The sequence below is a fragment of the Armigeres subalbatus genome, chromosome 3, assembly GCF_024139115.2.
Source record: "Armigeres subalbatus isolate Guangzhou_Male chromosome 3, GZ_Asu_2, whole genome shotgun sequence".
NCBI lineage: Eukaryota > Metazoa > Arthropoda > Insecta > Diptera > Culicidae > Armigeres > Armigeres subalbatus.
The window spans coordinates 387,960,102-388,248,459 of record NC_085141.1 but is presented as its reverse complement, the minus strand read 5'-3'; the positions used below and the strand labels follow the sequence as shown (position 1 = coordinate 388,248,459).

At 40.2% G+C, this 288,358-nt stretch overlaps 2 protein-coding genes, 2 long non-coding RNA genes and 1 pseudogene across 10 annotated transcripts; 3 read left to right on the top strand and 2 right to left on the bottom strand.

Annotated features, from left to right (window-relative positions):
* The first annotated feature begins 86,835 nt into the window (after positions 1 to 86,835).
* LOC134226728 (long-chain-fatty-acid--CoA ligase 6) lies at positions 86,836 to 213,526 on the top strand. 7 transcript variants are annotated; one of them, XM_062707686.1, is made up of 9 exons: positions 86,836 to 86,956; positions 104,560 to 105,091; positions 137,306 to 137,460; positions 199,116 to 199,289; positions 199,363 to 199,649; positions 199,715 to 200,611; positions 210,665 to 210,893; positions 210,954 to 211,127; positions 211,192 to 213,526. In XM_062707686.1, the coding sequence occupies exons 2-9, from the start codon at positions 105,010 to 105,012 to the stop codon at positions 211,327 to 211,329; spliced, it is 2,136 nt and encodes a 711-aa protein (XP_062563670.1). In that variant the 5' UTR covers positions 86,836 to 86,956; positions 104,560 to 105,009; the 3' UTR covers positions 211,330 to 213,526. The 7 variants fall into 7 exon arrangements, with proteins under 7 accessions (XP_062563670.1, XP_062563669.1, XP_062563671.1 ...); XM_062707685.1 differs by lacking the exon at positions 86,836 to 86,956 and having other exon boundaries at positions 104,428 to 105,091; XM_062707687.1 differs by lacking the exons at positions 86,836 to 86,956; positions 104,560 to 105,091 and adding an exon at positions 121,013 to 121,229.
* On the bottom strand, positions 166,426 to 167,436 carry LOC134223856 (mitochondrial import receptor subunit TOM20 homolog; annotated as a pseudogene).
* Positions 170,749 to 178,779, top strand: LOC134223855 (uncharacterized). Its single transcript, XR_009982750.1, has 3 exons — positions 170,749 to 171,068; positions 171,163 to 171,644; positions 178,497 to 178,779. It is a non-coding gene; the product is annotated as an uncharacterized LOC134223855 (long non-coding RNA).
* LOC134228050 (uncharacterized transmembrane protein DDB_G0289901-like) lies at positions 174,185 to 174,784 on the top strand (the record flags this gene model as incomplete). The annotated part of the gene is made up of 1 exon (XM_062709811.1): positions 174,185 to 174,784. A coding segment is annotated over one exon (600 nt), but the record flags the coding sequence as incomplete, so codon positions are not given.
* LOC134223853 (uncharacterized) lies at positions 179,329 to 180,719 on the bottom strand. Its single transcript, XR_009982749.1, has 3 exons — positions 180,415 to 180,719; positions 179,742 to 180,343; positions 179,329 to 179,673 (listed from the first exon to the last, which is right to left on the bottom strand). It is a non-coding gene; the product is annotated as an uncharacterized LOC134223853 (long non-coding RNA).
* Positions 213,527 to 288,358: the final 74,832 nt, after the last annotated feature.

Genomic DNA, 288,358 nt, shown 5'->3' with positions numbered 1-288,358 from the left:
TGCATCGGGTGGGCTTGGAGGTTTTCACACCGGGTACTTTTTCCGACCCAGATTCCGATCTTCCCCCCATTTATTACGATTTCCAGGTTACACCCTTATGCCGAGGAAGCCGGGTCCGAGTGCGCACGGCAAGGCAAGGTGTAGAAATGAAAGGAAGTGCAATTTATGGCACAGTGTGTGCTCATGGCTAATCCGAGTGCAGAAACCAGACGACCGTAACCTAGTTTTTGTGTACGAATGGTTCTCTCGCTGTATTTGTGTGTGTGTGTGTTTTTCCTTTCCGGTGGGTAATTTTAATTTCATTTTCACCTGCTTGGCTTTTGTGGGACTCTTGCCTGGCTCCCACCAGTTTCCATTTTCCGATGTAGGGCATTGTGAAAACTGCCTGTACTGCCCAACCTCTCCCGTTTCGGGGGCTACAATCTTAATTAAAATGATTTATTCTGTTGTCTGCGGTTTGCGCAAGCAGTTACCTGGAACGAAGATTTCTTTGGATATTTTAATTTTTTGGAACAATGTGGGAAATAAAGTTTCTGGTGAAGTTACAGATGCAGAAAATAAATTTCACAAGCATTTTTATTGTTTGTTTCTCAGCTTCTGAAAACATTTGTAGAAACAATGTTATTGACTCGGATTGTAATTCCATTTTGCTTATGAATGAAATGTCTCGCGGGCAGAAGCCATGAACAGAATTACAAAACATGATTTGGACTTGATAGATATAAGAGATAAAAGAACAGAAAAAATATCAAAAATATACACCGGAATATCGGTAAAATAGATAGCTATGGATAAGAACAAACGAATGGCACATGATATGGATCACTTCTTACAAATAGCATAACTTGATCTCCTTATGATATTTTATTTAGTGCAAAATATTGATATTGTCACCTGATTTTTCATCTCTTATATTAATTATGTCCATATCTCATTTTGATATCTAATCAGCATTTGATATTATTGAGCTATTTTCATCTACTCGGACTTAGTTGCTCACAAGAAGTCTACAACACAGATAATTGCTTCAAAACTCAAATCATTTTCCATGGAATTCAAAAGTAATAAAGTAAATATTTTCTTGAAAAATTACAACATTGCTGTGTAGGGCGAGACAGCCCTGATGTATACTACTTTATATTATATACTGTTTATGCCGTCTTGGTGTTGATGACGACTAAGCAGCCAAGCATCGTTTTCCCTCAGTTAGTAGCAAAGCATTACTTTGGACAATGACTGCAAAAACAAACGATTACATCCCATTTTCAAGGAGAAAAAGGAGAATCTTTTTTCGAAGTCTGTGGCGAGAAACATCTACAGGCACTCACACTATTTGAGACTTATTTGAATGCTTATCTAACACTTCACTACCATGCCTCGAGGAGTCAATAGCGGTAACTGACTGGGCCAACTGATACTACGCTAAGACACTCCTACCTTAGCATGTGTAGTCTATGCACAAACTTCAGCCATGCAACAGGGTGACCAGAGCGGTTACCCGCTACGACAGTTCTTCCTCAGCACAGGCCGATTACTCACTCTTCTACCGAAGCAGAACACGCGCTACCCTACCGAAGTACGGGCACTTCCCGTGCACCAATTGTGCATCACTGTGGGTGTGTGGATTAAACCCACTACCACCCTGCCGCCGAAGCAGCTTCTCCAAATGGCAACCGCCCATGTGAGTCTTATTTGGGTGCTCACCCTAACACTCCACTGGCATGCCTCGAGGTGTCAATAGCGGTATGTAGGGATCAATCAACTCCTGTCTCAGCATGCGCAGTTCACACTCAAACTTCTGCCGTGCTTCGAGGTGACAATAGTGGTGACGCACTATGACACTCCTGCCTCAACACAAGCAGATCACTCGCTCTCTCCTGAAACAGTACACGCACTGTTCTACCGAAGTAGGGACACTCCCCATGCACACTCTAGCACACCCTGCCACTCCTCCTGACGCATGCTCTGACACACCATGTGGGACTTACTTAGATTCTCACTTCTGACATGCCATGCGAGTCTGACTTGGGTGCTCACCTCTAACATGCCACGCAAGTCTGACTTGGATGCTCACTCTACTCATCTCTGCCATGCCTCGAGGTGTCGATAGCGATAGGTACCAACAGTTCTACGCTACGACCCTCCTACCTCGGCATATGCAGTCCATACTAACACTTATGCGGTCACTCTTCTGCCATGCCTCGTGGTGGCGACTGCGGTTGCCACCCGCTGCGACACTCTTACCTCGACATGTGCAAACCTCTCATTCACTTTTCCGCGCTCAGCCTGTTTTCGCTCTAACTAACCAATCACAAGTTAGTCATGCTTGTCGACTGCTGCTCGGCGCGCCAGATTCTCTGCAAGCTGCAGGCAATCTGAGTGGTTGCAGTCGAAACTGCGTTCCACTTCTCCACCGCTTGGCACATCCTCTGGATAAGGGTATCCGGGGTTGTGTCCCGACCGAAAACGTCTAGCATAGCTCTTCTTTCGACGTCGAAACGAGGACATACGAACAGTATGTGCTCTGCAGTTTCTTCAACACCTGGGCAGTCAGGGCAGACGGGGACCTCCGCGTGCCCAAACCTGTGGTGGTACTGTCGGAAACAGCCATGGCCTGACAGGAATTGTGTCAGATGGAAGTGAACCTCCCCAGGGGGTCTCCCCACCCAGCTTGATATGTTAGGAATCAGCCGGTGGGTCCACCTACCTTTCGAGGAGTTATCCCACTCGCGCTGCCATCTGACAACCGAAGTCATCCTGGTACGCTTGCGGGCTCCTCTGGTGCCACGTAGGTCAAAACATTCCTCGTCTTCCCGGATAACCAGCCCGACTGGCAGCATACTCGCTATCACGCAGGATGCGTCGTGCGATACCGTGCGGTAGGCCGATATCACCCTGAGACACATCAAGCGGTAGGTGCTCTCCAGTTTCTGCAGGTAACTGGTTACCCCCAGAGCTCTAGCCCAGGACGGGTCGCCGTACCTAAGAATAGATACGGCAACACCTCCCAGTAGCCTACGTCTACTAGCACACACCTTGGAACTGTTGGACATCATCCTCGATAATGCCGCAACAGCAGTCGAAGCCCTCTTGCACGCGTAGTCGACATGGCTGGCGAAGGTCAGCTTGTCGTCTATTACGACCCCGAGGGGCTGCTATAGAAAACAGGAAAAGTACACAGATAGACAAATGCACTGAAATTTACACTAAAAATCATGCACATAAATGGAACGCCATTATTAGCGTAATTCCACACAGGATATAGCCTAAATGTATACAATATTTGACGTGAATCGTCATTATTGCATACAAGTTGTAAGCAATCTTGTTAGGAAGAGGACCATTTCAGCGTAGAATTGTGTAAATTTCCACTAGTCGAGTTTTACGTGATGTTTATTTTTCATTATTTTTTTCTGTGTACACCACACTTGGTGACAGAACTTAAATTACTTAACTTACATCTAGGTAAGTGAAGAATCTTGTCCTCAACGCCTGAGTTTCAACTTTTCATCGCGGAGTTATTTTACATTAAAAATTTGCAGACATACATAATAGACAATAAACACAACGATCAACGATTTAAAATAGCAGACGATCTCTCTGTGCGGGAAACGTCGATGATTTGCCCTTAACGGCTTACGACGAGGTTTCATTAAAAGTGCTGGGTCCATCAGTCAATTCTGCAAATATATTTTATCGCGTTTCGAGCTCTTTGTCTACAGTAGTTAAACTGCTGTACTTACAGCTGAATTTCGTTTAGGCGTTCAGATCCTATTTGGGCACCTCGATTGAATCTATGCCATGAGGCATCAATAATTTGATGTCTGTGCCTGGAACCTGTCACCAAATAAAAAATTGTTTGCCTACTCACAGGCTTTTTACTTCGATCCCAGAAGTAGGACATTCATAGTGTCTCGAATAATGATACAGCCTCACTCTAACATTTACGAACTGTACGAATAAAATGGAATTGTCACACTGGGTGGGTGGAGAGTTTGAAGAATTCTAGACAAACTTCCGGAGGAATTTCTGAACAAACTACTAGAGAAAGTCTTTTAAGAACTTCCGGAGGAATTTCTGAACAAACTACTGAAGAAAGTCTTTCAAAAACTTTCGGAGGAATTCTTGAACGAACTTCTGGAGGAAATCTTGGAAAAATTTCCGGAAGATCCCGAAGAATTCAAGGAGAATTTCTCGTAGGAATTCCAGAAGGAACTTCTGGAGAAAACCCAAGAAAAACTTTTGGTTAAATTTGTGGACGAACCTTCAGAGAAATTTTTCGTAGGAATTCCTGGAGGAACTTCCGGAGGGAATCTGTGTTAAAAGGTCGAAGGACAAAAGGTCGAAAGGACAAAAAGACAAGGAATGAGTAGTGAAAAGTGAGACGTAAGAAGGGAGTAGTGAGCATAGGTAAATGAGAAGTGAAAAGTGAGAAGTGAGAATTGATAAGTGAGAAATGAGAAGTGAGAAGTGAGTAGTGAGAAGTGAGTAGTAAGGAGTGAGTAGTGAGAAGTGAAAAGTGTATAGTGAGTAGTGAGAAGTGAGAAGTGCGTAGTGATAAGTGAAAAGTAAAAAGGAAGGAATAAGAAGTAGAAAGTGACTAGGGAGAAATGTGATGTAAGGAGTGATAAAAATAAGTGAAAAGGTAGAAAGAAGGAGGGAAGAAAAATATACGGTAAGAAAGAGAAAAGAAGAATGAAGAAGAACAGAAGAAGAAAAAAGAACAAAAAAAGAAAGGAGAAGGAAGATGGAAGATGGAAAAAGAAGGAAGAAGGAAGCAAAATGAAGGAGAGAAGACACATAGATGCAAAAAAAAGAAAGAAGCAAGTCACAGGGAATGGAAAAATTTAAAAAAAATAAGGAATAAAGAAGGAAGAAACAAATAAGTAAGAAAGAAGGAAGAAGAAAGAAAAAAAAAGAAAGGAAGAAGAAAGAAAGGATGAAGAAAAGAGGAAGAAAAGAAGAAGAAAGAATAAAGAATAATGAACGAAGAAAAAAAATATGAATGAATGAAGAAGGTAAAAAGAAGGAAGAAATAAAAAAGCAGAAAGAAAGGAAACAAGAAGGAGTAAAGAAAGAAGAGAGAAAGAATGAAGAAAGAGAGAAAAAAGAAAGAAGGAAGGAAAGAGGAAAAAATAAGGAAAAAAGAAGGAAGAAGGAAAAACGGAGGAAGAAAGAATGAATAAAGTGGGAAGAAAGAACTAAAGAAGAAGAAATAAGGAAGAAAGAAGATAGAAAGAAAAAGTAAAAATAAGAAAAAATTGGAAGAAAGGAAGAAGAAAAAATGAAGGAAGAAAGAAGTTAGAATGAAGAAAGAAGTTAGAAGAAAAGTAAAAGGAAGGAAGAAGGAAGGAAGACACAAGGAAACAAAAAAAGAAGGTAGACAAAAGAAGCAAGTAACAGGGAAGAAAGAAAGAAAGATGGGGTAAATAAAAAACAAAGAAGGGAGAAATGAGGAAGTTATAAGGAAGAAAGAAGGAAGAAAGAAGGAAGAAAGAAGGAAGAAAGAAGGAAGAAAGAAGGGAGAAATAAAGAAGAAAGAAGTAATAAAGAAGGAAGAAAGAACGAAGAAAGAAGGAAGAAAGAGAGAAGAAAGAAGGAAAAAAAGAAGGAAGAAAGAAGGAATAAAAAAGAAAGAAAAAAGGAAGAAAGGAGGAAGGAAGAAAGAAATAAAAAAGAAGAAAGGAAGAGGGAAGAAACACGGAATAAAGAAACAAGGCAAAAAGATTGAAGAATGAAAGAAGGAAGAAAAACTGTTTCTGAAAGGGGCGATTCAAATGTGGTGTCCACTACTTTTTGCGATTTCTAGAACTAACCTCCCCCCTCTGTTGCGTTTTTTGTATACCTAGAGTATGTACTGTCACAATATCTTAGACCCCCTCCCCCTCTAAAACCTGTGACATCATTGTTGAATGACCCCAAACTGAAAAACCGAAAAACTGAAAAAAAATGAAAGAAGGGAGGAATAAGGAAGCACAAGAGAGATAAAAAAAGAAAAAAGAAAATGGAGGGTAAAAGAGAGACAAAATAATGAAGAAGGAAGAAAAAAGAAGGAGCTTTGTTCATATCGACCTTTTAACGCAGTGTTTTGTCCCTTCGACCTTCTGACCCTTCGACCTTTTGACCTTCGACCTATTGTCCTTCGACATTTTGACCTTCGACCTACAACCTCCGGAGGAATTGCTGGAGGAACTTCCGGAGGAACTTCCAAAGGAATTCCTGGAGGAACTTTCAAAGGAATTCCTGGAGGAACTTCTGGAGGAATTCCTGAAGGAACTTCTGGAGGAATTCCTGGAGGAACTTCCGGAGGAATTCCTGGAGGAACTTCCAGAGGAGTTCCTGGAGGAACTTCGTTAGGAGACAATGTTACATAGATATTTTTTTTTCATGAATACATTCACTAACAAATGTTTTCTACATGATGCGTTTACGTACACATGTATACTATGAATACTAGAAATCTGTAACGAGACATGCAAAGACTTTTCCTTCGTATTGACACTTGTTCTTCTTTGCATCACAGTTGACCATCGAGTTTAAACTGATTCATCTAAACCCCGGGTGAGCACAATAAAAGTGTATCCAATTCGCGAATAAATAAATTCATTTTCATAAGATTTTTTATACCGGAAACAAACGGATGATTTGGAATGCTTGTTAAAAAGAAAAAGTCTTCTTAAAACAATAATCATGCGGAATATTTCATTTGGGATACCCATACTTTCACACAAAAAGCTCTTGGCTGCATCTGGCATCTAGCAGCAGATGAAGTTACATTTTTTCCTATTTGCTCAATAACATAAGCTATATTTCACACACCTTATAAGAAAACAAATTTCAACTTTTCACTAAATGACAATTTTGACCAAATGACACCCGGCCAAACAGTATTCAGCCAAATCCTAAACACTTGAATCCCGGGAAACAAAATAATCCACGATGTGCAAAACTTTGCAAATTTCTCAAAATTTTCAGAACGGTTCTCCACCAAAAGTGTCCGAAAATCGGGTGTATCCGGTATGCAGTCTGAATATGGTTTGCTGGTGCTTGTGGGTGGATTTTTTCAAGGAGGTCGGAGAAAGTATCTGAAATCGAGACTGTAATGTATAAAGTAACATGCTATCGGTAATAACTTGCCTTGCTCGAAACCGGTGTTTCTTAATTTTCGTCTTGTTTTGCCTGACGAAGGTTTTAACCAAGTTGAGCCCAAATCAAGACAGCGTTATGCGTTTCGGCTTAATACACTTCACTGCTGTAGTCGGAAGAAGTGGCGTATGCGCCATTTTACAACATGCATGTTTTCCATTTTTCTGTTAAAGACCTCGATGAATACTACTCGTTAACACCATTTTTGGAAAATGGCGTATACGTCACTTTTTCAGATTACGGCAGTTCAGCCATCATCAGACGCTACTACTACTAGTACTTCAGAACACGTTCCGATGCAATCACATACGAACCATACGAAGTCCTCGATTTTCATTCGCTGAATTGCTTGTCAGTTTATGGTTAACGCATCCGTTCTATCCTGGGCTATCTGCAGCTTGACTTCGTTTATTAACTCTCAATCTTCTTGGACTGTCTCACCCATCATCGTCAGTAGAACAAAACTTTGCAAAACCGATTATTTTCAATTTCCAGATCCGCCGTGTTGTTAAGACTCTATTATACATCCCGAATGAAGCCCTGAGGTATGCCTGCTGTCACTCATATTGAGTTCTGCCCTTTGTTCGATACGTATCGAACATTACTTACTGACGCCTCAGACCGCATCGTGTTTCCCGAAGCTATTTTAATTTCAACAGTGCTTCTCAGCGCTATTTGTACCCACTGATCCCGTTACGATCTTTGCAAGGACCCGTGCCTTCGTTTTACGTTGGACCCGTTTGCGGAAGTTAAATTCCGACAAGCGGTGGTAATCCTGCAAGGACACCGTTCTGGGAAAAAACCTCTTAGAAGGTCACGTCTCCACGCTCAGCAATGAGTATTAACAAAAACAAGAGGAAGGGGGAGTCTCTGAATTCTCCACTTCCTTCAAAGAAACAAGGTTTCAAAACCGTCCTGCCCAAGCGCGGAAAAAATATAAGGAAGCTGGAGACTTCAGATATTCATTTTAAATCTTATGTTGACATTGTTTCTTCTCCTATCCAACTGAGCAATCAGTTCGATTTGATTAATGATGAAATTGAGCAAATTGAATCTACCTTTAGCCCAGGTGATTCGATTCATGCGAAAGAACAAAGGATTCCGCCAATTGTGGTATCTGTTGCCGAGTTTTCTGGCTTTCGGAATGAAATCTTGAGTAACCTTCAGGGAATCAAGGTTTCATTTCAGATTGCTAGGAAGGGTGACTGCCGCGTTTTGCCGGAATCCTTTTACGATCGCAAACGGTTACCGGTCGAGCAATTCATACCCACCACAATTCACAAACAAATTTTGCCGCTCGTCAACGGGTAGCAAGCACTTCAGTAAATTCCAATTTTTCCAATGTACCTACGTATGCAAACATCTCTGCTGGTAGACAAAATTTCTCTTCTCAAAATGAGGTTTATACCCATGTCCCAACGGAAAATAACGGTCATGTTGCCGATTCAGGTAGCATGACTGCTCCCGATTTTGATTTTTTAACTGAACAATTGCATCACATGATTGATGCAATGTTCAAAGAAAATACCATTCCTGAAGCTGTTCAGGTTGGTATAAAGTACGCACAAAAAATTGTTATCGGACTCCGTTTCAATGGATCCTAAAATGGAAAGTTCTAAATTGGAATGCCCGCTCTCTAAAGGGTAAGGAAGATGAATTATTCAACTTCCTAACAGTTCATAATGTGCATATTGCCATTATAACAGAAACTTATTTAAAACCAGGACTCTGTGGTGGGGTCGCCATTGTCATCAATAGACGTATCAAACATAAATTATTTTCTTCGTTCGAAACCAAAGTTTTTGAAACCTTGGGAGTTTCTGTTGAAACAAATTTTGGGCAATTTTCCTCCATTGCAGCCTACTTGCCTTTTCAATGCAATGGGCAGCAAAAGAATTTGTTGAAAGCTGATCTTCAAATTCTGACTCGCAACAAATCAAAATTCTTCGTAATTGGTGACTTCAATGCCAAACACCGTTCATGGAATAATACTCAAAGCAATTCCAACGGTAAAATTTTATTTGAAGATTGTTCTGCGGGATATTATACTATTCAATATCCCAATGGACCAACTTGTTTTTCTTCCAGTCAAAATCCTTCTACAATTGATTTAGTTTTAACGGATTCAAGTCAGCTGTGTGGCCAATTGGTAACTCATGCTGACTTTGACTCTGATCACCTTCCTGTGACGTTTGAAATTTCACCAGAAGCCATTTATAATCCAATCAGCTCTACTTTTAATTATCATAGAGCTGATTGGGATTTATATAAAACGTATATCGATAGGAATTTTGATGTTGATATTCCTCTCGATACCAAAATTGATATTGATAATGCTCTCGTATCTTTGACAAATTTAATTGTCGAAGCCAGAGGCATTGCAATTCCTAAATGTGAAATTAAATTCAACTCCATTATTATTGACGACGATCTTCAGCTACTGATCCGTCTTAAAAATGTGAGAAGAAGGCAATACCAAAGAACTCGCGATCCCGCATTGAAAGTTATTTGGCGAGATTTGCAAAATGAAATTAAAAAACGTTTCGCTATTCTGAGAAATACCAACTTTGAGAATAATGTCTCGAAGTTGGATCCCAGTTCGAAACCCTTTTGGAAATTAACGAAAATTCTTATAAGAAAATTATTTTGAGCTTTTTAGTGGAATGTTTTCACCTGTCATAAGACGAGTTTATACAATCCCATTGAATTCTTAAAAAAAACCTCAAAAGCCAATTCCAGCGCTTAAAGAGGGAAATACAATTTGAATAACAAATGGCGAAAAGGCTTAAAAACTTGCTCAGCAATTCGAGAGTGCCCATAATTTTAGTCTAGGTCTCACTAGTCCAATTGAGGATCAGGTTACACGGAGCTTCGAAGACATTCTCAATCAAGAGAATGTTTTTGACTTTTCGTTGGGAACTAATTTGGATGAAGTGAGATCTATTACTAGAAAATTTAAAAATATGAAAGCCCCGGGTGATGATGGTATTTTCTACATACTTATCAAAAAACTTCCTGAGAGCTCTTTATCCTTTTTGGTTAATTTATTTAACAAATGTTTTCAATTGGCATACTTCCCAGATAAATGGAAAAACGCCAAAGTTGTTCCCATTTTGAATCCGGACAAAAATCCAGCTGAGGCTTCTAGTTATCGCCCAATCAGTTTGCTTTTTTCAATAAGCAAACTGTTTGAAAAGATTATTTTAAATAGAATGATGGTTCATATTAATGACAATTCTATTTTTGCTGATGAGCAATTTGGTTTTCGCCATGGGCATTCAACCACCCATCAGTTATTAAGAGTAACGAATTTAATTCGGCTCAACAAATCTGAAGGATATTCGACTGGAGTTGCTCTTCTTGATATAGAGAAAGCATTTGACAGTGTTTGGCATGAAGGTTTGATTGTAAAATTGACGAATTTTAATTTTCCTCTGTACATCATTAAACTGATCCAAAATTATTTATCAGATCGCTCACTGCAGGTAAACTATCAGAATTCCAAATCTGATAGATTACCTGTAAAGGCTGGTGTTCCCCAAGGCAGCATACTGGGGCCCATATTGTATAACATTTTTACTTCTGACTTACCTGATTTACAACCAGGGTGTCAAAAATCTTTGTTTGCAGATGACACAGGTCTCTCAGCCAAAGGGCGAAGCCTTCGTGTCATTTGTAGTAGATTGCAAAAAAGTTAGGATATTTTCTCCACACACTTGCAAACATGGAAAATTTTTCCGAATGCTTCCAAAACTCAGCTTATAATTTTCCCACATAAGTCGAGAGCTTCTTATTTGAAACCTTCTAGCAGACATATTGTCACTATGAATGGGGTTCCAATTAATTGGTCTAACGAAGCTAAATATTTAGGACTTCTGCTAGATCAAAAATTAACTTTTAAAAATCGCATTGAAGGCCTTCAAGCCAAATGTAACAAATATATTAAGTGTCTATATCCACTTTTAAACAGAAAATCAAAAATTTGTCTTAAGAACAAACTTTTGATTTACAAACAAATTTTTAGACCTGCCATGTTGTATGCTGTGCCAATATGGACTAGTTGCTGCAATACCAGAAAGAAGGCACTCCAGAGGATTCAAAATAAAATTTTGAAAATGATTCTGAAGTTGCCTCCGTAGTATAGTACCAATGAACTTCATAGAATTTCTAATATTGAGACATTGCAACAAATGTCCAACAAAATAATTTCCAATTTTAGACAAAAATCGTTGCAATCTTCTATTGCAACGATTAACTCCTTGTACCCTTAGTATAAAATAGGTTAAGTTTAGTTTAAGTTGAAAACATTGTAATTCCTACATGGTTCAATTCAACCAGAGGAAAAAATTCTAACTGCCAGAGGCAATTGAAATGTATTAATAATAACTAAAAATATGACATAGCAAATAAGGATGATAGTGTTAAGAAAACACGGAACACCTAGTCGGAAATGAATGCATGTAGTAGATAATTAGCAAATAAAATTAGTTAAAAAAAAAAACTTACTGACGTCCCATAGCTTTCCCAAGGACGTTTGTTTGAGATGGAAACACGAGAAAATACTGGATTAATTCGATGGAAATATTGTCTCTCAACTAGCATGAGATTTTCAGCATGTTACTGATGCAAAAATGTATCAAAATCTTATATCTTCTAATTGAGTGCAGGTAGGGATGGAAATAGAAGATGCCACGCGTTTGTTCCGTTGGAATAATTCAATTATAAGTGAATCTCATCGATATTCATTGCTAGTTTGATTTATTGAGACTTCATAGCCGAAATGTAGTATGATATTCATAGTTTTCTCGTTTAAGTATTTATTTCAGATGATGTCGATAGAATGCGGCTTGATAACCGATTATTGCGGAGATCGTTGTTCAAATGTGTACTGACAATGCAAGTGATGACACACAGTTGGCCTCAAGCACTCCTCATTTCATAAGTATTTATTTTGTTGACTAAAAATTGCTGATTTTTCCCCTGTTGCTCATCCAACAGTTGAAGGATGATTTTTTTCACGTCACTTTACACAGCTTGTTGTTCAAACTCAGGCCACTCGTGGCTTTCACAGCAAACAGTTGCGTAATTGCTGCGGAACAATAATTAAAATTTGATTTCAATTAATTCGTGTCTCTTGAGGGCACGTGCTCAGTGATGTCGGTGTGCCTTCTGAAGATAATGGCAGACCAAAATCAAGAAGGGACGACCCAAAGACGAGAGAAAACACGGTCGTCATTTCCCACCTACGCAAATACTGGGAAAGAGGGAAAGTTAATGGGCGGAATCATTACGATTGAATCTTTTTCGTCGGAAAACGTAAAAGGGTACAGGAACTTAATCGCATCTATCGTTTATTTGTCGACATCAAAAAGCCTGACAAGCAAACAAATCTTGTTTTGGTGATTGCGGTTGCGGTGATGGCACCCCAGGTGCTGAAGGTAAATTTGCTTATTTGCATTTATCAAGATATTTCCAGCGGTAGACGATGCCATCGATAGCTGCTTTGTTGCGTAATATTTCCATTAGCTGCCGAAAATATGTACAAGGATGGAAGATCGAAAGGACAGATGGTTGTACTTTTTGAACCAACTACGCCAATAATATTTTCGAAAAAGAGAACTTCCTTCAAGATGGTATGATCAACGAGTTTGTTTTCATTAATATCTGTGACAACTTGAAGAGCAACAAAATCATGTCAGATTCCAATCAGAACATAGCCTAACAAAAAATAACGATATGTTGATTGAAATTGAATTTTCTTCCATGGGGTCGTACACTAATTACGTAAGCACTTATGGGGGGAGGGGGGGTCGGTCAATTTCTTATGCTCCATATAAATAAAAATTGATTTGTATGGGAGAAATCTTACATGGGGGGAGGGGGGGTTGAAAAACCCGGAAAAAATGCTTACGTAATTAGTGTACGGCCCCCATATCATGAACCCGATGCATACTTTTATTATATCTTACTTATGACTCACACTCAAACTAATCCAATTTTCTGTTCAACAAAGATGAATAGTTTCTATTCAAAATCATTCGCAACCAAAATTGGCACCATTGTTAACACATTTTCTGACACCACCAATTTATTGAACTCTTCAAGCTCTCCACAGCCTAATCGCCCCATCGCGTGGTGTAAATCTCTTCACGCACACCCACCCCTAGATTTCCCTCCGATAAACTCTCCGGAAGAAATAGACTTGCAGTAAAAATATTATTGTACACAATTTCATTCCCTACTTAATGTGATTAAATTCAAATGCAATCAAACACAAACTTTGCGCCAACAAACGACCGCACACCGGTGAACGCTGCCGCTCCTAGCGTAGACAGACTGTGAGTGCTGTAGTGGACGTAAAAAATGTCCCTACCATTGCGAACGGGAGGAAAAATGCTCCGGCAAACGGACATTAAAAAGCGAACGGGAAGATTTCCCCCTTTTTCTAGCATTATCGCCATCATCATTTCGCAGTCAAGAGGGCTTTCAGCGAGGAAAAAAAATACACACGGGACTCCATGGGAGGAGAATTTCTTGGTCGATTGTTGTGTTTGGCTTTTGTTGACGAAAGAAAAATCACCTTTGTGCAGGGAAGCCATTGCTGAGCCCGTAGAGAAGACCGTCGTCGGCCGTGAGCCGTCGACCTTTCAATACGGCGGACTGTGGAAGGTCGGGCCGTAAAGACTCTGAATCTCAGCAGCATTGAGCCGTTTGCTTACATTGATATAAAAAAAGATTAAGAATGAGAGGCTCATGCAAGGGTACCGATTGAGTGCTCCGAGGTATTATTCTATATAATTTCATTATCTGCTTTCGCTTGTTAACTATATTTGATTATACGATTTGTTCGATGCATTTACATCAAACTTGGAAGAGTAGTTTACGATACAGAGAGATGTGTGTCAAGGAACTCGCGGGGTAAACACTATTTCTTATTTTAATTCAATCCATGGGGAGTATCATATAAGTTTGAAAGTGTATACAGTTGCACAACAAAATTAGACCTGTCTTCAGATGCTTTCTTTCGGTTGAATCGTTATTTTCTTCCAGATAATAAAGGACAAGCCTTTCGGAATCCAAAATTAAATGCATTCGTGTTTTCAAGAGCACCACATTCAAAACCACAATAAACTCAGATAAAACACAATTTTAGGGACAAGCCTCCAGGAATCCAAAACTAAATGCACTCGTGTTTTCAAGGGCACCCCATTTAAAACGGGAGTCACACACAACTGTCATTTTTGTTAATCCACGCAGCAAAGCTGGAATAATAAAAATGACAGTTGTGTGTGGCTCCCGTTTTAAATGCGGTGCTCTTGAAAATACGAGTGCATTTGGTTTTTTATTCTGGGAGGCTTGTCCTTAAAATTGTGTTTATCGTTTGATTCTATGTGTAATAAGTTGCTGCGGTTCAAATATAGACTTCTCATCAGTCAGTTTTCACCGCTAAATGGATTATTCTGAGTCTTGGATACTATAAAAATGCCGATATTGATAAGTTTTAAGTTCCATTATTTATTTCAAAAATAAATCCTATGCTGCCGCTATGTAATCTCTGTTGTCTATTTTCAAACTATTTTAGCATTAACCTAACTTGACTGACCGCATACCATTCTATACTCATCCAGCCCATAATCCTCCCTTTCCAGTAAGGCCCCAAAAATGATCCTTTTACCTACTGCTAGATTACAGCTCTCATCCGCCCTTTCACGTCAGTGCCCATCGCATACACACATGCACGAATGCCAAATTCCATCACTCTGGAGTTTTCACAACTAAGAGGATAATCGTCCAAGTGCTGCAGACTCAACCCGTCCACGTTGAGAGAGCTCAACCCTTATCTACCCCGCACCAGATAAGGATTTGAGCCCGGAAACCACTCCGTTCCCCCATGCACTCCCGTGGTCTGGTTTTATGGCACAGAGAACAAGCCACCCTACTTAATTTTGTTGATTTAGAACAAAAGGCGTCCGGACCTTCCTTAATTCCCCTGCAATTGCCATCAGCAGGCAAATCATTCACCTAAAAACGATTGCGATTCATGTGGATTAAATGATACTAGTCGAGTGAACCCAGTCTTTCTCGGGATTAGCAGATGGTTTTTTGATTATAAGTGTCAAATGCTTAACTGACAGCGACTACCCACTTACTAGAGAAATGTTCATGCTAGCCGGTCGCACCATCATAAATAATCAAAAATCTGCGACTACAAGGGGGCCCTCCTTAGCCGTGCGGTAAGACGCGCGGCTACAAAGCAAGACCATGCTGAGGGTGGCTGGGTTCGATTCCCGGTGCCGGTCTAGGCAATTTTCGGATTGGAAATTGTCTCGACTTCCCTGGGCATAAAAGTATCATCGTGCTAGCCTCATGATATACGAATGCAAAAATGGTAACCTGGCTTAGAAACCTCGCAATTAATAACTGTGGAAGTGCTTAGCGAACACTAAGCTGCGAGGCGGCTCTGTCCCAGTGTGGGGTGGGTAATGATAATAAGAAGAAGAAGAAGCGACTACAAGATTTTTCATCATTACCTGAAAATTTTCTAAAGCCACAATTCATTTTTATATATACTGACTATAAAGGGATTAGGACCCAACCGAATATAGTTATACAGTCCCATCCCGATTTTGGCAACACCCGTTTTTGTCTACCCCCGATTTTGGCAACACCCGTTTTTGGCAACATTTTCTTCCCGATTTTGGCAACAATCTCGAAAATATTTTTTTTATTACTTTTTAGAGCTAAAACCTTTTAATAAATATGTAGTAGGATAAACAAAACCAAAAGTGAATACCATTAAGGTTTATATGCGTATTATGGGCTCTATACGAATAGTGGGCACTTCCACTGAAATAATGAATCACCACTCGTATCACCGCTCATTGCAAACAATTTCTATTGAAACTTTTCTGCTCTTTTTATCCACGTTTTCCATGTCCCTATTCACACTACCCTAATATAACCAGCCCACCGTAGAATGTCGTATTTTTTGCATTCTCACTGATTTTGTCGTCGACAAGCTGACTCACACCGTTGTACATAGTACAACATCTATTAGGCGAAGCCCGCTGTTTACATCACATTGCAACCGATACTGCATAAGTGATCCAGGAGCAAGCAAACCCCAGTAGGTTTAATTGCTAGTGATTAGCAAATTCGATTTTCTAAATGCGCTATATAGCCATAAATCCGTTTTGCTCATTATGCACCTCTTTTCTGATATCAGCCGAGAAACTGTCATTTTATCATTTTATCCGTTTTTTTGCTGCATTCCCGTACAGATTATAAGCAACAATTTATTTTAAAGAGTCTTATTGTTTAAAATTCACGCAAATTTGTCTAGCGATTAATATTAGAAAACAGTTATCTTTTCCAGTTTCCTGATGTGTCAATTGCATAACGAGCCGGCATGTTTGGCAACAGTCCAACAGGTAAGGCGTAAGGCTCTCGAGCAGGCATTGGAAAAAATCAGATCAAGAGAAAAAATCAGATCAAGAGAAAAAATCGGGTTAATCTAAGCCAACTTGATGCACTGCTGCGGGGCAAGTTATGAGCTTCCTAAAATCTTTGAAATATGACGTTCGATTATTCATCGTTTATTGATCTTCAACGCTCACCAATGCAAGTCTATTAAGTAAAGCTTGGTAATACAACAATGAACGTCGTTACGGTGCGCTATTAAAAGAAGCCATTCAAGAATGCGGGGTACTAATGCAAAAATCGTTGCTTACATGGATACCTCACCATGGCTTGGCTTGGTAGACGGTGTTGCTCATTGTTTATCACAGCAACAATTGCTCCTACTCGTTGTTTGGCATCCATTTGAGCGAGACAGTTCACTCATTGTCTATAGATGCTACGATTGCAATAGATCAATGCTCACTCACATTTCCAATGCCTGCTTTCGAGTATTCTGTTTGTGATGGCGAAGTATCAGAAGTGGAGTACCTCCTGTGAAGTTTCCATGAGATCGCTAATGTAATTCTAGCTGCTTCGATAGGCGAGTGATGCGTCACATGTTGTTTTATTATTATTTATTCAGCCTAAGGCCGGAGTGGCCTCTGCGGTACATAACAGTCATCTCCGTCCACTGCTGTACGTTACCAGTCACGCAGTCTACGGAGGGTCCGTAAATCGACTTCCACCCGATCGATCCACCTTGATCGGTGCACACCTCGCCTTCTTGTGTATAGTTAGTTGTAGATAGTTGTAGAGAACCATTTTTACTCCACAAGCATTGTCCGGATATCGTGTCCACGGAGGACTACCGTCATCAGTTTAATAGTGAGTCTGATTGGTACGGCGGCGAACTCTATTCGTTCGGAGTGTTTTTTTGAAGTCCAATGCCACGTTGCGTCTCCGAATTTGTCTGCTGGTATCGTTATCGGAGATCAAGTGAGCCCAAGTACACGAATTCTTCAACAACCTTGATTTTGTCGCCATTGATACAAGCTCGTGGTGAATGGCCGTTGTCATCTCTTGAGGCTACTTCGTCTTCAACGTGTTTATGACTAGTCCGGTCTGCTTTTCTTCCCTCTTCAGTCTGATGTAGGATTCTTCCATCTTTTCAAAGTTATAATAATGAAAGTACACTGGATTCTGTTTTTACACGATTTACATTTTCTCAATTTTCCACTCATTCTAAATATTTAACGTATATTAATTATCATGTGATTTTTCTTTGATTTATTCTGGATTTTTTGAAACATGTTGCGAAGAGTTTAGTGGCAAATTGAAGTCACACGATCAAAAATACGAGCGAAAAAAAATCGTGTAAAAACAAAATCCTGTGTAGTTCATGGAGAACTGTAGTCCAGTGTAGTTAATCCATACTCACACTACATTGGATTCCACGACCAATGTGCAGAATGCAGATTTCAGTTAGGGGTCGTACACATATTACGTAAGCACTTATGGGGGGAGGGGCGGTCTGTCGTTTTCTTACGCACTATATAAATAAAAATCATTTGTATGAAAAAAATCTTAAATGGGGGGAGGGGGGTCGAAAATCCCATAAAAATTGCTTACGTAATTAGTGTACGACCCCTTACTATTTTTTAAAACAATGACATGTCTTGCGTTCATTTTTTCCATAATGTCATAGAAAATTGTGCACAGAACTTTACTCTTAATTACACCGACCACAAAAAAAATTGCATACTATAGAAACGTTTTTTTATCACCACATTTTTTAGTAAGGACGTGGCCGACGCTATTGCTAATTTCAAATATTATTTATTATTCAGTTTGTATTATGAAATTGGCTAATTAGTTACATTATCGTTTGATTACCATTCTTGAGTTTGTTTCAATTTTGTTTGAACTACAATCTCCGAGTTATGAATAATATCGCAAAAATGTCAATTATGATGCACGTGCATCACTTAAACACACTCCACATACTTTGTTGTACATTTTCTTAGTATTTAACTTCAATCATGCAAACAAAAAAAAATTGAAATTTTGTATGAAATTTTTTTCCCGTTTTTGGCAACATCCCCATTTTGGCAACTTTAAAATCCGGTCGTGTTGCCAAAATCGGGAAGGGACTGTAATAATATGTAGGCGTATTAGTTTGAGTATGCTATCAAATGATTGAGATGAATAAATATTAAAAGGCACCCATAAGAAAGCCTGGGGTTTAATCGACATCCTAAATTAGTTCATGCTTTATAATTCATTGGATTACGAGAGTTACCCAGATTTATCTTTATTTTAAAAACCAAGCGAAAAAGTCGCAGATTTTGTGTAATGTTATGAGCTTCCATTATTTTTTATTAAAACAAATGTAGCTTAGCTTTGCTTAGCTTAGACTGCTGACTGTCAGGGTTCGTACTTTTCGTTTCTATAAGACGAAATCAAGCGATTTTCGAGTCGAAAAAGAATCTTTTTTCGGAGCTTGTAGTGAAAAACATCTTTCTCCAATCCCTCTTTTGTCACTAAAGCGAACCTACAAGGTAAGCGAAAATTGTGAATTGATGAATTTCTTTTTTCGTTTCATCACTTTTACGCCTCACTCACTTTTCGCGATTTTTTTCGGTTAGCAAATACAAAAATGTTATGTCCGCAACGGGATTCGAACCTGCATGTAGGTAATAAATCATTTGTTCCATAAAAACTACCCTTTTTGCAATTGGTACTGGCACGAAAAAAAAGAAAGGAGTGAGAAATATTGCACATATTTATGTATATTTATTTAACGATGTGAAGTTGCATTTATTTATTAACTGTCATACAACGATATTCTAAATCAGCATTACCAATACAGCGATGCATTACTGATGCTTAATTTCAACATGTCAAAGAAATGAACCATTAATTCGGTCTTATAAGTGCCCTTTTACATTTAAAGTTATATATCAAACATGTATAGTTTCATGGTTATTTGGGGAGCAAATCAACTTTCCGTGGCACTGGTAGTGAGGGAAAAATGGTTATCTCTCATCAGATCTTTTCCCGCAAAACGATTTCACGGATAAGAACAAACTAATGGCACATGATTTTGATCACTTCTTCATTCATTTCATTTATTTAGTTAACATCTAAGCAGATAACACTGAATCAACAATTTGACGCCACAATGCACGGTTCGAGGCCGCATCTCTCCATCCTCGGATACGCCCCACGCTCGCCAAGTCGTTTTGCACCACGCCGTCTCGTACCTGCCGGATCGGAAACGAACACCATCTTTGCAGGGTTGCTGTCCGGCATACTTGCAACATGCCCTGCCCATCTTACCCGTCCAGCTTTAGCTACCTTCTGGATACTGCACTGCAAAAAAATTTGACTTTTACTGGTAATGTAATCAATAAAACTAATGTAAATGCAGATCATGTAATCGTTTTCTCAATGTAATTATGTGTTGAAAATCATGCACATAAACAGAGCATGAAATAAACCGTATAAATTAAGCATATGCAGTATTTCGAAAAATTTCGTTTCAGGTGGTTCGAAACGAAATTCCGCGGAATTTCGCGGAATTTGAGCATGGCGAAATCTGATTTTTTGATTTCGTTTTGTTTCGAAAAATTGCAAAAATTTCGCTAGAAAATGCTAGCTTCTAACGAAATTTGACGGAATTTCGCGGAATTTCGAAACAAATTTGAACTTGAACCAGCCTTTATTTTATCAAAAATTTTGGCTACGCCGCTGAACGAAATCGTAAAGTTGTTTTCAAAACTTTAGGTTATACACATTTTCCTATTAACGCTTACTGCATAACCCTATTCTTAGTCGACAAATACGTATGTAGTTTTCTTGTATAAAACGTCTTCAGTGTTTCCAAGATTCAAATTTAGATTTGGTGATATTTTTTTCTATTTGCACAATATGAATGCGGAATCGATCGTGAGACGGCAGCTAGTCCGCGCGAAGTGAAAAAATATACTTCGCGTAGCAGAAATTTGATCATGTTGATGTTGATCACGCCATCTAGTGTTGGAGAACGCAAAGTGATAAAACTAATATCTGCATCGAAGAGCACAAAATTATTTAGTACGGAATCGAGTGTTGTAAAAGCTTATTAAACGAAGTATGTACATTGATCTTGCATTATATTGATTTGAAATCTTCCTGTTTTCAAACTAACTTCTTTTTCAATAAATATTTAGTCGCTTACCAAGAGGCGATGTGTGCAGTTAATCAAGCTAAGCTCTTCTTTGACTATTTGCACAAAATGTAAGGATCATTGCAGATTTGTGGGCATTGCTAGATCTTCGCATGGAATTTGCAAAAAAAAAACCAGAATGGGTTGAAAGATCATTAAAATTGCTAAAAGCTCAAAGTTTTCGGCTCATACTGACCATAACAACTGTTCTCATCTGCCAAAGACACACAGGCAATAGCTCAATTCGTCGAGCTGATTGTATATAAGAAGATGGGTCTGTAAAATTTAATCTGAAATACATATCTTTATGCATTTTAGAAAGGTGCACAGGATTCTTCTAATGAGAAAAAGTGTGTTATATATATATATGGACGACTAAGAAGGAATAAATTTTGGCTGTTACGCCCTTTGAAAATGTTGGTCTAGTAATATCAGTTCTCTATCTGCGTATACGCCTGGCAGATGTGGTGTGGATACATAATTGAGTATCCCACTAAATAAAAAAATTAAGCATTCATTTTCTAATTTGGATTAGCTAAACATAAATGCTGGGGTCTTGCCTTATCGTCGATTTATCACATGCGGAGATTTATCACAGACTGCCTTTTCTGTTATTATAACTCTATTGGTCGCAAAACAGTTATTTGAATTCGAAAAAGTGAAATCAGAATTGCGTTCATAATGTAAAACCAATTTAATAAAAATTCCGCGGAAAAAAAAATTTCGTTTCGTTTCGAAAAATTTCGAAATTAATGTACCTTGATTCCGTATCGTTTCGAAGTCTCGAAAGTAAATCTATATTTCGTTTCGTTTCGATCCGAATCAACATAGACATTTTAAATTTCGTTTCGTTTCGTTTCGTTAGGAAAAAGTGTGTTATCGCATACCCTTAGTATAAATACAGCACCTTACCATTATGACTACACTTTATTGAAAACAATACTTTATTCACCCTGAAAATTCATTTATAAACAATTAAGTTTACATGATATTATGTGAACCGAAACTAAAGATGGCCACGCTTGCGACGATCTCGGTAAACAAAACAAACAATTCCATCAAGGCAGCTGTAAATGCAGCGGTAAACCTTCGTTTTCGACCACCCCGTCATACTAAAGTGAAGATTTTTCATTACGACTACAAAGCAGCATCCATGATGCTGCATTTCATCGGTGTACTTCATCAGGCGTTTACTTAAATCGATGGAAAAACTTCAAAATCTTGCACTTCATTCAGTCAGATATTCCCCCTTGACGATGCGCATACGCCTACTCAGTGCATGTAACTTTACATTACCTAGCCGGAACCCGATCACGACGGGTTCGATACTTTATGTTTGAATCGCCATAACTGAGAACCTGTTACTCTTTGGGCATCGTCAGTTTCAAGAAGTGAAGACGGTAGAGTGGTATCGGAACGGGCTATCACTCCGCGGACCTAAGTTCGATTCTCATGTTAACCGATTTTTTTTATTTATATAGCATAAAATAGAAAATGTAAATTTAAAACAACAGATGATAAGTGATGTAAAGATAAAATGAAATGGAAATTTCTATCGTTTATCATGCTCCAATTATGTGCATGATATTTGATGTAAATGTACATGATTCGTTCGAACAGTGTGGGTTTCGCCGTAGAGTTGGTTATCGCGCTCGGTTCCACATACAAGCATGTACTTGGTCTTTGACGCATTCACCACCAGTCCAACTTTTGTTGCTTTACGTTTCAGGCGGGTGTACAGTCCATGTCATCCGCGAAGCAAATAAATTGACTGGATCTGTTGAAAATCGTACCCCAGCTGTTACACCCGGCTCTCCGCATGACACCTTCTAGCGCAATGTTGAACAACAGGCACGAAAGTCCATCACCTTGTCTTAGTCCCCGGCGCGATTCGAACGAACTGGAGTGTTCGCCCGAAATCTTCACACGGTTTTGCACACCATCCACCGTTGCTTTGATCAGTCTGGTAAGCTTCCCAGGGAAGCTGTTCTCGTCCATAATTTTCCATAGCTTTTGTTTTTTTTTGTTTCTTTATTAAGGAGACTTTCAGCCCGAGGCTGGCTCGTCTCCGGGTAATTTTCCATAGCTCTACGCGGTCTATAGTGTCGTATACCGCCTTGAAATCAACGAACAGATGGTGCGTTGGGACCTGGTATTCACGGCATTTTTGAAGGATTTGCCGTACAGTAAAGATCTGGTCCGTTGTCGAGCGGCCGTCAACGAAGCCGGCTTGATAACTTCCCACGAACTCGTTCACTAATGGTGACAGACGACGGAAGATGATGTGGGATATCACTTTGTAGGCGGCATTAAGGATGGTGATCGCTCGAAAGTTCTCACACTCCAGTTTGTCGCCTTTCTTGTAGATGGGGCATATAAACCCCTTCCTTCCACTCCTCCGGTAGCTGTTCGGTTTCCCAGATTCTGACTATCAGTTTGTGCAGGCAAGTGGCCAGCTTTTCCGGGCCCATCTTGATGAGCTCAGCTCCGATACCATCCTTACCAGCTGCTTTATTGATCTTTAGCTCTTGAATGGCATCCTTAACTTCCCTCAAGATGGGGGCTGGTTGACTTCCATCGTCCGCTGAACTGACGTAGTCATCTCCTCCGCTGCCTTGACTTTCACTGCCTGTACTGTCCTCGTAGTGCTGTTTCCACCTTTCGATCACCACACGTTCGTCCGTCAAGATGCTCCCATCCTTATCCCGGCACATTTCGGCTCGCGGCACGAAGCCTTTGCGGGATGCGTTGAGCTTCTGATAGAACTTGCGTGTATCTTGAGAACGGCACAGCTGTTCCATCTCCTCGCACTCCGCTTCTTCCAGGCGGCGTTTCTTCTCCTGAAAAATGCGAGTCTGCTGACTCCGCTTCCGTCTATAACGTTCCACGTTCTGCCGGGTACCTTGCTGCAGCGCGACCGCCCGCGCTGCGTCCTTCTCCTCCAGAATCTGTCTGCACTCTTCGTCGAACCAATCGTTCCGTCGACTCCGCTGCGTCGTTAATGGCTGCTTTGACTGTATTCCAGCAGTCCTCAAGAGGGGCCCCATCGAGCTCACCCTTTTGGTGCTGCGAATGGCCATATTCTTGGAGGCGGCAAAATCAATTACTCGTAGGCCGTTTTGGTTCGTCAGCCGGTGAGCGCTGAACTTCCCAATAGTCGGTCTGAGCTCCTCCTCTTGTCCAACCTGAGCATTCAAATCTCCTATGATGATTTTGACGTCATGGCTTGGGCAGCTGTCGTACTCACGTTCCAGCTGCGCGTAGAATGCGTCCTTATCATTATCAGTGCTTCCGGAGTGTGGGCTATGGACGTTGATTATGCTGAAGTTGAAGAACCGGCCTTTGATCCTCAACATGCACATTCTTTCAATGATCGGCCACCACCCGATCACGCGCCTTTGCATATCGCCCATCACTATGAAAGCTGTTCCACGCTCGTGTGTGTTGCCGCAGCTCTGGTAGATAGTATGATTACCTCTAAACGTTCGCACCATTGATCCCTTCCAACAAACCTCCTGCAGCGCTTCGATGCCGAATCCACGGTCCTTGAGCACATCGGCAAGTAAAGTTGAGAGATTTGCAGTTCCACGAACAGAGTTTCCAATCGCTAATCCCTTTTCGTCACAGTGGTCTTCGCCGATGGTTCCGGTCCGTTCTCTCTTGTTGATTGTTCGTTGCGTGTGTTTTTAAAGGTTGGCTTGCAGGGCCTGACACCAAACCTCCTAAATGTCCGGAGGACCATTCCTCCTTATTCCCGGTGGACCATGGTGCACAGTTTCACTTAGAGTCCCTCGCTGGCACTCGGACGATAATCAGCCGCCCCTAACATGGAGAACAGACGCTGTTGTGAGCCTATCCTGACATGGAGAACAGACGCTCAATAAGATTTGCACCTCCGGAGAGGAGCAAACCCCCCCTTCCCTGTCAGCATACGACCATAGTTCCCACCGGGGTTGGTTACCCGATCTTCCCTAAGGTTGCTCGTATCCCGGCCAGCACCGCGGGGAGGTAGGGATAGGAGTTGCTGGGTAAGAGGCTAAGGACCGCGAGATGGGGTCTATTTTATTCCTTCAGGTACGCGAAGTACCAATGGTACGCTTTACCCAGCATTTGCCGTGCCACTTCTTACAAATAGCATAACTTGATCTCCTCATGATATTTCAGTGCAAAATGTTGATATTGTCGTCTGATATTTTATCTCTTATATCATTATTATTTTTATTATTATCAGACTAAGGCCGGAGTGGCCTGTGCTGCACATAAAAGTCTTCTCCATTCAGCTCGGTCCATGGCTGCACTTCGCCAACCACGCAGTCTGCGGAGGGTCCGCAAATCGTCCTCAACCTGATCGATCCACCTTGCCAGCTGTGCACCTCGCCTTCTTGTTCCCGTCGGATCGTTTTCGAGAACCATTTTCACCGGATTACTGTTCGACATTCTGGCTACGTGCCCGGTCCACCGCAGTCTTCCAATTTTCGCGGTATGAACGATGGATTCTTCTTCGAACAGCTGATGCAACTCGTTGTTCACTCGCCTCCTCCACGTACCGTCCGCCATCTGCACTCCACCATAGATGGTACGCAACACTTTCCTTTCAAAAACTCCCAGTGCGTTGGTCCTCCTTATAAGCGTTTTGAAGATAGTCAGTTTGGTACGGCGGCGAACTCTATTCGATCGGAGCGTCTTGCGGAGCCCAAAGTACGTGCGATTTCCAGCCACTATGCGCCTCCGAATTTCTCTGCTGGTATCTTTATCGGCGGTCACCAGTGAGCCCAAGTAAACGAGTTCTTCAACCACCTCGATTTCGTCACCACCGATAGAAACTCGTGATGAGTGGCTTACATTGACCTCTCTTGAGCCTCTTCCTATCATGTACTTCGTCTTCGACGTGTTGATGACTTGTCCAATCCGTTTAGCTTCGCTTTTCAGTCTGATGTAGGCTTCCTACATCCTCTCAAAGTTACGTGCCATGATATCAATGTCGTCGGCGAAACCAAATAACTGGACGAACTTCGTGAAAATCGTACCACTCGTGTCAATCCCTGCCCTTCGTATTACTCCTTCCAAAGCGATGTTGAATAGCAGACACGAGAGACCATCACCTTGCCGTAACCCTCTACGCGTTTCGAAGGGACTCGAGAATGCCCCTGAAACTCGAACTACGCACATCACCCGATCCATCGTCGCCTTGATCAACCGTGTCAGTTTATCCGGAAAACCGTGTTCGTGCATTAGCTGCCATAGCTGGTCCCGATCGTTTGTATCATATGCGGCTTTGAAGTCGATGAATAGATGATGTGTGGGCACGTTGTATTCGCGGCATTTCTGCAATACCTGACGTATGGCGAACACTTGGTCTGTGGTAGAGCGTTCACCCATAAATCCTGCCTGGTACTGCCCCACGAACTCTCTTGCAATTGGTGTTAGTCGGCGGCATAAAATTTTGGAGAGAACCTTGTAGGCGGCGTTCAGCGATGTGCTTGCGCGGTAGTTGCTACAATCCAGCTTATCGCCCTTTTTGTAGATAGGACACACGACACCTTCTATTCACTCCTGCGGCAGAACCTCATCTCCCAAGCCTTGGTAATCACCCAGTGCAGCGCTCTAGCCAGTGCCGCACCACCGTGTTTAAACAGCTCTCCTGGTAATTGGTCAACTCCAGGGGCTATGTTGTTTTTCAGCCGGCCGATCTCCTCCTAGATTTCCTGGAGATTCGGAGCCGGAAGTCGCATGTCCTGCGCGCGTGCTCCTAGGTTCATTACCATACCGCCACCGTTGTCTGCCATATCGCCATTCAGGTGCTCTTCGTAGTGCTGCCGCCACCTTTGGATCACCTCACGCTCGTTTGTAAGAAGGTTCCCGTTTATGTCCTTACACATATCGGGCTGTGGCACGTGGCCCTTACGTGAACGGTTTAACTTCTCATAGAACTTTCGTGCGTTATTAGTGCGGTACAGTTCCTCCGTCTCTCCACGGTCTCGATGTTCCTGCTGGCGCTTTTTCCTCCGAAAAATCGAGTTTTGTCTGTTCCGCGCCCGTTCGTATCGTGCCTTGTTCGCCCTCGTGCGGTGTTGCAGCAATTTCGCCCATGCTGCATTCTTCTCCTCAACTAACTGTTCGCATTCGCCGTCATACCAGTCGTTTCTCTGATCCGTGGCCACCGTGCCTAGTGCAGTGGTTGCGGTGCTTCCAATGCCGGATCGAATATCTCTACAGGCATATTCAAGAGAAGCTGCGCCTAGCTGCTCTTCCGTTGGGAGTGCCACTTCCAGCTGCACCCATGTACATGTGGCATTCATTAAGTTGGACCCAATTCTCAACCACCCACTCTTGTGTTCTGAGCACCTTTTAGGGTACATGGGGACAACGTTAAGGATCTCCATCCTTGCCTTGAGCCCAAGTCTGATTACCATCGTTTTTGTTTATTTTTCTATTAGGGTTTTGCTGCCAGGCGATCCTGGGTCTGCCTCTACTGCGATGTCCTACCGAATTCCAGCGCTTGCTCGCAGATTTCGTCTCTGCTCTTACGTTGTCTACGCCCATTCACACTGTGGAGTTGCCGTTGATATTGGATCGTCGATGGGGCTCAGTATTCGGGATCCAGTTGTGAACTCACCAGGCCCGAGCTGTAAAACATAGACATCGGATGATGAATACTTGCAAATCTATGTGATTTCTGCCACCAAGTCTCACTGGCGTATAACATCACAGATTTCATGTTAGAGTTGAGTATTCGAGGTTTGGTGCATTGCCTGGACAGATTGGATTTACATATTCTATGTTGATCTTGGACCGCCGACCAGCGTTGGCTGGCTTTGGTTTCCACCTTCTCCACTGATTGCACGGCTACCGTGGAGTTGGAGTTTGTTGAGTGGGAGCATACGACCAGGTCATTCAGTTTACTCTACTTGGTAGAGCGCTGTGGCGTTAGTAGAACAGTATCATCATCTCGTTCACTTGCTCTATGGAGGTAGACTGCTAGAGAGGTCCATGATTTGGTCGACTAGAATGTGAAATAGCAACAGAGGTATAATACATGCACCCTTGTCTAACTCTTGTACTCACTCACGATTCCGTGGACAATCAGTACCAAATGGAAGGACTCTTGAAATTAAATGACCTGCTCCAGCATGATGCAAACGTGACCGAATAGTTCTCACATGATCGTCCGAGGCGGAATCCTGCCTGCTGCCGTCGGAGATTTGTCAACCTTTCTCTATATCTGAATTAGGAGAGGTTGTCGTAACTTGAAGAAGTTGTTGTAAGTTGTCAAGCCAACTTTAAAGCTGATCAGCTGGATCGATGAGTGACCGACAAGTCGCGTCTTTATCTATCATCTACGGATTTGCCCTTGTTCCATTCTGGCGTCGTGAAGTATCGAAGAGGAAATGAATATCGCCGGTTGTTGCGGGTTTCCTACCATCGCCGGTTGTTGCGGGTTTCCTACCATCGTCGGCCGTGGAGTCCTCCTGCGCCCGCTTGTCATGTCTGCCAGCAGCAGCATTTGACTTACTTCCCAGACCAGATTTTAGTTGGCAGGACTAGTATTTAGTTCCTCTGGAAATGGATCAGCTGAAAACGGAGACCATAGCTTCTTGAGTCCGTAATAAACTCAGCGCTGACATCGCTTTTAACTATCATCTTCTAATTGGCGACAACGCATTGCTCGGATTCAGCGATGTCAGGAGAGGCTCGGGCGACAAATCAAAATAGACCGTCCAGAAGATCCAGCTGTGAAGAAATCGTTCGTTGAAGATCTTAGGACTTAACTCGGATAGTGGATGTTCTGGAAGGTGGCAGCGTAGAAGATAAGTGGGCAGTGAAGAATGCTTTTATCGAAATCGGCTAGAAAAACTTGAGTGAGCTGCTCACTCAGCGAAAAGAATGTATTACAGATGTAACCCGACGGAAAATTGAGGAGCGTAGAGAAGCAAACGGTGAGGAAAGTGAAGAATCATAGAAATAAAGTAGAGTCCGTCAACGGTATGTATTCCTGTGGGAGTTGGGCGCTACTGCAGACAGAACAGGCGGGCATGGGTGGACTTCCTGACCGTGACCGATGAAGAAAGGATGGCTGCAGCAACCGAAGGTTATTGCTCTTTGACTTGGACAGCTGAAGTGTTGGTTCGCTAACTTCGAACAGCGTCTTCAAGTCTCGAGCCAGCGTTCTCCAAAAACTATGATGCTCGTTTATGCTTAGTGGGTTCAAAGGCCTTTTTTGCGGCGGCTCACCATCGAAGTCAGCAGGACCAGGTGGTTGAGTGTCAACGGGAACAGCCCCCCAAACTGTGCAGTAGCCGGACGATCGGATGATTTAAATATCTTGACAGTCTGATATCAGCAGATAGCGAAATTGGGATCGATATGGAATCATGAGCTGGGGAAAACACGGATTGATCCACGCACCGAAGTTCGAGTGAACCACTCGATCCTGAAACGTGTTGGGTATAGTGGCAAATATATCGCAGATGATGTTTAAAATTTACAATTTGGACGACCATTCCGCTGGATTTCGTGTGCCGAGCAACATAAAAACCATCAAATACCGATAACAATATGTAAATGTTCGAGAGCATTGGTGGAAATGGGTAGGCCACATATTTCAAGGGAGCTTAGACGGAATCTGTAAGCAAGAGTCCCCTTAATATGCGTGACATGATAGGATATAGATTATTTATGCCGATTAATATATATGCTGTTATTTTCATTTGAAATACTCTTGGTGACAAATGTATGGTCTTTAAATGACATATTTCGTACCAAGATAAAAACAGGGTTGTATGACATTCGCCAGAAAGTCATTTGCCAGAAGACCTTTTGCCAGAATCAATATGCCAGAATGGACTATTCCCCAGAAAGTCGTATGCCAGAATGCACCATTCCCAGAAAGCCATTCGCCAGAATGTACCATTCCCCAGAATGGACCATTCCCCAGAATTGGTCATCATCTATTTGCCATGCACGCGTTTGCCCAGTATGCGCAATAATTCTTAACGCCATAAACTTTTGGCATAACTATGAACAGCGTTAAAATAGAGGGTCATTTGGCATAAGGGACATTTTTTATAATTTTTCTTTGTTGTTGTCGATAATAGAATTGAAAATACCTAATCTGTATATAAGACATATGCATACATAAGCCGAGTATAGCAGCTTGTCCGGATTAAGGCAAAATGGCAGATGTGATCGTTTCTTTCAAATCGGTGTTTGCCCGGATTAAGGCAATGGTGGATGTGACTCCTTTTAAAATTGGCGCTTGCCCGGATTAACGCAATGGTTGATGTAATTCCTTCTTTAAAAGTAGGCGCTTGCCCGGATTAAGACAATGGTGGATGTGATCCCTTCTTTAAAAGCAGGCGCTTGCTAGGATTAAGGCAACGGTGGATGTGAACCCTTCTTTAAAAATAGGCGATTGTCAGGATTAAAACAATGATGGATATGATCCCTTCTTCAAAAGAAGGCGCTTGTCCGAATAAAGGCAATGGTGAAATTAGGCGCTTGCCCGGATTAGGGCAATGGTTGATGTGAACCCTTCTTTAAAAATAAGCGTTTGCTAGGATTAAAACAATGGTGCATATGATACCTTCTTTGAAAGTAGGTGCTTGCCCGGATTAAGGCAATGGTGGATGTGAACCCTTCTTTAAAAATAGGTGTTTGCCAAGATTAAGGCAATGGTCGATATGATACCTTCTTCAAAAGAAGGCGCTTTTCCGGATAAGGGTAATTGTGCATCTAATTCATTCTTTAAAAGAAGGCGCTTGCTCGGACTAAGGCAATGGTGGATGTGGTCGCTTCTTTAAAAGTAGCGGTTTGCCACAAATGAAGCAATGGTGGATGTGATTCCTTCTTTAAAAGTAGGCGCTTGACCGAATTAAAGCAAGGGTGGATGTGATCCCTTCTTTGCAAATATTGCAAAAATTTGCGTTTGTCTGAAATGAAGCAATGGTGATTGGTGGATATGATACATTTCTTAAAAAAAAGGTGCTTGCTCCGATTAAGGCAAGGATAGATGTTATCCCGGTGTCCTCCTTAGCCTAGCGATAAGATGCGCGGCTATAAAGCAAGACCATGCTGAGGGTGATTATTTAAATATAAATTATTATTGGTACACGCCCTACTCAAACTATGACATTCATAGTCAAGCACATCAGATGCGCGCGTTTTATCCTGCATGCAGAGGTTTTAAAAAAATGAGTGTTTTTCTTTGAAAAATGTAGTAAAGTTAACTTTTTAGTAACTTGGCGCAATATTTACTAATTTGTTTTTCAAGAAATGTGCAAAGGTTATTGTAAAAATGTTTTTATCTAGTGGAAAATCCTTAAGAGAACGGAAGCTTAAATTTTATCAAAAAGCGGAAAAAAAAACAAATTTATTTTTAAAATTTTTATTATAAAGACATCTATAACTGTTATTTTTAATTTGTTGATCTAAAAAACATGTTTAGGTGTCAGCTGCCATCGGTTTTGTAGCTTAATTTAGCCTATTAACCCAGAAAATGCAATGGCTCATATTAGCTGATTGGTGCAATTTAAACCTAGCTTCCCTGGTTATTGTTGCATTGCTACTAGAAACCGAGAATACCTCTGCATCCCCACAATATCATAGAAAGGAAGTTTTGTTAATTGGATAGGGTGGATAAACTGAAGTTTTGGGGCAGCAGGGACTATGTCCAAGGGCTTGACGATCCCTGCCTAGGATGCGGTGGGATTTGACAGTGAGCTCTGATAAACTTCTTTAAAAAATCTGCATGGTGAAGAACAAAGGGTAACGATTGGAAGCTTGGAACATGGAACTGCTATCGCTAGGTTCCGCTGGTTGCAACATAACGATGAGTTACATTTTCGCGCTCACGAATTTACCACCCGTCATTTTATCCGGATAAAAATGTTGTTTGAGAATACTTTCTAAACACTCCGCTAAATGGATTAATCCTAGGTTTTTATTCATATGAGTGAGAATTCCGAAGCCTACATACGAGTGATACTATCCTATGTTGTATCATGCGCCTCCACGTACATCCACGCATTATCAACACCTAAACGAAAGATCCAAACGCGCAATACTTTACTTCTTTCTTCCAGTCAAGTTAAATGTTTTGCCTTCATGAGTTTTCCGGCAACGAAACTTCTATTTGATAAGTGCCGCATGAGGCAAATATACCAATGAATATTGTTACAGTATTTTTATTTAAAAACTGAGTAACAAGTAAAAAATCCAACAGGGACCCATGTCTTTCTACGTTCATTCTAGTCTAACTAGAATTAATCAACACGTTACAGTTGTTACCTTGCTGCTCTAAAATGTATGTTACGCAACCAACCAACAAGCGATTGTAATCATTTTATTATAATGTTGTGCGTCATGCAACGAACAATGTTTCAATGGAATGAACTCATTTCCCCTCGCAACTACGACCAAAGCCGTTACGCAACGTTGTTGTATCGTGCCCGCTACTGCTGTTGCTTCTGGTTGTATCAGGTTTGTGTCCAGGTTTTCTATGTCGCAAGGGTTAGCGTTATCTGTTATCTTGCATCAGATGCGTTACCAGCTGTCGAGAAGCATGGCATAGGAAAAAAGAAATCATACTGCAGTCATACGTCTTTCATATGTAACAACCATATAAATGCAATTAAGTTTTTATAAAAGACACGAGGACGAGAAATATAGGACGATAAAATCGCGAGCATTACACAAGATTTGAAAACATTGAACTAGGGACATGGAAGGTATTTCCATCCATTTTGTTGTAGGGCCTAAAACTAATGAAAGCAACGTCAATTTGCTAGAACTCCGAAAGAACGAAAAAGCCTGCATTAACCCTACTAGTTACAAGTTATTGTGAACTACACTGTGATAGTCAAAATCTAAAAGCAAAGTTTATTGACCTTTAATTTTCATCAATATTAGAATAGTTCCAAATGCGAAAATCAAAATGAGGTAGGGAGACGGCAGGTATTTTCGTCTGTTGGTCATAGTCTCGAAAACCAATAAAAGAAACGCTTTTTTGTAAAACTCATGCGTACCAAATCGTAAGCTCAGGAGAAACGTTCTGCTATAGTGGAGTTCTAGCAAATGTGCGTTTCTTTCGGTGGTTTTAGCCCCTATGACGATGGACGGAAATACCTGCCGTGTCCTCTCGATGGTTTCGTGCAATACAGCCGAAATAAAAACTTTACGATATCGAAAACAAAAATCCGCTGTCAGGAAATCAAACATAGCCGACCGCGCGGAAGGCTTACTTCGATCCTCTTTTCAAAGTTTCACCTAACCTTACTTGATAAGTTATGCTAATTTTGAAATTTGACGGTTTGTCGGAAAAGTAGGGTAAAATGTCCAATAATGGACCCCCTAGTAGCGGAATTCTGTTCTTCCTGTCATAAGGAGTAAAAATGTTCAACATATTAATTCCGCTTGATATCTAATAACAAGTTCTGAATCTCCTCTTCACGATACATACATCATATTCTCAAATACACGACGTTATACGTTGAAATTAATATTTTAAAGTTTGACTGAATTCGCCCTATAGTAGACCCCCTGAGGGTCCATAATAGGAAATTGCTTCTCTATAGTCGACCCTTTCATTTGATTTTAATGTTCCATTCCGGGACGAACTTCTTCTCTATTATGGATCCCCAAAATATTCCTATAATGGACACTCTCTTGTTTATTTTCTACAAAATTGTAAAAAAAATCATCTAATTTAACTTTCCGTAGCATTTCCAATGCATGTAATCAAATCATAGGAGTGTAAGGCAGGTTCTTCCCATGGAATTTCATAGCAAAATGTTTGCATTGTGCTGTAATAATCCAAAAACTGCTGGGGGTCCACTATTGGTTGGGGGTTCACTAATGGTCTTCTTCTTCTTCTTCTTTTTGGCATTACATCCCCACACTGGGACAAAGCCGCCTCGCAGCTTAGTGTTCATTAAGCACTTCACCAGTTATTAACTGCGAGGTTTCTAAGACAAGTTACCATTTTTGCATTCGTATCTCATGAGGCTAACATGATGATACTTTTATGCCCAGGGAAGTCGAGACAATTTCCGATCCGAAAATTGCCTAGACCGGCATCGGGAATCGAACCCAGCCACCCTCAGCATGGTCTTGCTTTGTAGCCGTGCGTCTTACCGCACGGCTAAGGAGGGCCCCCACTAATGGTCATTGTACCCTAATATAAATCTACGAATTTATCGATTTTTTTAGAGTTTTTTGTTGAACGTACAATATTAATCCGTTTGTATCAACACAACAATATTCATGAAACTCAAATTATTCACAAAAATATTTAAGTTTTTTTTTGAGTGAAAATTTCGAAACGTCATTTCTGAACATTTACAGATTTCGAGTTGTACCTGTATTGCATGAAACCTTCGATATTTCTCCTTGCATTATTTATTTATTTTCTCAGAATAAGGCCAGAGTGGCCTGTGCTGTGCATAAAAGTCCGCTCCATCAAGCTCGGTCCATGGCTGCACGTCTTTCACCTGATCCATCCACCTTGCTCACTGCGCACCTCGCCTTCTTACTTCCGTCGGATCGTTGTCGAGAACCATTTTCACCGGATTTTAATCCGACACTCTGGGTACGTGCACGGCCCACCACAGTCTTCCGATTTTTGCGATGTAAATATTTCCTTGCATATATCTGTCTAACTCAGCGGTTCTCAACCTGGGGGTACCTTCGCTGGCCCTAGGGGGTACCTCGGACAAAACTGCATAATGGCGGACGCATTAAATTTCAATCGATACTTATTGATAAAGTTTTGATGATTGTGTATTTTTTATTTCAAAACTTTGTCTTGTACACAATATGCATGGCGATCAGTAAATCAAAGCCAATTGAATCCTGCCCTCCTCTACAAGCACAGCGTATGAAGGGCTGCGGTACAAAAGACCAAACAAATGCAATCTACCTGATCTAAACAAAATGTTGAATAATATGTTGAGAATATGCTTTTGAACTGAAATCTAGATTCTAAAGGTTCGGAAGTGTCCGTTCGAGAGTCATCGAGCCTTTTGTAAGAGAAGCTTGGTTGCTTCGTTGTAAAAGGAGTAGAAGCATCCTTCTACGCTTCTCGATGGCCGTCTTCCAAGCAGCTCGAAGGCCGCCTTTCAAGATGTTCAGAAGACTTCTTTCAAAAGGGTTCGGAAGCCTCCTCTCAAAAGGCTTGGAAGTCTCCTTCCAAGAGGTCCAAAAGCCTCGTTTTAAGAGGCTTGGAAGCCTTATTTTTAGAAGCTCGGAAGACTTCTTAAAAAAAGGCTCGGCAACATTCTTTCAAGGGGCTCGGAAGGTTCTTCTCAAAGGGCTCGGAAAGCTCCTTTCAAAAGACTCATAAGCCTACTTTCAAGAGGCTTGGAAGCCTCCTTTCAAGATGCTCGGAAGCCTCCTTTCCAGAGGCTTGGAAGTCACCTTCCAAGAGACCCGGAAGCCTCATTTTAAGAGGGTCGAAAGCCTTATTTTAAAATGCTCGGAAGGATCCTTTCAAGAAAGTCGGAAGCCTTCTTCCAAGAGACCCGGAAGCCTCGTTTTAAGAGGGTTGAAGCCTTCTTTCAAAAAGCTCGGAAAGCTCCTTTCAAAAAGCTCGGAAGCCTTCTTTCAAAAGGCTCGGAAGGTTCTTTTCAAAAGGCTAGGAAGCCTATTTTCGAGAGGCTCGGAAGCCTCCTTTCAAGAGGCTCGGAAGCACCTTTTCAAAAGGCTCGGAAAGCTCCTTTCAAGAGGCTCGGAAGGTTTTTTTCAAAAAGTTCGGAAGGATCTTTTCAAAAGGCTCGGAAAGCGCCTTTCAAGAGGCTCGGAAGCCTACTTTCAAGAGGCCCGGAAGCCTCCATACAAGATGCTCGGAAGCCTGCTTTCCAGAGGCTCGGTAGCCTCCTTCCGAGAGGCTTGAAAGTCTTCTTCCAAGAGACCTGGAAGCCTCGTTTTAAGAGGGTCGGTAGTTTCAAAAAGCTCGCAAGGCTCCTTTCAAGAAAGTCAGAAGCCTTCTTACAAAAGCTCGGAAGCCTTCTTTCAAGAGGCTTGGAAGGTTCTTTTAAAAGGTTCTGAAAGCTCCTTTCAAGAGGCACCGAAGCCTATTTTCGAGAGGCTCGGAAGTCTCCTTCCAAGAAGCTCGGAAGCCTACTTTCAAGAGGCTCGGAACCCTCCTTTCAAGATGCTCGGAAGACTCCTTTCCAGAGGCTTGGAAGCCTCTTTTCTAGAGGCTTGGAATTCTCCTTTCAAGATACCCGGAAGCCTCGTTTCAAGAGACCCGGAAGCCTCGTTTCAAGAGGGTCGGAAGCCTTATTTTTAAAAGCTCGAAAGCTTGCTTTTACGAGGGCCGGAAGCCTTCTTTCAAAAAGCCCTGAAGGCTCCTTGAGGCTCGAAAGCTTACTTTTAAGTGAATCGGAAGCCTCTTTTCAAGAGCCTCGGAAGCCTCCCTTCAATAAGCTCGGAATACTTCGGTCAAGAGGCTTAGAAGCATACTTTCCAGAGGCTAAGAAGCATCCTTTCAAGATGCTAAGAAGCCTTCTTTTGAGTGACTCGATAGCCGCCATTCGAGGTGCTCGAAAGCCTCCCTACAAGACGCTCAGAAGCATCTTAACAAGAGGTGCGGAAGCCTACCTTCAAGAGATCCAGAAGCTCCTTTCAGGAGGCTCAACCACCTTGTAAAAGGAAGCCTACTTGCAAAAAGCTCGGAAGACTCCTTTTAAGAGACTCGAAAACCTACTTTCCAGTGAAACGGAAGTCTCCTTTCAAGAGGCTTGGAAGCCTCCCTTCAAGAAGCTCGAAATTCTTCTTTCAAGAGGCTCAAAAGCGTCCTTTCAAGATACAAAGTAAGCCTCCTTAAGAGGCTTGAAAGTCGCCATTTAAGAGGCTCGGAAGACTCTTGTCGAGAGGCGCGAAAGCCTACTTTCAAGAGATTCAGAAGCTTCTTACAACAGGCTCTTAAGGCTCCTTTCAAAGGGCTCGGAATTATTCTTTCAAATGGCTTGGAAGCCTACTTTCAAGAGGGGGTACCTAAATTAATGGGAAAGTTTGGAGGGGTACCTCTCGAGAAAAAGGTTGAGAACCGCTGGTCTAACTCATGAAACACACAAATTTAGGAGAGGTTATCAAATTACCACTAAAATTTACCTTAAACTCATTACCCGATTTTAAAAAATATATAATATAAGACTGTGCTTTACAACATCATTTCTGAGGGCAAGTTTTCGCAACTTCGAAAATTTTAATATTTTTTAGATTTTTCTTACATATCTACAGATTCTTAAAACATTCGTATTCCGTAAAAAATGTTGGTGTTAAGTAGATAATCATAATCTCCACAATAAATTAATGGATTAAAGAATTACTTACAGCTATTTCACTGTTTTCATTTAAAATTCAAACAAAAATCGTGGGACTAAAATATAATTTCCACGCGGAAAATTAGAATATATTTTTTAGAATTTTCAAAATAGCCGTTATAGGCATGAGATTGAAAATTTAAATAATTGCTGCGAAAAGAAAGACTTCCAAGAGATTCATTCTAATCTCACTATGTTCAATATCACGTTTTTATTTAATTTTTTTTGTTTTTTTTTCAAACCTTGTTATTTTTTATGGTCAGCATACAAGATTGCTTCTGCGTTAAATCCTTGAGATTCAAACTCAGCCATTGCACTATGTGATGGCTTGTGATAGGTGACAAAAATATGTTGCGGGGAAAGCCAACCAAATAATTTTACTTCAAAAGTGAAGAGTGACCCAAAACCAACACAACATTTGCGTAAATGGCATCGAATTTAATTCTCGTTACTGATGTGATGTAAGTGTATTATAATTGTGGAATAGAAAATGGAAAATGATTTCGAAATGACAGATGGAGGCAAAAAATTGGTATAAAAATTGTGCAGCTTAAAGAAAAAACAAAAATACTGTGCATTTAATACTAGTCATACACACTTACCTCATTTCACCGTATTCGGTAAAATTTTACCGAAATCTCAACAGCAGAAGTGTGCGGTAATTTATTTAACATATTTTTTGTATTTTTGAACATTGATCAACTGTCAAAATCACCGAAAATCAGTTAAATTATTTACCGAACAGTTCTGCTGTTGAGATTTCGGTAAAATTTTACCGAATTCGGCGATTTATTTTAAGTGTGAAGTCTCCTGTGTAATTGGTAATCTAGATCTCATGTTGAGGATTGTGTTAATATTTTACCTACTTAAAACAAAAACAACAGGTCAGTCAATGTATCAAATCAAATATTCATTTTATGTTCGGCATATCTGATTGCGGATGAACAGTAAATGTAATTTATTTTACATCTAACAAGTACAACTCGACAGCTCAACCAAACCTAATCAGAACCGATTGACCTCGTATTTGATCTGCATTTCGCTGTTTATCCCTTTTCATCGGACATCAATCAGAGGGCAGAATGCAATAATCATCTCCCATCACACAAATGCAAATTCTAATTCAATCAAACTACTAATCATCAAATAACATTACAGAGCGAACAAAGCGGGCTTCAAACGCACCCTCCATTATCGGAGCCAACTGGTACGGGCAATATAAAACTAAGCACTCTCCAAATCGCAGTGGCCCTCCGTTCGATCCGTAATCGCCAATCGAGACCGATAACAACTAAACCAAACAGTGCCATCCATTAAATAGAGCACACACATATTAAAGTTTTTCAATTTTATCGCATCTACCTGGATAACTGCCAGACCCGCCGGATAACCATAATCGCATCAGTCAGAGTGATGGTAATCAACAATAGCAAAACCAGCGGTGCCACCCATTTCAAATGCAAGCAATCGTTAACCCTTGGGACACTAAAAGCCGTATGTTGAACCCATATGATGCTATGCAACTATTGTCCTCGAAGATCCCGCTGTGCGTCCAAAGGGTTAGGCCGCTGCCCTCCCCGCTGTCAATAATGCCAATTGACAGTCAATTTATGGCTCATTAGAAATTTCGAAAACTGATTCAAATTGTCAGCAGCCTCCCAGTGACTACTGTTTCTCACATCTCGTTAGATATTTATGTGATTACGGTGAGTTGATACCGTGTCCAATTTCAAGAGCCTTTTCAGCGCGGCTGTTTGAACACGTGTGCTCGGGTGGGTGCGAACCACTAGTTATACATGCTGCCGCCGCTATGATTCAATTTCTGGAAAGCAGTTTAGACACAGCAACTAAACATAAGCACCGGTAGGGTGCCTATTGATGCCATTCAATAATTACACTGATTGGCATTCCAGTCACGGTCGGTTGACGACGATGATGATTGGTTCGATTTAGTCTGTCACCATTATCGTCATTAGCGACTGCAAATGAGAATCGATACATATTATGAAGTCCTGACCGGGGGTTGGTCAGCCAGTGCCGGGCAGTTCTTCGGGAGGGAAGAGTACTCCAGCGATTATTGAATCAACTGACTGAAATTATGCATTCTTGCTGCATCAAACACACAACGGAAAATGCTGTTGACTTTGGCACTGATGTGTAATACGATCATAACGCGCCAGGTTTTGTCGGAATAAATTAACAACCGCTTGACAAGCCATGTTGTACCAATCAAAAATTAGTGACTTAATTAGGTCATGTATGTAGTCGGTGGGATACGGGAGATTCTCACTTTAACGATTCTTGCGTTACATTAACAGTTACGTCAATCAAATCTCATGAGGATTTATATTTTAAAAATTAGATGGAGTTGAAAGACATGAAAATTAATCACAATAAATAGGTTTGTGATGTTCACCGTGACATTTACTCGAAAATTATCGAGGACCTTTTCCACTGGATTATGAACAATTGCAACTGAAGAAGAATTCATACAAAGATACAGTCATACAAAGATACAAACTAGTGATCTATGTCATTCCCATAAATCTTGTTCCAGGTCGTGTTAATATATTGCAAATATCCATTCAATTCAGGTCGGTGGATCTCATTGCGAACACTTCATTCAAGTACCACATCTACTATACTGCCGTGAATCGCATATTTGTCCCATATGAATAGGAAACCCAGCAAAGATGGGACAGTTATGCGATTCACGGTAGTATAGCGGCGGTGAAAGAGCAGAACGAGGAGTTGGCTTCATGGTGATCGGGAAGCAGATGAAGCGTGTTATCCGGTGGAAGCCGATAAGCGACCGCATTTGCGTGTTGAGAATGAAGGGCAAATTCTTCAACTATAACCTGATCAGCATCCTATGCCCCAACGAATGATAAGCCTGATGACGTGAAGGATGAGTTCTATGAGAGCCTTGATAAGGCCTACGGAGAGTGCCCAACACACGATGTAAAGATTGTCATCGGGGATGCAAATGCGCAGATCGGAAGAGAAAGTTTCTTTCGTCCTGTCATTGGTACGGAAAGGCTTCATTCCGCTACCAACGATAATGGTTTGCGACTTGTAACCTTTGCTGCTGCTAGAGGGATGGAAATAAGCAGTACCTACTTCGCACGTAAGAATATCCGCAAACACACCTGGCAACATCCGAGTGGAGACACTTGCTCACAGATAGACCACGTGCTTGTCGACGGACGACATTTCTCGGATGTTATAGATGTAAGGTCCTTCAGAGGTCCGAACATCGACTCGGATCACTACCTTGTAGTTGCAAAAATTCGGGCGCGACTCTCCAGCGTCACGAATTCACGAAACAACAGAACGCTGCGTTTCAATATCCAACACTTGTCAATTGAAGGAGTTGCTGAACAGTACCAGTAACAGAAGCTGGACGAGCGGATAGGAGATGCCACCGAATCGACGCCAATGAAATGGTTGGTTTGATGAGGAGTTCCAGCGAGTGACGGAAGAAAAAAATGTTGCTAGGAGTCAAATGCTAGTGGCTCGTACTCGTTCCAGCAGAGAGCGGTACAGTGTAGCAAGGGCAGAAGAGAAACAAATCTACCGCAGAAAAAAAAGGCAAAACGAAGCGAGTGTGAAAGCTGAAGCAAAGGAGAACATGGATAGAAACGATATGCGGAGGTTCTACGCAACTGTCAACGGCGCGCGGCATAAGACTGCGCCAGTGCCCGCCATGTGCAATGACCGAGAGGGGAATTTGCTGACAAGACAAAACTATGGTGGCAGCCAGGTGGAAGGAGCACTTCGAAGATTTGTTGAACGGTGAAAATGAAGGTGTATTAAGGAGCAGGATGGACATAGTCGGCGACGGTCAAGCTGCGGAACCACCAACGCTGGACGAGGTTAAGAAGGCTCTAAACGAGCTGAAAAACAGTAAAGCTGCTGGGAAGGACGATATCCCGGTCGAGCTTCTCAAACACGGAAATGAGTAGCTGCAACAATCAATCCACCACATTATCCAAAAAATATGGGAGGACGAAGAACTGCCTGCCGGCTGGTTGGATGGCCTCATATGCCCAATCTATAAGAAAGAGCACAGACTAGAGTGTGCCAATTACAGAGAGGTCACCCTTCTGAACTCGGCGTACAAAATCCTGTCGCGTATCCTGTTTAACAGACTGAGACCGCTTGAGGAGTCCTTCGTCGGCGAATACCAGGCAGGTTTTCGTGAGGGCCGATTAACGAAGGATCAGATGTTTAACCTGCGGATGATTCTTGATAAATTCCGGGAGTACAACTTGTAGACTCCCCATCTGTTCATAGATTTCAAAGCAGGGTACGATGTAGTGAAAAGAAATGAGTTGTGGCAGCTAATGTCCGAACATGGTTTTCCGGCGAAACTGATTAGACTGATACAAGCAACGCTGGATGGCTCGAAATTATATAATCGGATTGCAGTTGAAGTGTCAACCTCGTTTGTGACCTTAGATGGATTGAAGCAGGGTGATGCACTTTTGAATTTATTGTTCAACATTGCACTCGAAGGCGCTATTAGGATATCTGGCGTGAAGAAGAACCGCATTATCATCACATGGTCGCATATGGGCTTTCCCAACGACATCGACCTCATTGTAATCGATCGCAGTGGTGGAGGCATTTGTCCATTAACTCTACAAAAAGTACATGGTGGCATGTAGAGATAGAGGAAAACCTAGTGGTGTTGGTGCCGAGGTAGTGCTTGATGGGGATGTGTTTGAAGTTGTTGGAGATTTTTTTTTACCTTGGAACACTTGTGACATGTGGCAATGACGTTTTCCGTGAAGTGAAAAAACGTATTGCTGCTGCGAATAGGGCCTTTTACGGATTACGTAAACTGCTCAGGTCCCGCAACATGCAGACGGAAACGAAATTTGCTCTATATAAGACTCTGATTCTACCAATGGCCCTTTATGGACATGAAGATGGATGTTAAAAGAGGCAGTTCGGAGAGCTTTCGGGGTTTTCGATCAAAAAGTGCTGCGTACAATACTCGGAGGGAAACTAGAAAATGGTGTGTGGCGCAGACGCATGAATCATGAGATGTATCAAGTATACAAACAAAACCCTAATTAATCCACCTAGCGGTGATGGTGCCTTTCTCGTGCAAATAAACAAAATATTTTGTTCATAACTTCCGTGCCCATGGTCCAATGTAGCCAATTTTCAATAGGAAACAATGGGAGAGAATTCTGCGTCGAATGCAACTTGTTGCGAGTAAATCGGTTGAGGATAAGTTGTTCAGGTCTCCACCTAGGAGGCCAGAGGCAATAGTCGACAGTTCGGTGCGCAGCGCCAACGTGGGTCACTTGGCTTGTGGGGGAGATGAACCGCAAACGCGATGGGCTTTCGGCCTTCGAGGTGGCGACGGAACAGATGGAGCCATCATCGACTTTGCGTCATCGAAGAATAATATCAGTAAGGACTTCAAGAGGAGCTTGCTAAAACTTCGAAAGTCGATGTTGGACGCCAAGCTGGGCGGTCGGGACGGCCAAGTGTAAACACGTGAAACCCGTGGAGTCGAGGTCTACCCAGACTGAGGCCCAAGGATTCGCGGACTTGAGCAAGGTCGAATCGACCGAGGGCGTGCCAGCGAAGACGGTGGTGCCAACGGAGCAGACACAAAAACGGGGGAGACAGTCTCCAGGGGATGAGCTCCCTGGGGGCCGCTCCAAAACGCGGAGGGTTACTACCCCGTACAAGGGTAGTGGGGCTGGAAAGCTGAACCCCGGCCAGATACCTCCAAAATCGGGGGAGGAAGGACCTGCAAAGGTCCGTCCACCCAGGAAAGACGGTGGTAAGGGGTTACGGCAGGCTGAGAGCTCTCAGCCGCACCAGACCAGGAAAATAGAGGGGGATGACGCCTCCTGAACCCTGGTCAAGAACAAGAGGAAACCGAAGACGTCAAGGGCTGAAAAGAAGGCCCAGGCGAATGAGGGTAGCAAGAAGTCTAGGGTAGGCGCCAATCGCTCCAGGGGCGATGTCCTAGTCATCACGACGGACGAGGCTAAGTACTCGGACGTCTTGAAGGCGATGAGGAGTGACGTCAAGCTCGGTGAACTCGGTGAAGCTCGGACGAGATGATCCTCGAGCTGAAGCAAGGCGTCTCGCAAAAGGGCGCCGCCTACAAGAAGTTGGCGGAGGAAGTACTAGTCGAGACGGTCAAGGTGAGGGCACTCACGACGGAGGTGAATCTAAGGGTTAAAGATCTGGACGAGATCACCGAAGTCGAAGAGCTCGTCACGGCACTTCGGCGACAGTGTGAAGTGGAGACGCCCACCTCAGCCCGGCTACGGAAAGGTCCGGCAGGGACGCAGGTAGCATTGGTTCATCTATCTGCAGCGGACGCCTCCAAGGTAGCCAAGTTAGGGAGCGTCAAGGTGGGATGGTCGGTGTGCCCTGTGGGCATATACGAGCAACCCGGCACGAGGAATGGGATTGCAAAGGCCCTGACAGAAGCAAGCTTTGCCGACGCTACTGATTAGAGGGACATAAGGCATAATGCTGCACGAACCCTCCCAATTGTTTAATTTGTTCCAGCAAAGCTGCGAACAGCAAGCACCCCATGGGGGGTTCGATGTGCCCGGCGTTTAAGCGTGCTGAAAAATCAGGAGACGGCGGAACACGTGTTGTTCGTGTGCCCACGTTTTCGCACAATGCGTGATCACATGTGGTCTGGACACTACCCCAGACTACCTAGTTCGGAGGATGTGTAAAGATGAAGTTGGCTGGAACGCCGTTTTATCGGCTATCGTCCAAATCGTCTCGGAGCTACACAGAAGGTGGCACGTGGACTTAAGGATGGCTAGTTCAGGCGCAAATAAGAGGTGGTCCAAGGGTTCGAAGTCGGCTTCATGGGTCATACCGGTATTCATGCCCTGTGGTCGAACTCGATCCTTTTATCGAACACGTGGCCGCGCGAAGAACAACATGGTATCGTCGCTTTCGCGGCGTCGGTCAACCGGGCGGGTTCCGAGCCCGAGGACGGAAAGGGGTCCTCGTTAAGGCTGGGGCAGGCGTAGGCACCGCGTCGGCAAATCCCTCTGTGTGTTGGCGAATAGACCCTATTGCAGAGAGGTCAATTTAGGGTGCACGCGGCATCATCATTCTTGATACCAGTCGTGCAGAGGGAAGCAGGCGCGAAGTCGACCCTTCCCACCTTCCGAGGACATAGGGCGTGGTAAGGCCACCTGGAAAGCCGGCAATGCGCTGGCACGATACAATGGTGTTCTTCTGAAAAAGCGAGTCACGATGTTCGGTGCTGCAAGGACACGCAGCTAACCTCGAGGGTGCGTTTTGCACTGGCCCCTTTGAAGCATTACTTTCTGGTTGTACTGAAGGGACTATGGGCTTGGCGGCAATGGAAACGGTTTAGCGGGTCGGGGATGTAGTTCGACCTCGCTCGTTTACTGTTGGAGGTAGTCCCTAACCCCGCACCTTCTGGACAACCCAGGAAGTCTGTTGAGCAGATTCCCCCTCAATTGCTCAGGAAGAAAAAAAAATAAAACACACACACACACATACACACAGACATCACCTCAATTCGTCGAACTGAGTCGATTGGTATATAACACTATGGGTCTCCGGGCCTCCTATAAAAAGTTTCGTTTTTGAAGCGAACATATAGCCTTTACGTATACTTAGTATACGAGAAAGGCAAAAATATTTTAAATCGTATACAATACGGCAGACTTCAGTAGGCTGGTCACTTAGTGCGAATGTCGGAAGAAAGAACAGCGAAAATAATATTCAACAAAGCTCCACAAGAAACCAGCTATGGAAACGATTAATGACACTCACTTATCGAATACAGAATTTGCAACTCTTTCGTTACCCCAGCGATTGATTCCAATCCTTCCATCGTTGTTGTTGCTGCATCAACAGAGACGACTGGCAGCAGCATCCATGGTTGTTCCCCAACAAATGTACAAGTCTATTCCTCTGCATCAACCATCGACCCTGGCTAAGTTTATTTGATAGCAAAACGGTATAGTACCTAACTTTTTCAGGGCCGAAATACAAGGAGTAGGAATTTCCGCAAGGGCTCCCACTCCCCAGTACAAACTAAAAGCAAATTCTATAAAGATTATTAAACCACAGCTTAATCGCATTCCCTTTGTGATGACAGAATATCACGGTATGGTTTCCGTTTTTGAGGGTTTAGTGGCCGTTAGCTCAATAATCTGCTGCGGATACCTGCCATTCTGCTCTATTCTACATACCTCCAAATAGGACAAAAGATCTAATTAGTAACCCGTTATCGGGGACATTTTAACCCTTTAGTCCATACAGTTTTCCAATCAACTGCATTTATTGTTTTGGTGACACAATCCATAAACGAATGCAACTAATGAGGATAAGCTTTTGTGCTGTGAGAATAGAGTAATGATTCCGAATAATGTCGATAGAAGCATCAGTTGTAATGATCATATGGTGCTAATTAGAGCAGAAAAATGGCTTTCTATTATTCCAATTTCTGCTCGGCTGTAGATGGCAGTGTTCATTTTCCGAAATGGCATAAACGTATGCAACTAGCGATAGCAATTTAATGATGACGATTAATCACGACTCTGAATATGCCCATAGAGAGAGTTTAAACTTCATTTTGGAAAGCCAATAAACATAAGAATAGTATATCTAAACGAAAATAAATTCGCTTATTTTACCAACCAGTGAGGTTGAAAATTATATATAAAAAAAGTTCTTCCTTACTTGAGAGCATTTCGCACTAAAATGTTTCGCTCGAACAATCTTATGCTCGATCTTCGGTCTCATGTTTCAGGAAATGAAGCAACAGCTGCTTTTGCTTCCCAGGAGGGCCGTCACGGTTAGGCGGAACGCGAAGAGAGGTTAAAACTAAGCTTGAAACATGTCTGGCAAAAAATTGAATTAAAGTTGACATTGTGCAAATTCATTTTTCAATTCCCTCGAATTAAGAGGAAACAACTCAAGTTTTGCGGTTTTCATGAAAGAGCTATGCATGCAAAATGCAAAGTTTTTTTTTTCTAGCAGCCAAAGAACAACTTCTTAAGCGAATATTTTTATTAATCCTGGCTGAACAACATAATTATTCGTAAATTTGATGTTGTTTGCTTGTGCCATTCTCAACAACTTCAGTAACTTTTACCACTTGTTCATTGTTGTGAAGATGACGAACGGAAAACTTGGCGCAATTTTCGCAGCGATTGCATTCCCACTTGGCACTACCCTGCCCCAACCGCAACACGATCGGTTTGATTTGGTGGACGAACACCGAGCTGGCGAAAGATTTGCTCTTCTGGATATAAAATTAACTATGGCATGGGAAAACTGAAAGTTACTTTCGTTAGTAGAGGTTCAAAACTTCTCTCAAACCAGAAGCAGCAAAATTTTCATGAATTAAATTTGGCTGTTATGAATTTTACGATTAAGTACACACTTCAAACCGAACCAAGTTTCGCAAGCGAAACTGAGCGGAACAAATGAGCGGATGGCAAACTACATAGAGGCAAACGTCAATTTAACACCAAGTTATAAAAAATCATAATTTTATCGGTCGAAATTTATAGAAATTGTTTTATTACCGAACAGTTCTTATGTTGAGAAATCTGAGAGTTTTACAGAAATTTGCGGCTGACAGGAATTTTCGGGACTCTCAAAACAGATGGCAGTAGTGATATCGATGAATCTCTACTATTACATAGGTATACTTGTTTGTGATATTATTGCAAGATTTGTTATCAATATCAATTTGACTTTGTTGAAAGTTTAAAATTCGATTATGGAGCAAACGACTTAGATCACCTGTATGAAGTGCGGATTATTATGGCTAAGACTTGGCTGAGCTTTCATTTAGCATCCGCAATAGCTCAATCGCTACAAAAAATTCTCACCCACTCCAACCGACAACCCTGCTCCAATCAATCTCATATCCTGGATTTAATCACCCTGAAAGCAACATCTTCTTCTGTCAACTTCCATATCCAATATCCATCCCACAATCTTGACTTCCACGTTGGATGCGTGGGCACGCGTCAATTCCTGCTGTCAAAAAATCTTCTCATCCTTTCACAGTCAACGGTCCATTGTTACCATTCGCATCCAGGGCTGTGTCGCGACCTTCGCCTCGCTTCACCGAGCATAAGTTCAGGATAAACAGCAGCAACACGCCACACTATCCAATCAGAGTAAAACGTTTGCTGCTGTTTCCCCCTTTTTTCCATTTACAACTCCGTAAATTAAAATCTTCGACAGCCGTTCACTTCCATTGTCACTCAGCCGACGGCTCTGGGAACTTATTCTGGCTGTCACTTGGTGTCAAGTCTCATTATTATGAAGAACGTTAGCGGCTTGATCGCCAAGCAGTACACCACCCCCATCAGCATTTGGCAAGGTTCTTCGATATAGCGAAATTCTAGGGACAAAAAGAACTACATGTGTCATGACATTTGATGAAATGAATGAGATAAGGGTTACTACGGAGGTACGTAAGTCCCAGGATGAAGTGATTTTCTTTCGTATATATACAAAATTAATCTACTGCTAAAAGTGCTATTCACTGCATCTAATTGAAAGCTGTCTTGTGCTTGTCAATCAAACAATAAGAGCCCTTCGATTTTTTTTCAGGAAATGATGCACGATATTGTATCGAAATTAGAAGCAGGAAAGAAATATTAAATTTATGTTGCCATGTGAAAAAGATGCTCGTATGTAAAGAATTTTCACAAATTCATTGAAGTTTGACTTGATTGAACATCTTCATCCAATTTTTCAGGTTGTCTACCACACTTACCTTCTTCAATAATTATGATAAGAATCTCTTAATCATTCTTTAATCATGTAAGTATTTCAATATGCCTTATGAATCACATTAGAGGTGAATGAAGCTTATGCGAAAATTAAAATATTCATAAACGAATGAAATTTAAAATCCCATAAACACCTTGTTTATTACCCTCAACATCATCATCATCGCTCTTGATGTAACAGGGGAAAACGATTTCTTTGCTGATGCTGTTGAGATGTTTTCCAACATCACGTCATGGCCGGTATTCTGTATATTTTGAGTTGGACACGGAAATTGTGTGCACTAAAACATGTGAATACTCTCAAAAGTAATTTCGCACAAGAAAACTGTGTGGTTGGTAGCACAGAGAAGCGTTTGCTCAAAATAGCTGTCGAAATTTAACATGGTCTGAAACATTCACAAGCAAAGTTGATGCATCCGCCGTGACATCGCTATGGTGTAATTCATAAATTGGACATGAATAAACCTCAAAGGTTTCCAGAAGAATTCATGGAGAATTATCAAAAAAATTCATGGAGAATTATCAAAAGAATTCATGAGAAAATTTCTGGACGAGTTATTGGAGTTGCAACTTTCGGAGTATAATTTACCATTTTATTATCTCCTTCAGGAGAAAATTAGTTAATAATAAAACTAGCTTTATACCACCATATAAGACAAAAATAAACCAAATTTAATGTTCAAATTTTTAGTGTCTCTTCCCGTAAATATACAATTTATATGGTTTTGATTTTTTTGAGGGCTTGGTAGTCATATGGTTACTACTTCAGCCTCATACGTTGGGATATGGATACTTGGAAGTAGTGTAAAACGGTGTAAATCCGGCCATATCGTCAGGCTCAGTACAACACTGAAGCTGACAATATGGCGTACCTTACCCCGAATTCGGCGGCAAGCGGGTGGCAGTGGGTGGTACCCACACACCCCCAAGTGGTGCACATGTGGTGCAAGCGAATGGAAGTTGGGGGTATTACTCGAGTGAGGGACCGGGTATATTGTTGAGCACACAAATAAGACTCGCATGGTACGCATGGTCGGTAGTGTTAGAATGACTGAAGTCTCGCTAGGCCTGGCAGGAGTGTTGGGGGCAGATACCTCTGCGGCACCTCAGAAGTAGGGGACACGAAAGTCAAGCTATGACTGGCAGGAGTGTCGGGGGGTTGATGCTTCTGCGGCACCTCAGAAATTGGAGACATGTAAGGTAAGTGGTGCCACCTCGTTGCAGGATGGGGAGACCACCACACTGATTGAGGACTATCTGGGCTTCGAAAAATCAATAGGTTGGTATTGCCTGCAAAGTACCTGTCTGGTATCCTGTTGGCAGTATCAGAGCCCGGGTAGGTGAGTGTTCCACGCCCAAACGATGCACAGGAGGTGCACAGAGTGGATATAAATGGGAGATGGGGGTATTACAACCCCCACTGAGTGAGAGACTGAATGTCAAGAGAGTGGTGCACAAGTGGTGCAAGCGAAAGGGACTGAATGTATGAGCGAGCACACAAGTTAGACTCGCATGGTACGTGTGGTCAGAGTGACTGCTTAGGCAGTAGTGTGATCCGGCTGCCAGGGACTAAATTTCTTCAACGCGACGAAAGTAGAAAAAGAATGAGCATGTAATTGCAAATTAGGAGAAAATCGCGGTTGTTTAACCACATTGGTGATTATCGGAAAGCCAATGTCAATCAGCAACCCCACCGACCAGCAACAGTCGATAATATGAGGAACATGATAAGTGTAAAATTGTAATAAATGTAATGAATAAAATATCTCAAATAGCTGTACCATCAGCTTAAAGTTGTCAATTCAGGGATTCAGTTTGTAGTTTTGGCCCGGTTCAGGATGTTCAGTGTTTGGTGGTTAGAATAGAATTGTGTATTTTCTACGTATTTTTTCGATCGTATTTTTGGTCGTGTGATCAATAAACCTCAACAATTTAAAGAAAAATCAAGTCGCAACCCATACGAAAGAAAAATACTCCCTTGCGTGATGAAAACTCCGATGATCCTCTTCTGTTCTTGAAAAAACTTATCACTCACTTATTAGCACTCAACACCACACGTTTATAATTCAAATTAAGAAGCATTGACATAAAATAGGGGAAAATACCTATTCTTGGCAGTCTAAGACATTCGCCAAATTGAATGATAAAAATAATGAATAATTACACTAAAACACAGGTACAGTTTAACTGGTATACATTTGTATGCTCTTTCTTTTATGATTGGTATTCACTAAATATAGCAGCTTTTACCACAAACTCAGTAAATTTAATATAAAGTAACAGGTCAACGTTTCTTCTATTGGCATACACGCAGCAGAATTTCTTACGATTAAACTAAAAATCTATATTATTGATTTCAATAATCGGTCTATTATTGAATTAAAAAGGTGTGATTGTTGATTCTACAATATATTATTATTCAAACAACAATAATAATTGAATTTCAACAATATTTATTGTTGTTTTTAACTTTACTTGAATAAAGATAATCGTGTATTTTTAATGCGTATTTTTCTTGCATGTTTTATTGCCATTTCAGTTATCTCCAAAATAAAAATAAAAATCTGCGTGAAATATAATTTTAATTTTGAAAGATGTTATTAGGTCCTAAAAGTTTTCTGGATGTACTGGCAACTCATGTAAGTTCAAATATTTAAAATAATTAAAATCCATAAAGTGATTATTCTTAAACTCTTCCAGAATAAAAGGGTTCCAACCTTGGTTCCAACGTTCCAGTGTCCGGAATGAATGTTGAAGCTATAAGTTGTCAGAAATAAGCTTCACGAATGAACAAATGGCGAAAATGTATGGTAATAGAGATGAAATTTTAACTTTGAAGCAAAAGCAAAACTTCATAGCCATATCTCTTTTTTCAGATTATTCACTCATTGCCACGTCATGGTTGTATTCCTAACAATTGAAGTAGGGCATCAGAAGATTTGTTATTTTAAAAAATATATTAATATATGTCTAATTAAATAAAAAATTTAAAAAATATCAACATTCATTTGTTTCTTATTTTCTTTAACTTAAAAAAAGAAAAATATAAACTATATATAAATCATTATTGCATCAACAATATTATATTGTTGAATCTACTGTGTTCATATTGAAACAATAATAAAGCTACAATTATTTCAACAATAATATTGTTGTTTCAACAATAACGTGAGTTGAACCTTTGATTGTTGTGATTGTAGAAACAACAATGTTATGGATTATTTCAAACGGTAAATATTATTAGCTTTAAGCTAACAATATTTATTGTCGAATTCAACCCGAAATATTGTTGTTTCTGTAGTGAATAAGGTTAGAATGAGGAGTTATTGCAAAATACCACTGAGATTATTTCCTTGTAACGATATGAACTCATTTATTGATTCATTTTGATCAGCGTGTATAGTGTTATCTTGTGCTCCATGGTAACGCAAAGGTGTTTTCGGTTTTTCGTTCGTGTTGGAACGAATCGATAACAGAGTTCAGTTTGCTGAGTATTGTTGCGACGAACGGTCGAGCTTGAAAACCTCGTCCGGGTCACGACAATGACGCAGCCGGTAGAATTCAATTCAGTTTTTTTAGTTGGTCGAGCTCCCTGCCTACTTTTGTTGGAATCGGTGTCATATGAATCAGGTAAATAAAGTGTATTTAAGAAAAAATAGAAAATGGAAGACAAGATAGAAAATCCTTGAGAATGCTATCGCTCCCGGTAGGCTTCCTGACGAAAGGGCAGAGGAGTAGGCCGGATGGCAAAGAGAAGATGCAAAACAAAAGGCACGAAAAAAAAAAGAATGCTAGCGCTCCCGGTAGGCTCCCTGACGGAAGGGCAGAGGAGTAGGCCGGGTAGCAAAGAAAAGGTGCAAAATAAAAGGCACAAAACATAAAAGTGGCAAAGAAACATTAAAAAAAATACAATAGAAAAAGACAGGTGAATGCTAGCGTCCCCGGTAGGCTCCCTGGCAGAAGGGCAGAGGAGTAGGCCGGGGACAAAAAAAAAGCACAATGAGATAAATGAAACTAATAGGCAAGAGAGTTTGTTAAACGAAAACCAAAAAGACGTTGGAATGAAAGCAAAAAATGACAGAAATAATAATTGATCAGATGAAAATAAAACTAAAATAAGAATTTGGATTTAAATTGGATTTTGATTGGATTTGAATTTAGATTGGTTCGGAATTGGATTAGATTTATTTTTGTATTTGATTTGGGTTGAATTCGGATTGAATTTGGATTGTTTTAGGATCGGATTTGAATTGGATTTAGATTGGTTCTGAATTACATTTGGATTAAAATTGGATTGAATTGGGATTGGATTATGAGTGGATTTGGAATGGATTTGGATCGGATTTGGATTGAATATGGGTTGGATTTGGATTAATATTGGTTTGAAATTAGATTTGATTTTGTTTTGGATTTGGATTTAGACTGGTTCGGAATTGGAAATCAAATGGTTTCGGATCAGATTTGGATTGGATTTGAATTTAGATATGGATTAAAATTGAATTGAATTGAAAATTGAAATTCAATCCCAAAATTATTAGTTGATTAGGAATGGATTTTGATTCATATAAGCTAGAAATTGGATTTGATTTGATTTTTGATTGAATTTAGGTACGGAATTGGATATCAAATGGTTTCGGATTGAATTCAAACTTAGATTGGTTGTAAATTGGATTTGGATTAAATTTGGATTGAATTGCTAGTGGATTTAGATTCGAATGGTATTTGGTTGGAATTCGGAACTGATTTGGATTGTATTTGGATTAGATTCGGATTGGATTTGGATTGTTCGGATTTATTTCGGATTAGATTTGGGTTGGATTCATTTCGGTTGGTTTTGAGTAGGATTTAGATTGGATTAGATTAGCATTAAATTTGGAATGGATTTGGATTGGCTTTGGATTACATTTGGATTGAATTTAGATTGAATGTGGATTAGATTTGGATTGTTTTTGGACTGGTTTTGGATTTTGATTGGTTTTGGATTGAATTAAAATTGAATCTGGATTGATTTTTATTGGATTTGGATTGGAGTCGGATTGATTATGGATTTAATTTGAATTTGACGCGAACAAACCTAAATTGAATTTGTATGGGATTTGGATTGAATTTGGATTAGATTCAGATTGAAATTAAATTGAATTTGGATTGTATTTAGATTTGATTTGGATTGGTCTTGGCTTTGAATACAATTAGAATTAGGTTAGGATTATACAAAGTCGTTCGCATATAGTTCTTAATTCTTGAAAAGGGGGTAATTCAATATTGGTTCAAAAGGAATCAATAATGATAATTCTTCAAGCTACATAGGTATTTTAAGTTTCTAATGTGTCTCCAGAGTAGAGGAGGGAAAGAATGTAGTGAATAAGCTTAGAATGAGGAGTTATTGCAAAATGCCACTGAGATTATTTCCGTGTAACGATATGAACTCATTTATTGATTCATTTTGATCAGCGTGTATAGTGCTATCTTGTGCTCCATGGTAACGCAAAGGTGTTTTCGTTCGTGTTGGAACGAATCGATAACAGAGTTCAGTTTGCTGAGTATTGTTGCGACGAACGGTCGAGCTTGAAAACCTCGTCCGAGTCACGACAATGACGCAGCCGGTTGAATTCTATTCAGTTTTTTTAGTTGGTTGAGCTCCCTGCCTACTTTTGTTGGAATCGGTGTCATAGCTGTCATAGGAATCAGGTAAATAAAAAAACATGTGTATTTAAAAAGAATAGAAAATGGAAAACAAGATAAAAAACCTTGAGAATGTTAACGTCCCCGGTAGGCTCCCTGACGGAAGGGCAGAGGAGTAGGCCGGGTGGCAAAGAAAAGGTGCAAAACAAAAGGCACGAAAAAAAACAAAAGAATGCTAGCGCTCCCGGTAGGCTCCCTGACGGAAGGGCAGAGGAGTAGGCCGGGTAGCAAAGAAAAGGTGCAAAATAAAAGGCACAAAACATAAAAGTGGCAAAGAAACATTTAAAAAATACAATAGAAAAGACAGGTGAATGCTAGCGTCCCCGGTAGGCTCCTGGCAGAAGGGCAGAGGAGTAGGCCGGGGACAAAAAAACACAATGAGATAAATGAAACTAATAGGCAAGAAAGTTTGTTAAACGAAAACCAAAAAGACGTTGGAATGAAAGCAAAAAATGACAGAAATAATAATTGATCAGATGAAAATAAAACTAAAATAAGAATTTGGATTTAAATTGGATTTTGATTGAATTTGAATTTAAATTGGTTCGGAATTGGATTAGATTTGTTTTTGTATTTGATTTGGGTTGAATTCGGATTGAATTTGGATTGTTTTAGGATCGGATTTGGATTGGATTTAGATTGATTCTGAATTACATTTGGATTAAAATTGGATTGAATTGGGATTGGATTATGAGGGATTTGGAATGGATTCGGATCGGATTTGGATTGAATATGGATTGGATTTGGATTAATATTGGTAAGAAATTGGATTTGATTTTGTTTTGGATTTGGATTTAGACTGGTTCGGAATTGGATATCAAATGGTTTCGGATCAGATTTGGATTGGATTTGAATTTAGATATGGATTAAAATTGAATTGAATTGAAAATTGAAATTCAATCCCAAAATTATTAGTTGATTAGGAATGGATTTTGATTCATATAAGCTAGAAATTGGATTTGATTTGATTTTTGATTGAATTTAGGTACGGAATTGGATATCAAATGGTTTCGGATTGAATTCAAACTTAGATTGGTTGTAAATTGGATTTGGATTAAATTTGGATTGAATTGCTAGTGGATTTAGATTCGAATGGTATTTGGTTGGAATTCGGAACTGATTTGGATTGTATTTGGATTAGATTCGGATTGGATTTGGATTGTTCGGATTTTTTCGGATTAGATTTGGGTTGGATTCATTTCGGTTGGTTTTGAGTAGGATTTAGATTGGATTAGATTAGCATTAAATTTGGAATGGATTTGGATTGGCTTTGGATTACATTTGGATTGAATTTAGATTGGATGTGGATTAGATTTGGATTGTTTTTGGACTGGTTTTGGATTTTGATTGGTTTTGGATTGAATTAAAATTGAATCTGGATTGATTTTTATTGGATTTGGATTGGAGTCGGATTGATTATGGATTTAATTTGAATTTGACGCGAACAAACCTAAATTGAATTTGTATGGGATTTGGATTGAATTTGGATTAGATTCAGATTGAAATTAAATTGAATTTGGATTGTATTTAGATTTGATTTGGATTGGTCTTGGCTTTGAATACAATTTGAATTAGGTTAGGATTATACAAAGTCGTTCGCATATAGTTCTTAATTCTTGAAAAGGGGTAATTCAATATTGGTTCAAAAGGAATCAATAATGATAATTCTTCAAGCTACATAGGTATTTTAAGTTTCTAATGTGTCTCCAGAGTAGAGGAGGGAAAGAATGTAGTGAATAAGCTTAGAATGAGGAGTTATTGCAAAATACCACTGAGATTATTTCCTTGTAACGATATGAACTCATTTATTGATTCATTTTGATCAGCGTGTATAGTGTTATCTTGTGCTCCATGGTAACGCAAAGGTGTTTTCGTTTAACAAACTTTCTTGCCTATTAGTTTCATTTATCTCATTGTGTTTTTTTTTTATCTGGTCTTCCATTTTCTATTTTTTCTTAAATACACTTTATTTACCTGATTCCTATGACATGTAGTGAATAAGGTTAGAATGAGGAGTTATTGCAAAATACCACTGAGATTATTTCCTTGTAACGATATGAACTCATTTATTGATTCATTTTGATCAGCGTGTATAGTGTTATCTTGTGCTCCATGGTAACGCAAAGGTGTTTTCGGTTTTTCGTTCGTGTTGGAACGAATCGATAACAGAGTTCAGTTTGCTGAGTATTGTTGCGACGAACGGTCGAGCTTGAAAACCTCGTCCGGGTCACGACAGTTTCTACAATACATTTCTGTGCGTGTAGCAATTTCTATTATCAGCAATGAGTTTGCTCCCTTTAGCAACTAGACATGGAAGTAGAAAATTGGTAATGTATTGGTGCCAAATGCTGGTTGTTTATATCCACCAGTAGTAAAATTCATTCGTAATAAACGGCCGCACGCTCATCTCGCTTCACTCAATTTTGGAACAAACTTTATTGTTTATCAAAACTGGCTTAACACAAAACATGAATTTTTAGCCTTGGCATCAATTTTATGTCGTGTAGACAGATAGGCAAAAGCATTGAAACACATTGTAAAACAAATTTAACCCTTATTCGGCCAACAGAAAACAGACGTGAATGGCAGATAGGGTACCCGTGTACCCAGATATTGACATTTTCATAACTTTTACCATTTTCAACCTATTTGAATTATGTTGGCCATTTTGGAGAAGGGAACTTATATGCTTTTTGTCCGCTGCCAAGATTTACATCTTTTGTCTTTTGTAATGCCTTAGAGTCTACACGCGTAAGCAAAAGTCTATCAACCAGTTTCAAATATACAACTTGTTCTTTGCGGTCCTATCAACCAGTTTCAAATATACAACTTGTTCTTTGCGGTCCTTACATGATATGTTTGGGAAAAATCATGGTGGTTGTGTACAAGACACGACCGCTCGACGTAAACTACGTAAAACCAAATCTATACACATAAGAATTAATTTTTGTCTGTCTGCCCTTATAGATTAGGAAACGGCATGAACATTTGTATGTAGAGGTTTTTGGGAACGATAAAGATTCTTATGATGGTATTAGACCCCTCCTCTTCTGGAGGGGGGACTCCCATACAAATAAAGTACAAATTTCTGCTTTAATCGAAAATTAATCTCAAAAATAGAATCTAAATTTGCAAATTTCGAATACTTCTTTTAAATAATGTAAAAAATATATAATTAATCAACTTAGGTGAAACGAAGCTCGTCGGTTCTGGTAGTATAGTATATTAACAATATATTCCACCTCGTAAGTCTTCATATGTTGAATAATGGGCAGCACTGTCCTATCCAGCCGCTGGAGCCACCCCATTCTTACACTACGTTTCACAGTTGAATAATAGATAATACCCTAAAAGTAGGCAATTATTTATGGTTGAAATGCGCTATGTAGGAACGGGAATGGTTATGATTTTTTTGATGAGCTTGGAAAGTATTGAAGTTGCAAAAGGAAAACGGTCCTGTCAGCCACATAAGGGTTAAAATACTACGGTGTTACTATCACTTTTGATATAATGCATGGTCTGCGTAAAAAATATGAAGCATTTGTATTTTAACACTTTTTTTTAAATAAATGCCATCGCCGGATATTTTGTTCGTATTTTGTTCGAATTGTGCGTGGTATCTCCTTAGCGTGTGTTTGATATGCTCACAAACACAATCTCTCGCTTTATTCCGGAGTGTGCTGCTGTCAAAGAAAACGAACAGTCCTGATTTTATTTAGTGAAATATAGAGCAAATATTGCTTAAATTTGCTCTTTATGGTGATAATCAAGTGGTGATAAAGTGTAAAAAGTAGTTTACGTACTTAATTTGTCGTGTCATACGCAATTAAAAGGAGAAACAGGCGATCCAAAAAAGTAAGTAACAGTTTGCTTTTCGTGCGCTGCTTTCTTTGGCAATGCAATAATGGCAAGGATTTCGTAGGTGCAAATTTGTTTCGGTGATTAACACATCAAATCTTGCTACTTTTACACAAACAACTTATTCAAATGAAAGCTTAGACTTGAAATTGTGTGATTGAATCAAAATTATGTTCATAAATAGTGTATGTTTGCTGGAAAACGCAAATATTTTGGAGGGTGCCAACAACTGTTGCACTCTGCCAATGCCGTATTCTACCCTACTTAAAATACAAGAAATTTGAACAGATAGCGTGATAACGAACTTGACAGTCAACCGTCCGCGGCAAATCTTGCTACGATTCTTCTTTATCTCGAATAGAATCATTGGGTTATAAAGAATGAAACGGATGCAAATTCGGTTGCAGAAATTTACCGTAAATCTTCCACAGTGCCTTAATATTTATTGTGTTCCGCATATGTTTGACGGAAACTTGTAACTTATTCAATCAGAGTAGGCCGTAAGATTCATATTATAATTAGCACATGCACTTTCTGGGCTTCGTTTTGGTTAGGTATTTTGCAGTATTATTTTAAAATATATTGGCCTCGAATTCAGCTTAGAAATCACTAAACGGCACTACAGATTTGGTTCCCTTGAAGTTAAAGTTAGTACACTCTGGACGGATTTCGAAACAAGAAGGTTTTATTTTATCCATATTCTTAACAAGCTCTGACTAGTTCATATCAAAACGTAAATTAATTAACGTTGTCCGTAAATCTATGTCTAATTCGAGGAGTGTGCAAATCATTAGAGAGTTACGGCAAGTTTCTGCAACCAAATTTCCCTCCGTTTCATTCTTTACAACCCAAAAATCCTATCTGAGATAAAATCTCGGTGGGATGTGGAGTTAAATCGGGTCAGACCCTACCATATATTATTCTCTGGGATACAGAAAGTTTATGCGAAAATAAATATAGTACATAGATACAAAATTAAACTAAAAACAATCAAATTTTGGGATTAAAAGCACATTTTTCACAAAAAGGCATTGCAATCAAAAGCCTTTTCAAAGATGATTCCTTCACAAGAGTTGCTCATAATACTAAATTCTTAAACTTTGCAGAAGACACCATCATCCTGTCATGCTCATATAGAAAAGTTAACTGAAGCACCGCCCTAGCGCGAGAGTTCTGAACTGTTTTTTTCATTACCATATGAAGCAACAACTTTGTGGAAGACACCAAACTTCTATCAGGCAACCCTAAGGAGTTATTTATTAATGCCATGATTTCATGATATCCGACCACAGTGCAATGTAGCCAGTGCAGTGTAATGAAAGGTTAAGTTTCCCATAATCGTTTTCAAACCAACTTGAACCGACTTGTGCTCAATCAGTTTTTGTTCAAATAGGTTTTCGGGGGACACTCGGAGCATGGGTCGGAATCGAGTGAGAGTGGTGGAGCTGGGTCGTTTTTTGAACCACCCTTCTAATATTCATTGTTTTTATGAATACGACACCAATACTACTACAGTAATGTGACCAGCAAGCGTCCTGCGAAACGCGGGATTGCATCACTGGTTTTAAAGTGGATTCTCCAAAAGTGCATTTCGCATAGATTTTGGCCCAAAAAAATGGAAAAATGTTTGTAAGGCTGTTTGAGTTGTAATAAATTTGTAAAACGAAGTTGAAAAATGCAGCGTCCCGCGAAACGCGAAACGAAACTGTAGTAGTATATGACAGTTTTTATTGTACCAATACTATCAAAGCTTTGTTTGGGTACTAAATCCACCTTCACCTTAATATTTAAATTTAAGCAGACTAATGTTGTAAACTATCACTGTAAATAGTTAACTACGCACCTTGAGAAGTGGTTTGTATTCTTCTTAGCTTACTATATTATTCGCAATTCGCAAATAAACGCAGTTACTTTTGGTGAAATTACGTTCTACACGCAAACAAATGGCACCAGAAACTCCGCGTTTAGTTGGTTGAGATTTGTTTTTGATTTGTGTTGTGTCAAAGCCTACTTTCTCTCCTAATTGCCTAAAGCTTACTGTCAAGTAAATGAACAGGATAAGATAAATTATTTGTTAATTAATTACATTCAATCCCCTTTAATTTATTGATACGGACGGTGGACGGTTGAGACGGACGGTGGACGGACTTCGGTCCTCCACGGTAATAGATATATATCTATCTACACATACTAGCTGTATGTACCCGGCCTTGTCTGGGATTGCCAGTTTGATTTCACAGCTGTTGGAATTGCCAATTTGATTTCGCTAAAACCAGTTGGTAAACGGGCTTATCGTGTTTTGCTGTTGATATTTCCTCAGTTGGAAGAATTTGTGTATCTTGGAACATTAGTGACGTGTGATAATGATGGTACCCGCCAGGTGAAAAGGCGTATTGCAGATTGCAGCTGCAAATCGGGCTTATTACTGACTTCATAACCAGCTTAAATCCCGTAGTCTGCAAACGAAAACAAAACTCGCACTGTATACTACTCTGATTCTTCCGGTGGCTTTATACGGCCATGAAACATGGACGTTAAAAGAGGCTGATCGGAGAGCTTTCGGACTGTTTGAGCGTAAAGTGCTGCGGACTATACTCGGCGGTAAACAGGAGAACGGTATCTTGGGGCGCCGCATGAATCACGAATTGTACCAGGTGTATGAAGGGCTGGATATTATTAAGCTTATACAACACGGCAGACTACGGTGGGCTGGTCACGTTGTTCGTATGCCGGAAGAACGTCAAGCGAAAATAATATTTAGTAGAGAACCCGGAAGAGGCCGCAGGCTTCGTGGAAGGCCGCGTACACGATGGCTTTTTGGGGTTGAAGAGGACCTGAGGACGCTCAATGTTCAGGGCGACTGGAAGTGATTGGCCCAGGATCGAGTCCCGTGGAGAAGGATTCTCCATTCGGCGTAGGTTCATCGAAGAGCTGTAGCCCATCAAGTATCAAGTATTTCCTCATTTGATAAGAAGATCAAAAGATTGGTTTAAGAACATCCAATGATTAAAAGAAGGTAGATAGGGAAGACGGGGGCTGGCAGTGTTTCCGTTTGCTCAGGACCAGTTTTTTTTTGCTATTTTAGTGCGAGTGAGTCAATTTATGTTAAGGTAATGTCATATTTGTAACACGAATCAATATTCATCAGATTTCTAAAAATATGCTACGTTGGAGAGGGTACTAAAAATCCTACAAAACGGTATAAATGTTTCTAGGGTTACCTTACTTTCGTGTTTGTAAATTGTGATTGTTTCGAAAACATCTCGTGGGGTAGGTTGGCCGACTTTTGTATGGTCTGCTTGGCCGAGTTGAAAACTTAATAAATACCAATCGACATAATTTTTTACCGATTACCCAATAAAAGCAGCATTGAAAATAGAGAAAATGCCCTCTTAAAAAACAGGCAATTCAGTGTAACTCTCAACCCCCAGGATCGATTTCAACAAAAATTGGTGTACACATTCTCTGTCCTAAGGAGAAGATAACAAAAGAGGTAGGAAGCTCATAGGGGACAGGGGGAGATTATGATTCAAGGTGTTGTCTTTAGGAACGAGCAGTTCAGTGTAACTCCCAACCCCTAGGACCGATTCCAACCAGATTTGGTACACATATTCTCTATTTTTGAAAAGGTAGAAATATATAGGGGAGGAGGTTTGGTTGTGGGCACCGTTCGGTTATGGGCACCCCTATGTATCTTTGTATCTTCTGCAATATTCTTCGTCCAACTGCAAATCACTGTTTTTGGATGTTTCTGCATACATTTTTCCATATAAACTTCCAACGAGTTTAGCACCGCCCAAGCGTTGACCAATTTGGCTGAAATTTTGTCCAGAGCATCAGGGCATCAAATAGAACCGAATATTAGGGCGGCCCATCAGAAAATTTGAAAAAATGTTTTTTGAGCCACGTTACTCCGTATACATGCCTAAGCCTACCAAATAAACGAACTTGGAAAAAAATCATGTCTGGTGGGAGGTATAAAAATATGATATGAGTTTATCACCTAAGTTGGGTTTCGTTTCAAAACAAATAGCTTTTGTAAGAAGAAAAATTATACTGTTTGCAAACCGGAAATGGAACAGTATTTTTTAGTCCCGGGTATCCCGGGATTTCAAAAATAATATCCCGGGAATCGGGAAATCCCGAATTTTCCTAAATTCCGGGATTTTTTGTTTCTTTTTGTTTCGGGATGGAAACTCTAATGTTAACATTAAGACTTGATATTCTGAATCGGCTCCTTGATTGAATTGTATATTCAACAACAATCCTCCAACATCAGGTTCATTTAACATTTCATAAAAAATGAAATAAATTAATAACTTTCGAGTCTAATAAACTAATGAAAAATAAGATTTGAAATACATATGCATTTGGTTCCTTTGTTTTACCAAAAGCATATATCAATATAACTTACACACTCAGTTCAGCTCGGCATTTTTTGATTCTTTTGCCGAGATCCGCACAGCTGACCGCTCGGTTCCTGACTTTTTGCTGATATATCAGCTGAAAAAGTAATTTGTTCACCGCGGCACTCGAAGAAGCCGCCGTAACCATACGTCCATTCAGCTGATATTTCAGCAAACGAACTTAAACCGAGAATTGCACAGCCGAGATCGGTGAAAAAATTTAAGTTTGTAATAATTCCAATTTGAAATAAATGGGGGGAAGGGGCATTTAATATATTTTTCTTTCTCGTTTCAGAGAGCGAACAATGGCGCTTAAACCTAGGCTAATTAGCCAGGGCAAGTTTAGTAGCTTCGCCCCGTCCCAAGGAAATCAACAATGGAGTGACATAAATTTCTTAGCAATGTCACTCCCAACGTATTTTCACAAATTTTCTATCATTTGCTGGTAATGATATTCCTAAACCACATACCCTACCAATCATCCAACTCCTTGACATATATGAGGGCGTCGGTGAGTCGCTGGCCTCTCGTTAAGTAGATGTCATATCATCATTTCCTTCCTTTCCTAGTAACGGAGAAGATGGGCGTGGCCGGCAATGGCAGCTTTCATGCTTTATCATTTTGGACCTCCAATTGGGTTGCTATTAAATCCCAAATAGAAATCCATGAGCAGTTGGAGTAAGGAAGTTAAAGAATATACATGACAGCTATCAGTATGCAATCTACGAAATACTCCATTACAACGCAACGCAACGAAATCATATTAATTTCTTTGCTAGTAGTAAGGTTATAAGTTTAGCTTTCGATTGCTATGCAAATGTCGACATAAGATCAACCAGGGCCAAAGTTATGGACCAAACACAAAAGGGTGCCCACAACCGAACCTCCTTCCCTAAACATAGATCGATACATGGATACACTTCAATGCGCGGTACATTTACCTCTGTGGGTTTCATGCTACACCATTAGACATTTTAATTACATAATTTACTTTTCAGACCCCAGCATACCTGGGTACATATATAGCTAGTATCAAATAATAATTTCAATCATTTTCCTTGATCTCCTTTGCTAAATAAATCAATCATGTTATCAAAAGTTCTAGATAGCTAAACATTCAAAATAGCAAGGATCAGATCTAGAATAGCATAAGGGAATTAAGCATCAATCGACGATATCTGCGAAATTAATGCTAGTATCGTTAGTTGGTCAGCAGCAAATATGTATGGTTTTCTGCTGTGGGATTCGTGCTGAGAACACGCTATCGCATCATTCCTATCCTAACTGATCCTACGGGAACACGATTCTATTACTTCCACATTGCATCGACTTGATCCAAAAAAAAGTTGGATGCATCTTGGAATGGCACACCACTCGAGCAGAGACAGGTGCACTCGTAAAGCAAGCCTCGCACTTCCAGAGCTACTAATAAATGATGCAGCATTAAATTACAACAGTTCACCTGGACGTTCCTGCAGGGCCACCAGCTCTGCTAAAATTCCTTTTCTACATTCCCGTAGCGCTAAGATGCGGCCAGAATCGCATTGTTCGATAGATGAGGTTCAAGTGCGGCAACCATCCGCTTCCAGTTTGAAGGAAAATCGTATTCTAGATTGCGCTCGATGTGGCAGTTAGTCTTGACTTGCTCCGGTTCTTCTCTCCTCGCACCATCCCTAACTGATAAGACGTTCAAATTTCTGAATTCAAAAGGAAGAATGGCATGGTTTAGATGCTATCGGTCGGTGCATTATCTGCTCGAATGGGTCAGTAAAGAATTGCGTCTCTAATGAATCATTCAGTGGGGGCATCATGATAGCGTAGATTAAATATTAACGGAGAATGAGAAAAAATGCTCGACTTTCATTTCCTAGTTAGTAGAACGACTCAGGCCGTTCTGGTTGCAGAAACTGATGGTTCAATGCAGCAGAAGATGAAACGCATTGAATTTAAAGATGTAGTATTATAGTATTCCAGTCTTAGGAATTCGCGAATTAAATTTTTTGAAGTTTAAATTTTAATAAATTTACTAAGGATTAGCGATGGTCGCTGAAAGTATAATTGACAGGTTAACGGCAAACCTAGAAGAAAATTTTAAATTCCATGCGTAGTAGCGTTATCTTGAATGTTCAATAGGATTCCTGTTGCCCTATAAGAACGGTCGATAAGGGCTTCAAGAAGTTAAAGAAATGTGTCAGTGCTCAAAGAAACTCAGGATTGCGAGAGTAATTGACCTTAATACAATATTCGAATAGTAATGCAAACATATTTATTTTGAAATATTGTTCATTTGGGATCAGTGCTCCTTGTTGTTGCCAATTTAGCTACCAACTGGAACAAAATGTACGTCGACGGTACAGTACAAGTTTTTGCTTAGCTGCAATCACGATTGGTCAATAGAATTCGCTTGTTTCGTTGGTGCTGTTCTGATATTTGCTTGTTGGGAGTGAACTTTTAGCTAACTCACCAATTCCCAATTATCCCGTCCAGTGAGCTAACCGCACACACATACACGACCGCCTCCGGAAGTGCAAACTGTTCCTGCTGAAAACAGAAACCCGGTGACCGCGAGATGGATTATTGCTGAAAGTTTGTGCTGGTAATCGAGTAATGGTCGATGTTAACTGCAACATGTTGGTTGGCATTGAATGAGTGGAAGATCCGTAGCTGGGAGATGGTTCGCTTGGGCATTCGATAGAAGATGAGAGTTACTGTCACGAAGCATTGTGGGGAAGAGTGCACATTAAGTTTCTTAGAACATTTGAGCCAAATTGAACCACTTGGTGCATCTTGCACAGTTTTGGTTGTTTTGGACTATTTACAAAACAATGTACAGCAAATTGTGTCATGCTTCTGGAATATCTATGTTAGACCTTAGGCATTTCTATCTGTTGTATATTAAGTTTTATTGTTAGTTGTTGAAAATTAATAAAATGTATGGACTAAAAAACAAATCTTGCATGTACAATTCTTCTTCTTCATCTTCTTCTTCTTCTTTTTCTTATTGGCATAACATCCCCACACTGGGACAGAGCCGCCTCGCAGTTTAGTGTTCATTAAGCACTTCCACAGTTATTAACTGCGAGGTTTCTAAGCCAAGCTACCATTTTTGCATTCGTATATCATGAGGCTGCAAAAGGCTGCTGCAAATTCTGCAAAGTTTAAATATAAAATTGTAAGATATGATATAATGTGGTGTATTAAAATCTCCCGAAATTGTATATGCCAAAATGTTATACAGCTTCTGGTAAGTTCATTTGCAGAATTTTATTAAAATCTTTCATCTGCTGCGCTGGTTGGGTGTGGGAAAACCCGGAATTACGCAGATTTATTGGAATGGGGTGTCTTAGAGGACAGGGACAATTTCTGACATTTTCGGGCTCTGGCACAATCCGCTGCCAATCCAGCTTTCTACGTTCCATAATGGCGACTGCCATAAAATAATTTGACAGTAACTGCTTCCGACGCCGAACCGCTTTCGACGCTGCATGGTATCTAAGCAACTATTCCATTCTGTTTATTTACTGAAAACCCAGGAAAACTATTTGCAAAACTATCAGCCTCGATTTGATAAACATATACCGTTTGACTCGAAGTACGGACACCTAAGCACTGCTGAATTTTCAGTTTAATATTTCAAACGGAATTAAGTACTAGACACTGCGTGATAACAAACCCTGTGAAGATTAACTTATTAAATTTGCTGTAGTGTACTGAAAATGACATTTTGTATGCACGAAATGGCTAATATAATCGAAAACATTGAACATCACTTAATTCGAAATCCGGACACAGTATAAGGGATGCTTCACATACCGGACAATTTTGCTTCGAATTTCCGGACACTTCGAGCTTGGCTATATTGATTCTCATATAGCCAATTTAATCCTTTCAAAGACAGCTAGGGTGAAGCATTCATATTTCTCGATTAATATAAATCCGTAAAGTATGGTTCCTATACAGATTTGTATGGAAATCTGGCATCCCCCGGTTGTGTGTACCATTCGAAGTTTCTGCTCTTGACCAGCTACCAAAAACCAGCATTTGAAACCAAGCGGGATAATTTAACTGCAATATACAACATTGGGAATCTAATAATTTCATCTTCCCCTCCTCTTCCCTTTCAAGGTAGATGAATAATACCAGAAATAAATATGACAGGGGAAATGTGCCAATTATCAATCTCACTGAATATATGTTCATCTCATCGCGAAACAATGAAATACGGCACCAAATTCGTCGATTTTTTCATCAACCTGCGTGCTCACTGCGGAAAAAACACAAAAATAAAAAATAAATCAAATACCTTTAATTTTTATTTTTTTGTTTTTGATGATATGAACATCGAAGAATTAAAATTATGCATTATCATATTATTGCTAAGATATACTTCGAAATAAAGACATTAGTGGAATTTATGTGTCTTGAAATCCGTTTCAGTTTGCTATTAGAAATCAAGGATTGAAAGGGTTGACCAATTGAATTCATGCGGATTGATAAATCCGGGCGTGTCCGAGAAAAGTTGAGTTTTTTTTATTTGACGGGTGTCGTTCACAACGTGTCTTTTTATACAATTCTGTTAAAAAAGCTAGTTTTACGAACTTGTTTTTTTTTCTACAAAAATGTGAATGGTTAAAAAAATACTTTTGAAGACAACCTTTCACTAGAAACTGAAGGCAAGTTTTGCTACTTGTGTGCAATTAATAAAGTGATACCATTTACAATATGTGTATACGTATATATCGATAAGCTGAGAGCAAGCAATGTTCCTTTTAGGGTGTAGCAACTCAAATTTAATGAAATTGTAACAATGCTTACTCATTACGAATCATTTGAAATCAATTAACTTAACTGATAAACAGTTATTTAATATCATTTCAGCATGTCCGGAAATCGAAGCAATTGTAAAAACTTGCCTCGAAGTCCGGACATACAGAAAATGTAATAAAAATTATAAAACAATGAATTCCCAAGCAATTTCTCTAATTCATGACAAAGAGTGCTATCATACTTTGTTATTAAATTACTAATACCCCTTGCAAATGATAGAATATAGAAAATATGAGCTTAGATTTTCTATTGTTGAGACTTAAGCTGCATTCTAAGAAAAAAGAAATTCAATTTTCCAGTTTTTACCACAGATCACAGATTACTTACATTTGTTAAAATGGATTCAAGTCTAAGAATCGTTCCCTGCATTGATAACCCAAGAAATCCTTGTTGAGATGGTAAATAAAGTCAAATAACAATTGAAGTGTCCGGCTTTCGAAGCGTCCGGCAATTCGAAGCAAAACGGTATTGATTTTCTATTTCCAGGACACCTTCCAACATTTAGTCAGGAATGGTTTACAAGTTTTACAACTACTGAATGGATTTATGTAGATGACCGCAGTCTTATCTGACCCGTAATGTGGATTTCGGATGCTTTCGCCGATGGACCCTGATATCCAGTCTTCCCACATCCAACATCTCTCAACAACGTCCATCCAACATAGCACAGAAAAAACAAAACTTCGCATTTGAAACACAATTTCCGCTTAGAAGACCTTTCTGGTTTATGGGGGTTTAAACAATGTCAGTCTGCTTAAGGATGTCAGCTAAAAAAAGCTAAAGCTTCATATTTTTGAGCTCAGGGAGAAATATTAGAATCATATTACTGTGTATGAATGTTATTCATTGAAGATTCAGAAGTTAATCGGTATCGGGTATCGGGCAATAGTCAGCTTCTTTCAGCTTTCTTTCAAATTTCCTACGTGAAATTCTTTCAAATACAACAAGAAATTCAAATAGTAATGGAGTTCTCGTGGAAATACGGAAGAATTTGCCGTAATTATTCCAAATTTTTACGATAAATTAATCGGAATGACCAAAGGAAATTGTTCTGAATTGATCCTCATCACTATTCGAAAGAATTTCTCGTGGAAATTCGAAAAAAAAAGTCCTTGGAAATTAAAAAAAAATACCGTAGAATTTGAAAAAAATGGCTACACGCAGTAAGACAGCATAATAAACCTCAAAGTTTTCTGATGCTCGTCCTCCATCAATGAAAGAGGATGCTAATAATAGTGATATCTAATCAGCAGGTTGAAGTAGCACAAAGTTTCTTCCATCCTGCTTGTTTCTTTTTTTTCAACAAATGGAACCGAGCGGGATGGGAAAATTTTCGAGCTACTTCAATCTGCTTATTAGACAGGACTAATATGCCGATACTGTCGTAAGTCTGACAAACGGATTGAGAATGCAGTAAAGTTGAACATGGGAAGCCTAGATATCAAAGTCCATTGTCGAAAACATTTTAAATCCACATTTTTGGTCAGATTAGACGCTCATCCACATAAATGCATCAATTAGTTGGTAAAACTCGTTAAAAGCCTCCGCTTTTGAATAGATATTAAAAAATGTCCTGGAAATAAAATATTATTAGAATTTTATAAAATCGAAGCTAATAGCAAATGCAAACGCTTTTTATGTTTTTCAGTAAATAAACAAAATGAATGGTTCCTAAGATACCATGCAGCGTCGAAAGCAATTCGGCGTCGGAAGCAGTTACTGTCAAATTATTTTATGGCAGTCGCCATTATGGCGAGCGTGGAAAGCTGGATACCGTCCTCCGTTGTGCAAACTTGGTAGGTAGTAAAGCCTAGCAGCCAGCAAATGCAATCAGCTGTCCGGACCGAGCCTTAAGCTGGATGAGCAGCCTATCCCTAACAAAAAGATTATGAAAGTTCTCGGAGTCTTCAATGACCGTTCCTTCCGCACTTCCACGAAGTCAAAGTAACTTGTCGGAGTAAACTTGGCTCGGATCGTTCTAAGCCTCATCGAATATCGAGCCTGGAACTCTATCGCCGACTTATGATGTCTACGTGCGAGCTGCCTCATGATTCTCACCCTCAACACCAGCCGAGTATCCTTGTGCCGAGGCAGGCTTCTTGCTTTTACGTCACTGTGCGCTAGCGGCTATCGGCCGCAAAGCCATCTCGTTCACCGCAGCCATCTCAGGAGAATGCAGGATTCCTTTCCTTGCAGTGTCAGAGTCAATTACGAAACGAACGTATCTGCCAAAGGTACAATCAAGTGGTGGAATCAAATGGAATTGTACAAACTCGTCGTAGGACAAGTACTCCTCGTCAGCCATTATATATAGCTCCGTAGCTTGCAGCTTCCGCAGGAATGACAATTCCGTGTCTATTAGAAGGTCGGTGACCGAGCTCCTTAACAAAGATTTCCACAACCACGAACACAGGTTTACGGATGGGTCGGCTTCGGACCGTGGAGTCATAATTGGGGACACTGGAACCGGTTTCACTGTCTCAGACACAGGATCCCAAACCTAAGAATCCAAAGCAACTTAAGCGAACATGCTACCGAGCACGATCTTTGCTTTGCTTTCGGGGCCCTGTGGAATGCCTGGAAATATCGCGGCAGAACTGCTCGCCGGAGTCAAACATCAGAGCCAGTGTTTCACGTCACCCGTCTCGTTGGGTGATGTTAAAACATAGATAACGAAATCCGTATAAGACAACTGGGAAAGTTCCTGGATTGCCAACACTTCCGATTACCTTCGGAAAATTATGGAGACTACATCGGCACGGGCAGACCTACCCAACCAAAATCAACACCAAATCATCTCCCGGCTCCAAACTGAATATACAGGGCTCTCGCAAAACATCAGCGTACTTTTACGTACAACCTACGACTTCTGTGATGTTCACAGCACTATGGAACTTTATGTCTGTCGATGCCTCAATTATCAGGCTCCCGGGAATACTTGTTACCAGGAATGCACTATCCCACGTCGATGCTAGCACCGCCATCCTCATTTGCTAATTGAAAGATTAGGACTCCATATACAAAAAAAAAACAGATTAATCCATCTAATGTTGGTGATGCCTTTCTCGCGCGTATTGTAGAGGGTTTAGGGTCATTTGGCCGAATGCCGTTTGGCCGAATGTCGTTTGGCCGAATGCCATTTGGCCGAAAGGGTCATTTGGCCGAACGCCATTTGGCCGAATGCCGTTTGGCCGAATAGTTGAAATACGTTTCCTTATGAAGTGAGAAGTTAGCAGTGAGAAGGAAGAAGGAAGAAAAAAGAAGAAAGAAGGAAAAATGGAGAAGCAAGAAGGTAAAGGAAAAAGGAAGAAGGAAGAAAGAAGAAGGAAGATGGAAGAAAGAAAAAGGAATAAGAAAGAAGGAAGAAGAAAGAAGAAAGAAGAAAGATAAAAGAAGAATTAAGGAAGAAGGAAGAAGGAAGAAGGAAAAAGGAAAAAGGAAGAAGAAAGAAGGATGGGGAAAAAGGAAGAGAGAATAAGAAAGAAGATTTAAGGATGAAGAAAGACGGAAGAAGGAAGAAGGAAGAAGGAAGAAAGAAGAAGGAAGAAGGAAGAAGTAAGAACAAATAAGGAAGAAGGAAGAAGAAAAAAGGAAGCAGGAAGAAGGATGAAAGAAGAAGGAAGAAGGATGAAGGAAGAAGGTAGAAGGAAGAAAGAAGAAGGAAGAAGGAATAAGAAAGAAGGAAGAAGGAAGAAGGAAGAAAGAAAAAGGAAGAAGGAAGAAAGAAGAAGGAAGAAGGAAAAAGGAAGAAGGAAGAAGGAGGAAGGAAGAAGGAAGAAGGAAGAAAGAAGAAGGAAGAAGGAAGAAGGAAGAAGGAAAAAGGAAGAAGGAAGAAGAAAGAAGAATTAAGGAAGAAGAAAGAAGGAAGAAGGAAAAAGGAAAAAGAAAGAAGGAAGAAGAAAGAAGGAAGAAGGAAGAGGAAGAAGGAAGAGGAATAAGGAAGAAAGAAGAAGAAAGAAGATTTAAGGAAGAATGAAGAAGGAAGAAGGAAGAAAGAAGAAGGAAGAAGGAAGAAGGAAAAGGAAGAATGAAGAAGGAAGAAGGTAGAAGGAAGATGGTAGAAGGAAGAAAGAAGAAGAAAGAAGAAATCAGAAAGAAGGAAGAAGGAAGATGGAAGAATGAAGAAGGAAGCAGGAAGAAGGAAAAAGGAAAAAGGAAGAAGGAAGAAGGTAGAAGGAAGAAGGAAGAAGGAAGAAAGAAGAAGGAAGAAGGAAGAAGAAAGAAGGAAGAAGGAAGAAGGAAGAAGAAAGAAGAATTAAGGAAGAAGAAAGAAGGAAGCAGGAAAAACGAAGAAGGAAGAAGGAAGAAGGAAGAGGAAGAAGGAAGAGGAATAAGGAAGAAAGAAGATTTAAGGAAGAATGAAGAAGGAAGAAGTAAGAAGGAAGAAGGAAGAAAGAAGAAGGAAGAAGAAAAAAGGAAGAAGAAAAAAGGAAGATGGAAGAAAGAAGAAGGGAGAAACAAGAAGGGAGAAGTGAGAAGGAAGAAGGAAGAAGGAAGAAGGACGAAGGAAGAAGGAAGAAGGAAAAGGAAGAGGGAAGAAGGAAAAGGGAGAAAGAAGAAGGAAGAAGGTAGAAGGAAGATGGTAGAAGGAAGAAAGAAGAAGAAAGAAGAAATCAGGAAGAAGGAAGAAGGAAGATGGAAGAATGAAGAAGGAAGAAGGAAGAAGGAAGAAGGAAGAAGGAAGAAGGAAGAAGGAAGAAGGAAGAAGGAAGAAGGAAGAAGAAAGAAGGAAGAAGGAAGAAGGAAGAAAGAAGAAAGAAGAAGGAAGAAGGAAGAAAGAAGAAGGAAGAAGGAAGAAGAAAGAAGGAAGAAGGAAGAAGAAGGAAGAAGGAAGAAGGAAGAAGGAAGAAGGAAGAAGGAAGAAGGAAGAAGGAAGAAGGAAGAAGGAAGAAGGAAGAAGAAAGAAGGAAGAAGGAAGAAGGAAGAAATAAGAAGGAGGAAGAAAAAAGGAAGAAGGAAGAAGGGAGAAGAAAGAATGGAGAAGGAAGATGGAAGAAGGAAGAAGAAAAAAGGACGAAGAAGAAGGAAGAATGGAGAAGGAAGATGGAAGAAGGAAGAAGAAAAAAGGACGAAGAAGATGGAAGAAGGAAAAAGGGAGAAACAAGAAGGGAGAAGTGAGAAGGAAGATGGAAGAAGGAAGAAGGAAGAAGGTAGAAGGGAGAAGGTAGAAGGGAGAGGAGGAGGAACAAGGAACAACGAAGAAGGAAGAAGGAAGAAAGAAAAAGGAAGAAGAAAGAAAGAAAAAGAAAGATGGAAGAAGGAAGAATAAACAAAAACGAAGGAAGAAGGAATAAGTAAGAAAGAAGAAGGAAGAAGGAAGAAAGTAGTTAGAGAAAGGAAAAAATTAAGAGAGAAGAAGGAATGATGAAGGAAGAAGGAATAAGAAGGAAGGGTGAAGAAAGTAAGAAGAAGAAAGAAGGAAGAAGGAAGTGAGAAGAAGTACCACTGGCCCTCTACTAAAATTTCAATTTCTGTTCGCTTCATACTCGTCGCTCGCTTGTGACACCTATCCATACTGTTCTTCATTGTTGCGCTCCCTCTTACTTTGCGCTTTAGATGTTGTACTCACCGATAAATGCCAATAAATCAATAATGATTGTTTTTCAGCTCGTTGAGAGCTTTCCTTGCCTCGTCCAGTGTTGGTGGTTCCACAGCTTGACTGTTGCCGACTATGTCCATCCTGCTCCTTAATACTTCTTCATTTTCACCGTTTTACAAACCTTCGAAGTGCTCCTTCCACCTGGCTGCCACCATAGTCTTGTCTGTCAGCAAATTCCCCTCTCGGTCATTGCACATAGTTTCTATCCATGTTCTCCTGCGCTTCAGCTATCTTACTCTCTTCGTGTTGCCTTTTTTTTCTGCAGTGGATTCGTTTCTCTTCTGTCCTTGCTACACTGAACCGCACTCTGTTGGAACGGGTAAGAGCCGCTAGCATTCGACTCCTAGCAACATTTTTCTCGTCCGTCACTCGCTGTCACTCCTCAACAAACCAACCATTTTGTTGGCGTCGCTGTGCAGTGCCTAACACTTTCTGCGCTGTTGTAGTCACAGCTTTGTTGATATTTTCCCACAATCTGGGTAGTCGCGCCTAGGGATCCTATATTAAGAGATGTGCGAATACTTTTCCAGACGATTTAGCAACGCTGTTACTTTCGTAAACAAACGCTGCCAGCACTTGCCGTGGCGCAAAATGTTGGAGCTCGAAAATGACTTTGCGTATAATGGCATTTTCAGATTACGTTATCTATCGTCCAACAATGCATTATCACTAAAATAAAAGTGCAATACAAATGAACAAAGTACCATGCATAAACTAGACTACTTCAACTTGCCTATGTAAAACAAATTGTTTATTCGATAAAACTTTTCGTAAAATATTTTTTATTACAATCGCAATACCTTTCAATCCGCAACAATAACAATGTTCATTTGGCTCAGATTCTGACAGCTCTCAATGCTCGATTGGCTCAAGATGGCCGCTTTCGCATATCTCTGAATGTAGGATCCCTAGTCGCGCCCGAATTTTTGCAACTACAAGGTAGAGATCCGAGTCGATGTTCGGATAACATTCGGATAACATCCGAGAAATGTCGTCCGTCGACCGGGACGTGGTCTATCTGTGAGCAGGGACGGGAATTGTTGACATTTCTTTTTACCATCCATTCTTCAATGCAAAAAAATAAAAAACAAAACAACGGCAGCCACAGCAGCAGCCACGCCAAACAGACGACAGTCAGCACATGCTTTTACCATTTTTTCTCCCCACAATTAATGTGTTCGTACAATAATTTCACAACGTATAACCGTTTTTGGTGGGAAATATTCATTTCATTACTACTTGCTTGATTTAGAGACAAGAACGAGTAAATCAGTACCTACGGATAGCACTCCTTCTAGGCTTTGCGCCACAGGTAATTAAACTCGATTATGTGCTGTTTGCGCTGCGCACGAGCCGAAACAAAAAATCTCACGCAAATGTTGACCGCGCGCCGGCACGACTCTAACGTAGCAGCAAGCAAACAGTTTGCTTCATCGGAAAAATAAATGTCACGATGTCGCGTACATTTTTTTGGCAAACTGTTTCGGCTTGTTTGGCGCATGAAATTTGACTTAAAAAAGATAAACATTCGCATAATCAAAGTGTTTTAATGTACATTTCCCAACATTGTCTGTGAGCAAGTGTCTCCACTCGGACGTTGCCAGGTGTTTTTGTGGATATTCTTACGTGCAAAATAGGCCATTCCTCTAGCAGCAGCAAAGGTCGCAAGTCGCAAACCATTATCGTTGGTAGCGTAATGAAGGCTTTTCGTACCAATGACAACACACAAAGAGGTGCGGCAAAATTACATTTACATATTTGAATGAAATGGACGCATGGTTGTTTGTTTACTTTAGCGGATTGAAAAAACTTACTGGTGAGTTGAAATCAACTCGATACTGAACGACTAGGGTTAAGACATGCATTTTCGTTTATTCGTCATAGTCTCGAAAACCAATTAATGAGACACCTTTTTTTTGCCAAACTCATCCGCATCAAATCGTAACCCCAAGACAAACATTCTAGGGCAAGAGGCCCCAAAACGTGATTGGGAAGGTAGGAAAAACCGAAAATTTCCACATTTCGAAAAAACATCTAACATTTTGGCGAGGCAAAACGCCCTAGTAGCACTAACCTACAAAGTACTTGAGTCTCCACGGACTATCCATACTAGAATGCTGATTCGCCGATGCGTGGTACTTTGTTCCCTAGGAGCTTCCAGCTAAATGGCGTTTTGCCTCATGAGTTTTCCGGCAACAGAATATCACCACTTTTTTGAAATGTGAATATTATCAATATGATTGAAATTTTTGACAATTTTTGAATGGCATCAACTAGCTATCTTGTTTAACTGATGCATAATGTAAAAATACCCATGAATAGCGTTACAAATAAGACAATAGAACAGTGTTTGCTTAGCTAGGGCATATTGCCCCCCCTTCCCCTACTATACTGCACGATTGTAAACATGTTGCTCGCTTCACGACTGAAGGTAACAGGAATAGGCTGAATTTGATAATTTTTTACCCCCACCCTCCCCCTCGTAACACTTTTTGTATGGAAGGTTTAATATTTTGTATGAATCGTAACACTAAGCTTGACCCCTCCCTCCCCCTTCAACGTTACGTAATTTGTGAAAGGCCCCATACTGCCTGTAATCGCATATCTGTTCCATATGAACAGGAAACCCAGCAAAAATGGAACAAATATGCGATTAAAGACAGTATAGTTGACCATTTCTAACCCTTTGCATAACTCAAAGTCGCAGTGGCTGAGTTGATTTACAACTGAGAATTGGAATATCATCAATCAATGCAACACATACAGTGCAAGTACAGTGACTCTGTTAGTGGAGATTTTCGGTTTATTGCTATGGGTGAATTCTGGGACGGGACTTGCAAAGATGAAAAAAATGTAACTTCATCTGCTGCCAGTCAAGTGCTGTCACGAACTGTCAGGTGCAGCCAGCAGCTTTTTGTGTGAAAGTATTGGTATCCCAAATAAAATATTCCGCATGAATTTTGTTTTACGAAGACTTTTTCACTTTTACGAGTATTCCAAATCATCCGTTTAGCTAACTAATAATCAGTTATAAACTTGTGTTTTGTTCCCGGTATAAAAATCCTTATGAAGATGAAGTTACTAATTCGTGAATTAGATACACTTTTATTGTGCTCAGAAGAGTCCACCCGGGGCTTAGGTCAAACAGTCAAGGAAACAGTTGAAACTCAATGGTCAACTGTGATGAAACGAAGTACAAGTGTCAAAGCAAGGAAAAATAAGCTGTCTTTGCCGATCTCGTCTCAGGGTGAATTATTTCAGCTTCAACAGATTACCACAGTTGATGTGGTATAACTTGAGTCAATGCATAAACCGTTTTTACATTTGAGGTGCTTGTCTAGACTATATGGGATCGGTCATCAATGATGCTCTTACATTGGACACAAATTAGATTTATGTAAACATTTTCGTTGATTCACTTAACTAATCAACGTAATGAAACAACCAAATATAGGTTGATGATGTCATGAATGTGTCACTATATATGGACGAGCAGACAAACATATGATTTTTAGTACAGAAGAGAGTAGTTGACTCTCTCATTCTCCAGCTCCGTAGTCAAACCCCTCTCAATCATTTATTTCTCTCAATTTTTATTTTTATTAACAAATAAACAAGCACCTGCATCTTTGCAGACGTCTGCCTTCAACGTTATTGCTGTTTGCCGGTGCGTTTAAAAAGTGAATAAACCCATGCTCGAGTTCTTCATTCAACCGATTGCAGCCCGCCTTTCGTCCAAGGCCAAATAAAAACAACAATTTTGTTCTCATGTTCCATTCTGCTGGATACGAGTGCACGAAGCTATTATTAATTCAATCATGTTCTTGCCAGCAGTATCTGGCATTCCTTTGATTTCCCCTCAAAGTGGCATGGTTATGTTCACCCAATTGTATCGCAGCACAAACCGACCATGCTCGGAGAAAGAACACGCGACTGTTCCTGTTTATCTAGTCTTATGGACGTCACTCACGAAAACATGGACAATCACATGACGTCATACATCACCAGATCGTGACCGTGCGAAGGTATCCTTCCCGTAGTCATGAGCATGAGTATAAGTGAATGGCGATAAGGATATCACTCACACGCGAAGTCCCCTTTGCATGGCGATGATGTTATCCAGTCAGCATGTTGGCCGTATAACAGTTCTCCGCACACACACAGATACACTCAGCTCAAGTCTCTTCTCAGCTACGCAAGATGTATTCTTCCGGCTTCTGCACGGCAAGACCTAATACTGAATAGAGGTTTTATTCAAGTTGAGATATAAACAGAAGTCGGAGCCGTTTTTGCAATACGCAGTTCATTAGTTTTTCGTGCAAAATTAGATAATCATATCAGGAATGAGAATGTCGTGAAGAATTGATATCGAATTCTGATTCTAGTACTAGTGATACGCAGAGTGAATGTGTTAAAGTATAAACAATATATCTAAGTAAAGCACTCCTGAGAAGGCAAGTTGAAAAAGTGATTTGGAAACTCCTATGAGTGAATGTGACGAAAGAACTGATTTGAATTGTGCCGTGATACTTACCACCTTCGGTAAAAGTGGAAAATAGTGTACAACCCAAGGTGAATAAAGTCGCAATTTTCGGTCCGGTATAATGAGACTGCAGACTCACCGGCTGACGCAAAGAAGGGAGCAAGAAACTTCCAAATTGTTTACTTCTCGCTGAAATGGTTTGCTCGCTGATGTCGAATCAGACTCGTTCGATTGTACCGTACGATATTTAGTGGCAAACATGCGCCGTTGGTTTCTAATGAAAATTCAGCTTGCCGCCGTAGTCCCGGTTTAGGGATAATTAATTCGGATCTCGGAAACGATAGGCGCATTTGTTTCAGAACTGCGATAATCAACCGTCAAGGGTTTGTGAGTAGAGTTTCAGCGGGCGTTATCACGAAATAGGTGATTTATTTATATTATTTCACACTAATTGTTTACCGATCGAACATGAGGCCAATGATTTGTTGGAATGGTGTTAATTTTGTCTTCAGTGTGATTTACAAGTTTATATAGAACAGTTTATTCTACTGTGTTGTTCGAGCAATGTTGGTATACGTAACTGTTACTAGTCCTCCTCATAAACGTGTTAAAGGATACATTTTCATATATTTATCCATATTTCAAAAACTTTCCTTTCTTTATTCTCCATTACATACTCAATGGAATATCAAATATCGATGATACTCTTTTGCCCCGAGAAGTAGAGAAAGATCCCCAGACTGAACCGGGTACTGAACCCAGTCATCTGAGTCAAGCTTTGTATTGACGCATTTGATTGCTAAGCTAGGAAAAATCTCAACGAATTCAATTTAGTTTATACATTCAAATTATTAGATGCTTAAGAAAGGCAGATATTTGAAACCTTTTACCGTTATATTCGACTCAATGAAATGCAATATTTAGCAATACAACTTGCTTGCATGGAAAAGTCAGAAAAAAAACAATCAAAAGAGCAAATTGCTCGGCATTTGTAAATGTACAGTGTAGCTTTTCTAAGAGAAATTTGCTACTGCTCCTCATTTGGTCTTTCAAACTAAGCTTGGATCGCTTCTTTCATATAGTGCATAACTACAGTGAATTCACCCTTTCTCGATAATCTGAAACTCAATTGTTTTTTAATGCTTTTATAAGTTTGTTTATGTCAATTTCACCATTCTTACTCGGTATCCTCCCTTACTGGTGTTTTCTCTAACATCGAACAAGAGTGAGTTCACTGTTTATGTGTATCGAACTCTCTCCCATTAATGGTTCCACTCGCGCTCTTTCAAGCTGAGTCGTAAACAGCTATGCATACCTTGTTTTGATGTTGTTGGATTAATAAGTCACGGCGCGGACCACATGGTTGCGTCGCGCCTTTGGGTTAGCTCAGTGGCGCAAAGCAGACTGAAGAGCACACTCATATGATAGATCACCTACAGTTATTTGCAATGAATTTTGACGTAAGACAACATTTTTTTTTTACGAAATTGTGTAATGACAAATTATCAAACTTATGATATCATATGTTCAAGTTATTGATAATCTAAATTATAACGTTATGCAAATATTTCAAACAAACAAAAATACAAATGTCCCGCGGTACATTTTCTTCTTATTATTATTCTTCTTATTGGCATTACATCCCCCTCTGGGGCATTCGCGCATCGCAGCTTGGTGATCATTCAGCTCTTCCACAGCTGTCCACTACTAGGTTTCTAACCCAAATTACCGTTTTCGCATTCGTATATCATAAGGCTAACACTTTGTAGCTGCACATCTTACCGCCCACGGTGTATCACAACCTCACCGTGATGAACTTATTTTCAAAAGATGAAAAATCACGTAAATAAAGTTAAAAAATGAATCACAATCACATAATTTGACAATAATTCAACTTTCACGAATAGATTTCTCAGCCACAACAAGCTGCGTTTTAGGAAGAACAAATTTTATTTTATTTTCACATTTGTTTTTTGTTGGGCTATTTTTATCACGAGTGCCAAAAGCTGATGCCGGAGAATTGGGAAAAATGAAAGCTATTAAACTACGTATGGCAAAACAAATTTTTGAATCCAGCTTGATTTTCATACTAAAAGAATGTAGAATTTAGAATTTTAAAGAATTTAGAATTTAATACTAATAGAATTGATTAGTGATGAACTTTGTCAAACTTAAAAATCACTCTAATAAAGTCCAAAAAAAAAAAACTAATAGAATTGTATTGTGCGTATTTCGCAACCTCAAAGCTTTCATGTTGTTCTGTTGATTGCGCTATTCAAATTAATTCATGAAAAAAATGTTACTTAGGTCCTTTTGAAAAGTTAAGCGAGATTTGCAGGCTGGCGGGAGAACTTTGAGCCAGGGTTCTTATACCAGGGTTCACTCACTTCGACAGTAGAGACTAGCGCGGGGGTGAAAAATTCATTTTCAGTGCAAAACATAAACAAACTCGGTGGCTGCCCCATATAAAAACCCAAGATGGCTGAATAATGTAATTGGCATACTGCTACACCTGTTTGTATTCACCTTGCTTTGAGCAATCCGAAAAATGGAAAATTTTGAAAAGATCCGCAATTACGAAAAGGGCTGCCGAAAACCGCGAAGGATTTCGTCAAAAAACGAAAAAGGATTGATGAAAAAAGTTGGAAAATATTCACCGGCGGCGCCAGAGTTCCGGTAATGTTGGGGCACCAGCATTTTTGGCGTAATTGGTTTATTTATAATTTGGCGTCAGTTGTAAGAACTGCAATTGGGGAAGTTAATCAATTGAACATTGTCAGGCAATTTCAAATATTACGAACATTTTATTTTATTTTTAAGGCGTCTAATTTATTGAAAATGTCTCTAGAAATGTTTTGGCATGTTTCTTCAAAAACGTCTAGCTCAAACATTATTTCAGTTATTCCTTCGGATACCATCAGAAATTCCATTCCCTTGGATTTTTTCCAATAAGTCCTCCGGAATTTCCAGCATAAATCCTTTTCACAAATCTAGAACAAAATTTCAGGAATTTCCTTAGGAGTTTCCGTACGAATTGCTAACGGAAGTGAAAATAGAACTTCTGATACAGAGACGGGAGTGATTGACATTTCTTTTTACCATTCATTCCGGCATGCTGTCAAAGGAAAACAAATCCACGGCTAAGCAGACGACAGTCAGCCCATGCTTTTAATATTTTCTTTCCGACAATTCAAAACAAAAGACTTAAGACTTTCGGATACTCCTTTGGAAATGCATTCAGACATTCTCTTTGGAATCATTCAGAAATTACTTCAAGACTTCCGGCGGAAAAAAATCCTCCTTTCAAGAGGCCCGGATGCCTTTTCTTTCAAAATTTCCGGAATAATTCCTGCAGCAATTTTGTATGGTTCTACAAAATGCAAAAGGAAATTCCGATGGAATTCCTGGAGGAATGGCAAAAGGAGTGAGCGGCGTAATTTTCTGAAAAGAATTAAAAAAAAATAATAGAAATTATCGGAGAAATTTTAGAATAAATTCTCGAACAAATTTCCAAAGCAAAACCTAAATGATTTTCAGAAAGATTTTACAAAGAAATTTCCAAAGAAGTTGTTCTAGGAAAATCATTCGATTTTGTGGGTCACGTGCCCCAGCTTAACCCGTATCGTCTCGAGTGAAGGAAAAAAAATCAAATTGCTGCCATTTCGTCATTTTATGCTGTATTGGCCTGGTTTTATCTTTATTGCTCTTACGAATCGCAGAGTTCAGAATACATGTTGGTACTTGTGATGTGGTCCTGATATCCATTGTTATTCAGATGGGTAACTGAGTCAAATGCAGTAGAATTACCCTCAACTTTTTTTTTTGGCGTTAGAGGTTAAACAAAATGTCGCTTTTTTCGTCCCTATTCATACCAGATTTGTATATAGGAATTATATCAGAATAAAAAATCATGGTGACACCTGTTCCAGAAATGGCCAACAACAGGTTTCTTGGAAGTGACCCTTTTGGGAACCGGCCCAAAAATGGCTAGTTCAATATTTTCGCTCCATATTAGCAATATGGGTATCAAATTTCAGCATTTTGCAAGACAAGTGGGATTATGACATCCGGATATGATTCTGGAGCTATTGACCACCCTGAAATAAGTTCCAAGATCTTTGAAGAAGCCTCCGGCGGCATCAAAATCGGCAATTTTAAAAATACCGCAAACTATAATCCCAAGGCCCTTGGAGCAGCCCCCGGAGGCAGCAAAATCGGATGTGGTATTTTTTCGTGTCTTACAAAATGTTGAAGTTTGATATTGCCATAATTTGTGGTTTTATGAAAATGGGTGATTTTGACACCTCCGAAGGCTTTTCCAAAGGCCTTTGAACTATCTCCAGGGTAGCCAAAACTATAACGAGATGTCATAGCTCCACTTGTCTTGCGGAATGCTGAAGTTCGATACCCATTTCGCCATAGCTTGTAATTTTTGAAAAGAACCGATTTTGATGCCTCCGGAGGTTTCCTCAAGGGCCTCGGAGTTGACCTCAGGATGGCCAATGTCTCGAGAATTATCCGGATGTCATAATCCTGCTTGTTTTGCAAAATGCTGAAGTTTGATACCCATATTGCTAATGTGGAGCGAAAATATTGAATTTACCATTTTGGGGCCGGTTTTCAAAGGGTCACTTCGAAGAAACCTCTTGTTGGAAATTTCTGGGACAGGTGACACCATAGTTTTTGGTCATGAGCTTGAGCATAAGCATGATGACCGTGCATTTCGTAGTTGCTACTCCGTGGTAGACCAGAACAATCGCAATTGCACAGGGAACCAATGGATGGAAGCATGGGATTTGCTCTCCAACCTCAATGTGCACAGTCCGAGAGCTCTAGTATTTTGGATAGTCGATAACGGCGCTGGCCACGTCCTCACGGTCATCGGGGATAGGAAAGAATTGATGATGCAGCCACTCGCCCACTGTAAAAGCCGAGAACACCTCTGCACTCGCCACGAGTTCCTGCGGAATTTTAGTGTAATCTTGGGGTTAACGTTTTATGGCAGAGGTTCATCTTGGTTAACGGGTTGCCAAATTGTGATAGTTATGAAAGGGTGGTGTAGTATTATAATTGGATGCCGAAACCAACTTTTTTTCGCTCATTTCGAATTCTAACAGTTACCTGCTAGAACTAATCAAGTTGTAGGTATAGGGATAGAAGATGGAAACGGTATGAGAGCCCATTTCCAGTTCTAGCGATTGCTAGAACATGAGAAATATATGAGAAGATACAAAGTAGGAGGAATGGAACGGGCCTGGGAATTGAAACCACGACCTCCTGCGTATGAGGCAGAAGCGGTAGCCATATGACCACCAAGCCCAGGTGACACCATAGTTTTTGGTTCAGATTTAATCCCTATATACAAATGTACCGAACTGGTTTGAATAGGGACGAAAAAGGCGACATTTTATTGGTCTTATATCGTCAAAAAAAGGAAGTTGTGATCAATTTTACTGCATCTGACACAATGACTCACCGGAATAACTCCGGAAAGGAAAACCACATCATAAAGCCAAACTGAATTCTGAGATCAGTACAAGCACAACAGTGATAAAACCAGGCCAATACGACATAAAATGACAAAATGGCAGCAATATGATTGTGTTTCCTTTACTCAAGCCGGTACGGGTTAATTCCGCGAGTGATTATAAAAATTTGCGGAAAATCAGTTGTTTTCCTAGTTGTTTTGGTGTATACCCAACAAACATTGGAAGCTGAAGAAGAGCTTGTTTTGTGGCAAATAAGCTTCTTCAGCTAAAAAACTAGCTTGTTGAGCTTAGATTGTTTGTTGGGTAGAATAAAAAATCAGGAAAAATAGCCCATTTGGTGAGTCATGTGCCCCATCGTACCCCAGCTCAACTACGTCAGAGAAAACTTTTTTTTCACGGGCCAAGTTCGCATAAAAAACCAATCGGAGAAGCTTAGCAAGCCCCAATTTCGTAATCGAAGCACATCGATGTGATCAACTCTACGTGTATAAATTTCGGTCGATGGATTATATCAACTAAATATTTGTTAAAACTGGTCATTAGATGATTGTAGCTTAATAAGTGAATAAGAAAAAAATGTAGTTTAATGATTGGACAGTCCCTTAATGATAATCTGTGCATTACGATTTTTTCAACTTCTTTGAATAATAATCAAACCCAACTGGTTATTCGTCCTTGGCCCTTCTGTTGCCGAACTCCAACCATCGACTAGACCACTTCAGAGTTGAATTTTAATGACCCAACTCTTGTTTCTTATGAAGTACATATCTCCAAACTATCGATAGATTTTTGGATTTTCGTGCAAATAGGTTCGATAACGATTTCGGCCACCAGGCACTTTGGAGCTGCTTTTCGCTTAATTTGATTAGATTCTATAGCGATTTCTACTATCAACTTCCTCAATTCAGAGTTGGATTTTATTGACCAAGCACAGTTATTTCTTTAAACCGCCGACTACTCCAAATTTTAATTTTTTTTCTTGGTCTTGGTAATGACGATTCCGGCCATCAACCAACCTACTTTAAAATAGAGATTTCTTGATTTGACTAAGTTTGATATTGATTCTGACCGTTGACCAACTCAAGCAAATAACCATTTATGTGCCTTACAATGAGCATTCAATCCCCGCCGCTCCACGATCAAATTTATGAATTGATTTTCAACTATTTTTCTAGATGTTCGGGAAGCCACAACATCAATTCAACATTCGGGGTTTCACAACAAACGGTTCTGAAAAAAATCCTAGCTCTCTACGATATTGCCTGATTTTCTCAAAATTGCACGCGGCGAACCCTTCATGCAAGGTACCGCCGCGCTTTCTGCACCCCGTTTACTTGATTCTTATGGGTGAATAGCATTGCGGTGCATCGTTTGGCGCGGCCGTACCTTTCGACAGTCATTCGCCGCTTGAAGTTTTGTGCAAGTACCCATTTGGGAACACTACAAACGCCGCGCAGTGTATCATATCCAGGAAATCTGACAATAATATTACCATGTTCCTGTGCACCGCGGAATATTAAAGCATCTTTTAACCTCTTATATCCTTTTCAGATTACGCCATATATGATAGTAAATATCGTGGAGAAAGAAAATTGAATGGATTGGCATCAAATTATTTTTCATCGTGATATTTATTATCAAAAAGGGCGTATTCTGTATAGTTTAGGTTTACGGGTTAACTTTACATCTTACTTCTTTTATTGACACGTTTAATTTCCTTCAGTACTAAGGGACACCTAATAAAGATTGCGCCAAGGGCGCTGTGAGCTCACGTTACGCCTCTGACAATAGCTGGATGGCGCTTTTCATCCCAGTGAAAAAAACCTGATTAATCCACCTAGCGGTGATGATGCCTTTCTCGTGCATTATAAAAATTGTATTTTGGCCATTACTCTTGAGCCCATAATCCGATCTGGCCAATTTTCAATAGGAAACAATGGGAGAGTATTCTGCGTTGAATGCTGAACTTGAACTTGTTGCGAGTAAATCGGTTAAGGATAAGTGCCTGAAAAATGAGTGACATTTTTTGCGCACAGACACACACACATACACACACACATACACACACACACACACACACACACACACACACACACACACACACACACACACACACACACACACACACACACACACACACACACACACACACACACACACACAGACAATAGCGAGGATCATGCCAAACGTAGGCGGTCCAAGAAGCAGCACGAGGCGTCTGCTAGCTAGTGTCTCGTCATCGATACTGCGATATGGGGCTCCTGCTTGGGGTAATGCACTGCAAACCAAGCGGAACCGGGAAAAGCTGAAAAGTGTGTTCCGGCTGATGGCCATTCGAGTCGCGAGCGCATATAGAACGATATCGTCAGAGGCTGTATGCGTTATTGCTGGGATGCTACCCATCTGCATCACCCTGGAGGAAGACATCGAGTGTTATCGGCGAAGAGACACCAGAAACGTAAGGAAGGAGGTGAGAATCCGATCGATGGCGAGATGGCAACAAGAGTGGGACAGTACGGAGAAAGGGAGGTGGACCCACCGGCTCATCCCAAACCTGTCGGTGTGGATGAACAGAAAGCATGGTGAAGTGAACTTTCACCTGACGCAGTTTCTGTCGGGTCACGGATGCTTCCGGAAGTACTTACATCGGTTTGGACATACTAATTCACCGTTATGTCCAGAGTGCGAGAATGTCGAAGAGACACCAGAACACGTGGTATTCGATTGCCCAAGGTTTGCGGAAGTACGTAGAGGAATGCCTGCCCTAAGGGCGGACAACATCGCAGAGCGAATGTGTCACGAAGAAGGCACGTGGAATTCGGTAAACAGAGTCGTGACGCAAATACTGTCAGAACTGCAGCGTAGATGGAGAAGTGACCAGCGAATAAGCGTAGTCTCGGGGGGGAATCCAGTGTGAGTCCAGTGAGCAGTGTTTGGCCTCGGGTCGTCGGGGCGCCAGCGAACCGGAAGTCTTCTGCCAACCGGAATCGTTGGACCGACCTCGGCACTCGAATTGCCAACCTGCTGAAGAAAGAAGAAGGAAGTGCTTCGGGTATGTAGGGCACCGCCAGTGCGGACGTCATCCACCACCGGAACTGTCGAACCACCTCTGCAACCCGAAGACGAAGACGGCGCAATGCGCGAAAGCGTCCCCTGCGATAGCCGCCGGTAGTCGGGGCACCATCAGTGCGGAAGTTTCCTTCACCGGAACTGGTGGACCACCCTCAACGCCGGGGGAAGTCAGGAGGATTCGAGTCAGGAAGTTCGGTGCATGACCGTCGAGGGATCGAGACTACGTTGCAGTGGAGCAGTGGATTAGCCAGCCAGTCGGCGAACAAGCCTAAGCTAGGGGCCGGAATTTTAGAAGAAGTGCATGAGCACAGCCCCCCCCCGAAGTAGTCGCAGCATCCCGTGGTCCCGGGGGGATCGAGGCAAGGAAGATAAGGGACCCGGTTTATCCGGGAGGCACATTTTTAGCAGGTCGGGAGGAGCCCATCCCTGTTCGCCTTCGAGCATAGTGTGGATGCTCGAGGTGTCTGTCACGCAGATTTTTGATGGCCTTTAACCCTTGTAAAAAAACACACACACAGACATCACCTCAATTCGTCGAACTGAGTCGATTGGTATATAACACTATGGGTCTCCGGGCCTCCTATAAAAAGTTCATTTTTGGAGCGAACATATAGCCTTTACGTATACTTTGTATACGAGAAAGGCAAAAACAACTCAGATTTGACGGATCTGGCTCAGATTTTGGAAGCAAAAAACTTTTCTTCGTCTCGAAGAAATTATTTTGAATTTTTCATATAGGTAAGTTTGGTCCACCTTAGCTTTTGATGGCAAGACAACCGTTGCAATAATTTGTGTATTGTCTTGCTACACAATGGTATTATATTCCCAGATGACTCGAAGAACATATTAGTCTTTACAGTCTCGATTGATTTATAAGTCTATTATCGTTTGTTTGATAGTAGACCAAACTAACTAAACGTTGTTATGAGGGCCTCTTGACAGCAGTACTCAACACCCCTCAATTATCCTTGTGGTGTGATGTGGTCGTTTTCTTTTTTTGTCCTTCCCATCCCCTAGCGCTGCACTATCACAAACCTCAAGGGAGCCTTCGCTCCTCATTCATCTTTTATTCAGTAATTTGGCTACATTCTGGGCAACGTGGTTGATTCGGGTAAGCGCAGCGGCGCCAAATTGTTGTTCAACTGCAAAACGGCAACGTTATGTGTTATGTCCCCGGGTGTTTGGCAAATGAAGAAACCCGAATGCGGTATTTTTGACAGTTGTGGCCTAATCTTCTCTCCCGTCTCGGCAATATTTAAACGTTTATCTGTTTCGCGTGAATTTGATTGTCCCAATGTGTGTGTGTGTGCACATCAGCCGGTGCAATCTCAAAGAGATAGAGAGAGGAGAGAAAAACATTGATGCACTTTTTCATGTTTCGTGCAGCATGTGATAGCAAAAGCGGTCTTGGCGGTGAAGCGTGTAGGGAGAACGCGATTCGATGTGTCTGTGTACCTGCTCACGGTCCCGATGTCTAGGGAAAAACTGTTATACTCACTGCTGCATTCGAACGTTGAGTAGGTGAGCCTCGTGCAGGATAATTTTTCAGTTAGTTAATCGTGATTTAAGCGTATAAATTGCTTTTCAATAGCATGTATTGTTAGAATTGTCCATGGAATTATCAACGGAAGAAAAACGCTGTCAATTTGAGTAATATTTCACTGGAAAAGGTGAAGTTTAGAAATCCAAAGGAATATCGATTTTCACGTGTGCTGCGACAGTGGTATAAATTCAGGCTGATTGATGCTATATGTGTGGTTCTTGACGTGTGTGGGTGAACAGTTCGGTTCTATTATGATAGAATAACAGACCAGGTGTTAAATAAAACTTGAGTGAAGCTTATTAAATGTATGCATGTCTGGTTAAACTTCTGTCTTCATCAAATCATCTGACCGGAAAAGAAAATCGTATAATTAAATTATGTTCAACGAAAGATCTATACCATACAGTGGAGGTTACGTAATTGGCTTTCGTTGTACATTCTTCTTTGCGTTCATTGACCAGATTTTCATTCACAAGCACCTACTCGAAGTAGTGTAGTAAAGTTTGCGAACAATAACCGAAAAAGATCAGCAAAAATGTAAGCAGTTAGACAGCGGAGAGAACACGTATACCTAGTGGAGGAGAATGTGAAAGAGAGTGAAAAATCAATATCAACACCATGTTTCGTCGTCTGTCCTCTGATAAAACGTGGTCTAGACGACTTAGTGATTGAGTACATCCCACTTGCAGCAAACGAAAATATACATCAGCGACAAAAGTCATTTCACTTTCAAATCTTTGATCGCTTCGAGAGACCACCGGAACGGTTTGTCCGATTGTTTGTCACCGCGGTCAACAAGCGGCGCCAATGTCGAAGCGAACGAGGTGGTTTCTGATGGGAACGGTGTTTGAGTTTTGATTTTTATGGCCTGCACAGAAATAACCACCGACAAATTTGCTCACATACTAGACCGTTGCAGTCAATTTTCGATTCCTATCCGTGTTTGACTCGGTTGGATTGTCGGACAACTGTGTACAGTTTACATATTTTGAATGTGAACGAATGTGGAAGGATGTTTCCATAGCAAAAAAAAAGCTGTGAACATTCACACTAATACGACAGCGGGAAATACAAGAGGCATTTTCCAAACAATGATGAATATTTACTTCCACAAAAAATTGAAACATTTTTTTTAAGTAATATTTTCAAATGGGAGCTTGGGAAACTCTGTACGTGTCCTTTACTACCAGCCACAAATATGTGGGAAGGGGGAGGGGTGAATATGCCCTACTTAAACAAAGACTGCTTCCATGTCTTAGCTGTAACAATTTTCATTTCTCATGCATCAGTTGAACAATATAATGCCATCTTAAAATAGTAGAGAATTTCAACCATATTGGTAATCACATTTAAAAAAAAATGGTAATATTTCGTTGCCGGAAAGCTCATGGGAAGCATCCATACATTACGTAACGTTCAAAGTGTGACAATCCGTACATTTTTTTATAAATGATTCATGAAAAAGTGAGACATAAGGGGGAGGGGGTTGGAAATGGCGTTACGTAATTCATGGATCTTCCCTGAGGCAAAATGCTTTTTAGTTGACAGCTCTTAAGGAACAACGCACCACGCGTCGGCGAATCAGCATTTTGTTATGCGTGGAGACGCGTAGTACTTTGTAAGTTAATCTCACTGGTTCGTTCTGCCTCGCAGAAATGCTAGATGTTTCATCAAAATGTGGAAAATTTCGGTTTTCCCAACCTTCCCATAATTTTAGGTCTAGTTTTGTTACGGCCATCTCAAACACGGTAAATATGATTGAATATCCAAAAGCCGTTTTGCATGAGGGGTGTTTTGGGGCCTCTTCTCCTACAAGAAATCAGTCTTTTGCCATCCAGTTGGTTGCTCAAATCACATTTCTCGACAATATTCTAGTAATTTCCATATCGCGAATTCGGAGCTGGGAAGTTACTGAGTTTTCCAGAACTAAAAATCATAAAAACTTTCCACTCTTGATTGTTTTGAAATGGTTTAAAAAAATAATTTCTTCAAATGGATTCGAAAAATACAGTCGATTCGATATCCAATCCTAGAACATTGGTTCGTATGAATGAAAATCAGTTAAACTCAAAGCTTGTAGTATCTACTCAAAAGTAAAATCCACAGAGTAAACTACATGTTTGATATGAATAAAAAAATCTTTTCGAACATGTCGCATCGCAAGTAGTCAAAGAGGCCCCAAAACGACCTCCCGAGGCAAACCGCTTTTCAGGTATTCCATAATATTCACCGTGTTTGAGATTATCGTATCAGAACTAGACCTTAAATGGTGTAGGCTAGGCGAAAAAAGTGTCAAAATAATAGATAGAAAGGTAGGAAAAATCAAAATTTTCCACATTTTGATGAAACATCTAACATTTCGGCGAGGCATAGCGCCCTAGTGACAGTGAGACTAACCCACAATGTACTGCGCGTCCCCACGCACGGTCCATAACAGAATGCTGATTTGTTGACGCATGGTGCGTTGTTCCTTAAGAGCTGCCAGCTAAAAGGCGTGGGGACGCTACATTTACTACATTTTAAGGTTCCCCCAAACACACGCGATGCGACAGTCGCGACGCGATTCTATCGCTTGGCGACAGCGATTCTGTCGTCGGCAATATGGAAGCGTAAATACCAAATTGCTTGCAGCGACCCAACGATAGAATCGCGGCGACTAGTTGTCGCCGTCGCGGCGATGAAATCTCTTAGGTCTGGGGGAGCCTTTACTACATGCAGAAATGTCAAAACAGGAATAGACCGCATGATAACGATGATTTCATTGTTTCTGTAGCTAATTGATGATCGATTCCTCGGCTTTGTTTTATTTTGTTTTCAAATGAACTTCTATTCTCAAAAGAGCAAAGCATCTCTCCGAATCAGATTGGTAACTTGCATCTGAGACGTGGGTAGCAACCGTCTTTCGCACTTTTAAGAAAATAGATTTTATAAAAACTTTTTCTTGACCATTCTGATTTTTGTCCAATTCTCAACTAAAACCATTGAAATTGAATCCAAAGTGAAATTTAAAAATCTCTCATTTAACATTCCACATTAGGTAGCAAGCGGTAATGGCTAGTAATAATTTTGGAGGGAAATACTCCTTGATGATGATGATATGATAGAAGCTCGAATGGTTTTACACAACTGTGCGAAAAGAATCATGAATCCTGATGGTTATTGCGCCAAAACGTACACCAAACAGCGGACGCCATAATTTAATACAGATTTGTATTACAACAATGCAAAATCTGTATAAATTTTTTGCATATACAATCTTATGACAATCTTGTAATTCTGCATTATTTCTATACACAGGCCTGGTAGCGAATCACTTTTTAGTGACTTGGTCACTATTTTGAGTCTAGTCACTCAAAAGTCACTATTTGCATCCAAAAGTCACAAAAGTCACTATTTTTCAGAAGATGGTCACTAAAGTCACTATTTTTGCATTGCCTGTTGTAAAAAAGTTCAAAATAAAAATCAAAATTTTGTAATCAAATGTGAATCTGATAGATATATATTAAATTTGGGAAATATGCACCAAAGAAGTTCCAAGTGTGTTGTGAAAATCGTGAGATTATTTCCGATTGATGTCAACTATGATCTTTCTTTTCACGAATGGAATTTGTATGCAAAAGGCTAACCTCAAATAAAGAGTACAGAATCGAGGAGTATTGGAACCAGAACCACGTCTGTTGGTGCGCATTTCCTCAGTTTCATCAAATGACAATGATGTTTGATTTTTGTCAACGTCAGGGAGAGTAATGAATGATAAGGGCGTCGATGATAGAAAGTACATTATGATTGTTAAATGGTTGTTAAATCCGTTTATTGTTGTCTAGCGACTCTTCGATATAAGTCTCGAAAAAAAATGTAGGGTAAGTTATGATAGAAGTAATTCTGGCACAAGCCACTAAATTCAAAATTGAAATTATTTAAGAAATATCACGTTTTGCCTTTCTCGTATACTAAGTATACGGTAAAGGCTATATGATCGCTCCAAAAACAAACGTTTTATAGAAGGCCCGGAGACCCATAGTGTTATATACCAATCGACTCAGTTCGACGAATTGAGGTGATGTCTGTGTGTGTATGTGTGTGTGTGTGTGTGTGTGTGTGTGCGCAAAACTACTCAAAAAATGTCACTCATTTTTCGGGCACTTATCCTTAACCGATTTGCTCGCAACAAGTTGCATTCGACGCAGAATCCTGTCCCATTGTTTCCTATTTGAAATTGGCTAGATCGGACTATGGGATCAGAAGTTATGGCCAAAATACAAATTCATACAAAAAAATCGCGTAAAAAATGTCACTCATTTTTCGGGCACTTATCCTTAACCGATTTGCTCGCAACAAGTTGCATTCGACGCAGAATCCTGTCCAATTGTTTCCTATTTGAAATTGGCTAGATCGGACTATGGGATCAGAAGTTATGGCCAAAATACAAATTCATACAAAAAAATCGCGTAAAAAATGTCACTCATTTTTCGGGCACTTATCCTTAACCGATTTGCTCGCAACAAGTTGCATTCGACGCAAAATCCTGTCCCATTGTTTCCTATTTGAAATTGGCCAGATCGGACTATGGGATCGAGAGTTATGGCCAAAATACAAATTCATTCAAAAAAATCGCGTAAAAAATGTCACTCATTTTTCGGGCACTTATCCTTAACCGATTTGCTCGCAACAAGTTGCATTCGACGCAGAATCCTGTCCCATTGTTTCCTATTTGAAATTGGCTAGATCGGACTATGGGATCAGGAGTTATGGCCAAAATACAAATTCATACAAAAAAATCGCGTAAAAAATGTCACTCATTTTTCGGGCACTTATCCTCAACCGATTTGCTCGCAACAAGTTGCATTCGACGCAGAATCCTGTCCCGTTGTTTCCTATTGAAAATTGGCCATATCGGACTATGGGATCGAAAATTAATGGAAAAATCGCTAAAAAAAACTCACTCATTTTTCAGGCACTTTTCCTCAACCGATTTACTCGCATTAAATTACAATCGACGCGGAGTGTCTCATATTTTCTTATTAAAAATTGGCCAGATCGGACTATGGGCTTAGATGTTATGGTCAAATTACTATTTATTGCGAAAAAGAGTTCAAAAAAGTCTAGCTCACTTTTTTAGCACTTAGACTTCATATATTCCCCAAGCAACACAAGTTTAACAAATCTGGTTGCAGTAACCATATTGTGATTGAATCCGGTCATATATAAGTTACTGTGATTGATGCGCAATATGTGTGCTTCTCAGGTCTCTCGCATCAGATTGCATTCGACGCAGAATCTTGTCCCATTGTTTCCTATAGAAACTTGGCCGGATCGTACAATTGGGTCAAAAGTTATGGCGAAAATACTAATTTTAAAACTACAAAATAAAATGCCATTTTTTGCTCTTATGCTCATCCGATTTGTTTGCAACAAATTGCGTTTGGCGAGAATTTTTTTATGCATATAAACAAATATGAAAAAAAAACACACGGCATCGTTTAAAACGGAAGCATTTTTTCTCGCGTTTTGAAAATTGTTGGTGTACAAATATTAACTTCCGCGGGTAAGAATGGTCGACTTAACCCAACTTAAACTACACCACCGAGGGAGACCATACGGTTTTCTTCGGATCAATGAGATAGATCGTAATAGCTGACAATAGTGCTCAAGTGAAAATGGTAGCAGCTCACTGGTCGGTGGGAAACTGGTAACCAGTGCCGCCGGCATCGCTGGAGATCTTTCAGGATTACCACCTCTCGGAAGCGAAGAGCTGCCAAGTCTTTAAATTGTGGGTAAAGTAGTCAGCCTGAGAAAATTATTTTGAGCTTTTTAGTGGAATATTTTCACTTGTCATAAGACGATTTTGTACGGTCCCATTTGGTTCCAACACTTGATTGTGCCTTGACAGATGCGTGTTTCGACCTCAGCGGTGGGGTCGTCTTCGGCGTCTCGAAGTCGAGTCAAGTACGAGACACTGAAGACGGCTTTACTGTTAGGGTCGAGGTACGTATCTGTCGGGGTACAGTTGAGTGGTGGAATTGAGTGGGATTGTGCAGACTCGTCTTATGACAAGTGAAGTTTTTATTGTTAATTCATTACCTTATTATAATTAATATTTTCAGAATATTTATTGATTTTATTATTCTTATCATATTCTTTACATTTGTTTCATTCCTATTTTTTTAACACATAATGTCCATCACCTCTAATATAGTCATTTCAATTTTATTAAATTTCTTTTAAGTGTATATGAATTAAACTCTTTGAGCTCAAATAGCAAATTATATGGAATATGTTCATCATATGGCAGTGTATTCAACAGTATTTTCATAAAATAAACTGTATATTGTGTACAACAGCTAAAGGGTTATTTTTTACCAACGGAAATATCCAAACTCTTTGTCTCCGTATTGGTTATCATATATTACATACATCGTAACGTTTTATTCAATTATTTTACTTTTTATAATCGTTTTACTCCTTCTAAACATGTTTATAATATTCGTAATACTTATTACGAGACTCCCTATGAATAAATATTCTGTTGTTATAGGAATACATTTAATTTGTGATTATTAAATTACATTTTTGCAATTCCTGATCATAATACCTGGTTTACAGTTGTCATTTGAGTGATAAAATGGCCTACTTTTCCATACCAACAGAATGGGTGCTTTAATGACCATTATGCAACTCAACCATTATAGAACTCATTTGGGTGCTATAATGAAAAACCTACATTGGGACAGTAGTTACTTGACTACATTTAGCTGAATTAGTTTGGGTGAGTGTTTAAATGGTGTACTCTAAGCGTCTCGTAATAAATGATATGGTTTGTTGGACATAACATTACAATTTTCCAAAGGCAATTGCATTCATCGCTTCATAGCTTTTCAAGCTATGCAATTTGGCACGATAAGATGGAATCTTATTGTTCTCTGCCGCAACATAATTTATTGGCATGAATGATCATGTGGAGTAAATTCGATTGTACAATTTTGGTATAGATTTATCATATTAAAGCCCATTTTTCGTCATTGCAAAGAATAGCGTGTGCAACTCGTTGCAAAACTCGATTTTTTCAGCACTCGTAGTATTTATCCAACTCGGCAAGCCTCGTTGGATAAACGTACAACTCGTGCTGAAAAAATCATCTTTTTGCAACTAGTTGCACAAACTACTATTATGAAATCGAATCCTACCATACAAAATAACTTGTTTTCGGGTTTCCGTTTTGACTAATGGAGGTTCGACTACTTTGTCGGGCCGATTGACACCAATAAAAATATTCAATGATTACGATACCAGAGCCACCATTTTTCAGAACCTACTTTTTTTCTAGTGATCCCATAGTAGAATTACCTTTTTCCAGAACCAGGTGAACAAAATGTTCGATCAGATGACAGCAAGCTTCGGTATCAATCGGTTGTGCTTCATTCATTGTTTTCAATAATTTGCTACGTTCATCAAATTTCTTGCAATTATACTCAATAAATGTTTATATTTCATCATATAATATTATATCATGTTATATTATATATCATGATATTAATTTTATTAATCTAAACAACCTGGATCGAACCAAAATCAAATTCATCTTCTTCGGATTGGTATTTCTGAACCATTTCTCTCAAGGTCGACTAATGCTTAACAAAGCAAACCCTGCCGTACAAAACATGTAAAGTAAATAATATATGGTATGGGTTCTTTGACACTGTAGCAAAGGGTTTGTAGTACACAGGATTTTGTTTTTACACGATTTTTTTTCGCTCGTATTTTTGATCGTGTGACTTCAATTTGCCACCAAACTTTTCGCAACATGTTTCAAAAAATCCAGAATAAATCAAAGAAAAATCACATTGTAATTAATATACGTTAAACATTTAGGATGAGTGGAAAATTGAGAAAATGTAAATCGCGTAAAAACAAAATCCAGTGTATGTAGTAAACGTAGTATGATTCACCTGTGATTTTCAACTCGTAATTTATTGATATTTTTTTAATGTATTAATCTAATACAGATTAAATGTCTTCTGTTATAGCCTATTCAGAGCACGATTTTACTCACATGATGAAGAGTAGCTTGATATCAAGGATTGCTCATCGTATTTTCATTTCATATGAAATTTATCACTCTAAATGCCTCGTAAATGCTTGTAATATGAATATGCCATTATTGAGTTGAAAAACATTTGTGATCAATAAGAATCACTACATGAAAACTTTCGTTGCATTTCATCAGTGCTTAATAAAACTTAGCAAAACTCCGACCATATTACCTCGATTTAATTGATCATTTCTAACTTTCAAATACATACAAACAAATAAAAACAAATAATGTAATAATGTTTCATCATATACATATTTATTTTGCTTCATCAAATGATTTGTAACATTCATATTTTTTTTTCATGACATATATTTTATTGTGAAATCAAATATATGGCCAACAATCAAACTCATTCGAATGGCTATATGATATTTTGCTCGCAAATCTATTGAGAACATTATATTGTAAATATGTATTATCATTATTTTATACTCATTACATTGGTTATTATCATGCATATATTTCATTTTAGTTATAATACATATGCTATATTATTTTTATGCCATCAGCGATATTTTTTTTTCAGATCAGGCCCAAGGTCCAGGGATAACGGTATTCATCAACCGAAACACCACCTTATTTCCTCTACAATATTACTGATTTGACTGTAAATATATGAAATGGGACTGGGAGGGTGCATCAGGGCATCAATGAAGTTACAGTTGAACAATGAAGTGGTAGCCAATCGGAGTCAAGGAAGGAAAGTATCAGTCGTTCGCGTCTATTACTTTTATCTCCAACAGTTGTTAACCAGTTGACGCGCCCTTCTTCAAACAAACCATCCCGTGGAAAGCTTAACAAGAATTGCAAATTTCATTATTATTTTTGTTGGATCATTTTGCTGGAAGGAGATTCTTATTTTCCCGTGGGTTTAGTGTAAGTGTCTCTGCTTACAGGTCCACCACCCCCATTTTTGGCCTTTCATACAGAAATATGTTGAATTCAAAATTATATTGAAATTTGACCTTACTGTTAAGTGGAACCGCATGCAGAGCAAGACTCCAGCCAGGATGGCGGCTAACTACATACATACATACATACATAAACAAATATGAAAAATAAGACCAATCCACATATTTCTTCCAAATTTTTCCAAACCTTTTGAACGAACGAGAAAGGCACCATCACCGCTAGGTGGATTAATCTGGGTTTTTATAAAAAGTTTCTGTTTATTAACAATTAAGAAAAGATACCCAAAAACTAGTGTGAAGGTGAATGAATTAGTCGAATTTTGAAAATCTAAAATAAAACAAAAAACTAATTAGATTTAAAGGATTTTTTAACTCGAGATTGTTTTGCCACCCATTTTTAATCAACTTAAATACTAAAGTCTGCCATTTAGAAATTAAAGTTTATTAAAATTTCTGGATGTCTAATAAAAGACCATGGTTTTATTGGATTTTAAAAATTTCCTCAGAATGCCACGTCGTACTCAAAATCTCAGAAACTTCATTTAAATTTGTTATTAAACCATACTTTAATAACAGGTAAAATCCTATTTCGTATTTTATTTTGTATTTGAACCCTGCAGAATCTGTAAATGCTCAGATTTAACGCTTATCTTCCCCTCTCTTATTTTGTTCCATCATTCGATCTTCTGAGCAAAGATACTGATGAAATAATGGGATATTGATCCAGAGTTGTAAATATTCGGCAGCACTGGATGAAGGTGATGTTTTTTTATTTCATTTTTTAATTTCCTTCCTGTTTTGAAATCAACCTCACATTAGGTTCTGCAGCGTCTGTATCTAACCTCAAACTGATGACAGATTAGTAGTGCTTCGCGTTGGACTCGGGGGCAGCCAACCAATCACGAACTCGAACTTTGTCGGAGTCCTCGTCGGAGTCAGTGGAAAGTACTACTGAACTGTCAAAAAAGTTCATTTGATGAGGACCGAATTCATTCGTGACGTCATGCTGCAGAACCTAATTCCCGGAGAGGCAGAAAAGTAAACAACAGAACTCACATCACCCACAGCGCCGCGAAGATGAAATTTACCACAAAAATGTACACATTCACTCAGCAAATTGAAAAAATTCACCACGCGTTTAAATGGGCCACTCACAGTCATACGGTAAGGCGCGAACTGAGCAGCATGTCAGAGCGACTTGTGAGTGGCTGAATGCGAAATTGAATGGTCGGTGTTGGAAATGATTTTTCGGCTGCACCCAGTCGCACTCACCACGGCGGCGAGGAAGGCGACTGCAGATTATACTGAGATCCATGTTTTTCACTGCATTGACTGTGAAATATTTCTACCCTGTATTGATCTTAGCGTATACGCTCGGTAAACAAAGTGCAATGTTCGTCATGGAGATAATTTTTTTCAAAGCTTTTGTTGTAGCAACACCTTCGCAATGTGATTATACCCCGATCTGCGCTTGCTATCAGGATCATCATCAAACGCTTTAATGATATCTTTCCAGAGTGCTTAGAAGATATTTCAATTCCTGTTTAAAACTAAACTAATGCAGGCTGATTATTATTGTGACAGCTACCATACAATACTTTGTTGTGAGATTTGTCATTTTTCGATAGCCATTTGGAATAAACTACAAAGGGATAGCCTATGAACGCTGTCGTACGAATATGAAGCCAATTAAAATCTGTCACTTCCACAAATGTACTTAAGGTGGTTATACAACAAAGCCACAAATCGGCCATCTTGGAAACCACGTGCTTTTTCTAGGTATTTTTTCAAGAGCACGAATTGAGAGAACAACAACGCCCATGGGGATCACAACATCTGTAGATCGTTTGATTACTCATGCTAAGCAATCGACTTTAATTTCAGCATTGTACAAAAAATGTTACGCTGGTTTTGAACTTTTGATAATAGGAGTAGAAAACCGTGTGGTGAATTTGAAATTCACCACATGGCTTGATTGTATAATCACCTTAACAACACAATTCACAAGATTGACTACGTATTATACTGATCTTCTACTCGAAACATCTAGCCTTTTTTGACTTTATACGACTGAGCTTAAAGAACGGCCAATTTTTCAATCATTGTGAAAATCAAGACGCGTTTCAAACCTTTTGCTATAGGTTCGATCACAGTATAAAGACAACAAAGTAGGCTCATAAGAAAAATGACACTTCAAGAGTGACGTATATTTTATCGCCACATGTTAGAGTGCAAAAGTAAGCATGCTGAGACCGTAGAGCATCGTCTCAGTTCAGCTTGTGCGAAGATAGTAGTGACCAAGGTGAATATAAGAATAAGAACCCTGGTAGTGACGACACATACATTCAAACTGAATGTTTACATACGTGCTGAGCCTGCCTTGTTTTTTTGTATGCCGTGAGGTTCGATTATAGTTTTAAATATCAACTATACGAATATGCCCAATCGCGCACGGGCTGTGTTTTTTCTTTCGGTCAAACTGTCAATCTTTTAAATGATTGCAGCATCGCACTCTAGTTTTTAGTTCAAGTTTTAGTTCAAGCTTAATAGCTTTCTTTAGAACTCATGAAAATGTTGCATTTTGACAATTTTCCAACTTTCGCCGTCAAATTAATGAACTTTTAGTAGATGTAAACACTACGGAGCCCAGGACGAATTGATTCATGAGAATATCTGGAAAATCGTTCGTTGGTTCTATTGCCTCACAAAAAATGTAAACTAATTTTTATGTATAGAGTCGCTGAAATCTAGGGTGGGTGTACCAATCGTCGCCATAGCTAAGAAAAACTATTTTTAAAAATATAATTAAAAGGCATATGGGTGGTGTTGATATGTCCAGTTGTGGCACTATTCTTAATTTTGGTTCCTATTATGGCAAATCCCATTGTTTTATTATGGGATTGGCCTTAATGGGACCACTAGTGCGACAACTGGTGCAAAGGACGACAAAAAATAATCAAAATCATTTTTTTAAATTATGGTTTGTTTGATTTGGAGAAGATTAAAGACGTTATTGTGTCATGTTAACATGTTTTACTGATCAGAAAACGATTTGTGGTGATGTGATGTGCCACTTGGTGTATAATGCACTCGTGCGACCACTGGTGCTATAGCCACGTCTGGTACATCTACCCTAGGAAAAACGATTTCAAACTTGCATATTTAGTGATTGTACTTTGACAGGTACGTATTTCGACCTCAACTGAACAGTAAGGCCGTCTTCAGTTTCTCGTACTTGACTGAAGTACAATTCTCGTTCGTGTTGGCGTGAAATGCTATAACGTATTCAATTTGTACAGGTGGCACAAAAAGGCTACACATTCCCAGCCCTTTTGAACCTAATAGCGGTGATTAAGGTCCAAAGACAAGAATTCCATACCAGTTTTCGTACCAATGTTTGAGTCGTTAGTAAAGAATACCTTTGAACAGAGATCTTATATGCCGACAATGGCAAGCAAGTCAGAATCCTATGAGTTAGTACTATTCCATTTAATTCTTGCATTTTGTAACATAATCTATTTTTAATTTAATTTTAAAATCTATTTTTTTTTTGTTTATGCCAAATGTTTTAGACTTTTTTCGAGGAGATGAAACTTTTGAGCACAATTCGTTTTTGAAATTCAATGGCATGGCATGGCACATTCCATTGGCACCCCAATATACACTAATACTGCCAATTATTTCATAGCTGACGTAACAAAACAACCATTGCTATTAAATCATGGGCAGAATAGACCTGGAATCATTGTGGGGAAGATATGAGCCATTTTGAGCCAAGGAGGAGATCCCCCAAAGCCGGACACATAAGCCATTTAACGAAAAACTATCTAACTATCCGTTATGTTTAATTATGAAATATTGTCATTGATGATTTATACAAACTGTCATTTAAACATGTTTTTCGATGATGTATTTTGATGAAGGGAAGGGTCGCTCGGCTGAAAGCCATTTGGCCGAATGCCACTAGGCCGAACAAACCATTAGGCTGAAACCCATTTGACCGATTGTCATTTGGCCAAAAAGGTCATTTGACTAAAAGGGTAATTTGGCCGAAAGGGTCATTTGGCCGAAAGGGTCATTTGGCCGAAAGGGTAATTTGGCCGAAAATGTGAAAGGAAGGAAGTGAGAAATGAGTGAGAAGTGAGACGTCTCACTTTTCACTCCTTTTTTCACACTTCTCACTGTGTCAGTAGTGCGATGTGGGTACTAAGACATCTCACTAATCATTTCGCGCTTCTCACTTGTTACAGTGAGAAGAGAAAAATGAAGAGTGAGAAGTGAGACGTCTCTCTTCTCATTCCTATTTTCTCATTTTTCAAGTTACCTATTCGGCCAAACGACCCTTTCGGCCAAATGACCCTTTCGGTCTAATGACCTTTTCGGATAAATGACCCTTTCGGCCAAATGACCCTTTTGGTCTACTGACCTTTTCGGACAAATGACCCTTTCGGCAAATGATTCTTTCGGCCAAATAACCCTTTCGGCCAAATGACCTTTTCGGCCAAATGATCCTTTCGGCCAAACGACCATTTCGGCCAAACGACCCTTTCGGCCAAATGACCCTTTCGGTCTAATGACCTTTTCGGACAAATGACCCTTTCGGCCAAATGACCATTATGGTCTAATGACCTTTTCGGACAAATGACCCTTTCGGCCTAATGACTCTTTCGGCCAAATAACCCTTTCGGCCAAATGACCTTTTCGGCCAAATGACCCTTTCGGCCAAACGACCTTTTCGGCGATACAAACCTTTCGGCCAAATGACCCTTTTGGCCAAATGGCCCTTCGGCCAAATGATCCTTTCGGCCAAATGACCCTTTCGTCCAAACGATCCTTTCGGCCAAACGACCCTTTCGGCCAAATGATTTTTGGCCTAATGGTCTGTTCGGCCAAATGGTATATTCGGCCAAACAACTTTCGGCCTTGTGGCTTTCGGTCGAATGGGTTTTGGTCAAACAACCCTTCCCCGTTCAAATATGACTAAGTTCCTGTTCCTTAATCTTCTAGTTCCTTTACATGAGTAAAGAAATCGTTTAGAATAATTCAAGACAAAATTTTTAAAACGACTTATCTGCTTTTGTGATTAAAAATTTAAACGACGATTTAACGAATCTGATAGCTCTCCCTTGCAAACCAGCACCATCAACAAGTAGCGGAAACCTTCACCTACAAATTGGTGGGGTTGGTTTGCGTCTAGGATAGGATGTGCCAATTAGTCATTAAAAATCGTACCGATTTTCTTGCAAAATCGTACCGGTTGCTGATTGGGTGAAAATGACAATCGATTACTTCGATCGGTGATATCACATTTTCAAAAGGGCAGTTTGTTGTTAGCTTGGCCGTGTTGCTGGGTAATTAAATTCAAATTTATGACAAAATTCAAAAGTTTGTTTTTTGATTTTTTGGGTGAAATGAATTTATGCTAGACTGCAAATGATGTATGTATGATTCTCAAGGGTTATGCTTATTTAAAACATTCGTTTAGAAGCATTATTTACCAACTTTTTACCCACTTCACTGTAAAACTCATCCAATTCCATGTAAAAACTTTTTTTTTTTGATAATACGTAACATCTTTTATTATGAATAATGAAAGAAATGAACGAGAAAACATTATTTTTTTACATATATTATTTGGTGGATATTCTAAAAAAAAATCGGGAGCACTGGCCACACCCTCGTCGAAGCAATCGACTGAGGAAACAACAAGGTAGTCGCAATTCAATTGTCACATCCTATCCTAGGTTTGCGTGGGAGAGCTATCAGATTCGTCAAACCGCCGTTTAAATCTTTGTTAAATGTTAATTATACATAACCGCCCATTACTCATAGGGTCGTTTGACCGTTTACCATCTGAGCTACTGTTGAAATAGTATATCAGACTGTCCATTTGTAGTTAACAGCTGTTAGTGAGACAATAACACTTATTCTCTTTAATTATAACAGATGCGATCTACGTATGGTCCATGATTATGCGGGATTACTCATATTCAAATTTTGATAATCGTTGTTTACAGATATGTAACCTAACTTTTTCAAAATTATTATCAACACATTTCGATTTTAAACAGTTCATGAAACATTTTGTACAAAACGTCATACTTTAGATATTTTATAGAAAGATTGAAAAGATTATAATTCACGAAGCTTGAAAAAGATACAATTATTTACGTTAAATCAACGGATACCAAAACGATGCACTGAATATCAAATAATTTGGTTGGAATGCTGCTTAGTAATTAGTAATGCTGTCCAATTTAGCAGCTAGAAGTAGCTCGAAGTTGTTCTCGTCCTGCTCGTTCTTTTTTGTCAACAAATGGGCATGAGCAGGACAGGGAGAAACTTCGAGCTACTTCAAGCTCTCATTGGACAGCACTAGTATTAAGGGCAGGACGCTTGGCGAATAATTTTTTTCTTATAATCATCGAATGACGTCAGCTAGCTATTTTTATAAATTTACGGATAGGGGAAAAACATCGAACGTTTGCTTGGCTTGGACATGTCATCCTCTCCCATACGAAACTTCTATAGGCCAAATAAATCGGTTCAGTTCTTTGGTAGTTCGTCATCCCCAACAATTAGTTCGTACCATTTGACATGCGGGACTCCAGTTGGTCTTATGAGCGAAGGCGTATCATATTTGAACTCATAGATGAACACTTTTCGAGTCAGGTGGGACATTTTCCAAGCTTGTACGCTAACACGAATCTTGTGTTCGGATTTTTAAAGAACTGAGTTTTATTCAAAATTCCCATTGATAAAATGAATTATTGTTCTTTCTACAGGAATATTGAAAATATTACAATGGCGGCCAAAGAAAAGCTTCAAAAGTGTGGAAATATGAATGAGAACACTAAGTTAAAAGGTGGATCATGTTTCAGTTATGAACGTACTGCCATGAGAGGAAAAGAACACTACATATTTGACACGCAACATACCACAAAAAGTATTTCAACTTTGTTCGATTTGAATGGCATTCTCAGTCTCTTAGTTGACAGGTACCTAGTGAGAAAAGGGAAAGTTGGTGATAAACAGTTGCTCGAAGGGAGCTAATCACGCGACTTCATTGTGGGCACAGGCAAATACAAAGTAGGGTTAAGCGGAACCGTTTGGGTACTCATGTGAACCTTCACATCCGATGATGAATTAATAATTAAATCAATTTCCATTGCCGTCATCGACGTATTTAGTTCCTAGGCATAGGACCATTCCAATTCTGTTAACAAGAACGCTGCGCGGCAGTTCTTTTGAATAGCATGGTGCTGAGAACCGGAACACCTTTCAACATATGCCGTTCAAGTGCTGAGACAACAATAAGGGGAATTCAAGTGAACAAAAAAAAATCATGGCGTGAAAGAAATAGCAAATCGCTGTCGTGAATTGCCAAATCGGCCCATGATAATTAACTATCACGCTAATGACGCAGCGCAGGGCAACCTTGGGATATTTGCGGAACAGAATTCGTCGCGCAGCTCAATGTTTGGAATCGTTTTATTGCCAGTTTTATGTCTGTTCCATAACGGAGTTTGGGGAGACTTGTTGAATTCCAATTCGGAATAGAAAATATGTGTTTAAATCAAATTTTTCTGATAAGAGTGAACTACTGAATAGTTTTTGACGTTTGTCAAGTGATTTATTTGTGTTTGAAGGAATGGTAGAATTCACATCAGTACAATGGTGCTAGCTTGATAATGTGCACGACAAGCAGAAATTGTGCAGATCAGCAGAATCGCTGCTAAACAATATGGATATTAGTTGATTGGCCAAGAGCAAAGAATGCTGACTTTATCACATCATCGAACTCGTATAATGGTTTGAATAGTTTAAAAGTCATGTATGAGATGCAACTGAGCTGAAGGCAGTTTTGCAATTTAAATACAGAATCGATAAGTTTTGATGGTGTTGCTGATTTATTGATTATTGTTACGTTGTTACGTTGAGCACTTGATGTGGCAAGTTTTTTATATAATCGTGCTGCATAAATGTGTTACATTCCAGTGTTAAATTTTAAAGGTGTTGATAATTGTTTTGAATTTTGAATGACGGTGTGTTATTGTCTGCACGTGTTTGTGCGTGTATGCGTTTGTATGTGTACCAAGTAATTGTTTGATTCGTAGGATCTTAATTCATTGTCCACGTCACGTTACACGTGCTCATTCGATGACTGAAAGTTATCAAAGAGAGTATGACTTCTTAAAGCATCAGCGGCGCTATCTTCCTTTTAAATAACAGCCTGTTTCAAGACAATTCCAATGGTTCATTGCAAATAAATCACCATTGCAACTAGGGTCACGGTCGGTATTTCCTTCTAGCGTTTAAAATTTCTTCACAGGCTTGTATGATTTCGCTATTTGTTCCTTTTTGGGCTTTTGCTGAAGATTTTTTAAATTTTTGAATGTGGGATATGTGAATTAGATCCCGGACGAAAACATCTGCCATAACCCTTTATGTGCAATTCTTGCCGATTCCAATCTTCATTCTGAGGCAAACGATCACAGTGCGATGCACACTTCTTCCAACAAGGAACGATCTTCTTTGTGTTGCGGGTTGTGATCGACCTCCGCTGCAGCACAATCAACGCAAAACAGTACCAAGTGGGACTTCGATCTCTTTATTACTGTTCCTGCTCCCGTCGACGACAAACGCTATCTAATGACAGTGCGGCCCACAATCAGCGAATCGTGAAATAACCTCTTGAACGTTTCTTTCTCGGTTTTCTTTTATCAGCAAGAGCAGAGTCGAGGGTATCAACATCAACTGCCGCGTGCAATCAAAATAGAAATTGAAATGTTCAACTGAAAATGAGGTGAAAAATCGGCGTCGTTCAATTATTTTCGACGAGTGCATCTGCACAAACCTTATCACTGTTGGGCCGAATTGTGTGTTGACGTGTGGAAGAAGAATTACTGAAGAAATCGAGAAGTCTCAGCAGGAATGTTCGAATCCGTTTTAAATCTGAAAGCTTAACCAAAGGCGGAAAAAAGTGCAATAAATGTGATAAAGAGAACCCGGTCCGGCCAGCACCAGCGGATTCAAAGTGAGCGATAAGTTCCCTTAGAAAAGTATCGTTTTGTGTTTGAAAGTGAAAATTGGCGAGCTCAGTTCTGATCGTACGCCCACGGTGACAACAACGGCGGGGGAGCAGTGCTTCAAGTTATTGCTGACTTCTTGTGGTGAATGTACCTTCGTTTCGCGACGGATTTTCTCAGCTGGATAAAGAGCGCGAAGCAAGCCATCATGTCTAATGCAACAGCTTTATGTGAGTACCGATTTTGTTCTTTGTTTTCAATGAAAAAATTACTGTATGGTTTGTATTATTGATGAATAATATACGAAACTAGCAGACCATATCTTACGTTGCTAGGTTTCGAAACATTTTTAAATATAATTGTTCTGTAACGCCGCACTCTAGATTGGTTTATGTACGATCCTTTCTTCATAACCCATCAGCTTTTTCGTATTTTTGTGGTTATTTGAGGATAAATATTGTACCACTCATAAAAAAATCTAATCCTCAGCTTATTTTTAATCGCAACAAAAAATGAGCGCCAGATAGTCGCCTAAAAAAATACCTCCAGGAAAAAAAACTACTTTGATATTTTTGAAAACTCTGCTGCCACGTGTACGCCATAGCACGTGCTATTTGTACTGTGGATTTTTCACATCAGAGCCTTGTAAAATGATCACAAAAGTATTCATTTTATTACTTACTTATGGATCCTGTACACCTCCGGTGGTGCAAAGGGCCGACTTGAAAGATCTCCATCCTGAGCGATGCCCGGCTATCGCTTTAACCTGTTGCCAGGTTAGATTTCGGTCGACTTCTTTTATTTCTTTATTGAGGCTTCTCCGCCATGAGCCTCTGGGTCTGCCTCTGCTGCGATGTCCCGCTGGGTTCCAGTCTAATGCTTGCTTACAGATTTCATTTCCGCCCCTACGTAGAGTGTGGCCGACCCAGCCCCACTTCCGATCCCGAATTTCTGTTGTTATCGGCCTCTGGTTCATTTTATTGCAAGGCACAATATCTGTCTTTAAATATAAAGACTGCGGAGCCCAAAACGAATCAACCAGCTCGTGAGCAAACTCATGTTTATATATAGAGCGATTCCAAGCAACAGCATCAAACCGTCTAAGACGAATTAAGTACTGTCCATTTATGGACAGTACTTAATTCGTCTTAGACGGTTTAATACATTCCACTAAACGAGCTTAATATATTTTTCTGAAAACAGCATCAAAATTTAAGAAAATTTTTAATTCATGATTTTCTATTGAGTTGAAACTTTGCACAGTTTTTCAATTTCATCTAAATCGTCATTTTTCGATATCAAATCTTCATATTGAGTCACGACTAACTTTTCAAAAGGGTGTATGTGAAAATGGTTCAAAAATATTTAAAAAGCTGCACAGCAAAAACGGAATGTTCGATTGTTATGATTTTTTCAGCAAAGTTAGACAACTAAATGGTGATTCTTAAGAAAATGTGCACAGTAAAAAAATTTTTTTGCCTTTAAAAATATCATTTTGTCACAAAACTCAAATATCTCAAAACCCTATCTTTTTTCGAACGTATTTTTTTAGGAAAACGGTCCATTATATTAGCTATCTACCATAAAAATTTGGTGATGGTAAACTAATAAACAAAAAGTTATGACATTTCAAACATTTCACAATTTTCACATATAGTAAACAAAAAAAATTTCCGTGTATTTTTTTTTCAAGAATCGCAGTTTGATGCTGATTTTATTGTTAAGGGCCTTGCGTGAGTTAAACAAGTTGTTTGTATGATATTCCATATTTATGTATTCATCGATATTATGTATATTATATGTATAAATATTATATGTATAAATAAATAAAATGAATTAATATTATCCTAAGTATTAAATTAAATGTGGCAGTACACAATGTTGTTATAGAAACTCTAAGAGTTTTGGGTTTGAATTTTGGTATGGGTTATGATATCATGAAAACAGTTTATTAATACTTATTTTTATTTATTTTTATTCAAATTTTTAAAATATCGAACACTTTTGAATTATTATCAGCACAGTTTGAGTATAGTTTTGCTTTAATTTTATTTTCCGACAATGGAATGAAACAGTGAAATTTTTGGGTTCCTTGGATCGTTTTCGCGTTATTAAATTGCTCGCTGAGCTCTGAAGCCTTTATTTCGTACTCTTCAGTAGTAGTAAAACAAAATGATAATTTGGTTAAATCTTTTCTTTTCTACGATTTGCCCAATCAAAAGTTCTTTCGCAGTTTTAATTGGATGCTCACGTTCTTTGGCTAAATTTGCTCTTGTGGCCATGCGCTTTATTGTTCCTCCAATAGCATCACAAGGACCTTTGCCATGTGATGTAGCAAAAAAATGCTATTCTGCATCAATTCCGTACATTGATTTAAATTGACATAGGCTCGAAAAATTCTTACGATTTTTGTACTGCGACGCTGCTCCATCAGACATGAAATATATCTTTTTGACTTCTTTATGCTTATCAACGCGTAAAAAGTTAATCATTTTTAATGAACAAGTTTACGGATACTGAATCGTGTTTTAAATCTTCGGAAACTATAATAAAACTTAAGTGTTCAATTTGCGTACTTCCATTAAAATAAATAACGAATGGATGAATTGTAGCTTGTTGTACGTTCCAGTGATGGGACTGCACTTCATCTTGCAATACAAAGCTGTAATTTTCAGAAAAATCACAAATGACTAAAAATTCACCATTTTGTAATGTATTTTTCGTATTTTTTAAAAAGCTGGATTGTTCTGTTTTAATGAAATCGTGAGGGATTAAACTTTCTAATTTCAAGCAAAAATATGACACAAACTCATCTATAGTTTTTACAATAGTTTCTATGTCACACCTATCCGTGGTCACCCATTGCTCAAATGAAAACTGATCAATATATTTTTCTTCAAACTCAGCGAATAAAGTATTTTCCAATGATGAAGAATCTGGACAATCCGAACAAGATCGTAGATAGCAATTTGATGTTGTATTTTCACACAAAAGACTACCAGTTAACATTTTAATATCCTTTGTTCAATTGATTCTTTTCAAACTATGTAAAATAAGATTAATATTCTCATGGGTTGTGCACACACACACATTATGTGTTCCTGAATTGGAAAGAAGCTTACATTGCCTTGGCCGAAGGCTTGCGAATGAGGAAAAACCTATTTTAATATTATCGTGAATTTCCTTGAAGCGTGTGTACGCTTCTTTCAAAGTCGTCATCATTAATCGTTTTTGGATTGCTTGACGCTTTCCATCTTTTTTTACTGATACATAATCTTTTTGACCAGGCATAGCTCGACTTACTTCATCATCTTCAAAATATTGAACTACTATTTCTTTTGTCTCATCTGTTAATGCAGTACTAGACCTAGTATTTTTAGTTGAAAGACAGTTATTCTTCAATTGTTTTGCCTCTTTTACTGTATTTCTATTGGTTTTGAACTCATCAATGGCATCCTGAATAGACCACGAACTTGGCAGCATCGACAAAATCAATAATTTTTCTTTCCTTGTCGTGGCTGCATTCGAGAACCTTTCCTTCATATTTATAATTACCTCATCGTAGTCTGTATTTTCCACATCATCAGGTCCTAATTTGAAGAGGTTTCTTCGTACAGCTTCGTTTATTTCACGGTATTTTTCTCCGGGTAATAAACGTAGTCCATCTTACTCCATTTAATCGGAGTCACTTTTATCCCAGCTATGCCCTCGTTAAAGCGTTCGATGTTGACCTTTTGGATACACTCATCTTCCGATTGATTTGTTGAAACAGATTTCGCTGATGGTACGGTGGCAAGGCTCTCAGCACTTAATACTTCTGGTAATTCCTCAGTAGTTGTCGATACATCTGGCAATTCCTCAGTTGCTGTCGTTTTCGAACTTCCTGCGCTCTGCTCAACCGATGATATACAGATTGCTCTTTTGTCAACGTTTAGACGGCAGGACGTGCAAATGCGTAAATTTGTATTCAATGTGGACATTGGAGCATAACCAGTCGCTTTCAGTTTATCTATGGTGCTTTCGGTGAGCTTTCGTAACTCTTTTGAACACTTTTTCCAATCAACCGGCCTACAGCGGTAGAGAAAGCGGCTATTCTTTTTTTTCGTAATATTTCAATAAACAAAATCACTTTTAATTTTTTATTGACTAGTTGGGTGTGATTTGCGTGACTGAGGAAAAAATTACTATAAGATCTTTAACAACCTTAGTAGTAGTAATTTTTTGCTTTTTTCGTGAGCATTGTCATGGTATGTACCTATCATGCATTTGTTGTTGTTGAAGATACCCGTTTCCTCCCGATCATAAAGTCTATTCTCTAAGAGGTATATTTTTTGCAGGTAAACTATAGACGTACACGTGTATATAAATCCTTGATTTTGCAGCTTTTGTCTTAAAAATAACATTTCTGATATGTTTCTATCAACGTTATTATCAACAGGTTTCAACACTATTAAAAGAATTTTTCGCCAGTCACGTGCAATGAAAATTATGACACTATCAATACTTTTGATCACAACACTGGATCGTGTCTAAGTTTCTTATAGATGCTATGAATAATTAAATCAAAATATCATGAAAACAACTTGTTTAAATCACGTCCCTTAACAATAAAATCTGCATCAAACTGCAATTCTCGAAATAACTTACACAGAAAAAAATTTTTTTACTAAATGTGAAAATTGTGAAATGTTTGAAATGTCATAACTTTTTTGTTTATTAGTTTACCATCACCAAATTTTTATGGTAGATAGCTAATATAATGGACCGTTTTCCCTAAAAATTACGTTCGAAAAAGATAGGGTTTTGAGATATTTGAGTTTTGTGACAAAATGATATTTTTAAAGGCAAAAATTTTTTTACTGTGCACATTTTCTTAAGAATCACCATTTAGTTGTCTAACTTTGCTGAAAAAATCATAACAATCGAACCGTTTTTGCTGTGCAGCTTTTTAAATATTTTTGAACCATTTTCACATACACCCTTTTGAAAAGTTAGTCGTGACTCAATATGAAGATTTGATATCGAAAAATGACGCTTTAGATGAAATTGCAAAACTGTGCAGAGTTTCAAATATTTTTGAAATGGTCGCTCAGGATCGACTGACATGCCCCCGTGGAATGCCTCATAGAGGGAAAGGAGAATACAAATAACTACTCCTTAATAAAGTTCAAAAATGTTAATTATGCGCCATTTCCTTAAGCATATTTCTGCTGAATGTTAAAAATGCAGTTAAAACAGAAAAAGATCAATAAAGCTCTATACTCATGTGGGCCATGTTTTTTAAACTACATATATCTTATTTCGTTGCTATTGGATCATTGCCCACCATCCATGTGCGAAACGACTGTGGTAATTTCTATACGATAGCCGTCATGTCACCTGGTACAAAAGACTTTATGTGCCGATATAAAAGCTTATCTGATTTATTGGTCAACAGTGTAGTCATATTGCACATAAGGGACGGTCTATAAACTGTAAAAAAAACATCGAATAGAGTACGAGTTATCCAGTGATGACAAAATCGATATCCTTAACGAATCGTGACCCAGCATTTTATTCATCTTTTTTGCCTTTCTCGTATACCAAGTATAAGTAGAAGCAATAGAATCACTCTAAAACCGAACTTTTGATAGAGGACTCGGAGACCCATAGTTTTATGTACCAATCGACTCAGCCCGACGAATTGAGGTGATGACTATTTGATATGTGTGCAAAAATGTGAGACATACTTTTTAGTACTTAGCATTATTCGATGCAACAGGTTGCAATCGACGAGGAATACAGTCTAAAAGTGACCATATTTTTTTTGTTGTGTTCGAATTCGATGTTTTCGAATTCGTAGATCTTACAAATCCTTTCTACACTAAAGGAGACAAACGAGATATCCTGAATTATCGCGGAATTTCTGTTTTTGTACGCCTGTTCAATGATGCTCGAAAAAAAAATGTACAGAAGTCACTGTTTCCCGGCTGTAAAATCTACATCGATGCCGGTTTTACCCATTTTTAACTTTTCATGTGGACTCGTGGTGTATATGAATCTGAAAACGGGATGATGCTGTGTATATTGATCTGAAGGCTACATTCCATATAGTGGACCATGGTATCCTCGCTGAGCCGGAGAGGCTCGGCCTTTCATCAGTTAGTTTCAAGTTAAGATGGGATTTTAAAAGTCGGAAATATTCTGCCAATTTTTAACAGTTCAAGAATTCCGCAGCGTAGTAACCTTGCTCTCGATTTTTATAAACGATGTCTCGCTGTGTGCAGATATTATAAAAATTTACAAAACGATAAAATACGACAGGACAGATTATCTGGATATCCAATTTCCTACGAATTCCATAGATTCTTCAAACTTAATAGATTCATCATGGAATGTGGGACGTTTTCCGGGACGCTCTGCATTGCAGGACAAGTAGGCTGAATCCGGGACTGTTCCGCACGTCTGGTCACTTTAGTCTAGTTGTTTGTTTCCTAGTGAAAATTGTTCCGATGCGTTCCAGAGTTATTGACAAAACATAGTTTTTTTTTGCATTCAAATGACCGCAAATAGATATGAATCAATGGAAATAGCGGAATCTATCCCCCCATCGTGATATTTCGAGCTTTCTTTTGTGTTTATCTCACGCTTAAAATGCGCGAGAAAGCACTACCAACGCTAGGTGGATAAATCTTGGTTTTTCATTGCTATCATACGGGCTGTTGAAAAAAATATTACAAAACGAGACACAAAGAAATTTTAGGTCTGTGTTATTCTAATAAGGATCTAGAGCACAGTAACCTAATCATATAAAAATTGACTAACGAAAACCGCTTATTGAAAAATGTATTACTTTGTGATGTGCTCGAGATCACAGAGAGTAGAATCATTTCAGAGATGTTTTCTAGCATTCTTGAATGATGCCCAGCCCATCGCATCCTTCTAGCTTTTGCTACCTTCTTACTACTGAGTTTGCGTAAGTCAAAGTGCACATTTTTTTTACTCTTCACCTTGGAAGGGTTAAAAATTCTTCCAAATTTCCACGGGAACTTTTTCGGAAATTTCACGGGATCTTCTTCTTCTTCTTCTTATTGGCATTACATCCCCACACTGGGACAGAGCCGCCTCGCAGCTTAGTGTTCATTAAGCACTTCCACAGTTATTAACTGCGAGGTTTCTAAGCCAGGTTACCATTTTTGCATTCGTATATCATCATGAGGCTAGCACGATGATACACTTTTATGCCCAGGGAAGTCGAGACAATTTCCAATCCGAAAATTGCCTAGACCGGCACCGGGAATCGAACCCAGCCACCCTCAGCATGGTCTTGCTTTGTAGTCGCGCGTCTTACCGCATGGCTAAGGAGGGCCCCACGGGAACTTGTCAAAAGCTTGCTTTGTGTTTTGCTGGATCTCTTGTATGTTTGCATGAGCTTCAACCCTAACAGCTTCACTAAAGTCCTCAAACAGCTTCATCCACTCTTTCTTCTTCGACATCTTTTTCAAATCGACATCTTCTGGACAGCCGAAAACAAAATCTCGAAAGTAATGCGCCCAATGCTTCGTTAAACTGTGGTATTAATCAATAAAATCTGCAAGTACCAATTCGTTCATCTTTCGTACACTAAAATGTCGTTGGTCATATATTTGTCGGAACACGGTGCTGCATCGACTGCGGTATGACCAAGAATTTTCCCCCGCGCATTGCTTTGTAGAGAGTTCCATGATCCATGAAGTCATACGCAAAATTATCAACTAATAGCGCTTTGATTGTGACTCCAATTTTCTCATGATTCTGCTGGCACATCTGTATTGGGTATATCACATTACTTTGCAGCAACACCATGAAGCAAAATAGCGTTTCCTTCTTCATGTGGTCAATCAATAATGTTTCGGTGGTGACCGAATAAGCCGTCATAAGCCTTCCAGCTATTGCATAAAATTCGACCGTACTGCCAAGACAGTCGTGACTTCCACTGCCACCCTCCATCGTCGTCATCCCGGTTCTGTGGACGGGACTTCCGATCTGCTTCATTAGGCGAGTATAATCACGTTAATAGTCTGTCGCTGCCTGAAAAATTCGCCGCTTTTCTGTTTGGTTTCGTCTTTCGTCATTGAAAACGCTTGCACTAGGAGTCTGCGAGTATATTACCAAAATATTAGACGACTTTACCAAATTGGACGATGTTGATCTGGCTGTGCTTGGTTTTCACCGAAACCTGGCTAGATGGGAGGGAGAATCAACTCACTCCAACTATTCGGTGACAACTTCCCTGTTTATGGAGTGGAGCGCAGTATATCCAGAATATTCCAATGACCTAGATCGCCGTCGGATAATTCCATTCAATTGAGATTGTTTGGGCCAAAATAAATCTGTTTAAACACATTGCAGTGTAATGCAACTTCACCTTGGTACTACAGAATTCCCCTCCGCTTTGGCCTTACCATCGGATGTGGTTCTTCTGTTTGGAGACTTTGAACAACCAGAGTCTCGTCTGGTCTCTCTTCCCCCACGAATGTACGTTTCCTGATTCGCTTTTGTCTGCAACTACTTCTGCTGATCGCTTACTAGTCGATAGGATTGCTTTTCTTTAACCGAATATACAGCTTTCAATCAATTTTGGTAAAACCGATCTCAACAGCTCCGACAAAGCTTGCCTCTTTCTGTGGAAACGAATCTTGCCAGCTTTACTTCGTTTTGCATAGAGAACATGTGTGAAAAAAAAAAATTCAATTTGATGCCGTTTCCACAGATCTCAAATTTGCCTTCGACAAAGTTAACCGTGGCCTGTTGCTTGCAGAACTGCAAATAAATGGGGTGTTCTATTTCTTTATGCACCTGGCTCAGATCGTATTTTGCTGCGGAAATCCCGAATTTTCCTAATTCCCGGTATTTTTCGTCCCGGGTTGTCCCGGGATGGAAACTCTAAGGATGATACTTTTATGGCCAGGGAAGTCGAGAAATTTCCAAACCGAAAATTGCATAGACCGGTACCGGGAATCTAATCCAGCCACCTTCAGCATGGTCTTGCTTTATAGCCGCGCATCTTACCGCTAGGCTAAGAAGGGCCCCTGGTCTTTAGAGTCCAATAAAATTGGCAACTTTTTCAAGATAAGCGATACTCACTGGGTACAGATCAGTAGAACTGAAATCAGAAAATTCCGTCTCTACTGTAGTGTTATTCCATTCCAACTTTGCTCGAAAACTTTATGTCCCACAGCTCGTCTATCTTTTTCAACTTTTTCGCCAATTTGGTCTACGGCATCGTGGCCACCACTACCACTCAGTGGCGCCGGGAGTGGGTGGGACAAGTAGGACATGTCCTACGCATGAATTTTTCTGGGTGGGACAGTCAAAGCATTGTCCTACCCATGATTATAGTAAGAACATATGAAGTTATTCGATGGTAAGAAATTTTGTGTTAGCAGAATGTTATTTTAAAGTTTAACAGAGTCCAAACAATAATCATAGATGTTTTTGGGATCCTAAAGAAAAAGACTGATTGTTCTTTAGGACTTCAGGCACTTTATAATCCATAAAGCTCTCAAAGATGTCTAAACTTTACTTCTTAGAATATATAAATATTTATTTAGAAGTTATGATAAAGCACGATTATTAGAAGCCCACGGAAAAACTTTTCTTCAAACTTTAATAGATCTATTGAAATTTGAGAAGCCAGAAACATACCGAAGTCCGCTCAAAATCTTATCCGTAAGGGATTCTGAGCTCCCAAAACAGATTCTTTGGCAATCATGTGATTTTTGGTGGTTTGATTTGTATCGCTAGATCCATAACATTTTCTATAATAGGAAATGCTAGCAGTAAGCAATACTTTATTAAAACCATTGAGTATTTTTTCAAATTTCTGTGACCCCTAACTTCTTTTTGAAGCTTGTAAGGAGATATTTGATAATCGATAATAGAAAAACAATATTTGTCCTAAAAATTGAGGATTTTTTTTCAAATTATATAAATATTCTGTAGGTAAGGATTTTTCAAGCCTTGATTATTTTTAAAATTGATTAAATGGCAAACATAACTTTCCCATAGCGAAATGGATTTCATATCAACATGGAACAGTTATGCTTTCAGTGGTAGTATTAAGTATAGTTAGAATGTGCATTGTGCATCGATTTCTCATTACCAGAATTGTTGCCCAATTCGTAGACAAGCTCAGTGGTCTAGTGGATATCATTTCTGCCTACACAGCAAATAGTTTTGAATATTCAATTACGTGTAAAATTGCAGCTGAACCCATTGAGCGAATTAACATTCAATATTCAATTAAATTTGACTGTATTTTACTAGCAAGCACCGTTTAAGTTTATTTTGATTTAACAGAACAGTAAGATGAATTGAATATTGCGTTTATTTGCATGCTCCAAATATGTGCATGAAAATACATTTAAAATCGCAACATATTTTTATCTGTGTACAAGCAGGAGGTCATGAGCTCGACCACAGCCTTTACCTTTTCCTATTCTGTATGTCTTAATTCTTTTTGTGTTTCACGATTTACCAAAACTATTCCTACCGTTATACCTGACTGTTCCATAACTGACTGACTGTTCCATAACCTTCTGTGGCACCGATAAGAGGACGTAGCTCCTTTCTAAGTATAGATGTCCCAAATAAAATCATTATTTGTGTAAACGGATGGAAGTGATGCTACTTCCATTCAATAGTCCACCCAAGTAACATTTTTAATTTAATAAGGATCTCCAAAACCATAATTTGCTTTCCATGACCTTCACAAAAACAAGCATAAAATCAAAATGCTTCTGGAGTAGGTTTGTAACACCTGCGAATTTATACGCTACCGCTAATACAAGACTGTAGCCCAAATCAGTATTTTCCATTTGTCCTACCCACGACTCGGAACGTGGATGCGCCTCTGCTACCACTTTACGGTTCCCATTACAACCTCGATCTTCATCATTGCCGTCGTTGATTGCCCCAGCGTTTTGATCCCCGCTTCTCACGTTGCCCATTCCTGTTTTCGTTAATACCGTTTAGTCGAATATTAACTTGCCTGCATTTCAGAGCGCATATCGTTTAGCTGTTGACTCAGATTCATGGCAGAAACATTTGAGAAGTTCATTTCATCTAAGTCGTAAGTATATAAGCTATGGATCCTCGAGCCTTGTATCAGATATTTTTTTCAATTTTGATAGAGAAATTTGGAAGGAATTTCTGAAAGAATTCCCGAAGGAGATCCTGAAAGAAATAGGATTTTATTCGACAACTCCTCGCTGAATTCCACGTAAATTTCTTTGAGAGTTTCTTCAGAAACTCCTTAAGAAAGTTTTTGGCTTTACCAAAAGAATTAACGAAAGCATTTCTTCAGTTTCGAAAGGAATTTGAGGAGGAATTCCCGAATGAATTCTTGAATAAAAAAAATCCGAAGTAGAACCTGGAGGGATTATAGAAGACTAATTCTAGTCCTTGTGAAGAATCTCTTAACGGAGAGTCAGTAGCAAGATGGGGCTGAATAGGTTCTCAATAGAATTCCTAACGAATGTTCTTTGGTAATTCTACAGGAAAGAATTTCCGAAGGTCTAAAAGAATTGCTGGAAGAGTTATTGTAAAAAAATCTCAAGAAATGTCCAAAGGAAATTCCGAAGAAGCAAATTATTTTTGGAATTCCTGAAGAAATTCCTGAAGGAATTTCCTATGGATTTCCTAAAGGAATTTCCGACAGAGTTTCTAAAGGAACTTCCAAAGGAATACGTTAATTACTTTTTACAGTAATCTCTGAAGAAGGAATATCTGGATTCATTTCCTACATTCAACCCGTGATTGTTAGATTTTCTAACAATTATGTATAAGAACCTACCATTAGCTGTATAACAACTGGGCATATGCGTAAATACTAGATACTTATACAAATGAATCATTTGTTTGTGAAACTGCATAAGTCCATTTTACACTGTTTCGAGAAAACAACAAAAAACTGTTTTTTAACAAATTTGCACCGAATCTTTCGATTTCTTCGATACAGATCAATAGTTTTTGGCAAAACTCAACACCTTGGGGCACTTTCAGTGCAAAAAATGTAAACAGTACTCCACAATTGCTCTTCAAAGTACGTGGACATATGTAGTTTCTCAAACAAACGAAATTTTTTTCATACATTCCTGAACAAAAAAATTTTTTTCGTTTTTTTTGCCAGAATATGTATTTTTGGACGAGGATTCAGAATATATAAAAATCTCATTTTGGCCAAAAAAGTTACATATGCAGTTTCTCAAACAAACGGTTCAAATATTATGTGAGACTGAGACCTTATAATTATATAAGCTATTCTGACACTATTTGTTTGTTAGCCCACTTTTTTGTATAAGAATCTAACAATTTCGCAAACAGATGCAAAATTTTCAAAACCAGCTACATTTCATAATGATCTTCCATTCAAAGCAACAAGGTTTTTGCGACTTTCTAACGAATTTAAAATCTGTTTCAAAAATAGGCCTTGCAAAACTGATGAGTGAATTTGGCCCCTTTGCACTGTCCTCCCCTATTTAGTATTGTCTGGCTTCTACACACTTGCTTTACCCGGACGAAGGAAAGGCAGTTAACTTTGAATGTACTGATCTCGAGTGGGGATCTCTCTTCGCTTATGTGGTCGGGTCGGGATCTCACAACCCTACTTCATCGAGCGCAGTTTTACTTTTGATCGCTTAAATATCAGATTCTACGCAATACTGTTTTTTCAAGTTCGTTTATTTAGAAGGCTTAGGCGTGTATAACACTTTACGGAATCATGGCTCCTTGTGATATCCCAAGTAACACCAAGCATCACTTTATTGCACATAAATCAATCATAAACCGGCATTCTAAATGCTATTTGCATTAGATCAGTTTTAACGTTGCATTTATTGATCAACTGTAAGACAACGATACAATAAATCAGCATTACGAATGCAGCGATGCATTACTGATGCTTTATTTCAACTCTTCAAAGTAATGTCATTACTTTTCCATTAATTCGGTCTTATAATTGCCCTTTTCCACTTAAAGATCATTTTTAGGGATGTATTTTTTACAGGCATATATAGCTTCATGGTTACTTGGGATGTATAATCAATATCATTTTATTATTCAGTTAGTAAGAAAGGGGTAGAAGCCAACGTAATAGTGTAACAATGTTAAAAGATGCGCGGGGCTTAGGATTCGGGATCAGGGAATATCAGCTTCTCATACGGGCATATGGCATCAGGAACTATGTGGCGTGTCGTCGTGCTTGAGGAAAGGTTTGACTGGGAGAATCTTCCGGATGGCAAGAACTATGGAGCTCTATGAAACAGAAAGGCAGTTAAAAAAAAAGAAGAAGTACAAAGGAAACTATAAACGGCCTTCATATAGACAACATCACGATCTCCCAAAACTCGAACTTCCCTGGAGGGTTGTTTACTGCAAAATAATTGTTGTTTTTGACTTCTTGGCGTAATATCTCAAAGTAAGCAAGCCGTCTGGTGGCATAATTTTGGTTAGAAGAAGTTGATTGGAAGATTTACAACGATAAATGTGCTCTGCCACCGCATAATAGCTAATAGGCTAAGGTTTTAGCCATACGCCCTATGTCCTTTCTTAAAAACTGTCGCAGTTATGTTTTGATCGGAAATTTGTTTTCCTAGACCACACAAAATTGTTATCACTAGACAAATCCAGCACTGTACTCCCGTTACGGATATTCTAGGACCTATCACAATTCCACGTATTCCGTTTCCCGGACAAGGAGAAGGGCTGCAATCAGTATACCTATATGATAGTTATAAATATAGTTATGATATAAAGTTAGTTTCCTTATACTAATTTGGATACGAATCTGGCACGGCTTGTGCTCAGTCAGTTTTTATCGAAATCAGCTAAACATTTTCGGTGAACATGAGACAGAATCGAATGAGCGTGGTGAAGCGAAATCGATCTTCTGAACCACCCTATATGATAGAAAGATTCATAATTAATCTCGCAACCTGGCACTATGAGGCTATATACGGTTTGATTGATTTCCTCAGGTTTGTTACTAATTAGTAACCATATTCATAATACATATCAAGTGAATTGAAAAAATAAATAGATTAATCTACTCAACGAGAATGATACCTTTCTTGTGTATTATTCAATGACGTACAAAAAGCACATCAGAAAACTCTCTTTTATTCAATGTTCTCACTTGAAAGAAATCCTAGCTACACTGATCGGTTTCTCCAAAATTTCAACGCTATCACTTTTAAATACAGCTCGTGCGATTACTTTTAATTACAGCCAAAAATAAGCATTAGATAGAAAAACAAACAAAAGGGAAAATTTGGCCCCGTTGTGGAGTGTGAGGAGGAATGCTTTGGTACCCGTAAAAAAATAACCTTATACGTTATGGCAAAAAACCATTAGGAAATACTTATACTCTTCATTAAGCCACCTAATGAATGATCCCATATCGAAAAGCTAATATGTAACATTTATAAGTTAATGAAAAGTATAAGTTTCGGAATGTATGTGACTAATGCGATGTATTTTCTTATACATATCATTAAGCGCCTGCTTTGACAAAATAGTATTAGAAATATTAATAATAAATAACATTAAAAGCACGTATTTTTTGTTTCGGATAAATTTTGCTCATTTGCGGGTGTCTTGGAAAATGATAAAAACACGATTTTTTTTTCGAACAATATTCTTCCTTACTCCATGGTCAAATCACCACGTCATTTTTAGCAAAGAGTATATAGCCTTTCAGTACACCTCGATGTTCGGAAAACCAAAACATAAATAAATGGCCCAGAAGTGTATAAGACATCAACACAAATCTGACCTTTCTTCAAACACGCCGACTCACATATGAGTTTTTTCAAAATATAGTTGGAATAATCTATTTCAACTCAAACTTTCTAGAAAACGTTAAAAAAGTTAAATCTTAAAATGAAAACTAATATTAGGAGTAACTAGTAAAAAAATATTAGGACGTATTGAAACTGCTGTATGTGATTTTTATTTAAATTAGGCTTTTTTCCAACTAAAACAGTGATATACCCCTGTTGACGTCGCGTCGGTTCAGACCGGAGCGCGTGTTGTGTTTTTGAACTCACAAATATGTGAAGATGCTGAATCGGTTGTGTTTATTTTTATTATCACACCGGTTTCAAGATTTTGTGTGCGGTGTAAGTCGTTTTATTCGGGTGAGTAGTGAAGGCCAACTTTGATAAGTTTATTTCTACTGTGGAAAAAATAAGCCTGCTATAACGATTACTGACCTCTTGTTTTTTTATGTGCCATTACCGATTAAATATTAATTCCACTTGCAACGCAAAAGCAATTACTTATCAAACCTATTTTCAACACTGATGCACAGGGTTTGTTCACAAACTACGAGATGCATTTTTTGGATAGGTAAAAGAACTTGAAAAACTTCTTGCATTGTGATTTAAATTTTTGAACGGTCCTAAATTTTCAACACACTCATTAAAGTGTTACGCATTTCGTGGACGACCGTACGAGCTATTTCAGCGAATTGAAGTTCAATATCGATAGGTTTTATCTTTTTACTACCACTTTGATGATCGGCTTATCTACCGGTGCTCGCTTAGTGATAAACCGAAGAAACATCAACGAAACTGATTTATCCAACTTGCATCCGTTATATAACGTGATCGTCCGACCCACTGATAACGTTTTGTACATGACGTACCATAATGATGCAGCAAGTTAAGAATTAAGGACGATATCCTAAGAAATTAAATGTTGACCAGCGTCAACTTTCTGCGATATCACTGATATTTTTTTTTTCGTTTCCAGCTGGTTTGAACTTGTTCCACAGATAGCTATGCAATTGTTTCAAAATATGATAAGAGCAGACGATAACCGGGCTTAGTTCGGATGAAATTGCAATTATCGTTGGTGCATTTTTGCTCCAATTGCTGTTGTACTCATCGCAACAAGAGCAAAACGAGAACAGAAGTACACGCACTTACATTCAACCACATCGATTGTACAAGCCCATGCTTCGCAATCTGCTCAAACACACAATTCATATCGCTCTGGACTTTGCCACTAATTACCACCGCTCGCCACCACAGCTCGTCAAATCTCACGAAATGGCTAAGTGTATTATTGTCGCACCGTATGGGCTGTTCGCGGAGAGCCGTTCAGTGCTGCGTACTGCTAGGTCCGGCTTAGTCGCATCCATCAAGCTTATCGAGCGTGTGATTTAGCACGAATAAGCTGTCTTAAAGTTCAAAACCAAATACCCAAGTGATCATCCGTGACTGATTTCCTACTGCAGTGTGATCGTGGAAAGTGAGAGTGAGAAACGCCGGCGTACCCGATACAAGATCGAGGTGTGAGAGAAATTCTCGCGTTTCAAGATGAAGGATTTGAAGAAAAGTTTCGGTAATACTTTCGTTTTTATTGAACGATTATTTGTAATGGCAAACAATTAGAGTTGATTGTAGCATACTGAATTGATGAAAGATATTACGCAATGTGGATTTCGCCCATTACTTGTACTGATTTATACGCCGCCGCCTTGATGATTGAACACAAAAAATGCCGAGAGTGCGAGCGGCGCCAAGTAGCGAAGATGGTGCAGGAATAACTGAGAAGGAGAAGCACGAGGTTTTATCGAAGTAAATACGAGGTGTATTGGCAAAACAGCGATTAAGTACATCTTTCAATTTGTGTGTTTGATTTCATGTAAAGGTGTGCTATTTTGTCAGTTATTATCTTGTTTATAATAATTAGGTCCAATCTTGCATCCTTCTTCTTCTTCTTCTTCTGATTGACATTACATCCCCACACTGGCACAGAGCCGCCTCGCAGCTTAGTGTACATTAAGCACTTCCACATTTTTTAACTGCAAGGTTTCTTAGCCAGGTTACCATTTTTGCATTCGTATATCATGAAGCTAGCATGATGATACTTTTATGCCCAGGGAAGTCGAGACAATTTCCAATCCGAAAATTGCCTAGACCGGCACCGGGAATCGAACCCAGCCACCCTCAGCATGGTCTTGCTTTGTAGCCGCGCGTCTTACCGCACGGCTAAGGAGGGCCTATTGCATCCTAATAAGACTTTTTTACGCTTGTACTCAGACAAAGGCGACCATATTATTTTTATTGCTTGTTCTTAAAGCGATTTGTATCTACACTCGCCCTTTGAAAAATTTAACCCGTTTCAAGAGATGTGCCAGCCTCCACTGATTTTGATTAAAATTTTTTCCCACTTTACAGTAAAAGTGGTATCAAAAATTAAATTTTGAAAATTTGACGCTCTTAACAAAATAAAAAGTGAATTATCTATAATTTAACAATGCAATAGCAAATCTTGTCCAACTTAGAGAATTTAATAGTAGATCAGATAAATTACCGTTTAAAATGCAACTTTTTTTGGTCAAATCGGCCTTTTTTTCAACTTCAACCATTGGCTTTTCATTACGTTCTCAAAGTAAGAATAACCGAGTTCACTGATATCAAGTCATCGCGACAATTGAACTCATTCAATCTACCATCAACGCACGATGATGATCGAGGGTAGGGCTTAATTGCCAAGTGTAGCAACAAGTGCCGAGATGTAATAAATTGCAACGGCTTTTATTTTGTTCAATTGAGGTGCATCTATTATATGCAGAAGTGTTGATATGAGAATGCACCAGCATCGTGCATTTCTAATTGGTGCATATTGGTTGCATGAATCAAAGTCATTGAAACCACGCGATGGTACAACCTTTTATGAGTGATCATTTTGTTCTAAATTGGAGTGAATTGTTTATTGTTATTAATTTCTAGCCGCAGTAATGATCAACCTGTTCTCTGGGCTTCATAAAGAAGATAGCTTTTTAGTGAATCTAAAAATATATTCATGGTGGATATTTATCGCCACAGTAAGGTACACCGGGGCAAGTTGAAATGCGGGGTAAGTTGAAACGGAAGCTGTAATTTGGATAGGAAATGACCCAATGCCCTGATTATTTTTTACAACAAACTACTCCCCTGAACGCACCTTCTGACTGCCATTCCCGGAAGATTGCAGCTACAAAAACGCAATCCCTGCCTATGTTTATTTTTCGCCCTTCGCAAAATTTTAGCCAATTTTTTGACGTGCCAATAAAAGAGGTCTCAAAATGATGTTTGGAAGAGTGCTTTCCTCAAATTTTCACAGTAGGTAATCATTCAGTGTTGAACAAGCATAATGATTATGAAAAATCGATGGGAGATCCGTTTTAATAATTGTGTTTCGGTCGTTTGAAATTACTCCGCAATTTAAACCCATCGGGGCAAATAGAAAGGTGTGGTGCGGGCAAGTTGAAACAACGATTCAAAACGTCTCCCTCGCAATTATTTTTTCTTCTAAACTTCAGATACTTGATAGTAAGCTTTTAGGGCAGTGAAATGGAAAGTAGGCTTTGAAATTAAAACAACAAAAGTCAAAAACAAGTAGCCACCCACATAACGCGGAGTTTCTGTCGCCATTGTTCTACGGTAGAGCATAATTGCACCAGAAGTAACTGTGTTTTAATTGCTAATTGCGAATCATTACGTAAGATAAGCGGACTACAAATCGAAGGGATCGCTTTTCAAGGTGCGTATTGAACTATTTACAATGGTAGTTCGTTCAATCAGTCTGCTTCAATTTAAATATTTAGTTTAAAAATAGCTGTACGGATAGCACCGTGCGCGGTGGAAGGATTTCGATTCAGGAGTAGTTGATTTAATTCATATTTTTCTCATGGTTTCCGTAGTTTTTATGTATAAAGGTGAAACACTTCAAAAGTAGAAGCCTTCATGTCTCCTTGTCAATGACAAACGTTTCATTTGCATTCGATTTCTATAGTCTAGTCTAGAGTAAGGATTTCGATGTCCCACGGTATATGTTGATATGAGACAATTGAATGGACCATATTTAGGTTTATTTTTTTAATAAAAGAATATCATTATTTGGAATGTGACTTTTATGCGAGTAAATATCAAGATGAGGCAACAAAATTTGGGTTTTGGTTTTAAAATTTTTAGAACAAAGCCTGCTATGTTATCAGTTTTTCTGATAAGGAGGAGACAATTCTAGAAAGAAAATCAAAATTATCAAAAAATTACATGGGACTCTTATGCGAATTTAGTCACCATTACAACCTCGTGCATCTTGAGTCTCACTGAGGGTCTGTCTCAATTGGATAATTAAACTGAAATTAAACTTAAAAGTGACATTTCAATAATTATCAAATAACCCTGCTCGCAGAGCAAGATTACTTTTGACAGATATCGAATCATTTTCCATCGATGTCCTATTGGAATTGTTGGGTAGCTCCAGCCATTCTTATAACGGGGTGATTTTTTAATTTTCGAACTGTCACTTTTAAGTTAAATTCTCCAAATGAGACAGACCCTGAGTACATATATTGTGATTTTTATACGGAAAAAATAGCTTATCTCTGAATGTAGCGCAGTGTTTCAACTTGCCCCGATACGCGGGGCAAGTTGAAACGATGCACATAAAATAGTAATTTCAATATATAAAATATTTATAAAAAATTTAGGTGAGGTTGCTTATTTTTTATGTATAATCTTTGGCCCGAACTAGCAAACAACGTAAACGGATTCAAAATTTATTAAAAAGCGATTTTTTAATAGCACTTCAAAGTTCAACTTTGAAAAAACCGTTTCAACTTGCCCCGGTGTACCTTACTTGTTTCGCGGCATCATCACTCCCTCCTCGACTGGACCTCATATTCGCCAAGTCGATTTGAACCTGGTCTACTCACCGAATTCGCTGCACTCGGCGATGCTAGATTTGTATTCAATTTTAAGACTTTTGAATCTCTGTGAAAACATTTGATTTCGTGGAGACATTTGCAGAAATTTCAAAATATTTGAAGAATAATCAACATATTTGAAGACACTCAATCAGCCAGCTAATAGATACTTTATAGGTATGTTAAGACTGAAAGCATAATTCGGGCTCACAATTAAGACATTCATTTTATTTTATTTATAACACTATCAATTCAATGTTACCAGTTTGGATTTGTAAATAAAGCTGTGCAATTCTTTTCTTTTATCTTTTCACATTGAATTATGCGCCAGTCCGAAAATCTTCGACGGTGGCGTTGAAATTGACGGTGGTTTCCGACGTGACGCAACAACACACGACAGGAACTGGAGTTCGGGGAATTGTGATGAAATGTAGTTTCGATAATACCATCGGAACGTACTGATTGATCCAGTCTAATGAATGTATTGGACCATTGCAGTAGAATCAGTAATGCTTATGGATGTCCTCGGATATTCTTCTGCGTTTCTACGAGTAGTTCCTTTACAAAAATACTGTTTTTTTTTAAGAATTAATGGTGGAAATTCATAAAACAAATTCCGTGGATATTCAGAATAATTTTCCGACTATAAGTAGGAAGACTTTCTGGGTTTAGCTCAGAAACCCGAGTATTAGCAATTTCCACTCGAAATTACCCCAAAATACCACAAAAAATACTTTGAATACCAACAAGAAATACTCCTGAAATTCCACATGAATCTAATCACTACGGAAAAGTTTTCAATGCAGATTCAAACTAATATCATTCGCCCTTTTACAATCAAATATCCCTTGAATATTCAGAAAAAAATTCTTTGTATTTCATGAATCAAAAATTTGTATTTCTAATTTAGTACAAAATCTCATGAGAAATCAAAAGAATGTTCCATGGAATCACTTTTCTTGATTATCGCGGGAAATTCTGTAGAATTTACTTCATAACTACTGCGGTATGTCCAGGAAAATTGATATGTTGTAGTAGTCTCTCTTCAAATTCTAAAGTAAATAGCGCTGGATATCCATACACAATTGTTCTTAGGAAAATCCTCTGAATTTCTTTTGAATCTCTACGGAACACACGATTACGCTTATCATTGAGATATAACACTCAATACCGCCAATAAGGTAATCTCCTAGATTTCGATTAGCAGACTCCGTCCGTTTGCGGAGACCTTTGTAGGCGAATATCAAAGAGGTATTTGAGAAGGTTGATTAACAACGGTCCAGATGTTTACTCTGTGACAAATCTATATAATAAAAATGAAATGGTCTGTGTTCGTATCCGCATAACTCAAAAACAGCTGAATGGATTTTCTTCATTCCCTCAGCAGGTATGTTGGTTATAGTTTCTGACAGGTTTTTATGATATTTCCTCATGCGAAAATCACGAGTAAGGTTGTGCAAATCGCGAAAAACTAAAATTAAGAATCGGATAGAAATTTCGCATGGGCGCGCATTTTCATCTACTATGCAGAACAACGTCTGCCGGGTCGACTAGTCTGTGTATAAAAAAATGAAATGGTCTATGCTCGTATCCGCATAACTCCAAAACGACAGGATGGATTTTCTTCATTCCTTCAGCAAATATGTTCGTTATCGTTTCCGACGGGTTTATATGATATTTCCTCGTGTAAAAATCACGAGTAGGGTTGAGGAAATCGTGAAAAACTAAGCTTAAGAATCGTTTGGAATTTTTCTATGGGCAATTAACAACGCGCCTTTTCGCCTACTATGCAGGACAACGTCTGCCGGGACGACTAATGATAAATTCCGGCAATACAACTTGCGGACTCATCATCCGTTTGTGGATTTTGGGAGTGTACGACTCAGTGAAACGGAACAAACTGTGGCAAATGATGCAAGAAAATGGCTTTCCGGCAAAGCTTATTAGGCTGATTCGTGCGATGCAGAATCTAACAATTTCGCATATGCCTATTCTTATACAGGTTTTGGTATATTCTTATACAGAATTGTTAGAAAATCTAACAACCACCGGTTGGGTGTAGGGCTTTCTTTTGATCTAAGAACCCGCTGGACCACTCCCCACGTCCATAATAATCTAAAATGTCTGTGTTTTTTTGTTATTTTTTGCTATTATAGCCAAACTCCATCAGTAATCAAGTGCTATCAAGCTCTATCGTCACAAAACGAAAAGACACATAGAAATATATCAAATAAAATTGAGTTTGAACGTTTCCCATTTATCTTATTACTGTAGTTACCGGTATTGGAAGCCACATATTCCTTACTTATGATTGACCATACCTCTGATCATATTTCTTGATTTTATCTGGTCACGTAATATACCAAATCGTGTCAGACAGGACAGTAAAACATCATAAACAAATGTGGATGGATGTAATGAAATGGATGGGATACGAATTCATATATCTTGGCACACTCGTTACATGTGAAAATGATGTTTGCCGCGATTTGACTTTCTACGGAGGCCTTTTTGTATCCCATGATAACACAGAAAGGTCTCTGGTTATGAGAAAGCAACCACATCATAACGTTATGGAGGGCAAAGCTTTTTCGATAATGGATCACAAAGTTTTGCTACACAAGCTATCTCGCTTCGGAATTCTTTACAATTTGGTTCAAATCCTATCTTATGGATCAGTAACTTCGGATGAAGATCGATGGTTGTGTTACAGTGCCGTTCAGAATCAGATCTAGAGCAAGGTAACAATCTTGGACCACTACTGTTCGTTCTTTTCTTCGAAAATGCTACTTTGGATCTCGGTGAATGGTTCAAAATGGTGTACGCTTATATTATGAAGTTTAACATTGTTGTACAAACGTTGGGGGATTACCATGCTCTACAGTTGCATGCATCGTTAACCTGTTTGCCAATTGATGCAACAGGTATAATCTGCCTTCCAGCCTGGAAAAATGCCAGATTATTACGTTTCACCGTACTGTATCTCCAAAATTGTTCGACTAAATACTGATTGCTAGATTCTTTACACGGTTTCAAGTGTGACCGACCAATAAGAACCATTGATTTTCACCATTCAGTGATCATTTTCAAAGCAACAGGGCAGTTAGGCTTTATTTAGTAGGTTGCGAAGGATTTATCGGACACATATATTGTACTGTGCTTAAGGACAAGCTTCCCGGAATCAAAAGCTAAATGCACTTGCGTTTACAAGGGTACACTATTTGAAACTAGAATAATGCACAGGTGTAATTCTTCTTATTACAAGTTTGTCGCGTCATGGCATGCGTGGAATAATGAATGACAGTTTCCTTTGCTTCTGTTTTGAATGTGTGCACTTAAAAACGTTAGTGCATTTAGTTTAGTATTCCGGGAGGCTTGTCCATAAATGTTCAGCATTAAAAACTTTACCATAGCAATATCCTGAAAACTTGCCGCCGTATCCTGATATAAGTCATTTGCTAATCGATGATGATGATGATGATGATGATACTACCATCTATTGTAGCAAGGCACCTGCCGATAGCACTGGCCATATCTGACAAACGATTTGATCATGATTATATTATTGTTTATATTTCATCAAACTCCTGTATGAAGGGCCAAAATGGGTGGGGTGGTTCCATAAGCAGAGACACTTATGCGAATCCACGGGATGAATAGAGAATCTCCTTCCAGAAGAAAGTTCGTACATACAATAATATAATCTAGCCTTCGTTTCCCAGATTGACCCAATAGATGGGGAGAAGAGCCCGCCCTTTATCCACGAGATGTTAACAATAGGAAGTTGGCGATTCCACTCTTCCTATCCAAATCGCTTCAATCGGGTGCCCTGATGGTTCTTTTATATAATCATATATTCGTCGGAGACGAGCCAGCCTCGGGCTGAAAGTCTCTTTAATAAAGATACAAAAAAAAAAAAAAAAAATAAAAAAAAAATAAAAATAATCATATATTTTCGATGTTATATATACAATGTAATATATGCAATGGAATTCTCTCACCGAATTTCCACATGTTTGTCCTGGATGGGCGAGACCGTCTCTTCAATATCAGCATGCTTTATATAAGTAGTTGTCTTCAAGGATGGAAAAGTCAATTATTCGTCGAGGAATATCCTTGTTGAATTCAGGAAATATGTTTCGTTTTGAATTGTAAATTTGGAATAGAGTTCTTGAATCCTAAATAGATGAGATAAGAAGAATAAAAGCAGTACATATCAAAAATTATAACACTAGATTTTTGTGTACTCTGATTTTGCCCACCCAATTTGAATTTATAAGTTTTTAGAAATTATATGATGCATAAACGTGGTAAGAGCAAAACAATTCTTGCGCATAGCCTCACAGGGGCGCAACTGTATTGATCGATTTCTCTTTTATATTTTGATAATAAATCAATTGATTCAAATGCTACAACCGTGATTTTTGATTCTGGTGCAAGATACAATCATCCTTTATCACACCAAACTATTAAATCATTGACAAACTAGCGCAATTCGGTACAATAATAAAAAGAAAACATCGGCGAAGAGAAATCGAACAATACAACTACGCCCCTATGAAACTAAGCGCGAGAATGATATAAGTCATTTGCTAATCGATGCTTAAAACCAACGAAAAGTTCAGCAATATTGGTTTGTGGAGGGTGGTCGGTATTGGCCATTTTTGACAGATACCGGTATTCGGTATTTGGTGGAGCCAATACCGGTAATACCGGTAGAATACCGGTTTTTTGGATGAAAAACAATATTTGTTGACAAACTTCAGATGTTAAAATCATTGTTTGTTGAACTGGAAGAAGCGAAACTTAAGTAGACATTATATACTGAGAGACTCATCTTATAATCCGTATTGGATTTTGTTGGCAATATTGCCAACTATTGAGTATGCCCTCTCTGGTTCAACCGAAGTTGGACGAATGGTCCCAAGACTGTCAAAAACCAGTGTCAAATACTTGCCCTTAATCTCTTCAAATTCATAGTAGGGGAATTCCTTACGGATTGCATGCAATGACGTCAACGTACTTTCCACCAGCAACTCTGCTCTGCTACAGTCCCTTTACAAATTGTTCTCCGATCGCTCCGATAAACCACAAAAATTATCCATAGAGGCATCTTCTTCGTACCAATCGTCAGGTATGGTCGTTGTCTTAGTTTCAATGATCGCATCCGGTTGATTAATCAAAGTAGCTCTGGATGCCTCGAAGAATATGGCAAAATCGTTTTTGATTAATTGCTTCATGGCAGAATTACTCAAAAAAGCAAAAAAATCGGCGTATTTGGATCGTCTTTCTTGGATTCATTCCTTGAAAGCATCGAATAAGTGGCGGACATTTTTGTGGCTTGATTTGATAATTGTTCCAACATATATTTAAGCGTCACGTCGGCTTCATATAGAGTGCAGAACCAACAGCAGCTTGAACAGGTTCGACGGCTTAAATTATTTCACCAACCGCTAAACAATCATCACTGAAGTTAAATTTGTACTAAAACTTCAACTCATGGATCCGTTAGAGCACAGATAACGTGTTATTCCAGCGTGCCTTGGCATCAGCCACTAATTCAAATTATTTTCCAAATTAAGAACGGACATATTTTTGCAGAAAATCGTTTTCGCATGTGATCTCCGGAAAAGAACTATTACGGCTCGTACCTTTTTCATAATTTCATACATTTCGGGAAAATGGTCGACGATGTCAACAATTTTCATTGAACAAAAAAAATCACTCGCAGCTCGACAGATATGGCTAAGAGAATGATGCAACAGGTATGATTAATGACGATGTTGATCGATTTTTGTTGTAGCGTGAACGTCGTCAAGGATGCTTACTCTCAGATGCCTACTTAGGCAAAGTTACTCATGCGCACATTTATTTGTTGAATGAGTCTTTACTGTTTGTAACCGGATATTTGTCCCAGCTATGCTGGATTTTTTATTCATGTGGGACAGACATGAGATTACAGGCAGTTGAGCTGATGCAAGATTTTTCATACTAACAGCAAATTTTAAATACCAAAAATACCGGTATTTTTCGTCTTTAATACCGGTATTTTCGGTATCCGAAATTGGCCGGTAATACCGGTTTCGGTGCTACCGGTTAGACCACCCTAGTTTGTGCAAAAGGGATAACTGCTGTGCCGAATATATCGCTGCGGAATACTACTTTACTACTAAAACCACATTATACCACTATATAATAATGCTTGATATAATGAACCAATCTTGGCATGTATTATTGACAAAACCAACTACAGGGATTGGGCAGAATGATCGGGACCGGCAAAATTGTCTCAAAATTCAAATGACCATAACTCTGCAAAGTTTCAACCTATTTCTTTGATTCTGCCAGGTTTTGACAAGATGAGTTTCTCCGTCGAAACCTGGCAGAATCAAAGAAATCGGTTGAAATTTAACTGAGTTATGGTCATTTGTATATTGAGAAAATTTTGCCTCTACCGATCATTCTGTCCAAGCCCTGTACATGTTTCGTAAATCGCTTTTTACGTTTGTTGACATAGTAATTAGTTTTATAAATCTTTTTTTTTAACCATTTCATTTATTTGGTAGGCTCAGTCGTGTGTGACACTTTGCGGAACCGCTATTCTTAAGTATGAAATTTATACAATGAGTATCATCTTATCATTAATAGTTAGTAGGGAAGGGGGACGTAGACCATAATACTCGTGGTGACTCAAGGTTATAGATTACATAATTCAGGACGGACGGGGTAGGAATTTGGGTTTAGGTTATTCCAGCTGCTCATCCTGGCATTTGACGTTGGAATCGGTTTTGCGTGGCGTTGTGCTCGATTTTTGTTCGGCATGGAGCATCTTCCGGATGGCCAGGGTTTTGTGGTACACGGAACAGAAAAACAAAATCGGGCGGAGAAAAAAACTGAGAAAGAGAAAAACACGGACATTAGACTTTGATATCAGCCGAGCAAAGGAAGGCATAGATGGCCTGCTATAATCCACATCGCGATCTCTCAATACACCTCTTACTTCCCTGAAGGGGTTGTTTACCTCGGACCACGAGGGTATCCAATAATTGCTCTCTGGAGGCGTCATTCTCCTAGCAGAACCAAACTACGTGATCGATGTCATCGTAACCGGCTCCGCACCTTCATAAGTTGCAATCGAAAAGGTATATTCTGTAGAGATGTGCGTTTAGTGAATAGTGATTGGACATAAGCCTCGACATCACGCGAATGAAGCCTCGACTCAAGTCCTCATCTCTGAACCACGCTCGCGCAGAAACTTTAGGAAGTATAGAAAATAGCCACCGTCTAAGTTCGTTGTGTGACCAATTCATTTGCCAATTTTTAAGAGTACTCTGACGGACTAATGGGAAAAACTCGTTGCTCGAGATTTGTCTATCATAAACTTCACCTTCCTGTGCGTCCACCTTTGCTACCGTGTCCGCTTTCTCATTGCCATAGATTAGGCAAAGGGATGGGACCCATACCTAGGTAATCTTGAATGATCTTTCGACCAAATCACGCATCTGCTCTCTTATTTTTGTAAGAAAGTAAGATGCGTGCTTAACTGGTTTCATCGACTGGAGTGCCTCGATACAACTAAGACTATCCGAGAAGATGAAATAATGGTCTACGGGCTGATCGGAAATAATTCCCAAAGCGAAGTTAATTGCTGCCAGCTCAGCAACATAAACCGAACACGGTTCCTGAAGTTTTCGGAAGGTGGTTGAATTTACAATCAAGACACCGAAGCCAGTGGATCCGTTGATGCGAGAACCATCAGTGAAATATCTGTTGTTGCAACTGTTATGTTCATATTTTTCAAGAAAAATAGGGGGAATGGAAAGATTTTGAAGATGATCTGGTATTCCTTGAATTGCATGTTTCATGGACAGATCGTATTCTATGGAGCAACTGTCGTTGATGAAGTTAACTCGAGGTGGATTATAACATGGAAGACAAAGATCTGACGATAAGTATAGTTGAGGTAGACCCTCAGGAATCTTGACTGATGAATCAGTTCAAGGATATTATCGAAATTTTTCAAGACAATTGTGTTACTTGTCCCACATTGTGTACTTTAAAGGAGTGACTCCAGCCAGTGTTGGTAAAATCACTCATAAATCTCAATCAACGAGCGCTCCCGTACGAACGAAATCGTCTGCGATTTTAAAGGAATGCATCACGCTTGATTTTTTCATGCTAAAACGCATCATTTCACTCATTTGCCAAAAAATCATATTGGTTTGAAAATGCATTTGAAATCAATTTGGTGGCAATTTGTTGGTTATACATGGAAGAATGCCTAATGTTTTATGCGACAAACGTCTATTCACCGTTTTTAACGAAGGAGAACAAAAGAAAACCTACGATGATTCAAATAGATGATTCAACTCATCCTTGAGTTTTTAGGTGCTGAGTTGGGTGCGTTTCAACTCACGCTTGATTTGAATCATCCATGAGTTTTGAGATTTTAAGTTTTTACCAACACTGACTCCAGCAAGCACCTCCAGGCTCATGTTATGCGTTAAATGCATACAACCAAGAGCAATATGCAAACAACGATTTTGAATTCGTTCCAATTTAATTAGGTGGCAATCAGCTGCTGAGAGGAAGCAGAAAGAACCGTACGCTAAAACAGAGAGAATAGTCGTTCTATAGAGTTTGATTAGGTCTTCCAGGTGAGCACCTCACCACGTTCCGAAGATAGAACGTAGAAAATGAATCCTTTTCTGGCATTTTTGTATCAAATACTCAAAATGGAGTTTCCAGGTACATTTAGAATCAAACCAAACCCAAGGTATTTAGAAGATAAAGAATTGTTGATGTTATCATTCAATAGCTTTAGTTTCAGTTGAGCTGGATTCCGCTTTCTAGTAAAGACAACCAATTTATATATCTTTTATTTATTTGTCGTCAATCAAGCCTGTATACTGCTTTGTTACATTGAGTTCATGTACTCACATAATTACACATTTTAGTTATAGGTTACGACATGAGTTGAAACAAAAACAAAGACAGGATCACGAGAGAATTTTTACGCAAGCTGTCATGATAGAAAACTGATTCGGAAGGCGATAGCTCATGATGTTTTTTTTTTCTAAATAGCTCCAAACGCGGGGAGCACTGGTTCTGATGATGCATTTCAACTTGTTTTACACTGCTTAAAAATTTAATTTATTGAACGGCTACTCAGTCTTGCACTTATTACAACGAGTTTTTTATTTACCCGACGTTTCGACACGGGGATTGTGTCTTTTTCAAGGGGAAAATATTTTTGTTGTTTGTCGTCGTATGTTTAGTCTAACTTGCACCGTCTGTTTGTCTAATTGTCCGTACATGACTTCGGAAGCACTGTTATCAATTTTACTTAAAAATTGATAACAGTGCTTCCGAAGTCATGTACGGACAATTAGACAAACAGACTAAACATACGACGACAAACAACAAAATATGTCGTGTCGAAATAAATAAAACTCGTTGTAATAAGTGTAAGACTGAGTAGCCATTCAATAAATTAAACTGCTTAAAAATGTTCATATTTTTTTCTGTTTTCGTTTTTTTTCTAATTTTAGTATGTGCTGCTAAACACGTTCCTTTAGAATTTCTTTAAACTCTAAAGAGGGTAGTGGAGGTAGAAACAAACTTCCGGACTAAATCCAGCGCGCATTTAGTTTTGGAATCATCTATTAAAACATTCTTCCCAAATTGATCCAACTCCGGATAAAGCGAAGATTACTTCTAAAATCCGCGAACAATTCACTTTATTCTTTGATGGCTATTCTGAGCAATTCGTTTTTGATCCATGTATGTATTTCTGTTCTGATATTATCACACAGCCACGCATATTTCACCAAAGACATCCCCGTATACAAATTTAACAAACGATTTTGCGCACTCAATTAAGAAATACGCTTTAATAAAAGTCACCAATTTCAAACTTCAGATCACTTAAACTTTGATCATAGTCATCTTGGGTAATCTTGGCTTAGCTTGCACTTATATTTACAGCTGTTTTCTAAAGTCCCATTGAAGAAGCATCAGAGATTTGCGTCTTTAGGTACATGAATAAATAAATACCGTAACAATAAATATGATAATTCAAATTAACAACTGGTTTACACCGTCTAAGACGAATTAAGCACTCTCCATTTAATTCCACTGGTTAATTTTCGTTATCTTTGCAGATACGTATTTCGACCACAACTGTGTGGTCGTCTTCAGTGTCTCGTACTTGACTCGACTTACGAGACACTGAAGACGACCACACAGTTGTGGTCGAAATACGTATCTGCAAAGATAACGAAAATTAACTAGTGGAATTAAATGGAGAGTGCTTAATTCGTCTTAGACGGTTTAATAAATTCCACTAAAAGAGCTTTATATATTTTTCTGAAACTGGTTTACATTCAAAATGTGTTTCGCTTTTTACACACTTTCGAGACAAGTTAATTATAAAATTATGGACAAACAGTAATGGAAAGTTCCTAAGCCTTCCACTACTTGTGATTGACTAAATAATTTTACATAAAATTGATAAGTACTATATATGATACAAGTAGGCATTGATACTTTTAATTCGTTACTTTAGTGGTATCGATATATTTATTCGACACTACTTTAAAGTAAAAGAATCGATACATTAGTAGTATCGTTTCATCCCTACTCTCTGGTGAATTTTGGAATGTTAAAATTGGGGTTGTGACAAAATCGATTTTTTTTATTTTCGTATTTTTATTCCATTTCACAAAAAATAATCAGTTTATGCCTAGGAAAGGCGTGAACGGTACCCAAACGAGCTCGGTGGTCTAGTGACTACTATTTATGTCTTATAAGCAGGAGGTCGTGGGATCAATTCCAGGCTCGTCCCTTTCCTACTTTGTATTTCTGTCCTAGTTCTTTCTGTGTCTCACGTTTTACCAAAACGATTCCTACTGTTATAACCTTCCACACAATCCCAAAACATCCCGTGGCACCTATGAGAGGTCGTACACACTTAAATTATTTTGTAGACATCGGCAAAATTTTTGCCAAGATTCTAATAGCTGAGATCTCAGTAATATTATTTACTGAAATTCAGTAATTCCTTAACCGAATTTCCGTAAATATTTTGCCGCAATTCGGCAAAGTTGATTTTTTGCCGAGATCTCAATAACGATTACCGATGACTCGTTAAAGTTTACCGAAATCTCGGTAAAAAATTTACCGAAATTCGTCGAAATAATTACCAATATCTCGGCTGTTGGATTCTCGGCAATCGGTAAACTTTTTTTTAAGTGTGTAGAGTTCTCTGCATCTTTCTTATGCAACGTACACACCAGTCAAGCAGTTTGACGAACATTGACTCCACCCCAAGAAAACGTTTTGGTTGCTGCTTTGTTTGAACGTGTGTGAAGTTGTTCGAACAACCATTTGACAGTTGGCGGCTCGGTTGGAAAAAAATAAAACGGTTTGATTTTGGTTTGAGTTGCCGAGGGTGGAGTCAAGGTTTGCCGAACATGTTTGAGCATTTGTAGTGAAGTTCCACAAACCCCCATATATTTTTTGATTGATTGGTGCTCTGGTTGTCGCTTCGGTCGTTCGTGTGTGATATTGTTAGTCGAATAAATTGAGTGTTCGTTCCGCTGTTGGTAAAACTTGATGGATGTTGGAATAAACGAGAGGTGGAGTCATTGTTGGTCAAACTGCTTGACCGTGTGTACGTTCCATTAAATAGGTGTCCAACTAATCATCTTTCCCCTTCCTCAGCAATCGCAAAGACGTGGCCAGAACAGATCTCGATTATTGGAGAGTGTATTGCTTTCATCTTAGAGATAGTGATTAGTCCCAAATCAATATCTGTGGTAACGGATGAAAGTGATGTTACTCTCATACAATAGTCTTGGCTTGTACCACCTACGAATTTGTGCGAATCGCTCAATGCTAATGCTAATGCTAAGGAAATGCGTGAACGGTACGCATTTTTTCTTATCAAAAATGCTTATAAAATCCTTCACAGGTACTCAGAAGTCATTCATTATAAACCACACGCGATATAAGCTATTTCATGAAAATCATTGTTGTTTGCGGTATTATTTACAAAAATAGAAAGAACGTGAATGAAATTTTCAAATTTTTTTGGTCTGACAAAATCGGATTTAAAACGTGATAAAATCAAAGGGTAGACAAAATCGGGGTGTAACAAAATCGGGTCAACACTGTATTAGTTAGAAATTCATTTTTTACATGGTGAATTCACCAGCATTATAACTATATGGCAGTTATTGAGTGTGTGGTACACAAGCTTCGCTGCACTCAAGAGGCATTCTTTATTTCTGTTACACTTATTTATATTCAAAGCATTTGAACTGAGACTTGTGTTTTTTCACAGCATCTCTGATCACAGAGAAACTCAATGCTTAGCGAAACCGGGATTAATAATAACGGAAACATTTCCTTATATTGCACTTAGTCGCTAATCAACGTTGAGGCCATGTTTCGTACCGCTAAAGTAAGAAAGCCCCCCTCCGTTAGGTACAAGAAGCTTTCATTCGGGTCTATCATGTGGCATAGCTGTAGGCTAATTGAATTTTCCCACTGTTCTACTGTGGCCAATTTGTTAAGACGTTTCATCGTCTTCTGTTTCACAGTATTCGACATCGACGATACATTCTCGTCAGCCAACCATACCACAACGATAATAAGACTTAGACCGTTCACTAATCCAACGATCTCTCTTTTCTCTCGCATTTTCTTCCCCAAACAGTTGATGAACTCGACGGGTGTCTGCAGTACGTCGGCGGCACGGGAGGAGCTTTGGCTTTGACGGGGGTGGCTGCTGCGACCGCTTACTATTACGCCACGAGACCAACACCTGAAGAACCACTAGTGCCTCTAGATAATCAGTGTCCCATTGAAGATGTAAGTACATATTGGCACAACTTTTTGGTTTGGGTTAGTATTTCGGGGTACACTTGCATTTCACGATCAAGCACGCGGGTATATAGTCGTTGAAGTCGTAGTGGGATGTAGACAATCACATGATGTGGTATTTCACCATACTTGTCACGGGGGAACACATGCATGGGTTGGCGAATTTTCTTTTGTGATGCTTGAAGCGAGGCGTCACCGTGCTCACGCGCTGCTTTTCAGTAATGTGTCAGGCGTTTGAAGAACGGTATTTCAATGAACGTCGTCGAGTAGGGTGATGACAAGTACATCCGCAAGGAGACATATTTCCGTTACTGGCTTGTAGACCAAAGAAGGCAATATTATTATTCTCACATTCAGCAGTAAATAATTTAACTTACTCGAACAAAAACCAAATTCATTCGTTGAAAAGGAACTGAGCAAAAACTATCATTTCAAATAACCTACTGCTGATTAGTCTATTACCCTATGTTTTAGAATCTCGATTGCGCAATACTGTGGCATTTTTCATAACTTCGAAGTAGGAAAAATTATGAGGTCAATCATTTTTTTGCTAATGACGTCATGACATCGAAATGGTACCACGCCTGTGTGTAGATTGCAATCCTAATAGCAACCTCACATGGGATTCATGAAATTTCGACACGAAAAATGGGGATCAAAATACGATGGAAAATTTTGCTAAAGCGTATAGCCGAAAAAGAACAATGTTGGTTAAGTTTGTTATTAGGGTAATTTGTCAAATGTTGAACGGCTAACTTCTTCGCCTATTGTTGAACACACGTGCATTTCTTATGGGCGTTCAACAATAGGCAAGAATTTTAGCCGTTTAACATTTGGCGGTTTCCCCTATTTATTATAATTTAATGAGTGAATTGAAATTTTAAATTCATTATGCTCTGCACGTAGCCAACCACACAATCTACGGAGAGTCCACAAATCTAGAGTGCTTTGAGAATAGGTCGTATGTGCATAAGAGAGTCTCTCTTTGGATCTATTCTCTTTCGATTATTACAAAACTATACAAAAGTTTACTTCGATTTTTTTGGCGGTTAACCAAAGACGATAGCTTTGTCTATCATGCTGAAGTGGAAATGTAGCAAAAAATGCAAAACTAGCCGATATATTAGCGAAAGAGAGCGCGATCAAAGAGAATCTCTCTTTTGCACATACGACCTATTCTCAATGCAATCTAGAAATAATCTTTTTCTATAAGAAAATTATTTTGAGCTTTTTAGTGGAATGTCTTCACTTGTCATAAGACGAGTTTATACAATCCCATTGAATTCCACCTCTTAATTGTATCTTGACAGATACGTATTTCGACCTCAACAGTAAGGCCGTCTTCAGTGTCTCGTACTTGAAGTAGAGTCAAGTACGAGACACTTAAGACGGCCTTACTGGTGAGGTCGAAATACGTATCTGTCAAGATGCAATTAAGTGGTGGAATTCAATGGGATTGTATAAACTCGTCTTATGAAAAGTGAATCTTTTTCTAATCAATTCACTTTGCTTGCTACTAGAATATATTCTTTTACTGCTGCCTTTCCCACTTTGAAGCTTATTGCTCATTACACATTTCTTAACCCAACCAGCGCGCGGATGGCAGATTTTAATACAGTTCTGGCAAAATCTGTCAGAATCATTGCATTGAAATCTTACATTGGAAATATTTTAATACAGTATCTGTATAGGAGTAAAGTCTAACATTTTTTGTATCAAAACCTTGCAGAATTGTATACGCCGAGATTTTATACGAAAACTGCAAGATCAGTTAATGCGTTTATGCTAAATTCCCACAATTCTACTTTTCTTCTGACGACAGCTGTCACCACAACCGATCCCATTGTATCGCCTTCCAAATTGTCACAGCTAACTCTTTCAGCACCGCGTGCGTTGCTGTCGAGAACAGAGGCTAATTCGCTCGGTTCGCTACCAGCAGCCAGCAGTGACATAATTGCGGCTCACCCACAAGATCGTTCTGCACCGGCAGGCAAGTGTTCGGTGATGCGGATGATCATCATCGCCAACCGGTCGTCCGACCGAGCGGCGCGGCGTTGACGCACCTGTTTCGGTGATCCATCAGGCGACCCTGCGCAAGGTGAACAGCAGCCACACATCTGGGTTATTTATTTCACGCCTTGATGGGTAATTTTGGAAACGAGAATGGTCCATTTCCCGAAATTTATAGCGAGAAAGCAGAAGTAGATTTGCAATGGCAAACGACCGAAAAGTGTTGTTTTGTAAACATCCCCCCAGCTGAGAAACTATTGACGGAGCGCAGCAGGGGCGAGGGGTAAATCAAAACAAATAGGTATGTTTAGGCAGAAGGTGTTGTTTGGATGAAGCGAAGATCTGGAGTTTTCAGAATAAACAATAACACAATGCTTAATGGGTGTGAAAATAATCAATAATTCTTTGAAGGTGGACGGAATCCTTTTGATCAGTTTTTCTGAAAATAATTACAGTGAACTTGCTCTTACACGATATTGAGGGGATCATCGAGTAAAGGAGGTATCGAGATAGAAAAACATTTTAATTTTTTTCAAAACATTAAACACTTTTCATAGCATGTAGAAATATGGTTTTGCGTCATTCGGCGTGCCAAACGCAAATTTCATCATAAAAAATAATGTATATATGTATATGGGTATGGTAATACTTATCTGTTAGTTGCATCATTGGTTCCGCTTGTTTCTCCATAGTCAACTCTCGTTGTATTTTTCCCAGGGGACTGAAGAGAAGGCCAATACGCCTACCCAGCATTCATTCAATATGGCGTACAATGTTTTTGTTTTAATTTCGTTTGATTCATGTTAACAAAACTTCGGAAGTATCGACGAGCTACTTTTCGACATAAAGAAGCCATACAAACACAAAAGGCTCGATGTACCTCAACCAATTGCAAGTTTTCGCCAGGAGAAGTTAAATGCCGATAATTAGCACTAACTACGTACGAACCATTCACCCAAAATGAGCGCTGCATTCGGGTATACTACCCAGAAACTGGGTACCAAAAACAGAAGTACCAAAAGCGATGTTGGGTAGAGTGCCAATGTACCGCGGATGACAGGCGTTTCACCCTCCTGATTTTTCCTGAACGCTGTTTTTAATTACACTATTACTCGATTTCTTCTTCACGTTGTTTCTTTTTTAAGTTCACTTTGAATTACTTCGTCCTTTTCTTTACCACTTATTTTGTCGCAAGGTATTACACTTTTTCAGTCTTTGTTCACTTTTTCATTAATTATTTGCATCACTTTTATTTTTCTTTTCCGGCACCATTGTTGTTTCGTCATACTTGTATTCATAAATGTTAAATGTCGTCTCATGTAGAAACTCCAATATTCGCTTCTCACTGTCGGCACCGTACCGTAGTATAGTTCCAAGATTGGACTGGTCGATTCCATGTTTTGTCCGTGCACCTTCATATTTCCTGACGGACATCCAAAACTGTTCCACATCATTCACTCACAAGTGGAGGTGATTTTTAACCAAAAATTCATGCGTTATGCGTGTGTGCCAGCTGAGTTTGCCTGGTCCGACCATTTGACGGTTGCACGTTTAATCTGTCTCAGCTTGACGTCCCTCATATTTGTTCATCGATAGTCCCAATGTATTGTTTAGATACACCATGTCCCGGAGTTGGAACGTCGAGTGGTGGCCTGCTACGTGCCTCATTGGCAAGTCGGTCTGCTTCTTCATTTCCGTGTATTCCGGCATGGCCAGGGATCCAGCATCATTTTTTCAATTTGTTGAATCCATTGGTACTTTGATTACCCTGCTTGAATGGCTAGAAGAAAACTGGCAGAGTCAGAGAGTATGACGGAATTGTTGGTTTTACAGTGGCTGATTGCTGATTTGATTGCGATGGCTTCTGCCGAGAAGACACTACACTACAGTGCAACGGAGGACTTATTGAATTTTGTATTTGATCGTTGAAAACTCCAGCCCGAACGGAATGATCTGCTTTAGACCCGTCGGTATACACAACTACAGCATTGTGGAAGCGATTGTTTAGAAGATCTTGTACGATGGGGCGTACTACTGCCGAGGAGTTTCCTGCTTTAATTTGTTGCTTCACATCCCATATAATGCGAGGCTTTGGTTCAAGCCATTTTCGGTTGCTAAGACGTGATAGCACTGCTATTTTTGGGATTTGCACTTCAACTACCTCCAAGAATAGGTTGGAGACTCGTCTCACGACCGGTGGATCGACGATTCGCGAGCTGTGGCTTGAAGGGCTAATAGGTCGAAAAGTAGCTTACCAGCTTCAGCCATTATGACTGGGATCGGGCTCGTAACATACCCACCAGATGCGAACCTGACCATACTGTTGTATATACGTGCAAGAAATTGTTAACTTCGTTCTTTGCTCTGCTGATTAAAATGATTCCGTAAAGGAGGCGTAATGTAATTGTAGCTGATCCGATGCGTAGTAGACAATATTCTGACCACGGGGAAATTTAGCCGCTATCATTTTCATGATGCGCATCCGTGATTTACAATTGGTTTTGGTCAGTTTACAGTGCTGTTTAAGGATCAACGTCCGATCAAGTGTTAAGCCAATGATTTTCAGTTGCCTTGTTCTCGGTATTGCCACCCGGTTGAGATGTTATTCTTAGGTTCGCGACGAGCATTAGGGCTGCCGTAGAAGATATTTGATTTCTCTGCGGAGATTTGAAAACCAACACTTGTTGCCCATTTGTCGACAGCTTTAACTGCTCTTTGAAGGTCGCGATACAAAGGTTTTACCAAAAGTAGTATGTCGTCTGCGTATAGCAATACGGTAATCAAATGCGCAATTTTGCAGAAAATTTGTTGCATTGCTACCAGAAACAGAGTTAACAACAACACGGAGCCCTGGGGAACACCGTTTTTTAGTTGCATTTCTTGAGAGAAAATTCCATTTACGCTTACGCGGAAGGATCGATTAAAATAAGTCTCCACGTCGTGACCAATTCTGAAAACTTGTTGTCTTTTGTCCAGCCTTCCGTGTGATTCCAGCTCCGTTGTCAATCTTCTGTTTACTATGCGTTCAAACACATTTGCCATGCAGTTTGTTAAAGTTATTGGACGGAATGCGGCCGGACCGGTTTCAGAACAGTTTAGTTTAGGTATTGATACTATTATGCCGGTTCGCCAGCTAGGTGGGAAGACACCATTTTGCCATATCATGTTTAGTAGCTAAAACAATACAGTCTTTACAGACAGAGGCAGTCGTTGTAGCATCGGGTATCCTATTGAGTCTGGTCCTGTATATTCACTGCGTCCTTTATCGAGTGACCACAGAAGTTCAATAAGGGTAAAGTCCGAGTCATAGTCATTATCAGTCTCTGGTAGTAAATCAAAGCGAACTCGTTCGGCCTTTCCTTTGCCATTTGAAATAATGGAAGATAGCTTGAGGTCGCCGATCTCTCACAGTAGTGTCTCGCAAGCTCTTCTGCATTGTCTGGATATCCATCGGGCCGTTTAATGACAACCGTACTAGTTTTTCTTTTACCTCTCAAAGTATTGACTGCCTGTCACATTTATGCGACAATAGGCACATAGACCGTGATCGGAAAATGATCGCTGTTATGGGTATCCGGAAGAATCCTCCTAATGAATCGGGACGCTAGCATCTCAGAACACATTGAAAGATCTAAAGCTGCTATGGATTTTTTTCTTCCTGAACAATGGAGGGGGAATTTGCTCAACAGACATCCTGGGTTGTCCAGGAAGTGCGGGGTTAGGGACCACCTCCAACAGCAAACGAGGGAGGCAGGACTACATCCCCGACCCGCTAAACCGTTTCCATTGCCGCCAAGCCCACAGTCCCTTCGGTACAACTAGAAAGTAATGCTTCAAATCAATTGTTTAGTTAGCGTTTTCTCGACGATGAAACGATGTATTTGTCCTCTTAGATCCCCACACAGAATAATGGGCGTTGAAGTCCCAAGAATCGGTAATGGCGTCGGTAGTTGATCCAGTACTTCGTTCAATTCCCTACGCGAGATGTTGAGAAGTGAGAAGTGAGTGGTGAGATATAAGACAGAAAGAAAAAGGAAGAAAGAAGTAAAAAAGAAGAAGGAAGAAAAAAGAAGGAATAAGGGTATTGGTGAAGAAAAAAGGAAGAGGGAGGAAGGAAGAGAAGAAAAGGAAAAAGGTAAAAGAAAAAAAGAGGAAAGGAAAAAGAAGGAAGAAGCCAAATTTTCTATTCTCACACTCTCACTTATAACATCTCACTTCTCACTTCTCGGTCCTCTCGTCTCGCTTCTCACTTTTCACTTCTCACATCTCAGTTTTCATTTCTCACTTCTCGGTTGTCACTTCGGTGTCAGGCCATTAGGCCGAAGGCCGTTAGGCCGAAGGCCATTTGGCCGAAGGTCATTAGGCCGAACGGTCATTAGGCCGAATGGCCGTTAGGCCGAATTAGCGAAAAGCAGCTCAAAATGAAAAATGAGAAGTTCCTTCTTCACCTTACCCCTTCTTCCTTCTCTCTTCTTGCATCTTCCTTCTTCTATTTGTCTTATTCCTTCTTACTTCTTTCTTCTTCCTTCTTCCTTCTTCCTTCTTCCTTCTTCCATATTCCTTCTTTCCTCTTCCTTTTTCCTTCTTTCTTCTTCCTTCTTCCTTCTTTCTTCTTCCTTCTGCCTTCTTCCATCTAATTTCTTCCTGCTTCCCTTTTCCTTCATCCTTCTTCTTTCTTCCTCCTTCCTTCTCACTACTTTCTTCTTCCTTCTTCCTTCTTACTTCTTCCATCTTCCTTATCCCTTCTTCCTTATTTATTCTTTCTTCTCCTTGCTTCCTTCTTCCTTATTTCTTCTTGCTTCCTTCTTCCTCCTTCCTTCGTCCTCTTCCTTCTTCCTTCTTTCTTCTTTCTTCTTCTTGCTTCCTTCTTCCATCTTTCTTCTTGCTTTCTTCTTCTTTTTTTCTTCTTCCTCCTTCCTTTGTCCTCTTCCTTCTTCCTTATTTCTTTTTCCTTCTTCCGCCTTCCTTCTTCCTTCTTCTTTCTTACTTCTTCCTTCTTTCTTCTTCCTTCTTCCTTCTCTCTTCTTGTATCTTCCTTCTTCTATCTGTCTTCTTGCATCTTCCTTCTTCCTTCTTCTTTCTTACTTCTTACTTCTTATTTCTTCCTTCTTCTTTCTTCCTCCTTCCCCCTTCCTTCTTCTTTCTTCCTCCTTCCATCTTCCTTCCTCCTTCTTTCTTCTTCCTTCTTCCTTCTTCCTTCGTCCTTCTTTCTTCTTCCTTCTTCCTTTTTCCTCCTTCCTTCTTCTTCCTTCCTTCTTCCTTCTCTCTTCTTCTTTCTTCCTTCTTCCTTCTTCCTTCTTCTTTCTTCTTTCTTCTTTCTTCCTTCTTCCTTCTTCTTTCTTCCTTCTTCTTTCTTCTTTCTTCCTTCTTCCTTCTTCCTTCTTCCTTCTTCCTTCTTCCTTCTTCCTTCTTCCTTCTTCCTTCTTCCTTCTTCCTTCTTCCTTCTTCCTTTTTCCTTCTTCCTTCTTCCTTCTTCCTTCTTTCTTCCTTCTTCTTTCTTCCTTCTTCTTTCTTCCTTCTTACTTCTTCCGCCTTCACTTCAAACTCCCCAGTTCTCATTCGACATAATGGTCCTTCGGCATAATGGCCATTCGGCCTAATGACCATTCGGCCTAATGACCATTCGGCCTAATGACCCAACATCGTCACTTCTTATTTCTCACTTCTCACTCCTCACTTCTCATTTCCCACTTCGCACTTCTCACTTTAAAACATTTTGCTTTTTACTTCTCACTTCTAACTTATCACATCTCACTTCTCATTTTTCAATTCACTTCCTACTTCTCTCGTATCCTCGTGTCTCCTTCCTCACTTCTCGCTGTACACTTCATGTTATTCTCACTACTCACTTCTCATGCTTCACTTTTGATCAAATGGCGTTCGGTCAAACGCCATCGGCCAAATGGCTCGAAACCGTGTATATCGTCCATTAGAACTGTGGTGACATTGCACACCTCGACTAGAAACAAACCATGCAAACTGTCATACGAAAGAGTTGTCGAAAGGAGATGCGCAATCAGGCCCCTGTTTTCCGACAACATCGAGTTAGCGAGGTAAAAACGCATTGGAAAATCATTTCGGCTTAGAGAATATCGAGCAAAGGATGTATCGACTTACGGAGAGAACGCAGTATGCTTGATTCAAAAGACTTTGAATTTCATCGAGTTAGGGATAATATCGAGTTTCAGAACATCGAGTTGGAAAAGTTGGAAAGAGTTCACTGTATGGACTAAAATAAAAACTGCCACTAAAAAAAATTTCATAAAAAATTAGGAAATTGTCAATAAAGAAATCAAAATTAAGAATTTTCCACGAAATAAAAATAAACTAGCTTTTTTAAAAGAAAAAATTGCAATTATAAAAGAAAAATTTCTTTCTTATGTAATTTTTTCAATACACTTTACAATGTACGAGAAAAGCATCACCGCAGCTAGGTGGATTAATCTGGTTTTTTGTAGAACATTTTGATTTCTTTATGGAAAAATCTTCTTTTATAATTGCAATTTTTGCTTTCACTTGTGCAAATTTATCTTTGTTTTGTGGAAAATTCTCAATTGTTTATGGAAATTTTGCATTATTTGTGGAAATTTTATATTTATTTATTACTCATCCTCTGATTACTTAATGGGCAATTTCCTAATTTTTTATGGAGATTTTTCTAACATCAGGCATTCTCGCATTTTATTTTTAGAGCTAACTTCTTAACACAAAAAAAATGATTGCAGGAGTTTAACTACGTGCATGGTATTAGGAATTTGGTCTCATCAGTACCTGCTGAGCTGCGTAGGACGAGGAGGTCGTTCGTAGCTCAGTAGGTAAAAGCACCTGTTCAGCGTTCTGGAGTCGTGGTATCAAACCCCACCGAAGGAAATGGTTGCCTCCAATACATTTTTCGAACTAAATCTTTTACATGTTGTATGGGAAAAATCAAATTTTCAAATAATCGAGGGTGAACACCACTCTAACGCGATAACATGTCCAAATAATCAATTGATAAAAATTCGTAAGCGAGTAAGAATCGTTCGATAATCGAATCTCAATTGAAAGCATTTACCAAGGGCGTAGCCAGAAGGGGGCAGCCCCCCCCCCTCTAAATAGTGGAATGATTATACGGGTTCTGAAATGAATTCCCTCAAACATGTGCACTTTACGATCCAATCATATACAGAAATAGGTGATTGAAATTCAAAAGATTCCCAAAACTTATTAGGGCATCCATAATACAGTAATATCCCGACCTTATTACCCCCCTGGTGAGTTTTGGGGTTATAAAACAGGGTATGTGAAAAAATTGAAAAAAAAATATATTTCCATTTTTTTGATTCATTCCACAACTATGAATCATTTTATGCCTTGGAAAGGCCAAATGCGTGAACGGTACCCGTTATTCTTGTCGAAATTGCTTACAGAATATTTCCCAGGTACTTAGAAGTCGTTCGTAATAAACTGAAAGTTATTACATGAAAATCAATGTTGTTTGTGGTATTATTTACAAAAATAAAAAGAATGACAAATTTTTTTGGGGTGACAAAATCGGGTCGAAAACGTGATAAAATCGGGACGTGATAGAATCGGGTCGAAAACGTGATAAAATCGGGGGTAGACAAAATCGAGGAGTGACAAAATCGGGTCAACACTGTATATGAAAGTTCAAAACAACTCGAAACATTTCGGGCTCAAAAATTCTCCTTGAAATCTTTCTAGAAGCTCCCCCGGGAACTTCTGAATTCCTCCGGAAAGTTATCCACAAATTCCTCTGAAAATCGTTCGAAAATCCTTCTCATGTAATTGTAATTCCTCCTTATCTAGAAACCCCCCACTAAATTTTTTTTAGGAAATTCACGAGGAAATTCCTTGAAGATTTCTTTTCTTCTCTCCAAGATTTACTTCTAGATATTTCTTCGGCTATTCTCTCTTCAGGAAGAATCCGGCATTTCCTTCAGGAATGCATTCGAGAGTTCCGTCAAGAATACATACGGAATTTCTTCCCAAAATTCTACCAGAAGTTTCTTCAAAAATTTATGACGGAAATCCTCCGATTTAGCTCCATAACTTCACTTGTAAATCTATAAGAAATTCCTTCGGAAATTCTTCTAGGAACTTCTCCGGGCATTCCTCTCGGAACTCTTCCTTTAATTCCTCCGGGATTACTTCCAGGAAATTTTCCGGGAATACCTCCAAACATTCAATAGTGAAATCATCTAGCATTCCAATCTAGAATTCTTTTCGCAATTACTTCAGAATATCCTTCAAGAAATCCTCTAGAAATATCTTTATGAATTTCTCCTGGAATTCGTCCAAGTATTTTCCCAGAAATTCTTACAGGTTTTTCGGGAGTTTCTTCAGGTACTTCTCCAGGAATTCCTTCAGAAATTTCTCCGGGAGATTTTCCGCGAAAGTGTATTAGAATTCCGTCCGGACTGCACTCGGAATTTACTCGGATATCTGCCAAGAGTTCTTCCAGAAATTTCTTCGGAACAATCTGCAGGGATTTTTATCAGCAATTCATCTGGGAATACTTTCAGGATTTCATCTGGGAATTTCTGCATTAATTCCTCCTGGTGTTTTTCTGGGAATTCCTTCAGATATTTTTTCAGAAATTCCTTTAGGAACTTCTCTAAGAATTATTTCAGGACTTCCATGTGGGAATTCCTCCGGAAGTGCTTGTGGGAGTTCCTCCGGGAGTTCTTCCAGGAGTTTTTCCAAGAAATTCTCCGGTAATACCTCCAGGAACTTCACAGGGAATTCCTGGACGATATTTGGCAGGAATTTCACGAGAAATGGGATTTCGGAAGTTCCTTCAGAAATATTTTTTCTCTTCCTCTAGGGCAGAGGTTCCCAAACTGTGGGTCGCGACCCCCAGGGGGGTCGTGGGCTGTTCAGTGGTGGGTCGCGAAAGACAAATCTTAATTCATAATTTTGTTACTATTTTGTCCCACAAATCTAATCCATATTTTAAATTAGGATCTAAGTTACGATTGGATGATTAAAGAACAACAAACCTGACGAGGTCAACGGCCTTTTTTTGTTATACGATATTTGGGCAAGTAGAACGAAGTCCTTCTTCTTCTTCTTATTGGCATTACATCCCCACACTGGGACAGAGCCGCCTCGCAGCTTAGTGTTCATTAAGCACTTCCACAGTTCTTAACTGCGAGGTTTCTAAGCCAGGTTACCATTTTTGCATTCGTATATTATGAGGCTAACACGATGATACTTTTATGCCCAGGGAAGTCGAGACAATTTCCAATCCGAAAATTGTCTAGACCGGCACCGGGAATCGAACCCAGCCACCCTCAGCATGGTCTTGCCTTGTAGCCGCGCATCTTACCGCACGGCTAAGGAGAAGTCCTATACAATCCAAATCTAAGCCCGAACTCAATCCAAAACCAATCCTAATCCAATTCGAATCCAATCTAAATCAAATCCAAATCTATTTAAAATCCAATCCAAATCTAATTCAAATCCAATCCAAATCTAATTCAAATCCAATCCAAATCTAATTCAAATCCAATCCTAATCAAATCGAAATTCAATTCAAATCCAATCTGAATAAATTTCAAATTCAATCCAAATCCAACCCATATTCAATTCAAATCCCATCCATATCCAATCCACATCCAATTAAAAAAAAATCTTTTTTAGAGAAACACCCGGAGAAACTGCCGGTAAAACTCCCGGAGGGATTCTCGTAGAAACTGCTGGTGGATCTCCCGGAGAAATTCCCGAAGGAACTGCCAGAAGAGCTCCCGTAAGATCTCCCGGAGGAATTTCAGGAGGAACTCCAAGAAGATCTCCCGGATGAGCTCCCAGAGAAACTATCGGAAGAACTTCGGGAGGAATTTCCAACTTAATTTCTGAAGAATGCCTAAATGATTTCCTGAAAAAAGCCTGAATAATTTCCTGGAATAGCTTCTGGTGGAACTCCTGGAGGAATTCCGGAGAAACTCCCGGATGAATTGCAGGTGGAATTCCCGGAGGAGCTCTCGAAGGAATTTTCTGGAAGAATTTCTGAAGAAACTCCCGGGAGAATTTTCAAAGGAACCCCGGGGAAACTACCAGAAGCATTCTCGGAAACAAGAGAATTCATCTTATAGAAAAATCTCGTCAAGCTGAAACCTTTGTTGGGGTTTGTAGCTGGACCATCATCATCATCAGAGGACCTCCCGGAGAATTCCCTGAGGATTTAATATTTATTTTCCCGGAATTCCCGGAAGAATTTTCAGAGGAACTGCCGATAGAATTACCGGAATAATTCTCGAAGGAAATCCTAGAGAAATTCTTGATGGAAATGCCGATGGAACTCCTGGAAGAATTCCAGGAGGAATTTTCGAAGAAACTCCTGGAGGATCTCCCAGTGGAAATCTTGAAGTTTCCACCGGAATTCTTTCAGGATTTCATTGCGAATTAATCTAGGAATTCCTCCGAAAATTCCATTGTTGATTTCATTTTCGGTATAATTTCTGAATAAATTTCCGGTGGAATTCCTGGAGAAATTCTTTGAAATTTTCACAAGAAATTTTTCGAAACAATTCACGGAAAATTTTATGGAATTTACACAAGAAATTCGAAGATTTTTCGTGAAATTCTCAGGAATGTTTACTGGAAATTCTGCGGAATTTCCACGGGATATTCTTATTCTTAAAAATTATGGGAAACAGCACGAAATTATTTGAATTGTTGCAGGGAATTTTGCAGAACTTATAAAGGAGCTCGTGAAGATTTTCTTGGAGTAAATAATGGTGGAATTTCGGATCAATTCCCGGCAAAATTTATGATGGAATTCCTGAAGACACTGCCGAAGAAGTTGCTAGAGGCATTCCTAAAGAATCCCTGATAGAATTTCTGATAGAACGCCAGGAGCACCTGTCGAAGGAATTCCTGGAGAAAGCTTGCATATTGATTTTTCTGCCTATTTTATAATAAATATTATTTTAGAGAGGATTTGTTTAGAAATTCAGTTGTATGGTTCTAGTTTTCTTAAACTTATGGAAGAATGCAGGATTTTTAATAATAATTGTTATAGCCGATTTTATATTCTTTCTGAACACTAAGTTCGTTAATATTTTTCTCACTTTATTTAAAAATATCTGGTGAGCAATAAATCACGCATTTTCAAATCCATTATTGTTTTAATCATTATTGTTTCGTTTTGGTTTGTATTTGGTTTCATGTGTCTTTATAAAACCACCAAAGAGACCAAAAAAGTAGCCCCCCTCCTTCTCCTGGCTACGCCCATGGCATTTACCGTTACTTTTTAAACTTTTTTCTACACAGTACATCAAAACACAATGCCAAACATCATATTGAACTTCATTGTTAATATTAAATTGGTGTTGGTATGGTTTGAAAGGCCGTATAGTGGGAAGGGTTGTTCATTTTGTCTCATTGACGGTGATGGTCAAAAGCATTCCGCTAGCTAGGTCATTGAGCTTACTGTGCATATCAGAGCACCATTCCGCTAGTAAGACAATATAATACATCCTTGGTCAGACTCCGTTATTCAGGACTCTGCACGTAAAAACTTCGTATATTGCGCTTCCATGAGGCCGACGATTTTATCTAGAACTCCCTTTCGTCTAAGGGTGCCAAATAGCCAAATAGAGGGAAGTTCGTTGACCTGCTCCAGGATGATAAGAAGCGTGACAATATGATCCACACATGATCTTCCGCCAGCTTGCATCAGTAGTAAACTTCTCTCGGTGCTTGCGCAGCTCACCCTGGCTGCTCTCGCTAATGTAGATAAAGTCATTCTTGATGGCCATCTACTGCTCTTCTACACTGACATCTTCCGGAACATCAGTTTCCAGAGCTCTACGTTCTTCAACGAATAGCCGGATTTTTCAGTTGGCGTGTGTTGAATCTCTGTTCGAACCTCTCCTCTAGAGGCTGCATCCGAGAAAATCGTAGTTCTGCTAATTGGAAGATGATGGTCAAACGTGGTATCAAAGCTGCGTTTTTACCAGACATCAAATAGCTCCATATCTATTTTCAGTTAATTCAGATGTGATCGATTTAATTTTCAATTGGAAACTGGCCTTTCTTCTTTTTGCCAGTTAAGAGAGATCAATTTCCAGGCTAATACTTTTTCCTTCAGCTGATGTTGGAAGTAATGTTGTTCTATGAAAAATCTTTATGTCTGCTGTATTCTTATGAAACTATCAAATCTACACTGTTGCCTCTAGTATTATCATGTAGGCTTACGTTTTGAAGATGATTAGCATTTTCATATCATTTTATATTTTTCATTTTTGGCTATGACGAAACTGGAAGTTGTTTGGATTCAAAACGACATAAGATAAATATCGCATACCCGTATTCTGGTGATCACAATGAGCCTAGAGTTCAAGATACGCCACGTAAAACAAGATTGTTATTTGACAGCTGCAGAAATACACAAATACTGAACCGTTCTACTTTGTCCTTAGAAATTGGTTCGTAATGCATAGTGGGAGCGTGCAGTTGTTATTACAATAATTTACCAACATGATGTGTGTCTGTCTAATGTACATCCATTTGCTTTAACACAACGGATGAGTTAATCTCGACGGTATCCAGCAACCATTCAAAACTAAACACTTAACCTCTGTCATATGAGATCACTTTGACATTAGTTGATATGTGCCATACCTTAGTTCCTTCCCTTTCCCGCATTCTCCATGCTTCAGTGGCCCACCTGCAACGTATTTTCCTTTAGCCAATAAGCCAGTCATATGCGTACAAACACCCCACGATGATAATCGTAATGATGATGGCTGACGGCGCTATTTCCCGAAGATGATTACAAACAAACAAACGAACACAGATATCAGAAACCTTTTTCCCGTGATGAGAAACCAAATCCACCAAGATATGCTCGGATCCCCCTTTTCGCGCAGGATCATGACGGTAGCCGTGCGCAGCCAAAAAGGTTTTTCATCACCGAGCAAAGACCAGCCAGCCGGCCAGTGAATCGAGCGAAGTCTTTCGAAGCGGACGCATGGTGCCTGTTTTAGATAGGGTCATTATTCGTGAGCGTCGTGATCGTGAGTGAGTGCACTGCGAGCCAAACAAAAAAGTACAAATCAAGTGGTTGTGCCTTGGGCTGTGGTGAAACGTTGCAAAAAATAATCACGGGACTGTCCTCGCTCGCAGATCGTGCGCGAAGGAGGAAAATTTCGATTCAGTTAATGACTGTTGGGAATATTTCTCGTTGTTTGTGTCTTTGTTGTGGCTGTACGTTTGGCGACAATATGAGAGGACTCGTCCTCTCAATGGGAAAGTAGCGCTTGCTCAATCGACTGACGGACTGGTTGATGGTTGATGAGAATAAATATAATAATAAATTTTCTAAAAATCAGTACCTAAATTTAGAATACGAGTGTTTTTTTTGCTTTGCGAAAAACGAGCTAATAATCGTACCAGTCATTCACTGTTGAAAAGCTCCTCGTGAAGGTTCGACCTAATTGTACTTAATCTGGCGTGCGCGCATACTCGTTGTTGATTTGAATCGTTGTTCGATCAAACATTGTTTAAATAAGTGTAGGAAGAAGAACTGATAATTTATGATAATGGAGAAAAATCGTGAAACGCACACTTGAAATGAGAAGTTTTTTGGCGCCAGATGATGAGTGTCCATGTGAGATTGTTAGATGAACATCAGAAGTGATAGTCGTGGATTTGGTTGGTATTGTGGGAAACAAACGAGCTGAGTGATTCACGCAAGCGTAAACTTGTGTGAACTTTCTAGTCATCAGGATTTTTTTTTCTTATTAGCAGGCTCATAAATCTTCTCGACTGAAATGTGTTCAAAGGAAGAATAAGTGTTGTACGAAATTCGAAATTGTCAATTTGTGAATTGTAAAAGTGGAAGCAGAAAAAAGAGTGACAACATTCTAGCAGTTGATACCAGCATTTCGTTCAAGCGACGACAAATATCTTGAAAAGTTAACTAACGATCCCGGTGATTTACGGTTGGTATTAGTGGCAAAATGTCATGCTGTGGATCGACGGAGCCGATCCGTCCACCTATTAATCCAGGTTTCCAGAGCGATATTCTCAGGGTAAGACGAATTGTTCTGGAAAGTAAACCAATATTGACAAGCATAAATAAGAGATACAGTTGCGCATCTCTTATCTGCTGAAAATTCAATAAGGTATCATAAGCGTGGTTCAATTGGGTAAACAGTAAAATATGCGGAATTTTTAACCAAACTGCCGCGAAGTACAATAACTCCATTCATCAAGCACTGTATTTTGTAATTTGGAGAAAAAAAACGGCCCTGAGATTAAACCTATGTGCTTCTGCCAGTACTGAAATTTCTCAATTTGAAATAAAGATGTTTACAAACATGCACCACTAACATTTGTTTGAGGAACTGCATAAGTCCATTTTACACTATTTCGAGAAAACAACAAAAAACTGTTTTTTAACAAATTTGCACCAAATCTTTTGATTTCTTCAATACAGATCAATAGTTTTTGGCAAAACTCAACACCCTGGGGTACTTTCAGTGCAAAAAATGTAAACAGTACTCCACAATTGCTCTTCAAAGTACGTGGAAATATGTAGTTTCTCAAACAAACGAAAAAAATTTCATACATTCCTGAACAAAATTTTTTTTTTGTGTTTTTGCCAGAATATGTATTTTTGGACGAGGATTCAGAATATATAAAAATCTCATTTTGGCCAAAAATGTTACATATGCAGTTTCTCAAACAAACGGTTCAACTCTATTTAAATGGTTTAGATTTTTTTAGGAGGCACGGCAAATGCTGGGTAAAGCGTACCATTGGTACTTCGCGTACCTGAAGGAATAAAATAGACCCCATCTCGCGGTCCTTAGCCTCTTACCCAGCAATTCCTATCCCTACCTCCCCGCGGTGCTTGCCGGGATACGAGCAACCTTAGGGAAGATCGGGTAACCAACCCCGGTGGGAACTATGGTCGTATGCTGACAGGGAAGGGGTGGAGTTTGCTCCTCTCCGGAGGTGCAAATCTTATTGAGCGTCGGTTCTCCATGTCAGGATCGGCTCACAACAGCGTCTGTTCTCCATGTTAGGGGCGGCTGATCATCGTCCGAGTGCCAGCGAGGGACTCTAAGTGAAACTGTGCACCATGGTCCACCGGGAATAATGAGGAATGGTCCTCCGGAAATTTAGGGGGTTTGGTGTCAGGCCCTGCAAGCCAGCCTTTAAAAATCATAAGCAACGAACAATCAACAAGAGAGTACGGACCGGAACCATCGGCGAAGACCACTGCGACGAAAAGGGACTAGCGATTGGAAACTCGGTTCGTGGAACTGCAAATCTCTCAACTTCATCGGGAGCACACGCATACTCGCCGATGTGCTCAAGGACCGTGGATTCGGCATCGTAGCGCTGCAGGAGGTTTGTTGGAAGGGATCAATGGTGCGAACGTTTAGAGGTAATCATACCATCTACCAGAGCTGCGGCAACACACACGAGCTGGGAACAGCTTTCATAGTGATGGGCGATATGCAAAGGCGCGTGATCGGGTGGTGGCCGATCAATGAAAGAATGTGCAGGTTGAGGATCAAAGGCCGGTTCTTCAACTTCAGCATAATCAACGTCCATAGCCCACACTCCGGAAGCACTGATGATGATAAGGACGCATTCTACGCGCAGCTTGAACGTGAGTACGACACCTGCCCAAGCCACGACGTCAAAATCATCATAGGAGATTTGAACGCTCAGGTTGGCCAAGAGGAGGAGTTTAGACCGACTATTGGAAAGTTCAGCGCTCACCGGCTGACGAACGAAAACGGCCTACGACTAATTGATTTCGCCGCCTCCAAGAATATGGCCATTCGTAGCACCTACTTCCAACACAGCCTCCCGTATCGGTACACCTGGAGATCACCACTGCAGACAGAATCACAAATCGACCACGTTCTGATTGATGGACGGCACTTCTCCGACATTATCGACGTCAGGACATATCGTGGCGCTAACATCGACTCTGACCACTATCTGGTGATGGTTAAACTGCGCCCAAAACTATCCGTCATCAACAATGTTCGGTACCGACGACCGCCGCGGTACGACCTAGAGCGACTGAAGCAACCTGATGTCGCCACTGCATACGCGCAGCATCTCGAGGCAGCGTTGCCGGAAGAGGGTGAGCTCGATGGGGCCCCTCTTGAGGACTGCTGGAGTACAGTTAAAGCAGCCATTAACGACGCAGCGGAGAACAACGTCGGGTATATGGGTCGAAGTCGACGGAACGATTGGTTCGACGAAGAGTGCAGACAGATTCTGGAGGAGAAGGACGCAGCGCGGGCGGTTGCGCTGCAGCAAGGTACCCGGCAGAACGTGGAACGTTATAGACGGAAGCGGAGACAGCAGACCCGCCTTTTTCAGGAGAAGAAACGCCGCCTGGAAGAAGCGGAGTGCGAGGAGATGGAACAGCTGTGCCGTTCTCAAGATACACGCAAGTTCTATCAGAAGCTCAACGCATCCCGCAAACGCTTCGTGCCGCGAGCCGAAATGTGCCGGGATAAGGATGGGAGCATCTTGACGGACGAACGTGTGGTGATCGAAAGGTGGAAGCAGCACTACGAGGAACATCTGAATGGCGCTGAGAGTACAGGCAGTGAAAGTCAAGGCAGCGGAGGAGATGACTACGTCAGTTCAGCGGACGATGGAAGCCAACCAGCCCCCACCTTGAGGGAAGTTAAGGATGCCATTCAACAGCTAAAGACCAATAAATCAGCTGGTAAGGATGGTATCGGAGCTGAGCTCATCAAGATGGGCCCGGAAAAGCTGGCCACTTGCCTGCACAAACTGATAGTCAGAATCTGGGAAACCGAACAGCTACCGGAGGAGTGGAAGGAAGGGGTTATATGCCCCATCTACAAGAAAGGCGACAAACTGGAGTGTGAGAACTTTCGAGCGATCACCATCCTTAATGCCGCCTACAAAGTGATATCCCAGATCATCTTCCGTCGTCTGTCACCATTAGTGAACGAGTTCGTGGGAAGTTATCAAGCCGGCTTCGTTGACGGCCGCTCGACAACGGACCAGATCTTTACTGTACGGCAAATCCTTCAAAAATGCCGTGAATACCAGGTCCCAACGCACCATCTGTTCGTTGATTTCAAGGCGGCATACGACAGTATAGACCGCGTAGAGCTATGGAAAATTATGGACGAGAACAGTTTCCCTGGGAAGCTTACCAGACTGATCAAAGCAACGGTGGATGGTGTGCAAAACTGTGTGAAGATTTCGGGCGAACACTCCAGTTCGTTCGAATCGCGCCGGGGACTAAGACAAGGTGATGGACTTTCGTGCCTGTTGTTCAACATTGCGCTAGAAGGTGTCATGCGGAGAGCCGGGTGTAACAGCCGGGGTACGATTTTCAACAGATCCAGTCAATTTATTTGCTTCGCGGATGACATGGACATTGTCGGCCGAACATTTGCAAAGGTGGCAGAACTGTACACCCGCCTGAAACGTGAAGCAACAAAAGTTGGACTGGTGGTGAATGCGTCAAAGACAAAGTACATGCTTGTGGGCGGAACCGAGCGCGACAGGGCCCGCCTGGGAAGCAGTGTTACGATAGACGGGGATACCTTCGAGGTGGTCGAGGAATTCGTCTACCTCGGATCCTTGCTAACGGCTGACAACAACGTTAGTCGTGAAATACGAAGGCGCATCATCTGTGGAAGTCGGGCCTACTACGGGCTCCAGAAGAAACTGCGGTCGAAATGATTCGCCACCGCACCAAATGTGTCATGTACAAGACGTTAATAAGACCGGTAGTCCTCTACGGACATGAAACATGGACAATGCTCGAGGAGGACTTGCAAGCACTCGGAGTATTCGAGAGACGGGTGCTTAGGACCATCTTTGGCGGTGTGCAAGAAGACGGTGTGTGGCGGCGAAGAATGAACCATGAGCTCGCCCAACTCTACGGCGAACCCAGTATCCAGAAGGTGGCTAAAGCCGGAAGGGTACGATGGGCAGGACATGTTGCAAGAATGCCGGACAGCAACCCTGCAAAGATGGTGTTCGCTTCCGATCCGGTAGGTACGAGACGGCGTGGAGCGCAGCGAGCGAGATGGGCAGACCAGGTGCAGAACGACTTGGCGAGCGTGGGGCGTATCCGAGGATGGAGAGATGCGGCCTCGAACCGTGCATTGTGGCGTCAAATTGTTGATTCAGTGTTATCTGTTTAGATGTTAACTAAATAAATGAAAATGAAGATTTTTAGGAACGAATTTCCTTCAGGAGTGTCTTTTATTCGATAAAAATCGAAAAGCGCTTTGCTCGCTGTTTAAAGACTATCACGGCCCTTTCCAGTACTACCTCCTGCAAATGGAGAAGAGGCGATCAAGCAACTAAAGCCGTCAATCAGAAATATTATAATTTACCACCCTCCTGGACACCAGTGACATCGATTTATATTCTAAAAACTCCAACATAATCATTTGCACTTACTTAAGTTGCGGATGATGAGAAATGAAAGCTACTGTAAAATAGACGTAACATTTACGTACTTGAACCTTCGTCACCATAAGCCTCTGGATCTGCCTCTACTGCAATATCCTGTTGGATTCAGTCTTGAGCTTGTTTGCAGATTTCGGTTCGCCTCTGGATAACACCGATGGAAACCCATGGACAGGCACCGTTTGATGAATACCTTCTCAGCCAAGTGTTCTCCATTTTAACGTATACATTGGAATGGATTTTACACTGGAATTAATAATTCGTATTTTGGTTCGCTAACTTATCTGTCTGTTCAAATGTGTCTTTACCGTTTCAAAAAAGCTCTTTTCTTCTTGAAAATTAAATCTCTCGTGCACCTCTGTTGATCGATCTAAGATCTGGCTGCCAAGAAATTGAAAGCATTACTTGCCACTATTTGCCCAGATACTGAAGGGTTGCCGTGTTCACAACAAACGATTCGGTTTTATTGGCGTTATTATCGATCAAATCTTAACGTTGCCTCATTGTTGGGTTTCAAACCTCTGTTCAGCATCTGACAATGACAATTACTTAATGAATGCCGCCTGTACCTGGCCCCTAATTTCTCGAGGAAGCGGAGCACTGTCACTTTGAATTTCGGTCTCGGTTTGTGTTCTTCAAAGTTTTCCATTTTCATCCAGTGCCATTCCACCAAAAATAAACGTTGATAAAAAAATGGAAACGTTTCTGCAAGAATATTTTTGCCATACAATTATTTAATTGTATTTAAAGTATTTAAAAAGGCATCACTCACGCATTATTTTTTAAAACATATTACTTTTCTAGTAACTTTAGTTATTGCCTGATTTTCTCAAAATTGCACGCGGCGAACCCTTCAGGAAAGGTACCGCCGCGCTTTCTGCACCCCGTTTACTTGATTCTTATGGGTGAATAGCATTGCGGTGTATCGTTTGGCGCGGCCGTACCTTTCGACAGTCATTCGCCGCGTGAAGTTTTGTGCAAGTACCCATTTGGGAACACTACAAACGCCGCGCAGTGTATCATATCCAGAAAATCTGACAATATATTCAATGCAATTTGCTCAATGCATTGCTGTTTTCTTTTTGGCCTATAAAAGCCTAGGACATATCGCAGCAAGCCATGCGCGCGTATGGTTGCTTTTGAATTTGCTGTCACGTTTTTGTTCTCATAAGCGCAAAGTTAAGAATTTTATTCGACTGCTGGCGTCATTTAACAGCCTAGGTGAAAACACGTTTTGGTAATCTCAAGTTTGTTTTCCTCTACGCGTTTGTCAACTTTCACACAAGTCTTATACTTTACGAATTTGTCCAGCTGGTATGCGAAAATGTGGTTTATTTTCGAATTTTACAAACACGCATCAATTTTCATAAGTCGAAATATCACATTTTGTAAAAAGTTTGAGTGCAGGGATGAGAAAAATCAAATTTCCAATAAATCGAGGATGATCAAAGCTCACCGACGATCTTACTTTCAAATTATCAAGTGATAAAACCCGCCAGCGATTAAGAAACGTTTGAAAATAGTTTCTTGATTTCAATTATTTACCGTTACATTTTGAACTCTTATTCCTCATTTATTCATTTACACTGGATTTTGTTTTTACGCGATTTACATTTTCTCAATTTTTCACTCATCCTAAATGTTTAACGTGTATTAATTACAATGTGATTTTTCTTTGATTTATTCTGGATTTTTTGAAACATGTTGCGAAGAGTTTGGTGGCAAATTGAAGTCACACGATCAAAAATACGAGCGAAAAAAAATCGTGTAAAAACAAAATCCTGTGTATTTAGTCTAAATCTAAACAGATTTCACTGAATCAACAATTTGACGCCACAATACACGGTTCGAGGCCGCATCTCTCCATCCTCGAATACGCCCCACGCTCGCCAAGTCGTTGCGCTCCACGCTCCACGTCGTCTCGTACCTGCCGGATCGGAAGAGAACACGATCTTTGCAGGGTTGCTGTCCGGCATTCTTGCAACATGTCCTACCCATCGTACCCTTCCGGCTTTAGCTACCTTCTGGATACTGGGTTCGCCGTAGAGTTTGGCGAGCTCATGGTTCATTCTTCGCCACCACACACCGTCTTCTTGCACTCCACCAAAGATAGTCCTAAGCACCCGTCTCTCGAATACCCCGAGTGCTTGCTTGTTGCTTGCTTGCTTGTTTCATGTCCGTAGAGGACAATCGGTCTTATTAGCGTCTTGTACATGACACATTTGGTGCGGTGGCGAATCTTTTTCGACCGCAGTTTCTTCTGGAGCCCGTAGTAGGCCCGACTTCCACAGATGATGTGCCTTAGTATTTCACGACTAACGTTGTTGTCAGCCGTTAGCAAGGATCCGAGGTAGACGAACTCCTCGACCACCTCGAAAGTATCCCCGTCTATCGTAACACTGTCGCGCTCGATTCCGCCCACAAGCATGTACTTTGTCTTTGAGCATTCACCACCAGTCCAACTTTTGTTGCTTCACGTTTCAGGCGGGTGTACAGTTCTGCCACCTTTGCAAATGTTCGGCCGACAATGTCCATGTCATCCGCGAAACAAATAAATTGACTGGATCTGTTGAAAATCGTACCTCGGCTGTTACACACGCATGACACCAGTCTATCACCTTGTCTTAGTTCCCGGCGCGATTCGAACGAACTGGAGTGTTCGCCCGAAATCTTCACACAGTTTTGCACACCATCCACCGTTGCTTTGATCAGTCTGGTAAGCTTCCCAGGGAAACTGTTCTCGTCCATAATTTTCCATAGCTCTACGCGGTCTATACTGTCGTTTGCCGCATTGAAATCAACCAATGATGTTAACGATCATTCAGTAATTTGCGTTCGATCATTTAGTAGTTTGTCAATAACATATTCCAGAAGCTGAATTTCAAAATATATTGTATGGTCGACTTCTAGTGCGAAGGTTTTTGTACAACTCTTATTAATGGTTCATTGTTTGAATTCCACTAGCAACGGAGTTATAGCTATAGTTTCAGTAACTTAGACTAAATGATAACAAAATTCCAATCATTTAGTTTAAGTTACTGCAACTAGCGCTCTAACTTCGTTATTAGTTGAATTCTCATAACGAACTACTAGGCAAAGTTGTAGAAAAACCTTCGCACTAGAAGTCCACCATACAACATATTTATCAGCTTCTGGAATATGTTATTGACAAACTACTAAATGATCGAACGCAAATTACTGAATGATCGTTAACATCCTTGAAATCAACGAACAGATAGTGCGTTGGGACCTGGTATTCACGGCATTTTTTGAAGGATTTGCCGTACAGTAAAGGTCTGGTCCGTTGTCGAGCGGCCGTCAACGAAGCCGGCTTGATAACTTCCCACGAACTCGTTCACTAATGGTGACAGACGACGGAAGATGATCTGGGATATCACTTTGTAGGCGGCAAAAAGGATGGTGATCGCTCGGAAGTTCTCACACTCCAGTTTGTCGCCTTTCTTGTAGATGGGGCATATAACCCATTACTTCCACTCCTCCGGTAGCTGTTCGGTTTCCCAGATTCTGACTATTAGTTTGTGCAGGCAAGTGGCCAGCTTTTCCGGGGCCATCTTGATGAGCTCAGCTCCGATACCATCCTTACCAGCTGCTTTATTGGTCTTTAGCTGTTGAATGGCATCCTTAACTTCACTCAAGGTGGGAGCTGGTTGGCTTCCATCGTCCGCTGAACTGACGTAGTCATCTCCTCCGCTGCCTTGACTTTCACTGCCTGTACTCTCAGCGCCATTCAAATGTTCCTCGTAGTGCTGCTTCCACCTTTCGATCACCACACGTTCGTCCGTCAAGATGCTCCCATCGTTATCCCGGCACATTTCGGCTCGCGGCTCGCGGTAGAACTTGCGTGTTTCTTGAGAACGGCAGGCTGTGATGTGATATTTTTGGATTCTTATATGGATTCTTTTGAAATTTCTTAACTAAAAACTTCAAATCAAGATTTTTCGAGATTCCTCCTAGGGATTTTTTTAAAAATTGGTCCAGAGGTGCAGAATTACCACAGGAATCGAGCCCTGTACTTGGTTTTGATGGACATTTTTATTTTATAATAACGGTCTACCGGGGCACCGTGGTTCCACGTTCTGTCGGGCACCTTGCTGCAGCGCGACCGCCCGCGCTGCGTCCTTCTCCTCCATAATCTGTCTGCACTCTTCGTCGAACCAATCGTTCCGTCGACTTCGACCCATATACCCGACCTTGTTCTCCGCTGCGTCGGTCATGGCTGCTTTGACTGTATTCCAGCAGTCCTCAAGAGGGGCCCCGTCGACCTCACCCTTTTCCGGCAACGCTGCCTCGAGATGCTGCGCTTATGCAGTGGCGACATCAGGTTGCTTCAGTCGCTCTAGGTCGTACCGCGGCGGTCGTCGGTACCGAACATTGTTGATGACGGATAGTCTTGGGCGCAGTTTAACCATCACAGATAGTGGTCAGAGTCGATGTTAGCGCCACGATATGTCCTGACGTCGATAATGTCGGAGAAGTGCCGTCCATCAATCGGAACGTGGTCGATTTGTGATTCTGTCTGCAGTGGTGATCTCCAGGTGTACCGATACGGGAGGCTGTGTTGGAGGTAGGTGCTGCGAATGGCCATATTCTTGGAGGCGGCGAAATCAATTTGCCGTAGGCCGTTTTCGTTCGTCACCCGGTGAGCGCTGAACTTTCCAATAGTCGGTCTAAACTCCTCCTCTTGGCCAACCTGAGCGTTCAAATCTCCTATGATGATTTTGACGTCGTGGCTTGGGCAGGTGTCGTACTCACGTTCAAGCTGCGCGTAGAATGCGTCCTTATCATCATCAGTGCTTCCGGAGTGTGGGCTATGGACGTTGATTACGCTGAAGTTGAAGAACCGGCCTTTGATCTTCAACCTGCACATTCTTTCATTGATCGGCCACCACCCGATCACGCGCCTTTGCATATCGCCCATCACTATGAAAGCTGTTCCCAGCTCGTGTGTGTTGCCGCAGCTCTGATAGATGGTATGATTACCTCTAAACGTTCGCACCATTGATCCCTTCCAACAAACCTCCTGCAGCGCTACTATGCCGAATCCACGATTCTTGAGCACATCGGCGAGTATGCGTGTGCTCCCGATGAAGTTGAGAGATTTGCAGTTCCACGAACCGAGTTTCCAATCGCTAGTCCCTTTTCGTCGCAGTGGTCTTCGCCGATGGTTCCGGTCCGTACTCTCTTGTTGATTGTTCGTTGCTTATGATTTTTTAAAGGCTGGCTTGCAGGGCCTCCTTATTCCCGGTGGACCATGGTGCACAGTTTCATTTAGAGTCCCTCGCTGGCACTCGGACGATGATCAGCCGCCCCTAACATGGAACATGGAACAGACGCTGTTGTGAGCCGATCCTGACATGGAGAACAGACGCTCAGTAAGATTTGCACCTCCGGAGAGGAGCAACCCCCCCTTCCCTGTCAGCATACGACCATAGTTCCCACCGGGGTTGGTTACCCGATCTTCCCTAAGGTTGCTTGTATCCTGGCCAGCACCACGGAGAGGTAGGGATAGGAGTTCTTGGGTAAAAGACTAAGGACCGCAAGATGGGGTCTATTTTATTCCTTCAGGTACGCGAAGTACCAATAGTACGCTTTACCCAGCATTTGCCGTGCCACGCATGGTGCATTGGTCGTCTTTAATCACCTATTCGGCCAAACGACCTTTTCAGCTAATTGACTTTTGACCCAAACTTTTGATTCCAAACGATATTTTTGACCGTATGATCCGTTCGGCCAAATAACATTTTCGACCAATCGATCCATTCTATCAAACGACTATCGAAATTAGGGATTTTCGACCAAATGACCTATTCGGCCAAATGACTTTTTCCGGACAAATGACCGGAAGACACCCAGTCAACACAAGATCTTATATGATGCAACGTAAGTAGCTTGCTTGAGCTTGAGATTGATTGACTGCCTGTCGTTGCTACTCCATTATGACCAGATCAGCTGTTCTTGCACAGAGAACCAACAGATGTTTGCTTGGGTCTAGCACTCATCTTCAATGTACAAGTACAGGTGATCTCATTTGTTAGGTCACACTGGCGCCTGCCACGTCAAAATGCAAGTCAATGTAGGAGGAGGAAATGATGATGCAATTACTCGCCCACTGCAAGCCGAATATACCTCTGCACTTGCCACGAGTTCATGCGGAACTTGTTGGAATTTTTGGGTTAGGTTCAAGGGTTAGGCTAATGTGGCAGAGGAGAGAGGAGTAAGCAATTGATAGAATTTTTTTATTAGATGTAGGAAACGAGCTCTTTCGTTCATTTCTAATTCTAGCAGTTAGTTAGGTATAGCATTGAAATGGAAACGGTATAGAAGTCCATTTTCAGTTCTAGCGATTGCTAGCGAGTGGTCCTTCTCCGAAAAACCCAGATTAATCCACCTAGCGGTGATGATGCCTTTCTCGTTCAATGAGATAGGTTTCCACATCGAATGCAACTTGTTGCATCGGTTAGAGAATAAGTGCTTGAAATGAGTGACAATACTTTATTCAATTTTTTATAAGAAATGGTATTTTGCCCATACCCCCTGAGCTACACGGTAAACCGATTATACTCTTTTAGCACTATAAAGTACGCATAATCTTGGAAAAATGGAACTACGCCTAAAAGGAGTATATTTCGTTTACTCATTTATGAGTATATAGCTTATACGTCAAAAAAAGCATACTTTTTACTCCTTTTATACAAGATAAAAATGCATCATTTTTACTCCGAAAATAGAAGGATAATGTGTACTTTTTACCCCTACAATCCCTACAATCAAGCAATCAACCATTCTACCAACTAACGAATCAAGCATCAATCAATCAAATAATCAACCTTTAAAGCAAGCTACCAATCATCCAAGCAATCATTCAACCAATCAAGCAACCAACAAAACAACATATGAACTAACGAGCCGACCAAACAATCAATCAACCAGTCAAGCAACCAATCAACCAAATTACCAACCAATCAAGGAATCAATAAAAAAAAGCAACCAACCAATCAACCATTCTTCCAACTAACAAATCAAGCAGCAACCAACTAACCAAATAACCAACGAATCAATCAACTAAATAATCAAACAACCAATAATTCAAGCAAGCTACCAATCAACTTATTAACCAATCAACCAAGCAGCCAACAAAACAACTAATCAACTAATTAGCCGACTAACCAATCAAGCAACCAACCAATCAACCAGTCAAGCAACCAACCAACAATCAAGCAACCAACAATTCAAGCAAGCTACCAATCAACCAAGCAATCAAACAACCAACCAGCTAATCAACCAATCAAGCAATTAACCAATCACCAATCAATCAACTAAATAACCAACCAATCCAGCAATTAACTTACCAAGCAGCCAACAAAACAACTAATCAACTAACCAGCCTACTAAACAATCAATCAACCTGTCAAGCAACCAACCAATCAATCATACCATACTACCAACTAACAAATCAAGCAGCAGCCAACCAAATAATCAACCAACCAATCAAGTAACCAACCAGTCAAACAAGCTACCAATCTACCAAGCAATCAAGCAACCAACCAACTAATCAACCAATCAACTAATCAACCTGTCAAGCAACCAACCAATCAACCATACTACCAACTAACAAATCAAGCAGCAATCAACCAAATAATCAACCAAGCAATCAAGCAACCAACCAACTAATTGAGCAACCAACCAACCAAGCAAGCTACCAATCAAACAACAAACTAATCAACCAAATCAACCAACAAGCTAATCAACCAAATAAGCAACCAACCAATCAACCATTCAAGCATCCAACAAAACAACTAATCAACTAATCAGCCGACCAATCAATCAATCAATCAGTCAAGCAACCAATCAACCAAATAACCTACCAGGATCTCGGAAGGATTCCCTGGATAAGCCAGGAATGATAGATAGGCAAAATAGGAAATATTCCGCGCAGAATCTCTGAAGGATTCCCTGCAGAATCTCGGAAGGATGGACTGCAGAATCTCCGCAGGATTTCCTCCCGAATCTCGGAAGGATTTTCAGCAGAATCTCGGAAGGTTTCCTTGCAGTTTTGGAAGGATTCCATGAGAATCCCGGAAGGATACGCTGTAGAATCTCGGAAGGATTCCCTGCGGGATCCCTTATGGAATATCGGAAGGACTGCGGAATGATTCTTTGTGGAATCTCAGCAAGGCTCCCTGCGGAATTCCAGACGGATTTGCTGCGTGATTCCGGAATAATTCGCTGCGGGACTCCAGAAGGATTCCCTTCGGATTTCGAAAATAATTCCCGAAAGCATTCTCTTCGGAATCGAAAAGAAATTGAAAATTATAAAGAAATAAGTCAGTTCAATTCTATAGACCAATTCAGATGGGATATATATTAATATTTATATGTTCATTCATACCTAGTACACTTTAGTTCGAACAATGTGGATTACGGGATAGTGATTCCGCTTGACATGCCAAAACTTGAACGCGGTGCAAAAAATAATTCACGGACAGCTGAACAGTGTCTTTCTTTCGAGAAGCTTCTTGTAACATATGTAGGATTTAGTTTACTTCTTTCTATAATTATTGTGTGATTCGATACATCAAACTGCGTGGGCGATAACCGCAGACGAAGCTGTACTCTAGGATTTCTCTGTTTGTATTTGGTATCTCCAGTCTCCGTCTGTTGCTACTACTATGAATTCTATAACACTCCAAGCTATTCCAGATCGTCGTTCATTTCTTGCAATCTGGCCCTCTCGCTATCGCTTCCGCCCTGTCCGCCGCCTTACTGACGCATACGATTGATCAGTAGTGTGAACACTTGGGCTGGCAAGGTCTGTTGGAGGACTTGGAGAAGCTGTGCCGATGCTCGACACCGTTCTCGATGTCACCGGAAGAGATGAGGGCCTTGCCCATCTGAATTTCCTGGAGGAAAAATCTTGCACTTCTTCATGGTCTGCCATGTTGGGCATCGTCGTCCGTGGCCCTCCAGCAGCCGAAACAGCCTTCGTCGCTTTCCTCCTCTCTCGCAGCTTCTTTTTGAAGTCCGGATCTTTGCGGCGCTTTTGATCGAAGTAGATGCAGTAGCTCAGGAACAGCGTTCCGGCCACGTCGGCTGCAATCCCGATAGTAGTTTTACTAATCTCCATCTCAACGATTCCGGACCCGAGCTTCACGGTGGCACTAGCACGTTAATTCCGAACGAGAGAGAGGTCGAAAAGCGAAGAAATTTTCCTGCTTTTCTCCACGAAATGAACTTCTAACCGCCTCACTCGCAGCTTCTTTTTGAAGTTCGGATCTTTGCGGCGCTTGTGATCGAAGTAGATGCAGTAGCCCAGGAACAGCGTTCCGGTCACGCCGGCTGCAATCCCGATGGTAGTTTTACTAATCTCCATCTCAACGATTAGCTTCACGGTGGCACTAGCAGGAACTAAGAACCATCAAGTTCATCTCACTTTATAATTTTAAAAGAACTTATTTATGATCAGAGCAGACAAAAAAACAAAAACAAAACATCGATGCTGTCAGTTATGCGTGCACGGAAAAATAATCATGCGGAAAATGATGACTGACAGCATCTGGTTAGTGTCTTTTCAGTTGTATACCTACACGCTTAGTTCACTTTACCTATTTATGGGTACTTGATTCACCCATATTTGGGTACACCATAGTTATGGGTGAAATATACCAATAATATCAGTAAACTTCACTCATAATGTTTGTCAAACCAGCTTTACCTATATATGGGTAAATCAATTCACCCATATTTGGATGAAAAACAAAACATTTTCATTCAGTCGAGAACACCATGGACACCGTGTGCTCCTCGGTCGCGTTATTAATTTCTCTCTTGCTCGAAATGCTTGAATTTGAAGATAGTTTTCTTCTTTACTGGTGAGTATTCAACTAAATAATTAATATCTATGACCGGAGGCACTTTATTTATGCTTCCACGATCATATTCTTTCGTAATTTCAGATTTTGTTTCCGACCGGCTTTGACCGCCGGGAAACTGCAGCTGGCAGAAATGGAATCAACCATCAGGGAAAATTCGTCCTATACTGCATGCAACACAGGAAATTTGGATGGTGACGGCCAGAATAAAGCGAGAGATGTCAATCCAAACGGTGGATCGCATATCCACAATCGTGTTACCGGTCAACACGAGGGTCAACAATCATCAACCGGCCGTATAGGAACATTGTAGTGCTCCGTAAATATATATAATTTGTATGAATAAAAATGATTTTCATCACATATTTCTATAAACATTTTTGTTTGATATTTTGAGAAATCGGAATAAACAAAATTTAATTCTGAGTCTCTAATAGAAAATACCCCAGATCAAAGCTTGAAAAAGTACCCAAATTTGGGTAATATTCACCTATAAACTGTTCATATACTGAAACACCCAAATATGGGTAAACCATAAATCACCCATATCAAGGTATGTGCACTTTTTGGTGATTTTAGGTACTCTTCACCCATATTTGGGTGAACTGAAGTAAGCGTGATAGGACTCCTACACACCGATTGAAACTTGAACGCAACACGGGAAAATCCCGAGTGTCTGGTCCCGATTATTAGTTCCTGCTTATGGGCCAAACACAATGGATACGTTTGCGTGCGTTTTGACAGTTTTCTCATGGGAAATCTGTCAAAACGCACGCAAACGTATCAATTGTGTTTGGCCCATTACCTCATTTCACCAGGTGGGTGGCACGTGGCACGACGCCATGTTTTTGCAGCCAACATCTCAGTGTAAAATTCATGATAGTATATGTTTTGTTTACAAACATCACATTTGATTCACATTAGGATACAGAACTGTCAGTGGGATACGGTCGCGCAATGTTGGCTGCAAAACAAACCTATTGTGAGAGATAGGGATGCCACCGGGCTGCATTTCACCGTATTCGGTAAATTTTACCGAAATCTCAACAGCTGAACTGTTCGGTAATTTATTTTACAGATTTTTTGAAATTTTCTCCATTGCTCAACTGTCAAAATCACCGAAAATCAGTTAAATTATTTACCGAACAGTTCTGCTGTTGAGATTTCGGTATAATTTTACCGAATTCGGCGATTTATTTTAAGTGTGTAGAAAATCGATAGCTTATTTGTTACGAAATAATGATGTCTCATAACTCTTTGAATATTTACTATTTTTTGAGACGTGCCATCATTATGTAATTCAATAGCGAACATGAAAAACATTCCCCATCGAATGCAACTTGTTGTAGCAAAATCGATTCAGGTTTAGAACTAGAAAATTGTCTAATGTTTCAATGTGCACACACATACGCACACACACACACACGGACAGACAGACATTTGCTCAGTTTGTCGAGCTGAATCGAATGGTATATAATACTATGGGTCTACAAGCGCTCTATAAAAAGTACGTTTTGGGAGTGAAATGAAAGCCTTCCTGGTACAACTTTATTGTACGAGAAAGGCAAAACATTCAAATAGATTTTCATTCGCGTTATGCGTAACATTTGGTAGTACCACAAAACAGATAGGTATCATAGAACAAATTGCAAATTTCAAAGTAGGCTTTTTGTGTAGCAACAATCGACGAACGGCACTCCCGTATATCCAAGGCGAAAAATAGAGACAGCAAAGCATGCGATGCTACTCTGTCTAATGCGCGTTTTTCAGTAAAGCTTGACTTCCACCGCTAGGTTCGCTAGCGTTCCAAAATCATGGAAGGACCACACCCAAGTAACACCAAGCATTACAATATTGCACGTATATCAATCACAAATCGGCATGCTAAATGCTAATTGCATTAGATCTGTTTTAACGATGTGTTGTTGCATTTATTTATCAACTGTCAGACAACGATACTCTAAATCAGCAGTACGGATGCAGCGATGCATTACTGGTGCTTTATTTCAACATGCCAAAGTAATGAACCATTATTTCGGTCTTATAATTGCCCTTTTCCACTTCAAGTCAACTTTTAGGGCTGTGTTTTTACAAGCATATATAGCTTCATGGTTACTTGGGCATTCCACAGCAAAGATGCCTATATGTTATGTGGTAGTACCCACCTCCCCACCTTTTGGTGTAACAAAGTATAACGCAAGTTGGACCTCCCCCTACCTCCAAAAGCGTTACGTAATTTGTGAACAGACCCTAGCACACATAAATTTTGACTATAGCATTTCCCACATAACAGCTATATGAGTTTGCATAGCATATATGTGGAAACACTCATAAACCTTGTTAACTAATAACCTTTATGTGCATTTTCCAATAGCGGGTGGTTATTAACGCACACATCAAATTTAGTTGTAAATTTCTTTAGATTTTGCCAATAAAAATGTGTGGATTTCTATTAGTGTAAATGAAAAATACTTGGAAAATTCAGGGAAATCTGAGTGAACATTAGACATTTTAAGTCCATTAAATTAAGAACAATTGTGAAATCCCATTTTGGCAATGACACTAGACTGGAAATGTCTTCCCTCGTAAAAGGCTACTTTTATGCATTTGTCAAAATGTCAAGTATACATTTTCGAAAACGTGAAAAATACCCCTCGGTAATAATAAATATTATTAAGGATCGCATTTTTTAGATATGAGCAATATTCTCTAAATTGATTTAAAAGTATTACTCCGAAAATTAGTATTCCAATTTTACCGTGTATAAAACTTTAAAATGGGTATTTTATATCTCATTATGGGTTTATGTTTTTCTGTGTAGCTACTTATTCTTCCGTGTACGATGGAAAAGGCCTTTTCATGTGACATCATGATGCTGAGCCTGCCCTCTCAGCGTCGCCCTCGATGAATCAAGCTCTGGGCGAAATCTACTTCTTCTTTTTCGTCGAAAACCAAGTCTCCCGTGGTTTGACGTTTCATTTCTGCTATAAGAGTGAAAAGAACAAAACCAGTATTTTGAGAAAATTTGTTTTCGAAATTCTCCTACTCACTCTTACACAACATTCTGTGATTTGTGCGGTGCTGTCAACTTCGCAAAAACTTGACCTCCAATTCAGTCGCGATTTGTGTGTGCAAATCGTGAAAATAAATCGAAAAACGACCAGCCAATGATGGATTCGCGTGCAAAACTGTGCACGGCCAGTGAATCTAAGATCAGCGGATTTAAACTGGCATTTGGCTTAGCTGGTAAGTAGTGTGCTTTGTAAGTCCTTCGCAAATTTTTATTTGACAAAACTATTCTTATACAAATCATTGCGAAACTTATTACCTTTCGTTGCAGACGGTGAGCTCTTCAAAACAACAACATCGTCGGCGTGTGCATAGCTGCTTTCGTTGCTTCTTCCAAGCATATATCATCGATAATCTTGAAACAGACCCGGACGGTGAATTCGGTGGGTTTATGACGAAGATGGTTTGTCAAATTCAGCCGGTACGACCATTGTACAAAGTGGTTACTTGAAGTGGAGGATTCTGCAGACGCACCCCTTCATTACAACAGTTATTTCGACGGCGTACGCACAGCCAATTTCGATGAACCCTGGGACCGACGATTCTTGGACGACGGGCTTCTTGGACGACGGAACGACGTTCTTCTTGGACGACGGGACGACGTTCTTCTTGGACGACGGGCTCCGACGCAACGGTGAATTAGCGACCAATGTCCATCAGAAGTCCTAGCTGCTAGCTAAGACTTGCAGACGGTACGACCAAGGCGTGCACTGTGAAATGGATCCGTGCTTAAACTGAAGCATGGCTTAACTGGTATGTAGTGTCCTTTGTAAATAATTCTCTCCGAATTGATTAGATTGCTTTGATTCTCTGATGAGATTCTAGTTTCCCAGATATAATTTTTAGATTTCCTTTAGAAATCCACATATTTCTAGAAACATCCTAAAAAATCTTAAGAGGATTCTGCAGATTTGTAGAAGGAATTCCCTGATCCTAGGATGAATCCAAGGATCTCCTAACGAAATACGAGATTTCAAAAAGGAATCTCTAGATTCTCATAACATATCTTTAGATTGCCTGAAGAAATCCCAAATTTCCTACGATTAAAATTGAATTATCGTGAGAACTCATAATCCTACAACCCTCCCGAAACCCTTTGATACATTTGCAAATCATGGTTTAGATGTATCATGACCTAGATGGGACATTGCAATCAAAGATAAATGTTTGTTGGAACAGGTGAAGCGATGCCTTCGTCCAGAATTTCCATCGATAATTCCTTCGCAACTCTCTGCAAAATACTCCAGGAATTCTCTTACGAATAACTCCTCAAATTCCTACAGGAATTGATTCGGAAATTCATCCACCGGGATTTCCTTCGGGATTTCGTCTGGGAAATTTTTTCGCCCTAGAATTCGTTCGGAAATTTCTCCAGGAATTCCTTTGGGAATTTTCCTTCAGTCGCTTCAAGAATTCCGCCGGCAGTTCCTTCAGGATTTCCTCCGTCAGATCCTTCATTAATTCCTCCGGCAGTTCGTTCATACGGAAACTCTCGGAGGAATACCAGAAGAAATTACTTGAGAAAATCGTGAAGGAATTCTCCCGGGATTCCTCGTAATTCCTTCGGGAAATCCTCCGGGAATTTCCTCTTGGTATTCATCCGGAAATTCTTCCAGGAATACCTCCAGAAATTCTACCAGGAATTCCTTCTGGAATTCCTCCAATAATTCCTGGCGGTATTCCCAGAGGAGTTCCTAGAGAAATTCCCAGAAGAATTCCTGGAAGTATTCTCGGAGAAATTCCTTCGCTAACTTCTCAAGGAGTTCCTTCTGGAATTCCTTCAGGAGTTCCTTCGGGAATTCCTCCGGCAATTCCTCCAGAAATTCATTTGCGCATTCCTCCGGGAATACCTCCAGAAATTCATTTACGCATTCCTCCGGGAATACCTCCAGGAATTCATTTGGACATTCCTCCAGCAATTCCAAGTATTCTTGAAGGTGTTCCTGGAGGTGTTCCCGGTGGTTTTCCTTGAGGTATTCCCGGAGGAATTCCAGGAAAAATTCCCGGAGGAACTACTGGAGTAATTCACGGAGGAATTACTGGAGGAATTCCCGGAGGAACTCCTGGAAGAATTCCCGGAGGAATTACTGGAGGAATTCCCGGAGGAATTATTGGAGGAATTCGTGGAGGAGTTCCTGAAAAAATTCCGGGAGAAATTCTCGGATGAATACGCATGAATTCCGAAGAAACTTCTGGAGGAATTCATGAAGGAACTTCTGGCGAAATTCGCGAAGAAATTCCTCCGGAGTTCTTCGTAATTCCTCCGGGATTACCTCCATGAATTCAGCTGGGAATTCCTCTAGGAATTCATCCGGGAACTCCTCTAGGTATTTATCCGAGAAATCCTCTAGGTATTCATCCGAGAATTCCTTTAAGTATTCTTCTGGGAATTCCTCCAGGAATTCTACTGGGAATTCCTCCAGGAATTCTACTGGGAATTCCTCCAGGAATTCTACTGGGAATTCCTCCAGGAATTCCTCTGGAAATTCCTCCAGGACTTCCTCCGGGAATTCCTTCGGGAGTTCCTCAGGGAATTCTTCCAGGAGTTCCTCAGGGAATTCTTCCAGGAGTTCCTCCGGGAATTCTTCCAGGAGTTCCTCCGGGAATTCTTCCAGGAGTTCCTCCGGGAATTCTTCCAGGAGTTCCTCCGGGAATTCTTCCAGGAGTTCCTCCGGGAATTCTTCCAGGAGTTCCTCCGGGAATTCTTCCAGGAGTTCCTCCGGGAATTCTTCCAGGAGTTCCTCCGGGAATTCTTCCAGAAGTTCCTCCGGGAATTCTTCCAGAAGTTCCTCCGGGAATTCTTCCAGAAGTTCCTCCGGGAATTCTTCCAGAAGTTCCTCCGGGAATTCTTCCAGAAGTTCCTCCGGGAATTCTTCCAGAAGTTCCTCCAGGAATTCTTCCAGAAGTTCCTCCGGGAATTCTTCCAGAAGTTCCTCCAGGAATTCTTCCAGAAGTTCCTCCAGGAATTCTTCCAGAAGTTCCTCCAGGAATTCTTCCAGAAGTTCCTCCAGGAATTCTTCCAGAAGTTCCTCCAGGAATTCTTCCAGAAGTTCCTCCAGGAATTCTTCCAGAAGTTCCCCTGGAATTCTTCCAGGAGTTCCTCCGGGAATTATTCCCGGAGTTCCGCCGGAAATTCTTCCAGGAGCTCCTCCGGGAATTCTTCCAGGAGTTCCTCCGGAATTCTTCCAGGAGTTCCTCCGGGAATTCTTCCAGGAGTTCCTCCGGAAATTCTTCCAGGAGTTCCTCCGGAATTCTTCCAGGAGTTCCTCCGGGAATTCTTCCAGGAGTTACTCCGGAATTCTTCCAGCAGTTCCTCCGGGAATTCTTCCAGGAGTTCCTCCAAGAATTCTTCCAGGAGTTTCTCCGGGAATTCTTCCAGGAGTTCCTCCGGGAATTCTTCCAGGAGTTCCTCAGGGAATTCTTCCAGGAGTTCCTCCGGGAATTCATCCAGGAGTTCCTCCGGGAATTCATCCAGGAGTTCCTCCGGGAATTCATCCAGGAGTTCCTCCGGGAATTCATCCAGGAGTTCCTCAGGGAATTCATCCAGGAGTTCCTCAGGGAATTCTTCCAGGAGTTCCTCCGGGAATTCTTCCAGGAGTTCCTCAGGGAATTCTTCCAGGAGTTCCTCCGGGAATTCTTCCAGGAGTTCCTCCGGGAATTCTTCCAGGAGTTTCTCCGGGAATTCTTCCAGGAGTTCCTCCGGGAATTCTTCCAGGAGTTCCTCCGGGAATTCTTCCAGGAGTTCCTCCGGGAATTCTTCCAGGAGTTCCTCCGGGAATTCTTCCAGGAGTTCCTCAGGGAATTCTTCCAGGAGTTCCTCCGGGAATTCATCCAGGAGTTCCTCCGGGAATTCATCCAGGAGTTCCTCCGGGAATTCATCCAGGAGTTCCTCAGGGAATTCATCCAGGAGTTCCTCAGGGAATTCTTCCAGGAGTTCCTCCGGGAATTCTTCCAGGAGTTCCTCCGGGAATTCTTCCAGGAGTTCCTCCGGGAATTCTTCCAGGAGTTTCTCCGGGAATTCTTCCAGGAGTTCCTCCGGGAATTCTTCCAGAAGTTCCTCCGGGAATTCTTCCAGGAGTTCCTCCGGGAATTCTTCCAGGAGTTCCTCCGGGAATTCATCCAGGAGTTCCTCCGGGAATTCTTCCAGAAAATTTCCAAAAAGGATTCCTCCGGGACTTTCTCCAGGAACTCCTCCGGGACTTGCTCCAGGAATTCCTCCGGGACTTTCTCCAGGAATTCGTCCGGGAATTCCTCCAGGAATTCCTTCGGGAATTTCTCCGGGAATTCGTCCGGGAATTCCTTCGGGAATTTCTCCGGGAATTCGTCCGGGAATACCTCCAGGAATTCTTTCTGGAATTCTTACAGGAATTCCTCCAGGAATTCCTTCCGGTATTCCTCCGGGAATTCCTCCAGGGATTCCTTCGGGAATTCCTCCAGGAATTCCTCCGGGAATTCCTCCAGGAATTCCTCCGGGAATTCCTCCAGGAATTCTCCAGGAATTCCTCCAGGAATTCTCCAGGAATTCCTCCAGGAATTCTTCCAGGAATTCCTCCAGGGATTCCTCCGGGAATTCCTCCATGAATTCCTCCTTTCTCAAAGAGTTCCACCAGGAATCTCACAGGAAATTTCCAAAAAGGATTCCTCCGGGACTTTCTCCAGGAATTCCTCCGGGACTTTCTCCAGGAATTCCTCCGGGACTTTCTCCTGGACTTTCTCCAGGAATTCGTCCGGGAATTCCTCCGGGAATTTCTCCGGGAATTCCTCCAGGAATTCCTCCAGGAATTCGTCCGGGAATTCCTCCGGGAATTCCTCCGGAAATTCCAGGAATTCCTCTGGAAATTCCAGGAATTCCTCCAGGAATTCGTCCGGGAATTCCTCCCGGTATTCCTCCGGGAATTCTCCGGGAATCCCTCCAGGGATCCCTCTGGGAGTTTCTCCAGGGATTCCTCCGGGAATTCCTCCAGGAATTCCTCCGGGAATTCTTCCAGGAATTCCTCCAGGAATTCCTTCTTGAATTCCTTCGGGAATTCCTCAAGGAATTTCTTCGGGAATTCCTCCAGGAATACCTCCGGGAATTCCTCCAGGAATACCTTCAGGAATTCCTCCAGTAATTCTTCCAGATACTCCTCCTGGAATTCCTCCAGGAACTCCTCCAGGAATTCCTCCGGGAATTCCTCCAGGAATTCCTTTGTGAATTCCTCCAGGAATTCCTTTGTGAATTCCTCCGGGAATTCCTCCAGCAATTCTCCAGGAATTCCTCCAGGAACTCCTCCGGGAATTCCTCCAGAGATTCCTCTGGGAATTCCCCCCGGGATTCCTCCGGGAATACCTCCATGAATGCATCCGGGAATTCCTCCATGAATTCCTCCGGGAATTCTTCCATGAATTCCGCCGGGAATTTCTCCATGAGTTCCTCCAGGAATTCCTCCTTTCTCAAAGAGTTCTTCCAGGAAATTTCCAAAAAGGATTCCTCCGGGACTTTCTTCAGGAATTCCTCCGGGACTTTCTCCAGGAATTCCTCCGGGACTTTCTCCAGGAATTGCTCCGGGACTTTCTCCAAGAATTCCTCCGGTAATTCCTGAGGGAATGTCCGGAAGAATTCCTGGGAGAATCCCCGGAGGAATTCCTGGAGGATTTCCTGGAGCAATTCCTGGGGTACTCCCGGAGAAATTCCTAGAGGAATTCCCGGAGGAATATCTGGAGGAATTCCTAGAGGATCCCCTGGAGGAATTCCTAGAGGATCTCCTGGAGAAATTCCCGGAGGAATTAAGGAATTCCCGAAGCAGTTCAAGAATAATTCCTGGAGAAATTCGCGTAGGAATTCCCGGAGTAGTTCCCAGAGGAAATCCCGAAGAAGTTTCCGGAGGATTTCCCGATGAAATTATGAGGAATTCCGGAGGATTTCCCGGAGAAATTACGAGGAATTCCTCCGCGAATTTCTCAAGGAGTTCCTCCAGAAATTCCTCCGGAAATTTCCTACAGGAATTCCTCCGGGAATACCTCTAGGAATTCCTCCGGGAATACCTCTAGGAATTCCTCCGGGAATACCTCTAGGAATTCCTCCGGGAATACCTCTAGGAATTCCTCCGGTAACATCTCCAGGAATTCCATCGGGAATACCTCCTGGAATTCCATCGGGAATACCTCCTGGAATTCCCGGAGGAATTCTCGGAGGATTTCCTGGAGGAATTCCCGGAGGAATAGCTGGAGGAATTCCCGGAGGAATAGCTGGAGGAATTCCCGGAGGAATAACTAGAGGAATTCTTGAAGGAATTTCCAAAGAAATTTTTGAAAGAATTTCCAAAGGAATTCTCGAAGAAATTTCTAAAGGAATTCTAGAGGAATTTTCGAAGGAATTCACGAAGTTTTTTTTTCGAAGGAATTTCCAAAGGAACTCCCGAAGCAATTTCCAAAGGAATTACCGAAAGAATTTACATAGGAATTCTTGTAGAAATTTCTAATGAAATTCCCGAGGAATTGACAGAGGAATTCTCGAATGCCCGAAGAAATATTCAGAGGTATTCCTGGAGGAATTTCAAAACATTTTTTTGAAGGAATGCTTGGAGGAGTTTCCTAGAGAATTTTCCGTAGGAATATCCGAAGGCGGAGTAATTCCCGCAAGAATTTCGGTAAGAATTCTCAAAAAAAAAATCCCGGTAAAATACGTCTGGAAATTCCAAAGATATTCCTCCCTGAATCCTTCCAAGATTCCGAAGGGAATGTTCCTGAGATTCTGAAGGAAGCCATACTGGGATTCCGAAGATAATATTTTTTGAAATCCGAAGAAACCTTCCAAGAATCCAAAGAGAATTCAGAATTCCCCAAAATCCCAAAAAAAAATCTTTTGGAATCACAAATTATATTCCTTCTTCATCCCAAAAAAATTTTCCTCAGAGTCCCAAAAGAATTTCCTTCGAAATCCTAAGAGGATTGCCTTATGAATCCCAAAAGGATTTTCTTTGGAATCTTGATTCTTCCGAATCATAAACGATTACCTAAACGCATCGAAGTATGGAAAGGATTCTCTGCATGATTCCAAAAGAGTTTTCTTTGGATTCCTAAAAGAGGATTCCCTTCGGAATCCCAAGAAGCTTCTCCTCTAAAGGATTTCTTTTGGAACCCCAAAGCAAAAGCCCAAGGGGTCTTATTTTGGAACCCCAAAAGAATGATGTTCGGAAGGCCAAAGGATCCATTTCATAAACATCATAAGAATTCTTTTTGAAATCCAAAAAGGTTTCCCTTCGGTACCCCAAAAGGATTCGCATCGAAATTCCAGAGATTTCGGAATCTCAAAATGAATTATTTTCCTAAAAGATGCTAAGAAAACTTCCGGAATTAACAGCATTTCAATTAGGAGTTGTCGTTGAAATCCCTGCATTAAGTTCCGGTTGATTTCGCTATTAATGCGGGGAGAAATTCCGAAGTATGCACTTATCGATGCAATATTTCGCAGATTCCTTGAACATTTTTTGCATGAATCATCCAATTCTTTTCACGGAACTCCGAGGAACCATCACTTTTTGTTGATCCTGGAACGAAAGAGGGTGCTTCCAATAATAAAATTAACTTAGTAGCATCTTTCGGTGATTTGTTGTTCCTTTTCAGATCCAGAACTGGCTGTTGGCCTTCGTTTTATGCTGCTCAGGATGATACCAGTGGAAGTCATCGAACAGATCGTGAAAACAGAGAAGACAGTTCCGATTTCCTGGTGGAGAAGGAACTCTCCCAAAATAATCTTGTCTGATTCGCTAGAGATCTCGGAGTAGCAGCACAAATGTCCTTCCGTCTGACTTTGTAACCCGATCGATTGCTTCAATGGCAATTGTTGTATGTATTATTTCTTTTTAGATTAATAAAAATACGTAAAGCTTCTGCTTCCCAATTCTCATCGAGTTTGTTGACATCTAATCATCTATCTCTTTCAAGCATATAGAAAAGATAGGATTTGGAAACAAATTATATAATTTCCATGCGCTTGAAAGAGAAAGATGATTAGACGTCAGCAGGCTCTATATTCAAAACAACTAATGAAAGAAAACAAAAACAAGAAGAAGAACCCCAAATCAGGAGCTCGATGGGGCTTGACGTTCCATAGCACGACGTCGGACCCGCATCAGACTGAAACGTCAAACCCATTTCGCATGTTCGAAGCCAGACGAGCTCGACGCAAACGGTGCAGAATCGCAAGATGTACACGCTTACTTCAGTTCACCCAAATATGGGTGAAGAGTACCTATAATCGCCAAAAAGTGCACATACGTATTTATGGGTGAATGCCATTTACCCATATTTGAGTACAAGTGGTCCATGGAAATATTGGTAACGTTTACCTATTTATGGGTACTCTGTTATGGGTGAAATTCACTCAAACATGGGTGATATTTTTTTGTTTTCAGTTCTGAAAATCGTATTGGATAAAATTTAAATTATATAAATATTAGGCAAACAATTTTTATTTCTAAAATGGGTATAAAATAAAATATTTATTAGTTTAAACATTTTCATAAAACATTTTACATAAAATAATAATGTTGCTGTATACTTGGCTATTGTTTCATGACCAGCAGTGTACCTCTATAGGAACTGATGTCAGCAATCCCGTACGGCCCGGAACATCCATCAGCAGCAGTATGATGAAATAAACGTTAATCGTAGCTAGCATTAGTACACAAGTTAGCTGACAACAAATTGGTACATTAATGATGACGAAGTGTGAAGGCATGCCATTCCGGAACTGGTGTTCCGAAGATATGTTGTTGGTTGTGACAGACCGCAGAAAGATCTGAAAAATATTAAAAATCAAAAATAAATCTTTTTTTTTAGAAAAACTATTAAATTTTATCTACTCACCAATTATTTCAAAATAATCTGCAGTCTGGGTGTGATTTCGACAGGAGTTTTCCTGACAATTGAGAACAACAACGCGAGGCAACATTCAGTGATGCAGATTGAAACGAACATCGACAAGATATCCGTTTTTTGCTTCCGGTCTGAGCTTTTTGAAACACGTACAGCTTTGTCGGCCTTGGGAATTTTGCCTGATTCATTGTTCAATGACGTCCTTATTTGCACTCGCGCTGAAGAGGTCTTCTGATTTTTACCTCTTGAGATGAGGAAATAGCTGGTGTCTTTCTTCTTACGAATAGAAGGATCAATACTTAAATGAATCAATGCTGTTGTAATTGCAATGTATGCCTTTAGCGCTCCTAACGTCAAAGCTGAGGCGGTTGCTGGAGGAACATCGATGCTGAAGCACTGTAGTCTCTCTAAAATGTTCCAAGCCGTTTGGGGTCAAAGGCTCGCAGCTGTGAATAGAAGATCTCCCCCGGGAAGTAGTGTCCGTTCTTGCTATCTCCGGTATAATCGTCGATCACCACCTGCAAGATGATCGATATGGTGCTATTGATCGGAACCGAGATCGGAACTGAAACAGATCGTCGAAAAGCTGCCACCTAAAAGTTATGTAATAGAGAATCAATATTATCAAAATAAGCAAATTGAAAAAGGGCAGCAAAATATTTACCTTATATTCATATATGAATAAGTGCACTCGTAACATCAGCGGTTTTCGACTTTAGTTTAAAATAAAAGGGGGAAATTTAAAAAAAGCTGCGACGCGGTGGCCATCACTTCAGATTTGTTGATGTTTATTTTTTCACCCAAATATGGGTGAAGTCAGTTACTCAAATATAGGTAAAGTCAGTTTTTTTTAGAATATCAGTAAATTTTACCAAATTTTTGAGTAAATTCTACTAATAATATTGATATTATTGAGTTTACCCATATATGAGTGAACCAAGTACCCATAAATAGGTAAACCAATCTAAGCGTGTAAGGCGGATCCTCTTGCTCTGCTCAGGCTCAAATCGGACTCTGTCTCACTGATCCTCCCTTTGATGTCAAGCTCCTGTCGGACTCAGATTTCTTAGAGGGTGAACTTGTTAAAAAACTGAATGCTGTCAGTTTCGAATTGTGCGTCTTGGGAGAACATAACCTTTTCATCCGAGAGCATTTTATACCGAAATAATCATATGTTATAACTATTTGAATATTTACTATTTTTTGCGAAGTTCAACCGTTTTGAAATTCAATAGTGAACAAAAAGAAAACATTCTCCATCGAATGCAACTTGCTGCGGTAAAATTGAATAAGGTTTAGTACTAGAAAAGTTGTCTAATGTTTCAGTGTGCACACACATACGCACACACACACACACGGACACACACGGACAGACAGACATTTGCTCAGTTCGTCGAACTGAGTCGATTGGTATATAACACTATAGGTCTACGAGTCCTCTATAAAAAGTTCGTTTTCGGAGTGAAATGATAGCCTTCTCGGTACAACTTTGTTGTACGAGAAAGGCAAAAATGTTCCGTCAAATCTGGATAGACCACAAAAACCTACCATTGCATTTCGGTATGCAAGCTGAAACGTACAGACTACAGGGACGTACGGGATAAAATCAGCACCGTATAAACGGCAGAATGTTCCAAAACTGACAAGGACAGCCATGAAAGACGTCTACATGGACGAAGAGAGAAATGATCCCGAACCTATCATCTTTGCTTACACTCACAATATGTGAAAATAGTGAAAGGCGTTAAATGATATTCCTTGAGCACATTCTTCGGAAAGGCTGTGGAAAAACAATTTAGTTCCAATGGCATTAGATCGAGCGTTTTATTTTAGCCGGTGATTAAAGCTGCTTCCCAAATTCTGTTTTTTGCAGTTGTAGCAGATTGCGGTCAACTTTTTTCTTGGTATGTTATGGTTGAGAAAGATTTAAGCCTCTTATCTTTTTTCTCTTATCGTTGTTCATGAATTCGACAATCCTTGGAATTAAGATAAGGATCCTTGCAGGATTCTTATGTAACATTTTATAGCTAATTTTATTTGAAATAAAAAGTAATATTAAGAATATGTTCGAAAGTTTGCCAGTTATAAAAAAATGAAGGGAATTGCTTGGGCGATTTTAAGTATTGTATTATATTTTACCTTTGAGAGCTATGATGTTTGTTTGCGCGATTTTATTTCCAGAGCTAAAAAGAATATGAATGGTGTTTTGGAGAACAGCAAGCAATTTTTTATTGGACATTGTACATTCTTATTTATCAAAAGTATCGTTTGCAATACCTGAAATATTTTGTATCAAAGCACTAAACGCCATTACTGTAGGGTTGTCCACTGGTACGTGATGACGTGAGATAATTTGAAAATAATTTTCTGGGAAGGGTCATTAACGTGAAAAATTAACCGTGTTTCACCGGCTGGATTACGGGAGGTGAATAATTTATCAACCACAGCGTAGATTGCAGGCAACGGAAAACAAGTGTGCAATTTTTCGCACCGTCAAAGAGGGTAATTTGCAACTGCAGGTTTTTACGATGGCTCAAAAATTCCTTATAATATAAGAATTATTGAAACAGATGATTACAAATGAATACTAAAATCAATCACAATTAGTTCCTTGGAATATTTTTCACAATAAATATTCGTCGCTAAAATCAACAACTTTTCTATAAGAAAATATTTTCACCCTGTTTGACAGTAATTTGTCAGAAATACCATCGTTCGTTTCTAATTATGTTTCGTTGGTTGAAACCGATCATTAAAATGGGCTGATGGTGTGTCTATTTCGGGAGGCAACCTCTCAGGTATGCAGAGATGAATATCACTGCACCAGGAGAACGTCCCACAAGTGCAACTTTGTTATTTACTATAAACCAGACATGGTAAAAGTATTAAAATGAAATGGAGTGTTTTATGTGCACTTGCTGCAACACCCACTCTTTCCGTGAAATATATTTCTATTCAGATGTGCGGTTCGAGTAGGATGTTCAATGAGAGCATTTCAACTGGGTAATAAATAATGTCTAGTTCAATTTGACCTTATAAATCAAATGGACCGTGCAACCACTTCCTGATTGTGTCTTGCATCACTGAATTACACATACGATGTCATCAACTGAGTATTCGCTCAAATTTTAGAAGTGTATCTGAGCAGCGACGCACTCATCGAGTTTTCTAGAAACGTGGTATGCTGCGGACGTTAGTCCGTTTTTTTGTCCACAAAAATCTGACGTTATCCGGAAAAATCTCGACGCGATCAGTTAACCTTACATGAAATCACTCGAACGCGATAGCGATGTTTGTGCTCCCGAGAGAGAAGCAATATTAATTACTTGCAACTGTCGAAAAATGTTGTATGGAAGTTCGAAATAATCTGAGTTATCTCGCGTGCGTGTTTAATGATTATATTTATAATGGGCATTCAAAACGTTGTAGTTGGATTCAGTAGATAACACACGGAAATGATTAAACTCAATTTTACTATGAAATAATGCAGATTAAACTAATCAGCAATGACGAATACCTTCTGGGTTTATTTTATACAGAAGTAGAGTTCGTGTTCGTTCACTATGTGCTACTCAAATGAAATCGAAAGAAAAGCAATAAGTATTAATTTTTACCAGATGTTGATCACAAAGAGCATTTTAAGTAACTCCAACTTTTCTGCAAACCACAATGAAAATCACCTAACACTTGTATGCATGGTGTGTTTATGCGGAGGTGTAAACGAAAATGTGATGACGACAATTTGCTTCTCTTCGGTAAATTTGGTTCACTGCCGCGTAAAAGTTCTTCAATCGTCGCCAATCATCAGCGTCAACGGTCGCCGTCGTTTGTTTTTGTAACCGCCTGTATTGAACCAACCAGTCAGTGTGGAAAACGTTTTGTTCTTCGCCGTGATGGTAGTCGTCGATGTTTACTTTCTTCTTTCTATTTTTCTCCTTCGGAGCAGTCATTACCCGGCGGGTGGTGGGGATCACACTCTGTCTTAAAATGTAGTTCACGATCAATGCCAAAAATTGGTTACGGTCGAAATGACGCCACCCCGTAGTGGTGGTACTATTTTGTTGATCTGCCGGTTGATTTGTTGAGGCGTATAATCTGAATTCATCCCAGATGCATGTCTTAGAGATTTACGATATTTTCAACGTCTTGATAATCGATTGCGATCAATTGTAACTAGATTGAACGGACGTTTCATTTGTTTAGCTTGTCGGGCTACGGTTCAAGGATTTGTCTGACAACGAGTGAGATTGATTACTGTGTCAACATAACTTTGGATAGGGAATGCCTTGAATGTTTCAGATTTAATGAGGTAGTAAGAAACCATTCGAAACAAGATACAGGATGGGAAACATATTGTCTCTTATCCGCAAGTAGAACGATTTGACATAGAGATAGTTTTCACAAATAGTAAGTCCCAATTTACCTGATTGCAGTGCCAAACGACACATTCCTCGGACGAAACATTCGGTCTTGTGGGATGCGCCATCAACCAAAATGTCACGTCCTCATGACCCGAAAACACAGCGAATCAACAAATTTTCTTACGATTCTATTTAGCAGAACTTTTAGGGTTCATATACGAATGATGGCCAGAGAGTTTTGATTGAGAGTGAGAGAGAGATTTTGTCTTGCTATACAAGATCCTAAGCAATGAATTTATGACCAGCTTCACACAAACAAACTAAAAAAAGTTTAGTTACTTTTTTTGGCCTTTAAAAGATCATGGTTTTGGTTCAACATTCGAATGAGCATTTATTACTGTTTACTTGAAAAATTTCATTTTGTAGACTACCTAAATCTATGGAAAATAGCGATTGAATCCATAAAAAGATGAAAAATCGCTTCCTTTTTATCTCTGCATACAGTCACGTAATGTGGAAGGTTTGTGAGTGAGGGTTTTTGCAAGCTGTGACGATAATGATCTGATTTAGGGAGGGGGGGAGGCCACTATAATAATTTACTTTAAAAAAGATTCATTTACGGGGAACACTTGTGCTGATGATGCATTTTAACTATCTTCATTTAAACACATATCTGTGTGGTCCCTGAAGATAATAAGACTTTTTTTTATCATAGCTTGTTTCTCAAATTTTGTTATTTCGCACTTGTATCAGGTTGCCAAACACTTTTTTTCATGCCTATTTATGAATGAAAGCTTCTCGTTTTTCGTTGTTTACAATCCAATGAGGAATTCGTGGAAGTTAGGAATAATTTGCGACCGATGGTTATTGCAGATCTAGAATGATCAGTTATGGTCAAAATACTTTTTTTTTGCACAAAATACGCCAAAAACTCTCATTCATTTTTTAAGTACGTTTTGACTAGAGAACGGCTCCAATGCCGCTGGGTGAATTAAACAAGATTTTTTTTTAAAATTAAATCGAATTAAAAGATGGATAGAGATAAACGATTATAGGAAGATAATTATTTGAAATTTCTTATTCATGTCGACGGCTTCCACAATATTACGACTTAAATAGTAGTTTGTGCAACAAGTTGCAAAAAGGTCATTTTTTTCAGCACTAGCCGTACGTTTATCGAACGAGGCTTGCCGAGTTGGATAAATACTACGAGTGCTGAAAAAATCGAGTTTTGCAACGAGTTACAAACGTTTTTTTTTTGCATCGACGAAAAATGGACTTTAATACGACAAATCTGTACCAAAATTGTACTTGTACCTGTCTAATTCCTTATAGAATTTACTCCACATGATCATTCTTGCCAATAAATTTTGTTGCTACAGAGATTCCATGTCGCCGTGCCATATTGCATAGTTCGATAAACCGTGAAGCGATAGATATACTTGCTTTGGGAATTTTTGATGTCATGTCCATCACACTTTTTAATTTATTACGCAATGCAGAGAATACACTACTTGAACACTTACCCAAGCTAACTCAGCTAAATGTAGTCATGTAACCACTGTTCTAATGTTGATTTAAGTGCTATAATGAATATTATGCAACCCATTTGAGTTGCATAATGTTCATCAAAGCACCCATTTCGATGGTATGGAAAAGTATGCCGTTTCATGACTCAACGGCAAACTGTAAATCAGATATTATGATCAGGAATTGCAAAAAAAAACAACTTTGAATCATTTGTAAAGCGCACTTCAATTTTTTAATATTGTTTCGTAACCCACAATTTTGTTTTATCTTTCACGTATTAAGTGTACGTAAAGGGTAAATAATTCCTTTGAACCTAAGTATACCAATTGATTCAGCTGGATTAACTAGATGCTTACCTTTATTTTTAACATTATGCGATTAGATCGTAACAAGCTGTATAAGACCGCGAGGTTTCTAAGCCAAGTTACCATTTTGCATATCGTATATCATGAAATCGAGACAATTTACAATCCGAAAATTGCCTGGACCAGCATCGAGAATTGAACCCAGCCACCCTCAGCATGGTCTCGCTTTATAGCCGCGCATCTTACCGCTAGGCTGAGGAAAGGTAATTTGGCCCAAACTCATGCAGCCAAAGGCCACTTGGCCATATATCACGTTAGGCCGAGAGTCATCCAGCCGATTGCAAACGGATATTAGGCCGAAAACCAGTTTTGCCGAAACCGACATATATGGCCGAAATGAATATACGTCCGAACTGGTCATTTGCCCGACAGATTGGTTTGGCCGACTCAGTCATTTGGGTTTTCGGTCAATGAATCACATAACGGATATGTAAAAATAGTCAGCATTAGTTAACCACCTGAAGTTTGTATGGCGAAAGACGTCTAACGCGGTTTTCTTAATAGTAGGAACTTTCCACGAAAAACTATTTGGTAGTAGCCGAAGAAGTCGTTTTTTTTATTCCTTTATTTATTTGATAGGCACTCTGTGTTACTTAACCGCTACTGTGCCGAGATCTACTGTGGTATTATGCAGCCAGAATCCATACAGAATCTATTTTTAGATTTTTCCATTATTCATTGTTGTTGTCGTTGCTGGTTCATCTCGTCGTGAGTCCATTGTGTTCGTTTTGTCCATGTCGTGTATCCAATGATCGTTGTATTGTCCGGTTGCCATTTATCCGGGTAACGTTGGAGGAATGCCTTCGAGAAGAACAAGTTGTCAGTCGTCATCAGGCAGCCGTGACGGTGAAGCGTGCACCCCAATACGCCACCGCATAGGCTGCGCATCCGGCGACTGACGAGGGTTTTGGTGGAGGGGCAGGGAATCGAACCCATGACCATTCGCTTGAAAGGCGAACGTGTAGCCAACTACGCTACGGGACCCCTCTTAAAGAAGAAGTCGTTTGTTTGGCTAAATATGACGTTTCGTGGAAAGGGTTATTTGGCAAAAAATGTCGTTTGACCGAACGGGTCATACGGAAAAAAATGTCTTTTGGTCGAAAAGGGTCGTATGACAGAAAATGGTAATTTAGCAGGTAATTTAGCCGAAAAAAGTTATTAAGCCAAATAAACCATTTGGCCAATAAAATACAGTTCAGCCGAAATGGTCGGAAAGGGACATTTGGCCCAAAAAAAACCTTATACCGACTGTAGTCCATATCAATGCATTGATTACTACTCCGTGATTGATCAGAACTAATGCAAATTGCACACTACGATCCAAGTGAATAGAGATTGGGATGATTTGTCACTTATTCTCAAAGTACACGTTTGAGCAGCACTCAAATGTAGATCAATAACGACGCCGGCCAAGTCCTTACAGTTAGATAGGGAAGGAGAGGACTGTTATTGTTGCTACTAGTAACCGAGATTATCTCCCCATCCCCACAATGCTATGAAAAGGAAAATTTGTTAGCTGAGTAAAGTAGTTAAACAGATGCATAGATCAGGCATCACCATGGGAAGTGATGAAGTCCACTCCACTTTTTTTTAAATAGAGACAAGCCTGGGATTGAATCCACGACCTCCGGCTCTATATGCTCTCCTTTTGACTCTTATATCTATCAAGAATTTATAATACATATGAAAAACAATACTTTTAGGACGTTCAAGCATACGTTCACTGCTTTACACAATATTTCACTCGCTGAGACATTTCAAGAGTTATACGTGTACGGTGGTGTCCAGATTTTGTCACGAACAAGCCTTGAGGCAGAAGCGCTAGTCACGATTTGGTTGCTGCAACTTTATGTGTTTATTTTGTTTAATCTTTATTAACGTGATTTTTAAGTTGCACAAAGTTCATCACTATCTAGTCATATAAGTTGCAGCAGTCTATTTGAAACAAGTGTGCTGCTCGGGTAGGTCATTTGGACGACGTTTTTCTGTATAGGTCTTTTTTGGCCGAAATGCTCGTTTGACAGAAAGGGCCAAATTTAATTTGGCCGAACAGGTCGTGCGACTATAAATGTCGACTCACTTCTCACTCCTTATTTCTCTCTACTTATTTATTTTTTTTCTTTTCATAGTGAGATGTAAGAAATGAAGAGTAAGAAGTAAAAGATAGAAAAAAGCAGAAAGAAGTTGAAATTTAATTTTTTTACGTCCAATTTCTCACTTCTCAATTCTCTTTTTGTACTTTTCACTTCTGAATTATCATTATAGGGTGGGTGTACCAATTGTCGCCATACATAAGAACAACTATTTAAAAAAAATAAGTAAAAGGCATGTGGGTGGACTTTATATATCAAGCGAAAGATTTTACTTTCTGCTCCTTAGTACAGCTGTGAAAACCACAATAAAATTTGTTATTATCCTCAAAATTGATTAATCCATAATAGGAACGCATGCACCAGTTGTGGCACTATTCTTAATTTTGGTTCCTTATTTGGCAAATCCCATTGTTTTCTTATGGGACTGGCCAAATAGGGACCACTAGTGCCACAACTGGTGCAAAGGACGTCAAAAATTAAGCAAAATCAATTTTTACAATTATGCTTTGCTTGTTTGGGAGGAAATCAAAGGTGTTATCGTATCATATGAATATGCTTTATCGATTTGAACTTGGTTTGCGGAGATTTGATTGGCCATTTCGCATATAAAGCACTAGTGCGACAACTGGTGCTATAGCCACAACTGGTACACCTAGCCTACTTATGTTTATTTCACACTTGCAATATTCACTATTGTTCGACAAAACGATATTTATACTTGGCCAAATAACACTTTTGATCATACGAACAGCCAAATGTATATTAAACAAAAAATGACGTTAACTACGTCTACGGGGAAGGCTCGGATAAAAGGTGTAAAACAAAAATTTCCAAATTCGAGACCGTCATGATTTGGCACGATTTCAAACACTAATAGTGAGGTTTGAGTAAAATGCCTGCAGCGTGTGTTAATGGATTCACACATCAGCGTGTCAATCGGCGAGCAGCAAGCCATGACTTCGCCTCTACTAGTCTGACATCCGCGGCGAGCACACGCATCCACGGAGAGTCGCTGTCACAACTTCGTTCTGGCCATTTTGGGTTACAAATGTTGGCGGTCCTGCCAGTCTATTTTTTAATCCTGTCGCTGATTTCATGAGGTGAGTTGAATTCAAGTGGTTAAATTGTGACGAGTGATATATTTCAGTTTGCAAAATCACAAGGCGCGTCTCGAAGACCGTCGGAAAATGGTTTGTGGTTTGCAGAATCATAAGACGCGTCTGGAAGACCGTCGGAAAATGGTTTGTGGTTTGCTAAAGCAGAAGATGCGTCTCGAAGACCGTTGGAAAATGTTTTTTTATGGCGCGCCTGAAAGACCGCTGGAAAAATGATTTGTGGTTTGAAGAACATCAAAACCTCGCCTGGAAGACCGTAAGAAATTGGTTTGTGGTTTGCAAAATTACAATGCGCATCTAACAAGATCGGTGGAAATGGCTTGTGGTTTAGAAAACTATAAGTCGTGTCTGAAAGGTGACCGAAAAAATGTATTGTAGTTCGTGAAACTACAAGGTACGTTTGGAAGACCAACGGAAAATGGTTTACTAGAAAATTTCAAAGTCCTGCGAGCATTGATTAAAACAAATTTAGATTTCATGAAGCCACTTGGCGCCGTACATCAGACTACCAGTTGAGCAATGATATAACTAAATATGAGAGAAATGGAGGAATATTCAATGCTGTGCTGTTCGAAACTGTTCGGAAAGCCAAATATATTATCTAGAAATTTATCTTGGAATGTACTGACTTAGTAGCCATAGCGGGATTACCTGTAGCAGCAGATATCTTGGAATTTGAAAAATTAATAAAGTTGCCGGATTTTACAAAGCTATTCGGAAGGTCGAATTTATTCTGCATAAGATTAGTTTGGAGCTATTGGCTAGCGGTACTAGTTGATAGCAAATGGTTGATGGTGTACTATACGCGAAACTAAAAGTTGGATTAAATGTCCGGATTTGGATTTGGAATGGTTTTGGAGATGGATGGTTGGATGGTTGGAGATTGAATTGGAGTTGGATTGGATTTGGATTTGGATTGAGTTTGGATTGGATTTGGATTGAATTTGCGTTGTATTTGATTTGGATTGGATCTAGATTAGCATGGATTTTTTATATTTATTAGGTTGTTCTTAAATCTTATTAGTGATGAAGTTCAACACCGCTTAGTTTTGGATTACACTTGGGTAAGATTTGGAAGAATTTGTCATTGTATTTGACAAACAAAAGAAAGGCATTGGCTTCGTATTTTTTTTGTTTTATAATCATCCAACGAAAGTATGAATCACGTTTTATCTTTTGCGACCCACAGTTTGGGAACCTACACTCTGAATCATTGTTCTGGTATTAAAACCATGATGTTGAGTCAAGTTTATTTTGGTGTGCAGTTTTCAATGGAGTTAACCGGTTGCTCAATTGCAACCGATGTTCACCTTCGTCTCATTTAAATAACCCAGGAGATAAAACAAGCATTGCATCCTATGCTAGAAGATTTTTTTTTTGCGTGTTTATTGAGAGAAGAAGGGAAATGTGGGGTTTGAGTAAAATGCCGGCAGCGTGTAACATTCACACATCAGCGTGTCAATCGGCGAGCAGCAAGCCATGACTTCGCCTCTTCTAGTCAGACCTCCGCGGCGTGCACACGCATTCACGGAGAGTCGCTGTCACAACTTCGTTCCGGCCATTTAGGGTCACACAGTTCCTTTTTCTTTTGATGGATTTGGAAGATTTTTTTGACGTAAACTACGTCTAAGGGGAAGACTCGGATACAGGGTGTAAAATGAAAATTTTAAAATTAGGTACCGTCACAAAATCATGTGAGATTTGTAACATTTATAGGTCTTTTATCTTTCAATGGATTTTAAAGATTTATACCAATACCAATTTGCCAATTGTATTGAAACTATCAACGCTAAATTATTGAAAATTTTAGTTCTTTCATGCATCATGCATCTCCTTTGCAGCGTGTTCCAATCCTTGGTAATTGCTTATTTTTAGGGTATTATCAATTGTTGAACTGAATGAATGGGGTGGCCCAGCTACTCCCTCACAGAGTAGGAGATGCTGCTAAAGCTGGGTAGTAGTGTCGGTGGGATAGTTCCTTCTCTTCTATATAGAGCGGAATAATTGGTTCAGTGTAGGGAAAGAGGCCCCAAAACGCCCCCCCCGATGAAAAGCGCCTTTTGTGGTTTTCCTCATATTTACCGTCATTAAGATGGCCGTAACAAAAAGTTGATCTAAAATTATGTAGTTTAAGCGAAATAGTGTATGTGTATGGGAAGGTCGGAAAAACCGAAAATTTCCACATTTTGAAGAAACATCTAACATTTTGGCGAGGCAAAACGCCCTAGCGGCACTAACCTACAAAGTACCATACCAGAATGCTGATTCGCCGACGCGTGGTGCTTTGTTCCCTAGGAGCTGCCAGCTGAAAGGCGTTTTGCCTCATGAGTTTTCCGGCAACAGAATATCACCACTTTTTTGAAAGACTTCCCCTATTATCAATATGATTGAGATTTTTGACAATTTCTGAATTGCCTCAACTAGCTATATCTCGTTTAACTGAAGCATAATGTAAAAATACTCACAAAAAGCGTTACAAAGAAGACAATAAAGCAGTGTTTGCTAAGCCAGGGCGTATTGCCCCCCCCTTCCCCTACTATATTTGGTTTTACGTAGTTTACGTTGAGCGGTCGTGTCTTGTATACAACCTCAATTTTTTTATTAATAAATTCGGAAGCTCTCCAGCAGTTTTCCGAATTCATTGAAACTATTGATTATCAATTTTAAAATACGAGACGAGCCAGCCTTGGGCTAAAAGTCTCGCTAATAAAGACATAAAAAAAATTAATATTGATAATTTTATGTCTTCCCAAACCCAAACTTGATTTCAACCCTGTCAAGAAGAAATATAATGAAACTCTTATTAAATAGCATAGGAATAGCTATGGGATCAAATAGTAAAAGTCTACTTACTCTCCAACATATTTCCCAAAATTTGGTTATAGCTTGTTCCTTCGAATATCAAAAGTGGCTTTTACAAACCTGGCATCCATCCATTTTGTGCTAATGTAGCTCCTTACGACAAGTATGACTCATTGGCGCTGAAACGTTTGGGTATCAGTCGCAAATCCCAAAGCGTACTTATCATGAATGCAATTCAATATACGGGTTTAATTCATATTCCGAACACTTAGGCACATTTTTCATTTCGGAGGTCTTTATGGCACATGAATTAAAATATTTTAATTGATCAATACTTTCTATCAACTATCAAGTATCAGAAAAGAACATTCATATAAGCGCTTGATATTCATATTTTATTGGTTGTAACTACTAATACTGAATGATTTTATTCTACCGAACTTTGTCTCAAATACCCATAGTAAACATTTGTTTCAACACCCATAGTAAAAATTGTCTCAAATACCAAACGCTGTGATTCAAATTCCGAACATCACATTAAAAGCACTGAAATGCTAAATTTCAACCTTTTCTCAATTTTTGGCACCAATAATGGCGTTTCTGTGGATTCTGAGATGATCATGACCGTGATTGGTTTAGTTTGGGATGGAAAGAAACTGAAAATAATTCAATTCGAATGAGAAACAGTTTTTGTTGGGGAAACTTTTTTCCTTAAAAGTGGATGGTTGGTAGGGAACATTAAAACATATCTTCAGACAAAATTCGTCCATATCAATAAGAGCATATTTCTTTAAATTTTAGAATCAATTCTATTCAGCGTTGGATCAATTTTAATTTTCTTCAATATTTTTATTAAAAAATTGACTGATTTTGCAACAGTCACCCATATAAAACTTTTGTACGATTTATAGTTTTCAGTTGAATGAAATCGGTAAAAAATTTGGCCCTCTCCAAAAGATAAAATTAGGACCATTTAAAAAAAAGTATAAAATAATAAAGTGACTGTTTGTGATAAAGTCTATAGACTTGTACACATGTGTGCATGTCAATAAAGTGTCAATTAAATCTGAGAGCGTGTGTCAACATTTATTGGATTTGGTGCGAAATCCTTCCAATAAAAAAACCATCGCTTGCTTTCCTATCACATTGACAACTCATTAACCGAATCGGTGTCGGAGAAGGTCGAAAGATCGAAAAGACAAACGGTCGGAGGGACGGAAGGTTGAACAAAATAACTAAGTCGACATGTCGAAAGGACAAAAGGTCGAAGAGGTGAAAGGTCGACAGAACAAATTGTCGAATGGACAGTGATTAAAGGTTTCATTCTATTAATCATAGGCAGGTGTTAAGAGTTATGCATTTTATTTAAAACGGACGCTAGTAGTTCGAGTTTTCCTAACTAGTTGACAATAAATGAAATAATAATGAGGGGCCGTGCATAAATAATGTACATACTTAAAATGAATCGCTAATTTCTGTGAAATTTTACCAGAATCTCTACAGCAGAACTATTTGGTGAATAATCATAGATATAAAGGATATAAAGGATATATTGGAAAAATCGCAAAAAATCGGCAAAATAATCACCGAACAATTCTGCTGTTAAGATTTTGGTGAATTAAAGCAAAACCTACATCTGTGAAATGATTAAAGTGTGTATTGCAGATTTGGTCAATTTCAGACCTACACTACAACGTTGTGGGATTTGTAAACGGTTCCCAATAATAAAACTAAATGTATAGTAGGGGGAATGACGGCTTTGGCAGGTTTTGTTCTATTATTGTCAGGGGGTTTTCTATAACCCATTATGCTAAAATTTTTCCTAATAACTCTTTGCATTTCAAAGAATATTGTGGCCAAATTTCATAAAACTTGGTCAACAAAAACCCCCCTGACAGTAATAGAACAAAACCTGCCAAAGCCGTCATTTCCCCTATATCGTTTATATTTAGTAACAAAACTAGTTCAAAACCTACATAAAAATAAAATTATTTTCGCTAAAAGGTGTTTCTGATCATTCCAAATATATCAGCATGATATATTTGGAATGATCATTTTGATGAAAGTTAGTGAAGGTCTAGTTTCTAGGAATTGAAATTGAAGTAAATAAAGCCTAACAAAGCTTTGATGAAAATATTGATTTGACAATATGATTCTGATGAATACACAATAATAATGAATAATTACAGATGAGATATTATCAGGAGAAACACAGAGTTTTGCTTTGTGCGGAAGGCAAAACGATCGGCCGGTCGTCGTAATTTTGTTCTGCTTTGCGTGGGTGAGTGAATAAATCAGAAAGTGAAAGTTTCAGACAGCGAAAGTGTTATTTTCCATCCCATAGATCGTACCACTTACCAAAGTGAATCCAGATAAATTATCTAATGTAACTAAAACGATGTCCTATCCCAAGACAATCGTGGATATGCAGAGGTATACTCGGGTTCTAGTAGCAACGAGAGTCGAACTAACAATCCTTCCCTTTCTATATGACCGTAAGGACGTGGCCGCCGCCGTTATTGGCTTTAGATATTTGTGCTCCCGAAACGTGTACATTGAGAATGGTTAGACAGTCCCAAGTCCCATTTCTTGTGTTCTCTGAACAATTTCGCAAGTTCTAGTCAATCACGGAGTAGCAACTATGAATTTTGCGGTCATAATGCTCATGCTGATGAGATATTATCAGGAGAAACACAAAAAAATATGAATACAGTGATCGTTCGTCGATTGGGGCACCACGACCCCATCCAAACTAGCAAATCCCGTTCGCTAATTGGTGCATTTTGATAAGCTTCAAAGTTGTTTACTTTTTGCTTTGAACAAAGGAAAATTTTATGCGCCAAGAAGTATCGATCCCGAACGTAAACGCACTTTTGACATCACATTTTGACATTAAGCTGCTTTTTAATTGGGCATCAACAACCAAATATTATCAGAAGAATCACAAACAGATATAAACATGCAAAAATCAAAAAAAAAAATTTCCTCTTTGGTACCATATATGCTGATGTAATTAAAAGAAGGAAGTGTTTCAGAATTTAATATTATCAGCCTCATAGCTCCTATCTCCATCCCATCAAAATCAAAGCAATGGAAATGAATTTGGTTTGTTTATTATTTTTGTGATTTTTTTCAGCAGTGAGCACGCATGTTGACAAAAAGAAGCGACGAATTTGGTGCCGTATTTCTTTGTTTAGCGATGAGATTGATATATGTACAGTGAGATCGAGATCGGAACAGTTCCCCTACTAGACCTCTTCATGTTAAAGAAAAGTATCAAAAATGCAAGCGGTCAGCTTGGAATCAGAATTCTTATACCAAAATAAGCCTCCTGTAAAATTTCAGCTAATTCGGATAAAATTTCGATATGTAGGTGTATAGTAGGGTATCCAGGGTAGGGTAGGGTTTGAATTGGCGATTGGCTTCGTTGATGGCCCCCTATTAGCGCTTCAGCAGACCCCTGTAAAGCCTAAAGTATCTTTGAGTTTAATTACAACTTGCTGCATCGTAAATTATCGAGTAAGCACAACCGATTACGCAAGAGTTTTGGCAAAACAATGGTCCTATGTTTGATTTTTGAGCCTGTGCCGGGTCGCTGCCACAATCTTACTATTCTCTACTACAAAAACCTTTTCAATTGTAAGCTCCTGGGTAATTTGAGTTAGAAAAAGAGCTCTCAATGGAGATGCAAGCAATATTAGCTTCCCACGTCAATGAATTTCTGCATCTCAAGTAACGTCCATCTGGAATTCAAAGTAAACGAGTAGATGGTTTAATAAGCACAAATCAAGAATTGATATAGATTTATTAGTGGATGTTATGACCAATGTGCATCGCAGTTACGCAACCAATTGTACATCCTCCTTAGCTGAGGCATGTTTCATCACATCGTTTATTCCTTTGAACAAAAACCATTGCGAAAACATTCACTTGAAAAAGTAACACCTGTTGTTGTGGCGAGAAGAATATAGAAATATAGCACCACCTTTTCAACTGTGAGGGTATAACGAAAGTAGGTGAAAAGTAACGTGGAAACGCGTGAGTGTGATTCATCTCAGATCATATTGATGGGGAAGCATGGTGCTGGGTTATGTTTCTTGACCCACCTCGCACTAATTGACAGAGCACGCCTTCTCCGTCTATATAGGTGTGGTGAGTCCGAATGGGGTTTCTCCACTACTCCATCAGTTTTACGAAAGTGATTCGGTTGATCGTGTAATCTGCGGGGTGCAATATTTATTCTGTCTTTATTTTATTGTACACAGTTGAGAAAACAAATTGGAATTAATTTATGCCCGGACAGGGAATATTTTTATTTTACTCACACACGCTGTGCGAATTACCACTGGAAGACCATTAGCAGTGGTAGAAAGAGAAACAGTTTGAGAGCTCCAGTGATGGCGAACATAAGACGGAGCCAGTCTTCGAAGTGGTCTCTTGCGGAGGTGTTGAATGATCCAATTAGCTTTACTGTTTGACAGATTTGAAGCGAGACATCGATCAAAATAAATATCATTTTTGGGTGGAGCAGATGTTAATGGGGTAGTAATTTAATTTTTTATGGGTTTTTGCCTCTGAGCTATTTTTCGATTATGTTTGCCTTAATGGCATCACATTTAAATAGCTGAATTTTGCATCGGTAACATATTATATTTTGTTTGAGTTGGGCCAAATTTGAGGAATATGTTACCCAAAACCAACTTGGTACAGTAGCTCTCAAGCTAGTTATACCCGGATGGGCATTAGGAAAAAATAACAACGATTTAAGCTCACATTGTTCCCTAAATGCCCTCTGCATTCGTTCATCCTCATCAACATTAAACCTCCATTCCTCATTGTTTCACCCGACCAGCTGATGTTCGATTTTCTTACAATTCTGTTTATGAGCCTGTACTAAAATCAGTACAAGAACGGGCCACATGCAAAATTATTTAAATGCAAGCTTCTCGTGTACAGATATAATTACACATTTAAAAAAGGTTGCAATAAAATTGCGAGGTCTTATAACATTTCTGTATAAGCATCCAGGTATTCACAGATTTTGGTGGTTTCTTATACAGCAGCGGTTCTCAACTTGGGCACATGGTCTTAGGTGGTAAACCATGAAACAAAAGTGTAAAAGCCTATGGTGTATTGTAAAATTCAAGAAAAACAAATATTTGCACAATTATGCATGTTGACTGGACAAGCAAAATGTATCTGAAGTTCTCCGGAAGTTCCTCCAGGAATTCCTCTGGAAGTTCCTCCAGGAATGCCTCCGGAAGTTCCTCCAAAAGTTCCTAAAGGAATTCCTAAGGAAGTTCCTCCAAATTTCTGAATAATTTCCCAATGGCATTCTGGAAAAAATAAATCGGGAAGTGCTGTTGAACAAATTTCAGGAGTAATTCAAAAAGGAATTCCTGGTTTGAATCACTGTAGAAATGTAGTAGCCTTCAATAGACATCAGTCTGGTAAACAATATTCGGCGGCGTGGAAAAATTTTATCCGGCTGCGCGTTGACTCATTTCTGAAGCCGGCAGCGGCGCACAGGTCTATTCCAGAGGAAACATTCATGGATGTTTAAATTTTTGCAACTACCACACGTTTTTTGCAGCTTCTTCATTGCTTTAAATTCTTTTTTTTTTTTAGAAAGCTCTGAAAATGGAAGAGATCTGTGGAAAATATCGTTGGAAAATATCTGTCCGATTTTAAAGATAATTTATTAGAAGTCTACAAAATCTTGCGGAGAGAGGATGCATTGAATATGTATTTCATTCCAAAATCTTCCAATCTCCAATTTTATTGAATCAGCAAAGTTTTGATAAATAACAGAAGGAATAATTATCTGGCCTAACACTAATTAACGCCTTATGAATAAATTGAATTATCAGGATGAACTTTGAATTAACTGATTGCAGAAGAAATCTTGAAGTAATTAATCATTCTGATCAAAAGTTTTCCAATTCAGTTGAAGAAAATGTGTTCCCAGCAAATATTTAAATCCAAATAGAAAGGAAAACAAATACTCATTTAAAATATGGCAATCCGAAGTATTGACGGAACCCCGCTTAAAATTTGAAAACTGAATGAAGATTATTTTCCGAAAAATGAACAGTTCATATATCTGGAAACCTAATAGTCTATATTCGCTGTGAGCATTTTTAAGGATTCAATTTAAAATGCATTTCAATTAGAGTCTGAATCTGAATTCCCGCCAAAAAGTCTATGGGGTACCACAAACAATGCCAAAGTCTTAAGAGGTACTTCTCAATAAAAGGGTTGAGAACCGCTGATCTTCAACATCTTGTATATACATAATTTATTATCCATTAACGCTGGGCAGCCCAACTATAAAATGGAATGCTGTTGAGTGGTTTATCTTTATACCTACATGACCAGAGCACTGCCAAATGCTCCTAGTCTGCTTTCATAATCTAATCGAAGCGATGACGCCAATCGATGAAATATTGCGCTCATAATTTCTCCAAACAGTAAAAATTCCAAACAAAATTTCGTTAATAATCCACTAACATCTGCTGTTTGTGCAAACGTCAAGAAGCATCAAGTATCTAACATCTGACCAAACCCGGAAAGAGCGTTCCCCTTCCATGCGCGATCGCTCTTACCCACAGCTGAGATCTGCAATAGATGCGAAGGAATGTGGGTGGGTGTTTGCTTACTCTTGAAAAGAAAAAAAAAATGCTGAAAATGGACTGTCTAAAAACAATTCTGTTTTTAAAGTGTGCAACGTTTGTGGTGTTAGGTGCTTCATCAGACATTGTTGAATTTGAGTGGGTATAGCTAGATTCTTTCGTCCTGAATATTAATGACATAAATTGTAAATAATTCATACAACAAATTCACCCTGCAACAATCATCGTTCGTAAGGTTCACATAAATTATTCTACAAACGATCAGATGCAGAACCTAGAGAGCACCTGTCAACGTTTGTCACTGTCTGCGACGGTGACAGAGCACCCCAAATTAGATCATTTGAACCAAAAGGGAACGCAAGAGTGGTGGATTGATGGAATGACAAAACGAATCGCATGAACAGATCTCTCATTTTTCCTGATATATTTTTTAGTAATGAATGTTTTTGCTTGTATCCAACTTTCAGGGCCCTGAACAAATCCACGTGTCCAAATTCTTCAAAGATGCCAAGGATGGTAAATACGTCAACAGCCTGGCAGATGATGCTCGAACGCTGTATCAGACTTTCCGAAAAGGAGTCATCGCTTCAAATAATGGACCCTGTCTGGGATGGCGGGACACTCTACAGTCACCTTATCAGGTATTTTTCCAACAGTTTGTTATTATGCATTGACGCTTTAAACTGAATATGTATTATGTTTGTCTCACTTCAGTGGATGAATTTTAACGAAGCTTTATTGAGGGCGAAAAATTTCGGCTCCGGACTGATTGCCCTTGGACTGCAACCCGGTCCAAGTACCTTCGTCGGCATATACTCCCAGAATCGTCCCGAATGGATCCTTTTTGAGCAGGGCTGTTATTGTTACTCGTTGGTTATTGTTCCTCTGTATGATACCCTTGGACCCGATGCCAGTGCGTTCATCATCGAGCAGACGGAAATCGCCGTTGTGGTGGTGGAAGATGACAAAAAGGCCAATCTACTGTTGGATAAAGCACCCAAGTGAGTTAATGATTTTGTGAAAAAATCTCACCAACCAACGTTAACGATCTCATCACGTTTTTCAGATCTCTTCGGAAGTTTGTGGTAATCAAAGAAGTCCGGCCAGCAACGTTGCAGCGTGCCAAGAATCGCGGCATCGATATTCACACGTTCGACGAGGTGGAAAAACTGGGCGCTGCCAAATCGTTCCCAGAGGTGGAACCCAAACCATCAGACATCTGTACGGTTTGCTATACATCGGGCACAACGGGTAACCCGAAGGGTGTTATGTTGTCGCACATGAATGTGGTGTCGGGTGTGGCCGGCGTATTCATGCAATTGGGACACCATAAACCGCGCGCAGGGGATATTATGATTTCGTTCCTCCCGCTGGCACATATGCTCGAGCGGTGCTGCGAAAACGGTGTCTACTACAATGGTGGTGCCGTTGGATTCTACTCAGGAGATATCAAGGAACTGACCAACGATTTGAAGGCCCTGCGACCAACTTTGATGCCGGCGGTTCCGAGGTTGCTGAATCGGGTGTACGACAAAATATATTCGGAAGTGGCGCGATCGCCGGTCAAGAAACTGCTGCTCCGAATGGCACTGAACGCGAAGGAAGCTGAAATCAAACGAGGAGTGGTGCGACGGACCAGCATGTGGGACAAGGTGGTGTTCCGAAAGGTTCAGGAAGGATTTGGCGGCCGGCTGCGGCTGATGGTTGTGGGATCGGCTCCTCTATCGCCCACCGTACTCACATTCTGTCGAGCGGCTCTTGGTTGTCTTATTTGCGAAGGCTACGGCCAGACGGAGTGCACCGCTCCGATTACGCTGACCGTTCAAGGTGATTTCGTTCCTGGGCACGTTGGTCCGCCGGTGGCGTGCAATGCTATAAAACTGGTCGATGTGCCAGAAATGGAATACTATGCCTCACAGCAGCAGGGAGAAATCTGCGTCAAAGGTGCCAATGTGTTTATTGGGTGAGTGTCAAGAAAAAATATCGATTGTTTGTTCTCGTTTAATGTGTAGGCCATGTTAATTATTTTGAAATTAGAGGATCTACGAGTATTTCCGACAGGTTATTACATTTTGCCGCACCTGTCAGATTTTTATTTATTTATTTTCTCAGACTAATGCCAGAGTGGCCTGTGCTGTACATGAAAATCTTCTCCATTCAGTTTGGTCAGAGTGGCGAACTTTATTCGAAAGGAGCGTTTTGCGGAGTCCAAAGTACATACGGTTTCCAGTCATAATGTGTCTCCGAATTACTCTGCTGGTGTCGTAACACCAAGTACATGATTTTTTCAACCCCCTCAATTGCGTCACCACCGATGCTAACTCGTGGAGGGTGGCTTACATTGCCCTCTCTTAAGTCTCTTCCTGTCAAATACTTCGTCTTCGACGTGTTGATGACTAGACCAATCCGGTTAGCTTCCCATTTTATTCTAATGTAGGTTTCCTCCATTTTCTCAAAGTATCACTGTTGTCAACCTGCATTCAATCTAAAGCCATTTGGCCAATAATACGTTGGCATAATGCAACAAGTCATTTAGTTACAAAAGACTTTATGACCGAAAAAGTCGTTTTGCCGAACGGATTATAAAACCGTCAACATTGTTCTCTCAACAGGTTATATAGCCAAAAATGTCATTTGTCCGAAGAATAGCAAATGTGAAAAAAGTAAAGTGAATAGTGGTAATGGATAAGTGAAATAATTAAAATTGTCCAGTCAAACAACATTTACGGATGCATGATCCGTTCGGCCAAATTAAATTTTCTGCAAAAAGAACGCTTATACCTACCAAACGACGTTTTCGGCTAAATGAACAAGTCGACCGAACATGTTCGGCTAATTTGTTCTACGTACCTGTGTGGCCACGTACCATCGAAAAGGGACCAGCCGAATATGTTAGGTTATTGTACACTTTTTTCAATCACAGAGTTTAGTGAACGAGATATCGTTGCGGTTGTGATGGAGGTACCGACAATTCGCGGATCAACGGAAATACTTGTCGCCTCAGCATACTTTCCGGGAGATGCTGATGATGTACCTCCACCCGAAGTAGCCGCTTTTATTTCATATTGCAGAAAGCAAAATAAAGCGGTTGTGATGCAAACGCCCAATACACAATATGGGCTAGTTCATATATCAACAAAAGAGGTGAGCATTTGTTATACGACATAGCAAAAAATGAAATAGAATGTTTGTAACAGGGGAAACGAACCTATCTTCTCAAAAGCCATCAGGCATGAAGTTCTTGATTTAACCTTGTGTAGTCTAGTCACTTATGGAATAAATCAAAAATTGACATGTATCAGATGAATTATCTCTATCTGATTACATGCACATATTATTTGAATATGAGGCTCAAAACCAACTTATAGAAACCAAAATAGATCCCCGGAGAACTAACTGAGAGTTGTAAATCTTAAATATAACATGTGAGGCGCAGAACTTGAGCACTTCATTAAACTCTTGTCATGGACTTGTTGAAAGTTCGAAGCAACTTTCTTGTTTGATACTGCAACCTTATCAAGACAGCTTCAAACCATGACGTAGCTACCTTGGTGCCAGTGTTGCATTCTGAACTGAACGCGTGCTAAGAACCGCCAATTCGTCTAGTCTAGTCTACACATACACAGCTAGTTCGTGAAAGAACCCTGGAAAGTGATAGACTACACTGCCGTAATCTGGAAAAGTGACGTAACAGCCATTTTACAACATGTTTTCCATTTTTCTGTTAAAGAGCTCGATGAGTAGTACTCGTTAATACCATTTTTGGAAAATGGCGTATACGTCACTTTTTCAGATTACGGCAGTACAGTTCAAGCATAAAAGCGGCCAGGCCTACTGTGCAGCGTTGTTGAAAATAGCTGTGAGAATCAATTCCTAACTTGATTTCACAATTAAGCCAAAGAACGGGGACATTTCGTACCGACCGCTCCGTTTAAGATATTGAACGATTGTTTTTGAAGCGTTGGGAGTGACCTAGCTAAGATGATTAATGATCACTCCTTGAGTCCTTAACGTCTTGGGATGGGACACAGTTTTTAGTCGCCAGTTCGTTAAAAAAAACTGAACTTGATCTCAGCAATCTTGGATCATCGTTCATAATTTTCGTACGGCTCTTGAACTCACTCATTTTAGAACGCGTTCAAACCTAAACTAAAGTAAAATGGAATCATCCGAGGCCAAAGACACGAAGCAACTCATAAGCAGGGTCAGAAGCAGAAATCTGGAAATCGTAATAGCAGATCCGTGCAGCGGTCATATCATACCAGCAAGACTAAGCTGCGCCGCACGGCGAACCATGTACCATATGCCAATATTCATTAGTCACTGACAATATTCATCAAAAACTGACAAGAAGGAAAAATCCTTTCGACCAATTTGCTTATCGTCCATTATACTAAAAATAATGGAAAAACTAATAGATGGGCATATAAAATCATCTTATCTAACGAAAACTCCTTTAAGCAAAAATCAGTTTGCGTTTCAGGAGGGCAAATCCTCAATTACAGCCCTTCACAAGTCAGTTACAAAGTTGGAAAGATCTTTTGAAGCAGAAGAAATTACGCTTGCTGCGTTCCACGACATTGAAGAAGCATTCGATAAAACATCTCACAATTCGATGAAAGATGCTATGTTGAAACGAGGTTTCGATCTCGATGTATGCTTTGTTAACTGGGCTGGGCTAACCTAAAGGGTGTCCCCAAGTAAGCGTGCTATCACCTTAAATGGGGTCTTTAATCGTTGATGATCTTCTCGAACAACTGGAGACTCATGGCTTCGAAATAATTGGCTTCGCGGATGATATAGTTATATTGGTTAGAGGAAAACATGGCTGTATTATTTCTAACCGAATGCAAATTGCTCTAAATTTCGTCCCATTATGGTGTGAAAAGGAAGGATTAAATATAAATCCTTCAAAAACCTCATTACCGGCATTTACAAGAAGAAGAAACAATGCATTTCCTTTTTTTTAAACTGAAAGGAACAGATCTGAAACTTTCAAATTCAGTCAAGCATCTTGGAGTTCAACTTGTCAGTAAGCTGAATTAGAACTTACATCTTGAAGAAGCACTTAGCAAAGCTACAAATGCTTCATGGATAAGTAAGGCGACGTTCGGTAAAAAGTCGGAACTAAAGCCGAACTTGATCCAATGGATTTACACGGATTAATCTTGAGCGAAGTATAGGGACAAGTTCGCTTCGCTCAGGATCAATTGTGTTTTTCACCGACGACTCAAAGCTGAACAATCAAGCTGGAGCAGGCGTGACTGGCCCAGGGCTAAATTTTTCATATTCTATGGGCAAGTGTTTCCCAAGCTGAAGTTCAGGTTATTCTGGAATGTCCTATTTTATGCTTACGTCGAAATTACAAATATTCAAATACTCCCATGTTGTCTGTTAATAAAGCAGCATTGAACACCTTGAGATCTGTAACTTGTACGTCTGAGCTTGTTTGGAAATGTGTTCAGGCAATCCAGGCCTATATACATATTTGTTATCAAACCGCGCCGGCTCCCTGATAATTCGCTTCTCCCTTAACGAGCATTTTGCTTGATTTTGCTGGTATTGACTGCACAAACTCAGGATTCGGCAGGACCAAGTTTTCATTACCATTAGGAAGAATATCGTTCTCACGGTTATTCTGGTTTATTCTATTGCTATCATCTAATGACTCTGGTGACGGTCTGGTGCATTGCACAGTCCGAAAGGCAATCGAACACACCGGAACATGCCATATTTCGTGAAAAGTTCGTTAAATGCCTTGAGTCACTATCAAGCTCGACGTGAAAAAATGCATTGGTTATGTCTATGGTGGAAAACCATTTAGTTCCCTCAAGGTCGACTAGAATTGATGTTGTGGAGTTCTTTGGATATATCGATTTGGTCCTCTGAGATCGGCTACTAATCTTATATCGTCCTTACTTTTTGGGACTACCACTAATGACGAACAGAAAGAAGTGTCCATATCTTCGGTGACGCGTTCGATTATATCAGCAGTTACAAGTTGCTTAAGACGCTCTTCAACTCTCGGCTTTACTGCTTGCGGAATATTTACAAATACGTTTTTGCATGGTGGCTCCGACTTGTTTTAATGAATTTTTACTGGTTGAACGTTGAATTTCGGAAAGGGCTCGTTCGATATTAATGATGCCACGTCAATGTTTGTACTTTTCTGTTCGTAAAGGGGTACTGTTTCCACCGGTACTTTGAGCCCAAGCAACAGAACACTGTACCTGGTTGCTGTTGCTCTTCCAAGCAATTCTCTGGTCTCGTTAACGACATAGAATTTCTCTATCAGGACCGGTCGTTCGTCCGACAGGTACTAATAAGCTTCGAATGTTGCAACAACGTTTATTCCATCTGACGTTGCGTATGTTGACTGTAAGCATACTGTAAGCTAAGCATACTACTACTAGAAACATATTTTAACTTGTATGTTATTAGCAATTATTTCAAGCTAAATAATAGCCGAACTTATAAATGTTTTTCAATATTTTATTTAAAACTTAGATAATTTAATTCAAGTTAAAGTTGAGCTCATGAAATAAATAAAACTGCGATGCTATTATTCCGTTTGAATGATATAAGCATACCACAATATTGAGCCGATACACGAACCACTATAATCAATTATAGCAATTATAGCAAATTTGAATTTCAAGTTTTAAATTTGAAAAATAGTTTTGAAATTTGAACGAAGTAGGCATGTTAGACAAAAATACACTAAGCACCACGTGTGAAAGAAAAGATTCATTTAGTATTCTATTCTTGTGCCAGGAGGTTCTGAAACATACAGTTCTGCAAATTTTAAGAAAACCAATCAGCCGAAAATGGATGGGCGGAAACACAATCACCATCACTTCACTGGATCATCTCGACAATTTATAGGTCCTGAACCATTTTGTGGTGTATGTATCTGTATCTCTTAGAATGGAACTCAAGTCTTGGGAACATTCAAAAATAGAGGTAGGACTGATTTGAAAAAGCACCTCAATTGGAAGGCTAGCAAAATCCTAGATCTCAAAAAAAATCTTAGCACTTATGTATAGGGTGACCATATGGTATCCTAAAGGAGGACATGTCCTCCTTTTTAATTGAAAACCAGATGTCCTCCTTTTGCGCTAAAATGTCCTCCTTTTTAGAAATTTTGGGAAAGCTGTTGCATGAAAAACCATTGCTAAAGAAATTCTAATTTAATAAACAATAATACAGCAGAAATCCATTCCCTAGCAGCACACATGTTTTACGTAGATTACTGCAACTCATATTTGACCAGATTAGGTCACAATCAAGTTGCTGCAACCATTATTGCCTGACTTGTGCTGCACGGGTTTTGTAACAAAACGTTGCACACGTTTGCGTTTTTGTTTTTAATTCTGAAATATTTTCCTTCAGGTTTTGGAATACAATTAATGTAAATATCGGAAACGAAGTGCTTGAGTTACAGAAATACAAGTGTAAAAAATATCAGAAGGTAGGAATTGTGAGGAATGGATTAGGAAAAAAGAATGCAAATGCTTCTTAAAATTGTCTACGATTAAACACCCATCAAATTGACTTTTAAACGCATCGCACATCGCATGGTATGCTTCTTGAATATGCGAGGCAAACAGTAACCACCTTGCCATGTCTAGAATGGAATACAAATACCTAAAACTAATCTGAACTAATCTGTGATTCTCATAGGGATTGCATGAGCATGAGCATGAGCATGATGACCGTACATTTCGTAGTTGCTACTCCGTGATCGATCAGAACAATCGCAATTGCACAGGGAACCAATGGATGGAAGCATGGGACTTGCTCTCCAACCTTAATGTGCATAGTCCGAGAGCTCTAGTATTTTGGATGGTCGATAACAGCGCTGGCCACGTCCTCACGGTGATCGGGGATGGGAAGGAATTGCTGATGCAGTTACTCGCCCACTGCAAGCCGAGAACACCTCTGCACTCGCCACGAGTTCCTGCGGAATTTTATTGGAATCTGGGGGTTAGGTTCTATGGCAGAGGTTCGTCTTGGTTAACGGGTTGCCAATGTGATAGGAATGAAAGGGTGGTGTATATTCTTTATTAGAATTGGATTACGAAACGAGCTTTTTTGCTCATTTCTAATTCTAACAGTTACCTGCTAGAACTAATCAAGTTGTGTAGGTAAAGGGGATAGAAGATGGAAACAGTATGAAAGCCAATTTCCAGTTCTAGAGATTGCTAGAACATGAGAAATATATGAAAAGATACAAAGGAATGGAACGGGCCTGGGATTGAATCCACGACCTCCTGCGTATGAGGCAGAAGCGGTAGCCATATGACCACCAAGCCCGTTAATCTGTGATTCACATAGGGATTCAAGAAAAAACTCTGTACAACTAAGCATCTTGTATTCGGTCCTTATAGCACATAATGTTCGGTAAGTTATCTATTTAAGCAAAAAAATAATCAGAATTGTAAACTATAAAAATTTATTATTAGAATTCTGTAGAATATCGTTGAAAGTGCCAGCATAATAATATTCAACATTTGTTCACTTCTGATTCTAAAACTAGTTGAAGCTAAAATCTTTCCATTGTTATGTCGTTTTTGCCTGGACATACAAACACTTCTTACAATAGACTTTAGTGTGCAAAAATCTAACAAATATAATATTCTTAATCATATTAAAAACTAAAAATCGATCGATTTTTTTTATGTCCTCCTTTTTCAACCAAATGTCCTCCTTTTTTGCAACGATTCGGTGAATTGTCCTCCTTTGGAAAAATTTTATATGGTCACCCTACTTATGTAGGAATTGTACTTAATAGGTTATTGCCCGAGTCGATTTCACTTGAAGATGTTAGGAAAACTTCAAGATGATGTATGTCGTTTCTGTGGCATACATGTAGAGGACTCGGAACATCTTTTATGCCATTGTCCGGCAATTTTTAGAAAGAGAATTCAGTTCTTCAACAGGGGGCTGATAGAACCCTCTAAAGTTTGGTGAACAAATCCCAATACGGTAGTACGATTCATCAGAACTATAATACCGGATTGGGAAAAGGCTGCCAGTCAAGGCGATGCGATTGCTCTAAATAGCAATAATGCGTCAACTTGACAAAGCCATATAAAATGGGGCATAAATCACAATCGATCTAAGAAATGGTCGCAGTGATTGCAATACCCGACAAGGAAAAAAAATAGTACTTACGTGTCGTCCGTAACTAATCAGGGGAAAAGTGGCTGCTTTTCAAACGTGTTGTAAGTCATGGCCTACTGATGCTCAATTCAAATTATGCCGCATTGAAGCGGTTGCATATGGCGAGTCACGTGAGACGTAAGATCGATTAGATAGATATCGGCAATGGATATTATGCATATGACATTCACACTGCAAATGCCAAACGAGAATTCAAAAATCTATAAATTCATGGCACACAGTACCAAGGATTATTGCTAATCCCTATTCTTCGCTGTTGTCTTCGTCAATTTTTGTGGACCATATTCTCTTGTTGATTTTCCCTTCCTGCAACTGCTGTGCTGAAAGAATTGTTCCCTCTGAATTTCCAGAAGACCGCAGCGTGTAGTTTTGATCAAAGTCCCTTGCTGAAACTCGGACGATGAACGGCCGTAGCATGGGGAACAGACGCTCTTATACCTTGTGCACCTTCTTGGTGGACAGACGCGTGATCATATTTGCACACTGGCAGCACTAGCTATTATTATGTTATGTTATTATTGTATTATGTTATTATGGGTCTTCCAACTATCTGCTGAGTCCTACAAGCCAATATTACAACATTGATTTTTTTGCGCCCGTTCAAACTAAAAAATAATAAATCTTGTACAGTTCCAAAGCCCTCTAAAATTGCGCATGGTGTCACACCGAAAGAAATAAATCAAGCTCTATCTGGTAAAAGGGCGAATGTCGCAAGAGAGAATTCTCTTCATCGACTTCCCCTCTTTTAAATAAAAGTGACAATCAGAGGATTTCATTTCAGTTTATCACATTAGAATGCAAGTTCGCATTGTTTTCTGTCGTGCTGAGCTGATAAACCACAAAGATATCCGCTGCTTGTCACTTTTATTAAAAAGAGGGGAAGTCGACGAAGAGAATCCTCTCTTGCGACATTCGCCCTTATTCTAGATAGAGCTCGAAATATGGTTTTAGATCCCCTGGAGGACCATTCTTGTTCACCCATGGACACGACACGTGTTTCAGACATACTGATTTTTTGGAATAATATTTGCCCATAAAGACACTATGTGCTATCAAATAAGTTCAGAAGAGGAATAATTCGAGGCATTAGACTACTGGTCAATCAATCTGCAGCCAGCGAAGGACTCATCAATACTTATTAGGAATACTCGAGCCCCAGGGTTGTGAAGAGCCTGAGGGTATGATTTTAATTAGTGGAACCTTTTCCGTTTTCCATCTCACTGAACATATATTCATCTCATCGCAAAACAAAGAAACCAATCAGCACCAATCTCGTCGTTTCTTTATACTAACAAGCGTGGTCACTGGTGAAAAAAATCATAAAAATAAGAAACACACCATATTCCTTTTCATTGCTTTGTTTTTGATGGGATGGAAATAGGAGCTATGGGATGAAGTGCCGAATAGTTCCCCTATGATTGTTATGGATCGGATGGCTGCATGTTTTAAATAATTTTGTTTAAAAGCCTAATAAACGTTGACGATCGACATTGGCGGGAGTCGCTCTCTTGGTGACAATAATAGTTTGTGGCAGCCGATGATGATGTTTAATGGAGCTACCGATGGTCACAGAATAACCTGTACCGAGTACTCAATCCATTTACTTGGGATGATTTTCGGTGCTACACTTATGATGTTACGGAGAGCAATGTCCGCAGTGTCCGCAACGGAGCTTATTCGGCTGCTGATATGAAACATCCGCATTACAAATGAGAATATACCAAAAAAATGCACCACAAAGCAGTGGCACTACAGCTAATCAGCGAATGCCAGATTTTAATACAGTTCTGCATACCGTTTTGACTCAAATTCCAAACATGACTTTATTCGTGTAATTTTCTCCACAGGAGCTTAAATTCGTTTGTAATCTTGATCCTCAGTGCGGAAAACTAATGAAAGTTTTAGTTTTAGGGCGCTAAAACGCCAGTGTTCGGAATATGAGTCATGTTCGGGATTTGAGCCAAAACGGTAACAACTTTACAGAAACTTTATAAAATTTTGTCATATACAATTTCGGAAGATAATACACCCATTGTATTGAAATCTAGCAATTATACATTATTTTAATTTTATTAAAGTTTAAAAAGCCTGCATTTCTTGTATTAAAGTTTTACAAAATTGTAAACACTTAGATTTTATACAATATTTGTAAGATTTGTTTGGGTGTACAATCGTATTTTCCGTACCATAAACAACCTCCTTCGCCTGGTTTGATAAAAGTTAGTCCAATTGCACAGTCTATTATCAATGAAGAGTGCACACAAAACTCATTTATCTTTGACTAATTCGCTCGCATCAAGTTGCATGTGACGAGGAAGGCTGTTCCATAGTTTCCTATTAAAAAATGGCCAGATAGGACCATGTGCTTGAGAGCTATGGGCAATAAATATATTTTATAATGCATACGAAATGCATCGTTACCGCAAGATGTATTAATCAGGGTTTCTAACCAATGCTCATATTTATTGGGCTCATGTGGATTCAAGAACTTTGCCTAATCTTTTAGTTCAGCAAGACAGTGGAAATCTCATTTATCTAGAGTTGATAGATTAATTATTTACCATTGAACCTACATTCTAAATAATATTTTAACTGTCACACTTTTTATAGACCCAAGAATATGGCTAAATATTTGTTTTATTTGAAGACGGACTTTGTTCAGCAGTTGAATCAATTAATCGTTTATTCTGAAGAGAATAAAAATTTATAACCATCTGAATTCTATATTTATCTATCTGAACTTGTTATTGTGTATGATTCAATGACAAATGTGCCATCAACCTCCACAAATCTAACTGCACATTAATTTGCGCTTCCATTTGTTTTGCAGTTACTACAAAGATCCCGTCCGGACAGCGGAAACGATTGATGAAGACGGCTGGCATCACACCGGCGACATTGGACAGTGGCTACCGAACGGTACCCTCAAGGTAATCGACCGCAAAAAACATATCTTCAAGCTGAGTCAAGGCGAGTACATCGTTCCGGAGAAGATCGAAAATGCATACATTCGCAGTCAGTACATCGAGCAAGTGTTTGTTCACGGTGAAAGTCTGAAGGTTCGTTGACAATCATTTTTTTATATTTTTGTGCTAATAATTTTTTTTACTTCACTGCAGAGCTGTGTCGTAGCGATTGTAGTGCCTGATGTGGAAGTGATCAAGCACTGGGCCGTCGAGAACAACATTCCGGGAACACTCAGCGTACTGTGCAGCAATCCGGACGTCAAGCAACTTATCTTGACCGACATGATCGCCTGGGGCAAGGAATTCGGACTCAAATCATTCGAGCAGGTGGGTTTACTTTGCGATTATGACACAAGAAAAAGATTGTTCAATATTCGGATATTTCCTCCAGGTCAAGGACATTTACCTACATCCGGATCCATTCTCGGTTCAGAACGGACTGCTGACCCCGACGTTCAAGAGTAGACGGCCTCAGATCAAGAGCTACTTTGCACCTCAACTGGACGACATGTACAAGCACCTGGACTGAATAAGATCCTTATAGTTTCTGCCGTGTTTAGAGAACGAATGCGAGAGCTTGATAGGATTGAAGAGAGCGAGTACCAAAATTTTATCATATGTGACCGTCAACTGGGTTTTTCAATTACTAAGTATAAGACTAAAACAAATTCTCGATACCAGCCAGAGTTATTTAACCACAGTCTGACGAATGCCGTGCGCAAGCGCAAACCAGCGAGAGTGTGTTGTCATGTGTGTATGTGTGTGATTTAGATACAGACTATCCAGATTACTTGATTTTGGATGGAATACACCATAAAAATTATATGGTCCGGTGAAATGACGCCGAGCGCCATTTGTAGTGCTTTAAATACATCTTTGATATTTCTAAACCACAAATAGCCCGTATGATTGAGAAGTAGTAACATGTTCGTTACATTCACTTTTGAGGAACTTTTGCAATACTAAACGACTTAACATTTAATTTTGTTAGCATAATTTAAAACTAAGAACAGTTTCCAATGATGATAAGCAAATCTTATCATTTGGCTTTTTAGCAATGTTTTATGAAGCGTTCAAGCAAAATATCTGTAATAGGCCAAGGCATGAATTAAAGAAGCTAACAAATGTCTTCAACAACTTTCAACTTGTGTGAGTTTAGTCTCACCGTAATTCTTTATGTTCATCATCCTCAGACGATAACTTCGAAGTGGCAGTCGATTTCACTGTAAAGTTAAAAATACTCATATCTTTTGAACACTTGCATCTACTTACATACACTGCAATGAAATTAAGTACTTTTAATATTGCAATTCTTTCCGGTAATTCACAATTTCGACAATTGTTTCTAGTGCGTCGCACTACTTTTTAATCATGTACGGGAAACTTCAATCGTTTAAATAAGAATCCTGCAGATTACCTAAACCAAATCGGTAGTCTTTCCAAATGTTCAAAGCAAAACTTAAATTATTCATGAACCAAAAGTCTACTTAGTTGTTACTTAATAAATTATTAAATTTCGAAATGTTTCGAACCCAGTTACACAATACCTATAGGACAAATAATTACTTAAAGGGAGGCATGCTGTACAGTAATAGCAAACTAAATAATGGAATTCATAATGGTCGACATCTTGAGTCAATTTTAAATTCTTATGACGTTACTCTCCCGACTGATAGATTCGTTTCTCGGGGTTATCAACTGAAAAGTATCACTGACTTGAGGGTTGGAAAAAAAAATTAAAACTACTACGAAGATAGTTAATATATTTTACTTCATGATTCCTATCTTTGAAAATCCAATTTCCTAGTGTTATACAAACAGGTACCAAATTTAGGTTGAATCTTCAGCAATTTCTAGGTGATCAGGTCTAGTCAAGTTTTTCTTTTTTTTCTTTTAATATCTGGTTAAAAAAAAACAATACGCACGATAAACCTTATTTTAACTTTAATAAGTAGTAATGCGACAATATCACTTACTGACAAGGTAGTAAATGTTTTACGTATCAATTTTACATTAAAACAAGGGAAAATTGAACTTGATACTGATTTTACATATTGAATAAAATAAATTGTTATCCTACTTAAAAGTAATTACGATTACATAATTATGCATTTCCAGACGCGAACGATCTAAATTTCATATTCCGGAAATTCAATAAAGAAATCACATTGCATGCCAGCAACAATGAGTTCTAATAGGTTCTTCTGCTACGTTAGTTCGAATAGAATGAAATGGCAGAGACGTTCCTAAACTTACGTCTTATGAAGAATGTTTAAACCTGAAACCAAAATTCACATCAAACAATAGGCACTCGAAGCAAACATCAAATTCACATTCAACAGATGAAGGAATGATTATGAGCAAATTTGTTAAAAAGTAGAACACTGACACATTACACGTTACTGGAATAACAATACAGAAACACACACAGAGAGAGACAATTTGATAAAAGAAAATGAAAAGATACCACTTAGCGATATTGTAGAATATTCAAATAAAACTTACTACTGAAACATCACACTTTCTCAGCTGTTCGGGAGCGGAAAAAGAGAACAAACACAATTGTTATGAAAATGAATTTGAAACGAATACACACACAAATGGTACACTGAAAACTATGAGAAACAAACTGAACACTTTTCACCGGGCGCCTATTTAATCTTAGAATAAATTGCAATACTATGTAGTTAGTTGAAACAGTGAAGGTAAAAATCAAAACGACTCTAGATTCGAGTTATATTTTTCAGCTGAAGATATGAGAAATCTGTCCAGTAAACTTTTGGTCTTATTACAACGCTTTAACACATGGTTTGCTCCATGTTTATTCCATTATCTTCTTACTTGTTGTATACTCGAATCTCGAAGTAGAGATGATCGGGTCTCATATTTTGCAAAACCGAACCCGACCCGAACCCGATCAATAAATTCCTTTCAATCCCGGACCCGACCCGATCCAGAAATGAAAAATCTTATCAAACCCGAACCAGACCCGTACCCAACAAATTTTTACATTCGTAATCGCATCGTTTCACACATCCGACGAAAAATAAGTTCTCTCCTAAAGTCATCGACACTAAATCAAAATCAAAAGGAAAAAGGCGCTGTTCGATAGATAGTTATGGATAGTCTTCACCACGTAGCTGGCATGATTGTGAAAACCATTGCGACAGCGAATAAGGCCATGGCGGAGGTTTTGTAGACAATCTTGTTCAGTCTGGCGGTGAATATAACCCTTAGAGAAGGCTAAGGGGACGATACATTTCCGGAGAGGATGGTGGATCATTCCCATGTTTCCAATTGGGGATGACTTTCGTTCACACCGCGAGATTCGGACGGATGCGGTGATACGGGCACGTATCTAAATGTCGAACACAAACCCGGTGAAAATGATTCTCGACAACGATTCAACAGGCACAAGAATGATTAATTATGGCACAAGAAGGTGAGGTGTACAGCATGCAAGGTGGATCGATCAAGTGTAAGACGATTTGCGGAACCTCCGTAGACAGCGAGTTTGGCGACGACCGACCATGGACGAGCCGTACGGAGACAACTTTTACTTACTCCAAAGGTCATTCCGACCTTTCATCTGAGTAAATAATACATAGGGTAAGACGGTATAATACGCCCCCCCTAAGGCAACACCTATGATAACTTTTTACTTTTCATCGCAATTCATGCAAACTTTGTGTTATTTGGTAGTGCAAGAAGTCGCAAATGCATTGCCCGTGAGTAGTCATATAAAAATATTACAGATACCACGTAATAAAGCTTTTCTGAAAAGTCGTGAAAAAATGGATTTCAAAAAGTTCCTGGACAATACGCCCCACCTTAGCCAGAGACGTTTCACAGCCCTTCATTATTATTTTTTCTATCCCATAATAAAAAGGTTACAAATCCTTATGTGCTTGACATTAAAAACCCAACATAAGTCCATTGAAGCAGGCATGGGCGTAGCCAGGATTTCGAGAAGGGGGGGCCAACTTTTTTCTAAATCGTAGTTTTATAGTAGTTTTATAAAAACACATGAATATTAACACATGAAACCAAATCCAAACCAAATCGAAACAATAATGATTAAAACAATAATGGATTTAAAAATGCGTGAGCAATAACATCAGATATTTTTAAATAAAGTGAGAAAAATATTAGGAAGATACAGGAAGAAATACAGGAAGAATTTCCGGAGGAAATCCTGGAGGAACTCTCGTAAGAATTCTAGGATGAACTCCCAAAGGAACTTCCGTAAGAATTCCAGGAGGAACTCCTGGAAGAATTCTTAAAAGAACCTCCCGGAGGAATTCCCGTAAGAACTCCCAGAGAAATTATCCGAGGAACTTCTGGAGGAATTTGTAGATAAATGCCTAAAGAAATGCTAAATGAATTCCTGGAAGAAAGCCTGATTGAATTTCCGAAGGAACTACTGGTGGAACTTCAGAGGAACATCCGGTGGAATACCCTAGAGGAAGAGAAAAAAATTTTCGGAAGGAACTTCCGGAATCCCATTTTCCGTGAAATTCCTGCCGAATATCGTCCAGGAATTCCCTGTAAAGTTTCTAGAGGTATTACCGGAGAATTTCTTGGAAAAACTGGAAGTACTCCCGGAGGAAATCCCACAAGCACTTCCGGAGGAATTCCCACATGCAAGTCCTGAAATAATTCTTAGAGTAGTTCCTAAAGGAATTTCCGAAAAAATATCTGAAGGAATTCCCAGAAAAATACCAGGAGGAATTAATGCAGAAATTTCCAGATGAAATCCTGAAAGTATTCCCAGATAAATTGCTGAAGAAAATCCCTGCGGATTGTTCCGAAGAAATTTGTGGAAGAACTCTTGGCAGATATCCGAGTAAATTTCGAGTTAAGTCCGGAAGGAATTCTAGTACACTTCCGCGGAAAATCTCCCGGGAAAATTCCTGTACGAATTTCTGGGAAAATACTTGACGAATTCCAGGAGAAATTCATGAATATATTTCTAGAGGATTTCTTGAAGGATATTCGGAAGTAATTGCGAAAAGAATTCCAGATTGGAATGCTAGATGATTTTGCTATTGAATGTTTGGAAGTATTCCCGGAAAATTAAAGGAAGAGTTCCGAGAGGAATGCCCGGAGAAGTTCCTAGAAGAGTTTCCAAAGGAATTTCTTATAGATTTACAAGTGAAATTATGGAGCTAAATCGGAGGATTTCCGTCATAATTTTTTGAAGAAACTTCTGGTAGAATTTCGGGAAGAAATTCCGTATGTATTCTTCACGGAACTCTCGAATGTATGCCTGAAGGAAATGCCGGATTTTTCCTGAAGAGAGAATAACCGAAGAAATATTTTGGAGTAAATCTTGGAGAGAAGAAAAGAAATTTTCAAGGAATTTCCTCATGAATTTCTTAAAAAAAAAATTAGTGAAGGGTTTCTAAATAAGGAGAAATTACAATTAGAGTAGAGTGGGGCAAGAGTGCGCGTGGGGTAAGAGTACGTTTTCGATTTTTGAAGTAATAAAACAAGATAAACTAGCAGCACTGCATCAGCTTGACAGGTATTCTGGCCAACTATTATCATGTGTAATTGTAAACGATTTGAATAAACAACAAGGGAGATATGGAGTTAGATAACTTTTTGGTCATTTTGCTTAAAATAATTGGATTTCCGCAACTAGTATTTCATTACCATATATACGTTCAATCAGGTGAACATTATATCATTTCGATAACCTATTGTATAGAGTACTTATTTCGGCCGTATCTCCGGGGAGAGGTGAAGAAATAGCCCAATTTTACGTTACGTGATTGGTGAACTTTATTTAAGGAAAATGCCTTTGTATACGCCACGCGAAACCTGATATATATTTTTACCTCTGTAGTTTTTTGTATGTATAAAAAAAACAATGGTTTTTCGTATAAAAGTGCACATTTCTAGGACCCCTCCCTCTTTTAGAGTTACGTAATCTTTAAACATTTCCTAATATATGCTCATTAAACTTCAGTTAAATGTTATTAACTCTTATTTGTGTTAATATATACTTAAAGCACATGATTGGATAAATGCGTACTCTTACCTCACCGATGCGCACTTTTACCCCACCGGTGGGGTAAGAGTGCGTTTTCACTTGTCTTGCAATAATGGTTCTACTAAAACAAATCTCAATAATTTCAATATTTTTTCCACTGGATAGCATAAAGAAAGATTATATGAATCATCGACACTGATTTGATATGCAGAAGCTTGCTTCATAAGGGCCACATGATCGATTGAAAACTAAGTGCGTACTCTTGCCCCACTCTACTCTACATGAGAAGGATTTTCGATTTTCAGAGGAATTTGTGGATAACTTTCCGGATGAATTCAGAAGTTCCCAGGGGAGCTTCTAGAAGGATTTCTTGAGCCCGAAATGTTTCGAGTTGTTTTGAACTTTCATATATTATGGATCCTGGATGCCCTAAAAAGTTTTGGGAATCTTTTGAATTTCAACCACCTATTTCTGTATATGATTGGATCGTAAAGTGCACATGTTTAAGGGAATTCATTTCAGTACCCGTGCAATCTTCCACAATTTAGGGGGGGGGGCGACGGCCCCCCCCTGCCCCCCCTTGGCTACGCCCATGGAAGCAGGTGTGAATTACATTTTAATATTTTCCATATAATTTAGAAGCAACAGCTGAAGGCTCGCTGCGCTTGTGTACAGTTGGTAAGGGCATACCGTCCTGCCTACACTGGGGCGTTTTGACCAGTGAAACATATTTTCGAAATCCTTCACATTTTTGAAGATGGAAGCAATTTTATATTACATTAATCACTGAGAAAAGTTATTTTGTTGCCCAACGGAGTATTCCAGTGCAAATTTTGCGGACAATATGCTAGCATCGCTCCAGAATATCACTTTTTCAGATTACGGCAGAGGTGGGGCGCATTATACCGTCTTACCCTAACTTACTTCCAGGCCAATAGGAACTAGCTAAGTCGAAGACATTGAATAAAGATCGAAAAACGGAACACTTATGTGTTTGAGTTCGAGGTTCAGGATGTTGCCGTAATCTGAGGCCTTTATGTTTTTCGATGTTGATACAGACTGTGAATTCGTCAACTTTCAATTTATCCAACAAGCAGTTGGGAATCGGATAAATGTTGTTCGCTGCTTAATGTAGATTCACGATGTTCCGTCCGAGAGTGTGAGCTGGCAGAGTTGGTACTTATTTTGGAGACTTTTTCTGCAGGAGTTATCAAGCGACCCTTGCCTAATGGGATCAAGGTGGTACTATCTACAAAACGTTCATTAGACCGGTAGGCCTCTACAGACACGAGACCTGAACAATGGTCGTGGAGGATCAACTAGGGTGGTTCAAAAAATCGATTTTGCTCCACAGCGCTCGTCTGATTTTTCATGATGTTCTGAGTGTCCTCTGAAAATTTGAGCTCATTTGGATTAAAACTGATTTAGCACAAACCGCTTCAAGTTTGCATGCAAATTAGTATGGGGAAATTTATTTTTTCATTATATCGATAATGAAACTTCCCCATTAAGTGCAGGTTAAAAGAAAACCTATATAGCTAAAAGGAATACTCAAGAGCTTTCACTCAACGAAAACCGCATGTTAAATAATCACCCCAATAATTAGTAATCGATTTTGATACAGGTTGCGAATCTTTAATCATGATCGTTAAACTAATTTGAGGGCATCACTGAAACGTGCAGTGCAACATAGGGGTCGTATACTTATTACGTAAGCATTTTTTCTGGGTTTTTCGACCCCCCTTCCTCCATGTAAGATTTTCTTATACAAATGATTTTTTATTCATATGGTGCGTAAGGAAATGACGAAACCCCCCCTTCCCCCTCTAAGTGCATACGTAATATGTGTACGGCCCCATAGTTGCCCGAATTTGTGTGTGCTATCTTTCGTGCCACGAACAGCAATGTTGCCTGTTGAAGAGTTACGCAATTAGCTGCAGAAAACTACGGTTTCGATTAAACTCGATTACTAATTATTGGAACGATTAATTAGGATGCAGTTTCCACTGGGTGACAGCTCTTGAGTATTCTTTTTAGCCATATAGGTTTTCTTTTATCCTACGCTTAATGGGGAAGCGTCATCTTCTTCTTCTTCTATCTATATTATAAAAATGAAATGGTCTGTGTTCGTATCCGCATAATTCGAAAACGGCTGAATGGATTTGCTTCATTTCTTCAGCAAATATGTTAGTTATCGTTCCGACCTGAGATGAGATAAGACATCTCACTGTTCCTTTTTGAAACCATTTGCCTGTCAGAAAAAGCCAATTTTTATTGGGCGATTTGACAGACGCCGGTAAGCGCAGCGTTGCTTTATTTTGCAGTCGGGTGCTTTGTTATTACTTTCGTGGTGTTGCTAGTAGTCGGGGATTTTTCAACTTCAATTTAGAAAGGTGCAAGTAAACACGAATCAACTTTTGTATTGCTAATTTAAACGCGAAATGGAATGAAAAAAATATGGGTTCATCATATACAGAATTGCAATCAGGGAATGCAGATCAACAAGCTCAACATTCGATAATTATTGGTTGAAATGTGTGCGCCATCATAGTTTCAGTTGATTAAAACAAAATGGTCACACTGGAAGTGCCCGTCGTGTTAATCGTGGAGAAGTCGTGCGAGGGCATTCAGCTCTGAGTTGTCTTATCTCATCTCAGTTTCCGACGGGTTTATATGATGTTTCCTCATGCAAAAATCACGAGTAAGGTTGAGTAAATCGAGAAAAACAAAAATTAAAAATTGTATGAAAATTTCGCATGGGCAGTTCACAACGCGCACTTTCGCCTACTATGCAGGACAACGTCTGCCGGGTCGATTAGTTGTCGATATAATGAAAAAATAAGTTTCCCCATACTAATTTGCATGCAAACTTGAAACGGTTTGTGCTAAATGCTAAATCAGTTTTAATCCAAATGAGCTCAAATTTTCAGAGGACACTCAGAACATCATGAAGAATCAGATGAGCGCTGTGGAGCAAAATCGATTTTTTGAGCCACCCTACTACATACACTTGGAGTTTTCGAGAAGAAAGTGTTGTGTTTGGTGGGGTTTCGATCACCGTAAAACTTTATATTTTCTGGTTTGTTGATTTTTATCGGTGATGAAAAATACACAATTTCCGTTTTTTAATAACGTTTCGGCTTACTCCATTCAGCCATCATCAGATCTGTGATCAAATTTTATTAATTAGTTTAAAATATTCAAATTGGTTACAATTTTCTTTTCTCCCACTTACATTGAAAAACGTTCACTTGCCACCAGTGTGGTTCAATAACTAACCCCCCTGAGTCTAATACTACCGAATCCCTTCTATGTGCTGTACCATGTGCGTCATCGTGTCTACCGAGTTGCTGTTCGTTTGTGTAACGATCGGATTTTGTACACTAGTGCGTTGTACGCCGAGTCAATTCCACCATTACACTAGCATACCAACCAAGAAACAAAACTAAACACACCGTATTCAGCAAATTAAAAGACCCGATTACAAAAAACAAAACCAAAAATGTAGTGTATGCAATTCCCTGCGGTGCAGGTGACAACAAAGTCTACGTGGGACAAACAGGCCGTATGCTGGAAACACGAATCAATGAACATAGAACCAGTATAAGGAAAAGGGAAGCAAAGACTGGCCTGGCACAACACTATATGCACAGATAGAAAAATCCACGAAAACTTACGCTAAAGATGATGCACATAAATGGAACGCCATTATTAGCTTAATTCCACGCGTGATATAGCCTAAATGTATACAATATTTGACGTGAATCGTCAATATTGCTTGCAAGTTGTAAGCAAACTTGTTAGGAAGAGGTCCATTTCCGCGTAGAATAGTGTAAATTTCCGCATCTCAAGTTTTACGCGCTGTTTACTTTTCATTATTTATTTCTGTGTAACAGAAGGACACAATTTTGATTTTATGGAAATTTTAGAACGGATAGAAAACCAGGAGAGCAGGATCATCGCAGAGGCCTTCCACATAAAGATGATGGGAAACGATGCAACGGTGAACCTACAACGAGAATGCGGTGGAATTGACTCGGCGTACAACGCACTATTGTGCAAAATCCGATCGTTACACAAACGAACAGCAACTCGGTACGGTAGACACGATGACGCACATGGTACAGCCAAGGATGTTATCGATCATTTAGTAATCTGCGTTCGATCATTTAGTAGTTTGTCAATAACTCATTCCAGAGGCTAAATTTCAAAATGTGTTGTATGGTGGACTTTTAGTGCGAAGGTTTTTCTACAACTCTCCTGAACAGGTCGATGTTCGAATTCCACTGCTAAAGGAGTTACGGTGCTAGTTTCTATACTTATACTAAATGATAACAAAACATGCAATCATTTAGTCTAAGTTACTGCTACTAGCGCTATAGCTCCGTTATTAGTGAAATTCAAACAACAAACTGTTAGGCAGAGTTGTAGATAAACCTTTGCACTAGAAGTCCACCATACAACACATTTTTAAATTTAGCCTCTGTAATGAGTTATTGAAAAACTACTAAATGATCGAAGGCAGATTACTAAATGATCGATAACATCCTTGGGTACAGCACATAGAAGGGATTCGGTAGTATTAGACTCAGGGGGGTTAGTTATTGAACCACACTGGTGGCAAGTGAACGTTTTTCAATGTAAGTGGGAGAAAAGAAAATTGTAACCAATTTGAATATTTTAAACTAATTAATAAAATTTGACCACAGATCTGATGATGGCTGAATGGAGTAAGCCGAAACGTTATTAAAAAACGGAAATTGTGTATTTTTCATCACCGATAAAAATCAACAAACCAGAAAATAGAAAGTGTTGTGTTCTATCTATGGCTATCAGCTGAATCGGAAGAATGCTGTGGGCCGGCCAGGTAGCTAGAATGTCGGACTCCGGTGAGAATGGTTCTCGATGGCCATCCGACGGGAATGAGAAAGCGAGGTGCGCAGCGAGCAAGGTGGATCGATCTGGTGAAAGATGATTTGCGAACCGACCTTCCGCAAACTGCGAGGCTGACGACGGGCAGCCATGGACCGAGTTGAATGGAGAAGACTTTTATTTACTGCACAGCCCAGTCTGGCCTTAGTCTGAGAAATAATAATAATAAAGATGGTCTCCAGTAGCCGTGATAGCGTGTTCGATTCTCGGTACGGTCTGGGATGTTCTCGGGTTGGACACTTTCTCGACACCCTGGGCATAGTATATTCATTGTACTTGCTATACAAGATTTATACTCATGCAATGGCGGGCATAAACCTTTCTGGTTTTAATAATTTTCGTGATTGCGACGTGACTTAAACTCAAGGAACCCGCTACGTTGGCACTATCTGCGAATGGCATTCAGCAGATAAATCGAATCTTTGGTTAGTGTATCAATAGTTAAAGTGTGGCTTATACCTGTTGTTTGCGGGTCACCGATATTGCCTCTTCGATAGAACTCTGTTTTCGGTCTATGTGTTCAAACCTTTCCAGCCATGCCTCGTCGTAATTTTCGTTGGAGATAACAAGCTGTCGAAACCGCTGCCAGTTTACTCGATGAAAACTTCTTCGGAGTTGCTAGTTCCAGTTGACCAACCATCTTCTGCTTTGGCTTGAGGAAGGCAATACCCGCTGGTCAAACGGGATTCCCATTTATGGAATTTTACAGACACTTTTTTTCCGTACTGGTACCGTGGGGCATCGAAATCCGTACACTTATATATATATGAAAAAGTCATTAGAAAATAGAAATCGAATGTAAATAAAACGATTGTCATTGACACAGGAGCATGAAGGCTTCTACTTTTAAAGTGTTTCACATTTACTCATTAAAAACTACGAAAAACAGGATAAAATAATGAATAAAATCAACATTTCCTGACTCAAAATCCTTCCACCGTGGACGAATTTCGAATTAAAGGATCAAAATCCGGTAAAGCTATTTTTTAACTAAATATTAAAAAAATATGATTAACTAAACTACCACTGTAAAGAGTTTGATAAGCACCTTGAGAAGCGAACCCTTCGATTTGTATTCCGCTCATCTTATGTAATGATTCGCAATTAGCAATTAAAACACAGTTACTTTTGGGGCAAAAACTCCGCGTTTGGTGGGTGGAGATTTGTTTTAGATTTTTGTTGTTTTAATTTCAAAGCCCACTTTCCATTTCTATGCCCTAAAAGCTTACTGCCAAGTATCTGAACAGGATAAGATAAATTATTTCTTCATGAATTACCTTTAACCCCCTTTAATTTATTGATATCTCATGAGATGGACGGATTTCGGTGCTGTACGGATTTCAGTCCCGCACGGTAGCACTTGTGGGAACTGCTACTGTTGCTTCTTGCGTTTCTCTTCCAGCTGATTGCCGGCATCATCGTCCTTGTATATACTTCCGGGGGTTACTACAGCAACCGGAATCGTCCCGAAGTGTCTTTTGATACCGGAAACCCAAAATTTCTTGACGAAAAGCCTTACAAAACTAATGACAGGTACTCAGAAATTATTCATAAACCACAGGCGTTGAAAGTTAGGGCTGTCCCTAAACCACCTAGACTAAATTTCCCCCTCCCCCTAGCAGAGTTTCGTAGACTTTTCCAAAACTCCTCCCCCTTGAAGTCTACGTAGACTAGACTTTCTAAAGAATTCAGGGCAAAAAAAATCTTGATTGATAAACCTACATCTTTCCGTTAAGAATATCCATAATATATCCTCAAACCGAACAACAAATCACCTCGGCCCAAGAACTTCTAGTCGCACCGTGCTGCCAAAAGGCCAGGAGCCCTTTTTAATATGAAAATAATCATTCATCTTTGATAGGAAAACTTTCTAATACGTCGACGATATCATGTTATTTATAGTTCTCTCGATTTCAAAAAGTGAAAATATTGTTTTTAAGTATTTGAAAGGAATTGGATGAGTGAATATATCTTATCAACCAAATAAAAATTATTATGAATAATACCATCTGGCATCACGTTGTCGTGGAACGTGCATATTTTTATTTACATTGTATTTTCTACCGTCCCGAGAGAGAATGAGAGATTAGGATGTTGAGAGATTGGGTGAAAATCGCTTATGCCGGGAATTGAATTGAAATATGCCGGAAAAGTAATCGCTGTTACTAAAATACGTGTAGCACGTATTTTCGTTAAATTAAATAAAAAAAAAGCTTTTCCAAACGATGTTTAGCAAGAATAGCTATTTTTAAGCAAAAGCAAGTCCCATTACTCCCGGCCTAACATGCGTACGACTGAATTATTTAATTGATATTCATGACTGGAAGCAACTCTTCCGGAATTTTTTGGGCCGTGTAATACTTAATAATTAGAATTATCTGCAATGTTCGGAATTATAACTCTTTGCAGTAGGCAAGAAGATTTGGCTGCACGGCTTGTAAAGAGTAAATCACATCGAGCACGAGTTACTAAGTCTTAAGGTGGTGACGTTAAAAATATTTGTCCCCATAAGCAAGCGAGCATATTAGGGTCTTGCCGACATTTCTCACCAACACAATCGCACGGTTCGTGATTGCAAACAATCTCATTTGATTTTGCCGTGACAGCTGCTCGTGGTTGCAAACAAACTGAGTAAAAGTGTGAGTGAAATGTGCGTGTGCGTACACGCTCGCAGAAAGCCTAATGGAGATGCATGGTGCTTTGTTAATCAATTTCTTTGAACCAAATTTTGCAAACTTCAGTTACTTGAATGATTGTACAAGTATGCTTGCATTTGTATAGCAATTCACATAAGCATTCCGAATATATTGTAGGATTTATTATGGTATTAGTAACCAGTTAAAGTCCCGTAGTCTGCAAATGAAGACGAAATTAGCTCCTGTGGATTCATACGAGCATGGAAAATGCTGATCGAAAAACTTTCAAAGTATTTGATTTATATAGAGCATACATACACGCTGTAGGTACCTACAATTTGGCGGTAAACAGAAAAATGACATTCGGCGACTCATTAATTAATGTTTGTGCTAGATTTACATATTGATCCTATGAAAAGAATCCGGAACTGGCCGCATGCTTCATGGTAGGCCACGTACACGGTGACTTTTGGAAGTTGAAATGGTCCTGAAAGCGCTAAACCAGGCCTGCCCAACCTTTTCAAGCCACGGGCCAATTTTTAGATTTCACACTTGCTGGCGGGCCAAAACATATTCGGTACATAACTTTTTGAATATTTTCAAAATTATCAGTGTTTTTTTATTCACTAAAAAACAAAACAATGCTTTCAAACAACCGTTTCGTCGTTGCATTAGGGATCTATTTGAAACATTTCAGGTAAATTATTCACATCGGTAAACGGTGTTGAAAAATGGGAATTTCGTTACTTTACCAGCCAGCCTTTATCTTTGCCAGTTAGTTGCTCCCTGTATACTACCGTCCCAAGCATAGTTGTCCCATGTTTTTTTTTAGTTGATGGGCTTCTTGCTCCCTGGTGGCCAACAAAAGAATTCATCAACGGATTTAAAATCTTATTCCTCTTATGAAGACCTTTGCCACGTTTTTCACGTCAGTATTTTCTTCGTTTGTTTGTGAGAACTTGCACTCTTCAACGTGTTCCGCGCAAACTAGTGCTACTGAAGGAGGCTATTTCCTTAGGACACACGATTTACCTAAACAACAACCGAAATGCTTTCCTTAACAAGCTCTTCGTCCTGGAAAGGTCTCACCCGTTTTGCCAAAATATTACCAACAGCAAAATTGGCCCTCACTGCATTTTCAGACTTCCTATTCACTGTATCATTTTTTGAATCAATTAATGGAGATTTAAATTGACTGAGCATTCTACCTTTGAAGCTCTACCAACTTTTGTTCTCTACCTGAGCCAAATATCACATTTCATAGAATGCTTGGATTCAGATTTTATTAGTTGAATAAAGCAAAACTTTCTGAGCAAGTTAAGCAAACCGGCCTTCCTTTTTTTTCAACGTAAATGTAAACTACTCGTGCCAATCTTTAGGGAGCGTTCACAAATTACGTAACACTTAGAAGGGGGTGGCCTGAATGTGACAATCCATACACAAATTTTAGATGTTTCATAATTAATGGATCTTCCTTTACTCAAAAAGCGATGATCTACATCAATCTTTTGTGTCTTGAGATCGCTCTATGCAGTCATTTCAAATTAGATATAATTTTTCGTTTCGAGATTTGATTTAAAACTTACGTATTTAATAATAAATAATAAAAAATAGTTCCCCGAGTCAGCTAGAAAAGCTGATGGGCAGAATCTGAGTTAATTTTTCTTACACGCCGCGGGCCACAAAAAATGGATCCGAGGGCCGCATCCGGCCCGCGGGCCGTACGTTGGGCAGCCTTGCGCTAAACGCACAGCATAACTGAAAGCGATGTAGCTCACTTTTTCACTCTAGAATAAATCAATGTTTTCAAAATTAATAATTTCATTTTACCGTGCCTCATTGTGTATTATTTGGCCAATTATAAATGTACCGTCGCGTCGTCGGGCGTGACAATGGGTCAAATGGGGGTGAGAATGCGTAACTGTTTCGACTACATACAATGCTTGTAAAATAGATTTACTGAAGACAAGATATTGAATTATAAGAGACTGTCGGTATATCGAAAGAATTGAAACTTCTTTTAGGTACATAAAAATGAATTGGTCTGTGTTTGTATCCGCTTAATTTGAAAGGATAGCTGGATGGGATTTCTTTATTCCTTCAGCAAATCTGTTCCTCGTTTGCAGATCATTTTTGCATGGGACTTTTGCAAAAAAAATATCACTACGCTTTTTTTCGCCTACTATGCAGGACTACGAACGTTTGTCGATTACTTCGATTAATCGATTCATCGTTGTGATAATCGATTCAATAAACGACAAGAATCGAGAGTAATCGATTAGTTACTAATCGATCAATCGGGATTTTACAACATCTCTAACTGTTACACGCAATCGCTTTCCATAACTCCAAGTTTACTTATAAATAAAGTTCCATCCAAAGCAAACGCATTAACGCCAGATGGCCAAACTTAGAAACAAACGGTTCGCATTCGAAGCAAGGGTGGTGTATTCACTCTCCCATTCGAAGCAATCGAATGAAATGAGAAACAGAGTGCGCTTCATGTACTGATTTTGGTTTCGCTGCACCAACACTTGTGCTGTTCTATGGCCATGATTGTGCGAGTAATCTGTATATTAATCATCTATGCAGAATAAAAGAGGACAATCAACTACATTACTTGCTTCTATATTCGTAAACATCTATATTAGATTTTTTGCATTAACTCGTTAAATGAAAAACTCGTGGAGCAGACCATGGTCTCGGTAACTCGGGGTTAATTTTACTTTTGTTTACTTTACTCGGTCGAGTTTAATGGAGATGCAGAAGGATACTCCATTCGGCGTAAGGCTCGTCGAGTAGGGGCTAGTACCTATCAAGTATCAAGTAATTCGACCTTGAAAAGTAAAATACTCGATTTCAGCAGTTGGTCACCAAAAGGATTATAAAAAATACTTTATTCGTTTAATTAATGTTGAAATTTATTTGTCACAATAATATAGGAAATGGTTCCCCTACACTGAGGTCACTTTAATTGCGGATGTATTTAAAAAGTACCTTTTAAATTAAAAAATCATTTAAACAACGATTAAAAAAAATTCTCAATTTTCTACCACAATATCTGCAACTTTTTAAATTTTTTCAGGATTTTCTCCTGGAGTCAGATTTGGGTATTATGCCAAGAAGTCAAAAAAAAAGCAATAATTCGGCACCAACATTTCAAAAGGGCGAAACTGCTTTTGTAAACAAGAGTTTCTCACGTCACTGGTGGGCAAATTTTAGCCCACCCACGCAATCCAACACCAGTGATGGAAGCATCGAATCATTTTCTTCCAATCAATGGCGCTGTATTACCTATTTATTTGCCGTCAATCAAATGTAGACCAATTATATTTAGTACAATAAATACTTACTATCCAGTCTATGTGTAGTTCAGTCATTACCTAACTTGTCTAGAGAAGAACACTTTTTGCCTTTCGCGTATACTAAGTATACGTAAAGGCTATAGGATCACTCCAAAACCGAACTTTCGATAGAAGGCTCGGAGACTCATAGTGTTATATACCAATCGACTCAGCTCGACGAACTGAGATGATGTCTGTATGTGTGTATGTATGTATGTATGTGTGTGTGTACAAAAACATGTGAGACACACTTTTTTGTATTTATCATTATCCGATTTGCTTGCAACAGCTTGCATCCGACGCGGAATTCTTCCTAATTTTTCGCTATTGAATATTGGCCCAATCGGCCATTGCGTTCCGGAGTTATTAAAAAACATTTATTTTTCCACACAAAAAATCGGAAATCGAAAAAAAATATATTTTTTTCAAAAACTGCTGCAATGCAAATGAATGATTGCAAATAAATATGAATTGATGGAAATAACTGAATCTATCTCGCTAAAGTGCAATATTGACCTCTCTTATGTGCTTTTCTTGTTACCATTCTATGTTTTCTTGTTTTATGATACACGAGAAAGGCACCATCACTGCTAGGTGGATTATTCTGGGTTTTTTATATCGGTTTTACTCATCGTTACATCAATTGTTTCACAATGTGCATCATAACACGACATCATTCTATTTATTGGGCCATTTCTGCATTCTACATGATCTACATCGTTGACGAATAAGACGAATAACAATGGACCAAAGTGGGACCCTTGTGGTACTCCAGATGTAACCTTAAATTGTTTTGACAAACATTCATCAAATCTTACTCTTTGGGTTCTGCCAGTCAAATATGATTCAATTCATTGGGATTAAGGCCTAGCTTGGATAATTTAAAAAGTATGAGAGGAATATCAACTCTGTCAAACGCCTTACTGAAATCTGTATATATAGTTATAACATAATTTCCTCTATCTAAAGCGTTTATCGAAAATGATACAAATTGCAGCATAAAAATAATGGCATTATAAATAATGGATTCAAATAACTTAGGAATGCAAGACAACATAGCGATGCCACGGTAATTTTGAATGTCAGATTTTTTGCCACTTTTAAAAATTGGTATCGAAAACGATTGTTTCCATTCAGCGCTTCCTTGTGTTTCAGAGATGAATTGAATAACCAGAATGAAGGCTCCCCCAGACCTAAGCGATTTCATCGCCGCGACGGCGACAACTAGTCGCCGCGATTCTAACGTTGGGTCGCTGCAAGCAATTTGGTACTTACGCTTCCATATTACCGACGACAGAATCGCTGTCGCCGAGCGATAGAATCGCGTCGCGACTGTCGCATCGCGTGTGTTAGGGGGAACCTTAAAGGTTTGACAAACTCATTTGGAAGCGATTTAAACAGTATAGGTGGTAAGCGGTCAGGGTCAGCACCCTTCGAAGAGTTTAAAGATTTGAGGGCATGTAGGATTTCGTTTGGAGATATGTTATCGACTGCGACATCATATTGCGTGGGTAGGTACAAATTAGCCCACCAGTAACGTGAGAATTTTTTGTTTATAAAAGCAATTTCGCAATTTTGAAATGTGTGCACAATGCCATCAAAAGTTTCGTACGAAATGGACTAAAGTCGGAAAGTTCGGATAATTTTCCTAATCTGAGCTCTGGTTCTTCTTCTTACTGGCATTACATCCCCACATTGGGACAGAGCCGCCTCGAAGCTTAGTGCTCATTTTGCACTTCCACAGTTATTAACTGCGAGGTTTTAAAAAATTAACATTTTTTTATTCGTATTTCATTAGGCTGACACGATGACACTTTATGCCCAGGGAAGTCGAGACAACTTCCAATTCGAAAATTACCTAGACCGACACTGGGAATCGAACCCAGCCACCCTCAGCATGGTCTTGCTTTGTAGCCGCGCATCTTACCGCACGGCTAAGGAGGGCCCCTCTGGTGGTAGATGCTTTTTCAGCCCATGAAAGGTTGGTGCATTATTCACTATAAATCATTTGCACGAGCCGTGAGGTAGGCAATTATAATGTGCTTCTAATAAAAATCGTAAGCTGTATTTTGACAACAAGAGGCTTCAATATTGTATCCTTGGAGGAATTTCTGAAGGCATTTCCGGAAGATTTTTTTAAGGAATCACAGAAGAAGTACTGTCCATAAGAATTATTTGCGTTATTTTATAAAGAAATTTTCAACATGAGGCTCCATACGAGCTCGGTGGTCTAGTGGCTACCGCTTCTGCCTTATAAGCAGGAGGTCGTGGGTTCAATTCCAGGCTCGTTCCTTTCCTACTTTGTATTTCTATCTTAGTTCTTTCTGTGTTTCACGTTATACCAAAACGATTCCTACTGTTATAACCTTCCACACAATCCCAAAACCTCCCGTGGCACCTATGAGAGGTCGTAGAGTTCTCTGCATCTTTCTTAAGTAGGTGTCCAACAAACCGTCCTTCCCCTTCCTCAGCATTCGCAAGGACGTGGCCAGGACAGATCTCGACTATTGGAGAGTACATTGCTTCTATCTAAGAGTTAGTGATTAGTCCCAAATCAATATCTGTGGTAACGGATGAAAGTGATGCTACTCTCATACAATAGTCTTGGCTTGTACCACCTACGAATTTGTGCGAACTGCTAAATGCTAATGCTAATGCTAAATTTTCAACATGAGGCCCCGAAAAACTTATGGTTGAATTTCAAAAGAAATTTTAGGAGGAATTACCGAATGGATTATTTAAGCAATTTCTGGGAGAGAATCTGCAGAAAGTTTTGGAAAAAAAATCTAACGAAATTTGTGAAGCTGCGATCAGCTAAGGGAGTAGCGATAAGCTAAGGGAATTTTCCAAAATAATTTCTTGAGTAACAGAATTTTTAAAGAATTCCTCAAAGGGATTCCAAAACAAATTTCCAACAAAATTTCTGAATAGATTTCCGTAAAAAAAATCGAAAACAGTTTCTTTGGGAATTTTAAGGAAATTTCCAAAGGAACATACGAACATCCAAAGGTATTTCCGAACGTTCAAAGGAATATCAGAAAGATTTTCTAAAATAAATTCTCAAGAAATGTCCAAAGTTTTACAATATTTTCGCTTCATACAAATTTTATGAAAGTTCAAAAAATTACTAACTTTCTGTGAATTTTCACATTTTTCATGAACATCGCACAAACTTTATCAACATATTGACGCAAAGCTCGAGAACCGAACCATTTTTTCCTGTATTCAACTCAGTTTTGACCAAAATGTCACTTACACCTCTCTGCTTCTAGGGGGTTAGGAACACCAGAAAAAAATTCCCGAAGGAATTTATTAAAATTTCAGGAAAAAACCGTAGAGGTATTTCCGAAGGAATCTCTAAGGGAATTTTCGTGGAAATATCCGGAACAATTCCTTAAGGTGTTTTCAAAAGTTATTATACAGAAATGTTTGAATAAGTTATAGAAGCATAAGCATACTCAATCCAGTTGAAACATGGAATTGGGGGCTAGCGAAGTTGGATTTTTCTCACAATCCGTACGTTAAACCTAACTTCGGAAGTGGTGCGCTGAGTAGCGCTTCGCGAAATGAAAACAGCGCACCACTTCCGAAGTTAAGTTCAACATACGGATTGTGAGAAAAATCCAACTTCGCTAGCCCCCAATTCCGGTTTTCAACTGGATTGAGAATACTATAACGCAAATGGCGCTGTAACCACTGGCCATTTGTTGTCCATCATGTTGTAGTGCATGTTTTGTTTTATCATCAATATCGGTTTGATGCTTACAGTACCGGTACTATAACGTTACCGTTTCTATAACGTTGCCTAGAAAATTTCAAAAGAATTACCTGAAGGAGTCCAACTCAAAAAGAGTTTCTAAAACCTAAACCGAGAAAATTTCCAAATGAATTTCCGAAGTAAAAGGAAAGGAATTAACAAAGAAATCCTCAAATGATATTCTAAAGGAATTTCCGTAAGAAGTTCTGAAGGAGTTCCTGACAGCATTCTAGATAAGAATTGCAAAAGAAAAACATGATTATTACTAGTTTCCATTCGACTAATTACACCATAACAATGTTAATGTAATTTGTAGCTCACTATCTGATTATAAACTTCATAAAAATTCCCTATTTGGTCACTTTTCCGCAAATGAAATGGTCACTTTTTTAGTCATCTTTGGTCACTAAGTCACTATTTACAACAGCATTCATCGCTACCAGCCCTGCTCGTGAAATCTAAGTTCACTTCATTTCATTTTACATAGATAATTGAACCAGAAGGGTTCATGCAAAAGTAATTTACATTTAATTTTGTTTCAAAGGAATTCTTCAGGTCGGGAGGTCGTTTTAAATACTCCACGGGGAGTGGTAACTTCCAATACATTTTTCAAATCAAAATCCAGAAAAATTTATTGTATGAATGTTTCTGAAATTCTGGAGCGAAGATTATATTTTAAATCTTATTCTAAAATATGATGTTTCTTTACGCTCCATATAAATAAAAAAATATTTATATGGAAAAAATCTTACATTGGTGGAGGGGGGTTTGAAAATCCCAGAAAAATTGCTTACGTAATAAGTGTACGGCCCCTTTTTCACTGTTTAGTCGGCCCTCCTGGCCAAGCGCACACAGCGATGTAACCACTTTTCCTTCGGTCTTCCTCTTCAGCTTTCTTTGGAGTTTCTTGTCGCTAAGGATCGTTGGATGTCCGGAACCGGGCTTTCTTTCGATGCTCTGATTGTTGTCTAATAGTGCCAAGATATTGTAAATGCCGGAACGGGCGTATCCGGCGTCCACAATGTGCCACACGATGTCCGTTTTTGACGAGGGGCGAGACCGTGCGGTTCTTTGAACGCGCACACTTCTGAACGGAGTTGCTTCACTGTTTTGCCATCACGGCTAGAGTTCGACTGATACTTGTCAAATTTTGTCTGCTGACTCATGGGTTACTATGATTGATGCTGCATGGGTAGTTTCGTTAGTGCGGGTAAAGGTAAACCCATGAAAAATCGGCAAGTTTTGTCCATTTTTATAAATGCAAACTACGTACATTTGTTGTAGGATTTCTTCAGTTATGGGGTTGAGGGATGTCAAATGCTAATATCATCTTTCAATCTAATTTTATGATAAAATTAGAGATGAAAGTATAGATTTGATAGTTCCGTTGGGATACGGCAGGCACGAAGAATGGCTTTGGACGAGCTTTCAATGGCAAAAAACACGTGGCTTGGCTTCCGAAATCCTCATCCCCCCATGTGATTTATCGTGGTCGTTTTCCAATTCATCCCCTCTATATAACCTGGTGGTTTCAAGTGGTTATAGTGGTGGAATAAGATGAGATAGTAAGAAGATTATTTTCTGTGGAAAAAAAGAACGGGTTGCGTTCAAGTCCGAAACAGTATACCAAGGAGCAACAATTGAAAGGGCACCAAGGAAAAAGCATTCCCATTTGAAACAAAAGTCTGCCGGAACCACTAAGGTTTTCCAACTTCTCAGGAACATGAGAGTAACAATTTTCCGAGCTTCCGCATATTTCCTCGGATGACGCAAATTATTTCCTTATGCAGTCAGGTACCTCTCTTGTTGACAATGCAAAAGTATTTCCAAGAAAAGTAATATTTTCCAGGTTTCTTGTCGTGCAAGGGAAATAGCAACCCATTCAATTCATTACTTTTGAGCAGTATTGCATAACTCACCGTTGCTCGTCACATCGCCATTCTGTCGCTCGGTGGTGCAATAATAGAAATCCCAAACAAAAAGAACACATTAACTACCAGCATCACGAGCGCAAAGTTGCTGTAGCTCCATTTGAAAATCGTACTGAACTGAAAGGAAAACTCCAGAAGAAGCCGACGGTGTACTTCTGTCTATCTGTTAATGCACCAACAACAGTACCAACACGGCAAAATGGAAAAAAAATCTACAACATTATTTTCTGTGCACATCATAGTTATAAGAGCTGAAGGTAGTTGTTGGTACGTACCACTTGTCTATTTTTCCTTTTGCCAAGCACAAAGCAACAACTCTCTTACGTCACGATGAATCCCTGCGCCACCCCCACTCGAAGTGCATTAACATGACTCTGATGGTTCAACGTTTATCCCCTGTTGTTTTCCGATGCAATGCTGGAGAATCAGGACTCACGAAATGTTGAACCAGCTTGGCCCAGCTTGGGGAGGAAGGAGAAGATGCTGTCGAAGTACAAGTTGCCCCGGTAAAACGCACGTACCCACACCAATATCCACAGTTTGGAACGTGTACATCATTCACGGCACAGTCGACCTGAGTGATTTGTGTAGCTCTTTTTTTTGTAAACCACTCGATTTTCATGTTTTTTTCGAAATTATGCAATTTATTGGCAGATTTTTTTTTCGCATCTAACGTGTTTTTCGCATCTAGTGTAATTTTTTTAATAGATTTTTTTTAAATAAAAGAGATCTATTCAAATTAATAAAACACCATGGAATTTATTAGAAAATTTAGACAATTTGGTTCCTTTGAAAAAAAAATATAATATTTTTGTGAAATAAGGTTGATGCACAAATTTTTCCAATATTATGTCTTTCCCACCTCGGATTTTTTTGGCAAAATTTACATTTTGAGGGGCTGGAAATGTTTTTTGGATAGAAATATTTTGTTTTTGTATTTACTTTTCATTGTCCATCCAAATGACAAGGATATAGTTCCTTGATAATATTTAATAGTGGCGGTCTAAATTTATAAAAATGATATCAAAACCTGAAGAAGTCCTGTTTGCATTGCATTCTGTGCATATATTTCTAAAATGAAGGAATCAATGTTTGGAAAAAGCTCGACTTTTGTTTATTTCTTATTATTTTTTTCTGCACCATAGGGTAAGGGAACTTAACAAAATAACGTTCTATTGCAAAATGCATTTAACACCATTGTGTTAGGCGTAAGCCTAGTCTTATGTACAGCTGAACGAATTGCGCGAAAAGGTTTGCAGGTTACCCCAATTAACGGTAGAGCTTGACAGAAAGATCATTCGTACAAGGAAGTGCCTTCAGCATGCAAAAGAACTGCTGTTTAAGAAAAGGATGAACTTTCTTCTAGCCAACCGCCACCGACCGACCGCTGCGTGCGCACTCACCTGTGTGATCCAGCAGCCGTAATGCGTTTGAGGGTACGCTGCACAAAGTCAATATATACATTAGACTGGCCCAGATTAGTATGGGGAGAAAAAAATGTTGTCGAATTCCACGGGGCACCCCCCAGAATTGTGTCTTTGGGTGAGAAAATCAATCTCTGAAAATTTCAGCTGAATCGCTTGTTGCATAAGCTGGCGCATTTGATTTGAAGTTTGTATGGGGATTTCTGCCAAAATGTATAGGAAAATGCACCTCCGTCACTCATTCGATATGGAAATTGGTTCTGATTGCTCGTTTGACCTCAGAATTGCAAAAACGGCAGTTGGTATGCTACAGAACAATTTCACAGAACATTGCATGATGATTAAATGAACTTTTATATAGTTTTCGTCTGATTTATTAGGAGCTGATTTGTGTATTATTGGATTTTTTGATCGAATCGCATCAGCCGAAACCTATATAAAAGTTCATTTAATCATCATACAATGTTCTGTGGAATTGTTTTGTAGCATACCAACTGCCGTTTTTGCAATTCTGAAGTCAATCTAGCAATCAGAACCAATTTCCAGATCGAATGAGTGACGGAGGTGTATTTTCCTATACATTTTGGCAGAAATCCCCATACAAACTTCAAATCAAATGCGCCAGCTTATGCAACAAGCGATTGAGCTGAAATTTTCAGAGATTGATTTTTTCACCCAAAGACACAATCCTGGGGGGTGCCCCGTGGAATTAGACAACTTTTTGTTTCCTGGGCCAGTCTAATATACATGAACCTGGAGGACGCTCAACTTTTTCCTTTCCTGTGCCATTTTCCGATTACGTGTACTTTCTTTCCCGTGTGCTACATTGTCTACCCTCGGCGTCCGTTGCCAAGGCGGCACACCACCACCAGAAGGGGGACTCCTTAAGCTCCCATCCGCCATGGTCGTTCGGAGCGGAAACGAAAAAGGATTTTCTTTTCAAGCATGAAAGTACTTTGGAGTTCTTTTCTGCCTCTACGAAGTCTGCCGATTCCATTCCGCTCTGACTGGTACTTTGCTATAGCCAGGGGATCCCGATTTGGTCCTACCTATGTGTGTTTAGCGCGATACGGGATGGGAGGTCATCTCTTTGGCAACAATAACGAGTTTTTATCCTCCAATGCAAATTCCTGTTGGTATAAAAGTGAAAAGTTTCGAAATGTATTCTAGATTGTACAGACAATGATTTAATTTTAACAATTTAGTTAAGTTGTTTTCAAAACAAAATTTATAAATCGTACGCTGCCTAATGGCGTCACGATTCACCTTAACTATTGTCGTCGAGGTCGCCGTCATCATCTTTGGCTAGGAAAAGAAAAATCTGCATGTAGGTACAACTTGCTTCCTTGGCTGAACAAGCACAGATTTCATCAAGGAGTTATGGAATAGCTGCAAGGCTTGGACGAACTCACAGGATTCTTGTTATGGCCCTTTTGTATAGAACTTGGCGAAAATTAATAATCCACCTAGAAACTATAAACTCAATGTATAAAATTTGTATTGAAAACATGGCTCACCTCAATTATTTTGCTCTATTTTTAAAACGTAACAACCTAAATGTTCAACATGTTAGAATCAATATAAAGATGAAAGCGTTTCCTTTCAACATCACAAGTTGAAGAAAAAGTCAGTAGTAAAACGCTTAATAGCGTTCGTTTTTCCGGAAAGTTGCACGGCTGAATATGCATACAGTCCCTCATTGCTGCATCCGTCGTCGTCCGTGCGGAGGTGAGCAATAGACGCAGCAAGCAGAAAAGTCAAAGGTGAAGCTCTGAATGGGACATGCTAATGGTTGTCAACTTGCAGTGCAATGTGAAGCAATGATGGGAGTAAGTTTCCGTTTCAATTCTGTGAGTCGCAAAGGAGACGACCGACAACCAGACCAGGGTGGGAAACGCGTGTTTCCTTCGATGCATTTGGCATGGTATAAATCAGTTCTATGATCTAATCGTTTGCTGGAGGTGCTACTAATAAGACGCTAATTTATGGATGGAGCGGGGGTGATCGGGTTCTGCTTATTACTCAATGAAGAGAGTCTTAATAAAAACAAATTGCATCATACTTACTATTATCGTTGCTTAGCTGACTGGTCGTATCTGCATTGTATTTATTCAGATGTGATACAAACTGGAACTATACAGTATCTAACTGTTTCAATCTTAATCGAGTACTTATAGGTCACAAATAACATATTACCCTTTTTTCTCGTAAACATAATATTTTAAAATGATTTGAACTGAGAGAAATTGAAAAATAAACTTTACACTGGACAACACTCCATTAAATAAATTTTACCAACAAAGATTTCATTGCTATAGCTCTATGATGAAGATCTATCAATATTTTTTGTAGTGTTTGGTACAGAAAAACTCTTACTTATTCATGTTTCTTGAGCACTCCTGGAGGTTAATAGGGTTAACATAGAAGATCTACATGCTAGGTGATTGCTCGCTTAAGCTACAACCTGGGCCCAGGTCAGATTTCTGTCGAATTCCTTTATTTCTTTGTTGAGGCTACGTCGGCACTAGCCCCTACTCTGATGTCCTACCAGATTCCAGTGCAGATATCGTTTCCGCTCTTTCGTAATGTGTGGTCAACCCACCTCCATGTACTCTCTCGTATTTCTATTGATATCGGTTTTTGATAACATCGTCTATGGAACTGAATATTCGCGATCCAATTGTGAGGTCACCAGGCACGAATTCTACAAAGTAGACATCGTTTATTGAGTACTTGCAGTTTCTGCGTGATCTCTGCTGATGCACACCGTGTCTCACTGCCGTATAGCAACACAGATTTCTCGTAAGAGTTAAATATTCAAAATTTAGTGCGTATAATCTGATTGGATCTTCCTGAACTTGCAATAGCAGCCTTTTCCCCCTTGATCTGTGCTCCTATGTCGATCTTAGTATGTGGGAGACATCTGGCAGCATAATTAACTACGTGTGGTAAGGCACATTTGAATCAATCGCAGTAGGCTTCGCTTAGCTCCCCCAACAACACTCTTCCTCTTTCGCATCAAGCAGCAGTAAGGTAAGACGTACTTCTGTCCTGCGGTGGTCGCCGAGACCATTTCCCAAACGACTGGTCACTCACAAGCCGATTTTCACAATGGCGATCCTGCCAGACGGTCAAATATACAGTTCAGTACATGTGATTTGTTCCTTTTTCTCTTTAATGGAATGTCTGAGAGTGAATAGAACTTTCCACATTGCTTTGCTGGTCGTGACATGTGTGATAGGGAAAAAAAAAGTATAGGTAATTGTGGAATCGGAAACCGGATGTGAATATTAGAGCTCAGGAACAGTCAGGTACTGTAAATGTTTGATTAGTAGCAGGCAGTGGTTGGAGATAACAAATATAATAATTGGCAACGGATCGAGATGAAATAGAAATTTGGAGTATGGGAAAATTTGAACGGTCAATTCTTATTAATACATATACTGTTATCAGACACCAATGGTCCTTAAACTGATAGTGCACCTCGTTATTGCCAAAAATTACTTACAGATTTCAAATTGTATCAGTTCAGCTCAATACAGATTAAATTTGCAAATAACCAAAATGTCTGGAAGAAAGTATGTACGTGCCCCCCGTTACAAGGATAACTCGGAATATAACGATTATCTTATCGACGACATGTGGGCTGACGAGTCAGATATCGAAGGACAGGAAGAAAGACAAGATGATTACAGTGGTGGAGATAGCGACGACCTCCGGCAAAAAATGCGTATTTCAATGTACCAGCAGCGTACAGAGAGAGCACAAGAGCTCGGCTTTCAGAGATGGAAAATCAAGGGATCATCGATCGTGTGACATCGGCCCCCGACTGGATCAGCGGCACGTCGGCAGCGGCTAAAGGAAAAAACGATTTCCGACTTGTCGTTAATATGAAGGCACCGAACCGTGCAATCAAAAGAGAGTACTATCGCATTGGACGAAATGAGAATCAAACTTCACGGGCAAAGTACTTTACGAAGCTTGATTGGTCCAATTCGCTTTACCATTTGGAGCTCCACGAACAATCCAGGGACCTCACCACTTTCTTGACTGAAAATGGCATGTTTCGATTCACGCGCCTGATATTCGGAGTGAATCGCGCCCCGGAAATTTTTCAGCGGGAGATGTCAAGACTACTCTAAGGAGAGGAGAACGTCATAGTGTATATTGACGACATCCTTATGTTTGCTGATAACTTGGATAATGATTAATTATTTTTAGAGCGTCTTAGGGGAAATGCTACAAGGTTAATAGACTATTATTCTTCCATTTACTTCCACTATTAACTTTTTTATGTATCAACAAGCAGATACGTATTTCGTTTCCTACTTGGAAACTTCTTCAGTGTTTGTTATCGACTGAAGAAAAACATTGCTCATTAACTTTAAATATGGTGTGTAGGTAGAACTGCAGGTAAAAATTAGGGCATGTCGCTTGGACCGATTCGTCGTCGTCCCGTGGGTAGTAATCTAAACAGCCAGGTATATCCGTTTCCTTGATCTTTGTTAAGTAAGTTTATTTGTTTTTGTTTGTAAATTTCTAAGCTTTCCGCTACGTCAAGTTTCCAAGGATTTTGTATTTGTCTGAGAAGTGATATGTTGTCTTTGGTTAATTGATGATCTTCGTTAAATATATGTTCGGCTACTTTAGATTTGAAATGATAATGTATACTTTTTTCAGTGTCTTTGTTTGCTTTAGTTACTTCTGCCAAATGTTCTTTGAACCTCGTGTCTAGTGTTCGTTTTGTCTGTCCTATGTAGATTTTGTCACAGTGTGGGCATGATATTTTATAAACTCCAGATTTTCCTAATGCGTCAACGGGGTCTTTTGTGCTTCCAAGTAGTGTCTTCAGTTGGTTGTTCCTGCTACTGAAAACTAATTCGAGACTTTTCCACTTAGCGGCTGCTTTGTGTTGGTGTGAATGGTTTGAAGTGTTGGGTATAACTCTTTGTGTGTGTGTGGTTTTCTGTAAATTTCATAATTCATTTGGTTTGATTCTCTAACTATTAAAACATCCAAAAAGGGCAATTTTCCGTCTTTCTCTTGTTCACAAGTGAACTTGATATCCCTATGTGCACTGTTAATGGCTTCTAGCATTGATGGAAGTGCGTCTTTCCTAATGATGCTGAAGATATCATCTACATATCTCCACCATCGATCAGGAATGGCCCCTTTTTCCTTCAAATCCTTTTCAAGATTAGCCATGAACAGTTCACATAAGAAAGGGGACAGAGGATTACCCATTGGTGTTCTTTTTGTCTGCTTGTAGACACTGAAAAAGGTATACATTATCATTTCAAATCTAAAGTAGCCGAACATATATTTAACGAAGATCATCAATTAACCAAAGACAACATATCACTTCTCAGACAAATACAAAATCCTTGGAAACTTGACGTAGCGGAAAGCTTAGAAATTTACAAACAAAAACAAATAAACTTACTTAACAAAGATCAAGGAAACGGATATACCTGGCTGTTTAGATTACTACCCACGGGACGACGACGAATCGGTCCAAGAGACATGCCCTAATTTTTACCTGCAGTTTTACCTACACACCATATTTAAAGTTAATGAGCAATGTTTTTCTTCAGTCGATAACAAACACTAAAGAAGTTTCCAAGTAGGAAACGAAATACGTATCTGCTTGTTGATACATAAAAAAGTTAATAGTGGAAGTAAATGGAAGAATAATAGTCTTTTAAACTTGGATAAACTTCGTGGAACTGTGGCTCGTGTGTTGATGATTCTCAGAGCAAATCATTTGACGTTGAACTCTGCGAAATGTGAATTCGATAAAAAGCGTATAAGATGACTTTGGCACGAAACTCGATGAAAAGGGGTTTAATATCGACGAGGAGAGGGTAAAGGATATACGTAGGTTTCGACAACCGAACACCGTATCCGAGCTATGAAGCTTCCAGGGACTAGCTTCCTTTGTAAGCCCATACATTTGTCGACATTCCAAACCCGCTGTGGGCACTCACGCACAGCTCGAATGGTTGAAATTGGAGCCATTGCACAACTTTTTTCGGACCAGGATAGAACCATCGTTTATATGGACGCATCTCCACATGCTCTCGGCGCCGTTCTCGTCCAGGAAGACAACAGGAATCCCCCACGTATTATAAGTTTCGCGTCAAAGGCCTTAACGACGACTAAAAAAAAAAATCCGCAGAACCAGCGCGAAGCTCTTGCTGCTGTATGGGCGGTAGAGCATTTTGCCTACTATCTATGAAGACGCCCCTTTACGCTCCGTACCGATGCACAATGTTTCACTTTTATACTAAACAGGTCAAGAGAGAATTCTAAGCGAGCGTTGAACAGAGCAGATAGGTAGGCGCTTAGACTCAGCCCTTATAGTTTTGACGTACAGTATGTAAGAGGACGTGAAAATATAGCTGATCCTTCTTCGCGGCTGTATGAAGGCGTGGATGATCCGTTCGAAGACGGCGTTAGCCCTTGGGAACTTGCTTCCCTGGAAGTGAACAGAATCTAATTTTTAACCGAGAAGGACATTGCAAACGCCATTGTCAAAGATAAACAGCTTACCGAGGTAAAACTTTGACATTCGTTTATCCTTGAGGCAGAATGTATTGATCTTTTAAATTGTATTTCACTGACAGGTAATAGATGCCGTGGAAACGGGCGTTTCGCCGAAGCACTTGAAGCAGTTTCAGGTGCTAGGGAATGATTTAACCACACGAGAAGGACTGTTGATTAAAACGAGTTGCGCGGTCATACCTGAGAGTATCCGACAGGAAACTTTGGCGGTAGCTCATTCAGGCCATCCATCGACTGCAAAGTTTAAGAGTATTCTCAGGGAACGGTGGCCGGGAATGACGAAGGGCGCTTAAGCTTGGGTAACATCTTGTGGTGTTTGTGCAACTAACGGAAGGCCCGAACGGCTAACACCCATGACTCGTGTGTTTGCCCCACAATGGGAGACCATTGGCATAGATTTCAATGATCCCTTTAACAAATTTGGCGGGGTTGCTATTCTAGTTTTAGTGGACTATCGTTCACGATACGTTATCGCTAAGCCCGTGAGATCGACAAGTTTTGCGCATACCCGAAAAATCTTGGACGAAATTGTTGAAAAGGAAGGCTATCCTCAGACTATAAAATCGGATAATGGGCTTCCATTTAACGGAGATGAATATAAGATGTACTGCTCAGAGCGTGGCCACTTTCTCCACGCCGTTATATCCCCAACATAACGGGTTGGGGCCGCTTCTGCTAGTGGAACACCCTATGAGGATGAACTAAGTGCAGCCGTCCAAGCGTATAACGCAGCTACTCACTCCGTTACCGGAGTACCACCAGAAGAAGTGATGACGGGTCGGAAAATAAGGCGTAGACTACCGTAGAAATAAAGGCTAATTTCGACAATGTCGAATCAGGCCAGGGGACACAGTTGTTGTAGAACGTCAGCCTCGGATGAAAGCGGAATCACGGTTTGACCCTCGAAAGTACACAGTGACAAAAGAAGAAAATGGAATGCGTGTTTTGTGTGATGAAAGTGGTCAGATCATTAAAAGGTACGTGTCACAGACCAAGCGAGTTTTTAATTGGAGGAACCAAGACGGGATAAGCCAAACAGTTGATCATAACCGTGGTAGTGCTGATCCGGAAATATTTGCTCCGTTGGTAAAGAGAACGCAACGTGAAAAAGAAAACGTTGTGTCTGAACGTCCGATTCGAACAAAAAGAAAACCAGTGTATTTGGGAGACTACATTAACGCCACCGGGGCCCTCCTTAGCCGTGCGGTAAGACGCACGGCTACAAAGCAAGACCATGCTGAGGGTGGCTGGGTTCGATTCCCGGTGCCGGTCTAGGTAATTTTCGGATTGGAAATTGTCTCGACTTCCCTGGGCATAAAAGTATCATCGTGTTAGCCTCACACACTCAGTTTTTATTTCTGCAGCTCGGCAAAATCCGCACAGCCGTGCGCCAGCAAAATAAATAACTGATAGTCCAGCAAAAATAGCGTTTGTTAGCTGATTTTCGGCAAATTATTTGCTGATTATCAGCAATTTTGACAGAAATCTCGGCAAAAAACATATTTGCTGGGGCACGGCTGTGCGATTCTCGGTAAAAGTTCAACATTTTGCTGAGATCCCGGTAAAAAAAATTAAGTGTGCATGATATACGAATACAAAAATGGTAACTTGGCTTAGAAACCTCGCAGTTAATAACTGTGGAAGTGCTTAATGAACACTAAGCTGCGAGGCGGCTCTGTCCCAGTGTGGGGATGTAATGCCAATAAGAAGAAGAAGATTAACGCCATTGAAAATTAATAATATCAAACAGAATTGTAATTTACAATGTTATGGAAACTCATATGTGAGTATGTACGTTATGTGGAAGATACATAACGTACATATTCACATATGAGTTTTCATATCATTGTAAATTAACTACCAAGTCGGGTAGTTTAATCCCAGGAAATAGGCAATTAACTTTGATTGAACTGAGAATTGCAATGTTTTTTTAGACAACCTAATAAATAATTATAACCAGGGCTGTCAGATGATTTTGTCTCAAATCTGTATTGGCATGCGTAAAAAATCTGTATTGTCTGTATTTGGGGGAATATAGATTTTTATTAATAAACTAAGCAAAATAGCGATTCTGATGATTGTAATGTAATGTATCAAGATAACTTTTTCATTGAGTTATTTAAAACCAGATAAATAAAATTCGAAATCTAAGAAATCAGTTGGAATTTTTTAAAAGGCTCATTGCAATCATATAGAAGCATCACATCACTTGAACTTTTTCGGTTGTTATAATTCATAAAAGCTCAATCTTATCCGAAATTCATGTCGTCTTTAAAATTTCACATCTCAATTAATATTTGACCACAGAAAACATTCTATCAAGATTCTTTAAGTGATATTTTTCGAATATTTTTTGGGTTGCTGCTTCAATATTTTACCAAATTTCGGAAACATTGATATTTTGTCAATGACTAAATAACGAGCTAGTAGTCGATTACGCAACAAATCCTATTTTGCCGTTTATTGCCCAATCAACTGATGCTCATGACACAGGTAGGAAAACATGTTCTAATGTAATCCATAAATATGTTTTAAACCTTTACTTCTACCAACTGCGTAAAATTATGACAGAAGAACATAACACAATGGCAATAAAATTGTCTAGTGTTACTGTGAAACATCTTAATTTGTTTAATAATTCTATAATTATTTTAAAAAATATACGGATCAAAGTGTCACACTAACAGGTTTTCGTGTCCAAAAAAATAAACAAATTACTAAAATGCCTGATACATACCAAGCAGTCAATTCAATATACATGGACTGATCTCAGGTCTGATATTGTGACCGAATGGACTCAAAAAACATTCTACTAGCTTAAAACCTCACATATCCGAAATTTCTTTGAAACATAGTTCTTTTGGGTCTCACACCCAATCAATTTCATAAGAAACAACAGTACTCTAACCGAAACTAGGTAACTATTTGAACTAATGAAACACAACTCAATTTTTAAATATATTTCTTAAGTTTGGTTTATGTTTGGCAATGAAACGTTGCTGGGAATGAATTATGGAAGGCTATATCCAATAGATTTGTAACCTTCGAAGCAGACTTTATATCAGCCAGAACAGAGAGCAATATTATAATCAAAGCAATCGGGGCAATTCACCGTCAGTCAAATATATGTGCACCATTGCAGACGGAAGTGATAGTTTTCCTGCAAACCCCGCTCGCCTATTCCCAGAATATGATAAACAGTTTAGTATTTAAGATTTTATTTAGAATTTTAATAGATCTCGTATGTAATTTTTATGGCGACAATAACATTTAAAATAACAAAAAATCTGTTAGAATCTGTATTCCATTTGGAAAATCTGTATAAAATCTGTAATCTGTATCAAGTCTGTATTGACGTTTAAAAATATGTAAAATACAGATAAATCTGTATATATGGCAGCTCTAAATATAACTAGCATAAAAAAAATCGTCAGCCTCGAGTTTTTTTTTTTGTGAAAGAGGGGGATGTGTGAGAGTCATCTGGCAGCATAATTAAGGAAGATCCATAAAGTACGTCATGCAAAAATTGGCAATTTTCAACCCCCCCTCCCCCCTTCGTCACGCTTTTTGTAACAAACCTTCAATTTTTTTGTATGGATCGTCACGTTGCTCTGAACCCCCTCCCCCCTAAAGGCGTGACGTACTTTGTGGATGGCCCCATTAACTACGTGTGCTAAGGCACATTTTAATCAATCGCAGTAGGCTTTGCCTAGCTCCCCCAACAACACTCGTCCACTTTCGCATCAAGCAGCAGTGAAGGTAAGACGTGCTTCTGTGCTGTCGTGGTCACCGAGACCATTTCCCAAACGGCTGGTCACTCACAAGCCGATTAACACACTTAGTTCCGCCGCCCGATGCAAGCCGGCTGCCAAGATTGAAAGTTTTCGAACTTCTCCACTGTTTGCTTGGCTACCGTAAAGTCGGAGGGGTTGTTCGTGTTCTCATCCAATGATTTGGTCTTGTCGAAGCTGATGCTGAGGCCCGCCGTAGAGGAGCGTTCGGCCAAGCCGTTTAGCTTACTCTACATATAGTATAAATTGCTGTGCTAATAAAATAAATGTGACGTGTTACTTTTAAATTGAAATTACGCAGATTGTGATAATAGGTCCTCTATTTGGTGAGTACTGCGAGAGTACTAATCATCAAGGTACAGCCTACAGATGCATACCATTAAAAATATGACATTGGCAGTATGTGACTATTGTTACCAACCCGTGATTTTTGTGATTGATTTTAGCGAGACTAGCAACAAGATATCCGGCGTTGACTTAGCCTTGGGATTAGAAAGCTAGTTTTACTGTACATGATTAGTTCGACACTCATTGCCACAAGAGAGCTAGGAATCCTGTGCATCTCCGTGAGCTCCTTGGGAAAATATTAGTTGGTTACTTGTCATAAAACGAGTTTGTACAATCCCATTAAATTCCACCACTTAATTGTATCTTGACAGATTCATATTTCGACCTCAACAGTAAGGTCGTCTTCAGTGTCTCGTACTTGACTCGACTCGAGCTCAAAATAATTTTCTTAATAGTTGGTTAGTTAAGAAGGTAATTCAGTGGGAAGAAACTTGGTTAGCAACTAAATGATTATTATGTGCGACGTCATTTTAAAGACAGGAAGACGAAAACCGTGTTTCAAATCAATCCAACGCGAAATCAATGTGTTTTGTTTAATAAGCTTCTACAACACGATAGCTCGTATACTGATTAAAGAGATGTCTGCTCTGTGAGGCAGATTGAATTCACTTTGCGTTCTCCCAGACTAGCTGGCGTGCCCAACACGATCGAACCCGCTCCAATTAATTTAGTGCTCTTCCTTAAAAACCGGACGACATTCGCAAAAAAGTTACCTTTTTCTAGTCGAAATAAGCCGATTCGCTTGAAACTTCGATTGTGGATTTTGTTGATTCTGTCCCCTATGTGTTGTTCACGGCAGTGGCCAGGCTCAGCTCCTATGTAAACATTTAGTTTGACTTTAAATATGTGACATCACCAGGGTTCCGACTTTTCTTTTCGTTGAGACCAAAGCAAGCGTTTTTCGGGCCCAGGGAGAATCTATTTTCGTTGTTTATAGTGAGGAACATCATTTACCCATCAATCTTTTCTCTGGAGCTGGAGGATAAACGAAAATCGCACCAATTGGACGAAATTTCTTTTTCGTTTCATCACTTTTGCCTCTCACTTACTTTTCGTGAGAATTATCGTAGAACAATTATAAAAATTGTAAGGCCACGATGGGACTCGAACCCAGCATATCAACAATAATAGCCATTGGGATGCGCTCACTCTAGCCTCACCACCAAGCTATCTGCATGTATGTGGGTAGCAGGTTATTTGATCCACAAAGGCTACTACCGTTTGCTTTGCTGATGGCACCGAAAATGCTCGGATATGAAAGAAAAAGAGTGAAACAATTTCCCTTGGCAATCAAAGTAAGCGAAAAATGGTTATCACTCTCCAGATTGTTTTTCTTTCACGAAAAGCGATTAATTCTCCCCGAAAGTTTTCGTGAAGGAGCATCCTGTGCTCCTGAGATTGAGTGAGCATTACGAACCCTGGACATCACTACTATCTTCTCACAAGCTGAATCAAGACGATGGTCTACCTTGTTGCCTGTATCCCGTGGTGTTGTAGATGCTGGATTTTCAGGTTACTAAGATGACGACGGTAAGATTCCAAAAATCATCAAATGCTGCCTCTTAGAAATGCCATATTCCACATGCAAGTACATCGAAGAATATTTTTAGAAGTTTCTCATCTGTGGGTATAAGTCCTTGTGATGCTTAAATGATTTTGATGTTGGGCTGCAAAATGGTGGGTTGACATCAAGGAAGGAGCGCTTAACAGAGCTCTGGTCCCCACAAGTTCCTATCTCACGCTTCCACGGGTCATCCGATGACAAAAGACCGCCAGCTAAGGGTTGTGTACATAGCTGGTAGTGCAGCCTGGGCACTTGTCCTTCTGACATCAGCTAGAGTGAGGAAGTACGCCTTGAGCGTCTGTTCACCAGGAGGTGCGGCTCAAACAGCGTCTGCCCGGTACCCAGCAGGCCCACCAGCGCGATGTAGGTAACGCGAGCCCGGTAAGGTAGCTTACTGAAGCCTTTCAAATACCACGAAAAATGGAGATAGGAGAAAAAGAGAACGTTATTTTTTTGATTTTGATGTTACTGGGTGTCAAAATGATGACTCCTTGTCACACCAATAAAGATGCACGATTTACATTATTTTCGGGCCCCGTAGTTGAGTCTTTAGGAAACGTCCGCCTCTTTCGGCTGATTGTTGATGAGTTATGCTCACTATAGGTGGACGCATAGGTATACACTGCATAGGAAACGCAAAAATTAGCCATTTTCAACCCCTCCCCCCTATGTCACACTTTTTGTATGAATCATTAAAAAAATTTGTACGGATTGTCACACTTCTGGCAACCCCCCTTCTGCATTACGTAATTCATGTATGCTTCCATACAATTTTTATGTCACTTTGAATGGAGGAAGGGTCTTTTGGCCGAAACACATTCGACCATTTGGCAGAATGCTACTAGGCCGAACAAACTATTAGGCCGAAACTCATCTGGCCGAAAGTCATTTGGCCGAATAGGTCATATGAAAAGTGATAAATGAGGTGTGAAAAGTGAGACATCTCACTTCTCACTACTTATTTCGCACTTCTCCTTGTGAAAAGTGAGTAGTGCGAAGTGAGTAGCGAGACGTCTCACTTCTCACTTCACATTACTCACTTTTCACAGTGAGAAGTGAAAAATGAGATGAGAGATGGGAGATGTGAGAAATGAAGTGTGAGAAGTGAGTAGTGAAACGTTCCACTACTCACTTCTCAATTCTCATCTCTCACTTCTCACAGTGAAAAAAAGTAGTGCGAAGTGAGAAGTTGGACATCTCACTACTCATTTCACACTACTCACTTTTCACAGTGAGAAGCATGAGATGAGGAGTGAGAAGTGAGACGTCTCACTTCTCACTCCTCATTTCTCACCTATCACTATATTGGATTTGGCTGCCATTTTGGATTTATTACAGTGAAACCTCCATGAGTCGATATTGAAGGGACCATCGACTCATAGAAATATCGAGATGTGGAACAGAAAATCCCTGGGAAGCTGTTTGAAGGGATCATCGCAGTAGCCCAGAAAATATGTTTTAATATGGCATAATTTACTTCCATGAGTCGATATCGAGTCATAGAACATCGACTCATGGAGGTTTGACTGTATTTGAAACTATTTTTCAGCAAGGTTCGCAACTACCGATTTTGAATATAACTACATCTATGGAAAGCTTAGCTTATATTGAGCTTTGTGTCCAAAAATCTCAGGTGTATGTTTTTTCTGTCCAAAGTTATGGTTGATTTACTAAATTATTTTTTTAATGCCCCGCTGACGAACAAACATTATTTTTATGGTTAATATGATACTACGACGTCAGTTCCTTGATTTCATACACTATTCTAGGCCAAATATGTTTTGAAAATAAAGAGCATATCTTCAACAGTATTTTATTTGAAAGGCTCAAAAGTTTTGAGCATAACAGAGCCGTATTCAAGTTATCAAGGTCCATCTTTCTGAAGAATTTAACTCAGATCCTCAATATACTCGCCGAAAGCTTTCGAATGAACACAAATTTTGGCATTTTCAAGGACCTCGTACAAATAGTGGCCAGGTCTCAGCGAGAATTACTCATGTGTGACGTCAAATTATTCATTAGGCCAAACAACTTTCGATCTAGATTTCGGCTAAATGACATTCGGCCAAACGGCACTTTCCTCTTTGAGTGCCAGCGTGTCATTATGGCCATTTTTTTAAAAATATTTCAAGACCTGTAACGGATGTTAACACAGAGCACTAGCAGTTTTTAGTAATAATAAACCGAACCTTGCAGTACGGTTTTCATGATTTGGCTGGATTCCGCTTGAGCTTGAGTGTAGCAAAATTGATTAGTCTTCCACTTCAGCTTGTAACATCAGAAAACTATGAGAATAACTCTAACTCTAAAGTATTTTTTCCTTCCAAAGGAATGCAAATTTATCACAATAACTACAATTTATGCGGCATTACATTCATCGCTCATAGTTACAATCTCGTTATGTAACCAATTTACGGAATCCCTCGCAAATTCCAACGACTTTTGCATTTTAAATGATCTCCCTGTCTCCTTCCCCACAAACTTACATTCTAAGTAAGATCCCGGAGCCTACAAAGTTACAACATAACTACGCCCCACCCTCTCTTTCCGGTTTCGACATCGTTAAGGCGGTGAATGTGGCAAAATTCAAATCTCGTAGTTCATCGCATTCGCAAACCTCCTGCCTGCGTCAGCCACCCAACAATGACTGGTTGCATTCCGAAAGACAAACTTTCAACCACTCGGCTAACTACCAACCAACGACGACGGGAGGCGGAGGAGATCCTTCGAAGAAAGCTACGGCGGCAGCACATTCGTACAGCTAAGCCAGAAGAAACATCCCACAGGAGAAAAAAAAACTTTTGCTTACCTTTGCCGGAGCATCTGGCAGCGACGACATTGAAGCCGGTGTACCCCCGAAACCAAACACGAAACGGATGAATGAATGCAAGCAAGGTAGGAGTCATGCTGACAACTGGCAAAGAGCAGAGTGCTGCGCAATAGTGCGTGGAAGTTCCGAGAAGGGAGCTACCGGAAGATAAGGTTTTCCTAAGGATGACGACGAATGTTCTGTGCTGATGAATGGTATGATGTGGATAACCAACACTATTGAATGTTGGTCGGGTACTTTTCACAGTCATGAGAGGATGGGACTGTTTGTGGAAGGACACGGGAAAAGCTTTTGTTAGGACGTACCACTAAACATGGAAATGCTTGTTTTCTTAGGAATTGTGCACTAACTTCGTTACAGTATACGAAGAGAATGAGTGCCTGTACTTTTTGTCACGCTGCAATAAAAAAAATCAAAATAGAAATAATTTGGAAAATTGGGAGGGTGTTGTGACACCCGGGAAAGCGTTTTTGCACCAAATGTAAGACGCATTATTGGAGTACATACAAACGGCCAGATATGACAAAAATATTTTCTTTCACTATTTAATTTTAACTTAACTGTATCTTATGTAATTGAATTATTTTTTTGTTAACGTTAGTTAGTATTGTAAAGATTTCGCATCAACCGATGCCGGTTCATTCGTCTGGAGTTATTTCATGCAACTACCGCTGAATGAAACATGCAACAATCAAGACAAAATCGTTGTTGGTTCAATTTGCTCGTTCCTGGGTAGCAAACGGTGATGGCAACAACGACGTTGAGGACGACTATGGCGAAGTCGACGAACGTTCCCTGGAGACGGTTTGTGGGGGCGTCTTCGCACAGGATGGAACTAAGGAAAGCCGTCGAACTCTGTGGCACGGCAGCGCCGAATCCACCCCTGCATTGTATTTATACATTATTACCACTGAAGCAAACGAGCTGCAGACCGATTTGCTGGAAATGGGGAAACGTCTGTCGAGAGGAGACGTTGATAAATGAACGAAATTAAGGATCAAAGTTTTATCTCTCGATTTGAGATCCCGGAATGTTGTTCATCTGTTAGCCCGGGCCGTACTCCATCAATGAGGGAAGAGTGTTACGTGAGTTATGTCGTTAGATAAATTTTCCGAGCGGGAGTGGCTTCCGTTGCCTTGCGATGCAACCTTGAGAATGCTTTTGTCACTCCATCAAGGACGTCACTGTCTGAGCTGGAAAGCGATTTGCATTTGCTGGATCTGCTGTGTTGGACCAACAGAAATGTGGATGCAATGCAATATTCATTAATAACATTTTCCAATGAATCACTCCGGTGGATCAATTGGATTGAAATTCTCCAAATTGCTTCGGGATGGTATCTGCTCCGCGTGCTGGCAAATGGGAATTAAATTGCAAAATTCTTATCTATCGTCTATGCATCGCAAAACCGCTCGTTCTTCGTGTAGATATTTTAGTGCATCTGTATACGGAATGCAACCATCGAAGCGACTGGTGAGCAAAATCCTGCACATTTTTACGGCCATCAGCGCCAAACGATGACGAACGAGCGAGTAGAGCACTGGCTGGAAGTGGCTACCGCAAGCAACTCAACGCTTTTACGATTATGGTTTCGCGTCCGGTCCAATGAAAAACTACTTCGCACGGGATGCGGGTGCAACCCCTTTTTCTGAAGCGTTCCACTCCTTCCGAAGGCTGCCGTTCCCCGTGTAGCAGTATTTCCATTTATTTAGAGTCATGAATCAAGTGTTAATCACCTTGGAAATGGATGCCATAAAAATGGAACTTCCCTGGAATTTGGTTTGTACCTACTTGGAAAGTGTGATTTTATGTTATTTTCCTGACGTTTTTAAATATCTTCTTATCAAGCGTTCGGCGAAGTTATTAGGCGAACATAAAATAAAATATCAGGTATTTTTTTCATACGGGTAAAGTATTTTAAAACCCTATAAGCAGATTAATTGAAAGGACACAAATATGACCTTCACCGTAAGAATAACATTGCCACAATAATGTTCATAAGCTACCAAATGCCAACATTCGAGAAAAGAAATCTTGTTAAAGGTAGCAATATTTGTTTGTGCCTTAAACGTTGAGAAACCTACATCATTATACATAATTGTATTTACTTGAATGGAATTATAAAATAGTTATGGGAGAGGTGAGAATGGAGAAGAATAATATTCGATCGTTTCGATGATTGACTGAATTCAAACATGATGAGAATATTGAATTTGGAAATTTCCCTTATCCCACGAGGAATTCTGTTTCAATTTTACACAAGAAGGTTTTAGGAAATTTCAAGAGATAGTCTCTTGAATAATTCATACAGAATCTAAATTTTCATGGGAAATTCTTCGAAACTAGAGAGAAAATGGCTTTTGAATATCCGCTTTTCAGTTTCCGCGATATATTCTTTTCATCTACCACAGCAAATTTCTTTGAATCTTTAGAATGTTTATGGTAAATTGGTTTGAACTTTCAAGAAATATTAATTAGAATTTCAACGGGAAGAGATTCGCTCAAATCAGCACCAATAATTCATACGGGAACTAACAAGAAGCTCACACAATCTCTCCTTGATGCAATGATTTAGGAAGAATGTAAAGAACGAATGTTTATAATAGTATTATTCCGTATTGCGACGAAGGTCCCTCGTACCTTAGTTGGTTGGTGTAAATAGGTCACCATGGGGTACCGAAATACGTACAGCACCGAAATTCTTCCACTTTGTGAGATATCAATAAATTAAATATGTAGTGCTTAACCTTCATAACTGCTTGATATTATGCTTCCCGATTAACGTGGGTCATCGAAGTCCGTACACTTAAACACCTCAGTATGTGGAAAAAGGTCTGGAAAATTGAAAACGAATGCAAATGAAACGTTTATCGTAGATACAGGGGTACGAAGGCCTCTGTTTTCAAACCGTTGCGCATTTACACATAAGAAATTGCAAATAATATGATAAAATAATTACTTAAAGCAATACCTCTTGAACAGAAATCTGTACACCGTGGACGGATTTCGAATCAAAGAATCAAATTCCGTATAGCTATTTAATAACTAAATATATAAATTGTAGCAGGCTACCTAATTGACTAAACTACCACTTTAAATGGTTAAATACGTTTGAGAAGCGATGCCTTCGAGTTGTATTCCGCTTATCTTACTTTACTAATCGCAATTTGCAATTAATGTTGTTCTACACGCATAAAAATGGCGCCAGAAACCATGCGTGGGTTCATTCACAAATTACATAACGCTGAAATAGACCATTTTCAACCCCCACCCACCCCCTCGTAACGTGTTTTGTATGGAAGGGTTCTAAAATTTGTATGGGCCGTAACGCTCGGACAGACACCCTCCCACCCCCTAAAGCGTTATGTAATTTGTGAATGGGCCCCGTTTAGTGGACCTTTTCAAAAGGACCTAAGTAACATTTTTTTCTTGAAATAACTTGAGTACTGCAATCAAAGGCTTTCATATTAGTCTGTTGATTGCACTATTCAATTTAATACAGTTTCTCAAAATATCGGTTTTCAATCCCCGAACAACTTTGTAGAAGACGGAATCTTTCTAAATCTCACAGATCTCGAGATATCGAAACAAACTGATCTCTCATATAAACTAGCGACGCCTTGCGGATGATTTCTAGACTAAATGGGGAAGGGCCGTTTGGCCGATACACATTCGGCTAGGCCGAACCAGGGATGTCATTCTCCCCGGTGATTTTCGGTGTACGGTGCATGCAGCACCGTGCACCGTCTCAAAAAATCACCGAGAAGATCGAGCTGTGAGCCGCACCGTGCACCGCGGTGCGCCAGTAAGTTCGTAAGTACAGTCTCCTATCAAACGTGCTATAAGTCTATAATAAGTAAGTGCCCCGGAATGAAAAATTAATATAAAAATATAAAGCCACCCAAATATAATTACATATATTATTGTATAGACCGTAAAAATCGATGTCAGACGCCATTTTGAAATCCAAGATGGCGGACAGAAATTCAAGATGGCGGCAATATGGAACAATTGTTTGACCTAAAACCATGCAATATGGGTGTTTATCGATCGGGTTTGATGAATAGAATAGATGAATCGTAAATCGATGTCCGATGCCAAGGGGCAACTAACTCTAAACTTTCGACAGTATCCAAAAATACTAACAAATACTAGCGAAAAACTACGTCGTATCTATGGTAAATTGATCGAAGAGCCCTGGTTGGGAAAGCATGAAACACAACGCCACCCAGTCAATACAGTCCTCCCAGTTTTAGGCAACACATGATTTCTGTCTCCTTTAAATTCTTAAAAAATCACTGAAAAGCTATTTCTATTACTAATACTTTTTGAACAATCTTTGGGGTCCACGTTTTGGTTTGATGGTATTGGAAATATAAAATGCGGTTTGAAAGTTTTCTAGAATATGTAGAATATGTCAGGTGTTTCCAATACGGGGGAGCACTATGTTTCATCAACTAACTGGAAAACGCCATAACAACCGAGTTAGCAACCGTTTCTATGGTTGACGAAAATCATGGATACTAGAAATATCACGAATTACTATTGCGGCACAATGAGTAATATTATCGCAAAGTTTAGAGTTGGTTGCCCCTTGTCCGATGCCATTTTGAAATCCAAGATGGCGGACCAAAATTAAAGATGGTGACCATATGGACCAATTATTTGATGTGTAACCATGCAATATAGGTGTCTATCGATCGGGCTTGATGAGTAGAACTTGAAAATCGATGTTAGACGCCTTTTTGGAATCCAAGATGGTGGACCGAAATTCAAGATGGCGATACAGTAATATCCCGATTTTATCACCCCCTGGTGAATTTTGGGGTGATAAAACAGGGTATGTGACAAAATCGAAAAAAAATTATTTCCAATTTTTTAATTCATTTCACAAATATGAATCATTTGATGCCTTAGAAAGGTAAAATGCGTGAACGGTACCCGTTATTTCTTGTCGAAAATGCTTACAGAATCCTTCGCAGGTACTCAGAAGTATAACAAACTACAGGCGGTGAAAGATATTATTTACGGAAATAAAAAGAATGGCTAAAAATTTTAATTTTTTTTTTGGGTGACAAAATCGGGTCGAAAACGTGATAAAATCGGGACGTGATAAAATCGGGGCGAAAACGTGATAAAACCGGGGGTAGATAAAATCGGGAGTGACAAAATTGGGTCAACACTGTAATATGGACCAATTATTTGACCTGAAACCATGCAATATGGGTGTCTATCGATCGGGATTGATGAGTAGAACTCGAAAACCGATGTTTGACTCCATTTTGAAATCCAAGATGGCGTACCGAAATTCAAGATGGCTGCCATATGGACCAATTATTTGACCTGAATCCATGTAATATAGATGTCTGTCGATCAGGCTTGATGAGTATCGATGTCAGACGTCACTTGGATTTCAAAATCGCGTTGGACATCGATTTTCGAGTTCTACTCATAACCCGATCGATAGAAACCCGATAATATTGCATAGTTTCACGTCAAATAATTGGATCATATGGCCACCATATCGAATTTCGATTTGCTATCTTGAATTTCATCGCCATCTTTGGATCAAACATCGATTTTTGAGTTCTATTAATCAAACTTAATCGATAGATACCCATATTGCATGATTTCCATATGGTCGTCATATTGAATTTCTATCCACCATGTTGGATTTCAAAATGGCATCGGTTATCATTTTTTTTTAGATCTACTCATCAAACCCATTCGATAGACACCCATATTGCATGGTTTCAGGTCAAATAATTGGTCCATATGCCCGCCATCTTGAATTTCGGTCCGCCATCTTGGATTTCAAAATTGCATCGAACATCGATTTTCGAGATCTACTCATCAAATCGGATCGATAGACAAATAATCACGTCAAATGATCAGTCCACATGGCCGCCATATTCAATTTAGGTCCGCCATCTTGGATTTCAAAATGGCATCGGACATCGATTTTCGAGTTCTACTCATCAAGCCCGATGGATAGACACCCGTATTGCATGGTTTCAGGTCAAATAATTGGTCCACATGGCCGCCATCTTGAATTTCGGTCCGCCATCTTGGATTTCAAAATGGCATCGGACATCGATTTTCGAGTTCTACTCATCAAAGCCGATCGATAGACACCCATATTGCATGGTTTCAGGTCAAATAATTGGTCCATATGGCCGCCATCTTGGATTTCAAAATGGCGTCGGACATCGATTTCCGATGTTCATGAAAAACATGTTACTTAGGTCCTTCTGAAAAGTAAAGCAAGTTCTATTTGGACATTTAGAATGATACTTGAAAGGGGAAAGGGTCGTTTGGTCGAAACCCATTCGGCCGATAACCATTTGGCCGAATGCCACTAGACCAAAAGTTGTTTGGCCGAACAAACGATAAAACAGAAAGTCATTTGGCCGAAAGGGTAATTTGGCCGAAAGGTTCATTAGGCCAAAAGGGTCGTTTGGCTGAAAGGGACGTTTGGCTGAGAGGGTCGTTTGGCCGATAGGGTCATTTGGCCGAAAGGGCCATTCGGCCGAAATTCGCCCGAAAGGGTCGTTTTTACCGAAAGGGCCATTTGGCCGAAAGGGTCATTAGGCCGAAAGGGTAGTTTGGCCGAATAGGACATTTGGCGACGTCTCACTACCCACTTCGCACTACTCATTTTTCACAGTAAGAAGTGAGAAATATGAAGTAGGAAGTGAGACGTCTCACTTCTTACTCCACATTTCTACTTCTCACTGTGAAAAGTTAGTATAGTGTTGATCCGATTTTGTCACCCCTCGACCCGAGTTTTCAACCCGATTTTGTCACCCCAATTTTTTTTTTTTAATTTTAGTCATTCTTTTTATTTTCGTAAATAATACCACAAACAACATTAATTATCATTAAATAGCTTTCACCGCCTGTAGTTTATAACGAACGACTTCTGAGTACCTGGGAAATATTCTGTAAGCAATTGCGACAAGGAATAACGGGTACCGTTCGCGCATTTAGCTTTTCCAAGGCATAAAATGATTCATATTTGAGGAATGATTTTTCGATTTTGTCACATACCCTGTTTTATCACACCAAAATAGGGATATTACTGTAGTGTTAAGTGGGTAGTACAAGTGGGTTTTACAGCGAGAAGTGAGAAATGAGGAGTGAGAAGTGAGACGTCTCGCGCTTCTTACTTTTTACAGTGAGAAGAGAAAAATGAAGAGTGAAAAGTGAGACGTCTCTCTTCTTTTCAAATGACTCATTCGGCCAAATGTCCTATTCGGCCAAAATGACCCTTCCGGCCAATGACCCTTCCCGAGCAGCACAAGTCAGACAAAAATGGTTGCTTAATTTTGACTGAATCCAGTCACATATAAGTTTCACTAACCTATGTGGAACACGTGTGCTGCTAGGGTTTCGCCCAAATGACCCTTTCGGTCAAATTACTCTTTCGGCCTAATGACCCTTTCGTCCTAATGATCCGTTGGGCCTAATGACCCTTTCGGCCAAATGTTCTATTCGGCCAAATGACATTTTCGTCCAAACGACCCTTTCGGTCTAATGACCCTTTCGGTCTTATGACCCTTTCGGCCTAATGACCCTTCCCTAGCAGCACACATGTTTCATAAAGGTTACTGCAACTTATGTGTGGTCAGATTAGGTCGCAATCGTAACTGTAACCTGCTGTGCTGTACCGACCCTTTCGGCCAAACGAACCTTTCGGCCAAATGACCCTTTCGGACCCTTGGTACGGCAAATGCTGGGTAGAGCGTACCACTGGCACTTCGCGTACCTGAAGGAATAAAATAGACCCCATCTCGCGGTCCTTAGCCTCTTACCCAGCAACTCCTATCCCTACCTCCCGCGGTGCTGGCCGGGATACGAGCAACCTTAGGGAAGATCGGGTAACCAACCCCGGTGGGAACTATGGTCGTATGCTGACAGGGAAGGGGGGGTTTGCTCCTCTCCGGAGGTGCAAATCTTATTGAGCGTCTGTTCTCCATGTCAGGATCGGCTCAAAACAGCGTCTGTTCTCCATGTTCTCCATGCGGCTGATCATCGTCCGAGTGCCAGCGAGGGACTCTAAGTGAAACTGTGCACCATGGTCCACCGGAAATAAGGAGGAATGGTCCTCCGGAAATTTAGGGGGTTTGGTGTCAGGCCCTGCAAGCCAGCCTTTAAAAAATCATAAGCAACGAACAATCAACAAGAGAGTACGGACCGGAACCATCGGCGAAGACCACTGCGACGAAAAGGGACTAGCGATTGGAAACTCGGTTCGTGGAACTGCAAATCTCTCAACTTCATCGGGAGCACACGCATACTCGCCGATGTGCTTAAGGACCGTGGATTCGGCATCGTAGCGCTGCAGGAGGTTTGTTGGAAGGGATCAATGGTGCGAACGTTTAGAGGTAATCATACCATCTACCAGAGCTGCGGCAACACACACGAGCTGGGAACAGCTTTCATAGTGATGGGCAAAATGCAAAGGCGCGTGATCGGGTGGTGGCCGATCAATGAAAGAATGTGCAGGTTGAGGATCAAAGGCCGGTTCTTCAACTTCAGCATAATCAACGTCCATAGCCCACACTCCGGAAGCACTGATGATGATAAGGACGCATTCTACGCGCAGCTGGAACGTGAGTACGACAGCTGCCCAAGCCACGACGTCAAAATCATCATAGGAGATTTGAACGCTCAGGTTGGCCAAGAGGAGGAGTTTAGACCGACTATTGGAAAGTTCAGCGCTCACCGGCTGACGAACGAAAACGGCCTACGACTAATTGATTTCGCCGCCTCCAAGAATATGGCCATTCGTAGCACCTACTTCCAACACAGCCTCCCGTATCGGTACACCTGGAGATCACCACTGCAGACAGAATCACAAATCGACCACGTTCTGATTGATGGGCGGCACTTCTCCGACATTATCGACGTCAGGACATATCGTGGCGCTAACATTGACTCTGACCACTATCTGGTGATGGCTAAACTGCGCCCAAAACTATCCGTCATCAACAATGTTCGGTACCGACGACCGCCGCGGTACGACCTAGAGCGACTGAAGCAACCTGATGTCGCCACTGCATACGCGCAGCATCTCGAGGCAGTGTTGCCGGAAGAGGGTGAGCTCGATGGGGCCCCTCTTGAGGACTGCTGGAGTACAGTTAAAGCAGCCATTAACGACGCAGCGGAGAACAACGTCGGGTATATGGGTCGAAGTCGACGGAACGATTGGTTCGACGAAGAGTGCAGACAGATTCTGGAGGAGAAGGACGCAGCGCGGGTGGTCGCGCTGCAGCAAGGTACCCGGCAGAACGTGGAACGTTATAGACGGAAGCGGAGACAGCAGACCCGCCTTTTTCAGGAGAAGAAACGCCGCCTAAAGAAGCGGAGTGCGAGGAGATGGAACAGCTGTGCCGTTCTCAAGATACACGCAAGTTCTATCAGAAGCTCAACGCATCCCGCAACGGCTTCGTGCCGCGAGCCGAAATGTGCCGGGATAAGGATGGGAGCATCTTGACGGACGAACGTGTGGTGATCGAAAGGTGGAAGCAGCACTACGAGGAACATCTGAATGGCGCTGAGAGTACAGGCAGTGAAAGTCAAGGCAGCGGAGGAGATGACTACGTCAGTTCAGCGAACGATGGAAGCCAACCAGCCCCCACGTTGAGAGAAGATAAGGATGCCATTCAACAGCTCAAGAATAATAAAGCAGCTAGAAAGGATGGTGTCGGAGCTGATCTCATCAAGATGGGTCCGGAAAAGCTGACCAATTGCCTGCACAAACTGATAGTCAGAATCTGGGAAACCGAACAGCTACCGGAGGAGTGGAAGGAAGGGGTTATATGCCCCATCTACAAGAAAGGCGACAAACTGGAGTGTGAGAACTTTCGAGCGATCACCATCCTTAATGCCGCCTACAAAGTGATATCCCAGATCATCTTCCGTCGTCTGTCACCATTAGTGAACGAGTTCGTGGGAAGTTATCAAGCCGGCTTCGTTGACGGCCGCTCGACAACGGACCAGATCTTTACTGTACGGCAAATCCTTCAAAAATGCCGTGAATACCAGGTCCCAACGCACCATCTGTTCGTTGATTTCAAGGCGGCATACGACAGTATAGACCGCGTAGAGCTATGGAAAATTATGGACGAGAACAGCTTCCCCGGGAAGCTTACCAGACTGATCAAAGCAACGGTGGATGGTGTGCAAAACTGTGTGAAGATTTCGGGCGAACACTCCAGTTCGTTCGAATCGCGCCGGGGACTAAGACAAGGTGATGGACTTTCGTGCCTGTTGTTCAACATTGTGCTAGAAGGTGTCATGCGGAGAGCCGGGTGTAGCAGCCGGGGTACGATTTTCAACAGATCCAGTCAATTTATTTGCTTCGCGGATGGCATGGACATTGTCGGCCGAACATTTGCAAAGGTGGCAGAACTGTACACCCGCCTGAAACGTGAAGCAACAAAAGTTGGACTGGTGGTGAATGCGTCAAAGACAAAGTACATGCTTGTGGGCGGAACCGAGCGCGACAGGGCCCGCCTGGGAAGCAGTGTTACGATAGACGGGGATACCTTCGAGGTGGTCGAGGAATTCGTCTACCTCGGATCCTTGCTAACGGCTGACAACAACGTTAGTCGTGAAATACGAAGGCGCATGATCTGTGGAAGTCGGGCCTACTGTGGGCTCCAGAAGAAACTGCGGTCGAAAAAGATTCGCCACCGCACCAAATGTGTCATGTACAAGACGCTCATAAGACCGGTTGTCCTCTACGGACATTAAACATGGACAATGCTCGAGGAGGACTTGCAAGCACTCGGAGTATTCGAGAGACGGGTGCTTAGGACCATCTTTGGCGGTGTGCAACAAGACGGTGTGTGGCGGCGAAGAATGAACCATGAGCTCGCCCAACTCTACGGCGAACCCAGTATCCAGAAGGTAGCTAAAGCCGGAAGGGTACGATGGGCAGGACATGTTGCAAGAATGCCGGACAGCAACCCTGCAAAGATGGTGTTCGCTTCCGATCCGGCAGGTACGAGACGGCGTGGAGCGCAGCGAGCGAGATGGGCAGACCAGGTGCAGAACGACTTGGCAAGCGTGGGGCGTATCCGAGGATGGAGAGATGCGGCCTCGAACCGTGCATTGTGGCGTCAAATTGTTGATTCAGTGTTATCTGTTTAGATGTTAACTAAATAAATGAAATGAAATGAAAATGACTCTTTCGGCCAAATTACTTTCGGCCTAGTGGCATTTGGCCAAATGGCTTTCGGCCGAATGGGTTTCAGTCAAACGACCCTTCCCCACTTGAAAGCAAGCGCCGATGAATTGGGCCATAGGGTAAAAGTTCCGATAGCCGTGGGTTTTCCTATAGTTGCGGTAGTGTTGGTTTAACATAATCTACGTATTAATCGCAGCAACTCATATAGTTTATCAAATTGACGAGCTGTCATAACACAAAATAAGAGAAAACAAGTTAGGAATTGCATCAAAATCGGTGAAGTATCATTGAAGTACCGTATCTTTTCCTCTGCTTCGCACCAATAGTTGCGGTAGTGCTCCTATAGTTGCGAGTCCCATTGTTTTCATATGGACACGAATAAAAAAAAATCTGCAACTATTGGAACACTGCACCAATAATTGGAGGTACAATTTTAGGTAACGTTGATAGATACTGCTGCGAACGGATCCCTTTTATTTTGAAATATGGTTGATGAGCCTTTGGATGCATACTTGAGGTAAGCAAAATAAAGTACAGACTTGGTGTGAGTGAACAAATAGTGGTTGAACTTGCTTAGTTCCTCCACTATTAGTTCTTTTACCCTAGATCCAATTGTTAATTTGTCTAAAAGCAACGGTTCAAAATGTTCTTCCAATCTAGTCAAATAGCGGCTGCTGTTGCTGCGGTCAAGAACACAGAGTCCTTACCAAATAAATAGAATAAAAATAACTTATAAATCATTTATCTAATTCTGATCTTATACTTGACAGTACCCTTTCTGACCATTGGAATGGAAAGGCCATTGGAATGGCTCTGAAATTTAAATAACACAAAAAAAAATAAAATGACACCGAGCAAACACGAAGCTTCAGGTGCCATTTGTTCGGGTGCTGGACGTTATTCTAATCTAATCTAATCTAATCGAACGAATCCATAAATCTTTGGAAAATAATCATCATCAGGATAAAAATTGTGCAAATTTGAAGTTTTATGGATCAAAATTTAGTTTTTATGGATCATTTTCCAAAGATTTATGGATCATAAAATTATTTTTTATGGAATCTCCCGAGCTATTTTATGGATTTACGGTAGCGTTTTATGGAACATTCAGATGTTATTTACAGATCGAGTTTAATTTTTCATGGATCGTTTTTGCTCATTGAACGGTGCAAAGTAAGGGCTGCCGTTGGATAAAGGGAAGGAATTCTATGGGTCAGGATTTGCTTGTAGCTGGCAAAGTGACTATGAATTATGATAGAACTTACTCCGTAACACACCACGTAAAGGAATCTATCCAGCATTACGGGTATTCGCGTGCTGGACGTTATTGTACCGAAAGTGCCTGTTAAGGTGGCTCAAAAAACGCTTTTTCAATTTTTTTATGGGCCGTATCCTAGAAAAGAAATTAATTCACCCATACAACACTCCAGTAACATGCTAATAACTCTGCCTTTTAAACTCTTCTCGTGGTGGTCAGCATTACATTCTGTATTTAATTCTACAAGAACTAAACGAGTATCTTAGTTCTTCATCGTAAATTGTACCATCTTAATGCTTATCACTGCTGCCGATGTTTCTGTATACATTTTTTTCATATAAATTTCCAACGAGTTTAGCACCACCCAAACGTTGACCGATTTAGCTGAAATTTTGTCCAGAGCATCAAGGCATCCAATAAAACCAAATAAGGAGTGGCCCATTCAAAAAATTGTTTTTCCCATACTATGAGCCACCCCAAGGCCTGTGTTTAAATTGCAAATTGCAATTGATAAAGTAAGATCAGCAGAATAAAAACCAAACGAATCGCTTTTCAAGGTGCGTATTGAGCTGCTTACAGTGGAAATCTGGTCAATCGGATTTCGATGCATCACGGCACCTCAATTTTTTTCATCGAGCTTGAAAACATAAAAAAATTCCACATTCAAATTTTGACGGCAAATTTGATTTGTTTTCCATGCAAAAATTTTCGAACTTCCATGGAAACAGCATTCGTATTTCTACCCAAAACTCATTCTTATTTCCACAAGAAATTCAATGAATTTCCACGAGAATGCTCTCAAAAACTTTTATGCAAAACTCATTCCAATTTTCATTACCGCCGAAAATTCATTTCCGCGCGATTATCGGAAATGGTTTGCTCTGCTTTGTGAGGCCGGTAAATAAATAAAATAGGCACATTTGGTCATATTGAGGCTAGCATGCCGATTCGATGGGGAGGAATGTGAGTTTAATATTTTCCAAGCACATAATTATATCCCATCACACAGAACGCATCACTTACCGAAGAGATTCAAGGTAAATTATCCTTTGTAACTCACATAATATCCTATCCCAAGACAATCGTAGAGATGTAGAGGTATACTCGGTCTCTAGTTGAAACAAGAGTAGGACTAACAATCATTCCCTTCCTAAATGAACGTAGCCGGCGCCATTATTGATTGCAAATATTTGAGCTTACGAAACGTGTACACGTTGAGCTCACCCCAACTCCACCACGGTCCGTTCCAAGAAATTTTCGAAATGGAAATTTTCTCGACTTTCCTGGACATAAAAGTATCATCGTGTTAGCCTTTCATGATATACGAATTCAAAAATGGTAACTTGGCTAGTAATCCTCGCAGTTAATAACTGTGGAAGTGCTTAGAGAATATTAAACTGTGAGGCGACAATGTCCCAGTGGGGGGTTGGAATAAGCAAATTATTTACCTAAGGAGTTCCTAAATAACAAATTCTCAAAAGTTTTTAAATCTTTAACAAATTTCTATTCAAATGGTATACATATTTTGATGTGATATAAGTCAAAATTGATTTATAATATTAGGTTTTTTTCTGTGAATTATTTATTTATATTTGTAATGTAAACCTCATTAAATAATATTTTCTATAATCTCCCCACCATACATTATTCAACATATTAGCTACATTGAAAAGGGAAAGTCGGATTACATCACGTCTGTAAATCAGCAACGCTCTGCACAAGACAAACGTTCATGATAAATATTAATGAAGAAATTGAAATAAATTATATCAATACCCTCTCTCAGTATTTTGAAACGGCAAAGTCAAGCTTCTAATAATCAACTTTCGAAAATTTTCAATTAATTTTATCATTTCTTTGTTCTCGAATAATTTTCATCCCGGACGTTTGTCGCTTCCTAGCGCAGCGTCTGCCATCACGTTCTAGCCCATATCGAGTCCTTGCGGCAGCTACCGTGTTGGAAAAACATAACAAGCAACACCAGCTGATGATGGTGGAAAATCGATACAGCAAAAGAGCATCGTTTACATATGTACTGCTATGGGGAAACGCTCGTGGTAGATACTGCCGTTGTGCTATTCCTGGCTCCCGGTGCCATTCCCGCCCGGTAGATAACGAAGGATACACGGCAAGCGTGGGTGGATGCTACACCGGTCGGTCGTCGGGCGGTCGGTGCTTGCCTGTATCTAATGTTCGCCAGATTTAGCTACACAGAGGCAACGAGTTAATTCTCTCTGCAGCTGTATGTTGCTGACGATCTTCGCCCGGTCGGATGGTAACTGCCGGTTGGGATTCCGGTATCCATGGTCCTCTTTTTTATCGGGAAATTTTAGTATGCGTTCATTAAACCGAAATGAAGAATGGGGGTAGTTTTGTATGGGTTGGAGTTTTTTTTTCTTGCTGGAAGCTATTTGATTTATGATTTCTAGAGAACATAAACAGAAACCATCTAGACAGGGCACTTTAAAAGATGTGTTTAAGATTGAGTTCTTATCATGAATTTTGCACATCAGCTGCTGATGGAAGGACTTTTGTTTGAAGTTGTGAGTTTCTTTTTTGATGTTGTATGAAAAATGTATGAGGATAAACTAGAAAAAGTAGACACCGTGCTTGATAAGTAAAAGATATGTCTTGAGGATGGGATTGTTCCATTTAATTCGTTTCAAAATCGGTGCATGCTCTTTGTGCATTTAGAATTTAGAATAACATGTGTTCTGTTTTATCCAAGAAATCTCAGAAGTAAGGCCTTAGGGTCTACATACGTAACCAGAGGTCTATCGACAGTTTTCAAAAGTGATAAATGCTCTTTATGGTCTTTAGAACAAAAACTGATCACTACATATGTTCTGTGCTATTCACGAAATCTCTAGGATAGGTCTCAGTTATATAAAAAATCCCTGGAGAAAATCCATAGGGTCTACACGCGTAACCGAAGGTGTGTCGACTTTTTATCAAAAGTAGTGCATGATTTTTGTGGTCCTTAGAATAGAATGCGATCACAACGTATATTCTGCGTTATCCAAGATATCTCTCTGGAGTACGGCCCTAGGATCTACACACGTTAGAACAGAATGTGACATTGCTATTTCTTGGACGAATCAGAAAATATTCCTTGAACACATTCTGTTCCAAGTACCACAAGGAAAATCTTCCATATTTGAATAAAGTTGGTAGATCTTCAGTTGCTAGAGTAAATTTTGAACACTTGAACATCATGGATTTCTTGTACAGCCTTGAACATACGATGAGAACACATTCAATTCTAACCCAGGCATGACGCGCAACATCTGTCAAATAACAGCTTGATTCTTACAGATTGCACTGTATTCTTTTTAAATACACCAAGTCTCATGAAAGTTACTTTTCAGGTTCAGAGACACACTAGGTTTCATTTTTGTTCGTTTGACGTTGTATAGCAAATGACTTTTTGGATAATTATGGGTTGTTGCATGTCGGCAACAAATCAAATAAGTTGCACAAATAGTGATTTGGTTAATTGCTGTTTGCCAAAAGGTTTATTATCGGTGGCCAAACACTTTGTGCTTTACTGAGCAGCATTTTATATTTAGCAGTCCCCTACCTAAAAGGTATTGTGAAAAATAAATAACTTTGTTGTTTATATATATTGTGCCTTTGTAGGCAGATTCTTCAAGAAAATTGTTGGTTTGCTGGTGTTTTTATTTTCATTGAAGCCGCAAGATCTTGCGCTTTCTGTGTTATAAAACACTTCCACATATAAGGCATTGTGTCAAAACTAGTCCTGTAGTTAGTCACACTACAGCTGCTGTAACTTACTGAGAAGCAAGTGGCTTGGGAAATACTACAACACGTCAATAGACTTTTGGCTACGCGTGTAGACCATAATGCGTAGCCAAAGGTCTATTGATATTTTGTAGGTAGCCTCAAGTAGTGAATTGTCCAACTAATACATATTTGAATTGGTTAGTAAATCACTCAATTAGTACGATGCGATATTCGTTAGTGTTATGTCTGTTTGTCTGTGGCCTTACACCACAACATTCTTGGATAACTGTATGTTGAGATCAAATTCTATTTTGAGGACCACAAAGAAATCAGCCGATTCTCCTTTGGTAACGCGTATAAACCATAAAGCCTTTCTCTAAGGCAGTGGCGTAGCCAGGGGGGTGGTTTTGGGCATAAAACCCCCCCCAAAGACAAAATTTTTAGAAGAAATTTTTTTTTTTCGAAAAAAAATATGTTCAGAAAACCCCCCCCAGACCAATTTTCTGGCTACGCCACTGCTCTAAGGATTTTTTTGATATCTCAGAACATATGTAACAATGTGCCACTTTCGAACCTATTTGATAGATCTTTGGTTACGCGTGTAGACTCCAAGGCCTTACTTCTGAGGTTTCTTGGATAACGCAGAACATATGTAGTGATCACATTCTATTCTAAGGAGCACAAAGAGCATGTACCAGTAGCAGTCCGTAGACCTCTCGTTACGCGTGTAGACCTTGAGGCCTTATTGCAGAGATTTCTTGAATAGTCAGGAACATAAACTATGAACGCAGTCTATGATAAGTACCATTAAGAGCATGTAACGTATTCTAATTTGGACGATAGGCCTTTGGTTACGCCAGCAGACCACAAGACTTTGCTCCAGGGATTTTTTGTATGACTGAGGTCTTTATTCAGAGATTTCTTAAATAATGCAGCACTAGTTTTGTGATCACATTTTATTTAAAGGACTTCTGAAATTTCTTGGATAATGTAAACCATATCTACCCAAGTAACCAAAAGTTCACATTTTACTTAAATTTGTTCCTAACCGAACCAATAAGTTCCCTCTTGGTTCACATCGAGTGTCAATCACCTTAACAGAACTTCAAAGTTCACTTTTGCGCTCCAGCCATAAAAAAAAACTAAAAATGCAATGCAAATTCACTTTTGCTCTCCAGCCATAAAAAAAAACTAAAAATGCAAGCTAAAAATGATACTTGATTAAGTATCTTATCCGTACTTTTGATTGTTTGGGTAGTGATCACATTAGAATAGAATGATGATGATGCTCAAAGCTGACCCCATGACATCCGCTCAACTACTGCATCGTTTATTTCGTAATATCTGGGACACCGCAACTTTCCCGTTTGGTTACTGGTTGCGGAAGCCAAAAAGGTAATGGAGCGAGGGAAGTTGAAGATCGGCTGGTCAGTATGCCCAGTGAGCAAACTCCAGCCACCTGGACAGGTGCTATCGGTGCTTAGTAGATTGGCCCAGGAAAAAAAGTTGTCTAATTCCACGGGGCACCCCCCAGGATTGTGTCATTGGGTGAGAAAATCAAACTCTGAAAATTTCAGCTCAATCGCTTTTTGCATAAGCTGGCGCATTTGATTTGAAGTTTGTATGAGGATTTCATCCAAAATATATAGGAAAATACACCACCATCACTCATTCGATCTGGAAATTGGTTCTGATTGCTCGATTGACCTCAGAATTTCAAAAACAGCAGTTGATATGATACAGAAAAATTTCACAGAACATTGTATGATGATTAAATAAACTTTTGTTTAGATTTCGGTTGATACAATTCGATCAATAAATCCAAAAATACACATTTCAGTTCCTAATAAATCAACCGAAACCTGCCCCGTGGAATTCGACAACATTTTTTCCCCCCATACTAAGCTGGGCCAGTCTAGTGCTTAGAGTTGGGACACAAGTCCTACAACCCAAGCAGCACTGAACACTACTGAACATTTCACTGTGTTACAACTATTCGGAAAGAAACAATCTTTGCGTATGTGCCATCAAATATAACTCTCTTGCAATCTAAAAAGCGCAAGAGGTGGAGCCTACGGAAACATCCTTCGATTGCAGTAAAATTGCAATAATGTTGCAAAATACTACAGCGGATAAAAATAAAATAAAAATATAAAACTGGATTCGATTTATGGATCTTGTGATTTATAGTCCTTCACTCTACCACAGCACCATTCAACACTTCGAAGGGACTGCATGTTAACTCACCATAAAAACTATACGATTATGATGTTTTATACTCGGGTTTTCTGTTACTTGATTGCACCATCACCGGAAAAAAAAGTAAGTTGTCAATACGTTGAACGATGCTAAATTAAACATGAAGACACACTCAACTTATTTGCAACTTAATTTAAACAAACAATTTAATTTCTAAAGACGTATTGAAGTTACATGGTGAAAAATATGCAACTTGATGATTTTGTTTCGTGTTCGCAACATAAAGTGCAGTATTCTTTTGTTGTTTGTTTTCAAATGTCAAACACGTACTGCATTGCAATGTTAATGAAACATTGATCACAATTCGAACGTTTTTGACATCTTGATGCAACTTTTTCGTGCTTTGATGTTTTTCCAAAGCCTTTAATGAAACTGAATAGAAACAAGTTGCTTTTTGGAAGATGTTACGTGTGCTACCTGGGAACTGTAAGGGCCCAGACCGTAGCAACCTGTGTCGTCGTTGTCGTGAGGAAGGACACAAGGCGCAGGAATGTGATAAGGCACCAAAGTGCCTTATCTGCGCCAGCAAAAAGCAAGCCTGTAACCACGTTATGGGTGGGTCTGCGTGTCCCATCGGAGAGAAAAATAAGAATAAGCCGTGCAAGTAACACAGCTGAATCTAAACCACTGTGCAACTGCCCAGCAGCTGTTGTGGCAGTCGGTCTCGGAGTTGAGGACTGTTGTTGCCCTCCTGTTCGACCCGTACAACGTCCCTGTCGATAACGGCAATTGGGTGGCGGACGGATCTAGGATGGCGGCTATTTGCACGATGGGACGGTACCCGATTCAAAAGGTGGTACACTCCTCTGCTGAGGGTGTCGCGATAGCTAAGATCAATGGTGTGTACTATTGTTGCTACTATGCCCCACCAAGGTGGCCATTAGAACAGTTCAATCAGATGATAGATAGGCTATCGTCTGATCTAGTGGGTCGTTCGCCGGTCTTCATAGCAGATAATTTTAACGCGTTGGTATTGGAGTGGGATAGTCGCTGCACCAATAGTAGGGGTCATGCGTTACTAGAGGCACTATCGAAGCTCGACGCATTGCTAGTCAATGATGGATCCGCTAGCACGTTCAGGAGGAACGGGGTCGAGTCATGGATTGACGTAACGTTTGTCAGTCCTGGTCTGGCACCAGACTTGGACTGGAGGGTGGGCGAGGGTTACACCCATAGTGATCATCTAGCAATTCGCTTTAAGATCAACTATCCGAGTTCCGGGGATCCCTGTCAGGTCCGGGGGTGGAGAACCAATAACTTCGACAGCGAAGTTTTCACCGCGGCCCTGGAACTGGAAGCCAACACTGAAGGTCTAAGCGGGGATGCGTTGGTAGCTATCCTATCACGCGAGTGTGACGCCACCATGCCGAGGAAAGCCCTGCCGAAAAATGGCAGATGGCCGGTATACTGGTGGAGTCCCGAGATTGCGGCCCTTCGATCAACCTGCCTCAAGGCTAGACGAAGGATGCAACGTGCCCTCACCGAGGATGAAAGAGCGTACCGCCGTGAATTGTTTCGAGCTGCGAAACTGACCTTTAACAAGGCCATCAAGAGCAGTAAGAGAGCGTGTTTCGACAACCTATGCGAAGGAGCCAACGCGAATCCGTGGGGTGACGCCTACAGGATATTGATTGCCAAGATTAAATGGAGCTCTTCACCCCCTGAACGGTTCTCGGATAGGTTGGCGAGGATTATCGAGGTACTATTCCCGTCTCGAGCCACAAGTCCCTGGTCTCCTGCACCAAAAGGTAATATGGGTGCGGCCGAAATGGTGGCTCCAGTGACGAACGAAGAGTTACTCGCAGTGGCCGCCGGGCGACCCATCGTCGCATAGACCAATCTGCCTTATAGACACGACGGGCAAGTTGCTAGAAAGGATCATCCTCAACAGGCTGACCCCGTACTCAAAGGATACGAACGGCCTGTCTAGCAACCAGTTCGGTTTTTGGAAGGGTAAGTCCACGTTGGACGCTATTAACACGGTGGTAAAGACCGCCGAGATAGCGATCCAACAGAAAAGGCGAGGTATTCGATACTGTGCGTTAGTGACAGTGGATGTGAAGAATGCATTTAACAGTGCAAGCTGGGATGCCATCGCGCTCTCGTTACACCGGGTTAGCCTGCCGGTGGGCCTGTACCGGATTTTGGAAAGCTATTTCCAGAACCGTGTACTATTATACGAGTAAGGGTATGCGATAAGACACTTTTTACTAACGGAACGAAACGAAACGAAATTTAAAATGTCTATGTTTATTCGGAACGAGACGAAACGAAATATAGATTTACTTCCGAGACGTCGAAACGATACGAAATCAAGGTCCATTTAATTCGAAATTTTACGAAACGAAACGAAATTTAATTTTTTTTTCCGCGGAAATTTAATTGAATTGATTTTACATTATTATTTATATGCAATGACTGCTTTGCGATAAATAGAGATATAGTAACAGAACCTCCAGAGGTGAGCCAGCCTTGGGCTGCAAGCCTCTTTAATAAAGAAATAAAAAAAAGTAACAGAAGAAGCAGTCTGTGATAATTCTCCGCGTTCCCGTTTATATACCATTGGCGAAAAGGCAATACCCCAGCATCTGTGCCGCTTTTAAAGGAATTCATCGTGGAGTGTGTGCACCCGAATCTGATCAATTTTATATCAGTTCAGCATTATATCAATAAGTATATAAAAATATAGAAATTGTGGAATTTTTCTGGTATTCTGATTCAAATTCTGTTAAAAACCTTATTTCACTTAAGAATTAAGTGATTATGCTGATGCTGAAGCATACTTCATATTGACTTATCAGCGTGGCTCTATAGTATTGAGCTAACCAGAAAAACCAGATTTTACTGTTTATCTAGTAGGATACTTATTTAATCAACATCTGCAAGGCGTATACGCAGATAGAGAATTGTTAATAGCCTACATTCGCTCTCTAGACGAATCCTCTATACCTTTCTAAAATGCACAAAGATATGTATTTCAGAAATGTGATTGCAAAGTTTTTACGGCAGCAGTTTTCCCGGCATGAAGAAATAATTTTTCCTTTCTCATAAAAAACTTGTCACAGACGGATATAATTTCCTTCCAAATTCAACCTTTTCACAGGAAGCTCGGAGATCCATTCGTCTTATATACAATCAACTCGATGAACCAAGCTTGTCTGTTTGTCGTTATATATGTGTTTGTGCACATAAGGCTTACAAAAATTGTTCTCAAATTTTTATCCTCAAACGACTTCAATTGAGTGCAAGAAACAGCTGCTATGGGGAGTATGAGCCGGTCACGCCCTTGCAGTCAATTTAAGATGAGAAGAAAATTGGTTTGACACTCATTGTTGGAAATTGCCAACAGGGGAAGTTTTCCAAAATAATAACCCCGGAATAAAACGACCGTTGCTTGGGGTTTACGGTAAGGGGAGTTATTATTTTCCTGCAATTTGTGGAAACTTGTTGAAAGGTATATAATTTACAATATAGGGTACAATATAGTTTTTCCATTATCAATTTAGAATCATTGTAAATAAAGTAATCAAAATTCAATATAACTCACGTTTAGTCCCGTTTCTATATCCAGTCAATGTCAGTACGTGAACCAGTCTAATGTCTATGTCGGATTCGTAGTCAGGTCTGCACTTTAAACGTACTTTTTCTCCGTACTATAATATTAGGGTAATTTTAAGTAGATGTATGATTTTTAGGTAGTTAGATAGTTTACCAATCTAGTTAATAAGTTCCAATAGGAAATTTAGGTTAAGTGCACGTATAATTCTAGGCTTTCACTCCTGATAAACTGGATGAAACACAATTAGGATTTTTCAAGGAATTCATGTTTCGATAAGCACGCATTAATACCTGCTAAGTAATAATTCACCAAATAGCTAACATAACAACTAATTCACCGTAGAATAATAAATTTCACTGCTTTTCTCTGTACATCTACTGCATTTACAACATGACATGCATTTTTCTCTATCATAATTGTTCTGTTTTCTGTTCTTCATCCCGACTCACCGGTGTCACCGTGTGGAATCTGTCATTCCGTCATACCCGAGGTCATACCTGCTTATCGTACCTATCGGCGAGGGGTACAGCGACCGATCACATAGAGAGGCCAAAATAGTAGAGGCGCGCTGGCGTACGTTCGCCAACAGTCATTATTATGAAATACCGAGGAATGCTCTGCATCTCCGTGAGCGTCACGAGAAAGGAATCGTTGGTTTGTTGAAAAGGTAATTCATATGAAGCACCTTGGTAAGCGACTAAATATTTATTGTAATCAAAGTTAAAACCGTGTTTTAAATCAATCCAACGCAAAATCAATGTGCTTAATTTAATAATAATGTTTTTCTTAGGGCCTTCTTAACTCTTAAGCGGTGCTTAGTCATGCGTTCAAACCTGGTTTGCGGCCTAAGAGGTGAAGAAGTCGGCTTTTAATAAGTAAGCGGCGCTCTTAGGACCCTAGGGGACCCTAGGCTTCCTAAGGACCCTAGGAATCCACGCCACGGTTTTGCTTCTTTGACAAAGTTGTACTGAGATGATTCATAGCTGATTACATTTACACTCTCAGCCTGACGTCTTAAATCGGATAACTTTCGAAAAAAATAGGATAGAATAGTGAAGGATATTTTTCGTTCTCTGTTGGATATTTCTGACAAAAGACATTTTATAGGAAACGATATACGTATTTGTCGACTCAGAATTGGATTATGTAGTAACCGTTAATAGAAAAAATGTGTATAACATTAAGTTTTGAAAACAGCTGTATGCTTTTGTTCAGCGGCGCAGCCAAAATTTTTAATAATACACGACCGTACGAGACAGTACGGATTAAGACTAAATTTGTTTCGAAATTCCGCGAAATTCCGTTAAATTTCGTTAAAAGCTAGATTTTTGTAGCGAAATTTTTGTAATTTTTCGAAACGAAACGAAATCAAGAAATGAGATTTCGCCATGCTCAAATTCCGCGAAATTCCGCGGAATTTCGTTTCGAACCACCTAAAACGAAATTTTTCGAAATACCGCATATGCTTATATACGAGACCGATGCCGGTCAGAGAAGCGTACCTATTACCGAAGGAGTTCCGCAAGGGTACGGGGGTCCGTCCTGGGCGAGAGCTCTGGGGGTAACCAGTTACCAGCGGAAGCTGGAGAGCACGTACCGCTTAATGTGTCTCAGATTGATATATGCCTACCGCACGATATCACACGATGCAGCTTGCGTGATTGCGAGCATGATGCCAGTCGGGCTGGTCATCCGGGAAGATGAGAAGTATTTCGAGCTACGTGGCACCAGAGGAGCCCGCGAACGCATCAGGGTGACTTCGGTTGCCAGATGGCAGCGCGAGTGGGATAACTCTTCTAAAGGTAGGTGGACCCACCGGCTGATACCTAACATATCGAGCTGGGTGGAAAGACTCCATGGGAAAGCTCACTTCCATCTGACACAATTCCTGTCAGGCCATGGCTGCTTCCGGCAGTACCTCCATAGGTTTAGGCACGCGGAGGGCCCCGTCTGCCCTGACTGCCCAGTTGTTGAACGAAACTTCAGAGCACATACTGTTCGTATGTCCTCGTTTCGACGTCGAAAGAACAGCTATGCTAGACGTTTGTGGTCGGAACACAACCTCGGATACCCTTATCCAGAGGATGTGCCAAGCGGTGGAGAAGTGGAACGCAGTTTCGACTGCAACCACTCAGATTGCCTGCAGCTTGCAGATAATCTGGCGCGCCGAGCAGCAGTCGACAAGCATGACTAACTTGTGATTGGTTAGTTAGAGCGAAAACAGGCTGAGCGCGGGGAAGTGAATGAGAGGTTTGCACATGTCGAGATAAGAGTGTCGCAGCGGGTGGCAACCGCAGTCGCCACCACGAGGCATGGCAGAAGAGTGACCGCGTAGGTGTTAGTATGGACTGCATATGCCGAGGTAGGAGGGTCGTAGCGTGGAACTGTTGGTACCTATCGCTATTGACACCTCGAGGCATGGCAGAGGTGAGTAGAGTGAGCATCCAAGTCAGCCTCGCGTGGCATGTTAGAGGTGAGCACCCAAGTCAGACTCGCATGGCATGTCAGAAGTGAGAACCTAAGTAAGTTCCACATGGTGTGTCAGAGCATGTGTCAGGAGGAGTGGCAGGGTGTGCTAGAGTGAGCACCCAAATAAGTCTCAGATTTGTGTGCTAGAGCGTGAATCAGGTGGTAGGGTGAGCATCCAAGTAAGACTCATATGGTGCGTCAGAAAGAGTGTCAGGGTGTGTCAGAGGGTGTGTTAGAGAGAGCACCCAAGTAAGACTCATACGGGATGAGTACCTGTGTGGCCGTGAATGAGCGAGTACATTAAGTACTGCCTATCCCTCAGAAGTAATGCTGGGAGGCAGTTCCTGGGGTATTAGTAGAGAGGGTAACTCAAGTAACCTTCTGTTGCTTGGGTGGGTTTAGTGGGTCCGGCGGGCTGGCCTTCTGCCTTCCGCGCCAACCCCACTCCCTGAGTGATAATTTCAGGTGTCTGTATGCAGATTTGCCTTCATCCCTCTACAAGAAAAAAGTTCCAGAAGTTCTAGCTGGAGACCGGTCACATCGAGTATCAATAAAAATTACGCGTAGAACTGGCTGGCAGTTTAATTCCTTTTCCTATTAAAGGTCGACCGATGCTTTCAAACGAATCTGATTCATTTGAATCATATCCCCGTTTTGGGTGATGAAACTTTGTTAGTGTGCACGAGAATGTGCATCAATTTTCGTTCGAAAAAGTATTCGAAGATAAACAAGAATATGGGTGAATTGAATGTAAAATCGAACTATGCCGCTAATATCGAGAACACAGAAGTAAAACCGTTGATGAATTTTATTACTAAGCTTAGCCGTTCTGTTTTGTAACCACGGAGGCGCTATCATCCTAAAGTGCAGGCTGCCAAACAACTACACTGTCCTGATCTGGGACCTCGTTGCTTATCTCGACTCGACAGCCTGTTAAGCAGGAGTTCGTTGTTTTTATTCCAGACTCACCACATTTCCTCCTTTGATCTATCTGTATGTCGCGTGCTGCTGCTTCTATGGCTTTTCTAATAACTTTAAATCCATATATTGCAAAACAAAAAAAAAGCAAAACGTTTGTTCAAAACGCCGAAAATAAAGGGATTGAATTTATCGTTTTTGAAAGCTTCCAGTGAAATTTTAATGTTCAATACGGAAGTGAATCTATTTTTATCAGATGTGCTTCTCCCGTTTCATCAAACCCCATTATTCATGCTCTCCCAGTTCCGAATAATTGGCTTATCTCATCGCTTCACAAATCAACCAGACCTGCATATTTCGCTATCATCCACTCATTTTACCCGTAAATCGTCAGTCATGGAACGTTCCAGCATATCACTTTTAATTAACAGTTGATTATTTTCCTTCATTTGCAAAGCGACCACATGATTGACAGTATCAATCCAGCCCAGTCGGGTTCTCAAAATAGGTACGGAGCAGTGCCCCACGGTGCCGGGGTCCCATCCGGGCCGATGCTGGAACGACCACGGAGTTCTATTTATTTTCGTTTCGATTCCGGGGTCTATCTCGCTCACTGTGCCGTCCGTCCGCAGCGACCCCTCCGGTATCGTTGCGATTTTTTTCATATTCATGCTTCTGTTTGCCATATCCAGAAGGTAGCTCCAGCTGAGTGCGAGAGACTAGGTCGTTTGACGAATATCAGCCGAAAGAGATGGACTGCTACTATTACTTCGATCGTGGCTGGTTTAAGTGGCATCATGTGAATGCATACATAAACTGGTTTGAACCGGTACCGATGGCCACATACATACCCCGCTGCACAAGCATAGCTGCCACATAAAATGGGTGCAATTGCAAATGCATATGTGTATTATGATCCAAAAGAGCTCCGTGAGCGTGTATGCGCACAAGGCAGATGTACTCGCAGTTCGCAGTTTGTTGCTAAGCGCTGGCTGTTTTTTCTTCTATCTATGTCAAAGGTTCCCAACCTTTTGCATGAGCACGGACTGGTGCATTGATGCATCACGATAATTACTCAGATTCAGATAATGTAATTCATCATAGATTGTGTATCAGTAATTTTCAGTAAACATTTTCGATTGTTCGGCTTATTTGTTTCCATGGTTTGTTAAGAATAGGCTCTCAGAAAGTACTAAGAAATGTTGTTAACAAGAGTTCAAATCCCAGGAAAAAGTTCTGAAAATGCTGAATGAAAGTCCGAAATAATATTGGCTAATCATATGCATCTTATATTTTCGTCCTTCAAAAACTTGGTTAGTCCATTCAACAAACATCTCTTCGTTTCATGATTACTAATCGTAAGTTTGGTATGGACCAGACGTTCTGCAACGTTTTATGTATTTGGTAACACAAAAAAGTCGTACTTCTAAGAGGTGAACCATTCCTCGGATGAAAGGCAAAATCCTTACTAAATTCTTTAACAGAAAATTCTAGACATATTCAGATTTAATAATGGTTCGCGACGAAAATGCTAGGAACGTCTGATTTATGCTGTCATTGGTACTGCCGGGTCTCAATAGAGAATCATAGCACTTTTCAACCCATCAACTGACTACCCTCGAGAACAAAGAAGTGAAAATTTTCACCGGATTCATTTTTTTCGTGTTATTCATCAATCATCCCTGGAACGAATCCCTACCAGGTGAATACACCGAAAAACGAGCAAAAATATCCCAAAAAAGAACTTTATTTCGGAGAATTTTCCCTGTTGCTATGCGGATGCACCGGGCTTCACCGCAGAAATAGACTATGCTCAGCCGTGCAAACATATGAGCGAACGTCTCCCAACCCAACCGACCACCACATCTCCACTGGGCGACCCAATGCCACCCGTCCACCGTCGTTGTCACCCACCACCCACACCGAAGCCGGTACCGCGCGCTGTATGTGCAGCGACCTTCGAAAGCGAAGCCGAACAGTTTGTTGTGTTTCGTTTTTCTCGCTTTGCTTTGGCTTCCATTTTCCGGCCCACCACTTCAGCATCACTCACCCCTGCTTCCCGGCAGTGGTAGGGTGGTAGGGCAGAATAATGGTGGGACCAACCCGAACTGTGCCATCGCTCGCATTCGGCTCGGCGGAGGAAAGCATCGACGTACACAGCAGGTTTTTCGCCGGGTAAATAACATCAGCTGAGAGCTGTCAAAGTGTGGCAGGCTGACCCGGCTTTGGTACATAGACCGGGTAGGAGTTGTTTTTACATAAGAGGCGAAACCGAAGCCGGCTTTTTTGAGACTTGTTGGTAGTTGTGAGAGCTCAGCCGGTGCCGTTTCTCCGTGCAGAGGTGGGATTTTGGGTGGTGAGTGGCGGCTGTGGGGCTTATGTACAAGCTGCCTCATTCAGAATGGCTATAAGCTTATGAAAACCAACGTCAATACGATTTCGCAACCATGATGGTGCAGTCTGTGCTCACTCGAGGAGGAAAACGGTACAAGTCGTCGATGTCATGAACGAGAGGTGGATACTTGAGGGTCAGTCATAAAACGAAGAACAATTTATTCGAGTATAGAGATTGTACCACTAGAATGTTATCTGAACGATGGTGATAGAACAAATTTGTTGATTTCTAATATTGATATATTTTTACAATATCCAATGGATGATGTGGTGAAAAATAATATTTAAACATTTCCCTCGTCAATAGCTTCATCTAACCAGTTGAGTTGACAATATGAATAGGTTCAACTTTCACCAATCTTTTGTCTTTGGCTTTTGGTTGGGAAGAACCCAACCATAGTTCCAATTCCGATCAATGTAGTTTATGAACGCATCCCTTCTTGTTCACGTTTTTCCAGTGAACACTCCCCCCGCTCCGCTTGTTGGGAAACGATGATGTATGCGAATCGTGCACTGTACGAATTGAATCGGTAGATACACACTGTTGAATGCACCGACTCCGAAAGCGCACTCCACTAACAGTATGGCAGCTAAATTTAAATTCATTACTGACTAATTTATACCGGCGATGTCATTGGACAGCGCAGGCAGACAGTTTGTCACCGGTGCTGGTTTGGCCGCACGCTCGGCAACGAACCGAGCACGGGAAGAAGATGGTCTGAATTATGGGTTATTTAGAATCTTCATTAGCAAGCAAGAAGATGTAAACCGCAAGACAAGGATCGTAAATTATGCAAGCTCAAATTGTTCGACTGATAACTGGGAAGATGTAGAGTTCTGATAATCGCGTTCTGTTGGCCGTAGGGATTCGCTTCGTGATATATGTACGTGTTAGGGAAAGGTATTGTGCCAATTATTAAATAGGGTTTGGGGTACAGGAATGAGTACAGTAATATTATTCTGTTTCTGCGCCTTTTCAATGCCTAATAGCAACAAAACCAGAATCATAATCATATGAGAAAAAATCATTTGGCTGCTACTGACGCCGTTCATTTGAATACATTTAGTGCATCATCTCTCGCCGACGCGCAGTTTCTTTACAAGTTGTCATTTAACTAATAACCTGAAAAATCATCCATAAAGGCATCTTCTTCGTACCGAAGGTTCGTTAAACAGGTTCGAGCGCTTGGGTTATTTCACCTACCGAAAAAAATCAGTTGAAATTGGATTGAAGCTTCAAATCGATCAGAGTTTTTAGAACGGGCCCCTTCAACTCATAGAACCGTTTGAGCATGGATAATATGCAATTCAGGCGTGTCTTGGTATCATCTACCAATAATACAAGTTCTTTGCCGAATTCAGAATGGACATATTTTTCATAGGTGATCTCCGGAGGAGAACTACTGCGGTACCTACGTATCTTTTTCACAATTTCATATACTGCGGGCTTGAAGTTGAGTGGCTCAGATTCCTCCATCTCGAGCGAAAAGAAATCTGATTCTCAATCATCCCTATTAACATTTGTGTTTCATGCTGGTTTTATAACACTCTTGTAGAGTAAATTACGGTATTCAAGAGCGTTATAAAACTCAAAATGTTACTTGGGATCGAAGTCTGGAGGAAAAAAAATTAGAAAACAATTCAAAAATTGTAAATTGTTCAAAAAAATAGTTACCGTTGTTAATGATATCAAGTCATGCGTTTCCCATGAAAGGAAAACCTATCTTGCGACAAATCAAGCTTCATGATTTTGAAAGAGAAGCTCAATAGATAATTTTTTGAAAGGTTTTGGATACAATGGCCACGTCCGGAAGTATTCCCGGGAATCTGGTTCCCTCAGGGAAGTGGACAAATTTTGACTTCAGGATTTTAAAAATAAGACCAAGAAAAAAAAATTAAAATTTTTGTTGGCACTGAAAGTGGTGCGAAAGTGTTCCCCGAAAAAAAAAACGAAAACAACCACCTCAGGGAAATGGATGAATTTCGATTCACTCTGAATCCAAACAAGATGCTTTTTTGAAAGCTTTTGGACACAGTAACCTCTCGGATGTGAATGTTCCATATTGAGGTCTGTGGGGGATAAAGTGAGTCTGAAAATGCATTTGCATTTGTTGGTTACAATGATGGATAAAGTGGAACGTATTTCTTATTCCATGATAAAAATAATGAAATAAACTAAAATATTTCAAAATGACATTAATAGAAAAAGTGATAACGAATTTGACATTCAATCGTAGTTGGCATTTGAAATGCCAGCATACTAAAAAGCTAATGAGAAGAAGTTTGAAATTCAATCTCAGTAGGCTGCCTGACAGGAATTCTAGATTATTCGAACGGTGAAAATAAACGATCATTCAGTGCTCTGTTTTTGAGGCGTGAACATGCGAATTATCCTTCGATGTTCCGCGCTTGGTTTCGTTGGTGAAAGGCAAATCGGAAGACGGATTTGCTTGGCTACGACAAGGTCGTCTTTCAAAATCATGGAATGTTGTATTTCGTGACGTCATTCGGCTAACCGGTCCCAGTACATAGCAAGTGCTGTGAAAATTCGACATCGAGTAAGGCCATGGCGCATGTTTTTGAGACAAATTTGTTCCGTCTGAGGACTTTTTTTGACCGACCGCGTCGGAAACCAAACTGTTCCTCGAGCAAGATGTTGAGATTTTCGGCAGACTCAAGTAACCGGTGATGAATAGCTTTTTCGAATAGAATTTTGAATTTTTCACCCCCGCGCTAGTCTCTCCCATTTACTGTAGAAGTGAGTGAACCCTGATATAAGAACTCTGGTGACGACCTATCTCAGCGACCTTCTCTGCAGGAGTTATCATGCGATCCTTAGAGCCATTATTGTCTAGTGGGATCAAAGGTGAAATGGGCCGAGGCTTGGATTTTAGTATTTTGGTCATTTTCTAGAACGGCTTAGCATAATCTGGGAGAGTGCGGATCTTGTTCGAGAAGTCGTTATTTTTGAGGTCCACCATTCTGGCCTTGATAATTTTTGTGATTCGATTGCAGCATGCCTTAAGCTCAGGCAGTCCAGTAAGCTGAAACTACCTGCGAGTGACATTCCGCAATCGAATCAAAACTTTGGTGAGAGTATCGATGTTTAAGGAGTTGCTTACCTGCCGAGCCGTCAGGACATGCTACTCTCTTGCCACCGAGATTGCCTCTTCGATGGCGCACAGCTGTCGGTCGATACTTTCCGGCGTCTCTGGACGCACCTCGTAATCGATGGTGTTGTCGACGCATTGCTGGAACCGCTGCCAGTTCACTTGATGGTAGTTTCGCCGTAACTGCTGGTGCCGATTGACCGAGGAGCCCACTTCCGCCACCACCGGATAGTGATCCGATCTGAACTCCTAGTAGATGACCGGCTGCGAGACGTGGTCGTTCATGTTTTTTATGTAGAGGTCGAGGGTTGCGTGGACACCGGACCGACTCAGCCGAGTGGGGGAATCTGGGCTCAAGATCGTGTAGTGGCCTTCCTCCATGTTGTTGCTCCAGATGGTGCCGTTTCGATTGCCGCGACTGTTGCCCCAGGCTTGATGTTTGACATTTAGGTCGGCGGCTATGATATACTGGCCTTGCCTCCGCGTAAGCTTGACGATGTTCCTCCGAAGGGCATCCGATGATCCATCGCCGGCTTTGGCTTGCGTTGGACAGTACGCCGCGATGAGCTCGATTGGCCGACGGAAGTAGTCACTTCGAACTGAGCTGGAAGCTTGGGAGCAGACACACCGCCTCCCTGGTCTGCCGGTCGAGTCGCACGATGCGGAAGTCAGGGATGTTAACATTCACCTCCAGTTTTAGGTGCGTTTCGGTGATGAACGCCACGTCTATTTCCTTCTCCTCAAGGAAATCCTTCAGCTCAATTGTTTTGCTCTTTAGCGAGCAAGCGTTCCAGTTGACCAGGCCCACCTTAGAAGCCATTTTCAATGATAAACATGCCAAGAGTGACCTGGTCGAATCGGGTTTTGCAACCACTCAGCCGAGTGGCGAGCTGGGAGAAGATTGGCATCAGCTGCTCCGGGGTGTAGAGCGGAGCAGATTCTTCCGGTGGGTCAGTTTGATTCTCCGGCTGCCAACGGAATCCAGGAGGAGGAAGCGGGGGTCATTCGCTGGAGGATGGAGCTGGTGGTGCTGGGGCTTGAATCGATGCTGCTGCTGCGGCCAGTCGCTTGTGCGGCTGCAACAGTGGAAGTACTGGTACCGCTCGTCGGGGAGCCATGATAGCAGGAAGGTTCACCTCGTCGCTTTGGTGGATGCTTTCCTTCGGATTTCCAGGAACTCCGCGCGTTTTGGACAGCCTTTCGTAGTGGCCCGATGTTTTTCGCTACAGTTGGCGCACTTTAGATCGGCCACCTCCATCTTGTCGCACTCATCCGTCGGGTGCAGTTCACCACACTTGTTGCAGCGCGCGGCCATATGTCAATTTCGGGTGCCATGCCCGAAGTTGTAACATTTGGTGCACTGTGTTACGTCACGATGCACGGGCCGGTACCGCTCCCAGTCGATGACGATGTAATTTATCACTCCGACCAGCTTCAGATCCTTGAAGGTGATGGAGCCAAGCTCCAAATGGACTAGGTAAAGCTGGTTTCGGTATTTTCTCGCCCTGTCGTGGCGAGCGATTTTGTGGACGGCGACAGGTTTGAGGCCACTACTTTCTAGCTCGGTGATAAGCTCTTCCTCCTTCATATCGTGGAGCCCTCGCAGCAAAGCCTTGAGCGGCTTCGTGCCGGGGAGGTCATGAGTGTAAAACTCATACTTGTGGACCTGATTCGCCCGAGATCCGGAGTTTTTTTTCGGATCGGTGTTCAGTCGGCGGGTGACGCTTTTTTTTCAGTGCGCGAAATGTTCGGTGCTTCTGGACAGTGCATCCAGGGTGAGGTTCCTTATCATGTGGCCAAAGAATCAGCCCGATCGGTCTGAAGTGACCAGAGATCCGGATTTTTCGTTCCGGATTATGACGTCATTCGGCTGATCGGTCCCAGTACATACCCGATCAGGAATCCATAACAAAATTATAACTCAATTTTATCAATGGTTGTTATTTAAAACAACGTGTGTTATAATTAGATAAATCGATGAAAATGTATTTCATATCAAAATTATAACAACATTAGTTATGTATATTTACATAAAATAATTGCCTACATTTTTTGATATTGGAAAAAAGCGGAGGTAATCACCTCCAGTATAACTTGAATCAATGTTCGATGTTAATAGCTAGTACAAAGTTAATTGCCTACATTATGGATGAAAATCCGGCGTTGTAGCGTACCACATTTTTATACGTGATGTAGGCAATTACCATGAAAGCAGATTTTTGTACCTCATAATCATATCAACGGTTGTTATAATGTTGAAATGAAGGTAACAACCTCTGATATAATTATGTTACGGCTAGAAGGAATTTTGATATATTTTTTGTTATTTTAACAACTAACCAGCCAATTTTATAACACATTTGGTTACATAATTTTTCTGAAATAAATAACTCCCCTTGTTATTATTTTGTTATGCATTCTTGATCGGGTAGTACATACATCATCATACCAGTGCATTGGTGTTGTCGATTCGTCTTGCTTGGTTAACTCGTTATCGTTCCGCGCGTTTCAAAATAAGGAGTATTCGGTTCATGAACATTTAAAGAACAAAAATATAAATAAAATAGATATTACTATATACTCTTTCGACAGCCGGCTGGCAAGAGTTTTAATTAAAGACACATAAACAACATATGCAATGGGTCGAGTTGTCAGCGTGAGGCAAACGTCCATAACCTACCTAACCCTACCCAATCACAAACTCCGTAGATCTTATGAGGGCGTCGCCAAGTCGGGGGCCTCTCGCTAAGTAAGTTCTGCATCAACTTTTCCTTCCCTATTCCTAGCTACGGTAAAGATGGGAGTGGCCGGGAATAGTAATCCTAAAGGTTTTGTCATTTTTATCTTAGATTGAAATCAAGGATTACTCCCCATTAGGGTGGCTCAAATTAGTATGGGAAAAACTTTTTTAAATTTTTTTGATGAGCCGCCCTCTTATTCACTTCTATTTGATGCCCTGATGCTCTGGACAAAATTTCAGCCAAATCGGTCAACGTTTGGGCAGTGCTAAACTCGTTGGAAGTTTATATGCAAAAATGTATGCAGAAACATCCAAAAACAGTAAATTGCAGCTGGACTACACAACTTACGATCAAGAACTATGATACTAATTCAGATCTTGGAGAATTTAATACAAAATGTTATGCAGAAAACCGCGAGAAGATTCGAGTTTGTCCGGCTAAGTTATTAGCATTTCTCTGAAGTGAGGTTTGAGCAAATTTCGTTTCTTTTACCTTTGAAAAGAAATAAATTCACCCCTACAACACTCCAGTAAAATGCTAATATCTTTGCGTAATAAACTCTAATCTTCTCGCGGTTTTCAGCATAACATTCTGTATTTAATTCTACAAGAACTGAATGAGTATTATGGTTATTATTATTATTTATTCAGACTAAGGCCGAAGTGGCCTGTGCGGTATATAAGAGTCTTCTCCATTCGGCTCGGTCCATGGCTACCCGTCGCCAGCCACGCAGTCTACGGAGGGTCCGCAAGTCATCTTCCACCTGATCGATCCACCTTGCCCGCTGCGCACCTCGCCTTCTTGTACCCGTCGGATCGTTGTCGAGAACCATTTTCACCGGGTTATTGTCCGACATTCTGGTTACGTGCCCGGCCCACCGCAGTCGTCCAATTTTCGCGGTGTGAACGATGGATGGTTCTCCCAACAGCTGATGCAACTCGTGGTTCATTCGCCTCCTCCACGTACCGTCCGCCATCTGCACCCCACCATAGATGGTACGCAGCACTTTCCTTTCGAAAACTCCGAGTGCGCGTTGGTCCTCCACGAGCATCGTCCAGGTCTCGTGTCCGTAGAGGACTACCGGTCTAATGAGCGTTTTGTAGATTGTCAGTTTGGTACGGCGGCGAACTCTATTCGATCGGAGCGTCTTGCGGAGTCCAAAGTATGTACGATTTCCAGCCACTATACGTCTCCGAATTTCTCTGCTGGTATCATTTTCGGCAGTCACCAGTGAGCCCAAGTACACAAATTCTTCTACCACCTCGATTTCGTCACCACCGATGCCAACTCGCGGTGGGTGACTCACATTGTCTTCTCTTGAACCTCTTCCTATCATGTACTTCGTCTTCGACGTGTTGATGACTAGTCCGATCCGCTTGGCTTCCCTCTTCAGTCTGATGTAGGCTTCCTCCATCTTCTCAAAGTTTCGTGCCATAATATCTATGTCGTCGGCGAAGCCAAATAGCTGGACGGACTTATTGAAAATTGTACCACTCGTGTTAATCCTTGCTCTTCGTATTACCCCTTCCAAAGCGATGTTGAATAGCAGACACGAAAGACCATCACCTTGCCGTAACCCTCTGCGGGTTTCGAAGGGACTCGAGAATGCCCCTGAAACTCGAACTACGCACATCACCCGATCCATCGTCGCTTTGATCAACCGTGTCAGTTTATCCGGAAATCCGTTTTCGTGCATAAGTTGCCATAGCTGGTCCCGATCGATTGTATCATATGCGGCTTTGAAGTCGATGAATAGATGATGTGTGGGCACGTTGTATTCGCGGCACTTCTGCAGTACTTGGCGAATGGCGAACACCTGGTCCGTGGTGGAGCGTTCGCCCATAAACCCGCCTGGTACTGCCCCACGAACTCCCTTGTAATTGGTGCTAGTCGACGGCATAAAGTTTGGGAGAGTACCTTGTAGGCGGCGTTCAGCAATGTGATTGCGCGGTAGTTGCTGCAATCCAGCTTATCGCCCTTTTTGTAGATGGGACACACGACACCTTCCATCCACTCCTGCGACAAAACTTCCTCCTCCCAAATCTTGGTAGTGACACGGTGCAGCGCTCTAGCCGGTGCCTCTCCACCGTGTTTCATTGGCTCCGCTGGTAGTTGGTCAACCCCAGTGGCTTTTTTGTTCTTCATCCCGCCCTTCTCCTCCTGGATTTCCTGGAGATCCGGAGCCGGTAGAATTATGTCCTGCGCGCGTTCCCCCAGGTCCATCACCATACCGCCATCTTCGTCTGCCACATCGCCATTCAGGTGCTCTTCGTAGTACTGCCGCCACCTTTGGATCACCTCACGCTCGTTCGTAAGAAGGTTCCCGTTTATGTCCTTACACATATCGGGCTGTGGCACGTGGCCCTTACGTGAACGGTTCAACTTCTCATAGAACTTTCGTGTGTTATTAGCGTGGTACAGTTGCTCCGTCTCTTTACGGTCTCGATTTTCCTACTGACGCTTTTTCCTCCGGAAAATCGAGTTTCGTCTGTTCCGCGCCTGTTTATATCGTGCTTCGTTCGCCCTCGTGCGGTGTTGCAGCAATCTCGCCCATGCTGCACTCTTCTCTTCTACTAACTGCTCACATTCGCCGTCATAGCAGTCGTTTCTTCTGATCCGAGGCACCGTGCCAAATGCAGCGGTTGCGGTGCTACCAATGGCGGATCGAATATCTCTCCAGCCATCTTCAAGAGACGCTGCGCCTAACTGCTCTTCCGTTGGGAGTGCCACTTCCAGCTGCTGCGCGTATTCTTGGGCTAGTCTACCGTCTTGTAGTCGCCCAATATTAAGCCGTGGCGTCCGACTTCGGCGCGTGTTGTACACCGTCGAGAGTTTTGAGCGCAGGCATACTGCAACGAGGTAGTGGTCGGATCCAATATTCGCACTGCGGTAAGTGCGGACGTTCGTGATGTCGGAGAAGAATTTACCGTCGATTAGAACGTGGTCGATTTCGTTTTCCGTTTCTTGGTTAGGTGATCTCCATGTGGCCTTGTGGATATTTTTGCGGGGAAAGAAGGTGCTTCGGACTACCATTCCGCGGGAGGCTGCGAAGTTTATGCATCGTTGGCCGTTGTCATTCGATACGGTGTGCAGACTATCCGGTCCGATGACCGGTCTATACATTTCCTCCCTTCCTACCTGCGCGTTCATGTCACCGATGACGATTTTGACGTCCCGCAGTGGGCATCCATCGTATGTCTGCTCCAGCTGTGCGTAGACCGCTTCTTTCTCGTCGTCGGGTCTCCCTTCGTGTGGGCAGTGCACGTTGATGATGCTATAGTTGAAGAAACGGCCTTTAATCCTCAGCTTGCACATCCTTGCGTTGATTGGCTGCCACCCAATCACGCGTTGGCGCATCTTACCCAGCACTATGAAGCCGGTTCCCAGCTCGTTGGTGGTGCCACAGCTTTGGTAGAAGGTAGCCGCCCGATGCCCGCTTTTCCACACTTTCTGTCCTGTCCAGCAAATCTCCTGCAGCGCCACGACGTCGAAGTTGCGGGGATGTAATTCATCGTAGATTATCCTATCGCAACCTGCGAAACCTAGCGACTTGCAGTTCCATGTTCCAAGCTTCCAATCGTGATCCTTTATTCGTCGCCTAGGTCTTTGCCGATTATATCGAGTCGCATTATCTCTTATATTGTTCGTAATTATTGGTTTTCCAGGCGGCTTATTAGGCCTGCGCAAACCTCCTGTCTCGCCGGAGGGCCATCGTGTCAGGGCTGTTTAGCGTCCCACCTAACACCAGGACTTGGGCTTGTGCGCTTTGAGCGGCACACGGTCGCTTTGGCGGAGCCTACTTGCGGATACATGCAGCTTTTTATAGAGGTTTAACAGGGCCCACTGTCAAACCCCACCACATCCTAGGCAGGCGCCACAACTCGCAGAATGCCTGGGGAGGGAGCGTCAAGCCGTTGGACATAGTCCCTGCTGCCCCCAAAGTATTATGGTTCTTGATCGTAAATTGTGCCTTCCAACTGCAAATCATGTTTTATTAGCCACCCTACTCCCAATCTTGATTTCTTATAGCAATCTGGATAAGGATTTCAAAAGGAACATGAGTATTACTAGTGTCCAATCTACGAAGTATACCGTAACAACGCTAACGCTAACGCTCATCGGAATATGTCCACTCCCTGAGGGAACCCAGGAACACTTCCGGACATGGTCAATGTGTCCAAAATCTCTCAAAAATTGATCTATTGAGCTTGTTTATCCAAATCATAAAATTTGATATGTTGCTAGAAGGGTTTCAGAGCTGATCAAAATTTGTCCACTTTCCTAAGAGAGTCAGGGTCCCGGAAACACTTCCAGACGTGGCCAATGTATCTTGAACCTATCAAAAATCCATCTATTGATCTTGTCTTTCAAAATCATAAAGTTTGATATGTCGCAGAATGAGTTTTGAAGCTAAACGTAATTTGTCCACTTCTCTGAGGGAACCAGGTTCCCGGGAATAGTTCCGGATATGGTCAATGTATCCAAAATCTTTCAAAAAGAAGAGGAGAAAAGCCAATAGGCAGGTGAGATGCCAGAAAAGCTGACACTGGATATCGATGACGAATACATCTAAAGGACATTCGGAATTCCCAACTGTTCACAGCTGGTAAACGACTTCAAGGTAGTTATGAAGGAAAAGACACGGAAGCTAGACGCAAGCCAACGTCGAGCTCAATTCTTTAATTTTTAAGAAGCGTCTGAGCCAAAATAAAAAAAATTAGCCAAAAAAAATCTTAAGTACTTGCATTGACTTGCCTACAATAAGCTTAGAAATTGAATATAATTCTAGA

Bases quoted from the DNA above. Each gene is read 5' to 3' on its own strand.
- LOC134226728 (XM_062707686.1), top strand. From the start codon at position 105,010: ATGTACCTTCGTTTCGCGACGGATTTTCTCAGCTGGATAAAGAGCGCG. The intron at 210,894-210,953 runs GTTCGTTGACAA...ACTTCACTGCAG, and splicing joins TTCACGGTGAAAGTCTGAAG to AGCTGTGTCGTAGCGATTGT. The intron at 211,128-211,191 runs GTGGGTTTACTT...TATTTCCTCCAG, and splicing joins GACTCAAATCATTCGAGCAG to GTCAAGGACATTTACCTACA.